Here is a 288,358-nt window from a genome sequence, read left to right on the forward strand (position 1 = left end):
TATTTGCTTTAAAATTTTAAGATAATTTTAAATTAAATTATCTATAGACCTACTTTACTAAAGGTTTGTAGCAGAATGTGTACTGAATTTTATTATATGTGTCTTTGGCTTTTATGGAAACCCTGGTGGCATAGTGGTTAAGTGCTATGGCTGCTAACCATGAGGTCGGCAGTTCAAATCCGCCAGGAGCTCCTTGGAAACTCTATGGGGCAGTTCTACTCTGTCCTACAGGGTCGCTATGAGTTGGAATCGACTGGATGGCAGTGGGTTTTTGGTTTTGGCTTGTTTATATTAAGATGATTTTGTGCCTTTCCTCTTCCCACATTTTCATGTGATGAACATACTAATGCATTTCCAAGTATTAAACCATTTTTACATTACTGGAATAGTCCACCAGCCACTCCTAGGAAACCGTGTGGGGCAGTTCTACTCTGTCCTATAGGGTAGCTATGACTCAGAATCGACTCGATGGCAACGGATTTGGTTTTTATTTTTGGTTTGGTATAAACTTAATGATACTCTTCTTTGTTAATTTATTTTTTGGGGAAAATTTTATTAATATTTGTAAATGAGATTGATTTTTACTTTTTCTAACTCTGTAGAAATTATGCTGGTTTTATAAAATGGATTATGAAGTTTTCCATCTTTTACTATGCTCTTTAAGTGTTTTTGTTGTTGTTAGGTGCCATCGAATCTGTTCTGACTCACAGCAACCCCATGTACGACAGAACGAAACACTGCCCAGTCCTGCGCCATCCTCACAATCATTGCTCTGTTTGAGCCCATTGTTGCAGCCACTGTGTCAGTCCATCTGGTGGAGGGTCTTCCTTTTCACTGATGCATTAAGGGTTACTAGGAGTAATGACTATTTTTTCATTATTGGTTGAAAGACCTTATATGAAGCTATGTAAGACTGGTACCACTTTTGGTAGTGATTCTTTTTTTAAATTTCTATCACAGTTATTGATTCACTCAGGTTTTTTATTTCTTTAAAATGTTTAGTAATTCATAATTTCCTAGAAATTAATTAGCATAGAGATATAAATAATCCTGTTAAAAGCATTTAATGCCCCAAATGTATGCACTGTTGTTCATCGTTTCACCCTAAATTTTGTTTATATTTTTTTTCACTTTTCCCCCATGACTTAACAGATAGCTTAGTTTAGTTTACCTTCTGCTCTACATTATACTTAAATTTATCAGTGGGAACACTTTCCTAATCAATTAATTTCTTTTTTATCTTTTCGTCCTTCATCCTGCTTTCCCCAATTTTATTTGCAATTATTGATCTTTTCTAAATTCTCAAGGTAACTACTTAATAACTTCAATCTAATAACCTTTTTTTTTTTTTTTCCCAAAGTTGCTACTCGTACAGTTCTGGTTTCCTTACATCCTGCTCACACACGTTCTTTTTTTTTTTTTAAATAATTTTTATTGAGCTTTAAGTGAACGTTTACAAATCAAGTCAGTCTGTCACATATAAGCTTATATACACCTTACTCCATACTCCCACTTACTCTCCCCCTAATGAGTCAGCCCTTGCAGTCTCTCCTTTCGTAACAATTTTTGCCAGTTCCTAACCCTCTCTACCCTCCTATCTCCCCTCCAGACAGGAGATCCCAACACAGTCTCAAGTGTCCACCTGATACAAATAGCTCACTCTTCATCAGCATCTCTCTCCTACCCACTGTCCAGTCCCTTTCATGTCTGATGAGTTGTCTTCGGGAATGGTTCCTGTCCTGGGCCAACAGAAGGTTTGGGGACCATGACTGCCGGGATTCTTCTAGTCTCAGTCAGACCATTAAGTCTGGTCTTTTTATGAGAATTTGGGATCTGCATCCCACTGATCTCCTGCTCCCTCAGGGGTTCTCTGTTGTGCTCCCTGGCAGGGCAGTCATCGGTTGTGGCCGGGCACCAACTAGTTCTTCTGGTCTCAGGATGATGTAAGTCTCTGTTTCATGTGACCCTTTCTGACCTTTTTTTTTTTTAAAAAAAAAAAAAAAGAGTTAAGGAATTGTCCCCTGAATACAGCTTCATTTGCACTTCAGAAATTTGGTATATGGCATGCTCCTCACTGTCATTTTACTAATGCTGGGAAATTTCGGTTTTGACTTTTAGGTTTTGATTTTCACTTTGACCATTGTTGTTGCCTTTCTGTTGTCCTGGTGTTTTAGTTTTTTGCATACAATGTTGTTACGTATTTCTAGCCTTATTGCAACAAGATCAGAAAAGCTATTCTTTAACAATCATTATATAATGTTAAATAATCTCTTGGCATGCATTGTTGTCATTCCACTGATCTTAGAAACAAGATGATAATTTACCTATACCACTTAAGTGTCTATGAGTCGGAACGATTCCATGGCAACACAAGAACCATTGTATCCAATTTACATATTTCCAAATTATTTTACTCACCAACTGTTAAGTCTACAGGGCTACATTGAGCCAAGCATAAGTGTTAACACAGTTCAAAGCGCATTAACAAACATGTGCACAGAGGGCAAATATGTGTGAGATCCTCACTCCAACATCTCTCACTCCTTAGCCCTCACTGCTCATGGGCTGGTAACAGTACAGCCACCACAGGGGCATAAGATGGTGAAGACTGAGCTATAGAACACCGGTGTCTTGGGCTTTGGGTAAGTACAGGCTGGCTTGGAATGCTGTGTGGTGAAATCTCCGTGATGGGAGACTCAGGGAAGCATGGAGTAAACTGGTGAGTTGAGATACTATCTACACAGGTAAAGCTGTCCCCGTAGGATACACCCAGAAAATTATGGCTGGGGGTGGGCTCGATGTTCTACCAGCTACAATAGGTACTTCAGCCAGGTTTCCTTCTGGTACATGCCGCCTTGCTGACCCAGAGCCACCATCTGGTCTTTTCTCTCTGGCCATAACCCATTCTCTTATATGGAGTCACTCTTTTTTATCTCCCAGGACCATTACAGCCCTTCTCCCTGTACCTGCCCTTCACTGTCATACTGTCAGTGGTTCAAAGGTGATAAACCAAACCCGTTGCTGCCAAGTCGATTCCCATTCATAGCAACCCCATTATAGGACAGAGTAGAACTGCCCCATACGGTTTCCAAGGAGCCCCTGGTTGAGCCAAAATGCCGACATTTTGGTTAGCTTCCTGAGCTCTTAACCACTACACGATCAAAGGTGATAGGACTTTCTAAATGAGGATGGCCTTTCAAAGAATTCCATGTGATTTGTTATCCTCACTTACATTTTGATATAATGGAAACTTCTCTGATTTAAGAGGACTATTGACTATTCCCTACACACTGGAGCCAGAAGGTCAGCAGTTCAAATCCGCCAGCCACTCCTTGGAAACCCTCGGGGGCAGTTCTACTGTGTCCTTATAGGGTCACTATGAATTAGAATTGACTTGACAGCAATGGGTTTGGTTTTTTATTCCCTGGACACATATCCAAGTTTAATTTCTTCTTCAGTGTTCCTCTGGTAGAGCTACTCATTATATAAAAATAAATATTTCCTGAATTTCTCTTTTCTGTATTGAGACCACTATGAAAGTATCACATACCTTTAAGCTTTTAACTGTGCCTTCACTACTTTCTTTGGTATTACTCTATTCCTCTTTACCTAATATTATTTATGCCTTGCTAAGTGTCCCTGGACACTTCTTTCCTAAAATTTACATCCTTGCTTAAAGCCAACGTACCATTTATTTTTAAAATGTGTCCAAAATTAGTGATAAGAATGTCACTTGCATTTAAAAAAGTAAATTCCTAATCTCGGCACTTCAGACTCTTTTTTATTCTGCTGTGATTCTGTTGTCCCTTATCTTCTTCAATATTTCAGAGTTTATCATTAGTTATATCTTGTGTTATAGCAACAGGAAGAGCCCATATTTTTGGAACCAGGAAGACATGGGTAAGATCCTAACCTGGCTGCACAGTAACTGGGTGATCTCGAGATGATACTTAACATTTGTTTCCTTATACGCAAAATAGAATAATGCCTACCTGTGAAAGTATTTGGGGATAAAAATGAGAGTCTGAAATACTGTAGGCTCTCAAAGGGTAACTGTTGGTGTCATTATTATGTTGCTGTTGCTGTTATTACCAGCCAGCCTAGACGCCTCATCGTGCTTCAGACAACATGTCCTTTTCTCTAGCATAAGGCTTGGCTCAGAGCTATGTCCTGTCCTCATCTTTAATGCTTTCCTCACCTGCCTGTGCATCTCTCTCCTCCAAGGTAGAGCCTATCTTCTAGGTGCTGTTGAGTCCGTTCTGACTCATAGCAACCCTATCTATGTGCAACAGAATGAAACACTGCCCAATCCTGTGCCATCCTTACAATCAGTGCTATGTTTGAGCCCATTGTCGCGGCCACTGTGTCAATACATCTCATTGAGTATCTCGCTCTTTTTCGCTGACCCTCTCCTTCACCAAGTATGATGTCCTTTCCCTGGGACTGGTGCCTCCTGATAACATGTCCAAAGTATGTGAGATGAAGTCTTGCCATCCTCCCTTCTAAGGAGCTTTCTGGCTGTACTTCTTCCAAGATAGATTTGTTTGTTCTTCTGGAAGCCCATGGTATATTCAACATTCTTCACCAATACCATAATTCAAAGGCATTGATTCTTTCTCAGTTTTCCTTATTCATTGCCTAGCTTTCACATGCATATGAGGCAATTGAAAGCATCATGGGTCAGGTGCACCTTAGTCCTCAAGGTGACATCTTTGTTTTTCAACATTTTAAAGAGGTCTTTTACAGCTGATTTGCCCAATACAATGTGTCTTTTGATTTCTTGACTCCTGCTTCCATGGGTGTTGACTGTGAATCCAAGTAAAATGAAATCCTTGACAACTTCAATCTTTTCTCCATTTATCATGATATTGCTTATTGGTTCACTTGTGAGGATTTTTGCTTTCTTTTTGTTGAGGTGTAATTCATACTGAAGGCTGTGGTCTTTAATCTTCATCAGTAAGTGCTTCAACTCCTCTTCACTTTCTGCAAGCAAGGTTGTATCATCTGAATATGGCAGGTTGTTCGTGAGTCTCCCAACAATCCTGATGCCGCGTTCTTCTTCATGTAGTCCACCTCCTTGGATTATTTGCTCATACACAGATTGAATAAGAATGGTGAAAGGATACAACCCTGATGCACGTGTTTCCTAATTTTAATGGTTTAGGATAGTTTTAAAAAGTTTAGCTTAGCTTTTCTCAACCAGTGGGTGTGATTGCACACACCCCAGGGAATACTTGGCAATGTTTATTTGTTGTCACAAATCATGGCACGGGATGGGGTGCTACTGGCTTCTAGTGGGTAGAGGTTGGGGATGCTGCTGAGTAGTTTACACAATGCACAGGACAACTCTATACAACGAAGATTTGCCTGGCCCAAAATATCAATTGGGCAGGGGAGAGAAAGCCTGCTCTAGGAGGGGAGGGAAGGAGACTGCCTCAGAACCACCTGGCTTTCTCCAGGTGTGCTAAGCGAATGATTCTGATATGCCTGTATTTCTGGTTTAGCATCTCTGTCTTAGAACAAAACAATAAGAAAACAAACCCTGTTGCTATCAAGTTGATTCTGACTCACAGTGACCCTATAGGACAGGGTAGAACTGCCTCATAGAGTTTCCAAGGGGTAGTTGGTGGATTTGAACTGTTGACCTTTTTTGGTTAGCAGCCAAACATTTAAACCACTGGATCACCAGGGCTCCTGCCCTAGAGCAGGTTAAGATAACCTCCCGAATGAAGGTTCTCTGGTTTCTCCACACACTGCTGGCTGCTCTTTCCTTTGGCCTAATTGTACCAACAAGCAGAATGGTTTCCAGGAATTTTGCTGTTGTTTGATTGTCCCCAAAGCACACCTGGTCTCCACAGGGGCGCCTCCTTCATGATGATTCGGTGAAGTGAGAAGTGTGCACAGTGCCTGCCTCAGCACTGGAGTGTGAGGTGCTCCACTAAAATGAGCCGATTTTCCCCCTTCTTTCTGTATTATAAGCCTCTTGGGGTCAGAAACCATGTTCATAGGCTCTGTATAGTTCACAGCAATCCAGGGAGATGCTCCTTTATCGAGTCGTTTATTGACTGTTTAATACTAAAGACACAGCTCTTTTTACTTCACCAGTGGGAGTGGCAAGGCGAAAATAGTGACAGTCGACCAAGACTTTCAAAACCACAAGTGGTCTATCTCCTGAGAAGAGCAAATGACAAAGTGAAACACTGTTCTTTCCTTTCTCAGAACGTTTCCTTTCTCAGAAAAGAGGCACTGCAATCATTTTTTCTTGTAAAGTGGTGACTGAAAGTAACCATTGGTCACAATTGCTAATTCAACCGATCTCTGAAAGAACATTTCATCTTTTGTGTAACTCATCAGCTTCTCTCCCCTCCTCGCTCTCTTCCCTCCTCCTCCCTTCCAAACACACGCACAATGGTTCTGTTCCCTTATATCAAATCGGGAGCAATGGCATAGCACACAACTTTACGCTTTTATTTTTTTTTGTAATTTTGTTCAGCTTTCGGTAAAAATTTACAGCTCCAGTTAATTTCTCACTCAAAAATTTATACATATATTTTTGGTGACATTGGCTGCAATCCCCACAATGTAACAACATACTCCCCCTTTCTGCCCTGGTTTCCCTGTGGTCTACTCATCCAGTTCCTGTCCCTTCCCACCTTCTCGTCTTGCTTTTGGGCAGGAGCTGTCCATTTGGTCTCATATACTTGATTGAACTAAGAAGCACATTCCTCATGTGTGTTACTTTCTGTTTTATAGGCCTGTCTAACCTTTGTCAAAAAAGTGGGCTTTGTGAATGGTTTCAGTTCTGAGTTAGCAGGGTGTCCAGGAGCCATAGTCTCAGTCAGCCCAGTAAGTCTGGTCTTTTTTTGTGAATCTGAATTCTGTTCTACATTTTTCTCTTGTTCTGTTTGGTATTCTTTGTTTCTTAAACGGGACATAAATGTAATCTAAAAATAATTCCAATTTGTCGACTGCTCTTCACTAAAGATTCTTAGAGTCAAAAAGTTGCAGTATTTTGTTGCTACTGGGACACGTTTTAATTTACAACTGTGAATTTTATTCCGTAAAGAAACAGTTACTTGACTGACACCATCAAGACTGGTGTTTGTTTAAAAATGTAATGTCGCGTCTTCTATACCCACCATATACATATGCAATCTATATGGATCCCTGCTACTTAAAAATAGTCAAGTTGGAAATGAACAAACGATTATGAATTGATTTTTTAGAATAGACTCTCCTTGGAATAGAAGAAAGTTTATCATTCTTTTTGAATCTTTAAGTAGTCTGCAGACTTATAATGAGATTTCAAATATAAACACTTAAGGACAACCAGTGCTCTTATCAATAATTATTTATAAATGATTATGATTTAATTTTCCACCTAAATACTTCATTTGCTTTAATATTTTGGATACACTTTTTTTTTTTGCTTCTTCCATGGGTCATCTTAGGCAAGTTATGCCTCTTTTCTGGTCCTTCGTCTCCTCAAACCTAGAATGAGGGTCTGGATTAGACTCCTGGTTCTCTAGGAGCCCTGGTGTCTCAGTGGTCAAGGGGTTGGTTGCAAACCAAAAGGTGAGCGGTTTGAACCCACCAGTGGCTCCGAGGGATAGCAAAACCTGGTGAAGTGCTCCTGGACGGATTACACCTTTGGAAACCCTATGGGGCAGTTCTACTCTGTCCTATACGGTCAGTAGGAGTCAGAATCGACTCCAGGCACACAATAACGCTGATTCTCCAACCTGGCTGCGCAAAAATATCACCTCGGGAACTTATAAAATGCATATACGAGGCCCAGCTCTTTCCCTCAGTTGATTCCAATGTGTAACCAGGCTGGAGAACCGAGAAGTAGGTCATTTCTTAGGTGATTTCCAGCCTTAAGATTCTGTAATCTGACTAACCAATCAGTTCATTGATTTCAAAAGAAGTGGTTGACATGGTGCTTCTGCGGGCCAATTTAGTTACAGGTATCCAAAGCCTTGAAAATGAACCTAACTTTTGACCCAGCAATTCTATTTTTAAGCATTTATTCTGAAGAGATAATTAAGGTCATACCAAATATTTAATTACAAGGATGTTGGCTTCAGCATTACAGAAAATAAAGAAAAATTAAAAGCAACCCAATTGGCAGTGTTTACATAAATTATGATACATCCACCCAATGGAATACTATGAAGATATTAAAATTCTATGGGGGAATATTTTATATCATGGGAAAATGCTCATGATATACTAAGTGAAGAAAGTAGGTAATAAAATAATTTCATTTTTTGGGGGGGAAATCATACATATAACATAACATTTGTAGAATGAAATGGTTATTGTTCAGTGGTAGAATTAAGTGTAATTTGACTTCCCTCTTTTTGTTTATATTTTCCAATTTTTCTATGTCTATTATGCATTATTTGCTTAATTAAAAGGGCTACTTTCAAATCACAGCAGAACATAAACCAGTTCAGCCATCTAGCTCTTTCCAGATGCAGGGTTACTCATTGAACTCTTCTCTCAGCTCCATTCCTGTGTTTCACAAGCTTCAACCTGACAGGCTTAGTTACAAAACCAAGTTTACTCAACTATTGAGCTCAAGCCAGGAAAGATGACTGGGCTCCACTGTGTCCTGCCTGAAGGTCACCTACACACAAATGGAGGAGAAGGAGTGCAAAACAAGATTAGAATCCAAATCAGAGGGCCACAAGTCTCAATAAATATGTAACCAGGGTGTGGGATTAAGGAGGAAGGACTGGGGAGTTCAGAGGGATGCACAGAACCTTCCCAGAGCTAGAGGCATTGAGCTTGAGGACAGCTTCCCAGGTGGAGAACAAGAGATAAAACTTCTGTGAAAACAGTGGGAATATTAGCAGTGGCTTATGAAAATATCTGGCATATTTGAGAAAAAAACAAAGAATGGTTGGGTTTGACAGTCAAGTGTGGGGAGTTGGGGAAGAAATCTGGGGCGGAGGGGTCAGGTCTCCTACAACACCTTTGTGCAAATTAGGGAAAAGGACTTCTTTCTCTGAGTAGACTCAGCCCAGGCCAGGAAATTGACTTGGGGATTGGAGAATGAATTGAATTTTAGCTTCCTCCTGTTCTATCAACTGGGCTCAAGTGGGCAGCCTAAGGAACCATTCTTACGACATCCCTATGTAAGCATATAGTGCTCAGAGGGTAAATAATTTGTCCAGAGTCTCACAGCTTGTTTAGAGAGGGTCTTGCGTCCACAGTGAAGACTCTTAAGCAACAAATTTGGACATTATTCTATGTGCTGAGTCAACGGTCCCCAGTTTTTGAGGATGAAACCAAATTCAGTGCACCAAGACTAAGGCAAATATGGGAGACAGGAAGCTTTTAAAACAGTCCTAGTGTGGACTGAACCAGGGCCGTGGCAGTGAGTAATGAAAGAAATAGATGGACACCGTGCGTATTGTATAGATAAAACATACTGTACAGGTAGGATGAATGAATTTGGGAAAGTGGAGTTAAGTGAGGAGGAGTGTGAAGAAGGATCCCCTTAACATGGGTTAACAAGCCATCAGCACTTCATTATAGTCGAAGCTGAGGAGATCCCATGTGAACGCCTGGAGAGACAAGGAAGGACAGGTCCTTTGAGAATGCCTACATTTGAGAGGTGAGACCAGGGAAAGGAATCAGTGAATGAACCTGGAAAGAGTAATCAGAGTGATATGAGGAAAATCAAGAAGGTAGTGGGTTATCAAGGGGACCAAGGGTGGAGTTTTGAGAAGGAAGTGGTCACAGAGTCAAATGGTAGCAATGGAGAAATGAAAACTGAGAAGATTCCATTAGCGTGTTAATCAGAAGGTCTTTGATTACATTTTAATGAGTAGTTCAAGTGGTTCTGCAGAAACTGGACCCTCAGGATCCAAGAAGTAGGTGTGTGGAAGGGTGGTGCAGGCTGGAGTAGAGCTACTTTGTAACAATTTAGACACTGAAAGGAAGGAGAGAGGTGAAGCAACTTTTCATAGAAAAGTGAAGGGAAGGGAAGGGTTTTAATTGCAGTGGGGAGTCTAGACATCTTCAAGAGACTGGGTTGAGGAAGCTGGTAGAAACAGACAAAAGATGTGAGAAACGGTAGAATCTGTTAAGAGGTAAGACTGCGTTGGGGTTGGGGGAACCGAGAGACCCAATTGAAAGCACAAGTGTAGGAGCTAACTATGGAACAAAGAGGCACCTCTTTCTCAGGGAGGAGGAAAATAGGGATGAAGATTCTGGGAAGTTTTGAAGTGTGAAAGAGAGGTGGTGATGGATAGCAGATGGCCTGCATTTTCTCAGTGGCTAGGAAATGGGACCAATGGCTCATAATGAGGGACTTGATGGAATTTTAGATTAGAGTCTAACAGAAAGGTCTTTGCTATGGGCGTGGGAAAGAAAGAAACTTTGGGTGAATAGAAAGGTCCATCAGCCAACTGGCTGGCCCTCCCACTGCTGTTGGATATCATGAATTGTCCATTTTGTAAGGAGGGAAACTGTACTTCTTTTGTTCACCATTTCACTGACATTATGTTTCTACCATATAACACAGGACCTGGCCATAGCAGATACTCAATAAATATCTGTTTAATGAATAAATTCTCTAAGTGTGATGATCAGTAAAATAGGGTGATTGTCACTGGCATTTTTTAGCAGTCAATGGAGAAAGCAGGATTAAAAAAATGGGAAAACATGATCAAAAAGGAATCCCACCTTAGGTCCGCTCCTAAATGCAAGATTGCTTGTCACTGTCAAATGAAAAAGAGGGAGGTATCTAGTCCTGGGTTCACAGACATTTTTCACTTTCTCCTTTTGTTAGTTACCAGTTCTCTTCACCTAAAATAAAATAAAAACCAAATCTGTTTCTGTCGAGTTGATTCTGACTCATACCGACCCTACAGGACAGAGTAGAACTGCCCCATAGAGTTTCCGAGGAGCACCTGGTCACCTAGATGGGCAAAAATCCATCATATGCATGACAACTTCTTATTTTACTCAGTGGGTACATGATTAGTACACTTTGCCTTGGTCTAGGCTGAACTGTGGGCACAGGACTTCCTATTCGATTGGCATCAGTGTAAAGCCATACACAGTTCCAGTCCTCTGACTGATGTTCATTGGCGGCTGCAGCTCCTTCTTTGCAAGTAAGACTTTACCTTCTAGTTCGCCTTTAATTTTTATCCTCTAGCTTCAAAAAAAAAAAAAAAAAATTTTTTTTTTTTTTTAGCTTCATACCAACCTATTTTTCTTCGGCATCATCACTACTCCCTCCATCCCCATTTCTCTTTTGGTGCATCAAGACTTTTCCCTGCCTGGATCTTTGTCTTACCCTCAGTGACTTCCAGTTGAAATGTCTGTCCTGAGAACAGGTGGCCTCACCAATGTGGCTGATGTTCTCATGAGCTTGCTTACATACAAATGGATTAATTTCACTTCTAGGAACAAATATTCTCATGCTCACTGGGTTTCCCTGTGTTGGGTCACACATTTCTAAGATTACTTTTGGGCCTTACCCTCTAGGTTGGGTTGCTTGGGTTCCCCCAGTAGATTCTAGCAGGTTCCTGGTTCCCTCGGTCCCTTTTCTGCATATAGTCGGGCTGTCTTTCTCTCCTGCTTCTCTCTGGGCCCACACTTGTGCCTGCCAGCCCTCTCCACCCTTTAGAACTCTTAGGGCCATCTGCCCTTCTAGCTCCTCCCAGAGGCTGCATTTTAGAATTTATGATATGTCTTAGAATTTTTTTTCTTAGAATGGAAACAAAACAAACTAACAAAACCTGAAGAATTTTCCTACTGGTTTGATTAAAAAGCAAAAATTATACTTAAATATTAGCACTAATAAGGGACGATTTCAGATCCTGGGTAGTGAGAAAGACAGGAGGATGACTCTATATTTGAGGCCAAAGATTCTTGCCATTTTAAATGAAGCTAGTGGCTTTCCTTCCAGCTGATGGAGACTCATGTCTCGGGCCATGACACTTTCTCTGTGAGCTTTTTTCCTCCCCTAGAAGGAAAAAGGAGCCCTGGTATTGCAGTGGTTAAGTGCTACAGTGAGCTATGGCTGCTAACCAAAAGGTTGGTGGTTGGAACCTACTGGCTGCTTCTTAGAAACTCAATAGAGCAGCTCTACTCTGTTCTGTAGGGTCACTATGAGTTGGAATTGACTCAGTGGTAAGGAGTTTAGTACCAACAAGCAGCAGAATGAAGAGAAATAATTCACACAGTTGATGAAATGTTAGGCTTCTGTGGTCATGAGAATTGGTGAAAATTAGGCAGATCAGGCCAAAGAAACTAGAGTCGATATGGAGGATAGTTGCAGTGCTGTATTAGTGGAAACTCAAAACTTTGAAAGGTCACCTATTGCCTGTCTCAGGGCAAACTTAGAAACCACAATTTTCTCTGTATGATACATAAATGTAGAATCAAGCAACTGCAATCATCCAGAAATAACACAGGGGTGGGACTGCTGTCAGTGGAGAGACCAGTATGTGACCTCAGTCCTTCCTATCCAGGGACACAGAGAACTGGTCTGCAGTGAAAGCAAGAGTGTGGGCTTTGGAGTCAGATCTGAGTTTCAGCACCCTGCTACCATTATCTTGGAAACCCTGGTGGTGCAGTGGTTAAGAATTTGGTTGCTAAACAAAAGGTCAGCAGTTGGAATCCACCAGCTGCTCCTTGGAAACTCTATGGGGCAGTTCTACTCTCTCCTACAAGGTCGCTATCAGTCGGAATTGACTTGATGGCAATGGGTTTGATTTGGTTGGTTTCTACCATTATCTTACTTTTTTCAGCTTCAGATTTTTGACCTGAAAAATGAGGGAAATATTTTCTAGCTCAGGACTGAAGAATATTACAAGGCTAAGGAGCTTATTAAAGCCTTTGTCACATGATTAGCAATTCAACCAATGATAGCTATCAACAACATCAAAAATAATAATAGAAGAATGGCAAAAGTAATGCTTAAGTGAGGTGGTGGTTGTACAACGTCATGAATGTACTAAATGACACCGAATTATTCATTCACTTTATCACTCCCACTTGGCTCACCTCTAACTCTAATTATACCTAACTTTTACCTCTGTGTCTACAACTGGGCTGCTAGCTGAAAAGTGGGAGGTTCAATTCTACCCAGAGGCATCTTAGAAGAAAGGCCTGGTGATCCACTTCTGAAAAATCAGCCGTTGGAAACCCTGTGGTGCACACTTCTAATCTGACACGCATGGGATTGCCCCGAGTTGGAACTGACTCTGTGCCAGCTGGTTTTCTCCTTCTGAAAACCGTAAAGGATGATTTTACTACCACACCTTCTTCTCTCTCTCTTCAAACCACCAGTACCTCCTTCCCACCCTCACTGTCAACTCATGACCTTCTTCCTATTCCTCTAAGAAAATAGAAGCTTTTAGACAAGCACGTTTGCCAACTTCTACCACCATGTCCACCTACTACAAGCATCTGTACCCTTTTGCTCTGTCATTCCTTCTGTAACCATAGATGGACCATCCATGGTTCTATCAAAGGTCAGTTCTTCCCCCTGTACACTAGAGTGCATCATTCTCATCTACTCAAGGGGTTTGTTCCAAAAATTCTCCTCTTTGTACTGGATCATTTTCATACATATAGATATATTGTTATCTCTTCCATAATACAAACACTCTTCTCCTCTACCTATTTCCCTTCCAATTATTGCTTCATTTCTTTCCTCCCTTATACAGAAAATTTCCTTAAAATACTTATCTTTACTCATTTTTTCATAATTCTTCTTCTCCCTCTCTTAAAACTACTCTAAACAGTGGTTTGGAGTTTATCCCCACAGTTCCACAAACACTAGCTTATCAAGGTCACTCATGACCTCTGTGTTGCGAAATCCAAGTATTTATTCCTGGACCTCATCGTATTCACCAGCAGCATTTGACATGGTGAATTTTTCCTTCCTCTTCAAAATGTTTCTTTGTTTGGCTTCCAGCCTCACTGGTTTTCTTCCTATCTCACTGGTCCCTCTTTCTCTGTATCTTTTAATGGGTCCTTTTCTTGGTCCCAACTTACTAATGTAGGAAGGCCCCCAGGCTCAGTTCTCAGTCTTCTTTATCTTGGTGATCTCATCTGATTTCATGACTTAAATAATTCAATGTGTTGATATCTCTCCAATTTGTGTCTTGGGCCTGGACCTCTCCCCTGAACTTCAGAGCGCTGACTCAGCCTCACATTTAGGTATTTAAGAAACAATCTCAGACTTAACACATTCAAAATTGGAATTCTCTCCAAACCTCTTATACTTACAGTCTTACAGTTCTTCCTGCCTGGAATGCCCTTTCCTCAGGTATCTCCATAGCTTGCTCCTTTACTTTCTTTAGGTTCTTTTCAAATGTCACCTTCACAATGTGGTCTTCTCTGGCTCTTTTATCTAAAATTTATTACCTCCCCCAGGTCCAATTCACATCCTACCCATCCTTCTTCACTGCTTAATGATTCTCCTTAGCACTTATCACCTTCAACATTCTATCTTATTTATTGTCCCTTCACCAATTGGGGTGATGAATGGGTACGTAGATGGATGGATGAATAGATGGGTGAACGGATGGTTGGACCCTAACCTTGCTACCCTTTCACACATGTCTGAACTTAATCACCAACATTCTGTTTAGAGACCTGAACAAAAGCATTAGAACACTGCCTGTACCATGATTAATGAACACCATTCAACCTTAGATATGACTTGGAACAATTGAATCCATCAAAACAGAAATTTCTTTAGATGGGAATTGCAAGCAGAGTTCTGAAGCCAGCTGATGTCTGTATACCTCTTCTCAAAGTGCTGCTTCATCACTAGCTAAAATCCAAGCCCCTCTGAGCCATCTGCTTTCTTCTGTTTAGTCATTCCAATCCTGCCTTATTTTACCTTTCCACTCATTTATTCTGTCACTGCTGCCCTCCAGGCCAATGCTTTACACAGGCCTCTCGAGCTCCTAGGGATTAATTGATTTATTGATTCACTCATTCAACAAATTACTAATTGAGCTCCTACTATGTGGAGAAGCAATAGTGAGCATAGTAAATATAAATTCCTAGCTTCGTGGAGCTCACAGTCCAGAAGAAAACAGATATTAAACAAACTGCATATATGAAGAGTGAAACAGTAAGGAAAGAATCGTAGGCAGGAGAATCACACACACACACACACACACACACAAAAGCGGGGCGGGGGGAGGAATCTGTTTGAATCTAGAGGGATACTAAGGAAGCCCCTTTAACGTGAGTTAATGGGGTGCTGGAAAAGGGGGGCAAAGGGCAGAAAGAACAGTTGCTGTTTCATTGTTAATAGACTTCCTTCACCCCTAAATTCCTTAGAGAACATTCTTTATAGTTCCTTGACTTAATTAATCCTGACACTCCTCTTTTTTTTTTTTTTTTCTCCTCTGAGAACACCAGGACCCTGTACCTTCTTCAAATGGTAGCTGCTACTTCTCTTTTTTGTTTTTTTGGTGAAAACATGCATGACAAAACATACTCTCATTCAATAATTTTTACATGTACAGTTCATTGGCAATGGTTACTTACTTCACATTGTGTCACCACTCTCCCCGTTTCTGCCTATATTGTTTCACCACTGTGAACTTAGACTCTCTGCCCCTTAAATTCTTGTTTATCCTTTTCATGCCTCAGAAGTGGTCTTTTGCATTTCATTGCCATTTCAAAACAACCAGCCTTATTGAGTCTCTTACTCAGGGTTTTTACTTCTCCCAACATTTCTTCCTAATCACTGCATTCTGCTTCCTGTCATCCTCAAGTCCTTTGAAATAACTTTCATTAAGGTCACTCATGACGCATTTATTACTATAAATGAAAACTTCTCTGTCTTTCTCTACTTTAATCTTTTGGTGGCATTTACCATTATTTACCACTTCCTTATCTTATGAAGGCTCTCCTACCCCTTGGCTTAGATCCCCTTACTCTCTTCCTGTTTCCTTCCAACCACTTCTGCAGTGGTTTTCATTTTCCTTTGTGTGCATCTTTTTCCCTCAAGCCCATTAGAACTGTATGCTCCCCAGGACTCCATCCTTGCCCCTTGTAGTTCTTGATTTATTCTCTTTCTCTCCAAATGACCTCAAGCACACTTATGAATTTAACTGCAATTTGTATGCCAACAAATCAAAAATAAATAGGTCCAGCCTATAATTTTGCTTCCCATGGAGGCAGCAGTCAAATCGAATGACACATTGCGTTGGGCAAATCTGCTGCAAAAGACTTCTTTAAAGTGTTAAAAAGCAAAGATGTCACCTTGAAGACTAAGGGGTACCTGACCCAAGGCATGGTGTTTTCAATTGCCTTATGCATGTAAAAGCTGGACATTGAAGGAAGACTGAAGAATTGACACCTTCGAACTGTGGTGTTGGAGAAGTGTATTGAGTATGCCATAGACTGACTTCCAAAAGAACAAATCTGTCTTGTTAAAGTACAACCAGAATGCTCCTTAGAAGCAAGGATAGTGAGACTACATCTCAGATACTTTGGACATGTTATCAGGAGAGATCAGTCCCTGGAGAAGGACGTCATGCTTGGTAAAGTAGAGGGTCAGTGAAAAAGAGGAAGACCCTCAGTGAGATAGATTGATACAGTGGCTGCAACAACGGGCTCAAGCATAACAATTGTGGCTGTGGCACCGGGAGTGTTTTGTTATGTTGTACATAAGGTCGCCATGAGTCAGAACTGACTTGAGTTCACCTAACGACAACAACATAATTTTGCTTCCGACAGCTTGATGTAAAAATAACACCTCGAAATCAGCACATCCAAAGTCGAGCCCACCATTCCTCCTCCTTTCCTACTAAATGTTCCTCCTTCAGTGTTCAATACCTCAGTGAATGGTTCTCCACATTCCACTTTGCCTGAGAGGTGCCCCGAACTCCTTTCCCTTCCTCCCATCCAACGCATAATAATTCAATAAATCCAATTAATTCTACTTTTAAACGCAGAAATGCAATTTGTTCTTCCTTCTCCACCCTAACATTCATTTTCTAATTTCAGGACCTTGGCTTTTCTTGGTGAGATTATTTCGGGGGCCTCTCAACTGTATCCCACCTTCTTGTTAATTACCCTTTGGTCATTCATGCTGATACCATAAGAATTTAGGATCTATACTGACTCTTAGATTTAGTTAGAAGGAAGATTGGGTTGTATCATATTGTGGAGCAAAATGAGAACTCTCTCCTCTTTCTCCTTTCTTTATCCACATCTCTTCTGTCTACACAACTTCTTCCTATCATCCACAATTCCTTGGATCTGCAGTTCCTCCTTCCTGGAATGCTCTTTCCCCAGATAACCCCATGGCTTGCTGCTTTACTTTCTTCAGGTTATGCTCAAATATTACCTTCACAGTGTGGCTGTCTCTGGCTCTGCTATATAAAATTTATCACGACCTCTGAGGTCCAGCACACACATAGTCCCCATCCTTTGAATCGTGGAGCAATGAGGATTCTCCCCTCTTTCCCTTTTCCTCATGCACATCTCTTTTCTCTCTAAAACTTCTTTCTGTCAACCAGAATTCCTTGAATCACTGTTGATCCCCAAATAATCTTCTGAATTCTTGTGTAAACAAACAATGGCTTGCATATATTTTCCTCTGAAATATATTTAAAATCAAAGTGAAAGAAAAACTTTAAACTTCATTTATATATTTACCTTTGTTTTAGTTAATCTACTTTGAATAATGTAGATTATTCAAATTATTCATACATGCAAATGCTAGGAGTTTATATAGGAGATCCTATCATGCATGAATGCTCAGGTTTCTAGCTGCCCATTTGCACAAAGGCACATTTTCCAACATATTGCTGTTTTGATGTATGTCTTTATTTGGAGATCCATGGTTGAGGTCACGTATAATTTCAACATGTAGTTGTGGTATTTTGTTCTTTTAAAAAAAGAAAAAAAAAAACGTGATTTAGTTCATCTACTTTTTAAATACTATCACAAAGGAAGAATTGTAAATAATTTTTCATCATTTTTTACAGTAATTAATTCATCTGTAAGATGATCTTTGCTTTGCACTTTATTCTAGGTATGTGAAATGTCTCATAATCTCTTGCAGTATTGGGCCAATGTATTTTTATTTTAAACTGTTCTGTGTTCAAGAAAACCCACCAAATGTGGACCTGGGCAGCTTTGAGGTCCCATGTGTCCCAGAAACAAGTTGAAATTTTGTTTCCCAAATCATTCCTTGAATAGCTTGCTATGTGGGACACATGCTATTCATTTTTCTCTAAGCGTATGGCTTATTTTGAGAGACCTCATCTGTCTCTGCAAATGCTTTCAATATGTCTCTCTTGGCATGGAAGGTTCAGAGAGCTGAAAGCTTATATGTGATCCATTCTAACAACCTGTCTATTGTCTCACTTACAAACAAGGCAAACGAAGTGGAGCAATAGCATTTTGTTGTTGCTGAAGTTATTAAATAGCCCATGCCCTACTTCCTATACCCTACAGCCAAGGCAGCCCCTTGAAAGACTGATGAGAAACGCACGATAAGCGCGAAGACCAGGCAGACGGTATAACCGCAAGAGCGGGTCTCGAAGTCCACTGAATTGGGATTTAGATCTTGGCTTCCCCACTTTCCGGTTATTGATTCTTATCTCTCTGTGCCTGAGTTTCCTATAAAATAAGAATGGTAATAACACCTAACTCTCGGGCTTGTTTTTAGCATCCGAATGGGCTAATGAGCGTGAAGAGCTCAGCTCAGGGCCTGGCGTGTAGAAAGGTCTTCATCAACGCCAGTGACTACGATTTGAACCCCAGCACTCTCTGCCGAATACAACACCCCTCCCTGCAACTTATTTCTGTTAGAAGTTGTGCGGCCATCTTTGTATTAACCATCTTTGGTTTCATAGGTGATTCTCCAAATGGTTATGGGTTCTTCTCAAGTTTCCCTGGAACGTACATGTCATGGTTGTCAATGTGATGATGTCACATTACATCAGTTGAATACCTGACCTTACATGTTTCTCTCACCCTAAAGAAGGTAGCAGGAAGCCAATTCCCCAGTTTCTAGAAAGACATCTTCCTAGGGTATAATGCTTAAAAAGTGGGCATAGAGAGAAATCTACACTCTTCCCTTTCTTCTTTGTAAATTTTCAGCTGAGTCAGATTTAATAGGATGCATGGGAGGAGAGGATGGAAAGAATTAAGTTCTAGGGAGGCTTCTAGTAGAAAATGACTAAGCTGCTGCCAAAGGAATTCAAAGCTCCTCTGGCTGAGAATCAGAATAAGAATGTGGGGAGAAAAAAGTTATTCATTTTTGTATTTTATTTATGGTGATATGACCTGGGGACTGCAGTTCTGCCTGTCTTTTGAAATAATGGATGGGAATTTAAGTTTGGGACTTTTTTTGTTGCTGAAATTGGAATCTTCCTACATTGTTGCTAGGGCTTATTGTTCAATTTCTGCTGGTCTGTTTGGATATTGTGGGAGCATTCAGGGTTCCGTGGTAGAATTCTCACCTTTCATTCAAGAGACCTGGTTCAGTTTGGGGCCAATGCACTTCATGTGTAGCTACCACTCATCTGTTAGTAGAAGCTTGCATTTTGCAATGATGCTGACCAGGTTTCGATGGAACTTCTAGGCCGAAATGAACTAGGAAGAAATGCCTGCTGAACTATTTCTGAAAATTAGTCAGTGAAAACCCTACGGATCACAACAGTCCAGTCCACAACTAATTATGGGGATAGCACTGGACCACACAGCATTTTGTTTCGTTGTACGCAGGGTTGGCATGAGTCAGGGGTTGGCATGAGTCAAGGGCCAACTCAATGGCAGCTAACAACAACAAGATTTGGAAATTTTAATTGGGCGTGATTTCAGACTAGAAAAAGATTATGCTATAAATTTTTGGCTTCAGTTTCAGAAGTGTATCTAATGTCCTGTGCTGACCCAGTTGCAGAGTTATTTGGAGACCAAAGCAGAATTTGTCTCCCTTTCGAACGGAGGAATAGTGATTGGTTTTCTGAAGCACAGCTTCAAAGAATGAAACCATGACTACCCAGTCATCTGCTGGTCTCTTCTCCCAAGGGGACTAGCTATACCCGAGTGGGTCAAAGGCTTGACTAAGCCCAATGAGATAAGAGAACCAATGACTGAGAAATTTTAGAGAACGCTTTATTTTTCCTTCCTCATGTTTCCCTGAGGGGGCTTCTGGTGCAGTGCTTCATGGATTTCTGAGAAATAGGAACCAACACTGAAGAAGGGAGAAGGCGGGACCCAGTCCTGGGGAAGGGAAAAGACAGCAGTGAGGGAAGGCCCAGATGCCTTGCCTGTTAAGTGGGGTTGAGGCTTCAGTCTAACTTGTGGGGGCCGGACGCCCCAGTCTGAAGAAACAGTGAGGGAGTTGGAGCCTTGTAGGAATGGCAGCCTGATGCTACTGTGCATACCTACTTCCTTCAGCAAGCTCACTGTACGTGGAGGGGGCTGAGGTAATTTCTGCGTCCTCTGTGTAATGGAAGCTGGGATTTTTCACAGACAAGGGTCTCGTCATCTCAGTTCCTACGCAGGGCTGAACCCACAAGGTGACAGACTTCTGACTCTTAGAGATTGTGGAGAAGTAGTATATGGTTGTCGAGAAATATAAGTTGTAAAATAGAATTATCCTCTTTTGTAATAAGAGATTGTAGAAGCAGAGTAGCGAAAAGTGCCCACAGCAACAAAATCAGTAGATGGACGAGATCTGACAAATCACCCACTGGACCTGCTTGAGTTGAGGTTGTTAGTGACTTCAGAATGAAAGGCTCAGGTCTCTTTCCACCCCCATTCTAGACGAGTTTCTGCCATTTTCTCATTTTCCATGATATACCATAACCCATACAGAAAAAAACAACACATTAGACAATAATCTCCTCTGTATACTAGATCCTCAGAGTTCTCACCTAGTCTTATTCCAGCATTTGACACGGCTAAGCATTTTCCCTTCTATAATCCCTCTCTTTCCTTGGCTTTTCCTGTGTAAGCCACCCTTGGTTTTCTATTAACTCCTTAACTGCTCTTCCAGCTGCCTATAACCTCATTCTTCTTTCCATCCTGTTAAATGTCAAAGTTGTCCAAAGCTTTACAGTCATCCTTCTTTCTTCTCATTTTATATCCTTTCATTGACCACATTCATATCTCGGGTTTAAATTACATTTAAATTTCTATGACTCCCACATTTATATCTCCGGCCCCAATTTTTATTTTGAGTTGAATATATAACTTGACTTTTCTCTTTGTCTCGAAGTCTCTTCAAACTCAACATTTCCAAAGCCAAACTGAGGATATCCTCCCTCAAACAAATCAAACAAGGCTTGGTCATCGTCTTCTGTTCCATAGCTTAGTGAATGGCTCGACATCCGTTCTGTGGCACAAAGTGGAAACCTAAGAGCCCTCTTTACCACCTTCCACTCTTTTATCCTCATATTAATTCTATTACCAAGTCCTGCTAATTTTGCTTTTTGAATCTTTTCTCCACCTCCACTACCCTCATCTGCCACCATTTCTAATGCAAAAAGATGATTATTAATTTTGTCATTTTAAACATGACACTCAGCTTCTTTGATAATTCTTCTATCAAGAGGTGAGGTATCTGTTCCCTTCCCTTGAATACGAGTGTACTTGGGACAGTTTCAACCAATAGAACATCGTTGAAATAGTTCTTTGTGACTTCTGAGGCTGGGTCATAAAAGGCAAGGCAGCTTTATTTTGCTTGCTGGAACACTCACTCTTGGAGCCCTGACTGCTGAGATTGCCATGCCATTAGAAAGCCAAACCACCTGGAGAGGCCATGTATAGGCATTCTGGTTGGCAATCATAATCTTTGAGTTTCTCAGCCAAGGCACAAGACAAGTGAGTAAACGAGTCTTTGGATGAGTGCAGTCGCTGACCATCAAGTCAATCGCAGTTTTGAGTATTACCACCAAAAACCTAGACATTGTGTAGCAGCAAAAAACCATGCCTTTCCCACCCCACCGAGATCTATCTGAATTTCTAACACATAGAATTGGTGAACAAAGTTACTCCGCACAACAAAGAAAAGGATTCCCTGAATGGTGCAAACAATTAATGTGCTTGACTAGTAAAGGAGAGGTAGGCGTCTTCAGTCCACCCAGAGTTACCTAAAAAAAAAAAAAAGCCTGGTGATCTACTTCTGAAAAAAATCAGCCGTTCAAAACCCTATGGAGCACAGTTTTACCCTGGCATACATGGGGTCACCATGAGTCCTAATGGACTCGAACGCAACAGAATTGCTTAGCATAATTAAAAGGTTGTGTTAGTCACTAAGTTTGGGGGTGATTTGTTATGCAGCAACAGTGACTGAGTCACTGACCCATCCCATTTATCTTTGTGCTTTTCTAATCTGTTCCTCACATTGCAGCAAGACTAACCTTCTTCAGTTATGTCCCACCTCTCCTAGCCAGAAGTTCAAAAGCCTTGGCATGAACCTAGAGGACACTATAAGGCATTTACGCCCTGGTCTTGTAGTACATACCCTTTGCTCTCTGTTCACAGCCTTTCCTTCCTTCAGTGCTCTGTGTCTGCTGTGCTCCTTCCTGCCACACCGCCTTTGCACAGACTGTTAACTTTGTGACGCTCTCTCTCCTCCTTTCCTTATCCTATTAACAGAAATTCATCCTGCTGGTCACAGACTACCTAGACTGTTTCTTGCAAAAATTGGCAAGCTCATTCTATAATTTATAGGAAAATGTAAAGAACCTAAAATAGCTGAAACAACTTTGAAGAAGAAGTAGGAAGACTCACATTATCCGATTTTAACACTTACTGAAAAGCTATGGTGATTAGAGCTGTGCCATCAGCGTAAAGGTAGGCAGATAAATTAATGACAGAGTAGCTAGTCCGGAAATAGACCCACACTTGCATGGTCAATTTATTTTTAACCAAGGCACCAAAGTATTTTATCGAGAAAAAGGAACCCTTTTTAAGAAATGGAAATGAAAAAAGTGGGTATCTGTGTGGGAAAAAATGAACCTTGATTCATACTTCATATAACATAAAACTTTTTAATTTAAAATGGATTGTAGGCCAAAAGTAAAAGCCAAAAGACAATACTTCTGAAAGAAAACATAGGAAAACATCTTTGCAACCTTTGGGTAAGCAGAGATTTCTTAGAGGTGACCCAAAAAGCACTAACCTTAAAAGAAAAAAATGAGAGACATCATGAAAATTAAGAGCTTCACTATGTGAATGTTCACAGCAGCATTATTCATGATAGTCAAAAAGTGGTAACAGCCGAAACGCCCATCAACCTGAAGGCTACAAAAAGGAGAACAAATAAATAAATTGTGGTAAATCCATATAATGGAATACTAAAAAAATAAAAAATAAATTTTTTTTTTTTTAGTATTCCATTATATGGAATACTATGTATTATATATGTATAATATAATGGAATACTACTCAGCAATAAATAGGAATGGACTACTTAAAGCTCATAAGAACATGGATGAACCTCAAAAACATTATGCTGAGCAAAAGAAGCCACGCCAAAAAGAGTACCTACTGTATGACTGTGTTCATATAAAGTTCTGGAACAGGCAAAGTTAATCTATGGTCAAAGAAATATGAACGGTGTATTCAAGCAGGTAGTCCTGGTGGTAGAAATTGATTGGGGCCATGTGGTAGCCAGCCCCCGAGATTGCCTTTAATGATTCCTGCGTCTTGATATCAACACTTTTATGTAATTCCCTCCTACACTGTATCAGGGTTGGTCTGTGTGACCAGCAGAATAAGGCAGAAGTAATGATGTGGTTTGTCACTTCTGAGATTAGGTTATAAAAGACAGTATATTTCCATCTTCGCTGCTGCCTCCCTCTCTCTCTCTCTCTCTCTCTCTGATCACTCACTCTGGGGAAGCCATGAGCATCTTTATGGAGAGAACCACATGGCAAGGAGCTGAAGCCTCCTGACAAGAGCTAAGTGAATGAAGTTAGGAATGACTTCTCCATTTTCTGTTGTCTTTAGAGACTGTGGCCCTGGCCACCAGCTTGATTAAAACCTTATGAGACACTCTAAAGCAGAGCCACCCAGTTAAGATGCTCCCAGATTCCTGGCCCTGAGAAACCATGTGAGACAGTAAACGCTTGCTGTCTTAAGTGGCTAAGTTTGGGGATAATTTTTTATACAGCAATAGATAACTAATACGGGTGGGCATAGAGGAACTTCCTGGGGGTAATAAAAATGCTCTGTATATTGATAGAGATATGAGTTGTATAAATTTATGCATTTGCCAAAAATCATAGTAGCCTGTAATAAAGATTTCTGAATTTCACTGTCAGTTGTAACTCAGTAAATTACACAGTGTACATAAGAATATTTAATTTCAGGAACTTTCATCTAATGAAAGAGTACATGAATTGAGATGAACATTGGCTTCCTAGAGATGAATTTATGTAAACTTTGGTATAATTTGGAGCCCTGATGACTCAGTGGTTAAGATCTGACTGCTAACCAAAAGGTCAGCAATTTGAATTCAGCAGCTGCTCCTTGGCAACCCTATGGGGCAGTTCTATTCTGTCCTATAGGGTCGCTATGAGTTGGAACAGACTCGACGGCGACAGGTTTTGGGTTTTTGTATAATTCAGGAATTTTCCAGAATGATATGTGAGGGGTTTCTCAACAAATGTAATTGAAGGTCTTGTATACAAATACCCGGTAAGAGACACCTGGGGATGGTCCTGGGAATGTAGCAGATGATGTGGTTTTAAATGGACCCAGGGAAGGGAAACCTTTCGCTAAAGGTTTAGTGTGTGGTAGACACCATTGATCCCTGTGTACCTCCATACCATATCTTGTAATATGTGAGCAGACACTTCCATTCTACTCTCTGGCTGGTATGTTGGGTAGTATTTTGAAAAATAAGTACTGTCTTATTTTCTTAGTGCTGCTATAACAGAAATATCACAAGCAGGTGGCTTTAATGAACAGAAATTTATTTTCTCACAGTTTAGGATGCTAGAAGTATGAATTCAGAGCACTGGCTTTAAGGGAAGGCTCCCTCTCTCTTTGAGGTTCAGTAGATCTGGCATTCCTTGACTCCTTGATGATCTTCATACGGTATGTATCTTCCCCTCCATTTGTGCTTACTTCTCTGTGACTAATCTGCTCTTTTTATGTCTCGAAAGTTAGTTGGTTGAAGACACACTCTATACTGATAAAGACTCACTAACATAACAAAGAAAATCACTCCCAAATGTGAATATATCCACAGGTATTGGGCTTAGGATTCCAACCACTATTTTGTGGTGGTTGTTGTTAGGTGCTGGCAAGTCAATTCTAACTCAGCTACCCAACATTTTGGGGAGATACAATTCAATCCATAACCAGTACCCATTCTGAAATCATTAAAATTATAATTGTCATATGAATAGATAGTGTGCATGACAATTTAATTAAGGAGGGAAACAGCAGAATGTCAGAATTCTCTATAACTATATGAGAAACAGATGTATGTAAACAGTGGAGAAAGGGATGTTGAAAGAATATTGCATAATACCCTACAAATTAAAACAGCAATTTCTATTGTGTTACATGTTATGTGTATCAGGCAGGAATGGAAACTCATCCCACATTATCAGCTTTCTACATGATAATCTCTAACTATACAGAATTATAAAAATATCTGGGCCTTGCTCCTTTGAATCGAGGATGGCTAGACTTTGTCTCACATACTCTGGACATGTTATCAGGAGGGACCAGCCCCTGGAGAAAGACATCGTGCTTGGTAAAGTAGAATGCCAGCAAAAAAGGGGAAGACCTTCAATGAAATGGATTGACACAGTGGCTGCAAAAATGGGCTCAAACAGCATCGATTGTGAGGACGGCAGTACTGGGTGGTGATTTGTTCTGTTGTACATAGGGTCACTTTGAGTCAGAACCAACTCCACAGCCTAACAACAACAGCAATCAGTTATTGGAGTCTTTGGCTGGTTAAAGTGGGTAATGTGCTTGGTTTCTAGCTGCAAGTTTGGAGGTTCAAGTCCACCCAGAGGCAACTTGGAAGAAAGGCCTGGTGATCTACTTCCAAAATCAGCCATTCAAAAATCCTATGCAGCACAATTCCACTCGACACACAGAAGGCCACCATGAGTCGATGGCAACACCAGTAAACTTTTTCTCATTTCAAATTGGGGTGCCCCAACTGAGTTTTGTCTTTGGTATTCCATAGAATGAATATGTTGGGGAAACTGAGTCAGCTGGGCAGAGAGTGTATAGAAAGGGTAAGGAGGATATTGAAGTTGTTCAGGTTATGGGTGATGAGGGCCTGAATAGGGGGCTGTCAGTGGAAATTAAGAAGACGTATGAGGAAGATATTGTGTTGTTAGAATCAACAAAATTTGACATCTAGTTGAATGTGAGGGGCAAAGGAAAAGAAGGAGGCAAAGATAACTCCAAGGTGTTGAGTCAGAGAGTTAGGGTGCCATTTAGGGAAGGAAGAAGGAGTGGAAGATGGAAAGTGAAGTCAGTGAGGCAGAAGAAGGTGCTGTTTCCTTATGGTTCAAAACATGGACATTGGAATCATATAGACTGGGGTTTATATCTTAGTTCAGCTGTGGACCCTTAGGCAAGTTACATAATCTCTCCAACCCTCAGCTTCCTCTCTGTAAAAATGGAAAAACAATACCCCCTTGCCTGTGTCATCATGAAAATTAAATTAAGATGTTTTTGTTAGGTACCATCAGGTACCTAACACCATGTACAAGAGGGGAAAACATTGCCTCGCCCTGCTCCATCCTCACAATTGTTGCTATGCTTGAACCCCTTGTTGTTGCCACTGTTTTAATCCATCTCATTGAGAGCCTTCCTCTTTTTCTGTGACCCTGTACTTTACCAAGCGTGATGTCCTTCTCTAGGGGCTCGTTCCTCCTGATAGCATGTCCAAAGTACATGAGGTGAAGTTTCAACATCCTTGCTTCTAAGTAGCATTCTAGATAGAGTTTGTAAATGTTCAACACAGTGCCAGTAGCTACATAGTAGCAACATAGGAGTAATGTAGTAGCTGCCACTATTATCAAATAATCAGATTCAATAGGGGAAAGAATGGTCTCTTCAAGAAATGGTGCTTGGACAACTGGATATCCACATGCAAAAGAGAAGTTGGAGCCGTACCTCACACCATACAAAAAAATTACCTCAAAATGGATCAAAGCCCTAAATATAAGAGCTGAAACTGTAGAACTCTTAGAAGAAAACATATGACCTTATGAAAAAGTTTTAAATATTTATGGACTTGGATTTGGAATGGACTCTTAGATATGACATCAAAAGGACAAGCAGCAAAAGAAAAAAATAGATAAATAAAATTTCATCAAAATTAAAAGCTTTGTGTTTCAAAGACACTATCAAGAGACTGAAAAGACAACCCACAGAATGGGAAAAAAATATTTGCAAATCATATATGATAAGGGTCTATTATCCAGAATCTCTAAAAACCAGTTACAACTCAACAACAACAAAAAACCCAATTAAATCATGGGCATGGGGCTTGAACAGACATTTCCCCAAAGAAGATATGCAAACAGCCATAAAACACATGAAAAGGTACATCAACGTCATCAGGAGATGAAAATCAAAAGCACTTTACACCCACTAAAAAAAAACAGACCTGTTGCACTTGAGTTGATTCCAACTCATAGTGACCCTACAGAACAGAGTAGAACTGCTTCATATGGTTTCCAAGGAGCGGCTAGTGAATTCAAACTGCCAGTCTGCTGGATAGCAGCTCAGCTCTTCACTACTGCACCACATGTTTCTACTTACACCTGCTAGGAGGACCATAATTTAAAAAAAGAATGGAAAATAACAAATGTTAGGGAGGACCGGAGAAATTGACACGTTTGTATATTGCTGGTGAGAAAGTGAAATGGTTCAGTTGCTATGAAAAACAGTTTGGTGGGTTCTCAGGAAGTTAAATAAAGTACTACCACATGACCCAGCAATTCTGCTCCTACATATATGCCCAAAATAATTGAAAATAGGTAGGCAAAACAAATGCTTGTCCACAAATGTTCATAGCAGCACTACTTACAGTACCCAAAAATTGGGCTGAGAGAAATTTTAGTCTTTGAGAAGAGAAAGGAAGGAGAAAATGGATGATGATAAAGAGAAATCTTGAGTTGGAGAAAAAATACAGTGAAATATATATTTGTTTTACCCTCACAGTAAAAGAGGAGACAAAATGGTCAGCAGAGAATTGTAGGGGTTGAGACTGTATATTTGAGAGAAGAAGAATTTGGTAGGGAAACCATTAGCGGTGAATTAAAGAATTGAGAAGCAGGAGTGAGGGCTGGTAAGAAAGGCAAGAGAGGTTACAAATGGCTTAGTAAACAGGAATGGGTTGAGGAAGAGGCTGGCTATAGTTAGGATGGAAAGCACTTTTAGTAAGAGTGGGTAAGGCAAGTGACAGGTTTAAAATGAGCGGCCAGGGAGAGAAATGGCTTGTTTTACTACTCCAAGGAGGACCCATTTCAGATTGGATCCAAGGTACTTCTCCACCTCAGGGTAGCTGAGGCAGAGTGGCAATGAAAATTGTTCAAGGTTCCAAAACTGGCAGGTAGAAAATAAAGGCCAGGTATAAAAAGCAGGAGCATTGGGCCAGTGAGCACAGAGTCAGTACGAAGAAGCCAAGGCAGGAGTCCAGCCTGTGGTGACACTGGTGCTTAAGCCCTTCACGTGGAAACCATTGGCATTAAAGACAATTCAAGAACTAATTCTTGGAGCCAATTCTATCCCTTGGTGTGCACGTCCCGCAGTTTGAACAGCACCCGAGAGAGTCTGGGAAGGAGCCTTTGTTCCCTTTTGGCTTAGCTTTGCTCAGTGAGAACTGCCTCTGAGGATCCATCTGACACTTGTCAGAAATAGGAAGTCATTGTGCCTGTAAAAACCAGGGACCCCAAACCCCATATAATCACCACTCCAGGGAGGAAACAAAGGTGGTGCAGTTGGGCAGTTGATAATTTTGAAGAGAGGAAGTTAGTTTAGCCTCAGATTTTTTCAAAATACTGGAGTTTGGAAGGTGCTTACTATGTGTGCTAGTTAAATTATGTGTGAACTTGGCTGGGCTATGGTTCCCAGTGGTTTTGTGAAATATTAGAGTAGCTGCTGCTTCATAATGTCATCTAATGTAATGTACTCACTCAGTTGAAAGGGTGGTTCCTTAGGGTCTGGTCTACCTTCAATATTCTGGAAGCACTGGCTCTCTCACTCCTGACTCTGCATTCTTCCTGTCTACTGACCTATGAATCTTGGGACGAAAGCCTGCAGGAGTCTCAAGCCTGACATCTGACCTATACATTTTGGACATGCTACTCTCCCCTCAATCCCCAACCCCATAAACCAATCCCTTGAAGTAAATCTTTCTTTCTCTCTCTCTCTCTGAGTCTGTGTGGCTCACTGGTTCTGTTTCTCAGAGAACTTTCAGACACTTTCCAAACCTCCTCAGATACAATCTTGTATCTGACAGGATTATTTCACCCAGGAAATATAGTATGGAACAAGCTTGAGGAAAGGTTGTGAAGTAGAAGTTTGCCAGGAATCTCCCTTTTATAGATCATCTCTGGTGGGTCTGGTTAATTTGCCTGGGAATCATGTTAAGAAACACTCTTCTAGAAGCCCACGCCCTCCAGATAACACATCTCTCCCCCAGATGTCAAGCAGAATAAGGAATCTGTATTCTACATTAATTCACACCAGGTGCGAGTAACTAAAAAGAAATAATTGTGTCCTGCCTCCCGAGTCTATTTACATTTCAGCAGAGGCACTCCCTTAACCCAAACGGATGTCATTTTAGGGGTGGTGGTGGTGGGTGTCTTCCCAGGCCCTCTCAAATCATACCATGCTGCGGAGGGAGAAAACTTTGAGACATCGTCTTGTGAAGATGTCATTCTTCATATAAATGATGAATAAGCAAATGTTCTCTTGAACATGAAGAGTTTGTATTGGTAAAAATGTTTTCACTACACATATCAATAAAAACAATAACATTTGCTGTTGATTTAGAATGTTCTTAAAGAGCATCCAGGTCAGAGGCTAAGTCAATGCGGCTAGAGCCACATCTTAGGACTGCATAACTCTCTAGTTGTATAAAGTGTTCTTACTACCAGCCCTCACTTTATCCTCCCCACGATCCTATACCCAAACCAAACCCAAACCTGCTTTTTTTGGGTAGATTCTGACCCGTAGCAACCCTATAGGACAGAGTAGAGCTGCCCCATAGGGTTTCCAAGGAGCAGCTGGTAGATTTGAACCGCTGACTTTTTGGTTAGCAGCCAAGCTCTTAACCACTGCGCCACCAGGGCTTAATATCTGTATTTTGCAGATACAGGGTCAGAGAGCCTACTTTGCTAAAATTAGTAAACCCAACCAGTTCTTCTCGTCTCAGCACTGAATCTTTTCTGGTGTTTTGAGCTGCCCTGCCTCAGCCTTCAGAGCTTCTTCAGACTCACCCGCCATCACCATGGTCTATGAACCACTTTTAAACTTTCAGACATCTTTTGCTCCACAGGCCATCACATTCTTAGTGTTTATAAATATCAAGCTAAGTTTGTGGCAGATGTCTGGTTTCATGTCTGGAAATATTCTTTTTCCTGTTAGGAGGAAGAACATCTTGATTGGGAACAGTAACAATACTTTTAGCCCTCTAGGAAAAGAGAATGAGACTGGATTTCGAAGAAGCATAGCCAAGTACTGCAGTTGGAAAGTGTGGGGTGGAGGGAAGGAACACCAAAGACAAACCTGGTGGAAAGAGAAGCAAAAACATGTAAAGAGTAGAAAAAATGGAAAGAAGAGAAAAAGAAAAAAGGGGAGTCAGGAGAGAGAAGCAGATTCTTTGAGAAAGAAGTGCCTGGGTGGTTCAACGGGTTAACGTGCTTGGCTGCTTACCTAAAGGTTGGAGGTTCAAGTCTCTCTAGAGGCTCGTCAGAAGAAAGGCCTGCTGATCTACTTCCAAAACTCAGACGGTGAAGGCCCTGTGGAGCCCAGTTCTGCTCTGACACACACGGGGTCGCCACGAGTCAAAATAGACTTGGTGACGACTTGTCATTGTTATCGTTTCAGAAAAGAGAGCTTGGAGGTAGGGTGAAGGTCAAATGAGATAATCTGTAAGTCACAGAGCAAAGGGTCTGCTAAATAATAGATGTTCAAAAAGCCAGTTAGAAAAGGAATAGAATGAAGAGAAGATGAAAGATTCAAAAGAAGTTTTAAGTTTTCAACTATGATCATCCCCTTACAGTCTGCCCCTAACTCTACTCCTGCACGCAGGGTTGTGGACCGGATAGTGAACGTTCCTCAGGAAAACCATTGTTAGTCATTATCCACAGAGCTCAGTCAGTCTGTGTACATGTTGCCTTATGCATCAGTCGGGGTAACAGCTACACCGCTGAAACAGGCAGAGCAAAATACACTGGCTCAAACAAACAAACAAACGAATGAGTTTATGCCTGTCTCACGTAACGGTCTCTGCGTAGGCAGAAGCTCTAGGGATCGTAGACGGGTCTGCTTCAGGAAGTCATTCAGAAATCTCAGTTCCTTCTGGATTCTGATCCACCATTCTGGGGGGCAGGGGGCAGTTGTTGTCACGCTCATGATTGAAACTGGCTCATTACTGATTCCATATTGCAGCCTACCTAGAGGACAAAACACACTGTTTCTGCTAAACTTGTGCTATAGATCCTAGATTGTTGGAATCTAGACATTAGCCAAGAACCTTGATACTTTTTTTTTCTTTTATGAGTAATATAACACCATTTTCTCTATATAGACAGAGTTAGTTTAAATTTTTATTCCACTGCAGTTTTAGCATAAAGGCTTAGCTTGCTGAAGCAGGAATTTTCCTGGATTTGGGCAGAGTGTGTGAGATGACACCAGCAAATGATTCCTTCCTTAAAATAACTCCTCGGATGAATTTCCATTAAATACCCATTCATCACCTCTCCCAATTTTTCTTAGTGCTCTTGCAATTACTCACTTGACTAGTGTAACCAAGGCTTCCAAATGGTTCGTCTACAGCCAGCTGAGAATAACGTCTTTAGTGTTTCACGTTAGAGGCAGCCTCCAGGTTGTGAATATCCAACTTACGTACAACCCATAGTTACCAACCAATCCCAGTAAAGCCTATTCTGTTAAAAATCTGAGGTACATACAATGGTTCGCAGTAACAAAGGGGCGCTACTTTGCAAGGTGCATCAAAACATTATTATTATTATTATCACCGTATTATTATGTTAAAGATGTTTTAGTGTATCTGGAAGGATTTCTTTAATTTTTTTTGTGCATAGAAAGTACACTATATACTGTTGTTGTTGTTAGGTGCTGTCGAGTCGGTTCCGACTCACAGCGACCCTGTGCACAACAGAACGAAACACTGCCCGGTCCTGAGCCATCCTTACAATTGTTGTTGTGCTTGAGCTCACTGTTGCAGCCACTGTGTGAATCCACCTTGTTGAGGGTCTTCGTCTTTTCCGCTGACCCTGTACTCTGCCAAGCATGATGTCCTTCTCTAGGGACTCATCCCTCCTGACAACCACTATATACTATACACTATATATTAATACAAACATTTGACTAACTGGTGTTAGATATGAACCGTATCTAAATGTTCCCACTTACATACAAATTCAACTTCAAGACAGATTTAGGGACGTCATCATTCTTGATCTGGGGACTGTTTGGACTATCTTATGTAAACCTACTAGAAACTTGGTAACATCCCTTTTTTTTATCAAGAGGCATCTGTGACTTATAGAATTTAGGTGAAAAGAAGGTTCTTGAGTGGAAAAGAGGTCACAGGAAGAAAAGGAAGTTTAAAAGACATGAGTCACCTACTTTGTGGAAAGATCAGAAGCACTCAGCAGCGCTGTTGTGTTCTGCCCCTGAAGTTGTCACCTGTGTGGTCTTAGAAATATCCCATCACATCTCCAGGCTTCAATTTGACCATTGGTAAAACAAGGGATGGGGATGTCAATAGTCTTTAAATTCTCTTTTGTTCAGGATTTTTACACTTCAGTTTTCTCAACTTTGACCTTTACTGAGAATCCTGGGCGAGTGCTAGCTGATGCAATCCCTTTTACCAAGAAGGTTATCTGATGGCACTTTAGCTGGGTTTCTAAAGTGCAGCATGGTCTTACTTTTGCAGACTTTATGAAGCAGTGTTCAAAGTCTCCTGTTCATTTTCACATTTGGCCTTTCAGAGTCAAGTGTAAAAAGTGTGGTGCCGAGGAGGAGAAACTCAGACACCGTCTTAGCTGTTATCATTAGAGTGATGGAAACTTGATAAAGAAAACACAAGGCTTCCACTCTGAGTTGGCCCTTCAACCAGTTATGGTCTTGGAAAGTTAACTCATTTACTCACAAGCTGAATATCCAAAGGCTTTTTGATTCTTACCAACTGGTAGACAAGAAACATGGTAACTGTTTTTTCATGCCTTTTTTTTAATATGAGGGTGTAGAACATTTTTGTGTTTGTCATTTGCATTCTTCTTTTGTAAGTTGTGGGTTTTATTTATTTATTTATTTTGATCGTTTTTATTATTGACTATCAAGGTCTCTTAACGTATTAAGGATATTGGTGACTGGCTTATGCTATGAGCCTTTTTCCTCCAGTTTTCACTTTTTTTTTTTTTCACTTGTCTTTGAATTTGCTTTTAGGCTTTTTTGATTCACAAAATTTAAAAACTTTATGTGCTTGGACTATATATGTCCTTTGATATTTTCTTCTGTGTCTTATCATGGTTACTAGTCTGTATGTCTGTGTCCATGAAAGTGTTATTGCAACTTATATAGAAAATGCTTATTTAAATATTTCTCAAGTAAATAAACAAAAGGGTATGTTGTCTCACAGGTCATCTTATACTTCGCACTGATTGATATTTAGGATCTATGTTCATCCCTGGAGTTGGCAAAATGGGCTCGGACAACCTGGAGTTGGTAGGGTTGACAACTGACAACTGGATTTAAACTATGTGAAGAAACTGAAGAATAATATCTATAAAATGGCTATACAGGATTACAGAAGTTTACCAGAGGAAGACCTTCCTACATTAAACTTCAGAGTAAATTTTTCAATGAGGCAGTGGTCACATACATCATGCCATAATTTCCTTTTTTTTGAGTTTTTAAAATCAGAGATTCATGATCTACATAGGCTGGGTGTCATTTTGTCTAGAGTTAGAAAAAGGGTTGGATAGCTTCATACATTTTTCTGGAACAGGTCCTTCTGTGCACCTTCCAGATCTTGGAGCCACAAATCAAAACTTTGCCATTGCCCTCTCATTGACAACACCTTTACAATATAACTGTGTTCTCAATAAAGTAGAGGTACCTATAACTTATCTTTTGCTTCAGGGCATTGATTGGCAATTGAATCACTTTTTTACGAATTTCTCTGTCTTTAACCTAGGGCTGTATCCTTGACTTATAGTCACGACACACTTTGGAATTTTTGTATGTTCTAAGTTCTGCCTTTCTAGCAATAGAGGTCTACTTTCCCAGACTGAAGTCTGCTGTGTCCATTATCGCTATTATGTAAACATAATATAGTTGGCCCTCCGTATGCTCGGGTTCCTCATCCGTGGATTCAACCAGCTGTGGATCAAAACATTCAGGAAAAAAAAATTTTTTTAAAAGTTCCAAGAAGCAAAACTTGAATTTTTTGCACTGAGCACTCTGCTGAAAGCACGCGAGTGAAGTGATACGTAGGCATCCCCTGCCGTAGCCTCCCTCCATTGCACAGTCCTCGGTCTCTCTCCAACACTCATTTGAGCTTACGAAAACTGAGAAAGCATTACGTGTTAAGCGGAAGGATCAGCAACTATTTTCATAGCATTTACATTGTATTAGGTAATATAAGTAATCTAGAGGTGATTGACAGTATACAGGAGGGTGTGTGTAGGTTATATGGAAATACTACACCATTTTATAAAAGAGATTTGAGCATCTTTGGATTTTATGGAGAGCAGTGTCCTGGAACAATTCCCTGGCTGATACCCGGGGTTGGCTTGTATGTAGAAATATAAATATGGTAAACCAAACATTCGCAATGTCAGAAACTCACATTTGTTGTAATATCTATCCATGAACAATACACTTAATTAGAGAAAAGTAGAAAATGCAGAGGAGCCAAAAGAAGAAAACAAAACATTTCCTGAAATCCTACTCACTCAGGTAACATTGATGAGATTTTGCAGTTATCATTTTCTAGATCATTTTTCTGTGCCTGTCTGCAGATGAGGTGATAATATGCATCATATTTTAAACTTGCTTTTATTTTTTTACAGCTTTATTGAGGTGTAACTAACATAGATTAAACTGCACACATTTAAAGTATACAACTGAAGTTTTGACATAAACATATACACTTGTGAAAATATTACGGTAATTGAAATAATGAACATAAGCACCACCCCCCTCCCCAAATATTGACTTCTGCCATTTTGTAGTCCTTCCCTCACTCCTTTCCAAATCCTTGACCAGGCAACCTGGGAATGAGTAATTAGCTTTCTGTCACTATATGTTTAGTCTGCATTTTCTAGAATATCATATAAATGGAATCAAGAGTATTACTCTTCTTTCATCTGGTTTCTTTCACTCACCATAATTATTTTGATTCATTCGTGTTGTTGTATGTACCAATATATCATTCTTTTCTATTGCCATTGATGTTCTTTTATTATCTTCTATCTGTTATTATCCTGTAGAATCTTAGTGGTGTCAACGCTCTCATTCTTGATATTGATAATTTGTGTCTTTTTAATTTTTTTCCTGATCCTCAACAGACTAGCTTTTGGTTTCACTAATTTTTCTTTATTGTTTTCCGTTTTCTATTTCATTGTTTTCCTCATTAATCTGTAAAAACCTGTTGTGGTTGAGTTCATTCCAACTCACGGCGACCCCATGTGTTAGAGGAGAACTGAGCTCCACTGGGTTTTCTTAGCTGTAGTCTTTATGGAAGCAGATCGTCGGGTCTTTCTCCTGCAGCGACTCAGGATGGGTTTGAACTGCCAACCTTTGGCTAGTAGTCAAGTGCAAATTGCTCAAGCCACCTAGAGACTTGATCGTTGATCTGTGTTATTTCCTTTTTTCTGTTTAATTTGGATTAATATTACTCTTTTTTCCCCCCCACTTTCTTAAGGCAGTAGTCAAGATTATTTGAAACCTTTATTTATTTCTTTTTACTATGGCATTTAGTGTTATAAATTCACCTCTAAATATTGCTTTAGCTACATCTCCCAAATTTATATGTTGTGTTTTCATTTTCATTCAGTTCAAAATACTTCCTAATTCCCTTTTCATTTCTTCTTTGACCTATGAGTTACTTAGAAGTGTACTGTCTTGTTTCCAAATATTTGAGTTTTCCGGATATCTTTCTGTTATTGATTTATAATTTAATTATATTTTCATCAGACCATATACTTTGTGTGCTTTAAATCCCTTTACCTTTTAGGGACTAGAATATGATCTATCATGGTAAATGCTCCATGTACACTTCAGAAAAATCGAGTATTCTTCTGCTGTGGTATTCTGCTCCTAGAGGCCCTATATGACAGAGTAGGGCTGCCCAATAGGGTTTCCTAGGCTGTAATACTTATGGGAGCAGACCACTAGGCCTTGCCTCCCGTAGAGTGGCTGGTGGGTTCCAGCTGGTGACCTTTTGGTTAGCAGCTGATCACTTAATCATGGTGCACCTTCTGTGTTTATATTGTCATTAAATTTGTTACATTTTTGGCCGTTATGTCTTCAAATATTTTTTCTGTGTTTTTTCTTGCTCCCATCTTTTGAGGATCCAATTACACATTAATTAGACACATTGAAGGTTTTCTACAACTCACTAAAGTCAATGTTTTGAGAACTGTTAATTCATGTATTTTGTCCACTTTTTTTTGTTGTTTTTGGCGGGTGGGTAAATCTGGTCCCTGTTATTCCATTTTAGCTGGAAGTGGAAATTACAAAACCTGTTCTTTAAAAACTTAAAATATATCACGGACATTTTCTATTTCTTCAATATTATTGCTCTACATCACAGCATTTAGCTATCTAAAATACTTATTTAATCAATTCTTTATTTTCTATATTTAATCCCTTCCCCCTATAAACCACAACACTGCCAATGAACAGCTTAATACTTTTGAACTTCAATGATTTCCTCAGAATAAATTAAGGAAAGAGTAATAGCTGGATATAAGGGTATCCTGATTCAGGGTTCTAAATTATTCGTTAGAGAGGTTATGCCAGTTTGCATATTCATCTTCCCACACTTTTTGCCAATATTGGGTAATTTTTTAAAGCTATTTACAAATTTAATTAGTAAAAACAGGTACTTTTACTTGGTAGAATTCTCATTTTTTGATTACTTTTGTTGCATAGTATTTTTTAATCATTTTATTGAAAATTTCTATACCCTCTTTTTTGAATTACCTGTTTACATCATTTGCCTATTTTAAAAATTAGATTGTTGTTCTTTCTGTTGGAAACCTTGGTAGATTAGTAGTTAAGTGGTATGGCTGCTAACCAAAAGGTTGGCAATTTGAATCCCCCAGCTGCTCCTTGTAAACTCTATGGGGCAGTTCTACTCTGTCCTATAGGGTCGCTATGACTCAGAATCAACTCAGTGGCAACGGGCTTGATGGGCCCTTTCTGTTACTGATTTATAAAACATATTTTAACAGAGAGTATGGCTATATATCTAAAATATTTCCCCCCACATTTTGCTTTTCCTCTGTTTATGGTATGTTCAGATTCAATCAAACTAATTATTCTTTGCCATTGTGGTTTCTGCCTTTTTCATTTGTTCTTAGAAATCTCATCTTACTCCCACTTCAAAACAATAAAAATATTTATTCTATTTTGTTCACAGCTTTTATTTTTATATTTTTTAAACTTTTAACTCTCTGCTACTTTGGAATTTAGTATTTTCATCAATCGAACTTTAGTTTTTTTTTCCTCTAAAAAACTCAAATTAAATCGAAAATGGTCTTAACACCATTTATTTAATGATCTATTATTTCCCTCAGATTTTCTGTACTGATTTTTTAAACCTCTTATGATGAATTCTTATTTGTGGTTAGAACTGTTTCTAGATTTTGTTTTCCATTAAGCTGCCTGTTTCTTCTTGTGGCTGTTCCATATTTTTTTAATTATTAAAACTTTATGGAAGAACAGCAGACCCAAGACAGAATACCTGAAAGGATAAACCATTCTTCCCCTAACCATCCCTTTCAGTCTTTTTCAGAATTTCCTAGTTGGTTTCATGTATTTCTGGAAAGTTTGGAAACAGTGCAGACAGTGGGTGTTATTGTAAGCTCCGTTCTCACTGTACAAACAAACAGAAAGTTCCCGTCATGTACATTCCAACTCATGGTGACCCCATGTGTGTACAGTAGCATTGCACTCCACAGAGTTTTCAAGGCTGTGACTTTTGGGAAGCAGATCTCAGGATCTCCAAGATGCTTCTGGTTGGATTTGAACAACCAATCTTTCAGTTAGTAGTCAAGTGTTTAACCATCGGAAACACTTGGATTTAAATCCCGTCTTCCCCACTGGCTGGCAGTTGGACCCGGTACATTACTCAGTTCTTCATGGCTCAGTTTCCTTATTTCTATAGTAGGGATAATAATAGTCCCTACTTTATAAGTTCATACTTCATACATTCCATGTTACTATTATTAATGGATGGTGCAGCTATAAGAAGTATGAATCTTGGAAAATTGGAAATCATCAAAAATCAGATGGAACACTTAAGCACCAATATTCTAGGCATTAGTGAGCTGAAATGGGCTGGTATTGGCCATTTTGAATCAGACAATCATATGGTCTACTATGCCGGGAGTGGCAACTTAAAGAGGAATAGCATTGCATTCATCATCAAAAACATTTCAAGATCCATCCTGAAGTACAGCGCTGTCAGTGATAGAATAATATCCATACACCTACAAGGAAGACCAGTTAATATGACCATGATTCAAATGTGCTCACCAACCACCAAGGCCAAATATGAAGAAACTGAAAATTTTTACCTACTGTTGCAGCCTGAAATTGATGGAATATGCAATCAGTATGCATTGATAATTACTGGTGATTGAAATGTGAAAGCTGAAAGCAAAGAAGAAGGATCAGTAGTTGGAAAATATGACCTTGGTGATAGAAATGATGCTGGAGATCACATGATTGAATTTTGCAAGACCAATGACCTCTTCATTTCTGATTCCTTTTTTTCACCAAAATAAACAGCAATAAACAGCAACTAAACACATGGACTGCACCAGATGGAATACACAGGAATCAAACTGACTACATTTATGGAAAGATACAATGGAAAAGCTCAATATCATCAGTCAAAACAAGGCCAGGGGCTGACTGCAGAACAGACCGCCAATTGCTCATATGGAAGTTCAATTTGAAGCTGAAAAAAATTAGAACAAGTCAATGAGAGCCAACATATGACCTTGAATATACCCCACCTGAATTTAGAGACCATCTAAAGAATAGATTTGACGCGTTGAACACTAATGACCGAAGACCAGATGAGTTGTGGAATGACATAAAGGACATTATACATGAAGAAAGCAAGAGGTCATTAAAAAGACAGGAAAGAAAGAAAAGTCCAAAATGGATGTCAGAAGAGACTCTGAAACTTGCCCTGGAATATTGAGGAGCTAAAGCAAATAGAAGAAATGATGAACTAAAAGATTTTAAAGGGCAGCTCAAGAAGACAAAGTATTACAATGATATGTGCAAAGACCTGGAATTAGAAAACCAAAAAGAAAGTACACGTTCAGCATTTCTCAAGCTTAATGGACTGAAGAAAAAATTCAAGCCTTGAGTTGCAATACCAAAGGATTCTATTGGAAAAATATTAAACGATGCAGGAAGCATCAAAGGAAGATGGAAGGAATACATTCTAGAGGTAAAATATGATCAGGAACAGATGGTACTGAAGCTGCACTGAAGGCACTGGTGAAAAACAAGGCTCCGGGAATTGATGGAATACCAACTGAGATGTTTCTACAAACAGAAGCTGTGCTGGAAGTGCTCACATGTCTATGCCAAGAAATATGGAAGACAGCTTCCTGGCCAACTGATTGGAAGAGATATATACTTATGCCTATACCAATGAAAGGTGATCCAACTGAATGTGAAAATTATTGAACAATATCATTAATATCACAGGAAAGTAAAATTTTGCTGAAGATCATTCAAAAGTGGCTACAACAGTACATTGATAGGGAACTGCCAGAAGTTTGAGCCAGATTCAGAAGAGGACGTGGAACCAGGGATATCACTGCTGATGTCAGATGGATCCTGTCTGAAAGCAGATAATAACAGAAACATGTTTACCTGTGTTTTATTGATTATACAAAGGCGTTTGACTATGTGGGTCATAACAAATTAAGGATAAAATTTCAGAGAACGGGAATTCCATAACACTTAATTGTGCTCATGAGGAACCTGTAAATAGATCAAGATGCAGTTGTTCAAACAAAACAAGGGTATACTGCATGGTTTAAAGTCAGGAAAGGTGTACGTCAGGGCTGTATACTTTCACCATACTTGTTCGATCTGTATGCTGAGCAAATAATCTGAGAAGCTGGACTACATGAAGAAGAACGGGGCATCAGGATTGGAAGAAGATTCATTAACAACCTGTGTTATGCAGATGACACAACCTTACTTGCTGAAAGTGAAGAGGACTTGAAGCACTCACTGATGAAGATCAAAGACCACAGCCTTCAGTATGGATTACACCTCAACATAAAGAAAACAAAAATCCTCACAACGGGACCAATAAGTAACATCATAATAAATGGAGAAAATTGAAGTTGACAAGAATTTCATTTTACTTGAATCCACAATCAACACCTGTGGAAGCAGCAATCAAGAAATCAAAAGACACATTCCATTGGGTAAATCTGCTGCAAAGGACCTCTTTAAAGTGTTGAAGAGCAAAGATGTCACCTTGAAGACTAAAGTGCGCCTGACCCGTCATGGTATTTCCAATCGCCTCATATGCATGGAAAAGCTGGATGATGAATAATCAAGAGCAAAGAAGAATTGATGCCTTTGAATCTTGGTATTGGTGAGGAATATATACCAAGGACTGTCAAAAGAATGAACAAATCTGTTTTGGAAGAAGTACAACCAGAATGCTCCTTAGAAGCAAGGATGGTAAGACTAAGTCTCATATATTTTAGAAATGTTATCAGGAGGTACCAGTCCCTGGAGAAGGACATCATGTTTGGTAAGGTAGAGGGTCATTGAAAAAGAGGAAGAACCTCAATCAGATGGACTGACACAGTGGCTGCAACAATGGGCTCAAACATAGCAGCCATTGTGAGGGTGGTGCAGGAGCGGGCGGTCTTTCGCTCTATTGTACATAGGGTCACTGTGAGTCAGAACCGACTTGACAGCACCTTGTAAGTTTATTATGAACACCTTGTAAGTTTATTATGAAGACTGGGTAGGTGAGATTGCACCTGGCACACAGCGAGCACTTAATAAAAAGTTAGTTTTGGTATTTTTTTTAAAACTCTCCAACTTAATTATAGAATTAGTTTGTAAAGTTACAACAAAAAAAAATTCAGCCTGCTTTTTACTAATGAGTGTCCCCATCTAGAAACATGACATGACTCTCCATGTACTTTTATGTTTCTCAGCAAATTTTGTATTTTTTGCTCTATGTGTGTATTCATATATTTATTAATAAATACAATATTTTATGTATCTCAATCAGATACTCCTAGAAGGAGAGGTGGCAGAAAATATATCCAAACCAAACCAAACCCAGTGCCGTCAAGTCGATTCCGACTCATAGTGACCCTATAGGACAGAGTAGAACTGCCCCATAGAGTTTCCAAGGAGCGCCTGGCAGATTCGAACTGCCGACCCTCTGGTTAGCAGCCATAGCACTTAACCACTACACCACCAGGGTTTCCAGAAAATATATACACATGTTAAAAGTTACTGTCTCTATTAGGGGCGTGAGAGTTTTTTCCTTTGTGTCTTTTTACATATTCTCAACTTCTTCACTGAACATCTGCTACTTATATAATCAGGAAGGACAACATGATTTTTAAAACGACCCTGGTGCCTAAATATCCTAGTGCCCTGTGTGTCAGACCTGAGAGCAGAGCCTAGTAGAGATTAAGTGCTACATGTTATGCGAGCATATTGGCAAATAAATGGATTTTTTTTCTTTTTAAATATGTCATCAATTAGGGAACCTAACTTCAAGGGAACTGGACAGTATTGTGAAGCAAAACCATTTTAAGAGGGTGACTAAGTTGACTTACTGGAAATGCACGTGTGTGGACTTTATGAAATCATCTCATTTTTTTTATCCCATCATTTTTTTTTTTTTTATCCCATGATCTCGTTTCCGTCCTAAGTGTAAACTGTCTTGGAATGCTGCACAATATCTGGATTTAATCTCAAAAGGTAATGTGTGTGGGTATTTAGCAAATGAAACTTTTTTCAGTTTTTACCAGCCTCAGATGGAAGCGCCTGTATTTCTTGGTTTTAGACCTAAACAGTTAAATAAAATGTTTACCTTTATTAACATAAGAAGAAATAAGAAGAGCACAACTTACCAGTATGCTTTTTCCTCTTATGCTTTTAGTATTAGAAAGCAAAGAATGTGTTTGAGATACCAGAGGACAAAGGCCACCACACAGGGGAAATATTGAGACTATAACCTACAATTCGGAATTTTCTCTTATGCTCTTACTGGGTTAGAAAGCAAAGTGTTTGCTTGAGATTCCAGGGAGCAAAGGCCACTATAACAGGAGGTATCACATGACAATAAGAACATTTCTAATCAAGGAGAAGGCTGTCTGGCCAAGGTCGTGGAGCTCCTGCCCGAGGCCTAGCCCGGGTTCCCACCCACTGCTCTCCTTAGCCCTTGCCTTTCCTACTGCTGATCACTCTCTTCTTGGCAGCCACCTGTGGGTCCTTATCACTCATCGTAGAAACTTATCCTCTAACCGCCTCCTCTCCCACCCCAGGCCCCTCAGATGTCATTGATGACCACTACTGACTAGGGGCAGAACCTGGATTCTGAAAGCAACATGATAAAGTATTCTTCTTTATGAAAAAAAGAATCTGTTTCCTTCTGATAGATGGGCAAAGATTTGTTGAGTATATAGAACAAGCATGTAGAAGGGAAGGTACTTAATCTGATCAGACTAAGGAAAGAGTGCTTTTAAGAGCTGTGGATCAATCTCTAAGATACCAAGTTTCCTCTGATAACCCCAGAGATATGCAGAAGCAGCTTCCTGAGGGTACAGGCACCAATAGGCCTACTGAGTAGTGGTAGAAGTGGGATTTTTGACTACTTTGTAAGGAAAATATACCATATTTTTATGCAAATAATGAGTGCTTTCTGCATTTGTTTGCTGGTCATGCCCTCTGCCCCTCCAGATATTTTCCTAAGCACTTTGATTATGGCAATTTTTTTACAACAGTTTATGGAAGAGGATTGGCATGGCAGCGCTTGCGGGTGCCTCGCAGAGGGAAAGCACCTGGCCAACGAGCTCAGAAGTCGTGCTCGTTATTTGCATAAAGATGCAGTAATGCAAAAACACTCATAGAGATCAAGTTATATTAGACTAGCAATGACCCCTGCCTTCCACCCCCATGTTAGATCCACTAAAAAAATAGTTTTATATCATTATCAACTGTATTAGTTATTAATTGCTGTATGGTGCTATTGCTAGTGCTAGTGGTGCAGTGGTTAAAAGCTTGGCTGCTATCATGGATTGAATTGTGTCCCCCCTAAATTTTCTGTCAACTTGACTAGGTGGTGATTCCCAGTATTGTATGATTGTCTACCATTTTGTCATCTGATGTGATTTCCCTACTGTTGTAAAACCTATCACTACGAGGTAATGAGATGGATTAGTGGCTGTTATGTTGGTGAGATCTACAAGATTAGATAGTGTTTCAAGCCAGTCTCTTTTGAATGTAAAAGAGAGAAGTGAGCAGAAAGATACAGTGTCCTCATACCACCAAGAAAACAGTGCTGGGAGCAGAGTGCATTCTTTGGATTCAAGGTTCCTGCAACGGAGAAGCTCCTCCACCAGAGGAAGACTGGTGACAAGGTCCTTCCTCCAGAGCTGACAGAGAAAGAAAGACTTCCCATGGAGCTGATGCCCTGAATTTGGACTTATAACCTACTAGACTGTGAGAGAATAAATTCGTTAAAGCCATTCACTTGTAGTATTTCTGTTATAGCAGCACTAGATGACTGAGACAGCCGCTAACCAAAAGGTCAGCAGCTCAAATCTACCAGCTGCTCCTTGGAAACCCTATGGGGCAGTTCTACTCTGTCCTGTAGGGTCACTATGAGTCGGAATTGACTCGACAGCGCTGATATTGCTGTATACATATTACCCTAGAATTTATCAACTTAAACAATACACATTTATCTTGCATAGTTTTTGAGAATCTGAGAGTAGCTTAGCTGGGTGGTTCTGCCTCAGGGTCTCTCGGGAAGTTGTAGTCAAGCTGTTGCCTCAGATTTGCTAACTCTGAAGACTTAGCTGAAATTGGAAGATTCGTTTCCAAGATCATTCACTTGGCTGTTGGCAGGAGGCTTCAGTCCCTTTCCATGTGGACCACTCCACGTGGTTCTCCCATCTTTTCTTCTCCCAGAGTGAGTGATTCAAGGGCAAGAGAGCCCCACATGAAAGCTGCACATCTTTGATAACATCATCCCCTAACTGACATATGATAACAGGCATGCTTTATTTTATAGCTCACGCAGATCTACGCTGGTATAGGGTAGGAAGGGTGTGATGGTTAATTTTACTAGTCAACTTGGCTGCTATGATGCTCAGTTGTTTTGTCAGGCACTACTAAAAATGGTGCTGCAAAGGCATTTTGTTGATGAGGTTAATATTCATAATCAGTTATTCCAAGTAAAAGACATTACTTTGGATGACGAGGGTGAGCCTCTGCCAATTAGTTGAAGGCCTTAAGAGCAAAAACTGGGGTTTTGTGATGGAGAAGGATTCTGATTTAAGCCTGTAACATGGCTATCCTGTTGGAGTTTCCAGCCTACCTGACTTGTGGATTTTGGACGTAAGACTGCCACGGTTTTCTAGCCTGGCTGGCCAGTGCATTTTGGATTTGCCAGCATGAGCCAGTTTCTAAAAATTTCTCTCTTTTTCTTTCTCTGCACATCCTTTGGCACTGTTTCTCTGGAAAACCATGACTAATGCAGAAGGGACTACTCAAGGGTGTGAACCTCAGGATGTAGAGATCATTGGGGGCCATCCTGGAGGCTGGCCACCATGCCAACTAAAGTTAACTTTTATTGGAAACCCACAATGTTTACTCATTCTTATGTTTAAACTACTCCAAACTTTCAGGAAATATGTGGACCTTGTTAAAATGTGGAAAAGGCTAAAAAAAACTTACAGAAACCATTGACTAAATATTTTTTCTTTCTTTCCTTTTAGAGAAGAATGTGGCAAGGATGTGTATCTGTGGGAGGGAAGGAGAATACAAAATATTTTTCCTTCTGAAAAAACACATTTTTCAGATAAAAAATATTCTGTCTTTCAGGTAAATGTGTGGCTTTAAAATAACTCCTTGCTCAAAATCTCATGTCAAGCACTTTTGTTCGCTTTCAGATAAACAAAGATCTTTTCAGAATTTTAGAACACGAATAAGTGAGAAGGGTGAAAAACACTATTTTTCACGTCTGCTTTTAATTTTTAACTTCTCAGAAAGAGGGAGAGACTACTATAATCCAAAGACTTTGATCCATATAGAACATATTAGTTTAAGCAGGAGCCAATTATTAAGGCTAACTGATTCCGTAAAATCAAGAATAACCAATTAATCTCCTAGAAATACATTTCTACCCATTATGGAATCATTAAAAAATCTGAAAGAACTTCTTGTTTCTGTTAGATGCCGTCGAGTCCGTTCCAACTCACAGCGACCCTATGCACAACAGAACGAAACACTGCCCTGTCCTGAGCCATCCTTACAATCGTTGTTATGCTTGAGCTCATTGTTGCAGCCAATCCACCTCACTGAGGGTCTTCCTCTTTTCCGCTGACCCTGTACTCTGCCAAGCATGATGTCCTTCTCCAGGATCTCATCCCTCCTGACAACATGTCCAAAGTATATAAGACGCAGTTTCGCCATCCTTGCCTCCAAGGAGCATTCTGGCTGTACTTCTTCTAAGACAGATATGTTTGTTTTTTTGGCACTCCATGGTATATTCAATATTCTTCGCCAACACCACAATTCAAAGGTGTCAACACTTCTTCGGTTTTCCTTATTCATTGTCCAGCTTTCACATGCATATGATGTGATTGAAAATGCCATGGCTTGGGTCAGGCGCACCTTAGTCTTCAGGGTGACATCTTTGCTCTTCGACACCTTGAAGAGGTCCTTTGCAGCAGATTTACCCAGTGCAATGCATCTTTTGATTTCTTGACCGCTGCTTCCATGGGTGTTGATTGTGGATCCAAGAAAAATGAAATCCTTGACAACTTCAATCTTTTCTCCATTTATCATGATGTTGCTCATTGGTTCAGTTGTGAGGATTTTTGTTTTCTTTATGTTGAGGTGTAATCCATACTGAAGGCTGTGGTCTTTGATCTTCATTAGTAAGTGCTTCAAGTCCTCTTCACTTTCAGCAAGCAAGGTTGTGTCATCTGCATAAGGCAGGCTGTTAATGGGTCTTCCTCCAATCCTGATGGCCCATTCTTCTTCATAGTAAAGGAGGTTACATTTGTATTTCCTCTTAAATGTGCTGAGGAAAATCAGGAATTGGGGCATGGGGGTGAGGTAGGGACACACAGAACTAATTATATGAATGAGTAAAATTTGTGACTATGCATTAGGTGTGATTAGAATTGTCTGGGTTAAAATGCTAATACAGTTTTCTTTTTTGCTTCCTGGATGTTAACCAGACATTTGTGTTTATAAGGCTTTTCTACTTTTCTAGGAATACTTTACTCCTTGAAAGGGTAAAGCGGCAAGTCTCATTAGTCAACATATTTAATGAGTCGTAGAAACCAAGTAAGAGGAGAGAAGGATCTAGAAGGGAAGAAAACAGTGCTTATGGGGAGATGAAACTGACTCAAAGATAGATGTGACAGAGAAAAATAAATTTTCTTCCTATAACCCTACACTTTTTCTAAAAAGGGTGCAGCCTTTCTAGCTGTTTAACACCTTGATAAGTTTGAGGTGTATCTATATGGGGATAGGCACTGGGGAGAACTGAAGTGCTCCTGAGTGTCTCAGGGAAGGAAAGGGTGGTGAGGAGCAATAGTGAGGGGGGAAGAAGGAGAGAGAGCCCTGGGAGGAGGCCATGGGATCTTTCCTGTCATGTTCAAATCTCTAGCCAAATGCTCTGCATTTTAGAAATTTTTGGTATAAGTGTTTGGTATAAATGTCTGGTGCAAGTTGGAGAAAGTGCTGAGTTCTGGGTTGATGCTGGGCAGAAAAAGAGATGAGACTCCTTGACACGGAAGCCTGAGACAGAGGACACCATGAGACAATGGTCCCCGGCAATTAGCAGATATCATAGGAAGGACTTGGGGCTGACAAAAACTGTGGAATCGGTAGTGGGTCTGCAGCAATTACACCCAGTTTCCCAAGCTGCAAAGAAGACCAACTGCCCAACTAACTAAAATTGCAATGTAGTGAGATTTTCAACATTACTAAACTCATTTCTGTTTGGTGTGCCCTCTCCACATGGGCACAACACACACGAGAACACGCAAACAAATGTGTGCATGTACACACACAGACACTCACATCAAACACATTTCTGTTTTTCCAGCCGCAAAGGTCTCTGTTGTCGTTTCAGGTAAATACACTTTGCCAATTTTGACGTTTCCTTTCATGTTATTCCATGGTGAATTGTCACAAATGCTGTTCTGTTCTTCCATAGAGAATTGCCTTCCCCTTAGTTCAAGGACATTTTGATTAAAGGGAGTTACCATCAATGCATACAGTCACTTCTACCTTGGGTAGAAATATGTGGCCTGAGAGCAAATCATCATTGAGGTGCACCACCAAAGATCGCCAGGACTAGGGGGAGATCCTCAAAGGGATCTGGCCAGGCTGTGGTTGCTCGCAGCCTCGCCTCACCTCTCCCTGCCAGGTGCTTGCATTGGCAGGAGTTTCTCAAGTCTACATTTTTCAGAGCCCTTGCAGATAGAGGGTTTGTTAAAGAGAAACTTCCTCCCATTGCTGCTCAGGCTCCTCATGTCTTCCTTCAAATGTAACCTTCTTTATTACCAAACCTGGTGGAGTTTGATGGATGTTGTTGTGCTTGTTGTAAGCTGCTGTCCAGTTGACCTTGACTCAAGGTGATCCCATACACAATGGGACTCAATACTGCCTGATCCCATGCCATTCCCAGTTCGTCTTAGCCTGGAAGCTCTTTTAAAAGATGTTCAGTATCATAGAAACATGCAAGCCTCCACTGAAAACGGGTGATGGCTGAGAAGGAGGTGTTTTGGCTGGGAGCCGAACCCTGATCTCCAGCACGGAAGGCGAGAATTCCGCCACTGAGCCAACACCAGCCCTATGATAGATATTAGCTTCCCTGGGTTTAACCAAATGTGTTGAACACTCAAGGGAGGGTTGAAACTGCCATTAGTCGTCTCAGTAAAAGTCAAACACCTTAAGTGCAGTGGTAAAGGACTGACTGTTTGAAGGGAAATTTCAGAGCAGAGATAGTTCAAGTGCCTAAGCACCGCACCTGAACACACCGATGATTGTAAAAGCTGTCAAGAGATCTAGAATCAGGGAAGAACCTATCTCAACCATTCCAGAAAGACAAAAACCACACTCTTGAAGAAAGGATACTTTACAGTCCCTCAATAACCCACCCTCACTTTAAAAAGTGTTTAGGTTGTTGCAAATTTCTTCTAACTTAAATTCCAAATTTTCACAATCATAAAATGCTGCATTTACCCCCCTCCCCCCATTTTTTTCTCTTAGATCCTTAAGTCCTCTGAGGGCAGGAGTGAGCCTCATACTTCTCTTACATCTTTCTCACAGTGCCTGGCACAATGTTGGGCATATCAACAGGCACTGACTGGTCTGTTGCTCAAATGGATTTTCTACGGTTCTTTAGCAATGGGGACAAACGACAGATGCTCTCACTGTGTAAAATCATGCTCTACACAAAGGTAGTGCAGTATGCAGTTAGATTCTACTGTCATTCCTTTCTTTAGATTTTAATCTTTTAGGTTTGGTGACCTTTAAGTGGGGAGAAGAGGTGATTTGGCCCCATTGGTAGTCTTGATACAAATAGAAAAGGAGAGAAATTGAAGGTCAGGTGCTATCCCAAATCTTGTCACTGATTTGACAGAGATGTGACATTTTAATATGGTACATCTTATCAGTAGTTTCGTCCTTTTAGATAATATTTGACACTTTTTTGTTGTTGTTGTTAGCATAGCGATGGGCAGAATAGGATGAGTACATGAAAGAGCAGAAGGCAGCCGGTAGTCATTACTATGGCTGACACCTTACATGTGATTCACTTAATATTCACAATAGTACCCTTTGCAGGAAAGACTTAGAGAGGCTGGGTAATTCACCTTAAGTCACATTGCTGGTAAATAGGACAACCAGCCTGTTTCTAAAACCCATACAATTTCTATAATATCAAGAGGGACTTTGGTTATTCCAAAGTTGGCAATGTTTTAAAAACAATTACATAGATGATAAGAGTTGGTTTATCTAGAATCCTGATAATTGCAACATGTGTCTATAAGTCTCTATCACATCCCTCTGAGACAGATCATTTGGTAACACCTGGAAAAAGTCTGGTTTTGGAGGCTTTAGACTCTGGCTTTAGCTCGTACCGCTGTTACTTTGGGTAAGTTAATTAACCTCTCTGAATCTCCCGTAAGCGTCAGGAATTCGCAGATAACAGGTGAAAAGTCCTTGTGCACAGAGCCTGGTATACAGTAAGCATCCAATATATATTTGAGTTTGCGAAATCCTGACACTGAGAAATCAACAGTAAAATTTGCTGCAGAAACCTGCACTGTTGCTCTTAGAGTGGCAGAATTTTGGGAAATGATGTTAATGACCCACTCCTGGACGGTGAGGTTTTGCTGAGATACTCATCCAAAGGGGAGGAAAAATGTCATAATTGAGATGAAATGGGGATAATCTTAAAATCGGAAATACACCTTCACCTTTCAAACAGAGGAGTATGTGGTCAAAATTGCAAAAACATTCGTTAACAGTACGATTCATCAGTATCAGCTTATCAGTAACCAGATTCCTGTGTCTTCACTGACAACGCAATGAGAAGCTTTTAAAGAAACGGTAGCTGTTGTATGTAGCACAGAGCTGCTAGAGAAATCAGCTTTGACAGTTAATCAATTCTGTTGGAAGTTGAGGAAGAAAGAACTCAAGTACAACTCGCTGATGGTAAGTGCATTTAGGATGCTTTTCAAAAATAACTTTAAAAGGAAACCGAATTTTAAAAATAAAATTTAGGTTAAAAAAAAAAGTTAAAAATAATTGTTATCAATATTTTGCCCATGAGAAAAATGGTATTAACTTCATTTCACCAATAGGAAAACCAAGTTGGAGATTGTAGTTGTATTAGAAATTATCTGGTTGAAGGTGGGAAAGGAGGGTTGCAGTAGTCACCTGTAGTGCTTATATTCCAGAATCATTCTTTCTGAGATCCACTAAAACCCAGACTTGGAATCTAACCAGTTGATGAAAAAGGGAAAAGGACTTATGAAGTAAGGTGTTGCAGGCCTAAAGGAGTGAGGGAGAGGTACGTGGGTGAGGAAGCAGAGCCAAAGCCATTTGCTAAGAAGGAGGTGTAGGTAGGAAAATGGCAGTGATGGATTTGAGCAGCAGAGACTGGTGAGGGCCAGGCCTTCTTGGAGAGGAGGGAGTCCATAAGTGATTTAAGTTCACATTTGTCACTGGTGCCTCCTTTGAACTTATGGTTGAGGGCTCCATTCTTTTTCTCTCTGAAGGCTGCCCAGCAGAAAGTGTAGAGTCAAACACGGCTGAGATGGCCCCCACTGAGTGTCTGTTTTCTCTTATGATTTCCTCCAGTGGTAAAGAAACAGGAAGCATGCTTTTCTCCAACTACAGAAGTTCTCCTACTAGCTTCTGAGGCCAAACTATTCATGTGTTATTGTACAAAAAGCCTGATGTGGACACTGTTATCCCATTGCTGCCATTCCATGTATGGTAATTTGAAGGAGAGTTCTGGAGTTCTGCAGACCTGCATTTAAACCTGTTTTTTTTTTTTTTTATAACACTTACTTCTTGCATGACTCTACATAACTTACTTAATTTTTTTGATTCTTGTATTCTTTGTCTAGAAAACCAGCGTATTAGTACTAATACCAAGCTCACAGGGTGATTTCTAAAGATTAAATGGATATAAAGTACTTAGCACAGTACCCAGCTTATTTAAAACAAAAACAAAAAAATCCCCGTCGCCAATGAGTTGATTTCAATTCAAAGTGACCCTATAGGACAGAGTAAAACTCCCTCATAGGGTTTCCGAGGAGTGGCTGATGGCTTCCTTTTAGTCAGCAGCCGATCTTTTGGTGAGCAGCAGATCTTTTGGTTAGCAGCCGAGCTCTTAATCACTGCACCGCAAGGGCTCCACCTAGCTCATAGTGAACACTTAATAATGTTAAAACTGAAAACACCAAACCTGTTGCTGTCAGTCGATTCCGACTCATAGTGACCGTATAGGACAGAGTAGAACTGTCCCATAGAGTTTCCAAGGAGTGCCTAGGGGATTCAAACTGCCAACCTTTTGGTTAGGAGCCTTAGCTCTTAACCACTACATTCTCTTCTTTCTCAGGTAGGGTCCTGGAATGACTTCCCTTGCCTGCCACTGCCACGGCCACGGCCACTGCCACGGCCACTGCCACCCCTAAGCCCTAGCCACTTCACCGCTGCAGACGGGCTGCTGCGGAATGCTCTTCTCTGTTCCTCCACAGGGTGTTTAAGAGAGCAGCTTGACCCCAAGGTATTTTCTTAACTGGATGGTTTTGTGGTAGGCACAACACCCTATAGCTCAAGCAGATCTGTGGTGTCTTTGGTTTTTAGGTACCTGCTTTTTTAGTATGAAAATCCTTAATCCATGCCTCCAATATATTTGTCTTATGCTCACGAAGGTCTGTATTTCTCTGTTCACCCTTCTACACTTCCCAGTTTTCTGAGAGTACAGATCCAGACAATGGCAAAGGAGAAGGCTCAAAAGTTTTGAGTGACTTTGATCCAGGCCGACATTGATATCCACTGGCTGGGTCACAATGCAGTTGTCTTCACGCAGTGGTGATGCTAAAATTGTGAGCGCTTACGTGTGTGAGTGTGTGCTTGTGTATGCATGTAGCAGGGCCCAAGGTCAGAATGGAGGGAGAGGTCTCTCTCGTCTGGAACAAAACTCTACTAGCAGCTAAGAGTTCAGTTCCCAGAAAGGGGGATGGAAAGGGCTAGGCAGGTTGCCTGGATTCTGAGAAGGGGTTGAAGGCTGGGTTCAGACATAGGGGAGAATGGAGAAATGGGGTGGTGAGGGGGACCTGGGTTAATGGTGGGTGGGCTCAAGCTTGGCTGGGACACGATAGCTCTTAGCTCACTTGTGATAAAATGGCAGAAGCTAAAAAAAGCAACCACTGTTTACTGAGAGTCTGCTACGTGGCATATGCTGTCCCAAGTGCTTTTCATATACCAAATCCTGTAGTTCTTAGGATAATTCTGTGAAGTACGTGTGAAACTCAGATCCCACAGATGCAAACACCTGTGCATTCAATGACCGCATGCTAATACTTGTGAGGGCTTTGGGCTCACTGCAGCACTGCCGATTATGGGCTCATAGGTGGTTGGGTTGAGTCTGAAGATACGCTGACAACCATGGTGGTGCAGGGGTTAAGAGTTCAGCTACTAACCAAAAGGTTGGCAGTTTGAATCCACCAGTTGCTCCTTGGAAACCCTGTGAGGCAATTCTACTCTGTCCTATATGGTCGCTTTGAGTTGGAATCAACAAGACGGCAATGGTTTTTCGTTTTTTAATGGCAAGGCCTGGCTCTGGGGCCAGGTGTGACCGAACCCACAGGCAGAAGGGGACAGTGCTCTGATGAAAAAACATAACCTAAGGATGGTATCCACTAAAATATAACTGAGATTTAGAAAACAGCCTGTAACTTATTCCTGAGGTAGGTGAGCATCTTGAGTTTCCACAACCACAGACCCTCTTATGCCTTTTGACAACTTCCTTGAATGTGATTTAAGTGTGTATGTTGGGTACCTCTTGAGCTCGCTCTCACTTATGAAGGAGTTCTTGGGTGCTGCTCATGGTTAACATGCTCAGCTGCTAACAAAAAGTTTGGAGGTTCAAGTCCACCCAGAGATGCCTCAGAAGAAAGGTCTAGTGATCTACTTCTGCAAAGTCAGCAGTTAAAAACCCTGTGGAGCACAGTTCTACTCTGACACATGTGGGGTCAGCATGAGTCAAAACTGACTGGACGGCAGCCGGTTCTCCTCAGCTATGAGTCAAGGCTTTCCCTACGTCCTGCTCTCAGGAGCCTTGTAGTAGAAGCTGTAATGAAGGAACTGAGGGCTGGGTCACTGAGCACTGGAGTCTCTGCCTTCTGGACCCTACCCTACCTCAACCTAGGCTCCAAGTGTGAAGACTTATGCCCTGAGGAAATGGGATGGGATGAAGAAGATGTACTTGGGGTTCTTGGTAGCTTTCCCCACTCTCCCCTCTACCTGCTCAGGAGCAATCAGGCTATTCTAAAAATCCTCTACTCATGGGTCCTTAGTTGATTAGAAAATATCACTACCTTCTGCTGGAAGCTTGGCTGAAAAAATTCCATAGTCTACACTTGTATCTGAATCTCCAATTCACAACATGAGCCGCAACTTCAAACTCTTGAGAAAATCACAGAGCCCCTTGACTCCCATGATCAGAAGGGGGAAGTTTCCTTGTGGCTCTCTGCTTGGCAGGAGGGATAATGATAGAAATAACTCAGGGCGTTCACTTGGGAATCCAATCTCCTTTATCTGTTTTCTCTTCCTCAGCAGGGTTGTGAGGTTCAAAAATGTTATCTTTATGTCTGACTTTTTTTTTTTCTTTGAGCAGTGGTTCCTGGAAATTAGAGATTCTTTGTCTCCTGACAACTTTCTGTTAGATCAATACTGATATATAAAAAAAAAAAAAACTCTTAAAAGATACCAGAGAAATTACTCTTTAAACTCTCTATTCAACTAACCCCTGTGCAAAGTGAATACTTTTCAAATTGTGATCTACATTAAAAATTGTAAAACTAAGATACTCTAAAATTGTGATGATCAAACAAGTGATTTTTGAATGGATTTGGCTCCACTAGCTTTCATTAAGACCATATTTTGGAGCAAATTAGAGGCTCAATTTAAACATGGCTCCTTTCATTTTTGGTTTTTTCTTTTTCCATTTTCTCTGTTCTCCAGCTTATGTTGACACTTTAATTCTCCCCTCCTCTCAGTAGGCCAGTGGTGGTTTGTGCTTTCAGTCTCTGGATCAAATCCAGGGCCAATTCATCCATCTCTAGTTCTACTTCCGTCTTTACAGTGAAAATATCCTTAAAATCTGACATTCACATAAACAAAAGGATTCAATTTAATAAAATATATATTTGGAGAAGGAGCCTTGGTGGTATGGTGGTTAAACATTTGGCTGCTAACCAAAAGGTCAGCAGTTTGTGGTTCGAACCCACCAGCCACTCCTCAGGAAAAAGATATGGCAATCTGCTTGCATAAAGATTTACAACGTTAGAAACCCTACGGGGCAGTTCTACTCTGTCGTATAGGTCGCTGTGAGTCAGAATTGACTTGAGGCAGTGTTTTTTTTTTCTTTTTCTTTATATTTGGAGAGATGGAGAGGAAATTAATTATCATGATTACCCCATACCAGGCTGTTCATTTATTTATTCATTCAAAAAGTATTTATTGAGATCTGACACTGCAGATACATTGGAGAAAAAAAAACAGAAAATATACATTATTCATAAGTCAATTATTCAGTATGCTAGAAGGTTATAAATGCCATGGGAAAAAATAGAAGAGAGTAGGGGAGATTGGGGGTGCAAGAAGGAGGTGAGGGGATGATACCTCAGGGAAGAGAGTCCCAGGTAGAGACAAGAGCTGGTAAGAAGTCTCCAAGGTGAAGGAAATTTTGGGTTGTTCAAGGGATAGAGAGAAGTGTGCATGAGTGGAATGAGGTTGTGGCGAGTAGTGAACCATGAATCAGAGTGATGAAAGTCTGCAACCATGCAGTGTCTTTTTGTCCATTACAAGGAATTTGGCTTTAACTGAACAAAGGTGAGGTTTGAGAAGAGGAGTGATTCAAAAGGATCACACTGGCTTCTGTTTTGAAAATAGATTATAGGGGGCAAGGGAAGGAAAAGGGAGAAAAGAAATGATCCAAGCAAGGGAGGACCAGCAGTGAGGACCAGGAGAAGTGGTCATACACTGAGTTCTAAATATATTTGAAGAGCAGATTCGATAGGACTTGCTGATGGATGGGAGAGAGAGTGGTGTATATAAAGGATGCCTTCAAGGTTTTTGATCTTTGCAGCTGGAAAGATGGGGTTGCCATCAACCGAAATGAGAAAGGCTGTTGGAAGATCATGTTTGGGTGAAATTGCAGGAATTGTTTGACAGGTTAGTTTTTGAGACGTCTGTAATGCAGACAATAGATGCAGATACATATCTGAGTCTGAAGTTCAGGGGAACAGTCTGGAGAGCAAGTTTAGCTTTTTGAGTTATCAGCATACAGATGGTGTTGAAAACCAAGAAACTGGGTAAGATTCCATGGGGAACTGGTATAGACAGTGAACAAAAGTAGTTCAGGGACTAAACCTTGAAGTGTTTGGGAAGAGGAGATGAGAAGAAGCAACAAGCTAGGGTGAAGAAAGGAGAGGGTAGGGGAAGATGTTCACTTGTGACAGCTACTGTTTGTAGCTCAAGTGAAGGTGAGACTGAGGATTCACAATTGGACTTAGCAACCTGGAGGCAATTGGTGACGCTGACAGTAGCGTAATGCCATTATAGTCTTAACTAATTATTGATGAAATTGGCATTTAAAGAAACAAATAAATATTGCAATGGGTCCCAAAATGGTTTCAAATTCTATAAGGTTATTTACAAAACAACCAACCAACGATGAAAATGAGGAAAAAAGGAAAGGATTCCGTGATGAAAGAGTAAAAATAAGTAAATGAGTTTGGAAAGCTTGGAATGTTGAATCATCTCTCACCCAAAGACAAACCCATTGCCTATAGGACGGAGTAGAACTGTCCCATAGAGTTTCCAAGGAGCACCTGGTAGATTTGAACTGATGACCTTTTGGTTAGCATCCATAGCACTTAACCACTACAACACCAGAGAATCATCACAGGTGACTGGAAAACCAAACCAAACCTGTTGCTGTCAAGTCTATGCCGACTCATACCAACCCTACAGGACAGAGTAGAACTGCCCCATAGGGTTTCCAGGGAGTGGCTGGTAGATTCAAATTGCCAACCTTTTGGTTAGCAGCCAAGTTCTCTACCACTTTGTCACCAGGGCTCTGGGTGATTGAAAGTCCTAGCATATTAAAAGATCTCAGGAGACCTGTGGGAATAGAACTTATTGTATTTTGTTTGACCTTATGTTTCTCAATTTTTTTTTTAACCAAAGGACCTATTAATATTCCATAGAATATTAGTGTTCCATAGAATGCTTGCTGGAAACACAGATGTTATATAATCACAAACATTTCTCTTCCCAATTTGCTAGTGACGGGTACTGTCATGGATTGAATTGTGTCCCCCCAAAATATGTGTCAACCTGGCTAGGCCATGATTCCCAGTACTGTGTAGTTGTCCTCCATTTTGTGATCTGATGTAATGTAAATCAAGCCAAACCAAACCCATTTTTGTTGAGTCAATTTTGACTCATAGTGACCCCATAAGACAGAGTAGAACTGCCCCATAGGGTTTCCAAGGAGTGGCTAGTGGATTCAAACTGCTGACCTTTTGGTTAGCAGCCATAGCTCACTGTAACTCTTAACCACTGTGGCACCAGGGCTCCTATTTTTGTGAATTCTAATCTCTGCCTATGGTTAATGATGGAAGATTAAAAAAAAAAAAAAAAAGGAAACCCATTGCCGTTGAGTCAATTTTGACTCCTAGTGACCTTATAGGACTGAGTAGAACTGCCCCATATGGCTTCCAAGGAGCTCCTGGTGGATTCGAACTGTCAACCTATTGGTTAACAGTCATAGCTCTTAACCACTGCACCACCAGGATTTCCAAGGCAAGATTAGGTTATGTTAAGGAGGATTACAGTGGGGTGGGACACCTTACTAAGGTCACAACACTGATCAGATGTAAGGGGAGTTTACCTAGGATGTGGTCTGCATCACCTTTTATCTTACAAGAGATAAAAGGAGAGAGAAGCAAGCACAGAGAGAGACCTCATTACCATCAAGCAATAAGAGCCAGGAGAGGAGTTTGACCTTTGGACTTGGGGTCCCTGCACCAAGAAACTTCTAGACCAGGGGAACACTGATGATAAGGACCTTCTCCCAGAGGGGACAGAGAGAGAGCTTTCCCCTAAATTTGAGCTTCTAGCTTCCTAGGCTGTGTGAAAATAAATTTCTTAGTTATCTAGTGCTGCTGTAACAGAAGTACCACAAGGGGATGACTTAGACAGGTACCCAGATGCTTCAGCCAGCTATGATACAACTCTATTAACAAATATTTGATAGATTGTGGTTTTTATGCAAGTATCATCAATGGGAACCATTGTTATGCAATATAGCCACATAAAAAAATCAGTAAAAGAGGAAAGGGAGATGCAATGAAATAGAAGGAAAGAGATAGTACCAAACATTAACCTTCACATTTATAAATACAGTTGATGAGAGAATAAAAGGGTGCATATAGATGTGGACTTATGGGTTATGTTCTTCATAACTGGCAAAATTTATTAATTAAATAGTACAGTCAATTCTTGTTATTGCAGATTTTGTATTTGTGAGTTCTTCTACTCTTTAAAATTTATTTGTAATCCTCAAGTCAATACTTTTACAGTCATTTGTGGAGATGTGCAGAGCAGTGAAAAATTTGAGTAGCCTGGTGTGTATGTTCCCAGCTAAAGTACAACAAGGAGATGGTGTGCCTTCTTGTACAGCTCTCATACTGTGCCACATTTTCAAAATTTTTGAGCTTTTCATTGGTCATTTTGCTGTTTAAAATGACTCCCAACAGTAGTGCTGAAGTGTTGTCTAGAGTTACCAATCACAAGAAGGCTGTCATGTGCCTTACGGAGAAAATATGTGTGTTAGATGAGCTTTGTTTAGTCATGAGTTATAGTAGTGTTGGAGACCAGTTCAGTGTTAATGAATCAATAATATGGTACATCGAGAAAAAGGAAGAGGGAATTTGCCAATCTGTACATGAGGCTGCTCCAGAAAGAGCTAAAGCAATACCTATAGTGCCCATGGAAGCTATGGAAAGATTAAAAAAAAAACTAAAATTATGAATTCATGAGATGATGCCTGGTGATGGAAAATTCACATTGATTAAAGCTAGTGTGCTTGCACAGCCAATGTGATGTCACTGATGCCACCTATTGTATACCCATCAAAAGTTGAGTTGCCAAAGTTTGTGTGATACATATTTTTACAACAACAGCCAAAAAAAAAAAAAGAAGAAGAAGAGTAGCTGCTGAGGTTGCTTATGGAAAACCAAACACCTCATGGGGTTTAGTTTCTTGGTTTGGAAGTTTAGGGTCATGGTTTCAAGGAACATCCCTGTTAATTCGTCTAATATCATTTTTAGTGCTTCTGTATAGGGTTGCTATGAGTCGGAATCGACTCAACAGTAGTGGGTTTGGTTTTTAGTTTTGTTCTACCTTTTAGTTCATTGTGTAGTACCCAGGGTCTTAAAAGCTTGCAAGCAGCCATCTGAGGTACAGCAATTGATCTCTATTCTCCTGGAGCAACAGAGAAAGGAGAGTCAGGAATAGGAGGAGGAAATGGTACGTGTGGTTAACTGCCTCCATGAACAGCTGCCTTCTTTGCCACGAGACCAGAAGAACTGGATGGTGCCGCTAACATTACCAAACATTCTGATCAAATAATCTATAGAAAAATCCTGATCAAAAGGGGGAAAATGTAAAACAGAATTTCAAATTCTCATAGAATCAAAATTTTCTGGAGCTATTGAGGCTGGTTAAACCCCTAGAAGCAATTGCTGTGAGATAATCTTTAAACCTTAAAATAAAATATCCCCTGATATCTTCTTAAAACCAAACTATGACTTGGCTTAGTTAGTAAAGAATGTCTGTCTTGAGCATAGTGCTCTTTGAAAGATCTATCTACATGAAATCAAATTGACAATAACAACCTGAAAGCGTAGTGAGTTTATGTTAATGGGTGAGAAAGAATTCAGAACAGGAAAGTGAGACGAACTACAATTTGAAGATTGTAATCAATGTTACTGAACTGCATGTGTAGAAATTGTTTAGTTAGTATATGTTTTACTGTGTCTATTTTTGACAGCAATTAAAAAAAACATAGTGGACATTATTGTTGTGGGGCTTAAAGAACATATGGTCTCATTGCCCAGGGTCAGTAAACATTCACCCCTTTTTGGCTAGTATTTTATTATAAAGAACTGCATTTAATAAACTATCTGTAAGAAAAACAAATTTTTTTTTTTAAGAAATATATACAGTAAAACCTGGGAAAGCTGGAATCTGTGTAAGGCAGAAACCTATCAGAGAAGGAAAACTCAAGTATTTTCCACTAATAGAGTGCAATAGAAAAGTGGTAAGACAGCTCTCTGTCAAAAACAGAAAATTTTTGAGACCTGGAAAAACAAGGCAGTCCAGTTGAGTTTCAGATCTCAGAGGTTTCACTCTATCAAATAAGGTGGTTTTAAACAATAACATTCATAATAATCTGTTGCTGTTGAGTCGATTCCCACTCATAACGGGAACTGTCCCATAGGGTTTCCAAAAAGCAACTGGTGGATTCGAACTGCTGACCTCTTGGTTAGCAGACTAGCTCTTAATCACTGTGCCACCAGGGCTCCAGCAAGCATAATACAAGGTTATGTATTGACTGGTTGATGAAAAGGTTGTGACCAGAGGCTTGATGGAACTTAACCCTATGTTTCCCCTAGGAGCAATGGCTAACTCAGTCTATAGAACATAACTACTTCCCATAACAGAACTGACTGGAAGACCAAGCTAGTGCACTGGGTGCTTACGGTGGGTAACTCAGTGTGGTGTTAGGCAGAATTTCTGCTCTTAGAAAGTCAATGCCTTTTATCTGGCATCTATCATTTTTTCTCCTTTGTTTCCTTTCCTTTTTTGTCTTCTTCTTTTTATTAACTGTAAGAAGGAAGTTTTTCAAAACAAAGGTAAATGATGAAATATCAGTTTGTCAGGTTTTGTCCTACATTATTTTCTCTTGCCCCTGGAAGGAAAAAAAAAAAAAAGTTTATGTTCCACAAAGAAGCCTCATTGTACTCCTTTGGTGTTGGCTTATTCCAGTGTCGTCAGAAAGTGGTGGAGACTGAGAGCTGGCCTGCTTTGTAAACACAGGATTGCTTTGTGGTAAATTTCAAACACTCATGCAGTGTCTGGTGTAGAGAAATCCAGATTTATCTCTCAGGGCAAGGTAAACACCTTTCTCCAGGAAAGTTTAACAACGAAAATTAGAAGTTGCTATTTTCTACACCCCATGATCTATCTGGAAACCCTGGTGACGTAGTGGTTAAGAGCTATGGCTGCTAACCAAAGGTCGGCAGTTCAAATCCACCAGGCACTCCTTGAAAACTCCGTGGGGCAGTTCTACTTTGTCCTATAGGGTCTCTATGAGTCGGAACCAACTCAACGGCAACGGGTTTGGTTTTTTAGCTTTTTATGGCCTATCTACTTCTACTCTTCTTTTGAATTCTGCATCTAATCTCATGAGTTTAATTTCATCTACACAGTGACATATTCGGATTTATATCTATAGCCCAAATGTGTTAACTGAACTATAGAAGCAAATATCCCACTGAAGACTTGACATCTCCACTTGTATGTCTAATAGACATGTCAAGCTTACTCTATCTAGAACCGATAGACTCTTATCCTAAAATCTGGTCCAGCTTGTCTCAGTAAATGGCAACCCCATTCCTTCAGTTGCTCAGTCCAGAAACCCTGGTATCATCTTTGACCATTCTCTTTCTCTCATACCCCATATCCTATTCCTCCAGAAATACTATCAGCTTTACCCTTAAAATATATGCAAAAAATCCAACCTCGCCTCACCACCCGCACTTTCATACGCTGCTCCAAGCCACCATCCATCTCCCTCCCGGACAATCACAGTTCCCTAACATGTTTCCTTCTTTCAGCCCTAGCCTCCTTGAGGATATTTTCCAAAAATCAGAGTTTTTTTTTTTTTTAATTTTTATTGTGCTTTAAGTGAAAGTTTACAAATCAAGTCAGTCTTTCACATAAAAACTTATATACACCTTGCTACCTACTCCCAATTACTCTCCCCCTACTGAGACTGTCCGCTCTCTCCCTCCACTCTCTCTTTTCCTGACCATTTCGCCAGCTTCTAACCCCCTCCACCCTCTCATCTACCCTCCAGGCAGGAGATGCCAACATAGTCTCAAGTGTCCACCTGATCCAAGAAACTCACTCCTCACCAGCATCCTTCTCCAACCCATTGTCCAGTCCAATCCATGTCTGAAGAGTTGGCTTCTGGAATGTTTCCTGTCCTGGGCCAACAGAAGGTCTAGGGGACATGACCACTGGGGTCCTTCCAGTCTCAGTCAGGCCATTAAGTATGGTCTTTTTATGAGAATCTGGGGTCTGCTTCCCACTGTTCTCCTGCTCCTTCAGGGGTTCTCTGTTGTGTTCCCTGTCAGGGCAGTCATCAGTTGTAACTAGGTACCATCTAGTTCTTCTGGTCTCAGGATGATGTAGTCGCTGGTTCATGTGGTCCTTTCTGTCTCTAGGGTTCATAATCACCTTGTGTCCTTGGTGTTCTTCACTCTCCTTTGATCCAGGTGGGTCGAGGCCAATTGATGAATCTTAGATGGCTGCTTGCTAGCATTTAAGACCTCAGACGCCACTCTTCAAAGTGGGATGCAGAATGTTTTCTTAATAGATTTTATTATGCCAATTGACTTAGATGTCCCCTGAAATCATAGTCCCCAAACCCCTGCCCCTGCTACACTGGCCTTTGAAGCATTCAGTTTATTGAGGAAGCTTCTTTGCTTTTGGTTTAGTCCAGTTGTACTGACCTCCCCTGTATTGTGTGTTGTCTTTCCCTCTACATAAAGTGGTACTTATCTACCATCTAATTAGTGAATACCCCTCTCTCACCCTCTCTCCTGCCCTCCTCTTGCAACCACAAAAGCATGTTTTCTTCTCAGTTTAAACTATTTCTCAAGTTCTTATAATAGTGGTCTTATACAATATTTGTCCTTTTGCAACTGACTAATCTCACTCAGCATAATGTCTTCCAGGTTCCTCCATGTTACGAAATGTTTCACAGATTCCTCACTGTTCTTTATCTATGCATAGTATTCCATTGTGTGAATATACCATAATTTATTTATTCATTCATCCATTGATGGGCACCTTGGTTGCTTCCATGTTTTTGCTATTGTAAGCAGTGCTGCAGTAAACATGGGTGTGCATATATCTGTTCGTGTAAAGGTTCTTATTTCTCTAGGATAAATTCCGAGGAGTGGGATTGCTGGATAGTATGGTAGTTCTATTTCTAGCTTATTAAGGAAGTGCCAAATCGATTTCCAAAGTGGTTGTACCATTTGACATTCCCACCAGCAGTGTATAAGTGTTCTAATCTCTCCATAGCCTCTCCAACATTTATTATTTTGTGTTTTTTGGATTAATGCCAGCCTTGTTGGAGTGAGATGAAATCTCATTGTAGTTTTAATCTGCATTTCTTTAATGGCTAATGATCGTGAACATTTCCTCGTATAACTGTTAGCTACCCGAATGTCTTCTTTAGTGAAGTGTCCATTCATATCTTTTGCCCATTTTTTAATTGGGTTATTTGTCTTTTTGCAGTTGAGTTTTTGCAGTATCACGCAAATTTTAGAGATCAGGCGCTGATCAGAAATGTCATAACTAAAAACTTTTTCCCAGTCTGTAGGTAGTCTTTTTATTCTTTTGGTGAAGTCTTTGGATGAGCATAGGTGTTTGATTTTTAGGAGCTCCCAATTATCTAGTTTTTCTTCTGCATTCTTAATAATGTTTTGTGTACTGTTTATGCCATGTATTAGGGCTCCTAACATTGTCCCTATTTTTTCTTCCATGATCTTTATCATTTTAGATTTGATATTTAGGTCTTTGATCCATTTTGAGTTAGTTTTTGTGCATGGAGTGAGGTATGGGTTTTGTTTCATTTTTTTGCAGATGGATATCCAGTTCTGCCAGCACCATTTGTTAAAAAGACTGTCTTTCCCCCATTTTACTGTTTTGGGGCCTTTGTCAAATATCAACTGCTCATATGTGGATGGATTGATGTCTGGATTCTCAATTCTGTTCCATTGGTCTATGCATCAGTTGTTGTACCAGTCCCAGGCTGCTTTGACTACTGTGGCGGTATAATAGGTTCTAAAATCAGGTAAAGTAAGGCCTCCCACTTTGTTCTTCTTTTTCAGTAATGCCTTATTTAGCCAGAGCCTCTTTCCCTTCCATATGAAGTTGTTTTCCATCTCATTAAAGAATGTCATTGAGATTTGGATTAGAATTGCATTAAATGTATAGATCGCTTTTGGTAGAATAGACATTTTTATAATGTTAAGTCTTCCTATCCATGAGCAAGGTATGTAAGCCTCTTTTGGTTTCTTGCAGAAATGTACTGTAGTTTTCTTTCTATAAGTCTTTTACGTCTCTGCTAAGATTTATTCCTAAGTATTTTATCTTCTTGGGGGCTACTGTAAATGGCATTGATTTGGTGATTTCCTCTTCGATGTTTTTTTTGTTGGTGTAGAGGAATCCAACTGATTTTTGTATGTTTATCTTGTATCCTGATACTCTGCTAAACTCTTTTATTAGTTTCAGTAGTTTTCTGGAGGATTCCTTAGGGTTTTCTGTGTATAAGACCATGTCATTTGCAAATAGAGATACTTTGGCTTCTTCCTTGCCAATCTGGATGCCCTTTATTTCTTTATCTAGCCTGATTTCTCTGGCTAGGACCTCCAACACAATGTTGAATAAGAGTGGTGATAAAGGGCATCCTTGCCTGGTTCCTGATCTCAGTGGGAATGCTTTCAGGCTCTCTCCATTTAGAGTGATGTTGACTGTTGGCTTTGTATAAATGCCCTTTATTATGTTGAGGAATTTTCCTTCTATTCCTGTTTTGCTGAGAGTTTTTATCATGAATGGGTGTTGAACTTTGTCAAATGCCGTTTCTGCATCAATTGATAAAATCATGTGATTCTTGTCTTCTGTTTTCTTTATGCGGTGGATTACATTAATTGTTTTTCTAATGTTGAACCATCCCTGCCTACCTGGTATGAATCTCACTTGGTCATGGTGAATTATTTTTTTGATATGTTATTGAATTCTATTGGCTAGAATTTTGTTGAGGATTTTTGCATCTATGTTCATGAGGGATATAGGTCTATAATTTTCTTTTCTTGTGGTATGTTTACCTGGCTTTGGTATCAGGGATACGGTGGCTTCACAGAATGAAAAAAAAAAAAAAGTTTGGTAATATTCCGTCGTTTTCTACGCTCTGAAATACCTTTAGTGGTAGTGGTGTTAACTCTTCTCTGAAAGTTTGGTAGAACTCTGTAGTGAAGCCATCCGGACCAGAGCTTTTTTTTGTTGGGAGTTTTTTGATTACCTTTTCAATCTCTTCTTTTGTGTTGAGTCTATTTAGTTGTTCTACCTCTTAACTGTGCTCATGAGGAACCTTTACATAGATCAAGAGGCAGTTGTTCGGACAGAACAAGGGGATACTGATTGGTTTAAAGTCTGGAAAGGTATGCGTCAGGGTTATGTTCTTTCACCATACCTATTTAATCTGTATGCTGAACAAATAACTCGAGAAGCTGGACTATATGAAGAAGAACTGGGCATCAGGACTGGAGGAAGACTCATTAACAACCTGCTTTATGCAGATGATACAACCTTGCTTGCTGAAAGTGAAGAGGACTTGAAGCACTTACTAATGAAGATCAAAGACCACAGCCTTCAGTATGGATTACACCTCAACATAAAGAAAACAAAATTCCTCACAACGGGACCAATGAACAACATCATGATAAATGGAGAAAAGATTGAAGTTGTCAGGGATTTCGTTTTACTTGGATCCACAATCAACACCTATGGAAGCAGCAGTCAAGAAATCAAAAGATGCATTGCACTGGGTAAATCTGCTGGAAAGGACCTCTTCAAAGTGTTGAAGAGCAAAGATGTCACCCTGAAGACTAAGGTGTGCCTGACCCAAGCCATGGTATTTTCAATCACACCATATGTATGTGAAAGCTGGACAATGAATAAGGAAGACCGAAGAAGTGTTGACACCTTTGAATTGTGGTGCTGGTGAAGAATATTGAATATACCATGGACTACCAAAAGAACAAACAAATGTGTCTTGGAAGAAGTGTGGCCAGAATGCTCCTTAGAGGCAAGGATGGCAAGACTGTGTCTTACATACTTTGGACATGTTGTCAGGAGGGATGGGTCCCTGGAGAAGGACAGCATGCTTGGCAGAGTACAGGGTCAGCGGAAAAGAGGAAGACCCTCAACGAGGTGGATTGACGCAGTGGCTGCAACAATGAGCTCAAGCATAACAATGATTGTAAGGATGGCACAGGACCGGGCAGTGTTTCATTCTGTTGTGCATAGGGTTGCTATGAGTCAGAACCGACTCGATGGCACCTAACTACAACAACAACAACCTCTGTTTGCTTTAGTTTAGGTAGGTAGTGTGTTTCTAGGAATTCTTCCATTTCTTTTTTTTTCTAGGTTTTCAAATTTGTTAGAGTACAATTTTTCATAGTAATCTGATATGATTCTTTTAATTTCAGTTGGGTCTGTTGTAATCTTGCCCATCTCATTTCTTATTTGGGTTATTTGCTTCCTTTCCTGATTTTCTTTTGTCACTTTGGCCAGTGGTTTATCAATTTTGTTGATTTTTTTCAAAAAACCAACTTTTGGTCTTGTTAATTCTTTCAATTTTTTTCCTGTTTTCTATTTCAGTTAGTTCATCTCTCATTTTTTATATTTTGTTTTCTTCTGGTGCCTGTGGGTTTCTTTTGTTGCTCTCTTTCTATTTGTTCAAGTTGTAGGGATAATTCTTTGATTTTGGCCCTTTCTTCTATTTGTATGTGTGCATTTATTGATATAAATTGGCCTCCGAGCACAGCTTTTGCTGTGTCCCAAAGGTTCTGATAGGAAGTGTTTTCATTCTCATTGGATTTTATGAATTTCTTTATTTCATCCTTAATGTCTTCTATAATCCAGTCTTTTTTGAGCAGGGTATTGTTCAATTTCCAAGTGTTTGATTTCTTTTCCATGCTTTTCCTGTTATTGATTTCCACTTTTATGGCCTTATGGTCAGAGAAGGTGCTTTGTAACATTTCAATGTTTTGGATTCTGCCAAGGCTTGCTTTATGACCTAATATGTGGTCTATTCTAGAGAATGTTCCATGTGCACTAGAAAAGAAAGTGTACTTGGTTGCTGTTGGGTGGAGTGTTCTGTGTATGTCTATGAGGTCAAGTTGGTTGATTGTGGCATTTAGATCTTCCATGTCTTTATTGAACTTCTTTCTGGATGTCCTGTCCTTCACCAAAAGTAGTGTATCGAAGTCTCCTACTATTATTGTGAACCTGTCTATCTCACTTCTCAATGCTAATAGAGTTTGTTTTATGTATCTTGCAGCCCTGTCATTGGGTGCATAAATATTTAATATGGTTATATCTTCTTGCTGTATTGTCCCTTTAATCATTATATAGTGTCCTTCTTTATCCTTTCTGACGGATTTAACTTTAAAGTCTATTTTATCAGAAATTAATGTTGCCACTCCTGCTCTTTTTTGATTGTTGTTTGCTTGATATATTTGTTTCCAGCCTTTGAGTTTTAGTTTGTTTGTGTCTCTAAGTCTAAGGTGTTTCTCTTCTAGGCAGCATATAGACGGATCTTGTTTTTTAATCCATTCTGCCACTCTCTGTCTCTTTATTGGTGCATTTAGTCCGTTTACGTTCAGGGTAATTATGGATAGGTATGAATTTAGTGCCATCATTTTGATGTCTTATTTTTTGTGTTGTTGACAGTTTCTTTTTCCCACTTAATTTTATGTGCTGAGTAGATTTTCCTTATATATAGTCCTTTCCTCATGTTTGTTGTTGTTGATTTTGTTTCTGCTGAGTCTTTATTTTTCCCTTGTATTTTATTTTGATGAGTAGGATAGTTTGTTTCCTTTGTGGTTACCTTATTATTTACCCCTATTTTTCTAAATTTAAAACTAACTTTTATTTCTTTGTATCTCCATATCTTCCTTTCCATATGGAAGGTGTGGGATTACATTTCTTAGTCCTTCTTTACTATTTTAATGTCGTCTTCTTTTATATAATAACATCGCTGTTACCCTGTGTTGGGCTTTGCTTTTTTTTTTAATCTTGCTTTGTTTTCTTGGATTTTCCTGTCTGGGTTGACTTCTGGTTGCTCTGCCCAGTGTTCTCGTCTTGGGTCATTACCTGATATTATTGATTTTCTAACCAAAGAACTCCCTTTAGTGTTTCTTGTAGTTTTGGTTTGGTTTTTACGAATTCCCTCAACTCATGTTTATCTGGAAATGTCTTAATTTCACCTTCATATTTAAGAGACAGTTTTGCTGGATATATGATTTTTTGCAGGCAATTTTTTTCCTTCAATTTTTTAAATACGTCACCCCATTGCCTTCTTGCCTGCATGGTTTCTGCCGAGTAGTCCAAGCGTATTCTTATTGGCTCTCCTTTGTAGGTGAGTTTTTGTGTATCCCTCGCTGCTCTTAAAATTCTGCTTTTATCTTTGGTTTTGGCAAGTTTGATTATAATATGTCTTGGTGACTCTCTTTTAACATCTACTTTACGTGGAGTTCAATGAACATCGTGGATAGATACCTTCTCATTTTCCATGATATCAGGGAAGTTTTCTGCCAACAAATTTTCAACAATTCTCTCTGTATTTTCTGTTATCCCTCCCTGTTCTGGTACTCCAATCACTCGTAGGTTATTTGTCTTGATAGAGTCCCACATGATTCTTAAGGTTTCTTCATTTTTTAAAATTCTTTTATCTGATTTTTCTTCAAATATATTAGTGCCAAGTGATTTATCTTTGAGTTCAGAAATTCTAGCTTCTACTTGCTCAGTTCTGCTCCTCTTTCTATTGAGTTGTCTACTTCTGTAATTTTATCATTAATCTTCTGAATTTCTGATTGCTGCCTGTCTATGGATTTTTCCAGCTTATTAAACTTTTCATTATGTTCCTGAATAATCTTTCTAATTTCTTCATTTGCTTTATCTGTGTGTTCTTTGGCTTGTTCTGCATATTGTCTCATTTCCTTCCTGATGTCTTGAAGGATTCTGTATATTAAACTTTTGTATTCTGCATCTGATAATTCCAGGAATGCCCTTTCATCTAGAAGATCCCTGGATTCTTTGTTCTGAGAGCCTGTTGAGGTGATTGTGGTCTCTTTCTTTATGTGACTTGATATTGACTATTGTCTCTGAGCTATCAATAAGTTATTCTATTAGTTTATGCTTCCTTACTGTGTCATAGCTTCTGGCTTTGTTTTGTTTTGGTGTACCCCTGTGGGTTGCTTGAGTGAGCTAGCTTGATTAGTTTCACCTTTGGAACTCTGACATCCTGTCCCCAGCTGGCTAGAGCTGTTATCAGGTATATCAATCTAGGAGTCCATTCAGTTTTCTTGTATGAATTCAGCTCAGGTTTCCAGGTAGCTGATCATCAAGTGTGTGGTACAGGCTCTGTCCTACAGTCTTAGAGGGGCAGGGGTGATTGGCGTATATACCAGGATCTGATTGCAGCAGAGGGTCATGCTCTGAACAAGGCAGGGGGCTGAGAACCGACCCCCGAGTGTCTCTGAGGAAAGCATGTCCCTGTTCCCTATAGCATGCAGGTGGGTGGGTTCTGCAGATGGACCATGGGCACCCAATGTTTTTGGTTGTAAGGACTGGAAGGTACCAGTTATCTCTGGACCCCTGTCATGGGTGGCTGGGTGACCTGAGTAGAACTACCAGTCCTTAGGTCCCTGATGTGGGTAGAAGAGGAGCTTGTTTATAGGCAATGTCAAACGTCAAACACCCACCTCTCCACCGCACAGCTGAAACGGTTGGAGTCTGCTGACAAGGGCCTATTCTCCTGAAATAGACCCACACAGGTCCATGCAGAAGGGAAAGTTGCTCAAAGTCCATGGATGGCTTATGCCTGGACAGGAGCTGCTTCTGTCCTGAGCTCCCCTACTTAGTAAAAAAAAAAAATTTTTTTTTTTTTTTTTTTTTTTAGCAAATTATCTTTTCCCCCAAATGCAATTTTTTTTCTTCCCCAAAGCCAGGAGGATGGCTCTAGGTGCTGAACAGAGCCTACCTCAGGCCCAGGGGATTCAGTCGTTGAAGCAGGTTTGTGGGTGGGAGGGCGTGTTAAAATATACGCAGATGCTTAGCTTTTGCCGACAGCGCCATTCTCCTCAGGTTCCAGAGGTGTGAGTAGGCTGTGTGGCTGGCTGCTTCTCCTTGAGGAAACTGCAGCTGAACGCTAGAAGCAGCCCACTGCTGCAGCCATCACTCCAGGAATGGTGCCTGAGGGCTCCCTACGATTCAGGTCCAGTAACTCCTCTCCACTTCTGAATGTTCTCTTCTTCCCCTACCCCTCAGTTTGTTTTCTAAGCTTGCCTTTGAAGCTCAGGGCTCCCAGCTTGTCACAAATATACTCATTTCACTTGTTTTTTTTTTTTTGGTCTTTGCTGTAAAGAGGGCTCACCAGAAGCGTCTGTCTACTCCGTCATATTTGTTCAGCCTCTCCAGAGTGTTTCGTTAAAACATAAACCAGGTCATGTCATTCCTTGGCTTGAAATTCTTTAGTGGTGTCTCATCTTGCTGAATAAAAGCAAAATGCTCAAGATAATTCATGCGTGGTGCATGATCTGGACTCTGAATTCTCTGACCTCCTCTTACCCCACTAGGGCCACATTTCCCCTCACTGTGCCTCAAATGCACCAGGCATACTTCTGCATCAAGGCCTTTACACTGCCTCTTCCTTCTGCCCTATGCTTCCACTGTTTATCAAAGGTCATCTTTCTAGTTGGTCTTGTAGTCACCCTACTTGAAATTACACTCCTCCAACTCAACTTATTTCCCTTTCATGCTTTATCTTCCTCCTTAGCCATAAACAACAACAACAACAAACCATTGCCACTGAGTCTATTCTGACTCATAGCAACCCCATAGGACAGAGCAGAACTGCTACATAGTGTTTCCAAGGAGCGGCCGGTGGATTCGAACTGCTGACCATTTGGTTGTTAGCCAAGCTCTTACCCACTGTGCCACCAGGGTCTATCCCTAGCCATATCATCATCTAAAATCGTTTATAAATATTTTCTACTTATTTATGCTGCTTATAAGGGCAAGCCTTTGAGTCTCCTTTTTTTGTTTCATTCACTGCTGTATCCCAAGTACCTGAAACAGAGACTGGCACATAGTGGGCCCTCACTGGATGCCCCTCACAAGTCCAGTAGAGGCAGAGTTGGTGTTCTGACTATATTGTTGTTGTTGTTAGTTGCTGTCAATTCGGACTCATGGTGACCCCATGTGTACAGAGTAGAAATGCCTTATAGGATTTTTAAGGGTGTGATCTTTCAGAAGCTGATTGCCAGGCCTGTGCTATCTGCACTACCCAGGGACTTCTTACTCCTTAAAACATTGAAATTCAGCCTTACTGAGTCAATAGCTGCTGCCTCAGGCCCTTCAAATACCCACCACTGCCCCCTACCCCCTCAACCCCGGACCTCCTCACAATCCAGAAACTAGAGGGTTAGATGTTGGCTACCGTTCTGTGGCTGGTGTCCTGACCGGTCAGTGCCTATGTACTGCTACTGAAGTTCAAAATGGTGCTCCAAAGAAGGAGCATAAGCTTCTTAAATTTGAGTGTTATCTCTGCTCTCAGAAGCAGGCCCAGCTGGTTTCATCAGTCTTGAGGAAGAATTGAAATAAATTCAAAGGGGAAATTTATCTAAACATTTTAAGGGGAAAAGGACAGATCATAGAATTATTCATCAGACAACTTGTTCTTGGAAGAATTTTCCAAAAAAAAAAAAAATTTCACAAGTTCCTGTACAGATAATTTATCACGAGCAGCTTGATTATATAAAGCATTGGCAAAGGCTTCCTGTGGTATGGCAGATCACAGCGATGAATTGCTGGGTCTCCTGACTTCAGTATGGTGCTCTTTCTATTACTTGTATGAAAGAATATGACTTTCTTTTCTTTTCTTTTTTATTGAGAAAAGATTCACACACAATTAAGGGCAAAGTACATGTCTTAGATGTTCAGTTCAGTGAGCTTTGACGATTGTATAAACCCATGTAACCATCATTCCAAACATCCTGCCCCTTTTCATTCAAAAATTTGTAATCCCAAACACCTATATTTTGATTTCCAGCAGTATAATTTGTTCGTCATCGGACTTCATATATGTGTAATCATGTAGTATGTACTCTTTGTTTGGTTACTTTTGTTTAGTATGAAAATTTTGCAGGTTATATTTTATTATTTTTTATTTTAAAACACAAACTTACAGGGCAAGATATTTTTGAGATTGATCTTTGTAGCTGTGTCTGTAGTTCCTACCCTTTCACTGGTGGGTTGTTTTTCTTTATCCAATCTTCTGTTAATGGATATTTAGGTTATTTACAGTTGCTGATATTATGAATACAACATTTATGAACATTCTTTTATAAGCGTTTTGTGTACTTATGTTTTTAACCCCGTGAAAGGGCACTCTAAAACTCAGGCGACTGAGGTAACTAAAATGGCTGACACGGGTCTGAGTCAGACTCCGTTTCGCCCTAGGCCCCTATTTAAAGTGGTGACCCATGATCACACTGTAGACAACGATAACTTGTTCTGCAACATTCTGAGGTGGCCCATGCAGAATACTGCAGGTAACAGAAGGAACCAGCTCTGGAAAGCAGGATATGTGGCTAAGGTCGAATACCCCACCCTATGGAAATGCTTGATAAATGAGTCTTAGAAGAGCACGTTGAGTGTCAGCCAATCAAATGTTCCCCCAAATTCTATTCCAACTCTGTACGAAATTCTGCAAAACTGTGTATAAAACAAGTGCGCTTATGCTCCTTCTCTGGAATACCATTTTGAACTCTCAGTTTGGCACTTCCTGATTTATCTGTGAGAAGGTCACAAGCAGACACTGGAAGATTTCTGACTGACTTGGGAGAAATCCATGTTGCTCAACATTCCATTCCGTTAAAGGTAACATTTTCTTTCTTTATGAGAAGCTCTTGCTTTTAGCATTTTGCTCTGCTATGTTCGGAAATCTGGGTGGCATAGTGGTTATAAGCTACAGTTGCTAACCAAAAAGTTGGCAGTTCAAATCCACCAGGCACTCCTTGGAAACCCTATGGAGCAGTTCTCCTCTGTTCTTTAAGGTCATGCTATGAGTCGGAATTGACTCCAAGGCAACGGGTTTGGGTTTTTTCTTCTTTTTTTAATGTTGCTATATTTTGAGCTCTGGTGGCACAGAGGTTAAGAGCTTGGCTGCTAACCAAGAGGTCAGCAGTTCGAATCCACCAGCTGCTCCTTGGAAACTCTATGGGACAGTTTTACCCTATCCTATGGGGGTCGCTATGAGTCAGAATCTACTCGATGGCAACAGATGTTGCTATAAAGTGCCACACTTCTATGTCGGTACTTTATATGTTGGATAGTGTTGGATTAGTTAGAAACCCAAAGTAAACATAAAGGAAATGAGAAGATACCTAGAGATTTTAAGGAAATTAGACCGTGTTGTTTAGAACCCTGGTGGTGCAATGGTTAAAGCACCCAGCTGCTCACCAAAAGGTCAGTGGTTCAAACCCACCAGAAAGATGTGGCAATCTGTTTCTGTAAAGATTACAGCCTTGGAAACTCTATGGGGCTGCTTCTACTCTGTCCTAAAGCCCATTGCAGGCAAGTCCATTCCAACTCGTAGTGACCCTATAAAGACACCACAGGACAGGATAGAACTGCCCCATAGGGCTTCCAAGGAGCAGGTGGTGAATTCGAATCGCTGACCTTTTTGGTTAGCAGCTGTAGCTCACTGTAGCTCTTAACCACTGTGCCACCAGGGTTCCACTTGGTCCTATAGGGTCACTATGAGTTGGAATTTGACGAGTTTTTTTTTTTTTTGGTTTATGTTGTTTGATAATTCAGTCACAATTATAAGAAGGAAAGCTAGCTTTACCAATACAATTTTTTCTCTTTTTTAGCTGACGTTAGAAAAAAGAAAGCTGTGGTTTTGGGGTTCAACAAGTCTGGTTTCAGCCCTGGCCGCAACTGGTGAGCTTGGTCAAATTATTTAACCAGTCTGATCCTTGGGTTTTTATTTAAAAAAAATAAAACTTTAATGATGTTGATGATAAGTACCACATGATATTGTAGTTTGAATGAAAAGAACTTCTTTTTTGAATGACTTAATGAGTTATTTTATAGCAATAGTTATGTTAGGTGCCATCAAGTTGGTTCCAACTCATAGCGACCCTGTGTACCACAGAATGAAACATTGCCATCCTCATAGTCATTTGTTAAATGTATCAGCAAAATTTTGTAATAATTATGTTAAAATTCTGAGTAAAATCTTCTTTTTGGAACTAATAAACTAATGTAAAAGCTGGCCCAGTTTAAAGAATAAATGCCCCAATCTAATAACAAAAAAAAACTTAAGGTGTTTTAGGATAGAGAATATAAAACAATTTCAACTTTGTATTATTTATTTAACAAATTTTTATCTGGTGGTCAGAGTCCCTGTGTGGTGCAAACAGTTAACGTGCTTGTTTGCTGACCAAAAGGTACCTGGGAAGAAAGGCTTGGTGATCTATTTCTGAAAAATCCACCACTGAAAACCTTACAGAGCATAGTCCTACTCTAACACACATCGGGTTGCTTTGAGTTGTATTCAACTCAAGAGCACTTTTTTCTTTTTGTTTTTATCTAGTGCTTGAGCATACCCCAGGCACTGTTCCAAGTGCTCCGTTGCCTGACTGTGCCTTCAATGATGAAACCAATAATACCAAAGCAAAGACCAAACCCACTGCTGTCAAGTGATTCTGACTCATAGTGACCCCATAGGACAGGGCAGAAGTGCCCCATAGGGTTTCCAAAGCTGTACATCTTTATGGAAGCAGACTGCCACATCTTTGTCCTGCAGAACGGCTGGTGGGTTTGAACTACCCATCTTTTGGCTAGCAGCCGAGTGCTTTAACCACTGGGCCACCAGAGCTCCTAAAAAATATGGAAGGCTTCATGGGTTAAACTAAGAATATGAACTTTTATTTTTATTGAGTAGTTAAGAAGATAATAAGATCTTGATAACAAGAACTTTGACAACTAGGTTGATATTAGCAATTAGCAGATATAATTCCCTGAATTTATCTCCTGGGGGAGTCTTCCAACAGGACAAGAACTTTGTATCTCTTCCTCTCTGACCACATCACTGAAGTCCGAAGGCTGGCTAAACCCACACACAGATTGGGTGGCCTGCTGAGGAGTAGTCCCAGCCCCAGTGCTGAGGAAAGATGCTGTGAGAAACTGGCCTCAAAAACTCTACTCAGAATGCTCCTTTTCCAGCGCCTCCTGTCTTCGTCTTCCACACCTGGAGGCAGTATAGTTTAGGCATTAGGTGTTCAGTCTTTGGTGTCAACTGGCTTGACTCCAAATTCTGCTTCTACTTCTTCGTGTGTGATTTGGGCAAGTCGTGCCTGAGTGTCCTTATCTATAAAATGGGAAGAGTAACACCAGCGCCTGCCTCATTGGGTGGTTGTGAAAATGAAGAGTAGTAAACGTAAATCACCTGGCACTGTGTCTGACACATAAGTGAGTTCTATACAAGCTGTCGTAGGTTTTGTTGGGTGCTGTTGAGTTGATTCCAACTCATAGCGACTCCATGTGACAGAGTAGAACTGCTTCATAGGGTTTTCTTGGCTGGAATCTGTATAGAAGCAGATTGCCAGGCCTTTCTCGCAAGGAGCCACTGAGTGGATTCAAACCACCTACCTTTTAGTCAGCAACCAAGTGCTTAACTGTTTTGCCACCAGGGCTCCTTTAATAAGCCCAAACCCATTGCCGTGGAGTTGATGCTGACTCAGAGAGACCCTATTTGGACAGAGTGGAACCGCCCCATAGGGTTTCCAAAGCTGTACTGTCTACAGAAGCAGACTGCTACATCTTTCTCTTGTGGAGCTGCTGGTGGGTTCGAACCGCTGACCTTTCAGCTAGCAGCTGAGCACTTAACCACTGCGCCATCAGGGCTCCTTTAATAGCTATTATAATATTATTATTGTGTTGGTCTGAAGATAGTCCTTGGTTTCTTCTGGAATGTGGTGACCTTTAAAAGCAAGCTGCATTTGCTCATAACAGAGTCATATTTTACATTTAGCCCAAGAGTTGAGACTTACGATTTTCTTTAAAAAGAAAAAAAAATTTTTTTTTTTTTTATTTTCAGTATTCACGGCCTCCCTCTATTTCTCTGAATTTCTTAGGAAAAGTTCCTTTTTTCTTCCAAATTGGAATCTCAATGAAGATTTAAATCTCAAGGTTTGGAACCCATATTTGGATGAGACCATGTCAAATTCTGGACCATAAACAGAGCGTTTCCACCCCCTGTGAAACCCTGCTTATTCTCATTGCTTTCTCCCCGTCTTGGCTTTTGAAACTCTTCCCAGCAAAGCTGCCCAAACTGGCAAGTCTTCCAAACTAGTGTCCACCAGCCTAGGTGTCAAGGACTACATGGAAGGGCAACCTCCAGGCCGTGGTTTTAAGAACATTTAGAACCAAAAATGCAACAAGATTAGGGCAAGAACAAAAAAGTATTTTTCAGTTTTAGAAAGTGATGCTAAACCCCTGGGGAGATTATTTGGTAACTTCCTCTAAAGAGGTAATTCAATGTTATAATCGGGTTTAAATATTTATCTACCAAGGTTCACAATTCTAGTTCCATGACTCATCAGTACTTTTGAACAAGTCATATATTTTAGCCAGAGCAAAAAATTAAGGGCGGGAGGAATGACAAATTGTGGGGGTGTCTTTGAATATCTCCCCTTTAAAATTAAGGAGCGTGTCCATGTGAACAGTCTACAAGGAGGGACCTAGAAGAGCTTGACACTGTTTCTAACTCGTTATCAACTTGGAGTTCATGCTCTTCTGTTCTTAGCTTGGGTAAGCATCAACTATCTAAGCCTGTGATAAAAACTTTCTCATAGATGTAATAAGAAAACTATTGACAATTCACATTTAGAGGAAATGAGCTTTCTGGAAATAGATTCAGGATTGTTGTATTTATGCTTATATTTCTATGTTTCTATCTTGGTTCCATCCCTACCCTGACTTTTCAAGGAAAAAAAAAAAATGGTTAAATTGTTCTTTAGTGGAAAGAATAAAGAAAAGTATTAATTATTTTTCATAGACCTTCAGCTACGCTTAGAAAGCCTTCAGGATTCTTGGGGACAGGCTGGGGTGGTGTCAGATTACATTCTAGGGTGATTAGGTGACCACTGCTTTGCTCCCCACTGCCCTTCATTCTGCAGCTGCTTCGTGATGACTTAGTTGTATGCCTGCCTTTGCGTTTGTGTGTGCCTGTGTGTGTGTGTATCCTGTGTGCATGTATGCACTCTCTAGCCTGTGGGGATGCCTATGGTTTTATATTAGCAATTATAATATTGTATTTCCCAGGGCTTGTTGAATTTTATGGTTTTAATTTTTTTTTCCAAAATATCAACTCGTTTCCGTTCCTCTTAATTTAGCTTCTCCTGGTACGTTCTCAGGAGATTGTGAAATGTAATTGTGAAACCGCACGACCATTTCGAGACCTTCGTGGCCCAAATATTCAGTAGGGATCCATGTCACCATACATGTCTGAAATCCTGCCGTCCCACATGTTTGTACTTAGTAGATACTTGTTGACTGATTAATTCTCCTCGGAGGTGTTGACCAAGTAAAAATTATGGCTGATAAATGTTTTGCGTGGTTTAATTTTTCAGTAGTCTACACTCCTAACTACTCTTTCCTACCATGACTCTTAGGTGCTTCCTCCATCTCCTGGAAGATATCTGCAGCGTCAGGCCTCTCTGATTCATCTGGAGTATCACCAACACGTACACTTCTGTGACAAACTGACAATGAGACTTTGGGTCTTGGCAATTCTAACACTTTTCCTAGATTCTGTAACAGCTCGCCTTAGTAAGTCTGCTTTTCAACTTAAATTTACTTATCTTTTAATGAAGTCATTCCAAGGATGCATGACTTGTTTGAAGCTGCTTGCTTCCAACTCTCCCAGCCAAATTGTAAACCAGAAAATTCAGCTTTGGTGTAGCCATCCTTCATAACAAATATATCAGAATTTTAATTTTGCATATTCAGATAGAATTTAACACAGTATCTGGACTTAAGATGGAGTGTGGGCATTTGTTGACTGACACACGATTTGTTTAGTGTGGCTGCTCTGCCATCGAAGCTGTGTTGGGAACTTCGGTCTGGCGGTACCTATTATTTCATAAAAGATCTTAACCATTTCTTTATTCTTTCCCAGTTGATGTATCACAAATCATGACCAATTTCTAAACTGTGATCTTTTTATATTGTTTATTTGCAGTTAAGACACACTGGGGCCTGGAAAATGAAGCTTTGATTGTGCCATGTCCTAAAAACCCAAGCTCTGAGTACCCTGTATACTGGTATTTCCCCAAAACAAATGAAAGGATTACCACCCAGAAGAAACATCGTGTATTTGCCTCAAGAAACTTTCTTAAGTTTCTGCCAACAAAAGTCGATGATTCTGGAATTTATACTTGCATTATCAAAAGGTATTATACGGGCAGCCACCATAATCTTAGGGTCTGCCCCTTTTCTTCAATAGTTGACAATCTCAGCTGCCTCACACTTTTCTACCTTTTCTAGTCCTTTCTGGAACAGTTGAATTTATGAGGTGATTTGAACAAAAGAGTATGTTTAGAAATACCATCAGGTTGGGGTTTAGGTGATTATCACAATGGTTCAGAGCTCCACTGCTAACCAAAAGATCAGCAGTTCAAATCCACCAGCCACTCCTTGGAAACTCTGTGGGCAGTTCTACTCTGTCCTGTAGGGTCACGATGAGTTGGAATCAACTCAACAGCGAAGGGTTTGATTTTTTGGTTTATTTACATTTATGGAGCCCTAGCCCTGGTGGTGCAGTGGTTAAGAGCTTGGCTGTAATCAAAAGGTCAGTGGTTCTAACCCATCAGCTACTCCTTGGAAACCTCATGGGGCAATTCTGCTCTGTCCTATAGTGTCACTATGAGTGGGAATCAACTCAGTGGCAACCGGTTTGGTTTTGGTTTTGGTTAGTGGCACGGTGGTTAAGAGCTTAGCTGCTAACCCAAAGAGCAGCAGTTCAAATCCACCAGCCACTCCCTGGAAACCATGTGGGGCAATTCTACTCTGTGCTATAGGGTTGCTATGAGTCAGAATCAACTCGACGGCAATGGATTTCTTGTTTTTTGTATTTATATTTATAATTGCAGGGATTAATTTGTAGCCTAGTTAGGAAAAAAAAAAAAAAAAAAAAAGACCTAGCTTTCTTAGTTACCAAGAGAATTGAGAGCAGTCGCTCACTTTTGGCTGGAAGAACAAACCAGCACAAAAAATAGTTACCTAGATGTTTGCCATCAAGGAGGCTGAAGGTGGGTAAAAAAAAAAAAAAAAAGGCAGTTCTCAGTGCCTTAACCGTTTCTCAGAGTGAAGCTAAAGAGGGTTAGGTGAGATTGTGTGCCTGCAAATTACCTTTCTGTAAATTGTTAAACGTTTTGATGTTGTGCCCATACTAAATGTTTGGATTTTGTGCCCGTATTTGGTACACACAAAATATCAGATGAACTACACCAAAAGGCAGTACTAGTTGAATGCCCAGGTTCTGAGGTCAGACAAGTTTAGGTTTCAAATTTATGCTCTGATATTAGTTAGCTGTGTGATGCTGGCGAGTGAACCCTTTACCCCTTCAGTTTCTTCATCTGTAAAATAAATGTAATCTATCTTAAAGGGTTGTTGTGAGAAAAAAATGAGGCAATGTATGAAAAGTACTTAGCACCATGACTGGTACATAGCGAACTCTCAATAACTGGTGCTTATCTTTGTTACATTGTGTTTGTGGTACTACAGCTTGAAGAAATGATCGGAGAATCACTTTCAGGGCTACTATGGGGTTTATGCTTTATCACAAAAGTAACAAGAAAGTATTTGAAACTCTAAACTTTAATGATCATGTGTAAATAAGAAGATGACCACGATATATCTTTGCTTTAAGATGAGAAGCAAAATTAAACAAAGGCTAGAGTTGATTCAGTTAGTTTTTTCATAAATGTTAGGTGGCTTTTTAAAAAATTGTCTCACTTGTTTTGACAGCCCCACCTCCAGTTGGACCAGATCTGTGAACCTCACAATATATAAAAAGCAACCAGGTTGCAATCTTCCTGATTACCTGATGTATTCAACAGTAACTGGGACACAAAAACGATCCCAAATATTTTGTCCTACAACGGAGTATTACAATTGGACAGCACCCCTTGATTGGTTTAAGGTAAAGAGAACTTTTGAAGAAATAAATGGAAATTACACACTTAAGCTTGCAAGTAAAGAATGACTGAATATGGAATGGGCTTTTTCATTTCAGGATTGTAAAGCTCTCCAAGGGCAAAGGTACTACAGATTTGAGTCATATTTGCTCATTAACAACACAAACAGCGGTGATGCAGGTGACTATACATGTAAGTTGATACACAATGAAAACGGAGTCAATTACACAGTGACGGCAACCAGAACCCTAAGAATTGGAGGTAAGCTACTGAATTTAACAAAACAGAGTCTTCAAGCAAAGATAATGTGGGAAGAATTTTGCCCTTCTCGATTTTTCGGCACTTCGTACTTCTCCCTGCTATTTCTCCTGCTCTGTTTTATCTGACACGGTCTCTACTCTGGTGGAAGTAGTTCTTTTTAAACGCACTATCAGGGTATAACACAGAGGAAGACTATGCTGCCAATCCAAGGCCACGTCGACTTTTTCCTCTACGACTTAGTTTTTTAGAGGTAGGGAGAGTTCCATGCCAACTCAATTTACTTATTTTGAAAGGCAGTAGAACAATTGGGAGAGCAAGAGCAGCCGCCCGTTTCCTTAATATAGTGTCAGAGGTTCTGCACAAAGAAAAAGAAATATTTAGTGTTTAAATTTTTTAATGATTAGAGGTTTAGTGAGAAAGAAGCTTTATATGGGAAGCAATGGTGTGCGGTGCCTCCACCATCATCAGTGGCCTCAAGAAGGTCATTCCATTCTTAAAACAACAGCAAACAAATTCAATTTACTTTCAATTCTATAAAAATTCCTTTAGGAGAAAGACTTCAGAATCGTAATGTGTCATTGGGGTCTCCTTATTTAGACACATATACCAGTGGCCCAGGGTGTGTGGCCGCTTTCTTAATGTAAAGCAATGCTGAAGAAAAGATTTGTTTGGGGCTTTTCAGTGCTCCCACATGTAAAATACACATCACCGGACCACATTTCTGTCAGTGTCTTTCACTATTTAATGTCAGCCCCCACAGTGGCCCTCAGTCACACACCATCCTGAAATAAATGAGCATCAAGGGATGCAGGTATGTAAACAGCCGTGCTCCAAAATGTCCCCCTTGGGTCTGGAGCTTGATGACCACAGCTATTAAAATTACCTAAAATGAGGAGACGCTGTCTCACACTGAGGCTGGGCCACCCTGGTGAAAAACTGTGAGTGAGAGAACTGTGTAGTCATGCATTTATCGTTTTCATGAAGCTTTTGAAATCTTTTTCTCTGTGGTGTTATGCTTGTTCTGAATTGTGCTTTTCTAACAATTAGTTGGTCATGAAATGAATTTGGTGGATTGGATCAGCATTTGTTTTAATGATATAGAATAAAATAGAAAATATCAAACAGCATCATAGGTAGCAAGAGAAAGTATTCTGTATACATTGTGCATGACTGTGCACGCATGCGTGTGTGCGCATGTGTGTGTGCGTGTGTGTGTGTTTGTTGCCAGAGGTCATTGTCAGAAAAATTTGAGAAATATTAATATGAAATAGGATAGAGCTTTATATTGATGACTATCTAATGCTCTTCTAATACTTTTATTTCCTTTTCTGTTTAATTTAAGAGGGAGGAGCCCTCCCTTTGGTTCCAGTCATTAGAGCCCCTCTACCCAACAGCACAAAGGAAGTAGAAATCGGTAAGAACTTTAAGAATGAGTAAAAGTTGCCTGAAAGGTCCTCCCATAGGATCCCTGGCCTGAATTCCACTAGACCAAAAAAAAAAAAAAACCCACTGCTGTGAAGTTGATTCTGACTTAGAGTGACCCTATAGGTCAGGGTAGAACTGCCCCATAGGGTTTGCAAGGCTGTAATCTTTATGAAAGCAGACTGCCACAATCTTTCTCCCTCGGAGCAGCTGGTGAGTTTGAACTGCTGACCTTTGGGTTAGCAGCTGAGAACTTAACCACTGCCCCACCAGGATTCCTTAAATTCCACTAGAAGGGGACCAGGATTATCACAGTGGACCTTCAGGATTAAGTGAGATGACACACGTGACAATGCCTGCCCCGGGCACTTGTTAATATGAATCCTGACCAGTCACAAGAATCCTAAGTGTTTCCGTTGGTACTGCACTCTGTAATTCATGGTGCTTTCACATGCGTTACCTCGTTTGACTCTTACTTCTCTCCACGAAGAATGTATGGTTCCACTTTACACTCGAGGAAACTTAGGCTCAGAGAGGCTCAATGACAAGCTCAAGGTCATAAATAATAAAAGATAGAAGGATGAGAGCCCAGACTTTCTAAAGCGTTCCATCTCTGTCTTTAGTGGTTTCCCACTACAATTAAAAGTTCTTAGCATGCAAAACAAGTCCCCTCATGACCTGGTCCTGACCACCCTCATCACCCATCTGCAGCCATTAACCCTCACATGCCCTGTGCTCCCCCCGGCCCTGACTACCTCATCATTATGCCGACACACTGTACTTTCTACATTTTTCTCTGCTTTGGCCCATGTTTGTCTTCTTTTTCGTCTTCCAAGATTAATTTCAAATATCACATTCCCTGAAAAATCCCCCTGTACCACTCTCCTTCTCTACCAGAGAAGAGGAACAGAGCTTCTGCTCACACAACCTTACGGGGACCATTTGTATGTATGATGTGGCAACATTGTTTTCTGTGGGGATCCTTCACTCTGCACTCCTGTGTCAGAGTACACCTCAACCCAACCAGCTGCCATCAAGTCAATTCTGACTCGTAATGACCCCACGTGTGTCAGAGTAGAACTGTGCTCCACAGAGTTTTCAATAGCTGATTTTTTAGAAATAGATCACCAGGCCTTTCTTCAAAGGTGCCTCTGGATGAACTCAAACTGCCAACCTGTTGGTTAGCAGTCCAGTGTGTTAAACTTTTGCCCACCCAGGGACTCCCAGAGTACATGTACCTTAACTATATACTTCCATTAGAACACTAAAAGGCCTTGTGTTCTAATTGTTTGTTTATAATGACGTTACCCCTAATAGACTGGGAACACCTCATTCCTCTTCACGTGCTTAGCTCTTAACATAGCTCCTGAAGGAAACCAAGGACTCAGCAAGGGTTAGTTGAATGGATGTCCAAGGTGTGAAGGCAGCTCTTACACTTTCAAGTCTGAAAGGAGGACAACTCAAGTTAAGAGTTGGGATGGAAAGAGCTTTGTCTAGATACTTAAGTACTAAGGTTGTATCTGTGTATCTGGGCCAGGCTTTGTGAGCCTCTTCCAAATTCTCCTTAAGTCACAAGTGCAGTTTTACCTTCAAGGATAGCTTATGGAGAGATGAAAAGAATTCAGTAGGAGAAGAAAGGTGTGGAAGACAGCTGTTAGAAAAAAAAAATTCAATGTTTAGTAAAGGGAAATTATAAATGATAATGTTGGGTTGTTAAAGCCAGTCGCCTGGCTTGTTAGTTTCTCCTGTAGTTGAGAGGGGGATGTGAACTGAGCTTCAAAGGAGAGGAGCCAAAGTGAGGTCCTAGAAAGATGAAGGCCCTAGAGACGAAGAAGGCTATGGGAATCAATGCTGGGTACACATTAGGCGTTCAACAATTTTTTTTCCCATTAAGTTAAACTGAATACTATTTGCAGAATTTAATTTTATCAGTGAATTTCTTTACTTCCCATCCAGGAAAAACAGCAAACATCACCTGCTCGGCTTGCATGGGAAAAGGTCCTCAGTTCCTGGCTTTGATCATATGGCAAGTTAACGGAAGCAACGTTAGTGACCTTGGTGAAGAACGAATTCACCAGGAGCAAGTGCAAAGTCAAAGGTAGTTTTATATTAAAGATAAAACATTCCCTTCCCCTCCCTCACAACTGGCAACTGAAAAGTAAGCATTGGAAGTAACGAGTGCCTTCTTAGTTCTAGAGATGAGCTGACTTGTCTAACAAGGATTTTAAGAATAACTGATGTGAAAGAAGAGGATTTCTCCCTGAAGTATGAGTGTCTGGCTTTGAACTTGCGTGGTGTGACAACACGCACCATAAGACTAAGGAGAAAAAATCCAAGTAAGCGATGTTGTAAGCGTGTTGTCGCCTGAGTTTGCTGTATCAACTGTAGGCTGGATTGTTTTCTTAGAGAAAACCATGCTGGAGTCTGGATCCAGGGGAACCATCAAGACAATGGAAAATGACCCATCCCATAAAACGTATCTCCCCGCTTGAGCACACTGACCATTTGCAGTCTGGGTCCTCACATGTTTCTCTGGCGAAAAACGTTGTTTGTGGGGCCAACCCTCTCCACTGTTTCATTGCTTTCTCTTCCTCCTCCTCTTCTTCTGCTGGCTTCTCTAGAACACTGAACTTCTCCCTCCACCATCCTTCTGCTTTTCAACTTCATTCGCTCCCTGTCTCATTGTATGTGGAAGAAAACACACCAACAATAAACTCTGAATGTGCTTGTTCGTTCTTCACCCCTTTTATAATGTGTGTGTGTGTGTGTGTGTGTGTGTGCACATATTTCATTAGTGAGGCTGGCAAAATAGATGCGAAGGCGTAGTATTTAACTACCGCCCATTCTCAGAAGAAAATCTTAGATGTTACTTTATGATAAGAAATGCATTATCATTATTTAACTTTATAAAATAATAAGTTTCGGTGGAACTCATGTGAACTCTGGTAGCTCAACCCATGTCTTTATTGTGTCTGTTTTTCAACATGCTAATTGGGTACCACCTTTTCTTGGGAGGCATTCTTGACCACCAGTTTGAGGTCAATCTCGTTCTATGTATCCCTATAGTATCATCCTGTTTCTACAGGTGGATTCATCCCCCTGTTTGACAGTCTGCTCAACATGACTGTAAGCTCCGTGAGGGCAAAGGTGGTGTCTTATCCATCGTCTTATCTTCAGTCTGTAGAGCAGGGCCCGGCACATGGCAGATAAATATTTGTTGAATGAGTAAGTGAATGAAGGCACACCAAAGTTATCAATAACACATTATTTCTGTACATTTCTATTTCTCTAGCTGTCAGGCTTAATTATAACAACAAAACAATATTTTGTATTTATGTTTGCTAAGTTGAATAACTTTCCCCATAAAGTGAAAAGGTCATATTTTTAATAACTTCCTTGTAGTTTCATCTGAATTTAGTATGCCGCCCTGTTAATGAATTTAGAATAACCTGACACAGTAAAATATTATAGCTATGCCAAAAGTATTAAACTCACTACTCTTCAATGGATTACACTACATTTTAAAATACAACATTTTCCTTCACAAATAATCATGACCTACCGTGGTGAAATGAATTCCTTTATATGCCCTTTGGCCTCGGTTCTTTGGAAAAACAGCTTGAGAGGTTTTCTCCCTAAGCCCTGAGGAGTTACTTTTACCCTCCTTATCTACCTCAGAGGGTTTGCTACTTTTGTCCAGGTTGATTGACATTTCCTGGGTAAGCTCTAAACAAGCCGCCGTTTGATACTTTTGCCTTCCCTGTGATTGGCGTTCACCGTGCCGGGATTGGTCAGTCGACCATGCAGATGAAGTGTCTGTGGCTACTGAGAGGGAATTGGTCAGTTTGTGGCCCTGGTGGAGGGCTATGCCTTGAAACTAACAAGGAGTTTGTATATATATGCAGCCAACCCCACAGAGGTTTTTCAGATAGGAAGTAGGAAGAAGCAGAAAAGAGAAAAGGCAAGAGAGAAGAAGCAGAGAGAGGAGGCAAGGAACCTCCTAAAAGAACTGTAACACGAGTCAAGGGCTGTAACACTGAAGATGGTGACAGGCCCAGAAGGGGTCCTGTAGGAGACGATGGCAGGGAGGCTGAAGGCAGAGAGGTCTTTCCTGAGGGGGCCAAGAGGAGCTTGTTTTCAGAGGGCTTAGAGAAGGCCTGCATGGCTGAGGGAACTGTCCTGCACTGAAGAAGGGAGACTTTGATTGTGTGTTTCCTGATCCTGATCCTGACCCTGAGTGGTAGCCTGTTGATCCTGATCCTGAATGATAGCCTGTTACTTCCTTAATATACCACTGAACTGTAGGTATGGTCTGTGAGATCTGTGTGGCCTTTGCAATGGATTATCAAACCCAGCAGAGAAGAGAGTACCACGGGAGGGATGACTGGTGTCAGAATTGGTAAAAAGGTTGGAGAGTGGAGGTAGGTCTGACCTCTACCTCATAGGGTTCAGCCTTGGGCTGATCTTGATTCACATTATCCCCCCAAAGTTAGACGGGTGCTGATGCTGCTACTATTACCACTGGTCCCATTTCACACGCACCAAGGCAGAGGGGTGTGAGTGGTCTGTCCTGCATGCAACAAAAGATACTTTGTCCATAGAGAACTTTAAAACAATAATAAAGCTGTCAAAAAGTCACTGTGCTTTTTATCCTCACCATACCCAGACGAAGTTAAACGATGTCAGTGATGAAATCCTCCTCCCCACAAGTAAAGGCTGCTTCGTCCAGCTGCTCTCTGGGTATCCCTTGGCAAGCACTTCTATCACCGAAAGTAACTTTACAAGCATTTCATTCCTGAGAAATTGTACTTGTCCTCACTTGCACTTTGTATTTCCATGCAAAGGCATCCTGTTTGCTAGATGAAGCATTGTATCCCATTAAGAAGAGCTGAGAGAAAACATCATATTGTGTTCTTTTTACACCCGTTTTATTGACCTTACAACTATGCAGAACTTACTCCATGTAGTAGTCAAATAGCCAAAGGGAGAGTTAAGCTCTCAGTTCATACCCACAAGTGGGATACGCCTAGATTAATTTGATAAACACACAGAGAGGCACAACATGATGAAAAATGATGAGGAATGAGGAGCAAATAGACCACCAACCCGATATGGTCATTGTACACCTCTGCCTGAGGGGCTGCTTGGGATTTTTCTTGTTTTAATATCTACTTTAACTCCTGACTTGTAAGCTTTTATAAAACAGAATATGACTAAATAATAGTGGCTAAAAAGAATCATGACTCAGGTAGATGATTTTAAGTATTATCATGCTTCTTATGCAGTCAGGATTCTTCCAGTTATTATTTTGTTGCTCCAGGGTGTATGGGGCATGTCAAGACGTTACATGAGGGCAATATTTGTGGTGGTGGTGGGCACGTTGGATCCTGGAGAGAGAGGGAGCCTGCACCCCCATCCAGCGCTGCTCTCGTTACACTTACCCCACAGCTTGGCTTATGCTGCTGTTTTCTGAACACTCTCTGCTTATACCTGTGCACTGGAACCGTTTTCATGTTACATGTGCATGTTGATTTTGTTCTTTCTACTTGATTTGTATTTGCTGCCTTTCGCCTCTTTTCCTTCAACCTGTTTTTGTTTCAACAACGGTGTAAATTAAAGAAAAAATGTTGTGACTGCTGTTGAATTGTCATGATGAAATCTTTTATTTGTAATCACAGAATTAAAGAAATTACAGAACTGTCTTGAGTTTAAGAAATCACTTAAAGGCCAATGTCCCCATCATTTAATTAAATGTTATTAAATAAATATTTGATGGTTATAATAATAACCCATTGCCATCTAGTCAATTCCACTAAATGTGTAACATTTATTTATTATAGCTTATGTACCAGGCACGGTTTACCTACTTTACATTGAATTTCCCATTTCTTTTCTCACAACCCAATGGAGAAGAGACTGTTAATATCATCCTAGTTTTATAGATGAAGAAACTGAGGCAAGGAGAGGTTGAATAGCTTACCAAGTGCCTTAGTTACAGAGGGGCAGAGTCAGGATTCCGACAGTCAGTGTTCTTCTGTTAATAGACAGTATTAGAAAATATTTGGTGTAGTCATCACATCAAGAATTACCTACGTGTTTATTTATTTATTTATTTATAAAATAACTAGCAATAAGAAGATACTGAACTTCAACTTACTTTAAGGTCTTAGACTAACTTCTTTCCTATAGTTGAAAGTAGCCAGCCACAGGTAGTTACCTTACAACAATCCCCACAAGAAATATAGACTCCCAGCATACATTCAGAGAAGGTATTTAGAAAGAGTGAACTGGACAGGAATCCTGTTTTGAAATGATTCACCTAGAGAGTAACTATAATTTAAACTGAAGACAGTGCAGAAAATAAACTCTCTTCAAATGTTCAGTTTCCCCCCGCCCATCTTTGAGTCAGCTGACCTTGATAACTGTTGATTTCGTAGTGCTAGATTCTCAGGTAGCTGACGAGATTTTAGGGGTGGTGAACATGTTTGTGCATATGGACCAGTGATTTTCTGCATCAAGACTGGGCACCGACGCTGCAAGACTTAAGATGAATATAACAATGGAAACATATAATCAAATTCCATTTGAGATTCTTCTCACTTTCATCTTTAATTGGGATTCTTTTTAAGATAATTATTATAAAAGGGAAATAGATGTAAACAGAAGAAAAAATTGCTAATGATTATAGTACTTACATTTGACATATATGTGTCTGCTACTAGCCCTTGAAGATGGGCACCATGTTGTATACGTATTTCGTGCAGCAATGAGTTCAGGATAAAGTTCAGTGGTGGCTACATAACGTTTACCATAAAAAAAGTGAGAGCTGTGTCTCAGGCCCAGAACCCAGTAATCTGACTTCTCCATGAAATATGCTTTAGAGACTTTCATGGATCTTTTTTCTTCCCTGCTTTCTCATGCCAGAAACCCTGGTGGCCTAGTGGTTAAGACCTAAGGCTGCTAACCAAAAGGTCAGCAGTTTGAATCCATTAGGCACTCCTTGGAAACTCCTTCTACTCTGTCCTATAGGGTCACTATGAGTCAGAATTGACTCCACAGCAGTGGGTTTGGTTTGGTTTTCCTATGCCACCAACCACTTAGACACAAGAAGTCCCCAAGAGCTGCCGATTCTTTCTCCTTAATGTCCCCCATACAAGACCTGTCCATTCTTCACCTATTATCACTTAAGTCCCAGCCCTCCCGCACCGGAAGTAGTGCTGAAATTCCTGTCCCGTTCTACTTCAACTGCTTGCCGTCTGTTTCCACAGAAACGCACTTTCACTACCATCAGAATGAACTTGCTTGAAAAGTTCTTTCATTGTTTGCATCCTGCTCAAAACTCCTCAATGCCCCCACGAAATGTGTTAGGTTGTTCCTCAAGTCTTGACAGAACCTAGCCCTAACTCATCTTTCTAATTTCTTTTCCACTAATTCCCAAACTAGATTACTTCAGAAAATACACTCCCAGCTCTGCACGTTGGCTCTCAGCAATTTCTCTTGTCAGGAGTGCGTTTCTTTATGTCTTTCCATTTAACTGAGCTCGACCCATCCTTCAGGGATCTCCTCTTGTAGGAAGCCTTCCTTGCCCAACCCAGCATGGAGTGAGGTCGTCTTCTAAAAGCCTCTGCCAGCTGTTACCGCTAAGACTCTCCATCTCAGTTAAGTTTCCATGAGTATCTATGTCTCACTTGAGCAGGGAGTGTCTCTCATGCCCTTTAGGATCTTCTACAATGCCTATCCTGGTGCCACCTTGGTGCCATGTACAGAGTTGTTGTTAGGTGTTAACAAGGGTTTTCTAGGCTGTAACCTTTACTGCAGCAGATCACCAGGTCTTTCTCCAGTGGAACTGCCAGGTGAGTTCAAAGTGCCAACCTTTCAGTTGGCAGCTGAGTGCTTAACTATTGCACCACCAGGGCTCCTTTTGTACAGAGTAAGGGGCTCAATAAATGTTAATTTACTGATTCCAAAAGCGGCTGTGAAAATTCCGTGTGGGGATGAATTTCTTGTACTCGCAATGGAGACCAACACGTATGCATTTTTTTTTTTTTACCTTATTTTGGTGAGACGAATAACAATTTTTCTCCTGTTTTTTGAATAGTTGGTCATCAAAGCGCCTACTACACGGCTGCAGGATTTAGTGTACTGTTGGTGCTGGTCAGCGTCTCGGCAATACTGCTGAAAGTGTTCTGGATTGACTTTACTCTGCTCTGGAGAGACACAGTGAGACCTTACAAAACTAGGAGTGGTAGGTGGTCGATTTCAAGGCACTCTCCAAAAGAAAAAGTCTCATAATGACTTTTGGTTATTTGTCTATTAATCTCTTAATAGCTAATGCTGCTTGTTAACGTATCATCAATGAATCTTTTTTGAGTCTACTCAGAGGCCATTTTCCATTCTGCCGCATTGTGCCCTTTGGTCCTGAGATTCATCTCAATAGCTTAAAACTCCCCAGTAACTGTTCATAACACATTCCCAAGAAGAGAATCTGCCCGAAGCTCAGGAAGTTTTAAATATTTTGGAAAGTGTGTTTTGGTGAAGCTTTGTGCAATTAAAAACATGAACAAAATCGTTCCTGCTTTCCAGACGTGAGCAGGGTAGATGGATCCATCAGAATACGGGTGTATTTTACCAGAAACTCTACCCTATACAAAGTCTTACCTATGCCCATGAGTATACATGCTGAGGGAGGCTGCTCTGCTGCTCAATATGATCACCATTCTTTCCTTTGTCAGCAAATACGTGCTACATTTTTCCATCTGCTACTTCCAATAGGAGCTAATTGATTTGTGGGAAATTCAGATTTCTTAAAAATTTCCACTCCCTTGCCACTATTAGCCATTATCATTTTTACTTCCCCAGGGGAAGTATGGGGAAAATGGAAGAAACTGAGATCTAGCCAGCAGCAAAAGGCACCTTCTCCATGACCGTAAATATTCATCAATTATTTCACGCTTTGCCATTTGGTTTGTATTAAACTCTACAGCCTCTCGCCTGTTCTCGATCACGCAATGTCATTCAGTCTGAGGCAGTAAAAAGGAAGAGAACTTTGGGATTAAGATTGTGATTTTCTTACCACGTCTCGTGGCAGTGGATTGTCATAGTATCTTGATTCTAGAAAAATTGGAGGACCAGGTGCCTTCACTAAGAACCATAAAACTCAGTGAAGCATGTCTGCTGAGAGTCAATTAAGTGTGTTTTAGACCCAAGTAATGCAGTTTCACTTCTTGTTCTCACTTTCAGATGGAAAGATCTATGATGCTTATGTTATCTATCCACGAGACTACAGTAGGCCTGAGGAGGCCGGTTCTGTGGAGAACTTTGTTCACCAGATTCTGCCTGATGTTCTGGAAAATAAATGTGGATATACCTTATGCATTTATGGGCGAGACCTGCTACCGGGAGAAGGTAAAGCTATCAGGGTATGTCAGGGACAAAATTCATGTTTATCAGAGCCATAAGAGATAGGAGACTTTATCTATGCATTGGCTAAGGGATTGCATTTTTTTTCTATCCCAGACCTAAATATTTCTCCAGAAGAAGGAGACACTTACTCTTTGCTCCCCCAACTCCCATCTCCACCCTGGTCATGAGGTCTTCATAGCAGTGTCTGTGATGTGCAAAGCGAGGTGTCCTTTGCTACACCATTAACAGGCACTGCCCCTCCTTACACCCGTGTCCTTGACTAGCATCCCTGCCATTTCATAATTCTCTCTAGAAGGTCTGAAGGGCCTAAGATTTGAAGAATCTTGTTCTAATAACTGTAAGCATTGGCTAAAATATTTCAGAGGACTCCAAGAGTCTTTATATTGGTGAAAAATTTGCCACTTTATTCTCTCACAAGAACAAGTGACTTCTGTTTCTTAATACTCTCAGCTGATTTCAGGCATGTTTGAAAGTTTTGTCATCATTCTAGTCATTTCAGTAGCTATTTTTCTCCTTCCTCTGCATTCGTGTCAGGCGCCTTTGAACCTTCATTGTAACTCTAATTCCTCAGAGACCAGAAAGGGTTTGGAGTGTCCAAGGGCAGGGACATTTGAGCAAATGTCCTGTGAAATAAATGTGTAGGAAACCGAATTTAACATGGCATTCCGACTGGAAAGAGGAATTCAAATGCCTGTAGATTTAAAGTTACACACAACATGAGGATTTATTTTATCCTGGGGTACTTAGTTGCCTAGTCTGAGCCCTGGGTTATACAGATGGTTAAGCACTCAAATACTAACCAAAAGGTTGGCAGTTTGAACCCTCCCAGAGGCACCCTGGAAGAAAGGCGTGACTATCTAATTTTGAAGCGTCACTTCCCGAAAACCCAATAAAGTGGTTCTGCTCTGCACGTATGGGGTCACCACAAGTCGAAATCTACTTGACCACAACTGTTTTTTTCTTAGTCACCTAGTAATTACTTGGGGAGTCCTGGTAGTGCAAGAGTTAAGCTCTCTAGAGCTAACCAAAGGGTTGGTGGTTCAAACTCACCAGCCGCTACACGGGAGAAAAGATCTGGTAGCTTGCTCCTGTAAAGATGACAGCCTAGGAAACTCTATGGGGCAGTTCTCTTCTGTCATATAGGGTTGCTATGAGTTGGAAACTACTTGATGGCACACAACAACAGTAATGGCTTGAGAGATTTATACAATGTAAAATTCAGGAGAATATAATCCAGTTTTGCTCTGGAGGCTCTCTCCTTCCCCATCTCTTCCCATTGGCTACCCACACAGCTGGAGAGTCATGACCAATGGTGCTGAAATGCGTTTTATGCTGTGGAACATTTTTCCTTTAGAACTGCAAAGACTACTATGATTTGTGACGTCAAACCATGTGCTACTTCAAACCATGTGCAGCCTTTCTCGAAAGGTTGCAGTCTTTTCATCTATTCTTTGACAGGTCCATCAATCTAATTTAGTCACACCTCTCCCAAACAAAATTGAAGATGCTCTCTGATGTTCAAGCTTCTGCTGGCTTGCAGTGCTAGTTTTATGTATGCTTTCCCATGCTACTTATCTCCTATCTACCCTTCTGAATCCACTCTGCTCTTTGCTCCTTCCAGTGGCCCTTGGCAGCTGATCATCACAGAGTGCATTGACCGGCCCCCTTGCTCTCTGCTCCAGGCTGAGTTTGGCCAATGACAGGCACTGGCAGGAGAACAGAGGGCGAGATATAGTTCTCTGCCTCCTCCCTGTCAGTTGCTAGGACAGCTCTTGTCAGTTGGCCCTCCTCATACAGGCCGGGAGAGTGGTAACAGCTCCCTGTTGCTGCTAGCTGTGGCGTGCTGCATCACCTCTTTCTTGTTGATTTCTACATCATTTGTTGCTGATACTTGCTGGTCCCTTAATTCCAATTCCACATCTTTTATGAATTGTCCTTTCATTAAACTCTCTTTTGTCAGTTCCTTTGAGTATGCCAAGTTTTCTGTGACAGTCCTGACTGACACAAAGTCTGTATCTGCCACTAATTAGCATTTATTCCCTTATTTCAGAGTATATATATTGCAGTCTTTTAGCTACCACTGTATAAGCATATCTTGAGTTGTTTTGTTTTGGTTGTGTTTCCTTAACCAGGCTTTAGCCTGTTTGCAGTAAGAGCTGGGTGTTTTATGTGCTCTTTGTAACTGCACCCAGAAACTAATACGGAATCACCATTGACTGGGTTGATGTTCCATAAACACTGACTTGGAAAGGAGATCCAGTCTTCTTTAAGTTTTTTCTAGTCTGGACCAAATTCGTTCGTAAAATAGAGAGCATTATGGGGTGAAGTGGGTCCAGAACTTCCCTAATGACTTTGTTCAGTTCATAGGGTTTCTATGTTTCTGCTCGTCAATTTAAGAGTTAGAGTTCTGAGCCCCTTTAAAACATGTAAGCCAATCTCCTAAACAGGTCATAGGTAGCTAATGGACCTGAATTCTAAGTCTCTCGTGAAATGATAAGGTAATTGTCTGTAAACCCCCTTTTAGTTTGAAAGACTGTCTGTTTTACTTAGAAGAAAGGTTGGTGCTTGCTTCAGAATCACCAGCGGCTCTAGGGGAGAAAGATTTGGCAGTGTGCCTCCATAGAGATTTACGGCCTCGGAAACCCTATGGGGTCGCTATGAGTCGGAATCGACTCCAAGGCAGTGGGTTTGGTTTGGTCGGATCTATAGGGGAAAGAAGAGGGTATTGGGGCTGATACGCTCATTGTGAAAGGCTTAAGAACTCAATGGCTTTTCCATCCAAGCACATTTCCACTTTTCTGAATAAGCGAATTGAACCGCGTCAGATTCTTACACCAGAATATAAGAATAATAATTTTTAAAAAGTTCAGTATTGATCAATGATCAAAGTATTGCATTTAAAAAAGAAACAACAGAAAACCCTCCCCTCTTCTTTCATTACTAGATGTGGCCACTGCAGTGGAGACCAACATACAGAAGAGCAGGAGGTACATTTTTATCCTGACTCCACAGGTCATGCACAGCCAGGAGTTTGCCTATGAGCAGGAGGTGGCCTTGCATAATGCCCTCATTCAGAACAACTCTAAGGTGATTCTTATTGAAATGGAGGCTCCCAGTGAACAAGCTGGACTGCAGTTTGGGAAGTTTCAAGAGTCTCTCAAGCACCTTATGAAGGTGCAGGGCACCATCAAGTGGAGGGAAGACCATGATGCCAACAAATGGTCCCTGAATTCCAAATTCTGGAAGCATGTGAGGTACCAGATGCCTGTGCCAAACAAACTCCCTAAAAAGACTTCAGTTTCCTTGATTGCCCAGAGACAGTAATGCTTGCTTGCTGTGCTAGTATGTCTAAGTTTAGGTATCTCCTGACCTCTCCCAGCTGGATTATGCCACTATACTAGACATTGGAAGCTGAGGCCTGAAGACGTAACAGTGTGAGGGGTATTCAGGCCTTAGGGTTCATTTAGTGTACACGTCCATGTTCCTGATTCTGGGCGGATGCCAAATGCTCCCAGATTTTATCTACAATCCCTCCTTTCCCTCCATGTCTCCCATCTCCTTCTGTTTCTCACTTTGCTCCTTTTTCTCCATTCCAGTGGAGGCTCTTTTCACTACACTCTCTTCTCACATCTCTGTCCCTTTCTCGTTCTCATTCTTGCGTCATTACTCTTCAATAATCTACACCCTGAGCATCAAACCAAAAGGTTTAGAAGTAAATGCTCATGTGATCTGGAAGACCATCCAGGTTCCCTCAGGCAGAATATTGGTAGTGAATCATATTCCCAAAGTGCCCAGATTTTTGAAAATTTTTTTTATATCTTATGTGATATTTTAGCTTTATCTCACAGTCTCACAATTGCTGATTTTGTTTAAGTACCTAATCCCAGTTGCCATTATTATCAAGCTTTTTCAGTTCCAAGATTTCTTCCATTTATTTTTATTCTCTTTAGAAATGTTTTCCTCACTATAAAAGTGATAGAAGCATATTACAGAAAAACAGTAAGTTTGAAAGAAAAAAAAATTAATCTTTCATAAATCCACCATCCTGAGATTGCCACTTTGAAACATTTTTGTAAATTTTCTTCTGTTTCTTTTTTTAAATTTTAATTCATAATTGCATATTCCATTTATATAGATGAATTGCATGATATATGTACCCTGGCTGGTGCAAGTGATTAAGCACTTGACAACTAGCTGAAAGCTTGACGGTTTGAACCCATTCAAAGGTACCTTGGAAGACAGCCCTGGCAATCAGCTTCTGAAAGACCAAAAACCAAAAAACCAAACCTATTGCTGTCAAGTCGATTCTGACTCATAGAGATCCTACCGGATAGAGTAGAACTGCCCATAGGGTTTCTAAGGAAACACTGGTGGATTCGAACTGGCGACCTTTGGATTAGCAGCCAAGTTCTTAACCACTGTGTCACAGCCGCTGCAAACCCCATTGAGTGCAGTTCTGCTCTGCACACATGGGGTCACCACGAGTCAGAATCAGCTCGAGGGCTGCAACTAACAACAAACACGGTACATATTTTTGTATATAAAACATTTGGTGTGTCATTATAATATTTTTAACACTTTAAAATATTCGTAATGTTCCATCTCACACTTGTGCCACAGTTATTATAACTACCCGTTCTTATTGGATATGAGGCCTCTGCTGTAGAGTTGATTCCGACTCATAGTGACCCTATCGGAGAGAGTAGAACTGTCCCATATGGTTTCCAAGGAGCGCCTGGTGGATTCGAACTGCCTACCTTTTGGTTAGCAGCCATAGCTCTTAGCCACTACACCTCCAGGGTTTCCATTGGTTATGGAAGTTGTTAAATATTCATCATTATAAATAATTCTGCAAAGACCATATCGGTGTATCTCCCAATTTAGAAGGTTTTTTTTTTTTTTCCCCCAAGCTGAAACAACATCATTTGATATAACATTTCTGTGAAATTAGTAGGGCATTTTGGAGAAACTGTTTTGGCAAAACCAAAGTCAAGTTGCCCAGCCAACCCCCCCTCCCGAGCCTTCAGTTCTCTGAAGGAGAGCATGTTCTCCTGGGTCCACAGGCAGCCTTCAGTGGGTCTCAGAGCTCAGCAGAGTGTCCTGTCAGGCTGGGAGGCCTGTTGGCTCCTCAAATTTTACTAGCGGATGAAGACTGTACCCTTAGCTAGTTGCTTAATAATGTCTCTAATTCCATATTTAACTGACAGAAGAGCACTGCAATCCAGACCCTTGACAGGACCTCTGAACTCGCAGCCATTTAATACCTTCCAGAGCCTTGACTGAAAAAAATCGTATTTCTGGAATATTTCTGGTTTGCCTAAAGTACCTGTATTTACCCATCTGTCTAGATGGCCTATAATCTAAACCTATACCCCTGGATTAGGGTTGCCAGATAAAATATAGGATGCCAGTCAAAGTAGAATTTAGATAAACAACATTTAATCTGAAATTCAAATTTAACTTGTCTTGTATTTTCATTTGCGAAATCTGGCTACTTTACCCTGATAGATTATTGTGCTTTCCTGTGGTGCCATCTGCTTATACTGAGTTACTTAAAGAATTAGCCGTTGAAAAGGATGTAGTTCAGCTGATTGGTTCCCGGTATAGAATTTGGAATCAGACAACTTTATTTCCAAGTCAGCCTCTGTTACCAATCAGCTGTGTGACCATTGGCAAGTGTTGTGGATTGAATTGTGTCTCCCTAGAATATGTGTTGGAATCCTAACACCTATACCTGTACAGCCCTGGTGGCATAGCAGTTAAGAGTTTAGCTTCTAACCAAAAGGTCGGCAGTTTGAATCCATCAGCTGCTCCTCGGAAACCTTTAGGGGCAGTTCTACTCTGTCCTACAGGGTTGCTGTAAGTTGGAATTGACTTGACCACAACAGGTGTTTTTTTTTTTTTAATACCGGTAGATGTAATCTCTTTTGGGAATAGAGTTGGTTATGTTAATGAGGCCCTATCAGTGAAGGATGTGTCTTAAACCTAATCACTTCTGAGTTATAAGGAGCAGCACAGACATAGAGACAAGCAAGGAACATAGATACCACGTGATGACCACCAAGGAATGGAGGAATGCCGGAAGGGACAAGGATCTTCTCCCAGAGCCAGCAGAGCGAGAGCCTTCCCCTGGAGTGAGCCAAAACCAAAACCAAACCTGTTGCTGCAGAGTCGATCCTGACTCACAGTGACCCTAGAGGACAGAGTAGAGCTGCCCCATAAGGTTTCCAAGGAGCAGCTGGTAGATTCGAACTGCTGACCTTTTGGTTAGCAGCCGAGCTCTTAACCACGGGGCCACCAGGGCTCTCCCTCTAGAGCCAATGCCCTGAATTCAGACTTTCAGCTTCCTCAACTGCGTGAAAATAAATTCCTGTGCTCTGAAGTCACCCACTTGTGGCCTTTCTGTTACGGCAGCCCTAGGAAACCAAGGCAGCAATTTACTTATGTCTATGAACCTTAGTTTTCTTACTGTAAAATGGGTATATTACCAAGCTCTTTGGGTTTCTGTGCTTAAAAAAAAAAAAGCATATAAAGTATTTGTACCAAAGTAAAGAGTCAATAAATGGCAACAGTTATTACTCTGAAAGTTCACTGTGTTGATTGTAGCATTGATTATATCCAGTGACCTTTCTCAATGAGAACCTCTAAGAGTACACTGTCCCCGGCCTCAGTTTCCCCAGCCGCTTAGACTGACTGGTGTGTTTTTGATTTATGAATATAGCAAATTTTGGAACTGATTTTATTATCTACTTGGAAGCATGAAAGCCAGGTTTAGGATATTTCTACAGTTAGTATATAGGGCAACTATATATATACAGTATATGTTACTATATACAGTAACATGGACTCTCCCGTTCCTGGCTACGTAATACCTTTGTTTCTGATTTGCCCCGTGTCTCTTATTTTTTAATGTATTTTTAACTGGCTATGTTGTGAGCTTCTTTGAAAGTATTTGACAAACATTAGTTGTTGTTTGTTGCTGTGGAGACACCTCCAACTCATGGCAACGACTTGTAAAACAGAACGAAGTGTTGCCTGGTCCTGCTCCATCTTCATGATGGTTGGTGTGCTCAAGTCCATTGTTGTGGCCACTGTGTATTTTGAGTGCCATTCAGCCGAGACTCATACAGGGTCGCTATGAGTTGGAATCAACTCCAAGGCAGTGGGTTTTTTTTTTAAAATTCAGCCTAGGAGGTTCATCTTCCAGCCCTATATCGATAATATTCTGTTGCAATCCATTTAGGGTTTCTACTGGGTAATCTTCAGAAGTAGATTCCCAGGCAGAAGGAGTGCCACGGGTACCCTAAAGGACTATATGAAGTCCTTGCCCTGAAGGGCTTTACAGTGGGAACTTAGAAGAAGAGGATCTGCGGGGAATAAGGAGGCAGTTCAGAGAACGCACAGAGGCCAGGCCTCAGTGAAGCTGAGCTCTGACATGCCTGGGCTCTTTCCTCCATCACTCCTTTTCCTAAATTTGCACACCACTTTCCAACTCACCTGAGCTCTCTGGGCCTCAGTTTTGGCAAATGAAAATGGGAGGATGGAGAATCTGAGCTCAACTGCTTTTTTAGCTCCAATCCTGTGATTTCAAGCTGCTTTCTCATAGTGAGGCCAGGAAGACCTGGCTTCTCCTGCCAGCACCACGACTAAGCCCTCTCGGGTTCTTCATCTGCACACCAATGCTTCAGCTACCACACAAGGTAATGTGAAGACAGTTAATTTGGCCAGAACTTGTTGATCATGGTAAAAATTCCTGTGAATTATACATACACACACAATTATTTTCATTTGAGTCAAATTTGCATAGAATAAAAAGCAGGTCCTAAGAGTTCCATGAGTTTTGACAATTGCATACACCTGTGTAATTATCACCCAAAATAAGACAGAAATATTCCCGTGACCCCAAAAACACCCCTTGTCACTCCCCAGTCAGTCCCTTCGCCATCCCAGTAGGAAATAATGTTCTGATTTCTATGGAATTAGAAAGAGGTGACTTTTGTCAGATCTTGAAATTCCCGTCAACGGAGCTATACAGCATTATGTCTGGCTACTTTCACATGACACAAAGTTTTTGCAATTCAGTCATGTTTTGCTTTTTCAATAGCGGGGTCCATCATGTTCCTCAGCTGTATCCCATTGTACGGCTATACAGCAATTCATTTAATCACTTTCCCGTTGATGGACATAGAGTGGTTTCTTATTTGTGGCTATCGTGAATACAGCCGATTTGAACACTCTTGTAAATGTGCTCTTTCTTTTGGTTCACTACCTAGAAGTGGTCATTGGGTAGATGTGTGTTTAACCTTTTAAGAAATGGACAAATTGTTTTGCAAAATATCTCTACCATTTTACCTTCCCACCGTCTACACATGAGAATTCTATTGCTCCACATTCTCACAAATATGAGTGCTCTTGTCAGATTTCTTATTGTTTTAGCCATTTAAATGGGCTTTAAGTGAACCTCATTGTGGGTTTTACGTGCAGTTCCCTGACAATTAATGATATTGAGCTTTTTTTTTTTTTTTTCAAGTTCTTATTAGGTATTTGGAACCCTGGTGGAGCCAGTGGTTAAAGCATTTGGCTGCTAACCAAAAGGTCGGCAGTTTAAATCCTTCCACTCCTTGGAAACGAGAGGGCAGTTCTACTCTGTCCTATAGGGTTGCTATGAGTCAGAATCGACTTGATGGCAACGGTTTTTTTGTTTTTTTTCTTTTTTTTGGTTATTAGCCATTTATGTATCTTCAGTGAAGTTAAAATCTTTTCCCCACTTTTAAATTGTGTTGTTTTTCTTTATATTCATAATGCGTATATGTTTCTTATGTATTCTAGACACAAGTTCTTTGTCAGATAGATGCAAGGTGAGTATTTTTCCAGGCTATTACTTACCTATTCATTTTCTTAATGGTGTCTTTGATTAGCAGATGTTTTATTTTGATGCCATCCAATTCAAAATCTTTTTACATAATTAATGCTTTTTAGGTCGCATCTAAGAATTGCCTGCCTACCCAAGATCACGGGCATATTCTCCTATGCATTTTAATGACAGATCCGTGGCTCCAGCGTTTATGTTTAGGTCTTTGACCTATGTTGAACGACTATTTGTCTATGAAATAAGGTAGGGGCCAAGGTTCCTTTTTTTTCCCCTGTAGAGATGCATATTTTTTCTAGTGACATTTGTGAGTCTTTTCTTTCCTCATTGAATTCACATGGTACCTTGGTCAAAAAACCAATTAGCCATATATGTGAGGGTCTATTTCTGTACCCTCTATTAGCAATGTTCCAGCATTTTCATAGTAAATATCATGTCCGTCTTTCAGAGAATTTACTTTTTGGTACTTGATTTTGTATGCTATTCTAAGTGGTACTTCTAAACAAATTTCATTTTCTAACTTGCTATCACTAATATATAGAATATATATGTATATATAGAATTAGTTGATTTTGCGAATTGACCTTGTATTCCAATAATTTGTAAAACTCACCATTTCCAGTAGTTTTTTTTTTGTAGATTTCACATACTTTTTGTGAAAAAGGCCAGTTTACATACAATCATGCCATCCACAAAAACTAGTAGTTTTTCTTTTCCAGTATTTATGCTTTCTATTTATTTCTTGACTTATTTCAAAACAATTGTTGTTGGCGAGAGCTGACATTCTTATCTTGTTCCAATCTTAGGGAAAAAAATTCAGTACTTCCCCATTAAGCTACCTGTAACCGGTTGCCACGGTGTTGACTCCAGCTCATGGCGACCCCCTGTGTGCCAGAGGGGCCTTGTGCTCCACAGGGTTTCCGGTGACTGATTTTTCAGAAGCAGATCACCAGGCCTTTCTTCCAAGGTGCCTCTGGGTGCGTTTGAAGTTTCTGGTTAGCAGCTGAGTACATTAACCGTTTACACCACCCAGGGAATCCAAAGTTACCTATAGGGTATGCTTTACCAGATTAAGAAAATTCCTTTCTAGTCTCAGTTTTCTGTGGGTTATTTATGAAGAAAGGGTGTTGGCTTTAATTAAATGCTTTTTTTTTATTTCATTTTAGTTATGTGATTTTTACCTTTTATTTTATGGTGAATGGCATTGGGTAAAAAAACAATGAAAGGCCCAACTACCAATCAGACCGAGCATCTGTCCTGAATTCTACCACACCCTAAGGATTTAGAAACACACAATAGCTTTTGGGGTTCTTTTTTTCTAATCCATTTAAAATCTCAATATGACACTTGTGCACACCTGGAGTCCCTGGATGGTGCAGATGGCTAAGCACTGGACTGCTAACATTAGGCTATTAACCCCAAGGTTGATGGTTCGAACCCACCCAGAGGCACCTCGGAAGAAAGGCCTGGAGATCTGCTTCTGAAAGGTCACAGGCCTACTCTGGAACACATAGGGGCGCCCTGACTCGGAACTGACGGCGACTGGCTTGGTTTTTGTACACCTCTCTATTATCTCCAAAAAGCGAACCCTCTTCCCCCAAATTCCTCGAGCGAAGCAGAAGGCCCCAGGGCAGACCTGGGTACTTGGTACTACTGACCCTCTCCACCACCTGTGGCTCACCTCAGGGAGCCTTGGGTACCTTGGGACTCACCTCCGCTCCCATCTTCCTCCCAGCCCTCCCGCAGCCCCTTCCCCTGAAGGGCAAACCTTACTTCTGCTCCGAGCCGGCTGGCTCTCCGCGCCTTACTCCGTGCGTGCAGCCCCGCGGCCACAAGGGAGCGCCGGTGCGCGCGGGGCACAGACGCCCCCGGCCGTGCAGGCCACCCGGCCCCCGCCGCCGGGAGGGTTCCGACGGCGTGGGGGCCCCGCTGTCGCCCGGGCTGAGGGTAGGCCAGATTTTCCAGCTGTGCCCCCTCGCCCCTGCGATCGCGCGGCGCCGGGAAGTGGCGGGCGGGACGCCTGGTGGAGCAGCTGGTACCTGGTCCGCCGGGAGCCGAGCGGCCCACCCCGACCCGCAGCGCACCCCGATCCGCAGCGCACCCCGACTCGGAGCGCACCCCGATCCGCAGCGCACCCCGACTCGGAGCGCACCCCGACCCGGAAGGCACCCCGAACCCAGCTCACCCTGAGCCCGGGCGCCCCGGACCCGGAACATCCCCGCCCGCAGCCTCCCCCAGCCGATTTTCGCTACCAGCGGCCAACGCACGCTTTTTTTTCTTCTTCTTCTTACTTTCAGGTCCTTAAAAAAGCAAAAAAAAAAAAAAAAAAAAAAACCTTTCTAGTTGCCTTATCTCTTTAATCATCCCCTGCGGCCTCCCTCCCGGCTCCTCTCTTTCCGTTCACATTTCCCCGTCGGAGGACACCCATCCCTGCCTCTCACCTGCTTCCTGAATACCTACCTCTGCCATCGCGACCGGTGGGGAAGGAGTGACAGCCGCCACCGCCCCAGGCTCAGGGGGGCGCCGTCTGAAGGTAAGGACAGGGGCTGCGGCCTTCCCACTGCTCCCCCGCCTCCCTCCCCCCCACCCCAGGCCAAAGGCGTCCCAGGCTTGGGGGCTGAGATTCTGAAAACAACATCAGTGGAGTTAAACAATGAAATACGTATACATGTTTGTGTGTGCATATGTGTATTATGTATGTGTATATTATTTTAAATACATAAAAATAGGTATGTATATAATATAGGTAATACACAGATGTAAATTGGTGAGAAAGCATCCACTTCCCCTGATAGTATAGCTTTAGAGGTTAAGTTGTCCCCAGTCCTTTTCTGGAGAGATGAGAATAGCTGAAATAAAAAGTGAAAGCAATAGATGCCATTTATTAAGAATTTACTGTGTGCCTGATACTGTATAGAAAGTTTTTACATGTATTATTTTTACGTAACCCTCCTACTAGCCGGATGAAGCCACATGAAGCCCAGAGAGGTTCAGAAATTTACCCAAGAGCATCCAGCTAAGTAATAAACCCCAGATTCACACCGAAATTTTACTGACTCCAAAACCTTTGACCTTATTTTTTGTTTGTTTTTTATACCTCCAGAAGTTAGAACAACCCTCAGCAGATTGCATCGCAGTTATCAAATTAATGACTGTGCCATCCCAGTCAGCTATAGAGAACCCGGGAATACTGTTTTAATTCCACTCATTTGCCTTCAGGTCAGGGCCCTTGCTCAATTCTTGGGTTCTCAGCAAACATCTATTGCATATCCCTTTGGTGCCAGACATGAAGCTAGGATTTGGGCCACATCTCTCAAACTGAGGGCCTTGGATAGTCTGGGAGGGTGTAATTTGGGGGAAAACTAGGTGTAAATATATGTTTGTGTAAATTTGGGGGACAGAGTGAGACCTCCCTACCTTCATCCTCCCACCCCCACCCGCCCAGCACTAACACCATATGAAGGCTAAGAACAAGCCCCCTGGGGACACAGAGTGGAAGGGCAAGGTACCTGCGTTTAGGAAACTCATTGGTCACTGGGAACAAGTTGAAGAATTGTATGAAAATGCCTGCTGGTACAGGCTCGGACAGGCCATGCACTGTTTGGGGACAGTAGCATTTGGAGAGCTTCACCGAGCCAAGTTGCGAGGATCGTAGGGCCTGGCAGCTGGAGGAAGTACGGGGGGTGCTCTAGGTAGCAAAACTCTCACCTGCATAAGTGGAGCTGAGGAAAAGCCTAAGGATAAGAAGAGTGGAGATTTGTGTGGCAAAGGCTATGCCATGGAAATGATTTTCTTGGCCTTGGAAATAGGAAACCTAGTTCAACATAAATTCTTTTTTCCTTAGAGTAGAATTGTGTGTGTGTGCGTGTGTGTGTGTGTGAGAGAGAGAGAGAGAGCGATGTCAAAGTTCGTTTTTATCATCTTTCTTAATTTGGTTGCTTTATCATTTCACAGGCTGAGAAAACAACCTATTAATCTAAACACGGTAAGGATATAATTACATTTTAATTTTATTTTTAATTAATTACATTTTATTTGTATGTTTTGCTAAGAAGAGTGTTTTACATTGAGGCAATCTACATTTATTTATGCATGAGTCAGATTATCTAGCTGTAATCTGGGTTTGGCTATTTTACCTCTTGGGCCTCTGTTTCCTTGTCTGAAAGAACTTTGAAGTGGCTTAACACCCGTGGGTTTCTGTGAATTATTTTTTCTAGAGAATGACACTTTGCTTAGGATATAGTCTGAAAATAAGGGCAGTCAAGCAGAGCCAGGGGCTCAGGAGATGGCCATTTGGCTACTTGGGCCACTTGGGGAGGCTCTTGCCCTGTCTTGGGGGTCAGAAGGGGTGGTTAGTTTGTATCTGACCTTCACTCTAGGTCCCACGTTTTTGGAAGATAGTCTTTTTTTTTTTTTTCATTTAGGAGAAAGCTTCATGCCATTGGATGAGTTAGGAAAGTTTGTGACTTTATAAATACCTTGGATCAATGGCTCCCTAGCTTGGCTGCACATTAGAATTACCTGGGAAATTAAAAAAAAAAAAAAAGAAATCAGGATGCCCAGACCCACTAAAGCCCAGGCATCACTATTTTTTTGAAGCACCAGGTAAGAACTAGTACCTTCGACTTTGGTACATCAGTTGTTAAAACACACTTTTCCAGAGGCCATGATTAAAAAGCATTTTGCGGGTGGAAGATTATATAGACACGCCAACGGACCCAATCACCTAGATGAGAAACTGTATGTATTGTATGCATTTAATGCATTCCTTAATTTGACAAATATTTTTTTTTTAAAAAAAAGCAGATATGGAATAATAGTATGCAGTTAGCGGTAAGTGCTATGAACTGGAAAACAAAGCAAGGTGAGGAAACGGAGAGATGGGTGTGTGGGTGTGTTTGTGCGCAGGCATCGTGTTCCCTCTCGGCCAAGCCTGCTGTGTTACATTTAGATAGAGTACTCAGCAAAAACCCATATTATGACTGTGTTTTCAAAGGAGTGTAAGGGTAGGAAGGGACTATTTAATAAATGCTAGAGAGATAATCTGTAGCTATTTGGGAAAAAATGAGTTATGTTAGACCCTATCTTTATGAAGAAGCAAAAAAATTAATTGTAGCTGGATGAAAAAGTTAAGAACGAAGAAAATGTAGATAACCATCTCTCTGACCCCTGAAAGGAGAGGAATGTTCTAAACTTAGAAGTAATGGGAAAAAGCACAAAGCAAAATCATGATAGCTTTGACTGCATACATATAAAATCTACTCTATGGAAAAACATCAAAAGAGGAACGAAAAGGGAAAGATAAGTTGGGGACAACACTAAACATCTAAGAATTAACTGGAAAAAGGACATAAAGACATAGCTTACAAATATGGAGATAAAATGGCTAAAAAATATGTGGTTGATATTTTGCCTCATTCACACTAAAAGACATGCAGGATTAAACAATAATCAGGTACCATTTTACCACTCGGACTGCCTAATTAGATCCAAAACAAACCGGAACTGCGAACGGCTGCCTCTGGCCTGGATGTTGTAGATGAATCTGCCTTGCCCTGTTCACGGAGTATCAACGCTTACAACATTTCTGGACCAGTTTGGGCATATGCATCTATCTTTCTTTAAAATATATTCTTTAACTCACTGATTGTGTGTCACCAAGAAAATAATAAGAAACATAAAAAAAAAAAGAAACATAGACAACTAAAAATAGCTCATCCTTCAGATTAGTGGCATTTATTATTCACCAGACACTTGGTGACATTAACTCCTGTAACATTCACATCAGCTCTGGGAGGAATTGTCCCCATTCTATGGATCAAGAAATTGCGGCACACACGCGTACACACACCCAACCCGCTGCCGTTGAGCCGATTCTGACTCATAGCGACCCTATAGGACAGAGTAGACCTGTTCCCTAGAGTTGCCAAGGAGCGCCTCGTGGATTTGAACTGCTGACATTTCGGCTAGCAGTCTAAGCCCTTAACCACTACTCCATTAGGGTTTCCATCATACACACAAAGAGCAGTGCAAATAGCAGACAATTTGCATACTGGGATCTTAACATGTTTCATATTTAAACTCAAAATTAACTCTTCAGAATGTTCGATAATTTCATAATAACCTTATCTCTTAGTGGATTGTAAAAAAAAAAAAACCTGTGCCCTTTACAAGCTGTGTCATCCTTAACCAGAAAAGTGACATAAAGGAAATAACACTTTTCTCTCTACCCGAGGTCCAAGACTAGACAGAGTTAATAATAAAATAAATGCGTGTGAGTGTGGGTGAGTAGGTTTCAAACCAGAGAACTGTTCTAATTTGATTATGAACAGTTGGTACTTTCCATACAAACCAAACCCAACTCAACCTTTTGCCAGCAATGCTATAGGACAGAGTAGAACTTCCCCCTATTGGTTTCCAAGGAGTGGCTGGTATATTTGAACTGCTGACCTTTTGGTTAGCAGCCTGGCTCTTAACCACTCTGACACCAAGGCTCCTTTCCATACAAATTGATCCCCTTTATCTGTATATTAATGTTTATTTATCTCTTGGAAATCCCACCAAATTCTTGATGGTATTCATAAGATTTGATGTAAACAGTTTGGTAGGTTAGCCATTAAACTTTATCCATGGTTTGGGCATTGATAGTCCTTTTTTGGGATGGGAAATGGGTGGGAGTTGATGAGAGGAGGAGAATTACTTGAGTGTGAGAGGCTAGCATGCGTCCAATACGTCTTCAGAAATGTTAGCTTGTTTAATGAGTCCATGACTTTGGAGGTAGAGCTTCCTACCACCTCCATTTAATAACGAGCAAACAGGCCCTGAGACTTCTAAGTAACTTGCCTAGGCTTGCACAGCTGGTCAGGGCTGACTTGTGTGTTCCCAAAACCAAGGTCTTTCCATCAGTTGAGGTCCCTCCACGCAGGGGAGGGTTGCGTGGGAGGCAAGAGCTAGCTGCACGGGGCGGGGGAAGGAGCATTGACTGGATTATGGAGTATTCAGACTCAGTGGGTGGTTCCCACTGCTTCCTTCCAGCTGTTCTGCTCTCCCAGACTGTAACTAGTAATGTAAAATTGAGGTTGGAGCAGGATGGAAATTCAGGGCAACTCTCAGTTCTCCGGCATCACTGTCAGTGTGGAGCAGGGCTGTAGAGTGTGGGAAGCTCCAATTTTGACTCGCCATTTTCCTAAAATAAACATGTATGAGCATGTGAGCTAAGACACACACACACTTATTCTTCATTAGCAAGCAGTAATGAGTGCTTACTATGTGCTAGGCATTGTGTTGGGCTTTAGTGATAAGAAAAATAGACTTCCTAAACCTAAGAAACTTATATCCTGGGGGAAGGTGGATATTTAAAAATTCAGCCTACAAATCAATACCCAATTCAAAATTGCGATGAACATTAAAAAAAAGAAAACATAGAGTGTGTCAGGAGAGAAAAAGCAGTTGATACTCACACGCACACGCACACACGCACACCCCCCCGCCCCCCTTACAAGGGCAGAACTGCCATACAGCTTGCTGTATGTCTTGAACTCTTAATTCATAGAGTAGCAAATTTCCTAGAAATACCATTGTCCCCAACTTTGACCTTGTAGCCAGGATTTAGTAGATCAGGCCTAAAGTAAATCAGCTTTGTTATATTAGACAAGTTACATTATTAGGGATTTCTTCAGGATGTTGAAATTCGTTGCCTTGAAGTTATATTAGATGTATGTAGCTGAAAGTTTTGAGAATTAGTGACTACATTAACGGGTATGAAATCCCCTGGGCAGGGGTTCCAATAGTCTGTGTGCAACAAGATCTTTTGATATCTCCTTCCCAGTACAGATATGCTTTTGTTTGCAAGCTTTGGCTGAACCTCTTCTTCTCTTTTTCAGAGAAACTGTTTGCAGTTGAATCCTAAACATGTATTCCAGAGGGCTACCCTTGGCACTTTTGATACTGATGTTTAGTAACACTTCAGGTAGGTGTGTGTAATTATTCCTAAGCATACTTCATTGGTAGTCTACAGAGAATATCAAGGTCTTGTTTTTTTGTGTGTGCGTGGAGGTGGGTACTGAGTGGGGAATAGAAGACACTGAATTTCTTAAAGCTCATGATTTAAAATTTTACTTCAGAAAGTTACCAAGCATTTTGTGTTCCTGGCTAGAGAATGGAAAAATCCTAAGAGTATGGTCAGTTAGAGAAGACTTATAGAGCCTTATTGAAAAAGAAAAGATCCAGCCCTCTGAATTTAGGTAGAGAAAACAGGATGTGAAAACTTGTGTCCGGAATTAAATTACATGGGCCTGGTTAAAATGTACTTTATGTTATTTGAGAGTGAGGAGGTAACGGCCACCTTTCTTACTGATTTTTAGACAGTTTTACACACAGTGCCCCCTTCCTGAAATGAAGGCAAAGATTCATCTCATTTTGTAGGTAATGAAGAAAGTGAACGGGAAGTACCTTTCACAAATCTTAAGGAAAATATTAAAGCTAGTACATAAGGAAGAGGCTATTTAGACTAGAGAGCACAACTGGGCTTCACATCAGGCGTCAAATACTAATTTTAATTTATTAGCACTGACTCCTTGGAGCTTTTTATTGAGAAGAATTCCGAGGCTGTATCAGGATTCTTTGGTGAAGTGTCTCTTGATTGACTGACATGGTTTATCAGTTCATGTAGGTTTTGGAGGAGAAGGTGGAACACAAATATTAATTTACCTTTATCTATTACCTTGAAGGTTGTCCCTGGGTGGTACAAACAGTTAAGCGCTCCACTACTTTGAAAGTTTGGGAGTTGGAACCCACCCAGAGGTACCTCGGAAGACAGGCCTGGTGATCTGCTTGTGATGGGTCAAAGTCTTGAAAATCCTATGGAGCAGTCCTACTCTGCATATGTGGGGTCGTCATGACTCAGAGCTGACTTGATGGCAACTAATAACAACAATTACAGCACGTGCATCCCTATGACCTACTTTGAGAATTACCGCTGAAGAGATAGAGGAGTTAAGCTATTTTCAGATAATACAAGTCCAACCTTGAGGAATATTTACTTAGGCGGATCTGTATATTGTTGAGACCCAGACAATGCCACACTACCCAGATGCTAAGGGACTGAAGTAGATCTTTTCTTCCTGATATGGAATAACCTATCGGAAATAGCTGAGGGAAAAAGCAAGGTGCGGCAAGGTGCACGTCACGATTCCACGCTTTATAGACATCTGCTAATAACCTTGTTCCCATTGCACGAAGAAAACATGTTTCAGGCACAGAAACAGTGACACAGCCTGTTGTAAGGTTACTAGGGTCCTAGCTCCCTGTCTTTTTAGGTATTTGGAGATCACCTCTCATGAAGGGTTCACTCTAGGCAGATGTGGGAATATTCTAAGTGTAGGATTTATTTAACCTAGTTGGAGTTTGGTGAAAACATCCCGTAATTGTCCAAACTCAGTACATTTTCAAACACAGACCTCATTCCAAAGGATTCTTACACCCTGTTTATGCAAGAATAGAAGCTCCTGTTCTGGGCTGCCCATACATCTTGAGCCCCACTCATTTCCCTAATGAAAAACTAGTTCTAACAAGCATTATGTTAATGGACAAAACCTCTGGTGTTAAACAGAAGATATCTGAAGCCTCTAGCTGCCTGGGGAGTGTGGGTTTTCAACTGCCCACCATCAACCCCTGGAGAGTGTGTATTCCAGATTCCACAAAATCCAAACCTGTTGCCATCGAGTTGATTCTGACTCATAGTGACCCTATAGGACAGAGTAGGACTGCCCCATAGGGTTTCCAAAGAGTGACTGGTAGATTCAAACTGCCAACCTTTTGGTTAGCAACCAAGCTCTTAACCACTGTGTCACCAGGGCTTAGAGATTAGGTATCCCAGGTTAAAAAAAAAAAAAAAAAAAAAATCCCAGGTTAGGTTCCTTCAAATGGTAACAACCCCCAAAGAGCAATGACTGCATATGTCCCTCAAGGCACAGGTACTTGTGTCTTTTCAATATTGGCCCAAACTTGGAAATAACTCAAAAGTCAATTACCAAAAGAATGATAAATGAATTGCCAAATATTATCCAATTAATATTGGATACTATATGATGTTACAATGGAAAAAGAATAAGTCACGGCTATCTGCAGCCACGTGGATGACTCTCACAGGCATAATGATGTATGAAAGATTCCAGACACAAAAGAGCACATGTTGGATGATTACTACACTTTATTATATCTCTAAGGAAAATCAATTAAACTTTTAATGACAAGCCGATTCTTTGGGTGTCATTTAAAACTACCACATATATTCATGCATCACCCCTTCAGGGTTGAAATATTGAGATGCAAATTAGAGATTCTATAAAAAAACACCAAACCAAACCTGTTGCCATTGAGTCAATTCTGACTCATAGCGACCGTATAGGACAGGGTAGAACTGCCCTGTAGGGTTTCCAAGGAGCGCCTGATGGATTAGAACTGCCGGCCTTTTGGTTAACAGCCATAGCTCTTAACCACGACGCCAGGAGACATTCTGTAACAACCACTAAACATTAGGTTAATGTTCATTGATCCTTGTGCTTCGAGGTAGATCTGACATCCTTGTTTTCAAAGAATGTTTGTACCATTTCAGCCACTTCTTTTCTTTGTCATTAACAACACTGAGTGAAAACAAGACTGTTGCTTTGAGAACTAAATCCCAACTAGAGAGAAGGCATTTTTCTCCATGACCTCGGGGAAGCGCTCTACTCAATTTAGGGATTCCTATTCTTAATGTGGTTTTATAAGGTGCCCTGGAGCCACCAGAGGACAGGAAATGGCAACTTTGAAGCCCAAGAAGCACCAGTGGAGGGCCATGAGCACCGACCTGTGTAGGTGGAAGGATCAGATACATTTTCAAAGCCCGAGTATCTGCGTTAGTTAAGAAGGGGGTGGGGGGGAGGAGAGTGGAGATGTATCAAGCTCAGAGAAGGGAAGTGACAGATACCTGGATTTGAGGTGATATATTAATCAATTCTCGATGATCCGTGTGGTAACCTACAACAATAACTCATTTACCTATGTCATAAATCATATGGGAGTACCTTTAACCCTCCCCACACCTGCCCAGGTATGCATAGGTAGATAGGTCGAGAGCGACATTCAGATGAAGCACTTCGAGGTCTCTAGGTTTCTTGTTTTCTTTCCCATAGCTCAGCTGGGGCTGTTTTGGGGCAGCTGTGGCGACATTGTGACTTCCACTGTGGCTTCCTGCATGAGGAAGCTGTAATGTGTAATAGTTTCTTCTTTTGAAAGATTACCTCATACTTCTCTGTCCAATAGTTATTGTAGGTTAAGCCCTGGCCTCTTTCTGTTTGGGAAAAACTGAGGGAAGTTTTGTCTTCATCCGGGTTCTGAAAGTGTTTTATTCCTCTTACTCCTAGTGTTGGAAGGCTGACCCTAAAATAAGAAAACTGACAAGAATGTGACATTGAGATTTCCCAGGGCTTGCTTTCTGACCTACTTTCTCCCCAAATGCACTAGAAAAGACGAGAGAAAAACAAAAGAAAACAAAAACAAACAAACAAAACTTTGTGATCCTGTTTTTCTTCTTCTTTATTAATCTTTTGAAGAAAATTGTATATCTCGTCTCCACATTACTGCGGTTGAAGGTGAGCCTTTCTATTTGAAATATTGCCGATCCTCTTCTGAGAGTGAGAATGAAAAAAACACAAGATGGTACTACCAAAGCCCTGGGTCGCTTGACCAGATCGCGCTAAACCCAAGCAGTTCGCCCAGACTTGCTTTTCATGACTATGCTTTGGAATTTTGGCCAGTTGAATTGGATGACAGTGGATCTTACTTTCTCAAAATGGGGTGAGTATTTCTTTTTTTAGTACATATATTTCATAGGATTCTTGGCCTTTGTTCAGCAAATCAAATATATAGTAATCTGAACGGTCAGATATTCCATATTGGTTGTTTTTTTAATCCTGCACTCTGTCTACAACATGAAATATTTCATTATTAAAAATTAAATAACCCTTATGTGTTTATCTTATGAGTGTTCTTAATGAAAGGAGATTATAATAGGATTTTCTCTCAGAGGAAGCTTGTAAAAAATAAGTGAAGATTGAACAAAAATCATTTTAAAGTTTAACTGCTCCTGTTGTCTGTATCCACCCATTAAATGCAATAGATGGCTGAGACTTCATACGTAATTAACATGTAGCAAAGTGGGTGCAGCATCAGCTTCATGGGTGGTACCCACAGGCTGGGGAGGAGGTCCAGTGTAGACACACCCTAGTCAACTTTTCAGGGGTTTGTTGGGAGCCAGGAACGCTGGTGGCACAGTGGTTAAGAGCTATGGATGCTAACCAAAAGGTCAGCAGTTTGAATCCACCAGCTGCTCCTTGGAAACCCTATGGGGCAGATCTACTCTGTCCTGTAGGATCACTATGAGTTGGAATGGACTCAACAGCAAGTTTGATTTTACTCATGACACAGCCCTAGATTCCACAAGGATACTCATAACCAAGAATTATAAGCTCTATGAATTTTTTTTTTTTATGAATTGAGGGCAACAATCTAAAGTAGTCCATGGTTAGTACTGAATGTGGTTCTCTTTATATTATTTGGTGAGATGAGGAAGGAGTGACTGGAAAAAGGAATCTGTGTAATTGACTGTTAGTGAGAAGGTTGATGGCATAATATTTAGATGGAACAGTTTTGATGAATCATGTATGTGTGTGTGTGTGTGTGTATTTATATATGTGTTTTTATTGAGATTTGAGACTGACTTGTAGAAAATAGTCAAGGACTGAGTACGAGGTGGTGGTGTGCTGTGAAGATGTAGCTAGGTTCCTTTTAGGAGTGTCCCTGGCGTTGAGAGCAGAGCTTTGGTAACACTCTTGTGGTTTTGCAAAAATGAGGTCATTTTGGTTTGTTTTTGTACACAGGGACTCCCAGAAGTAGAGAGAAATTAAATGACTGTTCTTTTAATTGATGAGTTTTATGTGGCCTTTAAGGATGATGATTCCAGAAAATGGGTCACGAGTGAGTCCCTCCACACTAAGCTAAGGAAGAATGAGTGTTCTCCCAAATGGGGTTGAAAAAGAACAACAAATGATATACCACCCCCTGCATATACTCCTTGACAGTTGCTAAGTTTCTTGCTGTGGTGAGCCAGAAGGAAGCAAGAGCAGGATTTGGGAATAATATAATGATATATTTTTTTTATGTACAGAAATAATAACAAAAAAATCCATTGGATTGGTTACTACAGGGAAAATGGATGGTATTTCCAGACTGTCTGTTGTAATTCTACAATGCCTTTAAATCTTTGTTTCATAGAAATGATACTCATGAATGGAAATTAAATGTTATCAGAAGAAATAAACACAGCTGTTTTACTGAAAAACAAGTAAATACCAGAAATGTGGAAGTTAAAAAACGTTTGATGATAACCTGTGAAAAAATGTACTATGGAAGACTGATCAACAGAACATCGCTCTACAAGGTAATGTTTTTAACTTCAGACTTGGTAAAAAAAAAAAAACTTGGTAGAACAGACCAAATTCCAAAATGAGGGTCTGGTGGGTGTAGACCCTTCTGGTCTTGTAACATACACACTGGGTAACCTCATGCAATCCTCTTGGCCTGTCTGAGCTAAGTGTTCTCCCAGAGCTGTTGTAATGGGCTAACATACATGGTATACCCAAGCCATAGTATTTTCAATCACATCATATGCATGTGAAAGCTGGACAATGAGTAAGGAAGACCGAAGAAGAGTTGACGCCTTTGAATTGTGGTGTCGGCGAAGAATATTGAATATACCATGGACCGCCAAAAGAACGAACAAATCTGTCTTGGAAGAAGTGCGGCCAGAATGCTCCTTAGAAGCAAGGATGGCAAGACTGCGTCTTACATACTTTGGACATGTTGTCAGGAGGGATCAGTCCCTGGAGAAGGACATCATGCTTGGCAGAGTACAGGGTCAGCGGAAAAGAGGAAGGCCCTCAACGAGATGAACTGACACAGTGGCTGCAACAATGAGCTCAAGCATAACAATGATTGTAAGGATGACGCAGGACCGGGCAGTGTTTCGTTCTGTTGTGCACAGGGTCGCTATGAGTCGGAACCGACTCGACGGCACCTAACAACAACAACAAAGTAGCACACACAGGATCTGGACCACATTCCAAAAACAAAAACTAGTTGCTGTCAAGTCAATTTTGATTCATGGCGACCCCAAGTGTATCAGACTACAACTATGCTCCATAGGGTTTTCAAGGCTGTGGCCTTTTGGAAACAAATTGCCAGGCCTTTCTTCCTACGTGCCTCTGGGTGGGTTTGAACCACTAACCTTTTGGTTAGTAGTTGAGTGCTTCACTGTTTGCACCACCTAGGGATTTCTTGGAACACTTTAGAAGGTTGATAAATTATAATTACTTCCCCCTGCCCCTCACCCGCACTTTATATTCCTTCTCTTTTCAGTAAGTTAATTTTTAGGAATGCCAGTTTAAGGATTTTCCTTTTCTTCTGCCACATTTACTTAAACTTCAAAACTGTGTTATATATATTTTTCTGAATGTTGAAATAATATGAATTTATTATACAAAATTGTAAAATAAAAGGATATTGAAGAAAGAAAAATCATCTATGATGCCACCAGCCAGACACTTAGGAGACTTTGGGTCTTGTGTGCAAACATCTACTTTTAGATCATGGTATTTTTAATAACTTGTATCTTCCTTTTTTGTGCTAAAATTATATTGTGATCATTCCTTCACAACTTTCATCCTTCTTCCAAACATGGGATTCCATCATGTTTGTACCTGATTTGGTCTAATTAATCTCCTGTTTCTGGACATTGATGTGTTTCCTATTTTTTACCACTGTATTTTTACACAAATAATGCATGCCCTCCCCTACGGGGTATTGTTGTTAAGTGCACTATGCTAATTTTTTTTTTTTTTTTTACAGCAACGTGTAAAAAAAATTGGCATAGCAGTGCTTGTAGGGGGACAGTGTGGTTGGCAATCAAACATAGAAGGTGCATGTAATTTGAGTAAAAATATGGTATTATTTATAATATTAAAATAAACATCATGTTCATAAGTCTTTTTTGTTTTGCTTTTTCCAATATATGTCTGTTAAATCTAGTTGGTTTATAGTGTCATTCAGGTCCTCTCTTTCCTTGTTAATCTTCTTTCTAGATCTTCCTCCAAGATTGAAAGTGGTGTACTGAAGTCTCCAACTATTACTGTCGTACTATTTCTCCTTTCAATTCTATCAGTGTTTGCTTTATCTATTTAGGTGCCCTGATGTTGGGTGCATATATGTTTATGACTGGACACTTGTATTCTTTTTTAAATTTTATTGTGCCTTAGGTAAAATTTACAATGCCAAGAACACTCATATTTATTTTTTTCCTTTTTTTATTGAACTTTAGATGAAAGTTTACAGAACAAACTCTTTCTCATCAAACAGTACACATATCGTTGTATGACATTGGTTAACAGCCCCACAACATGTTAACGCTCTGCCTTCTCAACCCTGTGTTCCCTATTACCAGCTTTCCTGTTCTCTCCTGCCTTTCAGTCCATGCCCCAGGGCTGGTGCGCCCCTTTATCTTGTTTTGTTCCATGGGCCTGTTCAATCTTTGGCTGAAGGGTGAACCTCAGAAGTGGCCTCATTACTGAGCTGAAAGGGTATCTGGGGGTCATACTTTCAGGGTTTCTTCAGTCTGTTAGGCCAGCAAGTCTGGTCTTTCTTTTTGAGTTAGAATTTTGTTCTACATTTTTCTCCAGCTCTCTCTGGGACCCTCTATTATGATCCCTGTTAGAGCAGTCAGTGGTGGTAGCTGGACACCATCTAGATATACTGGACTCAGTCTGGTGGAGGCTGAGGTAGCTGTGGTCCATTAGTCCTTTGGACTAATCTTTCCGTCGTATCTTTAGTTTTCTTCATTCTTCATTCTTCCTTCTCCCGAAGGGGTGAGACCAGTGGAGTATCCTAGATGGCCGCTCACAGGCTTTTAAGACTGCAGATGCTACTCACCAAAGTAGAATATAGAACATTTTCCTTATAAAATATGTTATGCCAGTTGAGCTAGATGTTCCTCCAGACCGTGGTCCCCATAGCCTTCAGCCCAGCAATTCGGTCCCTCAGTGAGTTTCGATGTGTCTATGGAGCTACGATGACCTTGCCTTGTACAGGTTGTGCTGGCTTCCCCAGTATTGTGTACTGTCTTACCCTTCACCAAAGTTTCCACTTATCTATTGTCTATTGTTTTTCCATCCCCACCCCTCCCCTGCCTCATAACCATCAAAGATTGTTCCTTTTTGTTTGTAAACCTTTTCATGAATTTTTACAGTAGTGGTCTCATACAATATTTGTTCTTTTGTGATTGACTTATTTTGCTCAGCATAATGCCCTCCAGATTCATCCATGTCATGAGATGCTTCACAGATTCATCATTGCTCTTTATCGTTGTGTAGCACTCCGTTGTGTGTATGTACCACAGTTCGTTTTTCCGTTCATCTGCTGACGGGCTATTGTGAACAATGCTGCAGTGAACATGGGTGTGCATATGTCTATTCGTGTGACGACTCTTATTTCTCTAGGATATATTCCTAGAAGTGGGATTGCTGGATCATGTGATATTTCTATTTCTAGCTTTCTAAGGAAATGCCATATCGTTTTCCAAAAAGGTTGTATCATTTTGCATTCCCACCAGCAGTGTATAAGAATTCCGATCTTCCTGCAGCCTCTCCAACATTTGTTATTTTCTGTTTTGTTGATTTGCACCAGTAATGCCGGGATGAGATGGTATCTCACTGTGGTTTTGATTTGCATTTCTCTGATGGCTACAGATAGTGAGCATTTCCTCATGTGTCTGTTGGCCGCTTGAATGTCTTCTTTGGTGAAGTGCCCATTCATTTCCTTTCCCCATTTTTTAATTGGATTATTTGTCTTCTTGTTTTAGAGGTGTCGAATTTTCTTGTAGATTTTAGAGATTAGACCTTTGTCTGATTTGTAGTAACCAAAAATTTTCTCCCAGTCTGTAGGTTCTCTTTTTACTCTTTTGTTGAAGTCTTTTGCTGAGCATAAGTGGTTAATTTTTAGAAGATCCCAGTTATCTAGGTTATCCTCTGGAGCTTGTGTGTCGTTGGTTGTGGTTTGTATCCTGTTAATGCCGTGCATTAGGGCCTCTAGCATTGATCCTAATTTTTCTTCTACGAACTTAGTAGCTTTTGGCTTTATATTTAGGTCTTTGATCCATTTTGAGTTAGTTTTTGTATATGGTGTGAGGTATGGGTCCTGTTGCATTTTTTTGAAAATGGACACCCAGTTTTGCCAGCATCATTTGTTATAAAAGACTGGCTTTTCCCCCATTTGATGGACTTTGGGTCCTTGTTAAAGATCAGGTTACCGTAGGTGGATGGGTTTACATCTGGGTTCTCAATTCTGTTCCACTGGTCAGTGTATCTGTCATTGTACCAGTACCAGGCTATTTTGACTACTGTAGCTGTGTAGTAGGTTCTGAGCTCAGGCAGTGCAAGTTATCCTACTTTATTCTTCTTCTTCAATAGTGCTTTACTTATCTGGGGATTCTTCCCTTTCCATATAAAGCTAATGATAAGTTTTTCATCTCTTTAAAGAATGTTGGTATTTGGATCAGGATTGTATTGTATTTGTAAATCACTTTGGGTAGAATTGTCATTTTCACAATGTTGAGTCTACCTATCCATGAGCATGGTATGTTTTTCCATTTATGTAGAACTTTTTTTCATTTCTTGTGATAGTGTTTTGCAGTTTTCTTTGTGTAGGTCTTTTACATCCCTAGTTAGATTTATTCCCAAGTATTTTATTTTTTTTAAGGGGCTATTATAAATGGTATTGTTTTCCTGATTCCCATTTCATTGTTCTCTTTATTGGTGTATGAGTTTTGTACGTTTATCTTGTATCCTGCTAACTCTGCTGACTCTTTTTATTTGTTCCACTAGTTTTCTCTTGGAGCCTTTTGTGTTTTCTATGTATAGTATCATATCATCCACAAAAAGGGAGATTTCAACTTCTTAAGTACCAATTTGGATGCTCTTTATTTCTGTTTCTTGCCTTATTGCTCATGCTAGGACTTCCAACACAATATTAAATAGGAGCAGTGATAAAGGGCATCCTTGTCTTGTTCCTGTTCTAAAGGGGAATGTTTTTGGCCTCTCTCCATTAAGAATGGTGTCGGCCACTGGTTTTGCATATTAGCCCTTTATTATGTTGAGAAATTTTCCTTCTATACCTATTTTATTGAGCTTTTATCAGGAATGGATGTTGGACTTTGTCAAATGACTTTTCTGTGTTGACTGAGATGATCATGTGATTCTTTTCTTTCCTTTTATTTATATGGTGGATTATGTAGATTGATTTTCTAATGTTGAACCATCCTTGCATACCTGGTACGAATACTACTTGGTCATGGCGTAGTATTTTTTTTTGATATGGTGCTGAATTCTATTGGCTAGAATGCTGTTGAGAATTTTTGCATCTATATTCATGAGAGATGTTGGTCTATAATTTTCTCTTTTTGTGGTGTCTTTTCCTGGTTTTGGTATCAGGGTTACGCGGGCTTCATAGAATGCATTCGGAAGTACCTCTTCCTTTTCTATGTTCTGAAATAGTTTGAGTAGTACTGGTCTAAGCTCTTCTCTGAATGTTTGGTAGAATTCTATATGTAGCCATTTGAGCCAGGGCTTTTTTTTACTGGGAGTTTTTTTTTTTTTTTTTATCTGTCAATCTCTTCTCTTGTTATGCATCTGTTCAGATTCTCAACATCATTTTGTGTTAGTTTGGGTAGGTAGTGTGTCTCTAGAAATTTGTCCATTTCCTCTAGCTTTTCAAATTTGTTGGAGTACAGTGTTTCATAATACTGTTATGATCCTTTTTATTTTAGTTGGGTCTCTTGTAATGTCCCCCATTTCATTTCTTATTTGGGTTATTTGTGTCCTCTCCTGTTTTTCTTTTGTCAATTTGGTCAGTGGTTTGTCGATTTTGTTGATTCTTTCAAAGAACCAATTTTTTGTTTTCTTGATTTTTTCTCTTGTTTTTCTATTCTCTATTTCATTTATTTCTGCTATGGTCATTATTACTTCTTTCTTCTGGTGGCTGTGGGCTTTTTTTGCTGTTCTCTTTCTAATTGTTCAAGTTGACTCTATAGAGAGAAGAACTGCGTTTCCAAGGAGCGGGCTAATGTTTTGATCTTGTCCCTTTCTTCTTTTTTGATGTGTGCATCTATTGCTATAAATGGACCTCTGGACTGCCTTTACTGTGTCCCAAATGTTTTGGTGTGATGTGTTTTCATTCTCATTTGATTCTAGGAACTTTTTTATTCCATCTCTGATTTCTTCTATTACCCAGTGGTTTTTAAGCAGGGTGTTATTCAGTTTCCATGTAATTGATTTTTTTTTTTCCTCACTCTTCCTCTTGTTAATTTCTACTTTGATGGCGTTGTGGGCAGAGAAGATACTTTGTATTATCTCAATGTTCTGGATTTTGTTGAGGGTTGCCCTGTGGTCTAAGACATGGCCTATTCTGGAGAACATTCCACATGAGTTGGAAAAGCATGTATACTTTGCAGCCAGTGGAGTGTTCTATATGTGTTTATGATGTCAAGTTGGCTGATTGTGCTCTTTAGCTCTCCTGTATCTTTGTTGACTTTCTTTCTAGATGTCCTGTCCTTTACGGAGAGTGGTGTGTTGAAGTCTCCTACTGTTATTGTCAAAGTGTCAGTTTCTCTTTTCGGTGCTGTTAGAGTTTGTTTTATGTATTTTGGAGCCCTGTCATTGGGTGCCTAAATGTTTATTATGGTTAAGTCTTTGTGATGGATCATCCCTTTAATTATTATATAGTGCCCTTCTTTGCCTTTTATGGTGAATTTTGTTTTAAAGTCTATTTTATCTGAGATTAGTATTGCCTCTCCTGCTCTTTTTTGGTAGTTATTTGCTTGATACATTTTTTTCCATCCTTTGATTTTTTAATAAATTTAGGTCTTTGTTTCCAAGGTGTGTGTCTTATAGAAAGCATATTGATGGATCCTGTTTTTTTATCCATTCTGTCCCTCTCTGACTATTTATGGGTACATTTAGGCCATTTACATTCAGTGTAATTATTGATAAGTGTGAGTTTATTGCTGTCATTTTGTAGTGCTTGTTTTGTGGTGCTAACATTTTCTTTGTTGCTCTTACTCTCCTGTGCTGAGTTCCTTTTGTTTGTGGATTACTTTTTCATTTCTTTTGTTTTTATAGATTTTGTTTTTATTGAGACTATGTTTTTCTTCTTTATTTTGGTGAGTAGGTTTGTTAACTTCCTTTGGGGTTACTTTGAAATTTACCCTTATCTTCCTAGGTGTGAACCAGTCTATTATCACGTGGTATTGCCTTGCCTTCCTCTCCATTAGAAAGTTCTATACCTACACTATTTATTCCCTCTTTTATTGTTCTGACATTGTTGTCATTTACAGATTAACCTCTCTAGTTCCCTGTTGCAATTCTTTTGGTTTCGGATAGTCCCTGAGAGTTCATTTCCTTAGTTAGTGTCTGGCTGGTACAATCCTGCATCCTAGATTTCAGTTCTAAGACTGAAAGACTCCCTTTGATAATTCTTGTAGGTTTGGTTTTTACATATTCCCTTAATTTCTGTTTATCTGGAAATGTCCTAATTTCACCATCATATTTGAACGAAAATTTTGCAGGATATAGTATTCTTGGTTTTTCTTTCAAGGTTTTATATATGTCATCCCATTGCCTTCTTGCCTGCATGGTTTCTGCCAAATAAGCAGAACTTAGTCTTCTTTTTTCTCCTCTGTATGTGACTTTTTGCTTTTCTTGTTCTGCTCGCAATATTTTTTCTTTGTCTTTGGTTTTAGTAAGTTTGATTATGATATGCCTTGGTGTTTTTCTTTTGGGGTCTATCCTATATGGGGTTTGTTGAGCTTCGTGGAAGGTCAGCTTTTCATCCTTCATGATATTAAGGAAGTTTTCTGTCAGCAAGCCTTTAATGATCCTCTCTGCGTTTTCCATTTTCTCTCCCTGTTCTGGTACTCTGATCACTTACAAATTTTTGCTTTTGATTATATCCCACATAATTCTCAGGGTTTCTCCATTTTTCTTCATTCTTTTTCTGATTTTTCCTCAGAGGTGTATCCAAGTATTTGTCTTCAATTTCGCTGATCCTGTCTTCCATCATTTCAAACCTGCTCCTCAGCCCTTCTATGACACTGTCCATTTCTGAAATCTTGTTGTTTACCTTTTGTTCCTGTATTATTTTCTTCAATTCTCCCACTTTTTGTCTGTATTTTCCATGAATTTGTCTGCCTTTTCTATAAATTTGCCTTTTTTTCCCTCATTGTTGTCTGCTTTTTGCTTCAACTCTTGGATTGCTCTGAATATTAGAGATTTGAATTCCCTATCAGGTAGTTCTAGTGCCTTGTCTTCTACTGGAAAGTCATCTGGTGTTTCATTTTGGATGCCTACTGGAACCATCCTGTCCTGTTTTTTATGTTTTGATATTGACTGCTATCTTTGGGACATTCAATAGCTATTTTCTTCATTTCTTGATTGTAGATTTGTTTGTTTTGTCCTGCTTTTTTGTTTTATTTGTTTATGTCTGAGAAGGTGGGCTGCGTGTTCTTTGTTCTTTGCTCACCTGTAGTCACTATAGTTTTCACCTCCTTGTCCAATGGGCAGGGCCAGTCACTCAGCTGTGTTGCAGCAGGACAGGTCCAGCTGAAGGGGAGGGGCTGGGATGGGTTGTTTTTGGCACGTACTAGAGCAGACAGGGCAGGTCAGGAATCAGTGCTGGGCAGGCCATGCTTGTGTTGCTCGGGGGTGTGATGTTCAGTGCATGGTGCAGGTAGGCAGGAAAGGGGGGGGAGGTTGTGATGTGTGGAGCTAATAGGGTTATAGGAAAGAGGAGAGAGAAACAGGAGACAAAAACAAAGAAAAAAAAGTGCTAAGGGAACTTGCCATTGGAGTTGAGAGATGAGAATCTGAGAAATGGAGAAACAAAAATGAAAAAAAAAAGGGAAAAAGAAACAAAAAATAACTAGATAAAAATTTGGAAAAGAAAAGGCTTCAGGAGTCCCACTGGTGGTGCCATGAAGACCAAGGAAGTGGCTCCCAGGCTGTGCAATATAGTCTGGCTAGAGGCGGTATAAATGTCACACAGCTCCAAGTATTCAGGAGACAGGAAATAAAGGTAAGTATAGAGAGATGAGAACTGAGAAATGAAAAAAGACAGAAAGGGAAAAAGAGAGACAAAAGGAAGAAAAAAGAGAAAGAAATGCCCCCAGGGATCCCACCTACACGGCTGTGGAGATTGGGGGAGTGGCTCCTAAGCCATGCAGTGCAGCTTGGCTTGAAGGGGCTCCCAAGACACAAAAAGAAAAAGAAAACAAACAAACAAAACAAAACAAGGGGGAAAAAAAAAAAACCCAGGATTATCACCAGTGTGGGGTCATAGGCTAGGGGGGTGGTTCTCCAGTAGAGCAAAGCTTCACAGCCTTTCAAGAAGAACCAAAGATGGCACAGGGAGCCAGGTGTTTGAGAGAAAGGAGGGGAGGTAGTGGGAGGCACAGAAGAAAACAAAAGAAATGGAAAGAAGCGACACCAGCTCAGGCAGCAGGCCAGTATGGGCAGGGTGAATCCAAGCAGCCTGAAGCCAAAGCAGTTGCCCGCTGGCCAGGAGACTGTGGCTGGCAGGAAGCAGAGGAGGCCAAAGGGGAGAGGGTAAGAAGAGTGGGGGTTAGGAAAGGATACATTGTTACCAGGTGCTCTGTCTCCTGCTGGGAACTTCTTGAAGCTGCTTTCCCATACTCCCTGTCCACTGATCTCTGATATGGGTGGGGTGAATCCAAGCAGCATGGACACTGCACTTCCTGGCCGCTGAGCCACTGCTGCCAGCCAGGAAGCTCGAAGATAGGGCAGTGGGGAGAGGATGGTGGGTGGGAAAGTGTGAATTGCTGGTTACCAGGTACTTGGTCTCCTTCTGGGAGCTCCCTGAGGCTGCTTTTCCGTGCTCCCTATCCGCTCATCCCCGACAGAAGTCCAAGATGTCAGATCCGTGCTGCGTTAGCCAATAGGGGCCCTTTGCACATATCTCTCCTTGCTCTTTGTCCTCTGTCAATTTCTTACTCCATTCGTTGTTTGGCTAAGTTCTTTATCTTTTCATTTGACACTTCAGGTTCCAGGAATGACTTTTGTCTCTGTTTTACTTAGTTTTTCAGGTCTTTGCTGTGGAGGGACGGTGTGGTGCTTCTGTCTATGGCACCATGTTGCCCAGAAGTCCCCATGAGTCTTTGGATTCACATCAACCAAATCCCTAAAAGTAGAATCACTTGGTCAGAGGCTATGCGCATGTTTATGGCTCGTGATGCACATTATCAGATTACTCTCTTGGAAGCTATGCCAGCTTAAAACCCCAACTAGTGAAAGAATCTCTCCTCACACCTCCACCACGCTGGGAAGCAATAATTTTAGAATATTTAAAAGTCTGACATGCAGAATTTGTAACTCTTTGACCTGTTTTGCATTTATTTTCTTAATAATACACATTTTTCATATATTTTTTACATCTAAGTATTACTGCTTTTCTGGATTGCCTGTTAATTTCTTTTGCACATTTGTTTTCAGTTGACATAACTTTCTTGTTAATTTGTAAGAGCTCTTTTAGACAATACTGTGGAGATACACATATGCACAAACACTCATACACAAACACAAAAACTAGTGCAAATTTTATCATTTGTAAAGAAAAACAAACCTGACTAATCTGACTCTGTCACGGAAATTTTCAAGATTTATGAGAGGGTGTTCTGAATAGAACAACTTGGAAAAGTTTAAGCAGCTGTGGTTGATTTCCCAGAAACTTTTGTTTGTATCTTTTGCTTGAGCACTATTTACTTATGAATTTCAAGGAGTGCTCTTATCTGAGAGGTTTCCTAGATGTTCAAGTCAGTCCTGAATTGACCTTACTTAAAAAACAACAACAACAAACAGACCCATTGCCGTCAAGTCGATTCTGATTCCTATCTCCTGCCGAATGTAGTGCAGGTAAGGAGCTCTGGTGGTGCTGTGGTTAAGAGCTTGGCTGCTAACCAAAAGGTTGGTGGTTCGAACCCACCAGCCGTTCTGTGGGGAAAAGATGTGATGTTGTAAAGATTTATAGTCTTGGAAACCCTCTGAAGCAGATCTACTCTGTCCTATAGAGTCACTATGAGCCAGAATTGACTCGAAGGCAATGGGTTTGGGTTTTGTAGTGTAGGTATTTTTATAGTACATGTAAATTTATGAGGTTTCATATACTGGCTTTTAAGAAATCCAAATGTGCAGATATTTAAATATAAAAAATTGGTGTGTCAAGGATATTTTTAGGCAGGCAATCCAGCACAGGGTTGAGTATTCTAATGTAGTAAAAGCACTGTTTACTGATCATGACCTGCGTAAGGGGAGCAGAGCAAGGGAGCTAAATCACTAAAGGATTTAATGGAAGGGAAAATCAGCCTCTCCGATATTTTAACAGGAGTCCCTGTGTGGGACTAAAAATTTGAAAGGTTTGAGTCCACCCAGAGATGCCTCAGAAGAAAATCCTGGTGATCTACTTCTGAAAAATGAGCCATTCAAAATCCTGTGGAGCTCAGTTCTACTCTGACACACATGGGGTCACCATGAGCTGGAGTTGACTTAACAGTAATTCGCAGTGGTGATAGTTTAAGTCTTGGAAAAAATCAGTTTGGTTTTATAAAAATTTACCATATACACAAACAATTTACGGATGCAAGGTATACCTGTGGTTGCTTCTCAACCACAAATGAGATTAGCCACTACATTGACCAGCTTTGAAGGAGATGTTTGTGGACAATCAGTTCTCCAGTCTGATATCGGCAGGAATGTGACAAATGGACAGGATCAGCAACTCAGCCCTCATGTTGCCCATCTCGTCCCTGGATTGCTTCAGCACTTCCCTACAGGTGGCTGGAGGTTGGAGTGAAGGAGATGGCTCTTTGTTTGTTTGTTTGTTTGCTTTAATTCCTCTGACTTACATAGACTTTTGTTATAGAGTGATGTTTGAGTGTGCCTATAGACTTGAGTATTTTTGAGGCATTCTTAACCAGTTCAGTGCTTTCTGATGGAGGACATCAAGAGAGGTTTGTCATCTGCTAGGGACTTAGATCTCTGAGTAATTCTGTCCCACCTCTACTATCCAACCTCCAGGATGGGTAATTCTGAGAACACAGAATTGCACTGTAAGTATTCTGAAATAGAACTTTTTGGCTGAATGTTTTGATGCAAGCAGGAATTTTTTTTATTGTTCTCTTTCTGTGTGTGTGTATGTGTGTCTATGAAAGAGAGAGAAAAGAAAGGAGAGACAGAAAGAGAGAGCGAGAGAAAGAGAGATTGAAAGAAAATCATAAAAATGGTTACAGTGCCTACTATGTCCCATTTCCTAGCATATATTAATAATGATAAAGACAATAATAGTAATAGGACTATATTTCATTGTTCCAGTAGAAACTGTGCCAAATCATTGGGACTTTTACTCTAAAATTGCTAATTGTCCTTTTGTTTTCCTTTTCCTCTAAAGATTTTTAGGTTTAAGATTTGAGTCATCGTAGTATGAATTCTGCTTTTACTTAAACTATTTTAATTTGCTTTTTTGAAAAACAGAACTGTGAACAGATAGAGATCAAAGGAAACACTTTCGAGAAGAATGCAGAATTTGAAGATCAGGGATATTACACCTGTGTGCTTTCCCTTCATTACAATGGAAAACTATTTAATATCACCAAAACCTTCAATGTAACAATAGCTGGAGGTGAGAAAATTTTTAGAACTTGGGAGAAAAAATTTATCTGTGTAAAACTTAACTTTTCCCTTCTTCTAGAATAGCACAGGAAATCAGAGGAAGCTTAGTTGGAGCTGTGATCACATGACTAGTTTAAATATAAGTCTCAAAATCCTGATTTTGGCATCCATTCACTGGGTAGATTTTTTTTTTTGTCTTTGTGAAAGTTTATATGGATGAAGCTTACTTGAGTCAGCCCTCTCTCTTATTTGGAATTTGAGCACCTTGTAGAATCTTTTGTTGTTAAAGTTATGTTTTTTTGACTAAAAAAATATTTATCAGGGACATCTATGTTGAATAAGGAGTCCCTGGGTGATGCAGGCAGTTAACATGCTAAACAAATGGTTGAAGGTTTGAGCCCATCCAGAGGCACTTTAGAAGAAAGGCCTGGCAATCTACTTCCAAAATATCAGCCATTGAAAACTCTACGGAGCATGGTTTTACTCTGATATATGTGGCATTGCCATGAGTTGGAATCGACTCAACACCAACTGGCATATGTTAAATAAAGTATGCTGAACACTGGGAGGCAAGGGAAGCCGAGAAATACGAAATATGAATACATGGGTAACATGTTATTTGCAAGGAATTTATAATCCAGGAGAGCCAGTAAGGTGCATACAGGTACCATGGTATATAAAGCAGTTATCCTATGTGAGGTGTTAATAGAACACAATGAGGGTATGGAGAACAAACAGGGGAAGGAATCACTCTTTGAGCTGGGTCTTAGAGGTTGTGGGTGATGGATGGGCCAGAGGACACCCTGGGGAAAGGTCATTCCAGGATCAGAGAGTGATAGGAACACAGAGATGGTGGTGGAGAAGGGCTATGCATTTTGGGAGAATGGCTAATTGTCTGGCTTGTTACAAACCTCCCAGAGAATGTATAACAGAAAAACAGAAGTCTACCACTCGACAGCACTGGGACTCGGTAGGTTTTAGAGAGACAGGGATTTAGAGGTACTTTAACCTCCTAACCTCACCCAATGAGAATATCTTTCATATGGCACAGTCAATAATCAATCATCCGTCTTGGAAAGTACCAAGAAAATTACCAAATCACATGAAGCTAAGTCCAAATTCTGATATGTAAATGTTGAGAAGTCCTTTTTTCCCATTAAGTCTAAATATGCTTCCTTGTAATTTCTACCCATTGGAGCAACATCACATCATGTCTAGTCCCTTAAAATGACATCTCCTTCAGGTATTTGAAGATAGATGACTTATTCACCCCTCCATCATCCTGGGAAACGTAAAACTCCATGTGGATGACTCATTCAACAAAATCATGGATGTACTGTTATACATTTCCTTTGCTTTAGCAACATTTTTTCCTCTTCAACCATCCACTGATATGGCTATATGCCCATGTACTGCTGCTGTAAAACACACACACACACACACAAATTTAGAGGCTTAAAACAACAGAATTTATTATCTCACATTTCTGTAGGTAAAAAGTCTGAAATGGGTTGACTAGACTAAAATCAAGGTGTCAGTAGGATTACGTTCCTTCTGGAGGCTCTAGAGGAGAATCCATTTCCTTACCTTTTTCAGCTTCTAGAGGGTTCCCTGCATTCCTTAATCTTCAAAGCCCACAGTATAGCATCTTCCTATCTATCTGTAAGTACCTATCATCTATGTATGTATGTATATATGTATGCATGTATGTATGTATGCATGTATGTATGTATGTATGTATGTATATATGTATCTAGTTAGCTACCTAGCTAGCTGGATAGCTCAATGCCTTCTATGACCTCTGTTCCTGTCATCACATCTCCTTCTCTGACACTTCTCCCTCTGCCTCCCTCTTATTAAGCATCCTTGTGATTACACTGGGCCTCCTGAATAATTCACGATCATTTCCCCATCTTGGGATCCTTAACTTAGTCACATATGAAAAATCCATTTTGCCATGTAAAGTAATATATTCACAGTACCCTGTAATTGGTATATGGACATCTTTGGGGAGCCATGATTCTGCTGACCACAGCGCATAACCTGGAAATCCCATAACTTTGAGTTCTTAAATTTAAAAATGTCAAAATCTGTATATAATCATCTACCCTGTAATTCTTCAGTTTTACCTTTATTCATATATATACTTTTTAAAATTGTGCTTTAAGTGAAAGTTTAGAATTCAAGTCAGTTTCTCATACGAAAACTTATACACATTTTGTTATATGTCCCTACTTGCTCTCCCTACAATGTGACAGCACACTCCTTCTCTCCACTCTGTTACATATGTATATATATTATTTAATCTCATATAAATCTCTGATTTCTTTTTGTTAATTTTTATTGTGCTTTAAGCGAAAGTTTACAAATCAAGTCTGACTCTCATACAAAAATTTATAAACACCTTGCTATATACTCCTAATTGCTCTCCCCCTAATGAGACAGCACACTCTTTCACTCCACTTTCTCTTTTTGTGTCCTTTTGGCCAGCTTCCGACCCCCTCTACCCTCTTATCTCCCCTTCAGACAAGAGATGTCCACATAGTCTCATGTGTCTACTTAATCCAAGAAGCTCATTCTTCACCAGTATCATTTCCTACCCCATAGTCCAGACCAATCGCTGTCTGAAGAGTTGGCTTTGGGAATGGTTCCTGTCTTGGGCTAACAGAAGGTCTGGGGACCGTGACCTCTGAGGTCCTTCTAGTCTCAGTCAGACCATTAAGTCTGGTCTTTTTACAAGAATTTGGGGTCTGCATCCCACTGCTGTCTTGCTCCCTCAGGGGTTCTCTGTTGTGTTCCCTGTCAGGGCAGTCATCGGTTGTAGCCAGGCACCATCTAGTTCTTCTGGTCTCAACCTGATGTAGTCTCTGGTTTATGTGGCCCTTTCTGTCTCTTGGGCTCATAATTACCTTGTGTCTTTGGTGTTCTTCATTCTCCTTTGCTCTAGGTGAGTTGAGACCAGTTGATGCCATCTTACGTGGCTGCTTGCTAGTGTTTAAGGCCCCAGACTTTACTCTTCAAAGTGGGATGCAGAATGTTTTCTTAATAAATTTTATTATGCCAATTGACTTAGATGTCTCCTGAAATCATGGTCCCCGAACCCTTGCTATGCTGGTCTTCAAGGCATTCAGTTTATTCAGGAAACTTCTTTGCTTTTAGTTTAGTCCAGTTGTGCTGACCTCATCTGTATTGTGTGTTGTCTTTCCCTTCACCTAAAATAGTTCTTATCTACTATCTAATTGGTGAAAACCCGTCTTCCTCTCTTCCTCCTTCTCCACTCTCGTAACCATCAAGGAATATTTTCTTCTCTGTTTAAACTATTTCTTGAGTTCTTATAATAGTGGTCTTATACAATATTTGTCCTTTGCAACCGACTAATTTCACTAATTCCTCCATGTTATGAAATGTTTCATGGATTCATCATTGTTCTTTCTTGGTGGGTAATATTCCATCGTGTGAATATACCATAATTTATTTATCTATTCTTGGTTGCTTCCATCTTTTTGCTATTGTAAACTGTGCTGCAGTGAACATGGATGTGCATATATCTGTTCATGTAAAGGCTCTTATTTCTCTAGGATATATGTCAAGGAGTGGGATTGCTGGATCATAGGGTAGTTCTATTTCTAGTTTTTTAAGGAAGCGCCAGATTGACTTCCAAAGTGGTTGTAACATTTTACATTCCCACCAGCAGTGTAGAAGTGTTCCAGTCTCTCCACAACCTCTCCAACATTTATTATTTTGTGCTTTTTGGATTAATGCCAGCCTTGTCGGAGTGAGATGGAATCGCATTGTGGTTTTGATTTGCATTTCTCTAATGGCTAATGATCATGAGCATTATCTTTATATATTGTCTTTTCCTCTTATTCATTGTTGTTGATTTTGTTTCTGCTGAGTCTCTATTTTTTTTTCTTGTATTTTAATTTGGTGAGTCGGATAGCTAGTCTTCTTTGTGGTTACCTTAATATTTACCCTATTTTTCTAAGTTATAACTTTTATTTCTTCATATCACCTTGTCTTCCTCTCCATATTAAAGACCTACAACTACATTTCTTAGTCCCTCTTTATTATTTTAATGTTGTCTTCTTTTACATAATAACATTGCTGTTTCCCTGTTTTGAGCATTTTTTAGTGTTGATTTATTTTTGTGATTTCTCTGTCTGGGTTAACATCTGATTGCTTTGTCCAGTGTTCTAGTTTTGGGTTGATACCTGATATTATTGATTTTCTAAGTAAAGAACTCCCTTTAGTATTTCTTGTAGTTTTGGTTTGGTTTTTACGAATTCCCTAAACTTCTGTTTATCTGGAAATGTCCTAATTTCACCTTCATATTTGAGAGACGGTTTTGCTGGATATGTGATTGTTGGCCGGCAGTGTTTTTCCTTCAATGCTTTATAGATGTCACTCCATTGCCTTCTTGCCTGCATGGTTTCTGCTGAGTAGTCCAAGCTTATTCTTATTGACTGTCCTTTGTAGGAGACTTTTCATTTATCCCCGCAGTACCCAGCCCAGTGCCTTGGAGTCCCTAGCTGCTCTTAAAATTCTGTCTTTATCATTGGTTTTGGTAATTTTGATTATAATATGTCTTGGGGACTTTCTTTTGAGATCTACCTTATGGGGAGTTTGATGAGCATCTCGGATAGATATCTTCTCATCTTTCATGATATCAGGAAAGTTTTCTGCCAACAAATCTTCAACAATTCTCTCTGTATTTTCTGTTATTGCTCCCTGCTCTGGTACTCCAAGCGGTTGTAGGCTACTTCTCTTGATAGAGTCCCATGTGATTCTCAAGGTTTCTTCATTTTTTAAAATTCTTTTATCTGATTTTTCTTCAAATATATTGATGCCAAGTGCTTAATTTCCAAGGTCACCAATTCTGCCTTCCACCTGCTCAATTCTGCTCCTCTGACTTTCTACTGAGTTGTCGAATTCTGTAATTTTATTGTTAATCTCCTAAATTTCTGATTGCTATTTCTCTCTGGATTATTGCAGCTTATTAATTTTTCATTATATTCTTGAATTACCTTTTTAATTTCTTCAACTGCTTTATCTATGCGTTCCTTGGCTTGTTCTGCATATTGCCTGATCTCCTTCCTAGTATTATTCCTGATGTCTTGAAAAGTTTTGTATATTAATCTTTTGTATTCTTCTTCCAGTAATTCCAGGAAGCCACCTTCATCCAGAAGACCCCTTGATTCTCTGTTTTGAGAGCTTGTTGAAGCGATCCTGGTCTGTTTCTTTATGTGGCTTGATACTGACTGTTGTCTCCGAGCCATCTATAAGTTATTGTATTATTTTATTTTATGATTGCTTACTGTATCCTAGTTTCTTGCTTTGTTTTGTTTTGATATGCCCAGATAGGTTGCTGGAGTGAGCTAGCTTGATTATTTTCACCTTTAGAGCTCTGATGACCTGACACAGAGGGCTAGAGCTGTTATCACGTATATGAGCTTATGAGTCCATTCACTTTTCTTGTGTGGATTCAGCTCAGGTGTCCAGGTAGCTGGTCATCAAGTGTGTGGTACAGGCTCTGTCTTATAGTCTTAGAGGGGCAGGGGTGTTTGGTGTAGGTCCCAGTATCTGGTTGCAGCAGGGGGTCATGCTCTGAACAAGGTAGGGGCCTGAGATCTGTCCCCTGAGTGTCTCTGAGGAAAGCAAATCCCTGTTCCCTAGAGCGTATAGGTGGGTGGGTTCAGTAGACAGACCATGGGCACCCAGTGCTTTTGGTTTTAAGGACTGGGAGGTACCAGTTATCCTTGGAGCCCTGTCGCGGGTGGCTGTGTGACCTGAGTGGAGCCACCAGTCCTTAGGCCCCTGATGTCGGTAGGTGAGGACCCTGTTTAATAGGCAAAGCAGTGTCAAATATCAAACAGCCACCTCTCCACCTCACGGTTTAAACAGTTGCAGTCTGCCAGCAAGGACCTATTCTCCTGAAATAGGCCCACACAGGTCCATGCAGGGGTGAAAGGTATTCAAAGTCCACAGACCATTTGTGTCTTATGGGAGCTGCTTCAGTCCTGAGCTCCCCAGGTTAGTGGAGCTGGCAAATTATCTTTTCCCCCTTTGTGAATTTATTTCTTCTCCAAAGCTGGGAGCATGGCTCAGTGCACTCAAATGGGCCTATCTTAGGCCCAGGGAAATCAACAGCCACTGAAGCTGGCTTGGAGGTGGAGGACATGGTAAAATATATGCAAGTACTTAGCTTTTTCTGAGAGCGCTGTTCTCCTCTGGCTCCGGAGGTGTGAGTAGGCTGTGTGGCTGGCTGCTTCTCCCTGCAAAACTGTGGCCGAACACTACTACCAGCCCACTGCTGCCACTCTCGGGAATGGTGCCTGAGGGATCCCAGTGATTCAGTTCTGGCAACTCTTCTCCACTTCTGAACCATCTCTCCCTCCCCCTGACACTCAGTCTGTTTTCTAACTTTGCCTTTGATGTTCAGGGCTCCTATCTTGTCATAAACATAATTGTTTCACTGGATTTTTCGGGTCTTTGTTGTAAGAGGGATCACCAGAAGAATGTGGCTATTCTACCATCTTGGCCCCTCCTCCAATCTGGGGTTTGTTAACATCTCCACTGCCAACATTTCCCATCCTGTCTTCGCTTTCAACCCATCAACTCTTTCCTTCCTGGAAGGAGCAATAAGAATATCCATCATAAAAAGGGTGCTAACTATGGGCCAGGAGTTGTACCAAGTATTTTAGTTGAATCATCTCAAATAGTCCTCACAACAGCCCCATGAGGTTGTGACCTTGAGTAAGTTAAATAACTTACTTTCTCTATGCCTTGGATTCCTCATTAGTAAATTGGGTCAGTAATGATGCCTCCCCCACAGGGTTGGCTGGAGGATTGTGTGAGTGAGTGTATATAAAGCATTTAGAATTGTTCCTGGGACATGGAAAGCTCTACTATAATTATTACCATCTCCCACTGCCTTGTCCCCATATCCTCACACTGTTGCACGTGTTATTCTGTTTGCATTAACTGCCCATCTTATTGTCCTTGTCTTCTTAGAGAATGTCAACTACATCTTTCAGGACTTAGCTCAGCTATCACCCCTCTTTGTACCCCCACTTCCGCTTTCTGATTCCAGATTTTACATTGCTTCAGAAGTGCTTTACAAGTCTGTCTTTTTCAGTAGACTGAGAAGCTTCTGGAAAATAGGAATTGAACAGAGTTTTCTTCCTCGTGTTTGTCTCTTCCATACCTATGTCTGGCACTTGGCACATAGTAGGTGCTTATCACATATTTATTGAGTGAATTATTGAGTCAGCAATAGTCCTTTCAACTATGCCTTGTAAATAAGTCTAGATTCTTCATCCTGATCATTTTCCTTTGAATTTGCTGAAGTTTGCCACCAGTCTTCTAAAATGTGGAGCTTGGAGTTAAAAATCAATAGTCAAGAGGTGTTATGATATATCCTTAGGACAGTGGGACTCTGAGCCCCCACTTTGTCTGTGTTGTGTTTTTATTATAGTTCACAGGTGGTCATGGACATAGATCTCTCAGCTACCACATGGTGAATATCATTGCCTTGGGCTTGAGCTCATGAATCACAGTCCTTTTGACCCTGAACTGGCATTTTCCTCAACTCATACTCTGGCTCCTATGGTGATGTCTCTGTGCACTACTGGTAATCTCTGTGCCGTCCTGATTCTGTGATGTTAGCTTCGTAAGCAGACAAGTCACGCCAGGTTTTACACCAATGTGCCATTTTTCTTCTGTTACCTCATATGGGACTGTGTCCTTCACTTCGTTACAGTTACACAAATCCAGTGCTGCTCTGAGTTTCCAGTGAGGTAACTCAAGTTTTAGTAAATGGCATCCTTAACACCACCTCTTCTCAAGGGTCTCCTGTGATTGCCTGAGGAAAAGACAGAAAAAGACGGATCTAGAGACGGATGTTGTGTTGTTATTAGGTCCCGTTGAGTAACTATCTACTTACAGCAACCCCACGTGACAGAATAAAAACGCCCTAGAGTTTTCTTGACTGTAAATCTTCATGGAAGCAGATCACCAGGTCTGTCTCCTCTGGAGCCACTGAGGGGGTTTGAAATGCAGCCTTTCAATGTGTGACTGAGCCCTTAACTCTTTGTACCACTAGGGCTCCTTAGAGAAAGATATCAGTAGCAATTTTTCCACATTACACGAAATCACCTCCTGTGCCCTTGTCCCTGCATCAAGCTCATACTCCTCAGTATGCTCAGACCTCAGAGTAAGCTCTTCCTCTGGAGGCGTCCTGATTCCTCACACCTGCCCAGAAGCATTCCAGCCTTACCCAGACATGTTCGAATCCCCAGAGAATCCAAACCTGACTCTCAGTCTGCTGTGCCCCAGCGTTCAGTTTCATTTTCCTGTTCTTGCCCGTGTGTTCCCCTGAACACGTCACGGGTCTGCTCGCTGTCTCTGGAGCAGCATCTCCCTCTGGCTTTCAGCTGTGGTGAGCAGAAGCCACATATTTGAGCTCAGAGAAAATGAGGTTGAATGTACTGTCTCCACTTATGTGAACCTGGGGTAGATAGAAAGTAAAACAACAATATTAACGGCAACCTTTCTTCAGCGAAGGTACAGGTAAAGCGCATGTAAGGTGTGTTACACTGAAAAAGAAAATTATGCCAAATGTTTGTCTTAGAGAAGCCTTGTACATTAATGCATTCTTTTTTCTTTTTTCACCTTCAGATTACAATAATATAATTCCAGTTCTTCTTGGAGCAAAGTTTAACCAGACTGAAGTGGAATTAGGTATATTTTGATGTACATGTATTCTGCATTTATGAACGGGGTGCATAACTGAGTCTTCCAAGGGTAAATCTGATTCATATTTGATCAAGTGTGTGAATAACACATTTCATATTTAGTAAAAAACGATAAATATCAGGAAAAGCCTGCCATTGTTTGAGCGTTACCACCTCTAGATAGTTTAAAATGAACAGTCTGTCCAGAAGTCTCTCGAACTGACTGGTTTGTAGACTGAGGTGTTAAACACACCAGGTGTAGTTTTTCTCTAGTAGCCTCTATGGTTATTTCTTTTTTAAATTTTTTTTTATTGTGCTTTAAGTGAAAGTTTACAATTCAAGCCAGTTTCTCATACAAAACTTACACACACATTGTTATGTGACGCTAGGCGCTCTATCCCTAAGGAAACAGCACACTCCTCCTCTCTACCCTGTATTTCCCGTGACCATTCAACCAGCTCCTGTTCTCCTCAGCCTTCTCATCTCACCTCCAGACAGGCGCTGTCCACATAGTCCCATGTGTCTGCTTGAGCTACGAATCACATTCCTCATCAGTATCATTGTATGTCTTATGCTCCAGTCTAATAATTGAAGAGTTGGCTTCGGGAATGGTTTTAGTTTTAGGCTAACAGAGAGTCCAAGGGCTGTGACCACTGGAGTCCCTCCAGTCTCAGTCAGGCCATTAAGTATTGTCTTTTTACTAGAATTTGAGGTCTGCGTCCTACTTTTCTCCTGCTCCATCAGGGATTCTCTGTTGTGTTCCATTTCAGGGCAGTCATTAGTGGTAGCTGGGCACCATCTAGTTCTTCCAGCCTCAGACTAACGGAGTCTCTCGTTTATGTGGCCCTTTCTGTCTCTTGGGCTCATATTTTTCTTGTGTCTTTGATATTCTTCATTCTGCTTTGCCCCAGGCGGGTTGGGACCAATTGACACATCTTAGGTGGCTGCTTGCTAGCTTTTAAGACCCCAGACGCCACTCACCAAAGTGAGATGCGGAACATTTTCTTAATACACTTTGTTATGCCAATTGATCTAGATGTCCCCTGAAACCATAGTCCCCAGACCCCCACCCCTGCTACTCTGTCCCTTGAAGTGTTTGGTTGTATTCAGGAAACTTCTAAGCTTTTGATTTAGTCCAGTTTTGCTGACTTCTCCTGTATTGCGTGTTGTCTTTCCCTTCAGCTAAAATAATTCTTGTCTACTATCTAATTAGTAAATACCTCTCACCCTCATAACCATCAAAGAATATTTCTTATGTGTTTAAATCTATGGTTATTTCTGAATATGGAAATTGTCCTAGTTATCTAGTGCTGCTATAACAGAAATACCACAAGTGGGTAGGTTTAACAAATAGAAATTTATTTACTCACTACTAGGAGGCTGGAAGTCGGAAATCAGAGTATCCACTCTCTCTGTCAGCTCTGGGGGAAGGTCCTTGTCTCTTCAGCTTCTGTTCCTTGGCTCCTTGGCTCTTCATGTAGTGTGGCACCTATCTTCCCCCATCTCTCAGCTTCCTTTGTTGTTTGCTTGCTTAAACTGCTCTTTTATATCTCAAAAGAGATTGGTTTAAGACACACCCTCTTATAATACTGCCTCATTAACATAACAAAGAAAACTCATTCCCAAATGGGATTATAACCACAGGTATAACCAAAAAAACCATTGCCTTTGAGTTGATTCTTACTCATAGTGACCCTGTAGGACAGAGTAGAACCCAAGGTTGTAATCTTTGTGGAACCAGACTCCCACATCTTTGTCCCCTGGGTCTGCTGGTAGGTTCAAACCACTGACATTTTGGTAAGCACGCGAGTACTTATAGGGGTTAGGATATACAACACAAATTTTGGGGGGAGACATTTCAATCCATAACAGAAATTTAGTGAGAACACTCTGAGTAAATTATTGTGTGGCTTGAATTATTGATTAATTGATTTGTTTTTAATCAATTGACTGAATTTACTGTACATCTGGGAATTGCCTAGATAGGTCTTATGAATCAACATGTCCAGATGACTAATTTTTTTAAAAGGGAAAGAAAGAAATTCATATGCTGAGCACTTACTATAGGAGTCCCTGGGTGGTACAAATGGTTAAGTGTTCAACCACGAACTGAAATGTTGGCTGTAGAACCCACCCAGACACTCTAGGAAGTCAGGCCTGGCTATTTGCTTCCAAAAGGTCACAGCCTTGAAAACCCTATGAAGCAGTTCTACTCTGCACCCATGGGGTCCCCATGAATTGAAATCAACTTGATGGCAACTAACAATAACAACAACAAGTACTTACAATAAACCAGGTAATACGTTAGGTGATTGTAACGTATTACGGAATTAAATCCTCCATGATCTCTGTGGGTCATTAATCCCATTTTATGGATTAAAAAAACCGAAACTCAGGAAGGTTAAGTAAGTTGTCTAAAATAAAACCATTGGAAAGTGGCAGAACTGGGACTCAAACCTGAGTTGATTATATCCAAAGTGTACACTTTTTGACCACAGTGATTTGTCTGACTTTACTATCCAATGCGGCTCTGATACTATGTCATTGGTATTCACAATGTGCTTGATTTCTATTTCAATTTTATCTTATCTTCAACATTTTTTTTTTCCTACTCATTTCGGGCTTAATTTGTACCTCTTTTTCTAGCTTGTTGACGTGGAGTGTTAGAGAATTAATTTCAATTATCCACTCTTCCAATACGTGCATTTTAAGCTCTAAATTTCCTTCTGAGAACTACGGTAGCTGTTTCTAACAAGACTGATATGCCCTATTTTCATTTCTATTCAATTCAAAACATTTTTTAAAATTCCCCTTGTGATTTGTTATTTCAACTCTGGATTATTCGCGTTCCTTAATTTCCTATTATTGGAGGGTTTTCTGCTTATTTTTCTGTTATTGATGTCCAGTTTAATTCCATCATTTCAAGACTATACACTGTGTCGTTTCAATCTGTTGAAATTTATAATAATTTGATAAGGCCAGAATATGATGTATTTTGTTGATTGTTCCAAGTGCATTCGAAACAAATGTGTATTCTACAGTTTGGGGTTTTATTATTCTATAAATATCAATCAGGTTAAGTTGGTTAATGGTGGTGTTCAAATTATCTATATACTTACTAATCTGTATGCTTTCTTGCTCCACCAGTTACTGAGAGAGATAATGTTATTATTTCCAGCTATGAAGGTCAATTTGTCTATATCTTCTTTAGTTCTGTCAATTTTTATTTTATATATTTTGTGGGCACATTCAAATTTATGACTGTTGCATTGACACTTGTATCATTATGAAATCTCTCCTTATCATAACCTGTATTTCTCAAAGCCTAAAAAACCAGTTGCCACTGAGAGTTGATTTTGACTCCTGAAGAACCCTTGTATGTCAGAGTAGAACTGTGCTCCATAGGGTTTCAAGGGCTGACTTTTCACAAGTAGACCTCCAGGCTTTTCTTCCGAGGAGCCTCTGGGTGGTTTTGAACTTCTAACCTCCCTGTTAGTAGCTGAGCGCTTAACTGTTTGTGCCACCTAAGGACTCTTATTTAACAACCACACCAGTTTTCTTTTGTTTAGTGTTGGCGTGTATTATTTTCTTTTACTTTCAGTCTTTCTTTGTCCTTTTATATAACGTATGCCTCACATAAATTACATGTATTTGAATCTTTTTTTTTTGAAATCCAGTCTACATAGTTAGTAGTCCACTTACTTTAATAAATTAACAATATAGTTGGTTTTGAAGCCTCTCATCTTACCGTCTGTTTCCTAATTGCTTTGTGTGTCGTTTCTTTTATTCTCCTTTTACTTTTGGATTAGAAATGTATTTTTTCTTTATTTTATTTTATCTGCTTTGTTATCCTTTAGCTACACTTACTTTTTTTTAATCATTCGTTAGTCATTCTTTGAGAGATTACAGTATTTATCAGTGTCTTGTTACAATAGTTGTTAGGTACCATGGAGTCGGTTCTGACTCACAGCGACCCTATGTACCACAGAACGAAACACGGCCCAGTCCTGCCGCATCCTTACAATCGTTGTTATGCTTGAGCTCATTGTTGCAGCCACTGTGTCAGTCCATCTCATTGAGGGTCTTCGTCTTTTCTGCTGACCCTGTACTTTACCAAGCATGATGTCCTTCTCCAGGGACTGATCCTTCCTGACAATATGTCCACAGTATGTAAGACGCAGTCTTGCCATCCTTGCTTCTAAGGAGCATACTGGTTGTACTTCTTCCAAGACAGATCTGTTCGTTCTTTTGGCAGTCCATGGTATATTCAATATTCTTCACCAACACCACAATTCAAAGGCGTTAATTCTTCTTCGGTCTTCCTTATTCATTGTCCCACTTTCACATGCATATGTTGCAATTGAAAATGTCATGGCTTGGGTCAGCCACACCTTAGTCTTCAAGGTGACATCTTTGCTTTTCAACACTTTAAAGAGGTCCTTTGCAGCAGATTTGCTCAATGCAATGAGTCTTTTGATTTCTTGACTGCTGCTTCCATGGGCGTTAATTGTGGATCCAAATAAAATGAAATCCTTGACAACTTTTCTCTGTTTATCACGATATAGCTTATTGGTCCAGTTGTGAGGATTTTTGTTTTCTTTTTTTTTTTAAGGTGAGGCTGTGGTCTTTGATCTTCATCAGTAAGTGCTTTAAGTCCTCTTCACTTTCAGCAAGCACGGTTGTGTCATCTGCATAACACAGGTTTTTAATGAGTCTTCCTCCAATCCTGATGCCCCATTCTTCTTCGAATTATCCAGGTTCTCAGATTATTCGCTCAGCATACAGATTGAATAGGTACTGTGAAATGATACAACCCTGACACACACTTCCTGACTTTAAACCACTTAGTCTCCCCTTGTTCAGTTCGAACAACTGCCTCTTGATCTATGTACAGGTTCCTCATAAGCACGGTTAAGTGTTCTGGAACTCCCGTTCTTTGCAATGTTATCCATAATTTGTTATGATCCACACAGTCGAATGCCTTTGCGTAGTCAATAAAACACAGGTAAACATCCTTCTGGTATTCTCTGCTTTCAGCAGGATCCATCTGACATCAGCAATGATATCCCTTGTTCCATGTCCTCTTCTGAATCTGGCCTGAATTTCTGGCAGTTCTCTGTCAATATACTTACTGCTGCAGCCACTTTTGAATGATCTTCAGCAAAATTTTGCTTATGTGCGATATTAATGATATCGTTCAATGATTTCTGCATTCGGTTGGATCAGCTTTCTTGGAAAAGGCATAAATATGGTTGGCCCAGTAGCTGTCTTCCAAATTTCTTGGCATAGATGAGTGAGCACTTCCAGCGCTGCATCCGTTTGCTGAAACATCTTAATTGATATTCCATCAATTCCTGGAGCCTTGTTTTTCTCCAATACCTTCAGAGCAGCTTGGACTTCTTCCTTCAGTACCATCAGTTCCTGATCATATGCTACTTCTTGAAATGGCTGAACATCGACTAATTCTTTTTGGTATAGTGACTGTGTGTATTCCTTCCATCTTCTTTTGATGCTTCCTGCATCGTTTAATATTTTCCCCATAGAATCCTTCACTATTGCAACTCGAGGCTTGAATTTTTTCTTCAGTTCTTTCAGCTTGAGAAATGCTGAGCGTGTTCTTCCCTTTTGGTTTTCTAATTCCAGGTCTTTGCACATCTCATTATAATACTTTACTTTGTCTTCTTGAGCTGCCGTTTCAAATCTTCTGTTCAGCTCTTTTACTTCATCTTTTCTGCTATTTGCTTTAGCTACTTGACATTCAAGAGCATGTTTCAGAGTCTCTTCTGACATCCATTTTGCTCTTTTCTTTCTTTCCTGTCTTTTTAATGACCTCTTGCTTTCTTCATGTATGATGTCCTTGATGTCATTCCACAACTCATCTGGTCTTTGGTCATTGGTGTTCAATGCGTCAAATCTATTCTTAAGACGGTCTCTAAATTCAGATGGAATATACTCAAGGTTGTAGTTTGGCTCTTGTGGGCTTGCTCTGATTTTCTTCATTTTCAACTTGAACTTGCATATGAGCAGTTGATGGTCTGTTCCACAGTCGGCCCCTGCCTTTTTCATCATTTCTTTCCAGAACTGTAGCCTATTTGATTCCTGTGTATTCCATCTGGCGAGGTCCATGTATATAGTTGCTGTTTATGTTGGTGAAAAAAGGTATTTGCAATGAAAAAGTCACTGGTCTTGCAAAATTCTATCATTCGATCTCTGGCATTGTTTTCATTACCAAGGCCATATTTTTCAACTACTGATCCTTCTTCTTTGTTTCCAACTTTCTCATTCCAATCACCAGTAACTATCAATGCATTCTGACTGCATGTTCGATTAATTTCAGACTACAGAAGCTGATAAAAATTTTCAATTTCTTCATCTTTGGCCTTAACGGTTGGTGCAAAAATTTGAATAGTAGTCTTATTAACTGGTCTTCTTTGTAGGCGTATGGGTATTATACTATCACTGACAACGTGTACTTCAGGATAGGTCTTGAAATGTTCTTTTTGATGATGAATGCAACACCATTCCTCTTCAAATTTTCATTCCTGGCATAGTAGGCCACATGATTGTCTGATTCAAAATGACCAATATCAGCCTATTTGAGCTCACTAATGCCTAGAATATCAATGTTTACACATTCAATTGCATTTTTGACGATTTCCAATTTTCCTAGATTCATACTTCATACAGTTGGGGTTCCAATTATTAACGGGTATTTGCAGCTGTTTCTTCTCATTTTGAGTCACGCCACATCAGCAAATGAAGGTCCCGAAAGCTTTACTCCATTCATGTCATTAAGGTCCACTCCACTTTGAGGAGGCAGCTTTTCCCCATTCGTCTTTTGAGTGCCTTCCAAGCTGGGGGGCTCATCTTCCAGCACTATATCAGACAATGTTCCGCTGCTATTCATAAGGTTTTCACTGGCTAATACTTTTCAGAAGTAGACTGCCGGGCCCTTCTTCCTAGTCTGTCTTACTCTGAAGCTCAGCTGAAACCTGTCCTCCATTGGTGACCTTGCTGGTATCTGAATACTGGTGGCATAGCTTCCAGCAACACACAAGCCCCCACAGTATGACAAACTGACAGACACGTGGGGGCTGTTACAATAACCCACTGCTGTCAAGTCGATTGCGACTCATAGCGACCCTATAGGATGGAGTAGAACTGCCCCACAGAGTTTCCAAGGAGCACCTGGCGGATTCGAACTGCCAAACTCTTGGTTAGCAGCCGTAGCACTTAACCACTATGCCACCAGAGCCATCCAAATAAGAGAAATGTAAAACTTAGTATATTTAAACTTCATAAGCATGCAAGAATCTTACAGCAGTTTAACTTCATTCATCCACTTCCTTCACTATTTCATATATTTTTCTTCTTATATGTTATAAACATCACAAGATATTGTAATTGTTATTGCCTCAAGTAATCAAAGTTCTTTTATAACTACCCAAATATTTGTCTTTTCTTTTGCTATTCATTTGTTCATGTATTTCCTTCCCTTCATCTGGGATTATTTCTCTTGAGCCTGAAGTATTTTTTTCAGCTATTTTTACCTGGTGTTATTGACTGAATTGTGTCCCCCCAAATATCTTTTGGAATCCTAACTCCTGTACCTGTGCATGTAATCCTATTTGGGAATAGGGTTTTCTTTGCTACATTAATAAGGCCATATCAGTATAAAAACCCTTTGCTGTCGAGTTGATTCTGACTCATAACGATGCTGTAGGACAGAGTAGAGCTGCCCATAGAGTTTCCAGGGAGAGCCTGGTGGATTTGAACTGTCAACCTTTTGGTTAGCAGCTGTAGCCCTTAACCACTATGCCACCAGCATTTCCATATCAGTATAAGGTGTGTCATAAACCTAATCACTTTGAGATGTGAAAAGAGCTGATTAGCACAGAGACAGTTGAGCAAAAATGGGGGAAAGTTAGATCCCATGTGGAAACACCAAGGAAACGAGGACTGCTGAGGCTAAAGAAGCTGAGACAAGGATCTTCCCCCAGAGCAGTTGGAGGGAGAAACTTCCCTTACAGGTGGTGCCCTGAGTTAGAATTTCTAGGCTCCTTAACTGTGAGAAAGTGAGTTTTTGTTCTTTAAAACCACGCACTTGTAGTATTTTTGTTACAGCAGCATTACGAATCTAAGACACCTGGAAGCATCTTTATTTTCCCTTCAGCTTCGAAGAGTATTTTATTTTGGTAAAGAATTCTTGGTTGGCAGTTTTATCCTGGGCTTTGAAATTGCCCTTCTGTTGTTCACTGGCTTCCATAATTTCTGTTGAGAAATGAACCTTCCGTCTTCCTGTTGCTCCTTTGATACATATTTTTCTTTAGGCTGCTTTCAAGATTTCCTCTTTGTCTTTGATTTTGATGTGCTTAGGATACATTCTACTGAGCTTCTTGTGAATATATTTAATCAATTTTGGAAAATTTTCTGCTGTTACCGGTTTGAATATTTCTTCTTCCCCTTTCCCTATTTCCTCTCCTTCTGAAACTCCAATTGTATGTAATTACTATGTCCCACATGCCTCTTATGCTCTGCTGTATTATTTTCATTCTTATTTTCCTCTGTAGTTTAGTTTTGATCTTGGCTTGAATTCAAGTTCAATAATCCTGCCGTCTTTGATGGCCAGTAGGCTGTTAAACCCACTCAGTGAGTTCTTAATTTCATATGTTGTAGTTTTCAGTTCTTGAATATACATTTGATTATTTTTTATAGGTTGGTATTCTTTATTTTATAGGTTATTATTCTTTTTATAGATTGCTGTTATTACTACATTTCTATCTCTTCATCTATTTGTCCATCTTTTCCTTCTTTTATTTAACCTACGTATGGTAGCTATTCCAAAGCCTTCCTCTGCTAAACCCAGCATTTGTATCATGTATGGGCCTGCTTCTATTATCTATTTTTTATTGATTATTTTTCACATTTTTCTGCCTCTTTTCATGTTTCTTAATTTTTTACTGTGTCCTGATCTTTGTGTATCAAACAACCAACATGAATGAAGTTTGCGTTATTTTTCTCTAGGAGTGTTTGCCTTTCACTCCGTAAGGTGGATAGTTTGAGGGTCGATGATCATAATCCATCAGAAATTGAGTGATGGCTGGGTTGCAGGTCAGTTAGATTCAGTCTTCCTCTCATCCCCAGTAACCTGGGGGAGATGCCAGGCATGTGTTTGTTGTACTAGCTTTCCTCTGACAGGACCTGGTCTAAGTACCATGTGACTGAAGGAGATTTCATTCTGCCTTTGCAGAGTGCCCAAGCACTTAGTAGATAACGTGTGAGAAAAATGCCTTGCATTTGGGGGATTTTCCAGGTTCCAATCCATCATGCCATCCCATGTGGCTGTCAAAAACTCCACTTTATGCTTTTTTTTTTTTCTCTACAATCATCTTCTAGTGAATAAAATGGCTAGCAGTCTTATCTCACCTAAAAAGGGCTCTTTCTTAATTGCACCTTCAACTCAACTGTTTCTCTTGGTTTCCCCTGCACACTGATGCTTTTAATATATTTCCTTGTGGGATTTGTCCTTTTTTTTTTTTTCCTAGAAGTTGCAGTGGGAGTAATGGCCTGAAATTACCTACTAAATTGTGTACTGAAAAGAAAGTGCACTGGCCACTCTAAGTTTTAATAGTTGATTTAAAAATAAATTTTCTCTTTATCTTTGATTTTGATGTGCCTAGAAGAAGCTGATGCGTATTCTGGAGATGAGATGTAATCGTTTCCTAATTTGCCTGCCTTATACTTTTTTTTATTCCTTAAAATAAGGCATGTTTGTATTCTTTCTAGAATGTAGCACTGTGTTGTGTATTACATGGCGTAACATACACTGACTATAGTAATTTAAAACCTTTGGTAAATCTGAGTTTCTAAAATCTGAACACTGATGGCCAATTTTTGCCTAGGAGAAAATGTACAGCTCAACTGCTCTGCTTTGCTGAATAAAGATGATACAGTTTATTGGAACTTCAGGAAAGAAAACGAGACAGATGATAATGTACATGAAGATCCAGAAACAAAAATTAAGTACGTATGTTATAAAATACACTGGATTCTTAATTGACTAATGTGGTATTTGGAGTTAAAGTATAATTATAGTAACTAATTATAACTTCTAATCTGTAGGTTGATGGATTATGCAGAAATTATTGCAGAGATCTAAACTAGAAAAAGAAGGTCAATGACACCTTTTAATGTTACCTTTTGGAAGTAGATTTTGGTCAGGACCTGATGGAGGTGGGGATTTTCCCTAAGCACCTTATAAAAGAGCAAATACCAAGGCCACAGCTCTTTTGATTATGCAAAGTGTTGTCTTAGTTATCTAGTGATGTTATAACAGAAATACCACAAGTGGGTGGCTTTAACAAAGAGAAATTTATTCTTTCACAGTTTAGGAGGCTGAAAGTTCAAATTCAGGGAGCCTTTTTATGTATATTAGGAGAAGGCCATCTCTCTGTGTTGGCTCTGGGACAAGGTCCTTGTCATTGGTCTTCCCCTGCGTCTAGGAGTTTCTCAGCAGAGGGAACCAGGGTCCAAAGGACAAACTGTGCTCCCAGCTCTTCTTTCTTGGTGGTAGGAGGTCCATCTTTCTCTCTCCTTTTATCTCTTGTAAGATAAAAGGTGATGCAGGCCATATCCCAGGGAAACTCCCCTTACATCTGATCAGGGCTGTGACCTGAGTAAGGGTGTAGCATCCCACCCTAACCCTCTTTAACGTAACCTAATCTTGCCTCATGAACCATACGCAGAGATTAGGATTTACAACACATAGGACAATTACATCAGATCACAAAATGTAGGACAACCACACAATTCTGGGAATCATGGGTTCCCAAGTTGGCACATATTTTTGGAGGTATGCAATTCAATCCATGACAAATGTGTTAAATGCTTGATTTTTGCTAATGTGCCTGAAAAAAGAACGGATCAGGAGTTTCAAACCAGCGTAAGTTAATTTGGATCCCTCATGTGCGTGAATTGCCTTGCCATGTGGCTTATGCCTCTGTGGAGATGAGGAGTGTGCATGTTGCAGGGTGCTTCATCAGTACCTGTCTCTGCAAGACCTTGGGTGCAGCCAAGGTCAACAACACCTACTACCACTTCAGGATCTACATCTTATACACACACACTTTTTTTCTTCTGATTATTGAAAATCATTCATTCTAAGAAACTTGAGAAATACAGAGATCACAAAAAGACAGTCGTTTATGACAGCTTTGTATGTGTTTCGCGGGAATTCCTTTGATGAGTACAAGATACGTTGACATAAATATTGCCTCCTGCCTCGTTAGAGATAGTTTACTTTTTTATAGAACATCAATTAGAGTGATCATTTTATTAAAGATGAGAATTGAGAAGTTTTATCTAGTATAGAAAGGCTTTCAGAGACTTTAAATTATATTTCAGGGAAACCTTAATGTAAATTATCAGCAGTCTGCCCCATTGACACTCATTTTTCGTGGACTGACATGGAGCATAGTTATTATTGCATTTCCCTGTCAGGTTCAGTTAAAGAAAATCAGCAAGACAGTAAGGAGAGGTAGGGAAAGGGCCATTCAGTCTGCCAATGGTGCAATGGTTAGATATAAATATCTAAAAGGCGGCACATGTGTAAAAAGTTCCAAATGACATGGATATTATTCGTTGTTGTTAAGTGCCATCGAGTCGGTTACTACTCATAGCGACTCCATGTACAACAGGATGAAACCCTGCCCAGTCCTGCACTATCCTCACAATCATTGTTGTGCTTGAGACCACGGTTGTAGCCACTGAGTCAATCCATCTCATTGAGGATCTTACTGTTTCTCTGAGCCTGTATTTTACCAAGCATGATGTTCTCCAGGGAATGGTCCCTCCTGATAACACGCCCAAAATTAATATTAATATCATTTATATTTACATCTCCTATTTTTTTTTTTTTTTTTATGTTTACTCGGGAACACTGGTGGTGTAGTGGTTAAGTGCTATGGCTGCTAACCAAAAGGTTGGCAGTTCAAATACACCATGCGCTCCTTGGAAACTCTATAGGGCAGTTCTACCCTGTTCTGTAGGGTCGCTATGAGTCAGAATTGACTCTATGGCAATGTGCTTTTTTTTTTTTTTTTATGTTTATCTGGAAATCATGGTAGCATAGTGGTTAAGTGCTACAGCTGCTAAGCAAAAGATTGGCAGTTCGAATCCACCAGGTGTTCCTTCGAAACTCTATGGGGCAGTTCTACTCTGTCCTGTAGCGTCACTATGAGTCAGAATCGACTTGACGTCAATGGGTCAATGGTTTCTATTTATCCATTAAGGAATGACCTGCCTTATTGAAAAATATACAAAGCATATAGTCATTTAAGATTTCTTAATGACTTTAGGTATTATTGTAATTTTCAATTATTACACTGATACATTCAGATTCTAGTTAATGGTGATCCTAAGGTGTCTATCGCCATAGGCCATTGTACTTTTCAAGTGTTTTTTCTTCTTGTACTTTTTTTTTTTTTACCTCCTTGCTCAAGATTAGGCACGCTATTAAAAATAAAACCAAACCCGTTATCTAGTTGATTCCAACTCATGACAATCCCATGTGTCACATAAGAGTGGCTGGTGGATTAGAACTGCCAACCTTTTGGTTAGCAGCCTCAGTTCTTAACCACTGCACCATCAGGACTCCTCTGATTAGCTAGGAGGGGAGCAATAAAGGGAAAACAATGGTGAGATTGAATATTTTCTTGTGTTTTTGAGTTGTCATCATTACCTTCCAAGCATTAATTCTGGATAGTTGAAAGCACTGTCCCCAGCTGGCCTCAGGAAGGGGTCCCATTGTCAACCTAGGTGCTCCCCAGAGCAGGAGGAAACTCACTGAAGCCCACCCTTAAAACATATCTACCAGAAAGGAAAGACAGGATGTGATAAACACGGTACCTGCCTTTGAGTATCCTTTTTCCCCTTGCCGTTGAATTGATTCCCACTCGTGGGCAGCCCCACGTGTTACAGAGTACCACTGAGCTCCAGGGGGGTTTCTGGGATGTAATCTTTATAGAAGCGAACCCCCAGGCCTTTCTTACATGGTGCTGCGGGTAGGGTTCAAACTACCAACCTTCAGGTTAGCAGCCATTCACAAACCACTTATACCACGCAGGCACTTTTTGAGGATTTGCACATATGGATTCATCTCTCAAGCTTAATTTTGCTGGTAATGACCAAAGCTTGCTGCTAAATTCTTATTCTCTTACAGGACCTCTGAAGGCAAATGGCTTGCTTCAAGGATATTGCGCATAGAGGATATTAATGAAAATAATCTAAATTTTCCCTACAATTGCACAGTGGCCAGCAAGGGAGGCACAGACGTCAGAGTCTTCATCTTGGTGAGAAAAAGTATGAGAAACAGTTTCAGGTTTGGAAGTCTGTGGAAACTTGGAATGTTAGTGATGAGAGACACCTCAAATGTCATCACTTCCTCGTTTTATACACCAGGAAACAAACTCCCGAGTGGGGACATGATTCTCTCTGTGTCACAGTCATTCGATGGCAGGCGGGTGCTCAGCCCTTGCTGGAATCCTCCTGGGCCACAATTCCGAGTAGAGAATGAAAAAGAACAAAATTTCTTCTCTTGCTCTTAGAGTAGTAGTCCAATCTCAATGTAGAATCCAGGGGCCCAGAGCAGGGAAGCAGAAGTTGCTCAGGGAACAGACTCCGGTGGGTGAGGGCCTTGGGGGAAGCTATCAGAGCAGCCTTGTCACACCCACAATGCATATCCAGAGCTGCTTGGCTAGGATGAGGTCAGTGAGTACTGGGTGTAATGCTGCCTCCAGCCCGTCTTAGCAGGCACTGGGCTCAGGGGGCCCTTGGATGTGGTTATTCACTCAACACACATTAATAAGGCCGCCCTTCCTTGGACCAGCCCCTGGACTTAGCGTGTCTTAAAGTTTTCAGTGCCAACCTAATGGAGTGTTCCAGAGTCCTCCATCCCATCTTCTACCCATATAGTACAGCCCAGAGCCATTGGCCTAGTAGCTGCTCAGAATGGCTATGACTGGGGCCAGAAAGCTACATTTTCCAGTTGTCACTGCTCATTCACTCACTACTTATTCCCAGGCTGGACCGTCAATTTCCCAGATATATGGTAGGGAAAGGCTAGTCTGACAGAGAAAGAGAGAGAGAGATGCATCTTCCCAGATATATGGTAGGGAAAGGCTAGGCCTAGAGAGAAGAGAGAAGGGGAGGGGGAGGGGTGGGGGGAGGAAGAGCCAGAGAGAGATGCATCTTTTTTGGCTCTGGTGAAAAACAAGGAGTAGGACAGAGAGAACCTAAAGATCAGAAGCTGTTCCCTGGGTAGGTTTTCTTAGCCACCATTTGTAACTCACCTAGTGCACCTCTTTAAAAACCATTGCTCTACCATGAGAAGTAATACTAATAGCTAACATCCGTTTTATGTGTTTTATATGTATGCCAAGCTCTGTGCTAAGCTCTTTCTGTTGTCTTGCTCAGTCTTTACAACCAGTTTTTGTAGGTGTAGCGACTCACTCAAGATCACACAGCAAGTAAAGGTATTGATAAAACTCAGGCCTGTCTAACTCTAGAAGGTTCTTACCTTCTACAGGAATTATCACAGATGTCCCCCAGCCTCTTGTGAATGTACACGCCTTGGCCCATGCGCTTATGTGGGAGAGGCATTCAAATCTGTTATCCTTGTTTGATCCGTTGCCTTGCCTGGATCAATGGCTTGCCATCAGCCACCCCTGCCCTCTTTGATCAGTGCAGGACTGTGCTGTCCCTCCATAGAAGTTTCTGCCCTGATTCTTTCCCTATGCTGTATTCACAAATGTAGGTTGGGGAATAGGGTCTTCTAACCCACCATTAAGGAGCCTTGGTGGTGCAGTGGTTAAGCACTTGGCTGCTAACTGAAAGGTCAGTAGTTCAAACCTACCAGCTGCTGTGTGGGAGAAAGATGTGACAGTCTGCTTCTGTAAAGATTACAACCTTGGAAACCCTGTGGGGCACTTCTACTCTGTCCTACCATGTCATTATGAGTTGGAATCAACTCAACTGCAATGGGTAACCCACCATTATCCCATGGAGGAGTGTATATGTGTGTCCATGTGCATGTGTGGGAATCATGAATGTGTAGACTTTTCAAGGATGCAAAAGTCTCATGGCCTGGCTTTATTTAGAGTTCACTTACTAAGGAGCCCTGGTGGTTAAAGGAGTGCAGTGGTTAAAGCAGTCGGCTGCTAACCGAAAGGATGGCAGTTCAAAACCACCAGCTGCTCTGCAGGAGAAAGATGTGGCAGTTTACTTCTGCACAGATTTACAGCCTTGGAAATCTTATGGGGTCGCTATGAGTCAAAATCGACTCCACAGCAATGAGTTTGGTTTTTTTATTAAGCAACCTAATTGTTTTACTGGAAAGGTCATCCCTAAAAATGGTATAAGATAAGCACAGCTTTAAACTTGTTTGTCCTCTTTGACCTAGAAATCTTCCTTTAGAATCTATTCTGAGAAACTCATCAGGAACATGGGTGACAGTTTATACATAAAGTGTTTCATTGCAGCATTATGTATATTCATGAACACTGCAATCAATCTAAATAGAGGGGTATTATGAATTATAATTTTAATAACCTAGTAAAATGTTCATAATACAATGCCAAACAATAAAAAGTAATTACCAGCAATTACTCTCAGTAAAATAAAAATTTTCAAGAGAAAAAAAAGAGAGGAAATATACTATCATGTTAGTGGTGGCCCTCTCCAGATTGTGGGATGGTTGTTAAAAATTGTTTTATTCTTTAAAACCAAGCCAAACCGAACTCATTGCCATTGAGTTGATTCCAACTCATGACACAGTAGAACAGTCCCATTAGGTTTCCAAGGCTGTAATCTTTATGGAAGCAGACTACCACATTTTTCTCCCGCGGAGTGGCTGATGGGTTTGAACCAATGGCTTTCAGTTAGCAACGGAGCACTTAACCACTGCACCATCAAGGCTCCTTGCACGTAGGGATAGAATGCACTAAAATGTTTTCAGTTCAGGGCTCTGAATACCCTTGTGCACATTTTCATTCTTTAAAAATTTGAGTAGAAAGATCATTACTGAAGACTATAGGTAGAAATGTGGACTACCTCAATGGAATGTGTCAGCTCTTGAGTGTTGTTGTCATTTGGTGCTGTCAAGTTGGTCCCAACCCATAGCGACCCTATGTACAAAAGAACGAAACACTGCCCGGTCCTGCACCATCCTCACAATCGTTGTTATGCTTGAACCCATTGTTGCAACCACTGTGTCAATCCATCCTCTTGAGGATCTTCCTCTTTTTTGTTGACCCTCTACTTTACCAAGCATGATGTCCTTCTCCAGGAACTGGTCCATTCTGATAATATAGCCAAAGTACATGCCATGAAATCTTGCCATCCTTGCTCCTAAGAAGCACTCTGGCAGTAGACCACTGGGTTTGTATTAAAGATAACAACTGAAACGTGGCAGTGAAAGTCACTGGTAACATTTTTTTTTTGTGATTAATTATTTTCATTTTCTTTGTCTTTTCTTGCAGATAATGTTGATATCCCAGGCCACATTTTCACTAGAGGAATGATAATAGCTGTTTTGATCTTGGTGGCAGTTGTGTGCATTGTGATTGTGTGTGCCATTTATAGAGTTGACTTGGCTTTATTTTATAGACATTTAATTGGAAGAGATGAGACATTAACAGGTAATAGATATCATAATGTTGGGATTTCTTATCTCATGCATTCATAAAGAAACCAAATAAAGAAATATTGGTCTTCATCTTATTTGATTATATTGTTGACTTAATGTTTGAGAGAGGTTTTCCATGGAACAAATTGCTCTACATGTATCGTCTATTATGACCGTTGCTTGTGCCATCTTTTCTAGCACTTGTGTGCTGCCAAAGATTGTTCTCTAATTGTTTTGTGTATGTATGCTGTGTCTTCCTAAATAGCCTGCAGGATGCTCGAGCCCAGGAACTGCATATCTGAGTACCCTAGTACGCGCACCCTCTGGGTACACCATGTGGTGCATACATTCAGTAAAGGTCTTTTAGATTGAATTCAATTGTATTATGATTTATTATTTTAACCTGGTAAAGGAGGCTACATGATATGCCTGCAGGAACCCTGAACTAGAAGGCAAAAGATCCTAGTCTAGTCTCCTAGATCTGCTACTTTTTATCTACTATTACTATTTCTGTTGATGCCTTTGAATTAATGGTGTTGGTGAAGAATACTGAATATACCATGGACTGCCAGAAGAACGAACAAGTCTGTCGTGGAAGAAGTACAGCCAGAGTGCTTCTTGGAACCAAGGATGGCCAGACTTCATCTCACATACTTTGGACAATATTGTGAGGAGGGACCAGTCCCTGGAGAAGAACTTGGTAAAGTAGAGGGTCAGCTAAGGAGAGGAAGACCATCAATGAGATGGATTGACACAGTGGCCACAACAATGAGCTTAAACTTAGCAACGATTGTGAGAATGACGCAGAACTGGGCAGTGTTTCGTTCTGTTGTACATAGGGTTGCTGTAAGTCAGAACCTACTTGACGGCACCTAACAACTATTTCTATTTAGTGATTCTGTGCCTCAGTTTTCCTATTTTTAAAGGTGACTAGAAGTCCCAAAGGTCCTTTAAGATAATTACTGCATAATAAAAAGCAATGTAATCCATTGCACTTACTCTAATTTTTATATAAAGAAAACTCTCAAAATCTAGTAAGTTTTACAGTAGAAAGTCTCCCTCCTATCCTTGCCCCACGTCTTCATTTCCCACTCCCCAATAAATACTCCCCAATAGGTATTCTATCCAGGCTACTATGAGTATAGATTCTTATTCCACCCTTTCTTTAAAAAAAGAAAACCAATCTTGACCTATTGTGCACACAATTCTGAGCCTTCATTTACTATACCTTGGATACCTTTTCATAGTAGTTTATGAAGAAGCTCCTCATTTTTTAAGGTCACACAATTAGAATGTATCATTGTTTATTTAGTCTCACTTTGATGGACATTTGGGCTGTTTCTAATCTTTTGTTATTATAGAAATGCTGCAATGGATAACTCTGTGCATTGATTTTTTTCACGTGTGTGAAGTATTTCTGGAGGAAAAATTCTACAAACTGGAATTTTTGGAAATACAAAGGGCAGACGGGCTTGTTATCAGGAAAGATATTACCAATTTGGTCTCTCCAGGGGTTGCACTAATCTATGCTACCACTTCCAGTGGATCTAAAACTAAACCAAACCCATTGCCATCAAGTTGATTCTGACTCATAGCAACCCTATAGGACAGAGTAGAACTGCTCCATAGGGTTTCCAAGGAGTGGCTGGTGGGTTCGAACTGCTGACCTCTTGGTTAGCAGCCAAGCTCTTAACCACAGTGCCACCAGGGCTTGCCCACAAAATGTCTTATCAAACTTGTGGATTTTTGATAGTCTGATGGGTGAAAAATTGTATTTCAGTGTAGTTTTAATTTGCATTTCATTTACTATACAAGTACATGAGAAACTATTTAAGATCCATTTGTATTTCCTTTCTCAAAGTGCCAATTCATATCCTTTGACCATTTTTCTATTGGGTTGTTGGACTTCTGTGTTTGTTTGTTTGTTTCCAGGAGCTATTTACATTTTAGGAAGGTTATTATCCTATTTTCTATAATATGAAATGCAAATATATTTGTTTTTCTTTTAGTTTGCTAATTTTGGTGTGCTATGCAGAAGTTGTGTATGTGTGTGTTTTAATGTAGTTAAATTCATCTTTTCTTTCATGGCTTCTAAATTTGGGTCCTAAGTAGAAAGGCCCTCTCAATCTCAATTTATAAAGGGATTCTCATTTTTTCCTTGTGGGATTTTTATAGATTCATTTTTCACATTTACAAAGATGCCGCAATATACAGGGAGCTCTGTATTTGATATTTTCCAAATAAGTTTTTTTGCTTACCTTAACCAAGTGCCATCAAATCCATTCCAACTCATGGAGACCCATGTGTTTCAGAGTAGGACTGTGTTCTATAGGTTCTGATTCAAAACGTTGAACCAGAATGCTGTAGGTTGAATTAAAGGATGTTTTGCCAGAAACAGGAGATACTGTTTGATGAACCTGGATGCTGTTGAGGATGCTGGGCTAGCCCTGACGCAGAGGGGCTTAGCACATCTGCTGTTGAACATAAATGATGGGTGCTCCACGAAGAACATGAACCTAGAGTGGTCTCATCCCATTAGATTTTAATATAGGATGTAATTATATCTAGCCTTCAGCTCAGTAGCAAATTCATTAACCCCAATAATATATTCAAGCCTTAGTCTAACTCTTCTACCACCCAAATGATTGCCATGGGATAAAATGGACCCTTTCCCTATCACCTCCCCTTCTTCTACCAATGCCAATTAACAGCAACTGTATTATTTAAGACCTGACTCAAAATTTTCTTCTTTCAGACAGCAAATCCGTGGGATCACTTGTTGTTCTCTGACCAGGTTTTTTGTTTGTTTGTTTGTTAAGCTTTGTTTTGTTTTTTGCATCATACTATTTTGCTTCTGCTAATGTATTTTTTGTAACCCTTCTCAAGTTGTTGCATGTGTCTGCTTTTATCTTCTCAAATAGATTAGATAAAGCTGGAAGACAGAAATGTTTAATTTTTTAGTTACCCAGTTAGAAGAATAATCTTTCTTGTTTAGGTAACATATTCCTCCTGAATTTGTCCCTTAAGTCACTTGACTACTGCTCCATTATCATGAATTAGATGGAAGAGACGTTATCATTAGTGAGAACCTTTTAATGGACTAGAAATTTCCCTATTGGCATCTAACATCATGTAATATTTTCAAACAGCATATTGTTTTAATAGTTTCTAGTGTTTCTTCCCACTCTCCCATGGAAACTCTCAGCTTTTCTGTCTTTAGTTTCCAACGGGTCATTTTGAGGATAAAAATGGGAATGGTGTTTGAGTTAAATGACACACGTAAGCCAAGGCGAGATCTGCTTTCCAATCCTGGAATAAGGGCTATTTGGGTTCCTTGGCCTTCTATTACCTTTAAAGTTCCTTTACTGGCCTGATCTATCTCATGTATTTCTTGCTAGCCCTCTATAATGTCAAACCTTTAAAAATGTTTGATAAATGGTTGCTCGATTAGCATATGAGGTTTCAAGATGCTACGTTTGGGTTCTTGTTTTCGATGATTCTATTCTCCTTGATCACTTATATTTATACACTAATTAAAAGAGTAAAACTTATCTCCTAGATGGAAAAACGTACGATGCTTTTGTGTCTTACCTAAAAGAATGTCGACCAGAAAACTTCGAGGAGCACACCTTTGCTGTGGAGATTCTGCCCAGGGTGTTGGAGAAACATTTTGGGTACAAATTATGCATATTTGAAAGGGATGTAATGCCTGGAGGAGGTAAGAAAGAGAATTCCAGACAGAGCTAAAGGCAATTTTGTCTTTTTAAAAGATTAGTAGGTCATCCTTGCAGATGGCTACCTCTGTTTCTTAAAAACAAACAAATGAACAAAGTCTTCTAAACCAGAAATGCCACCTGAATCAATATAATCAATTGTGAGAAAAGCTACCGACTGTATTTCCATGCTTCTGATCATCTCTTCTTTTGGACCTTGTTCATTCATTCTATTTTACAGTTCTCTGAAAATCTGGGAAAACGAAGCGAGCATTCTGTTTTCTGTATCAGGTCTACATTGGCATTATCAAGAGGCATTTATCGAGAAATGCCCCTCGATTACTGAGAATACCTCTCTGGACAATATTTTGTAGATCAGAACCAGTGCCTAACTTAATATGTGATCTTTGGGCACAGGTTAATTCTTTCCAGAAAATGGTTGTTCTTTATTACGTTGACACTATTGAGAAAATTAACCAAAAAACCAAACCTGTTGCCGTCAAGTCGATTTCTCACAGCGACCCTACAGGACAGAGTAGAACTGCCCCATAGAGTTTCCAAGGAGTGCCTGGTGGATTCGAACTGCTGACCTTTTGCTTAGCAACTGTAGTGCTTAACCACTACACCACCAGGGTTTCCACTGAGAAAATTAAAGCAGAAACTAGGAGAGTTGGATAAATATGAGGAAAATTGTGATTCGTGTCAGATTTTAGTTATAAATTCAATGTTTTTTTTTTTTTTATCAATGTATGAACAGTAATGACCGTAGCACTTATGTTGAAGCAAATTACTGTTAGAATCAAAAAAATTTAGTAATCTTTCCATATTTTTTCTGAAGTTTCCCAGAGCAAGCACTTGAAACCTGGTGTCGAATTATTTTGGATGCTGGTGTTGTTAAAAATAAAAATGTCTTCATTGTTACCACCATTCATTTATTCATCCAACATCCATCCATGTATGAAACTCTGAGCTGGGCATTGAAAACATAGCAGCAAATCTTCCCTCCTATATTACAAACTAGAAAGGGACAATATTGCAAATTAGGGAGGTAAAAATACTACTATAATAAAAAACTTTTCAAAAAAACATAAGCTGAATTGTTGGATGCATGTAGCACTAATATTTTTGTGTGTCAGTTCTGTAAGAATGCCTTTCAGGGTGACTAAGTGAATAAATGTAAGTAAAGTGCATTTCTGCTTGGTCTCACATTAATTTTATTACATTTCATTTGTTCCTACTTGTCATTTGGAAGATAGATTTCTTAAGTAAAGATAAAGCATGTTTAGTTATATATTCAGGTGTGATTATTTGTGATTTAAAATCTCTGTTATTTGAGAAGGGAGCCCTGGTGGCACAGTGGTTAAGATCTCAGTTGCTAACCAAAAGGCTGGCAGTTCAAATCTACCAGCCGCTCCTTGGAAACCCTATGGGGCAGTTCTACTCTGTCCTGTAGGGCCTCTAGGAGTTGAAATCAACTTGACGACGGCAATGGGTTTGGGGTTTTTTTTCCGAGACGTGTCAGAGGTCTAGAACAGGGGTTGGCCAACTACCACCCACGGGCTACCTCTGGTCTGCCACCTTCTCTGGCACCCAGCCACACGTACTTGTCTGCACCTGCTTTCAGGCTAAAAAGGCAGAGTTGATTGAATAGTGTGACAAAGATGCTGTGGACTGCAAAGCCTAAAATATTTGTTCTCTGGCCCTTTATAGGAAAAGCTTACCGACCCCTGCTCTACAATAATGGCAATTTTTCTCTTTAATTTTGGGTCTTTACATTCTGATTTAAGGGTATGCCCTCCATGCACGCAGAGAGGCAGGATAGCATAGTGGCTAAGAACATGTGTTCTGGAACCAAACTGCCTGGGTTCAGATGGTGTTTCTGTCAACCTAATAGCTGTGTGACTCTGAGCAAGTTACTTAATCACTCTGTGCTTTGGCTTCTTCACCTGTAAAATGGTGATGACAACAATGTCTTCTTCATGGGTCTGTTATAGCGATTAATGAGTTAATGTATTTAGAAGATGGTGTGGCACAGAGCAAACGCTAAATAAGGGTTCATTATTACTATCTAGATAATTGTTTTTACAACGCTTATCAAATTGAAAATAAATAATTTGTCTTAAAGAGAAACTTAGTAAAGTTGACTTAAATAGTATAAAAGACTGCACAAAATGATTTTCATTTAATACGCACATTTCAGTTCTCTTCAATTAATATATCACATCTTCGCATTTCAGCTGTTGTTGATGAAGTCCATTCACTGATAGAAAAGAGCCGAAGGCTCATCATTGTCCTAAGTAAAAGTTATATGTCTAATGAAGTCAGGTATGAACTGGAAAGTGGACTCCATGAAGCACTGGTGGAAAGAAAAATTAAAATAATCTTAATTGAATTTACACCTGTTACTGACTTCATGTCCTTGCCCCAGTCACTAGAGCTTTTGAAATCTCATCGAGTTCTGAAGTGGAAGGCTGATAAGTCTCTTTCATATAACTCGAGGTTCTGGAAAAATCTTCGTTATTTGATGCCTGCAAAAACGATCAAGCCAGGCAGGGATGAATCAGAAGTCTTGCCTGCTCTCTCACAGACTTGACCTTCGGAAACGCCGACTATCAGAAAGAACTCTAGATACTTGGGGGTGGAGTGTGTGAACTTGTGGATAACAAAGGACTTTAATCAAATTATTGAACTGTACTCTATGAAAATCCTACTCACAATCTGAAGATAAAACCTGTCATAAGGATGTCAGGGGTCAGAATAAACACTGAGCTGTGGTCCCCTGCTTCCGGAAGACCTGGAGTTCGAAAGAAACAGAGCTTCTCTGTTTGCCATCTATCATAACTGGATGCAGCTACTTGTACTTGACCCTGTATTTAGCAACCATGAGGCTGGGCACTGCGTGGAACGGTGGTGGATGCCTCACAAGACGGTCACAGCTGTAAGTTTTCGATGCTGACAATCTCATTTGAACTGAAGGACTTTAGGTGCACGAAGAGGCATTTTGTGTGAACCGTAGTGGGTGACAGTAACTGGAATGCTTCCTTCCCTGAGTCCTGGTGGAACAGTGGTTAAGAGCCACAGCAAGCTACAGCTGCTAACCAAAAGGTCAGCAGTTTGAATCCACCGGTTCTTTGTAAACCCTGTGGGGCAGTTCTACTGTGTCCTATAGGGTTGCTATGAGTCAGAATTGACTCCATGGCAGGGGGTTTCTGCACACCTTGGACTATGCATGGAAGGACAGAACAGGGTAGGGGGGTGGCCTGTGAGCCTATCTGTCTAAGTAGGTTCTTGGCCTCAGGATGTGTGTAACGGACCCCGGGCACAGTTGCAGGCCCCTGGTCCTTGGACTCCACTAAAGCACAATGAAGAGCTTCTTTAATGAGGCCTATCATGGAAGCTTCTTAGAGGGAACCCAAGATGCTTTTACATCTTTCATGAAGGACAGAAATCTTAATTCAGAAGATAATGCCCCAGATCTTTCCGTTACAAAGGTCTCAAACATATGTTGATTTTATGCAAATATTTATATCCAGGATTGGCAACAAGATCATATTAGCCACTAAACAGAAAAAAATTACATATTTAATATGTGCTAGATTGGAGGCAGCAAGGCATGGTGGTTGGAAGGATGGGCTGTGCAGTCGAAACACCTAAGCTCCGGCTCTGGCCTTGTGACTAACTCCTGTAACCTTGGAAACGTTACCTAGCCTCTCTGTGATGCAGTTTCCTCCTCTGTAAAGCGGGAGCTTATAATAATCGTACCCACCTCACAGGGTGACTAAATGAAAAAACGTGATAAAGTCCTTAGAAGAGTTCTCGGCATAGAGCTAATGCTCCGTAAGTGTTGCTGTTGTTGCTGTCACTTAGATAAGTTATTCAGCAGGGGGCTAAAATGGAAACCAGAGAGCGGGAAAGGGAAGGAGATCAGGAGAGTAAGGTCGTCCTGTAGGTTTCTCTCTCTGTAGGAGAAGCATAGAAAGAAACCTACAGGAGAAGCCGATCAGTAGGGTGGAAGATGTTTCTCCCTTGGATATCTGCCTCTTTGGACACTGGAAGAGTCCCTGAGGTTATGTCTGCCTCACTTCCGCGGCCCCAGCATCGTGGGCCTCCTGGATGGTCTCAGCAGTTGTGGCTGCCCGTGGAAATCACTGAGTCACTGACCAGTGTCAGCCTTAAAGCAAAAGAAAGAGTTGTGTTAAGTATGTAACCATCAGTTTGGAAGGCTGGGTAAAACACATGGGTGCAATATGAATATTCAAAAGGAGTTTAAACAGAACCCGTTTAAAACAGCTGTAGTAGATGTTGCTGACAATCAAAGAAGGGTGAGAGTTCCGTTAGATGTCCAGTGTGATAAAGTGATTGAACTGTTACAGGGCTCTGGATTTTTGAAAAGGGGCTAGTTGGTTGGCTAAACAAGTACAAGACAATTCTATTAATAACTCTCATGTTTATATGTTAAAATATATTAGTGAAAATAGGGAATTGAGAGAAATTGTATTGTAATAACGGTAGTCTCTAATACATAGGATGGTTTTGCTTTTCTCTTGTCATGTATGTTTTAAAATAAATTAAATGAACCATTTTTTGAACTTCACTTTTGAAAAGAAAACAATTCTATTTTTGAAATGTCTGGTGTCTTTTCACTGACTTTAAGATTCCAATACCTCATTCTCACCATATATTTTCACATGTTTTAATAAGATATAGGGTATTCACAGTGAACTCCCACCTCTATGTTTTTTTTTTAAGTTCAAATTATTTGTACCTTCCACCCAGAAGCAAAGGGAGAATTATCTTTTCTCTTTTATAAGATCTTCCAATACCCAGCACAAGGACTTACATATAGTAAGTCTTCACATGTCGGTGAGTTAATGTACGTATTTTTAAGCTTAGGTACAAACATCCCTGACTAGGACCAATGTATTTTTAGATATCTGAACATCCATTGGAAACCCTGGTGGCGTAGTGGTTAAGTGCTACAGCTGCTAACTAAAGGGTTGGCAGTTCAAATCCGCCAGGCGCTCCTTGGAAACTCCATGGGGCAGTTCTACTCTGTCCTGTAGGGTCGCTATGAGTTGGAATCGACTCGATGGCACTGGGTTTGGGTTTTTTGGTTTGAACATCCATTATCTTCTATTACATCAGATGTCCTCAAAATCTGGAATCTATTGCAGAGAACCAGTGAATAATCAGATCTCTAAAATGGATAAAGAAAAAACTCATGTGTGTCTATCATGTGCTAGAAACATTTTATGAAATTAGAATTACAGTCTTTTAAAGTAGTGTGAGGGACCTTAACCCATTAAACACACTGCCATGGAGTTGATTCTGACTCATAGTGATCTTACAGGAGACAGAAGAACTGCCCATAGGGGTTCCCAGTCTGTAAATCTTTATGGAAACAGATTGTCACATCTTTCTCTACAGAGCAGTTGGTGGGTTCGAAATGCTGACCTTTTGGTTAGCGACTGAGCACTTTAACCACTGCACCACCAGGGCTCCTGCTAGAAAGAGACCTTCAAAAGCCAATACCAAACCCAGTCCCGTCAAGTCGATTCCGACTCCTAGTGACCCTATAGGACAGAGTAGAACTGCCCCATAGAGTTTCCAAGGAACGCCTGGCGGATTTGAACTGACCACCCTTTGGTTCGCAGCCGTAGCACTTAACCACTACGCCACCAGGGTTTATTACCTACATATTCCAAACCCAGGAACCTGAGACATGATACGTCCAGGGACTTGATCAAAGTCACACACCTACCTAATGTACCATGTCCTCTCTTTAGAACTGCCTGTTGCAAAGTAAGGCTTGAGGTAAGTATTTCTGAGGTCACAGGCACTTTTCTTGGGGGAGCACATTTTACCAAGGAGGTGTAGGGCAGCTGCTTAGGAATGACTCAGGAGAGGAAAAAAGAGTAAGAGGGATCTGAGGGTTCCTTTTAGGCCACAAGGGTAAGAATGCAGGGAAAAGTGAGCCCTAGGTCCTCCACAGGAAGAAAGTACACACTTGAATGGAACGGGCCAACTGTGGAATCTGCCCAGATACAGGAAGTTAGAGCCCCTGACAGGTCCGAGGGGCAAGGTGCAGCCTTCGGCCCACACTGGTGCTGAGCAGTCAGCTGCTTGGGCTTGCAGAGATGATGAACTTTCCAGCAGCTGTTAACATGGCTGCCTGAAGCTGGAACATTGGTAAAACCAGTGCCCAAGGCAGAGGTGAGTCATGGCTTTAAATAGAGGAAAGAACCTCACCCTGGCCTGAAGTGCAGCTCTGAAAGAGTGGACCCAGGGCTGGACTGGACACCATCTTTCTGAGCAGGAGCTACCCTCAGAGGCACCATCACAGCAATAGGGAACTCTTCAAAGGGTGGCTAAGTCACGAATAACAGGAAGTGGCATGTATGTCTATGGGCAGGACACAGGGTCCTGCCAGTCCCACCCTTATGCCACACTGATAGTGATCACAGTTTGGGCTGAGAACTTTGAGACCAAAACCTGTATTTCTGTCTGAGGCTTGCAGAAAACCAGCCTTTATCACAGGCTTGTGAAAATTAGTTTTTATCTCTTTCTGGGAGATCTTGTGGGTACACATAGCACCCAGGGAACATCACACCCCATTTATGCAGTTGCTACAATTTAATGCACCGGCTCAATAATTGCTGTTGTATATTTAGGTTACGTTATGACTATGTTACAAATCTATCTTGGAAGAAGTACAGCCAGAATCCTCCTTAGAAATGAGAATGGCAAGACTTCGTCTCACGTACTTTGGACATGTGATCAGGAGGTACCAGTTCCTGGAGAAAGACATCATTCTTGGTAAAGAAGAGGGTCAGTGAAAGAGACGAAGACCCTCAAGGAGATAGACTGACACAGTGTCTGCAACAGTGGGCTCAAATATTGCAATGATTATGAAGGTGGCCCGAGACCAGGCAGTGTTTTGTTCTGTTGTACATAGGGTCACTATGAGTTGGAACTGACTCGATAGCACCTGAGTTTCTCAGAGAGTTTCTGGGTGGTGCAAGTGGTGGGTAAGAACCAAGAAAACCTTTCAAACATGCCTGGAACATGATTGCCCTCTACGGAGAAAGTGAATTTAGAATGATTATTTAAAATGGTACCTGAAAATGAGTGAATAAATAGCTGGCTTGCTTAAAAAATATGTGTGCTACAAGAATTAATTTTATAACCTCCAAAATATCCTATGACATTATATACTTATATTCAGTAATTATTTGCACTATCTTCTGAATGAAGTGTGAAGATGAATGAAGATGCTGGGAAAATATGAGGCATAACTGGGTTGAATTTTCACAAATATGCATGAAGTTAAGCATCCAGACGAGAGTTGCTCTTTTTAGAGTGGCACCTGTACTTTCTACATTGGTTCTCCTTTGATAAAACCACTTGTTCAAACTACTTTTTAGAAATTTACAAAGGAAGGCACATATTATCCAATGCCCTTGCATTTCCACACCTTAGGTAGACTAGATATTTTTGAAAGCACCAGAAGTCCCTGGAGCCAAGCCTGCTGAATAATGTTGGTAACGACCTGATTTTTTTTTTTCTTTTTAAAACCAAATTATGTTAGTTTTCTGCAGAGAGTTATAGTTAGTGAGTTTTCAAGTTGTTTCTCTTGATTTTCAGCATTATTATTGTGAAATGTAGAATAAATATGACCAAGAGGGAATTCAAACTTAGGTGAAGAGAGAAAAAAGAGAGTCCCTGTGCTTGGTTTATTTATCTTTACTTTTTAAAATGTTTTATTAGGAAACATCTGAAGCATACAGAAAAAATGAAAAGAAAGGTACACTAAATGCCTATGTATCTACAATCCAATTAAAATTGCAAATAATTTCTCACATTAATCTTTCTCCTGCTGTATTTTTTTTTTTCTACTGGATTTGTTTTTGCAACAACGTTTTTTCATCATTACATTATTCTCAAATCCTTCGGCATGAATCACCAAGAGATAGACATTTTTCTACATAATCACAATACAGTTACTAACATTTAACAAAACTAATAATAATTTCCTAGTGTCATCTGGCATCCAGTTCATATTGAAAATCTCCCACTGTCCTAAAAAATCTCATTTTATATTCTATAAAGATGTTTTTAAAACTTAGATCAAAACAAGAGTCTTGCACTGCAGTTAGTTGTACTCTTAAATCTCTTTTAATCCAGACAACCCCCCCTTAAACACACACACAGACACACACACACACCTTTTAACTTTTTATATCATGACACTGATTAAAAGGATCAGCTCAGTTGTTTCACAAATTGTTCCACACTCTGGATTTTTCTGATAGATTCTTTATAGTATCTCTAATTTTTCCTCTATCCTCTTCCCTCTGCCACAAGGTTTGATTGGATTCAGGATAAACATATTTGACAAGAACACTTCATAAATGCTTCTGTGGAATTCACATGGTTTCACACCAGGAGTCGCCTGATGCCTGGTTGGGTCACCACTGGTGATGACCAGTTTGGTAACTGGGTTAAAAACAATGTCTTGAAGGTCTATTTCCCACTCTGCAATTGGCAAGTCATCTGTAGGTGATTTGGTCCATTGTGCATACCAGGCCCCCCATGGACATTGTACCTAGTTGCTTTAGCATCCATTTATGATCTTGCCTGAATGAATTAAGGCTAATTAATTAATTAAGTTTGCTAAGCAGTGGTTTTCAAGATCTATTATTTATTCTATATTTATTATCTGAGAGTCTTTGGAAAAGAGAAGCTTTCCCTTAACAAGTGGGATATTTGATTACACTGAACTACAGTTCTTACTGAAAGAATAGGGTAACTCCTTTATTAAACACCCCCTCCTCCATAAAATAAAAACCAAACGCAGTGTCATTGAGTCAATTCTGAGTCATAGTGACCCTGTAGGACAGGGTAGAGCCGTCCTATGGTGTTTCCAAGGCTGTAAATCTTTATGGAAGCAGAGCTGTTGGTGGGTTTGAACCGCTGACCTTCTGGTTACAGCCCAGCACTTAAACACAGCACCAACAGGGCTCTTTAGGAAAAGAGTAGAACTGCCCCCACAGAGTTTCCAAGGCTATAATCTTTATGGAAGCAGACTGGCACATCTTTATTCTGTGAACCACCAACCTTTCAATTAGCAGCCAAGCGCTTAACAACTGCGCCACCAGGGCTCCTTAACTGCTTTATTATCTCCCTTTAACTATCAGTTTTCAGAGTAAATAATTGATAAGTCAGTCATTGCCAATGGTGACAAAGAAAAAAATATTTTGTTTCTCTTTTTTCAATGTCATTGTGAGCTCCTGGCTTTTCATATATTTAGTTTTACTTATAATAGTTGTTATTTTTTAAATTAAGAGATTTATTGAGCTATAATTGATATACGGTAAATTTAAATATTCAAAGGGTAAAATCTGATCAGTTTTAACATTTGTATTGTTGTTGTTGTTAGGTGCCGTCGAGTTTCGGACTCATAGCGACCCTATGCACAACAGAACGAAACACTGCCTGGTCCTGAGCCATCCTTACAATCGTTGTTATGCTTGAGCTCATTGTTACAGCCACTGTGTCAATCCACCTCGTTGAGGGTCTTCCTCTTTTCCGCTGACCCTGTACTCTGCCAAGCATGATGTCCTTCTCCAGGGACTGATCCCTCCTGACAACATGTCCAAAGTATGGAAGACGCAGTTTCGCCATCCTTGCCTCTGAGGAGCATTCTGGCTGCACTTCTTTCAAAACAAATTTGTTTGTTCTTTTGGCAGTCCGTGGTATATTCAATATTCTTCACCAACACCACAATTCAAAGGTGTCAACCCTTCTTCGGTCTTCCTTATTCATTGTCCAGCTTTCACACGCATATGATGTGATTGAAAATACCATGGCTTGGGTCAGGCGCACCTTAGTCTTCAGGGTGACATCTTTGCTCTTCAACACTTTGAAGAGGTCCTTTGCAGCAGATTTACCCAATGCAATGCATCTTTTGATTTCTTGACTGCTGCTTCCATGGCTGTTGATTGTGGATCCAAGTAAAATGAAATCCTTGACAACTTCAATCTTTTCTCCATTTATCATGATGTTGCTCATTGGTTCAGTTGTGAGGATTTTCGTTGTCTTTATGTTGAGGTGTAATCCATACTGAAGGCTGTGGTCTTTGATCTTCATTAGTAAGTGCTTCAAATCCTCTTCACCTTCAGCAAGCAAGGTTGTGTCATCTGCATAATGCAGGTTGTTAATGAGTCTTCCTCCAATCCTGATGCCCCGTTCTTCTTCATATAGTCCAGCTTCTCGTATTATTTGCTCAGCATACAGATTGAATAGGTATGGTGAAAGAATACAATTCTGACACACACCTTTCCTGACTTTAAACCAATCAGTACCCCCTTGTTCTGTCTGAACAACTGCCTCTTGATCTATGTAAAGGTTCCTCATGAGCACAATTAAGTGTTCTGGAATTCCTATTCTTCGCAGTGTTATCCATAGTTTGTTATGATCCACACAGTCGAATGCCTTTGCATAGTCAATAAAACACAGGTAAACATCCTTCTGGTATTCTCTGCTTTCAGCCAGGATCCATCTGACATCAGCAATGATATCCCTGGTTCCACGTCCTCTTCTGAAACCAGCCTGAATTTCTGGCAGTTCCCTGTCGATATACTGCTGCAGCCATTTTGGAATGATCTTCAGCAAAATTTTGCTTGCGTGTGATATTAATGATATTGTTCTATAATTTCCACATTCAATTGGATCCCCTTTCTTGGGAATAGGCATAAATATGGATCTCTTCCAGTCAGTTGGCCAGGAAGCTGTCTTCCATATTTCTTGGCATGGACGAGTGAGCACCTCCAGCGCTGCATCTGTTTGTTGAAACATCTCAATTGATATTCCATCAATTCCTGGAGCCTTGTTTTTCGCCAATGCCTTCAGAACAGCTTGGACTTCTTCCTTTGGTACCATCGGTTCCTGATCATATGCCACCTCTTGAAATGGCTGAATATCGACTAATTCTTTTTGGTATAATGACTGTGTGTATTCCTTCCATCTTCTTTTGATGCTTCCTGTGTCTTTTAATATTTTCCCCATGGAATCCTACACTATTGCAACTCGAGGCTTGGATTTTTTCTTCAGTTCTTTCATCTTGAGAAGTGCCGAGGGTGTTCTTCGCTTTTGGTTTTCCATCTCCAGCTCTTTGCACATGTCATTATAATACTTTGTCTTCTCGAGAGGCCCTTTGAAATCTTCTGTTCAGTTCTTTTACTTCATCAATTCTTCCTTTTGCTTTAGCTGCTTGACATTCAAGAGCAAGTTTCAGAGTCTTCTCTGACATCCATCTTGGTCTTTTCTTTCTTTCCTGTCTTTTCACTGACCTCTTGCTTTCTTCATGGATGATGTCCTTGACGTCCTTCTACAACTCATCTGGTCTTTGGTCACTAGTGTTCAAGCCGTCAAATCTATTCTTGAGATGGTCTCTAAATTCAGGTGGGATATACTCAAGGTCATATTTTGGCTCTTGTGGACTTGCTCTGATTTTCTTCAGTTTCAGCTTGAACTTGCATAGGAGCAATTGATGGTCTGTTCCACAGTCAGCCCCTGGCCTTGTTCTGACTGATGATATTGAGCTTTTCCATCATCTCTTTCCACAGGTGTAGTCAATTTGATTTCTGTGTGTTCTATCTGGTGAGGTCCATGTGTATAGTTGCTGTTTATGTTGGTGAAAGAAGGTATTTGCAAAGAAGAAGTCGTTGGTCTTGCAAAATTCTATCATTTGATCTCTGGCATTGTTTCTATCACCAAGGCCATATTTTCCAACTACTGGTCCTTCTTCTTTGTGTCCAACTTTCACATTCCCATGGCCAGTAATAATCAATGTATCTTGATTACATGTTCAATCAATTCCAGACTGCAGCAGCTGATAAAAATCTTCTATTTCTTCATCTTTGGCCCTAGTGGTTGGTGTATAAATTTGAATAATAGTCATATTAACTGGTCTTCCTTGTAGGCATATGGATATTATCCTATCACTGACAGTGTTGTACTTCAGGATAGATCTTGAAACGTTCTTTTTGACGATGAATGAAACACCATTCCTCTTCGAATTGTCATTCCCAGCATAGTAGACTATATGATTGTCTGATTCAAAATGGCCAATACCAGTCCATTTCAGCTCACTAATGCCTAGGATATCAGTGTTTATGCGTTCCATTTCATTTTTGACGCTTTCCAGTGTTTCTAGATTCATACTTCGTACATTCCAGGTTCCGATTATTAATGGATGTTTGCAGCTGTTTCTTCTCATTTTGTGTCGTGCCACATCAGCAAATGAAGGTCCCAAGAGCTTTACTCCATCCACGTCATAAAGGTCGACTCTACTTTGAGGAGGCAGCTCTTCCCCAGTCATCTTTTGAGTGCCTTCCAACCTGGGGGCTCATCTTCCAGCACTATATCAGACAATGTTCCACTGCTATTCATAAGGTTTTCACTGGCTAATGCTTTTCAGAAGCAGACTGCCAGGTCCTTCTTCCTAGTCTGTCTTAGTCTGGAAGCTCAGCTGAAACCTGTCCTCTGTGGGTGACCCTGCTGGTATCTGAATACCGGTGGCATAGCTTCCAGCATCACAGCAACACACAAGCCCCCACAGTACGACAAACTGACAGACACGTGGGGGAACATTTGTATACAGCTGTGAAAGCACCACTTCAATCAAGATAACATAACTAACATTTCCTAAAGTTTCTGTAAGCCCCTTTTGTTATTGTCCCCTCTCAACTCTCCTTGCCTTACTGACCCTAACCCATGGTCTGATTTATGGCATTATAGATTAGTTTGCATTTTCAATAATTTTATGTAAATAGAGTCATACAGTCTACATGCATTTAGGTCTGACTTTTTTCACTCAGCATCATTATATTGCAATTCCTTTATATTGTTGAGTGTGTCAACAGTTCATCCCTTTTTGTTGCTGGGAAAGCCTGGTGGCATAGTGGTTAAGTGCTACAGCTGCTAACCAAGAGGTCGGCAGTTCGGATCCGCCAGGCGCTCCTTGGAAACTCTATGGGGCAGTTCTACTCTGTCTTGTAGGGTTGCTAGGAGTTGGAATTGACTCGACGGCAGTGGGTTTGGTTTTTGGGTTTTTTGGTTGCTGAGTAGCATTCCACTGTATGGCGATACCACAATCTGCTTGTCTATTCATCTGTTGCTGAACAGGTTGTTATTTTCCAGTTTGGGGCTGTTTCAAATAAAGCTGCTGTGAACATTTGTATACAATTCTTGTTATGAACATAGGCTTTTTTTATCTCTTGGGTAAATACCAAGGCATGGAATGACTGGTTAATAGAGTAGGTATACGTTCAACTTTTTAAGAAACTGGCAAGCTGTTTTCCAAGGTGGTTGTACCAGTTTACAGCCTCACCATCAGTGTCTGAGTAGCTGGTGCTTTCACACTCTGATGGACACTGAGGGGTTATTATTTTTTGATGCTCAACCCATCCAAATTTTGGCCACTCAACTGCTAATAAATTAAAACCTATTACATATTTTGGAGAGATGATCGTGGAAATTCTGTCTGTAATCTCTGAGAAGTGCACGGCAGATGAGGGTTTCAGATGACTGCCATATATCCTGATTTTTAAAGAGGATATTTTTATACAAACAAAAACTACACACAAAAAACAAAGTTACAGGCTCTGGAGACAATGGATGGAGATAAAGGCAGAGACAAAAAGAGAGACACTCCTGTTCCCCTCACCAATCTACCCACAGCAAGAAAACTGCCATACTAAATTGCACTCCTGAAAAATGTTGAATTGGCATTACACAGGACCATAAAACAAACAGGAATACATGCAGGTCCACCATGTATATGAAACTAAATGGGCTCAGGGGCAAGGACAAGAAGGCAGGAGGGGACAGGAAAGCTGGACTAATGGAAATGGGAAACTCGAGGTGAGAAGGGCCAAGTGTTGACACATCGCAGTGTTGACAACCAATGTCACAAAACAATATGTGTATTAATTGTTTAATGAGAAACTAATTTGCTCAGTAAAACCTCATCTAAAGCACACAAAAAAATGTTGAATTGGAAAATATGACAATAAATTGACAGGAAAAAAGAGAGAAAAAATAAAACCATTACACAATCAGTCTAAATTCATGTAGTAGAATATAAACTGAGAGAGAGAGAAAACAGGGGGGGATTATTTCAAAACAATTAAAGAAAATGTTTCAAAATGGAAGGGTATGAGTTTCCAGATTTAGAGGGCCCACAATTCACCCATTAAAGGAATGGAGAAATAGCTTCAAAATTTGGGGGGAAAAAAATGATGTGCCACCCAGAAGTCTATATGCAGCCAAACAGTTATTCAAATATAAGGATGTAATAAAGAGATTTTCAGATATATAAGGCTTCCTGGTGGTGGAGTGGTTAAGAGTTCGACTGCTAACCAAAAGGGCAGCAGTTCAAATCCACCAGCTGCTCCTTAGAAACCCTACAGTGAAGTTCTACTCTGTTCTATAGGGTCATTATGAATCGGAACCAACTTGATGGCATCTAACACCAACAAGGCTTCAAGACACTTACCTCCCGTGTACTCTTCCTCAGGAGTCTATTGGAAGAGGTGCTTGTTCAAAAGGAAGGTTTTCACTAAAAAGAGGAAGGCTTGGGGTTAAAAAGGCTAGGGGATCCAAAGTAGGAAAGGGGTGAAAAAGATATCCAATTTGATGGTAAAGAGAAGTCCCAGGATGGCAATTGTGCATATGCCATATTTGAGCAGAAAAGCAAGCCTCAGTAGGACTGTCTTCAAAAGGAGAATATATTTTCTTAAGTGTTGAATGCATTGACAGGTGATTTAGGTTTCTGCTGGAGACTTTGGGAGTGAATTAATCATGTTGTTGTTAGGTACCATCCAGCTGGCTCCGGCTCATGATGATGACCCATATGTGACAGAACATAATGTTGCCTGGTCCTGCACCATCTTCAAAATGTGGCTATGTTTGAACCCAGTGTTGTAGCCACTGTGTCAATCTATCTCACTGAAGGTCTCCTTCTTTTTTGCTGACCCTCTACTTTACCAAGCATGATGTCTTTCTCCAACTATTGGTCCTTCCTGATGACATGTTCTAAGTAAGCAAGAAGTCTTGCCATCTTCACTTCTAAGGAGCATTCCGGCTGTACTTCTTCCAAGACAGGTTTGTTCATTCTTCTCACATACCATGGTATATTCAATATTCTCCAACATCACAATTTGAATGCATCAATTCTTCTTTGGTCTTCTTTTTTCGTTGCCTAGCTTTCACAGGCATATGAGGCAACTGAAAATATCATGGCTTATTCATCAAAATGACATCTTTACTTTTTGACACTTTAAGTGTTTTGCAGCAGATTTATCCAAAATAATACACTGTTTGATTTCTTGACTGCTGCTTCTATGGGCATTGATTGTTGATCCAAAAAAACAAAAACACTGCCGTGGACTTAATTCTGACTCATAGCCATGCTGTAGTACAGAGTAGAACTGTCCCCATAGGGTTTCCAAAGCTGTAGATCTTTTTATTTTATTTTTAAAAATTTTTGACTGTGCTTTAAGTGAAAGTTTACAAATCAAGTCAGTCTCTCACATAAAAACTTATATACACCTTGCTACATACTCCCAATTGCTCTCCCCCTAATGAGACATCCCTCTCCCTCCCTCCACTCTCTCTTTTCATGTCCATTTCACCAGCTTCTAACCCACTCTACCCTCTTATCTTCCCTCCATGCAGGAGATGCCAACACAGTCTCAAGAGTCCACCTGAGTTAAGAAGCTTACTCCTCACCAGCATCCCTCTCCAACCCATTGTCCAGTCCAATCCATGTCTGAAGAGTTGGCCAAAGCTGTAAATCTGTATGGAATCAGACTGCCACATCTTTCTTCTGCAGAGCAGCTGGTGGGTTCGAACTGCTGACCTTTTGGTTATCAGCTAAACTTTTTAACTACTGTACCACCAACACTTCACAATGTTGATCCAAGAAGAATGAAATCATGGACAACTTCAATTGCTTCCCTATTTATCACGATATTGTTTATTGGTCCAGTTGTAGGTATTTTCACTTTATGTTCAGGTGTAGACTTAATCATAGATATTGAGAAATTTGGAAACCCTGGTGGCATAGTGGTTAAGAGTTCGGCTTCTAACCAAAAGATCGGCAGTTCAAATCAACCAGGCACTCCTTGGAAACACTATGGGGAAGTTCTACTCTGTCCTATAGGGCCAGTATAGGTTGGAATCGACTCAGTGGCAATGGGTTTGGTTTGATTTATAGAGAAATATAAGCAAATAAAGAAAAGATAATTATTAACTTCAATGAAAACAAAAATTGGTAGGCGAAAAGAAATGTAGTTAGATTGTACTGTAAGGCTCAGCCATAAGTAATATTTACCTGGTCACAATGATGTAAACATTAAATATTGATTTAATAGAAAATTATGAAATACCTATATTTGGAGGCAAAGTAGAAGGAAATTGTGTGTGTGTGTTGTGTTGTAAGGGTAATAGAAGACAGCTAAATATACACTTCCCATTGTACGAAGTCAACGGATTATGTCTAAAACTTATGTTCAAGGGTTTCTTAGTGTATATAGTTTGCAATCAGCTATCTGGTAACTGAGAGGTTGGTGGTTTCAACCCATCCAGTGGCACTGAAGAAGAAAAGTTCTGGTTATCTGCTTCTGTAAAGATTACAGCCAAGAAAACCCTATGAAGCAGTTCTACTCTATAACACATGGGGTAACCATGAGCTGAAATCAACTCAGTGGACAAGCAAGGGCAACATGTTCGAAGACAAGCTTCTTCAAAAGGCAGGCTATATTTTGCCTTCTCATTAATCCCTATCCACATGCTGCAATATCTTTTACACTCATCGGTCCGCTGGGCCTGCCTTTCTGAATTGCCAAATCTGACGGAAAATTTTCAGTCTTTCTTCTGCTTGCCATCTCTGCTGTATTCAACTCTGTTGATCCTTCTTTTCTCCTTGAAACTTCTCTTAGATTATGTAAAACGGTCCTCATATATTCAGCTGTACATTGGGTAGTTCTGTCTAGAAATCTGAATAGCACCTAAAACTCAACATATTCAAGCTGTACTTATTCTAGTTTCCCCAATCCTACACTTCCTGCTGCATTCTTCGTCTTGGTTAATGAAACTATTTTCTACCTGGTGACCAAGCCAGGAAGTTGGGGGTCATCTGTATTGGTTACTGCCATATCTCGTCTTCAGCTAATACCCTGAACCTGTGTTTTCTCGGATAACCTCTTGGAAGTTGCCTTAAGTATGAATGGTGCTTACTATCTCTTGCAAAGATAGGTTTGTAGATATTGTGGTGGGAGCTGTGGAGGTTCTTTTCCAATTGCTGCAGTTTTTTCAGTAATCAGTTGAGAACGAATATGAGGGTGGAGATATGAAATGACAGGGAGAGCTATGAGTTTGTTCTCTGGGAGAATGGGATAGTGAATTAACTAGAGAAATAATCTAGTTTGGGTATGGTTCCAGGAAGCATTTAAGTTTCCTTTGGGTTATGGAGGAGTGAGACTGGCAAGTGTGGCTGTGTGTTTTGTCTAGCAGTAATGAGTTGTGTCTGTTCAAAGTGTGGAGTCCATGGAGACTTGTATAGTCCCAGCTACTTTGTATTTTTCAAATTAGTGTGATGAAGCAGGGGGTGGGGGTGCAAGTGAACTGAGGGCATAGGCTTATATGACTAATAGAATTTAAGTTGGAAAATACAAGCATGGAGGAGACAGAGACAGATTAACCAGTAAGCATGGTATGTACTGGCTTACAGTAAGCAAGGCATAGATGTTGTGAAAACCAGTTGAAATTGTGCACTACAGATTGGTAAGTAAACACAATTAAGCCTGTGAGTACCTTGCTTATTACTCCTGGGAAGGGGTGATTGAAAATGTGGTGGAATCAATATAATATTCTTTTGTGACCAATGATTGTTGAAATTCCAGTATTTTGGGGTGGAAGCTGAAATACAGGTGGTGATTGTCAGGAAGTGGGATCTCAAAATGGAGATTATGGAGGCATGACAATTGTAAAAAAAAAAAAAAATTATAAGTAATGACAAATTTACTCTATGGCTATAGGGATGAATAGTTCAGATAAGGGTGGAGGACAAGACCTTTGGAAAAGAAGAAGTCAATTACTAACAATGCATAGACACCAGAAGAGAAACTGAATAACTAGGAGCTCCTAGAAATCAAATACGCTTATCCAAAGACTTCAATAAAAAAAAAAAAAAAAATAGTGCTATTGAGTCATCCAAAGACTTCACTAGAAGAGTAAAAATACAACCTACAGACTGGGAAAAAAAAATTGTGGCTTTGACATATCCAATCAGTGTCTAATCTCTAAAATCTACATATACTGCAAAACCTCAACAACAAAAAGACAAATAACTCAGTTAAAAAATGGGCAAAGGATTTGAACAGGCACTTCACCAAAGAAGACATTCAGGCAGCTAACATACATGAGGAAATGCTTACAATCATTAGCCATTAGAGAAATGCAAATCAAAACTACAATGAGATACGACTTCACCCCAACAAGGTTGGCATTAATCCAAAAAACACAAAATAATAAATGTTGCAGAGGTTGTGGAGAGACTGGAACACTTATACATTGCTGGTGGGAGCGTAAAATGGTACAACCACTCTGGAAATCGATTTGGCACTTCCTTAAAAAGCTGGAAATAGAACTACCGTATGATCCAGCAATCCTACTTCTTAGACTACATCCTAGAGAAATAAGAGCCCTCACCATGAACAGATACATGCACACTCATGTTCATTGCAGCACTGTTCACAATACCAAAAAGAAGGAAACAACTCAGGCACCCATCAGCAGATGAATGGATAAACAAATTATGGTATATTCACAGGATGGAATACTATGCAACAATAAAGAACAACAATGAATCTGTGAAACATAACACGGATGAATCTGGAAGGCATTATGTTGCAAAAGGACAAATATTGTATAAGACCACTATTACAGCAACTCAAGAAAAGGTTTAAACACAGAAGAAAATATTCTTTGATGGTTACAAGGGTGGGGAGGGAGGGAAAGGTGTATTTACTAATTAGATAGTAGATAAGAATTATTTTAGGTGAAGGGAAGGACAACACACAATACAGGGGAAGTCAGCACAACTGGACTAAACCAAAAGATTAGAAGTTTCCTGAAATACAACCAAACACTTCAAGGGACAGAGTAGTAGGGACTGGGGCTTGGGGATCATGGTTTCAGGGGACATCTAGGTCAATTGGCATAATAAAGTTTATTAAGAAAATGTTCTACATCCCACTTTGATGAGTGGCATCTGGGGTCTTAAAAGCTAGCATGCAGCCATCTAAGATGCATCAATTGGTCCCAACCTACCTGGAGCAAAAGAGAATGAAGAGCACCAATGACATAAGGAAAATATGAGCCCAAGAAACAGAAAGGGCCACATAAACCAAAGACTCCATCAGTCTGAGACCAGAAGAACTAGGCGGTAGCTGGCTACCACCAATGACCGCCCTGACAGGGAACACAACAGAGAAACCCTGATGGATCAAGAGAAAAGTGGAGTGCAGAACTCAAATACTAGTAAAAAGACCAGACTCGATGGTCTGACTGAGACTAGAGGGACCCCAGAAGATACGGCCCCCAGACACTCTTACCCCAGAACTAAAACCATTCCCGAAGCCAACTCTTCAGACAAAAAATGAGACTGGACTATAAGACATAAAATGATACTGGTGAAGAATGTGCTTCTTGGCTCAAGTAGATACATGAGACTAAAGGGGCAGCTCCCGTCTGAAGGTGAGATGAGAAGGCAGACGGGAACAGGAGCTGGTTGAATGGACATGGGAAATACAAGATGGAGGGAAGTGTGCTGTCACATTGTAGGGAGAGCAGCTAGGGATACACAGCCGTGTGTGTATAAGTTTTTGTATGAGAGACTGACTCGAACTGTAAACTTTCACTTAAAGCACAATAAAAAAAAAAGAAGTCAAAGAACTAGAAGCCAGAGTGTTAGATGGCTCTATGTGTACATTTTAAAATGTGAATATTAAAATCACTGTGAATCAAAACAGGAGTAGTAGCGGTGAGAATAAGACTGAGTCAGGAGCGAAAATCTTCAGGGAATGAGGGGGAGTGAAACGGGGTGGGGTTTGTGGATGGGTAATAAGTAATATGAGGATATGAGATTCAAAGCTGGGGGTTTTTGAAAGGAGGGAGGTACAATGGCAGGAAGCAGCAACACAATGCAAATAGAACATTTACTCACCTCTAGGACCAGAGGTCCAAGGGTTCGGGGAGAGGAGGCATCCTCCGTTTGAGAAGGATGTTAAGAGAAACATGTTAGAGAAACACAGTCCTCAGGGAAGAGTCAAACTGCAGTTGTGGTAAAGAAGAGTAAGTGGAAGCAAGCCTAGGGAAGAGTTTGAAGATTTAAGAGATTATTAACTGTTTTTTTATACAAGGTTACAAAATTAAGGAAAATTTAGTGAGTTCCCTCTAGGCGCTATCCCTGAGTCTGCAGTTTAGCTAAGAACCCCTCCCCTGTGTTTGGCTACGTATCTCTCCGCCTAGCATTTACCATACTGGAAACTATCTTCAGGAGCCCCTCTGCCTCCAACTGAACTGTTAACTTCTCATGGGCAAAAACTATCCCGTAATCATCTATGCAGTGACAACTCCCAGCAAAAACCTAGTAAATGTTTGTTGGGTTGGGCTTATTACTTTGAATTGTCGTTATTTATCTCTTTCTTTTAAAATGTAAGCTCACTGAAGGCAGAGACTCTATTTTATTTCTCCTTGTACTAAATTTTTGATCCAGTAGTAATAAACCCGTTGCTATCGAGTTGATTCTGACTCATAGTGACCCTAGAGGACAGGGTAGAACCATCCCTAGGGTTTCCAAGGAGTTCCTGGTGGATTCAAACTTCTGACCTTTTGGTTAGCAGCCGTAGGTAGCTCTTAACCACTATGCCACCAGGGTTTCTGCATAGACACACATAAAATGGTTGGAAAAAGGAATTCACCGAAGGGACCCATTTTTATTTCACCCAGCAATACACTCTAAGTGAAACAGAATTTATTAAGCTCAATGGTAATACATGTTCAGCTGGGTGGCACAAGTTTGGTAGCTAAGCACTCGACTACCAACCAAAAGGTTAGTGGTTCAAACCTACCCAAAAGTACCTCGGAAGACAGGCCTGGCGATCTGCTTCCAAAGGGTCACAGCCTTGAAAGCCCTATGGAACAGTTCTACTCTGCATCACACGAGGTCACTATGAGTCAGAACTGACTCAACAGCAACTAACGATAGCAACAATCCCAAAACTTAGTGAGTTAAACAAAAGATTTATTAGATCTCAGAATCCTGCAAGCTGGGCTCATCTGGGCGGTTCTGCTGCACATGGTGTCTGCTGGGGCTAGAACATCCAAGATGTTCTTCTCTTGCATGTCTGCAGCTGGGATGGTTGGAACAACTAGAATCTGGTTGGGCGGCTCTCTCCTCATGCCCTCACTATCTGGCTAGTTTGGGATTCCTTACAGTAAGGTAGTCTCAGGGTATTTGGCTTCTAACATGGTCTTTGGCTTCTAAAAGTGAGGAGATAGAAGCTAAAGACCTTTAAAACACTCAGCCTAGAAGTGGCACAGTGTCATTTCCAGTGCATCCTATTGGTCGAAGCAAATCACAAAGCCAGCCTGTATTCAAGGAGAGGTAAAATAGATTCCATCTCTTTATCTGAGAAGCAGAATGCACAAACCTGGGGTAAGGAGGAGTCAGGAGGAATTGATGCCAGCCATATATGTAGAGACTATCTCCACAGGATAATCTGTGTCTTTTAAATCCCATTTAAATCCTCCTGAAGTGGTCAAATTTCACATTAAGACATACCTCTCTAAATGACTTTAGGCTCAACTTCATGATCTGCATGAGGGTCTCTGAAACTTCATCCAGAGGGTGTTTCCCACACCCCAATATTCTTGAATGTTCAATTGAACAGTTCTTGAATCCCTGTGGTAAACAGTGCCTTATTTTTGCCTTTGCTTCTATCTTATCCGAACCTCTCCTAAAACCTCTAGCTTTGGTGCCTCTTTTCTTACTACTGAGGCTGTTCCCACACGTGCCCAGATACCGTGTGCCCAGAATATCACATGCCTGGAATGTTCTTTCAGCTCCTCCATGTTACCTTTCAGAATAAAAACCAGTTGCTGTTGAGTGAACTTCAACTCCGAGCAACCCCATGTGTGGCAGAATAGAACTGTGCTCCCTAGCATTTTCGATAGCTTATTTTTTGGAAGCAGATGGCCAGGACTTTCTTAAAAGGCACCTCTGGATAGACTCAAACTTTCAAGTTTTCTGTTAGCAGTAGAGTTGTAAACTGTTTGCATTACCCAGGGATCCTCTCCTGCAATAGGCCTGAAAAAAAAGTCAAGTCCTCTTGGACTTCTAGGCAGATTCACGAACCAGGGGTGGGTGCGTTTTTTGGCTCATTCCTGGCAATTCCTTTTATATTCTCCCACCCTCATCTCAGGTGAATACTTGCTTTTTTCCTTTCTCCCTAAGTGAACTCAGTCTTCATTTGTATTTTGTTATTTTAATTATGTATGGAAATAGACCTGGAGCTGTGCTGTGTTCAGATGTATGCATCAACCTTATCTCTATTAGAATGTGAGGTTCTTGAGGGGGGATGATATTTAGGCTCAACAAAGATGCTTTCTAGACAAAATTCCTTATGACCAGTGTGACCTCAAGAGTGTTCTAAGGTTCTTATTAAGTGATTTGAGTTACTTTCCAAAGAATCAGTGAAGCTCTTAATTATATGTTAAACTTCGAAAATTTCTCTTGATGAATAGTTACCAAAAAACTCTTTGGTGATTTTAGACTTTAAGTTGATTTCTCTCATTGTATCAATAAATTATTGATTCATATAAAGGATGTTGGAGAGAGACTATTTTAATTTTCAGAATGAAACATTAATCATGCGAAAGGCTTTACCTTTCACCTTAAAGATTACACTTTTAGAGGTTAGTTTTACAAGAAGAAAAGAAAACAAAAACAAAAAAGAAAACCACAGTTGCGAAATTGAGTTGAGTGCTAATATTCTTTACAGGAAATTCCTGTAAAGGAAACAGGCTTGCTCACTCTTTCAACTAAACCCAACCACAAGCCCCATCTAATCGAGTAGACTAGTAGAGAAAAGTTTTAGCTGCCTCATCTCAAGGCATTTCCTCTATTAATAAAGGTAGTTAATTGGATTTCCCTCTGTCTGACTGTGCCACTGAAGATGTCAGTGGTCACTTAGAAAATACCGAAGGTTTTTCTTTTTCTCTTCAGGTATATCTCATCATTTCCAAACTTGTGTGAGCTAAATCGCTGTTCTGTCTTCTCCAGGTACCTTTCTGAATGGGAGGAGGTTTAGTAGAACTCTCTGAAAATGGATACTCTCACTTGTTCTTCAGATCCAAAAGCTGGCAGTCATTGAAATAAGGACGAGAAGTTCCTTCCTCTTTTTTTTATGTCTTAAGAAGAGGAAATAAAGGTAAGGCAATAGTACGTTCTTTCACTAGATTTCCTAAGCAGAAATTATAAGTTGCGGAAAGAGCTTAAATAAATTTTAAAAGGAATTGCCAACACAATTTATTTTCGTAGAATATTTTAGAATAACAAAGTCATGTACCAGATGTACTACTGATCTAGCTAGATTGACATCTCCGTCTAAATGGAGTCTTCCTTTTTTTTTCAAACTGCAACTACAGAATAAAGCTGTATATAATGTTTTGAGTATTTTGTGGGAAGGGTGCTGATAATAAAGGGATTCAAGGTATTTGCTGAGTTAGAATGGCCGTATTACTTTGATCATAAGCTCTTCAAAGGCAAGAATTGCACACTTCATTTTCTGTAATCCCTAGGCCACGGGGCATAGAGCTACCTTGGACCATGTCAGAATAGAGTAATTAGTTAAATTAAATTAAATACACCAGTCCAAATATTTATATGTATGTGTGTTCTTCATGTATCATCCAGACTGATCCTGTGGAAAATTGTAAAGTAACTTACGTTTATCTTTGACAATGAGCTTCCCCTCCCTGAGTCTCAGACCCTCTGTTGACACCTGCCTCCTTCGGCTACTTACTCTTTCCCTTCTCCCATCAAAAGCTTTGACTGGCAAAACTTTTAGTTCATTATTTTTCTCAGGGTAGTTGAAGGTGTAACCTTGTCTAACTGAAGGGGAAATCTTCATCTTCTGGCAAAGGAGTCACGGCTTTCAAAAAGCAGGCCTGGACAATGTTTTGGGGAAGGGCCAATTGAGATTCTTGACGTCACCCTGTTAGGATTTTGTTGTTTCCTTCTCTGAGGGGGCAGCGTGTAGTGATGGAAAGATCAGAGACTTTGAGCTTCTATGAAGTTAGGTATGAATTAGTCTTGTACTACTTACCAGCTGTGTGATAACTATTAACAGCAGGGACCACTATTTCTAGCAATGTGAGCCTTGGTTGTCTCTTCTATAAAACAAAGAGGACAACACCCATTTTCCCAAAGTGACTGGAAAATAAAGGAAACAATAGGTGTTCACTACATTCAGTGCCACTTGTCCATCATTTTACTCCCATGAACACAGCCTGGTTTGGCTTAAGTTGCCCAGCACTTAATAAATAATACACTTTGCACCATGCATGACTTTCTATGATTCACTGGAGCATTTTAGCAGTACCGGAATGAAAGGCATCACATAGATTTGAGATGGTAGATTTGAGGTAGAAGTTGGTAAACAAGCCACACAGTGTGTTATCCCACATTAATGGAGCTTCCAGGATGGGCTTGTCCTTGGATTGTTTAGTTGCCAACAATGCTGTCAATAGATACTATAGTTCAATGTTAACCTCGGCTACCTTCTCACTCCCCGCACCAAGTAAACATGTTCAAATCTCTTCCATCTTTAACAAATGATCAAAGATAGGCCTTTCTAGATCTAGTGCTCTCTCTTGTCTTCACAGTGTGTCTTTTAGGAAGAGCAGTACTTCACAATTTTCTACATTGCCAACCCCTACTCCTCTTCACCAAGTAGGTTTCTGTCATGTCACCTCATGTTGCCAACCCTAAAGGATACCATTCAGTCCTTACTATGCCTGACTCCTTGGTAGCCTCTGACAGTAACATCTAGTCTCTCCTTAAAACTTTCTCTGCCTTAGTTGCCTCTGTGCTCTACCTCTGTTTCTTCCTTTTGGGTTTATCATTCATAATTTTCCATTGCTCTGACCCACCCTTAAATGCTGGTATTCCCAGGTGACCTTGTCTGCCTTCTCCTCACAATCTACAATCATTCTTTGATAGCTTTAACTTCCTCCTGCCTGCTACTGACTCCCATATCCTTCTCCAGTCCTATCTCTACATATTTAGCTCTTGGAATGCTCCAACTAGATCCCCCAAAACACCTCAAGCTCAATGTTTCTACTACAGGAGATGATAATGAACTTACAAGCATTGAAATAACTCCCTTCTCCAGTATCTGAAAAGGCAATATCTCTTGTTAGAGACATGGTCCTTGTGTGCATGTCTGTGTGTGTGTGTGTTGGAAAATTGTTGGAGATGAAGAATTTTAGAAGATGAAAAAAGCCACTGGGAGGGAGGTATTTTTTACGAGAAAAATATGGAGATACTTGGAAAGAAACATCTTGGGAAAGCAGGAGGAGATGGCTCCAAGAATGGCCAGAGAGGGCATGAAGGAGTGAGGCGAAGTGCTTGCATGGATAGCTAGGTGTAGAGAGAGAGAGAGAGAGAGAATTTTACTGACTGGTTTGGTCAGATGCCTAAAAGACATTTTTAAAGGTGGTTTTTAGAGTATTTGACCCTACTATATTCAGTGAGCCTCCCTCCCTCCCTTCCTTCCTTTCTTCTATCCCTTCCTTTTCTCTCTCTCTTTTTTTTTTCTTTTATCACTGGACTTTCAATCTTCCCTAATTGTTTCCTTTATTGCATTTTGTTGTAACAGTTTGTTTGCATGTCTGTGTTCTCCGCTCTCTGAAGGACTTTTGAGGACTCCACTTTGTACTCCACTGGTTTTGTACCCTCCTGAATCTCGTTAAAGCAACTAATCCAGTAGGAGCGTTTAGAGGAATTTTTTAGCCAAAGTTCGGGGGAAATTACCTTATTCCTACAACCCTTAATGTAGAACATAGAGGCACAGACAAAACTGTGCTATAGCAGTGTACTTTTATTTTCTGCTCAAAACAAAATTAAATAATCAAATATTACCCACCCAGTATCTTTATCTCTTTCTTTAGTGTGTTGCAAGTTCTGAGGGCTTCCCTATCAACAAGGTGGACAAAAGCACCAGTGACACAGCCCAGTTACTGATTCTCTCAAGAGAGGGAATCCTTTTCATATTTAAGAGGATCAGCAATGATAGCACCTAGTGAGAAATTTCCCTTTTTTTTATTTGGGGCACAAAGGGGCAGGCCTCCTCTATTCTCTAACAATTATTACAAACTCATCAGCATGCAGACAGTCTCAAATGTTATAAATGAAATCTGTATCTCTAGTTTCCTTAACTGGGCAGCATCTGACATTTTCATTCACTTTGGGTCATCTTTTGAGGAAAACTTTCATTTAACTGTTTTCAAATTACTCATGGAGATATACATACCAGGTGAGAACATTAAAAAAGAGAGAGAGAGAATTTCATGATGGGAAATGTGCTCAGAAGACCATACTGTAGGGTGCATAGGTCCAAGGGATACCATAGGCTCATGGTGCTCTTCTTCCTTTTGAGGTACAAGAAATGACACATATTAGGAGATGTCTACATACCATTTAAAATCCCCACACAGACCACGGGCATGGGACGCCCTGTTTGGGTAGGACCTGCTCTCTCAAAGCTTCCTGTGTGGCTTGCGTTTTGATCACCGGTTCCTATTTCTCCATTTCTTGGTTTACAGAAATAAAGAGGATTCTCAAGGCAGAACTCTGAATCACAATGGCCTCTGCTTTTGCAACAGAACATACTTATTGAAGCCATGAAAGGACCAAGGGAGAATGATGCTTTATTTGGGCTGGATGTTTCTTTGGCTTGTCTCAAGAGAGAGAATTAAAGGATTTAATATTTCAGGTAGGCATTTTCACTTTTCATGTTAAACAGTGAGTCTTGTGGTCAAAGTTTCAAGTGGCAGACAACCTGATATATCACCCACAGCGTATATTAACATGCAACATTACCTTCTTACTGTTAAATCGGGAGTAGAGGGAGAAATTACTGGGCTGCGAGTCTTTCAGCTGACACCGAGGACTGATGAACAATCGAGTTACCATAGCTGGGTGTTCAGTGGCAGCAGCTGAAGAGGAATAAACATTGGCTCAGCCATCTTTAACAGGAAACGTCTGTTGCTAATGGCAATGCTGTAGGCCACTGGGAGCGAGTTAGATCATGAGCTTCTTTTCCCTTACAAAATGGGAACAGTGAAGAAGACCCACAAAGAAAATTAATCTCTTGTTAAGTCAAGTCCTATCGTAGAGGTATGTCTGAATTTCATCTAATTCATTTCTATGCTGATTGGTTTGTTTGTGGTTTTCAGATTGCTCCACCAAAAAACACATTTGGACGTATCATGCAAGGAGTGAGGAAGAATTTTTCTTATTTTGTGATTTGCCAGAGCTACAGAAATCCCATTTCTTCCACAGAAGTCAGATATCACCAACACAAGTCCCGGAACGTGTGCCCTGCAGTGGCGGTAAGGACACAGCCCATGTCCAATGGTACCTACAACCTCAAAATGGAGACCCACTACGGGAAATTACTAGAGATCATCCTCACATCAAGAGTGCCCTTCATTTTTCCACCATACGGATGAATGATGCTGGGTCATATATTTGTAGACCCAGGATTAGGTAAGTCCCAAATTCATTCCTGTATGAAAACATAATCCTTTATTATTGGGATACAATATCTATGTTTATTGGACTTTGTTAACTCTCCTAGAAGCACCCAGGATGATGCCTGTTGTATCAAGATGATCTTAGAAGTCAAACCCAAGAGAAATACATCCTTCTCGGGCTTTGAACATAAGCATAAGCAATCCCTTCTTCTTGGTAGCATTGATCCAATTTATTGTCCCAGCCTCCACTGCCAGAGTGATACACAGTGTCCACAAGTGACCTGGTACCAGGTAAGAATGATTCTCTGAAATTGATATGAGTATGGTTTTTATCGTACCATCTTTACAGTGACTTCACAGCAATGTGGGTTTGAGAATCTGAGGTCTTGAATTCCCAAAGACTTGCCTCATGTCTGTGCACAAGGCCCTTTTCTTTAGCCACAGAGCCTGATATTTTAATTATTAGAATCATCTTTTGATCCATGTACCAATGCCAAAATAATTCCTAAAATTCAAGTCTATTACACATGTAGTAAGACATAAACTTACCAATATCTGCTAATGCAGAATGCTAGATGACAGGCAGTCCCCGGGTTACTAACAAGACGCGATCCTGAATGTGTCCTTAAGAAGTTGTAGCTAAGTCTTATTTAGCCTTACTTTAGCGCAAGAAGGTGTCCTGGCAGCGTAGTGATTAAGAGCTATGGCTGCTAGCCAAAAGGTAGGTGGTTTGAATCCACCAGCCACTCCTTGGAAATTCTGTGGAGCAGTTCTAGTCTGTCCTATGGCCTTCCCTATCAGTCGGAATCTACTTGATGGCAAAGAGTTTTTTTTTTTTTGGTGCAAGAAAAGGCTAGAAGTCTTTTCAGTGATTTAAAAGCTGCACATACAGCAAGTAAAGGTGACTGTGATGAAGAGTTTGTTGGGAGGAGGGGTTGGTTCAACATTTCAAAGCGAGGGCAAATTTACGTAACATTAAAGAGCATGTATGAGTTGTCTGTAAGCCAGACCTTCCTGACCTGCCAACTTACTGCCGTTCATTTTAAATACTTTTGGAACATAGTGGGCATTCCTGAGGGGAAGGGGGCACAAAACAAGTTAGATTTGAATACTCTGTGAAAGAAATAGGAGATGGAGTATTTTCCAAAGTGGGCACATCTGGGCAGAAAGTTCCAGCAAACACAGGGTGGCATTGGGGATAGGTGTCTCGTACAGCTAAGAAAGCAGGGAGGGAGCATAGTGCTAGAGAGAAAAAGGGAGCAGAGGACAGGGAAAAGCTCGTTCCATAACGATGCTACCACCACATGTGAGAAACTTCCATAACAAAAACATCTCACATTTTCATCACGTGTTATAGTTTTTCTAAGTTCTTACATACATATCAATGTTGCTTCTCCGAAGTAGCCCTATGCCAGCTAATCTCTGTGTGCAGGAACGGATTAAGCACTAAGCAAGGTATGCACAGGCTTACAGTAAACAAGGTATGCACGGGCTTAATTGTGTTTATTTACTAATCTGGAGTGCACAACTTCTCATGGGAGATATGCCGAAAAACCGGTGAAACTGTGCACTCCAGATTAGTAAGTAAGCACAAGTAAGCCTGTGAGTACTTTGTTTATTGGGTCACCTGCCCCTGCCTTTGTGGTAGAGTCTAGGAATAGGGTTTATGTTTCTCCTACAATCGTGATAGATTTTTTGAAGTCCAATAACCTGCCTTAAAAATTCAGGCAAAATTTTAAATTTAACTTTATTATCTGTCAATATAAAATATCATTTTAAATTGCCACTGATTAAAGCAAAAAAAAGTGGGCCATCTTTATCCGGTGGTTTTATATACCTCAAGACTTACAATTAGAGACCCCTGAGGCTACAATAGAAACCCTGGTGGTGTAGTGGTTAAGAGCTAGGGCTTCTAACCAAAAGGTCAGCAGTTCAAATCCACCAGGCACTCCCTGGAAACCCTCTGGGGCGGTTCTACTCTGTCCTATAGGGTTGCGATGAGTTGGATTTGACTCGACAGCAGCGGGTTTGGCTTGGTTTTGAGGGTACAATAGGTTGTTGTTGTTGTTAGGTGCTGTCGAGCCTATGTACAGCAGAACAAAACACTGCCTGGTCCTGTGCCATCCTCACACTTGTTGCTTTGTTTGAGTCCATTGTTGTAGCCACTGTGTCACTCCATCTTGTTGAGGGTCTTCCTCTTTTCCGCTGACCCTCTATGTTACCAAGCATGATGTCCTTCTCCAGGGACTGATCCCTCCTGATAACATGTCCAAAGTATGTGAGACATAGTCTCACCACCGTTGCTTCTAAGGAGCATTCTGGTTATGCGATAGGTTGTAGGTGGTACAAACATTGACTCGATGGCAATGAGCTTTTGTTTCTTGGGTTTTTGGGCGTTTTTTGTTTTTGTTTTGCGGGGAGGGGTGAATACAATTGGAGTACCCAGGCTGAGCAAAGGGTTAATGTGCTTACTGCTACCTGAAAGGTTGGAGTTTCAAGAACACTCAAAGGTGCCTCTGAAGGGAGACCTAGGGATCTACTTCTGAAAAATCAGCCATTGAAGACCCTATAGAGTGCAGTTCTTCTCTGACACAAATGAGGTCACCATGAGTCAGAGTCAACTGGGTGGCAAATTGTGGTTTGGGGTATAATGACTGTGGTGTGAGAACACATTCTCTCTTGATTCTCTAAAGGCTCTGTGACCACAGGTGGACAGGTGTTATGATGTCCGGTGCTGAAATACGTACACAGAGGGGGCAAGCAATGTGCTTAAAAATCTCATATTTGTATTTTAAAGTGGCAGTGAAAAGTCTCTGGCCTCAATAAAATCCTAATGTGAGAAACACATTAATTTCTTAACCTCTAAAGTGAGGTTACTAAGAATAGCTAATGATTCTGTTCATTATTTTCAGTTCTCTCTAAAGAACAATACTTCCGCTGGTTCAAAGTCCCTGTATTTGGACTGTCAGGCCTCTCTTACTGTCCAGGTGGGCTGTTGATAGACCAGTGAAGCAGGCTGGGCCCCAGTTGTTTTCAATGGCTATATATCTGGAATATAAGTTATTATCACCTGTAGATAAGTACAAGCCACATTGTAGCTGCCAGCCCTCTGCTTGTGTTGCTTTCAAAAGCTAACCCCAAATGTTGGATGGCATTCACAAAAGGAGGCTCTGTTTCACTTCTCTGGGGCATCAACTGAAAACGTCAGGATGTGTTTAACGGTAAAGAGACAACCGTCCTAAATGTAAATGAATAATGGCTGTCTTTAGAATTGCATCTTCTGATGCAGATATGAACAGGCCATGGTCTGGATTATGCTTCATGAATTGCTCATGTGCCTATGTGAACATACATGCACACCCGCCATAACCTAGAAGTCATGGGCTTCATGGAAGTAGTGTGTCACTGAAAGTGATGACATTATGCTAAACCCAAGGTGCTGGGGTGGGGGATGGGTCACCTCTGCAGTACCTCCTAACAGATAAAGCTATACCTGGGTGACAGGATGAAAACATGGTGTTATTCAATTCAGGTGAAACTTCTGACCAGGAAGGTATCCATCAGGTGGGTAGAGTGTCCAATTAAAATAACTCTCTGAGTTTGGAGTCCATGGAGGGTTTCTAATATTTTTGGTATTTCAAGACATCAAAAAAAAAAAAAAATAGCCTTGGAGGTTATTTAAAATACTTAACAAGTAAGAGGGTTCCTGGGTGGTGCAAACAGTTTGCACCCAACTATTAACCCAAACTAAGAAGTCAGAATTAAAGTAAGTTATCTGTTATTCATTCTAAGAACATCTTTTCTGTATTTTCCTAATTTCTAACACCATAATGAAAAAAATTGCCTGGGCATAAACAGACCTCATCTTAAATGAATGATTAAAAAAAAAAAAAAAATCCATTGCCATCAAGTCGATTCCTACTCATAGTGACCCTATAGGACAGAGTAGAACTGCCCTATAAGGTTTCCAAGGAGCAGCTGGTGGATTCAAACTACCAACCTTTTGGTTAGTACTCGAATGTTACATTTAATGAGAGAACATTTTATAATCTTTAGCTAAGCAAATCTTTGACCTGAGGCAAAGTTATGATGAAGGACAGTGAGAGAGGCTCCTTTTGCATGGCCTAGACCACCAAGACGTGGGTGTCAGTGACATTGCTGTCACCTCTTGTCAGAAGGGCTTGTACCCAACATAACTATTCCATTGTGGTTTAAAACAATCTCACTTGTATGCCACATCTGCTTTCCACAATATTGACGTGGTTGCTGAGTTATTTCTGTGCCTGTGTCCCATGGAATTTTTGCACATATATCTTCCGCTTCTCCTTCTCATTTCCTTTTGGCCTAATTGTCATAGTAACTGGCACTGGTTGGCATTTAGTGAACCTAGTGATATGGAGAACTGATGAGCATGGTAAGGCTGGCTAGAACCAAATAAGGAGGAAGGAAAAACAACTTAGATTTGATGTTTGAAAATCGTTCCAAAACTGATATATTTTCCCATTCCGTTGTTCTCATTATGAACATTGCTGACAGCCTATATCCTGGACAGCTCTCTAACATCTGTTGAGTGTAATATTTCACATGTTGTTCAACCAATACTGAGGACAGAGGAGCTATTTCTGTCCTTGTTCTAAACAGAATATTTATGCAATCGACTGTTCTATTAGCTACAGAACATTATAAGGTTGATTCATTCTGGTTAGCCCATAAGAAAACCTGTTGTGGCCAAGTCAATTCTGACTCATACCGACCCTATAGGACAGAGTAGAACTGCCCCATAGGATTTCCAAGGAGCGCCAGGTAGACTGGAACTGCTGACCTTTTGGTTACCAGCCTTAGCTCTTAACCACTACACCACCAGAATTTCCAAGGCAGTTATGGCCATCGAGTCAATTTCAACTCAGAGCAACTCTATAGGATGGAGTAGAACTGCCCCATAGGGTTTCCAAGGAGCGGCTGGTGGATTCAAACTGCTGACTGTTTGGTTAGCGGCCAAGCTCTTAATCGCAGTTCTTGTGAAAAAGACCCTCCTTCTAGCAGGAGGGTCTTTTTCACAAGAGCTATGATCAGGACCAAAACCAAAAACCAAACCTACTCCTATCGAGTTGAATTCCAACTCATAGCCACCCTATATAGGACAGAGTAGAACTGCCCCCGTTGGATTGCCAAGGCTATAAATCTTTACTGAAGCAGACTGCCATCCTTTCTCCCACAGAGCAGCTGGTGAGTTCAAACCACCAACTTTTAGTTAGCACCTGAGCATTTTGAACACTGCACTACCAGGGATCCTTATGATCAAGACGGTTCTATTTTGGCTAACAGTAGAATTTGCACCCATGTTTGTAATTTTACATTTATTTCTATTAAATTCTAATTTTTTAGCTTTAGTCTTTCATTACATGTGTCAAGAGATTGGTATTCTGGTTTTTGAAATCCCACACATTAGCAATCCTTCCCAGATTTGTGAGCCCTCTAAACAAGGTGATACGTCTTCACTCAAGCCTCTAGTGGAAATATTGAACAGGCCACCCTGAGAACAGAGATTGTGGCTGTTGACCCTGGAGTGACCCTGCTAGTTATATATGGTCCATTAAACTCACGACTTGGGAGTATTGCTGCTCAATTAATTCAAAAGGCACCCAAATGTGCTATCATTCAGTCCAAATGTATCAAGAAGGTCCTGAAAGTGTTTTCAAATGACTCACTCTAGTGATGGTGCAATGTGTCTGCTCTATCCCTCTGAGCCTCTGACATAATATTCTATCACCAAAGGAAATCAAACGATTTTGGCACGATCGTTGTTAGTAAATGCAAGCTGACTGATGTTAACCACACTTTTCTAAGATTTCATGAGCCATCTTTTTAATTATTCACACAAGAGTTTGGATGGGGGTTGACATCTAAGTCACCAATCTATAACTTCCACAATACATCCTTTTTCTCATTAAAAGTTTGTTTTTGTTAGCAGCCATTAAGCTGGCCCCTGACTCATGCTGACTCCACACACAACAGAACAAAATGCTGCCCAATCCTGCACCACCCCCAGGATTGATTGCAGATGGGGCCGTTGTGGTCCGTAAGGTTTTCATTGGCTGATTTTCAAAGTTGATCACCAGGCCTTTCTTCGTAATCCATCTTAGTTTGCAAGCTCCACTGAAACCTACTCAGCACCCTAGCAACACGGAAACCTCCACCATCAGACGGATGGTGGCTGTGTGGGAGGTGAATTGGCTGGGGATCGAACACAGGTCTGCCACATGGGAGGCAAGAATTCTACCACTGAACCACCATTGCCCCTCACTGAAAGACAAATACTATGTTTAGTAGAAGATAAATATCACCTTTAGCACAATATTTATGTTGTCAGTTGCTTATCGGGTCAAGAGCCTGGGCAGTCATGCTTAGCATGGAAAACCAACATGGGCAACAGAAAAACAAGGAGTACGTTCAGTGAATGGTGAGCAATCTGCACACATGGAGCATAAAGTCCTTGAGTGGTGTAGTTAGGGTTAGAGCTGAAAATACAGGCTATGGGTTGGGTATGGGACCATTGGGACCCTGTTGATGTGTTTCAATTTTACAGTGTGTGTTCTGATCCAGGGATGTAGTAGGGGCATCAGAGAGAAGGTGGCAGATGCTGGTGATATTTTCAAGGCACAAAATAAAGGATTAAATGCTTTGACTGTGGAATGCAAAAGAGATGACTATAATATTTGGCTTCTTTCTGGCTCAAAAGATGTTAATAGCATTTACCATGTTGGGGAGAGTAGAAGTTAATTTCAAATAGGAGTGGAAGAGAGGTGGTGTGTACAGACCTGGAAAAAAAATGAGTCCATGTCGGGGAACATGAAAATGGACATGGAAGTCTGGAGTCCGTGGGGGAAAGCAGGGCTAGAGATGCATATCCTGAGAGTCCTTCCATACTAGGTAGTGGAAACCCAGATAGCCACGAACTGTGTCCCACAACTCCGGGGGATGCAATTCCCCTGAAACACAAGGCGCACCCTGGAGTCGTGGTAGTGCCTGGTAATACAGGAGCTTGACAATATTATGGTATACAATTATAATTAAAAAGGAGTCCCTAGGTGGCACAAACGGTTAAGTGCTTGATTACTAGCCAAAAGGTTGGTGGTTCAAACCCACTCAGAGGCACTTTGGAAGACAGGCCCGGTGATCTACATCCAAATGATCACAACCATGAAAACCCTATGTATCAGTTCTGCTTTGCACACCTGGGGTTGCCATGAGTCAGAATCAACTCAACAGCAACTAACATGATAATAAATGGCCCAGGTAGGAGGAATAACTTGCCCTTGTTCTTCACTTTGCTTCATACATACGTTAAAATGTCCTTCCTAGTAAGTGTCCTTAGTTTTTCTTGGTTTTTTTTTTTTTGCATGCCTCAGTTCTTTTTAGGACTTATTGACGCAGTTCATACAAGTCCACATTCCTTCTATATTTGGTTCATGACTAAAATCTGAGCCAAGCAAAGAGTTTCCTATACAGCTGCATTAGCCTCTCTCTTTGGAAACCTTGGTGGTATAGCAGTTAAGTTCTATGGGTGTTCACCAAAAGGTCAGCAGTTCAAATCTACCAGGCATTCCTTGGAAACTCTATGGCATCTCCACCATTCTTGGCAAAAATTACTTCTCCCTTCTCTCTTTTCTTTGATGTTTCCTTTGAATTCCATCTCATAAAAGTCTTCCTGATACATATTAAGCCATTCTTAAGTCTTTATGGAAACAACCAAGTCCCACTTTGCTTATGACCTCAGCTGAGGTCACTGTTACAGCTCCTTACCTTCTCTCCATTACTTTCTCATGTGATTTACTACAATCTTTCGCTCCAAGCTCTGTGCTTTATACGTCACTACTGTGTTTCCTGCCCAGGGAAGCAGTAGTCAGAAGATCAAACAACACGTTGCATTGGGCAAATCTGCTGCTAAAGACCTCTTTAAAGTGTTAAAAAGCAAAGATGTCACTTCTAGAACTAAGGTGCACCTGACACAAGTGATGATATTTTCAATCGCCTCATATGCATACGAAAGTTGGACAATGAATAAGGAAGACTGAATTGATGCCTTTGAATTATGGTGTTGGCGCATAATATTGAGTATATCATAGACTGCCAGGAGAATGAACAAATCTGTCTTGGAAGAAGTACAGTCAGAATGTTACTTAGAACCAAGGATGGTGAGACTTGGTGTTGTGTACTTTGGACATGTTAAAAGGAGGGCCTAGTCCCTGGAGAAGGACATCATATTTGGTAGAGTAGCGGGTCAGTGAAAAAGAGGAAGACCCTAAATGAGATAGATTGACACAGCAGTTGCAACAATGAGCTCAAACATAGCAATGACTGTGGGGGTGGCACAGGACCAGGCAGTGTTTTGTTCTGTTGTACATAGGGTCGCTATGAGTCAGAACCAATTTGACGGCACCTAACAATGACAACAACTGAATTTTCCTCCTGTGCTCTTAAGCTTTTTTTGAATGCATCTTGATTCTGGATATCCTCTGATAGTTATTTAACCTTGTCTGGTCTCACCGCCTGGCCATATTTTACTTCTTACCTGTAGCCATCCCTCTCTGACCAGCTCCAGCCTCTCTCTCAGCCTCCTTACCAGTCTACTAGAAACTCCTTCTTGGGCCACAAAAACCAAACCAGAGACTCACAGTGAGGAATCCCTGCTCCCACCTGTCAGCAGGCAAAGTGGGAAGGGAAATTCCTCAGTTAGAACACGAAACTCAGAGCCAGAAAAATTTAGGTTGATAGTTCTGTCACTTACTAGCTTTATGATGTGGGGCAAAACACTTACACTCCAGAACCTCAGTTTCCTCAGTTATAAAATGGGAGAAATAGCATCTGCCCAAACCAGAGAATTCTTTGGACAATCATGAGAGAACACATGAAAAAGTATTTTGTAATCTATATAGATAACCAAAAAAAAAAAAAAAAAGAAAAGAAAGCCAAACCCATTGCCTTCCAGTTGATTCTGACTCATAGTGACCCCATAGGACAGAGTAGAACTGCCCCATAAGGTTTCCAAGGAGCGGCTGGTGGATTTGAACTGCCGATCTTTTGGCTAGCAGCTGTAGCTCTTAACCACTGCACCACCAGGACTCCATACGGATAACAGATTATTATTATTTTGCTATTTTATTGTTTATCTCTTTTCTTCTGGCTACACTGTGCTGAGAGGACAGTGGTACTCTCAACTGGGAAATGGAGGAATATTTGCCATAGAAACATCACTATATACGAAGTTTAAGGACTGCAGGATTACTAAGCAGTTGCCATCGAATCAGCTCAACTCTGATTCATGGCAATTTCATGTGTGTGTAGCACGGTCCTCTACAAGGTTTTCAATGGTGAGTTTTTTTGGAAGTAGATTGCCAGGCCTTTCGTCTCAGGAGTCTCTGGGTAGATTCAAATTCCAGCCTTTAGGTTAGCAGCTGAGGGCATTAACCACGTGCACAAACCAGGGACTGCTTACAGTGCTATTAGTACAGGGATACCCACTCAATCATTTGACAAATATTCATTTAACTACTACTATATCCTATCCCCTAGTGATAGAAACATGATTATGAAAGTCTGTGTTTAAATTTACAAGAGCTTCCACCCCCATTTACCAGCTATTTTTCTTAAAATGCCTCATTATCACTCTCATTACCAGTGGTACATGTAGCAACCTCTTACTTTTTCAGCCTCTGGGGTTTATTGCAAAGCTCCTTTTCCGTTGATAATTCATGCTGCCGCAAGGCGGGGACCTTTATGACTGTTTGAAACTGAAGAAATGGGTGAGCACCACAAATGACTGTTTTGACAGGGTGTTGTTTGAGGTGATGCTGAATCAATTTTTTTTTTTTTTTAGGTAAAATATGGAATTTGAAAAAAGTTAAGTGGTTCATATATGTACCTCCGGGCTCCGAGGGTAGAATTAGGGGTACATACATGTGCCGCTGTGCTCTGAGGCAAGGACAATGGGAGGGAGTAAGAAAAAAAAATCCCATATTACCTACTAAAAATTCAGATACACTCAGTGGTCCAGCACGCTTCGGTTAACGAGTACACACGGCATCAACAAACATTTCAAAGCAGAAAATTATTGGGTATTAAAAGGGTTACATGACTTTCATGCTTCAAAGCCTTACTTTAAATCTTACATTTGTTTATTCGCATTATTTCCAAGGATATTATTATTGCTGGTTAACTTGTTATAGGCTGCAGGCACAGAAATCAAACACATTCTACGTGCATTGACCCTATCACCTTGGCGTTCAGGGGGAATCCCTATTCTTTTCTTGAAATTTCCAACTCTTTTCCTGTATACATACTCTGCTTCAAATGCTCTCAAAATGGCACTTACTTCAATTGCCTTGTTCCTATGTATTCTTCAAGGGTCCAGCCAAACCTGGGGAACACCCCTGCTTCCTGCGAGCTGAGGTCAGACCACCCTTTTTCCCTGTACGCTCTGTGCATGGCACCACAGCCTCACTTACTACTCAGGACTTGCGTTCTTTTTTTTATTATTATTGTGCTTTAAGTGAAAGTTTACAAATCAAGTCAGTCTCTCACAAAAACTTATATACACTTTGCTACATACTTCCAATTGCTCTCCCCCTAATGAGACAGCCCACTCCCTCCCTCCACTCTCTTTTTGTATCCATTTTGCCAGCTTCCAACCCCCTCTACCCTCTTATCTCCCCTCCAGGCAGGAGATGCCAACATAGTCTCAAGTGTCCACCTGATCCAAGAAGCTCACTCCTCACCAGCATCCCTCTCCAACCCATTGTCCAGTCCAATCCCTGTCTTAAGAGTTGACTTTGGGAATGATTCCTGTCCTGGGCCAACAGAAGGTCTGGGGGCTATGACCACTGGGGTCCTTCCAGTCTCAGTCAGACCATTAAGTCTGGTCTTTTTATAAGAATTTGGGGTCTGCATCCCACTGCTCTCCTGCTCTCTCAGGGGTTCTCTGTTGTGTTCCCTGTCAGGGCAGTCATCGGTTGTAGCCAGGCACCATCTAGTTCTTCTGGTCTCAGGCTGATGTAGTCTCTGGTTTATGTGGCCCTTTCTGTCTCTTGGGCTCGTAATTACCTCGTGTCCTTGGTGTTCTTCATTCTCCTTTGGTCCAAGTAGGTTGAGACCAATTGATGCATCTTAGTTGGCCACTTGCTAGCATTTAAGACCCCAGATGCCACTCTCCAAAGTGGGATGCAGAATGTTTTCTTAATAGATTTTATTATGCCAATTGATTTAGATGTCCTTTGAAACCATGGTCCCCAAACCTCCACCCCTGCTACGCTGGCCTTCAAAGCATTCAGTTTATTTAGGAAACTTCTTTACTTTTGAGGACTTGCATTCTTTACCCCTTTAGACTGAGAGCTGAGCTCATCAAGAGAAGGGATCCATGTTGATTCTTCTTTGTGTGTCCAGGACCAAATCTGGCTCTTGGCACAAAGAATGCTCTTACCAATTACAGAAAAAATGTTATACAAATACACAATTATTGTAAAAGGGCTACCTGCAATCATGAAGGGCTCAGGGCCCTGGAAGCGTGAAGTGACTGATTCTGCTCGGGGAGCATCTGATGACTTATTTCCAAAGAAAGTGCCTCTCTGGTTGGAGCTGAAGGTGGAATAGCAGCCAACCAAGTGGGAAAAAGTGATAGGATACATGTGAAAATGCACAAAGGAAGACATAATGTGCTTATTTAGGGGATGGCAAGGGAGTATAGGAGCAGCAACAGGAAATGAGAGTGGGAAGGAATAGCAAGATCAGACTGTGGGGAATTTTAGATTCCTTCCTAAAGGCCGAAGGGAGTCGACCATAGATTCTAAGTAAGGGAGAGACATGTTCATACGTGGATTTTACTTCTCACTGGACTCTGGGTCCATCATGAGTTAAATAATTATTTTTCAATTTTCAGTCATCCTTTTAATATTTATGTACCACCTACCTTAATAATATATATAATTAAAATAAATAAATAGGACAGTTGCCATTGAGTCGATTCTGACTCATGCAACCCCAGGTGTTTCAGAGTAGAAATACACTCGCCCCGTAGGGTTTTCAATGGCTGTGAGATCTTTTGGAAGTAAATCATCAGGCCTTTCTTTTGAGGCATCTCCAGGCCGATTACAACTACCAAGCTTTTGGTTAGTGGCCGAGGGGTTTAACCGTTCGCACAACCCAGGGACTCCATATACCATTTAGATATCGGCTATTACCCTGGTGGAGCCCTGGTGGTGCAGGGGTTAAGAGCTCAGGTTGCTAACCAAAAGGTCGGCATTTTAAATGCACCACCCACTCCTTGGAAACCCTATGGGGCAGTTCTACTCTGTCCTATAGGGTCACCATGAGTCAGAATCGACACTACAGCAAAAGGTATTTAGAACGCTATGAGTTTCTAGAATACTCTCAAGGATCTGAGCCATGCTTTGGGAAATACTGGATTAAATAGCCCTTTCTTGGCTGATCAGGTTGGCTACCCTGATCACCACGCACAATGTAATTGTATTAGAAAATACCTACTATTTCAAATAAGAATCTTGCAAACCTGGGTTTGAACACAATCTCTTCATAGCTTGGGGAGGGCTATTATCTCAGACTGACCCTTCACCTCACTGGTTCAAACTGAGAATTTTTTCTATGGTTATAATTAATATTAACAAAAATTCTCTGGTTAAAAAAATGCTATTTACACTTCTTTTCTGGATTAGAATGGGAAACTACTCTCTGAAAAAAGAGGCAATCCATTGCGAGTGGGTGAAATTTATAACCATCACAGGGGCACATACGTATGTGATTACACTCAGTCGGCTAATGCGAGTTTGTGGATCGTCAGAGCTGTTGTTCAAGTAGAAACCATTGGTAAGTGAGATTTTCATTTCATGATTCGAGAGATGAACATTTTCTTCCTTCAGGGAAAAAAAAAAGATAGTCATACAGGTATAGTCATAGTAAGCCCTCAGTCTGGCCAAGCATCCGTTTCCCCAGCAACCCAGGCTTCAACTACTGAGGAAGCCTAATTCCGGACCATGTTCAAGGTGTCACACCTGGGATTTTCCCTGCATTGCCCTCTGGTTTGTCTTCATACTAATTATTATTTTTATAATTATTAAACATTTCACAGAGACATAATAAATGACACTTATCAACCAGCTTTAAAATGTTTTACCATTTTTACATATGCTTAAAATCTCATTTTTTCTTAAAAAAAGAAAGACTACAGATAGAGCTTAAGGGCTGTACCCCCATTACCTCCCACCCCTCTCTGCCCAGGGGTAGTCATGATTTTATAATTGGTTTATGTCATTTCCATTTATGTTTTTATGTCTTTTCTATGCATACATGTATCCACTGATAACATACAATATTGCTTTTCTTTATTAAAATTGAAGCACACAATATTGGACTAAAGGATGGCCTTGTTGATTTATGCCCTGTCAGCAATGCCCAGAGTCCCATTATTCCAAATGATGTTTTGAGTTATCAGATTGTTTGATGCATAGCAAGTATAATTTTTTCCTCCCAATTTACACTTCCCTGATTACTGTTGGGAAACCCTGGTGGTGTGGTGGTTAAGAACTACAGCTGCTAACCAAAGGTCAGCAGTTCGAATCTACCAGATGCTCCTTAGAAACTCTAAGGGGCAGTTCTACTCTGTTGTTGGAATTGACTCAATGGCAATGGGTTTGGCTTGGTTTTTCTGGATTACTGATGAGCCTGAACACCTTGTCATATTAGTCCATTGTTTTTCTTCTTCAGTGCTTGCCCCCAGCCTTTCCTTTGGTTTTGCTTTTATTATACTTAGAAGTATTGGCATGAATAAAAGTATATGAGGTAATTAATTTAAACATGACCTATTGAGTCAAAACATAACAGAGTCAGTTATTCACATTTTGTGTTAAAGAGCTACAGAATGGTTTACTTTGATAAAAGCAAATATATTCACCAATTTTACTTAGAATAGCAACCACTTCAATTTATACTAGATTGTTCCTTGGAAAACAAGTGGGAATGTGAATGCCCACTCACACCACTTTCCTTCTTCGAGTAATGGGTGGTTGTTCCACTTGGGTACCACTCAGCCCGTCATGCTCTCAAATGGTGACTCCAGTTGCTCTGTTTAATCGACTCAGCAGAAGTTACGAGAAATAGCTGGATGTGTGAGTCAACAAAGCATGATGACGGAATTTATGTAGATTAAAAAAAAAGGGAGTCATCAAGGAAGTCTTAGTGCTCTGGCCTGAGTAAGTTGGTAAATGGTGGTACCATTTAATGAGACAAGAGAGACTGAAGAAGCGGGTCTGAGGGAGGCAGAATGTGTGAGTATTGGAAGGAATTGTAAGTTATCCAAGTCACAATGACAAGTAGATATTTGAATAAACAAGTCTGGAGGCATTAGGAGTAGGGATGTTAATGTGAGAGAGGTTCACTTTTATATTATATTTAAAGCCAAGGAATGGAATCACTTAGAGAGTAACCCTAGAGAGAAGAGGGCTTATAACTCAGCCCTGAAGCCTTCTCACACTTGGAAAGGTTGATAAGAGGAGGAGAATATCGAAAGGAGACAGAAGAGGAAAACTGACCGAAGGGCACAGTGAATAAAGCACCTCAAGAAGAAGAGAGCAATACACGGCCTCGAAATGATGAGACTTGAGAATTGATCATCAGATTTGGCAAGGAGTCATTGTTTTTTGATCAGTGGAAGAGTTTCAGGGGGAGGAAGCAGTAAAAGAAGAGAAATTGATGATGCAGGTGAGAGATAATTTTGAGGGTCAAGACCTTTAGTTAGGAAGAGGCCTAGTGAGTGAATTGGGCTACCACATGAGACTGTGTAGAGTGAGGAGAACACTAAGGCAGGTCTGGGAAGAGTCCTGATACCCAAAAGAGGCACAGAGGAAGAATTGCCCACAAGGCCATTGAGAAGAAGTGAACATAGAAGTTGAAGGTGAGCAAGGGAGTACAGCAACATGGAACCCAAAAGAAAAGAGGGTTTCAAAGATGGCGTGGTCAGCTGTTTCCAATGCTATTCAGAAGCCAAGTAGATTAATAACTTATTTGTACCCAACGGATTAGCTCCAAGGAGGTTACTGGTGATTTTGGGCAAGGTGATTTCAGTGTAGTGTTGTTGGCATAAGTCAGACTCCACCTGAGGTGAGGTACTGGAGAAAACAAATGTAGTATAGAACTCTTTCAAGAATTTAGCCATAAGGGAAGGAGAATCAGTAAGGCAGAGACGTGAGGTGGTGGTTTTTTCTTTTTTTTTTTTCTATTTTTTTAAAGATGAAGAGCATGTTTGAGTGTTGCTGGGAGGAAGCCCAGGATACAGGAGAGAGAGGGTTTAACCGAGGGGCGAAAGTTCCTACGAAGTAAGAGCGGACAGTGTCTAGAGCAAAGGTGATCAATTTTCCCTTCACAGAAAATGCGAAATGTTCAGGAGGACGTTTGACAGTGAAGGTAAATTTGAGTTTGTGGCAGGAAGTTGATGGATAAATGGCTAGATTAAAGGTTGGAGTCTTCTTTATTTTGAAACAAACCATAAGTTTGGAGATAGAGAAGGTTGTGCATTTTCTCAGGTGGGTTCCAGATGGTGCCAAAAAGAAATCTCAAAGGAGAAGGCAGGGATGAGGGCTCACGTCTGAAATAGGTGAGCAGGGTTGATGTGGAAGAAAATTCACCCAAGGTAGAAATGGGATGATGGACCAATCCTTTGCTGGCACCCAAACCCTGATCAATTTTGGAATCATACTTAATGACATGGCAACTTGAGTATTTAGCCTTATAGACTATGGATAAAATATAAAAAAAGGTAACTCCGAAACATTCAGGTCAAAATGTAGCCAAGCGCCCAAGTCTCCAGCAAGCGGGGTCTTCGGATTTCCCAATGAGAATAACGACTTTATTTTTATATTTTAGTGAAAAACACTAATTTCAAACCAGACATTCTGGAACCTGAGAAGGACACACTGGAAGTAGAACTTGGTAAGCGGGAATGCACCATTGACCTTGAATGACATTGCGCTTCTGGGATTAGGTCCAAGTGTGAAATAAGGAAAAGAACGCTGGGCTTTCAGGTCAAACAGAATTGGACTAGCTTTGTGACCTTGTACTGTTAGTTAAGACTCAGCTTTTCAAATCTGAAAATAGACATAGTAAAACTGTCTTCCCAGGGCTGCACTGAGAAGTAATGGGCCACTACGTGTTAAGTAATGTGATGATATACAGTGAGTGGCGTATTGGACACGACTGATAGATTGATTCCCCCAGGAAAGTGGTTATGTATATTGGTAAGGTCCATGGGTTATGTCTACACATTTGCCAACTTGAGTAGCTCTAATCCTTATGAAGATGATGTTTTTTTCTGACCTTTGAGAGAGGAATACTATAATCTCCGGTCACGCAATTTGTATTACAAAGTAGTGTCTACTTCTGCCTAGAGGGGAAGAACAACTTTTCTCTGATCTCCTTTCATTTTGTCAACTTCAGTAGTATCCATGTCTTCCTATACTACGAAATAACATGGCCCTATCTTAAAACCAAATCGTTGTTTCCGATAAAATTAGTGTACTTTTAAATGCTCATAAAACATTCATAGTTACACACACAAAAAAAAGAAATATAAAAATAGATACTATGGTATAGGACCAGTAGGTGGCAGTAGTGGTGTACTCTGATTCTAGAAATAGAAATGGCGTTATGGGCACCATCACGTGAAAGACAAGGGAAGAAATTAATTAATTAGAAATAGCTAAGTTACATATGGTAACAGTGAATTTTATGGCATTACTAGGGGAAAAAAACAGTGCTAAGGTGCAAAGATTTGTTTTCAAATGGAGTCCCTAACTATGTCATGATTAACTATCAAGTTTGAGAGAGCGTGTATCTGGATACCCTTTACAGAGAAAATGGGTGGAAAGAGGGTGGTGTGAAAATATGTATGTCTGTCTACAGTACATCATTCTAAAAAATCTCACCCGCACACCTAAATAAATTCTTTAAATTACATGCTACAGTAACCTCGGGATTTTCATTTAATATACAACTATTGGTTATTAAATGGCGCCGTGGTTAAAGCCCTCGGCTACTAAGGGAAAGGTTGGTAGTTCAAACCCACCAGCCACTCTGCAGGAAAAAGATGTGGCAGTCTGCTTCCATAAAGATTACAGCCCTGGAAACCCTGTTGGGCATTTCTGCTCTGACCTAGGGGGTTGCTGAGAGTCACAATCGACTGGATGGCAGTGGGTTTTCATGGGTACCCTCAGGCCAGGGTTCCTGGGTGGTACAAATGGTTAATATGCTAGGCTGCTAGTTGAAAGGCTGGGAGTTTGAGTCCACCCAGCTGTGCCTTGGAAGAAAGGCCTGGCAATCTACTTCCAAGAAAATCAGGCATTGAAAATTGCATGAAGCACAGTTCTCCTCTGACACACGTGGGGTTGCCATGAATAAGAATCAACTCAACAGCCACTGGTTTCTACTCTCAAACCATATCAGGCACCTTGAAGATATGATCATATTAATCTTCACTTTAAGAACATACAGTTACATGTCTGAGATACAACTATTGCCCATTAAAGACAAACATACCTGGTTTTATTTCTTTCTAGGTAAGACACATGCAGCTAACTTGTTTCACCCCTAAACCTGACCGCTGCAGGAAGCACAGTGATCAGGTCATGTCCTCCTTCACACAGGACGACGACACGTTCTCATGGCCTTCCTTCCCGTTTTCACTGGCCTCTTTATTTTCAGGAAAGCCTTTAGCTCTTAACTGCAAAGTACGATTTGGCTTCGAAAAGGACTTTAAACCTGTGGTGAGATGGTACATAAAAGACCCAGACCAGGAACAGGAAGTCCCCTTACCTGAGGGGAGCAGGTAAGAAGAAAATGAGCAGACTATACTCTTTGCAACCCACACTAAATGTTTCCACCTTAGAAACCTCTAAAATACACACCCAAAAAAAAAAAAAAAATACACACCCAACAGCGTATAAATACTTGGTTAATGGTGTAGTCTCCTGCACCAACCAACGGGGAACACAAAAGGACAGAAATGCAAAGTGCATGCTAATTTTAAACATGGAGGCCAAGTACAGATTCCCATCAAGCCATAGAAAGTACTATTTAAGTTATTTTAAAGCTCAGTTTGAAGCAACAGTTTGATGTGGCTGCCCTAAAATTCAAGCGAAAACACAGGTAAACGTGCTGACCCAGGCTACTTGCATAGAGGAGAAAACGCTGCCCACCTCACATCCTATTTTAACTGATGTCTTACCATTCAGAGTATATGGTGAATTCAGGAATCCAAATTTTGACGGTCATTGACAGCCTGGAATGTATCCAGACAAAGTGGCGCAATAATATGGAGTCTGGCAAAAAAAAAAAAAAAAAAACATAAAGTGACAAAGAGTTAAAGCAACTTATCTTAGCAAAGAGCAGACTGGAGGCAGGAGAGCTGTCTCGAAATATTTGAGAACTATCAGAATTGACTCGACGGCAATGGATTTGGTGTTTTGGATTTTGGTTATCATACTTTATGAGAAAATTGACTTAAGTTTGTTTCTATCCAGAACAAAGAATTTACTCGTGAGAGATTTTGGTTGATTAAATAGAAATGAAAAGTCCAGACATTTAAAATTATACAGCACCTCACAAAGCTGGACTTCTGTCCCTGAAAGAGCCAAAGGATTTGAATCCAGTCTGTTGGGCATGTAGCTAAAGGATCCAAAAAAACCCCATAACGATCCTATAGGATAGAGTAGAACTGCCCCATAGGGTTGTCAAGGAGCAGCTGGTGGATTCGAACTGCCGACCTTTTGGTTAGCAGCCAAGCTCTGCATCACTGTGCCGTCAGGACTCCTGCTAAAGGATACATTTGCTTATTTTTCTGAGGGTCTGTCTCAAAGTCATAGGCTATGCATTAAAGATTTCCTTCTGATATTAAAAAAAAAAAAAAAATTCAATGAACAATTGTAAAATAAGTTTAAAAACTCTGTATCACTACAAAAATTTAAGGACAGATTTTGGAAACAGCAATAAAATTTGGCAAGAATTCCTAAGACAAGGAAGTCATTGGGTCTCATATCAAGTTGATACCGCATTCAAGTTCAAAGCAGCCAAGTATGGCAAGGAGAGGATGGTTTGACATCACACAGCCCTGGCTTTCAGTCTGTTTTCCACCAATTAACAATGTGACCCTTAATTGCTATGCGCCTCCCTTGCCACATCCATAACCTGTGGATAAAAATGGATACCTTGCAAGGCCATTGTAAGGAGCGGATACAGGACGGGGCATGCTCTCACAGTCCTGGTACGTAGGAAGCAGTCAACGAATACAAGCTGGTATTGCAGACCTGGAGCCCTGGGGTGCAGTAGTTAAGAGCTTGGATACTAAACAAAAGGTTGGCAGTTCCGATCCACCAGCTGCTTCCTGAAAACCCCATGGAGCCATTCTACTCTGTTCTATACGGTCACTATGAGTTGGAATTGACTGGACGGCAACATGTTTTGGTTTGGAGCCCTGGTGGCAACTTGGTTAAGAGCTCAGCTGCTAACCAAAAGTTCAGCAGTTTGAATCCACCAGCCGCTCCTTGGAAACCCTATGGGGCAGTTATACTCCTTCCCATAGGATCGCTATGAGTTGGAATTTGACTTGATGGCAATAGGTTTGGTTTTTGGTTTGTTGTAGACTTGGCAGTGCACCTCAGAGTAACAGAGCCTAAAACATTATCTACATAAACAGATTCATTAATGTGAAGACTAACTGTAGTCAGCAACTTGAGAGAATCTACGTTGTGAATAAATGCAGAGGCTTACAACTTCTTGGAGGGAGCAGAATGGCACAGGAATCAGCTGTGTGACTTTGGGCCTCTCGCTCACTTTCTGTACCCCAGCTGTGTTGCTGGCCAAGTTAGGATGACCATACTATCACCATGTAGGGTTCCTTTGAGGTGAGAATAGAGGAGATTCAGTAGTTCAGGTTTAGTGCTTAGAAGAGTGTCTGATACGCACCTGGTATGTCCTCAGTAAAGCTAGTCATTTTTAATATTTTTTCTAAATTATTGTTGTCATCTGTTCTCAAGGGGAATTTTTAGGGCAAAGAAGGTCAAGTGATGTCCACAAGTAAAATTTGTCTTAGTATAAACACTTAGAATGTCAAGCTAAAGTCCAGGGTTACCAAGAAAAATGCAATTGAACATAGGTACTGGATGGAACAAGATTTTCCTCACATAGACAGACAGAGCAAGGTCAGCTTCAAAAGTGGGTGCTGGTGCCCCACGGTCAGCGGGTCATTCCCCACAGCTAATGCAGCGCTGGTGGTGTGCACGTATCCCCCTCTCGTGTTGCAGTTGAAGGATCTCCTTCCTTTCCCACCTAGAGCAGATACGGAGACGGGGTGCCACACAGTGTGCATGTTTACTTAAACAGTTCTTGGAAATGTTGACGTGTGCTCAGCGGTTTGTTGATAGTCCACCAGCTGCTATGGGTTGTGTTGTGGGTCGATACCCTTGGAAAGTGAGTCAGCCAACGCTCATCCCATCCAAGAAGTCAAGGTAGTATATCTGGTCCTAAGCACAAGGTTCATTAGTGGGTTACAAGCTGCACTCAACCTGTTTCCTTCTACATAGAATTCTTCTTGTTGTTGTTGCTAGATGCCATCAAGTCAGTTCCAAATCATAGCGACCCAGTGTACAACAGAACGAAGCACTGCCTGGTCCTGCGCCATCCTCACAATCATTGTTAGGCTTGACTTCATTGTTGCAGCCACTGTCTCAATCTACCTTGTTGAGGGTCTTCTTCTTTTTCACTGACCCTCTACTTTACCAAATATGATGTTTCTCCAGGGACTGGTCTCTTCTGATAACATGTCTCATGACAAAGTCTCACTCACCATTCTCGTTTCTAAGGAGCACTCTGGCCGTACGTCTTTCAAGACAGATTTGTTCATTCTTCTGGTAGTTCACGGTATATTCAATAGTTTTTGTTAATATCATAATTCAAAGGTGTCAATTCTTTTTTGGTCTTCCTTATTCGTTGTCCAGCTTTCCATGCGTATGAGGTGATTGAAAATACCATGGCTTTGGTCAGGCACACCTTAGTCCTCAAAGTGACATCTTTGCTTTTCAACAATTCTTAGCAGATTCAAGAATTTAATCAAGAGTGAACCTTCTCTCTGACCACCTTAAACTCTGGCATCTCTTTATACTCTTTGAGCTTATAGATAACAATTTTCTGATATTCAAATGGTCGCCCACTTACATGAGTTCCCAATATGGCAAATAAGTGTTAATTGATGTTGCTGAATGGGCATGGCTTTTTCTTTTCCCCCTAGTAATACCTCCATGTTGAAGGATGAAGTCATCCAGCATGTTCTCTCTTTGGAAGAAGTTACTCAGAATGACCTTCAAAGGAAATTCATTTGCTTTGCCAAGAACTCAGTCGGAAGCACTACCCGCTCCATCCAGCTGAAAAACAAGAAAGGAGGTAAGCCAGGAAAGTTGCCCCAGAATGCAGGTAATTGTTTTTGCTGAAAGGAGAGGAATTTTTCTAAAGAACAGTAATGATGATGATGATGATAGCAGTTAACATTTACTAGGTGCCAGACACTGTTCTAAGCACTTTGCTTGTATTAATACATTCAGTCCTCTCAAGCACTATTATCTATATTTTATAGGTAAGGAAACTGAGGCACAGAGCAGTTAAAACCTTGACCAAAGCCACACAGCTACTAAGTGGCACACCAGTATTCCAGAGCTGGCCCTCATAAGTAATATACAGCATCTGTGGAACTGTTAGGAAACCCTTCATTCATTCTACAAATACCTATGGGGTATGTCCTATACGGGAGGTACTGTTCTAGGACCTGGCTCCCTTTCGTGTTTGTCTTTCCCTGCCTCTGAATCCTGGAGCATGATGGTCAGGTAGAGAGACTGGAAGAGAATGTAGTCTCACTCAGTGTTCAGAGTGACACATGTGTATCAGAGGCTGTATTGTAGTCTTTTAAAGCTAGAGTGGAAACTATACTCCAAACTTTTTTTTTTCCTTGGAAGGAATGGTCTTTAAACTTCATTAAGAAGGTGCATAGAGATTAAGTTCACATCATTCATTTGTTCATTCATTCTTTCAACTAATAGATTGAATAGATTCATTCAACTCGTACGTAGATCCAAAACAAGAAGGTTTTGACTGTTAGGCTTAAATAAATCCATGTTTATGCCTGGCCTGTAGGAGGCGCTCTGTAACAGTGGCTGCCCTAAGTAGAGGTGTGTAGAGGGTCCTGTGTTAGACATTGTGGAGGGTGTGAAGGTAAACCAGGTGTCGCTCCTTAGACTTTAGTTGTTGTGCTGTTAGATGCCATTGAGTTGGTTCCGACTCTGGTGACCCTGTATGTACAACAGAACAGAACACTTAGTGGTTAAATGAAAATAATTTACAATATATAATTAAAAAAAAAATCAGAAAAACCAAACCTGTTGCTGTTGAGTCGATTCCAACTCACAGTGACCCTATAGGACAGAGTAGAACTGTCCCATGGGGTTTCCAAAGAGCACCTGGTGGATGAGAACTGCTGATCTTTTGGTTAGCAAATTTATAATTAGAGGGATACAAATGGATTGTGTGAAAGTTGATGGAGAAGAAAAATTAAAAACAGCTACAGTCAGGTTCCCAGACTACCCAGATCTAGTAAATGCCATTCCCCTGGGTTCTTGGAGTTTATTGTGAGATAGTTCCCTCAAGATTAGTCCAAAGGACTGACGGACCACATCTACCATGACCTCCACCAGACTGAGTACAATGAGATGATGCCCAGGCACCACCAGTGAGTGCTCTGATGGGGATCAAAATAGTGGACCCCGGACAGAACTGGAGAAAAATGTAGAAAAAAATTCTAACTCAAAAAGAAAGATCAGACTTGCTGGCCTGTCAGAGACTGGAGAAACCCTGAGAGTATGGCCCCGGACAGCCTTTCAGCTCAGGAATGAAGTCACTCCTAAGGCACACCCTTCAGCCAAGACTGGACGGGCCCATAAAACAAAACAAGACTAAGGGGCACACCAGCCCTGGGGCAAGGACTAGAAGGCAGGAGGGGACAGGAAAGCTGGTAATGGGGAACCCCAAGGTTGAGAAGGGAGAGTGTTGACATGTTGTGGGGTAGTTAACCAGTGTCAAAAAACAACGTGTATACTGTTTAATGAGAAACTAGTTTGTTCTGTAAGCCTTCATCTAAAGTACAAAGAAAATAATTATTTAAAAAAATGTTCCCTCAAGATATGATTTGAGACAGTCCCAGATTCAGAAAGAATGCTGCCAACAGCAGTTATTTTGACAAAGAAATAGGGATGGAAAAGGACTTCGGTTGGCCCACAGCTGGCCTGAATATGATCCTGTCAAAATTCAGGAATGCTTTCTCCACATTTGTTGATGTTTCTCTACGTTTGCTCGTCTTTCTCTATGTTTGCTCATGGCTACGTCTTCTCCCCAGCGGTTTTCATATACATACTACTTGGCACCATCCTGACCCTGGTGGGTGTGCTGCTGGCGAGCGCGCTCCTCTACACCTACTGGATTGAAGTGGTGCTGCTGTACCGAACTTACCAGAGCAAGGACGAGACGCTCGGGGGTAAGGACGACCTAACACGGGGCATGGTAACCTTGGAGCCTCTGACTTTTCCTCTCAGAACTGACTTGGAGGGCATGTTAGTAAGGATTCTCCAGAGAAAGAGAACCAGTAGGACACACACACACACTGACACACACACTGACACACACATACACACACTGATTTGAGGAACTGACTCATGTGGTTGAGCGGGTTGCCAAGTCAAAGCTCCGCAGGTCAGGAGGCAGAGTGGAAACGCCAGCAGTCTCGAGTACAAAATTTGAGCTTAAGTGGCAAGCTAGAAACTCTGGTGGGATATCTATGTTATTGTCTTCAGGCAGAAGTCCTTCTCTCCAAGAAAGCTGTTTTTTCTGTTAAGGCCTTCAACTGATTAGATAAGGCCCACCCATATTCTCCAGGCTAATTTCCTTTACTGAGAGTCGACTGATTTAAATGTTAATCACACCTACAAAACATCTTTATAGCAACACCTAGACTAGAGTCTGACCAAAGGTTTGGGCACCGTACCTTAACCGAGTTGACACATAAAATTAACCACCACAGACAGTTATAAAAGACCTGGGCAATAGAAAGTGCTATCACTAACAGTGGGCTTTGTTTCTGCAGACTTATCTTAAGGAAAGAATTTCAGAGGCCTTCTGCCTCCCCCCCAAAATCAAAACCCGTTGCCACTGAGTTGATTCTGACTCATAGCAACCCTAGAGGTCAGAGTAAGTACAACTGCCCCATAGGGTTTCCAGGGAGCACTTGGTGGATTCGAACTGCCGAATCCTTTTTGGTTAGCAGCGGAGCTGTTACCCACTACTTTAGAGGCCTCCTGTCTCCCAGCACTTGAAAAAGATGTGGGGTCTGCACATCAGGGCTCGCCTGACCAGGCTTCTATCGGGGACCTAGTGCAGCTGTGTGTGGGGACTCTCAGCACTGAGGGAGTTTGGGCAGCCAGCTCAGGCCAAACTCGGCAAGCATGAGGGAGGAGCTCAAGACATGGTTGTCCCCAGATATAAGGGCACAGCCCTAAGGCTTTGAGACCCTTCTCCCAGCTCTGGTGGCCTCACACCTGAGAGGGCTGGGAGCAGGCAGAGAAGCAGCTTCTTCTCATTCCTAAACCAGGATTATGGCAGATGATTCTACTATAGGCAATGTTGGATTTAACAAAAACATCTCTCCTAGCTAACCTAAAGCAATGTGAGAAATAACCTTCCCATGCCCCAGTTTTCTCATCTGTAGAATAGGACAATGACAGCAGCAACCACAAAATAAGTTGGGTGGGTCCACGGAGTTAAGACCTATTAAGCAGTTAGAACAGTGCTCCATGCATAGTGGACACTCGGTACATGCGGTATATTGGCTACTTATATTCTCACAGCAATCCTGTGAGCAAGGCAGAGAGAGAGAGGTGAATCACTTGCTCAAAACGGAATTGCTAGGAAGCGTTGGAGCTGGGATTTGGACCCAGGCAGTCTAGTTTAAGAAGCACCATTAGCTATGGTATCAGTTGGCTTCACTTGTAAAACAAAGGACTTTAAGATGGGGAAAATGGACTGAAAAGTGTGAAGTCCTGTAAAATGCAAGTCCTGTTATTATTAATAAAGTATCTGTCAATTTCCCTCACGAGGCTGGAAAATAATGTTTACTATTTGCTTTAGAATGAATAGCTGGTCTGTTTTTTTTCTAGCTTAGGAAAAAAAAATCTCTAAAGTTAGAATGTTTGCAGTTAGAGCTAGAGACTCAGTGACTTGGAAAGGGCAGAGTCCCTCTGTACAATATTTCTGTTGGATTCCAGGGATATTTACCTTCCTCTGATGGCCTCTCCAAACTCCAGCGCTTTGCCCTCAATACGAACTTTGGGAAGAGTCGTCACCTCATCAGGGACAGAGCCAATAAAGAAATGTATCAATTTCACCTGGCTTTATACCAGTTATTGAGAACAGGTATTAGAAATTCTTCAGCCAAGAGTTTTCGAGCTTTTTAAATTTGAGAGATTTTTTAGCTGTTTTGAATTGAGCAAATTATGTAATCAAGATCCTAATCTTGCCCTGGGCGACTTCATTTTTCTTTTACTAAATGCTGTTTGGCTTAAGATTCTAGAGCTTGCATAAAAGAGTTAAAAAAAAAAAAAAAAAAAGAAAAAAAGGACACGTTTAAATGTATCCTTTCTCTTCTCTGAAAATAGTCTTAGGACTCCGGTCAGGGAGGCGGGGTTTTCAAGGACGGTGATGCAGTGCCCTCTGCTGGCCAATCTCAACTTTTTAAACACAGCGACTGTTCTCTTTTAGAGTTAATCAAAATGTCAGAACTGGGGAACGCATAAGAGGTCACCTAATACTCCCACGCTCCAATTTTCTAGCTGAAGAAACTTAGTGTTTCCAAATCATAGAAAACTCTTAATTTTTCTGTCACATGGATATGGAAGGAATTGAAGCAACCACGAAGTGTTACACTTTTAAACTGAACAACACTTAGCTGCTAGTCTTGCTCCGTGAATTTCTTCCCATCCACCTGGACAGTAAAATGCTGCCTAGATTGGCCTCCTGCCTCAGCTCATCGGTCCCCTGCTCTTTTGACTCTTGGACCTCATGACGTTCTGGTCCTTTTCTGTTCCTGGCATTTCCATCTACTAAGGCAAGGAGCCCTGGTGGCACAGTGGTGAGGAGCTTGTTGCTAACAGAAGGTTGGCAGTTCAAATCCACCCTACGGGGCAGTTCTATTCTGCCCTATAGAATCACTATGAGTTGGAATCCACTGGACAGCAATAGGTCTGATTTGGAAGGCCTCTTTTTTAGGTCCACGTTGAGCAGGTGTGCTAACAAACAGAATCAACAACCAGCACTATTGTTTACTATTTTGCTACATACTACTTGCTAGGCATTGTGCTAAGTGCTAACATAGGAACCAGGTGTGTCCAATTCCAAAGCCAGTGAGTTAACTTTTAGGATTTTCTACCTCCTCCAGTTAGTTGTTTAGCGCATCCTGGTATCAACATGCATTTGTGATAATTTAGTCAACAGAGGCATATAAGATCTTTAAACATCCTAAAACAAGTTCCAAAAATACAGCTCACCATCTAGAAGGGGGAGAATGGGTATTTATTCTGTACCTTCTGTAAGCACTCCATTATACATTATTTCATGCAGCCCTTAAACCAGCCTGCAATGGAGTTACTATTGTCCTCATTTTGCATAAGGGGATTCAAATCTAGACCTATGTTCAAATATAGGTGTATATATTGTTGCTGTTCTCTTGTGCCGTCCAATCGATTCCAAGATTCCAACTCGTGGCAACCCTGTGTGTTTCAAAGTAGAACTGCTGCACTGGGTTTTCTTGGCTGTAATCTTTACAAAAGCAGACCAGACCTTTATGCCACCTGGAAACTCGTGTGTGTGTGAGTGTGTGTGTGTGTGTGTGTGTGTGTAAGGCTCCTGGGTGGCACAAGTAATTTTCCATCAATTGCTAACCTAAAAGTTGGTGGTTCAAACCCACCCAGGAGCTCCACGGAAGAAAGACCTGGCTATCTGCTTCTGTAAAGATTACAGCCAAGAAAATAAGCATTTCTACTGTTGTACACGGGGCCGCCCTCAGTCAGAATTGACTTGCCCGGGAGGTGGATATATATAAACTTTATAATAGCTCTATAAGGGGATCTTTTTCTGCTACAAATGCAAGGTTATAGGTCTTAGCAGAGCTTTGCTCCCTGGACATTATCATGCTTTTATAGTGCTGACTTCTCTTTGATGGGTAACTAATGAGACAGAAACACAGCAGATGCAAAGAAAGCTCAGAGCAACTCCCAAATGCACGTGAGCAGGCCCCAGCTGTTTGACCTTACCTCAGTAAAAACGAAGTCACATTTCCTAAATTAGAATTAGACTTTGGGTAGACAACACCACTCAGTCGTGTGACTTGAAATTGCTACAGCAGCTCCTTTTTTTAAAATGAATTCTGTGAAAATCTTAAATCTTAATTTTTATCCATTTAACATACATGTAAAGTATATGTATGTGTACCCCGTAGTGGAACCATGCAAATGGCCACTTTTTTTATTGTCTCTCTTTTCAGATAAAAAGGAATTTGATGCTTTTGTGTCCTATGCGAAGTCGAGCTCCTTGGAGAGTGAGGTCACTTCATCTCCGAGTGAGGAAAACTTGGCTTTGAATCTGCTTCCTGAAGTTTTGGAAAACAAATATGGATACACCTTGTGTTTGCTCGAAAGAGATGTGGCCCCAGGAGGAGGTAGGTCCTGCTTGCCAAGACACGCCATAGGGCAAAAAGGACAGTCGTGGGCAAGATCTTCATAAGTGTCCTCTGTCGTTCTTTCTGTTGGGATATACGTCTTATGGAAGATGCTATGAGGTTGGCACATCTTGGGTAACAACATAGAAAAGAACGTGTTCCGAGACATGAACCATCATCAAAAAAAAAGAAAAACGACACTTCAGAAGAAAATATATTGGGTCTGGTGGCAGAGCCCTGGTGGTACAGTGGTTAAGAGCTCGGCTGCTAACCAAAAGGTCAGCAGTTCAAATCCACCAGCCACTCCTTGGAAACCCTGTGGGGCAGTTCTACTCTGTCCTATAGGGTCGCTATGAGTTGGAATCAACTCGACAGCAACAGATTTAGGGATGCCTTTCAGAACAAAGATCTCTCTACTGCCTTCTTGGTAGGGAGTTGTCTCTGTCATTCTGGACAAGTGTCCCCTGCTCTCTGGGGACTGTGTCCTCTACCCCTAACTTAGTAGTGGGGAAGCCTTAGTCTTGGGTCAAGCAGGATCCTCAGGCCCTGGTCCTACCCCCAGGCTATCCATAAGGGGTCCAGGCCTCAGCCTACCCCACTATTGCCTCCTCTGCTCCAGGTACCACCACCAAGGTACCTGGGACATTCCACAGCCCTGTCTTATCCCCACCTTACCTTGTGCCAAGAGCTTTGCTCCTAGAGGAATTGGCAAGGTGGGGAGACAGAACACGGGGAGGAATATAAAATCGAGAGTCGCTAGACACTAGGATACATTTTCAATTGTTGCTTGAAGAAGTGACATAGTAAACCAAGTTTTTTTCCCCTTACTTAAGAGCATGCATTGCAAGGGACCCTTTGGATGAACATAGAAGAATCCAGCTTATCGTAACTCAGAGTTTAATAATAACAATTTACAAATAATCAAATTCTTTATCTCCAGTGTACGCAGAAGAGATTGTAAGTATTATTAAAAAAAGTAGAAGAGGAATATTTATCTTGAGCCCCAGCTATGTCAACGGACCCAGTGTCTTTGAACTACAAGCAGCAGTGAACCTTGCCTTGGACGATCGAACACTGAAACTAATTTTAATTAAGTTCCGGTCCTTCGAAGAGCCGGAGTCTCTACCTCATCTTGTGAAAAAAGCTCTCGGAGTCTTGCCCACCATCCCCTGGAAAGGTTTAAAGTCAGTTCCTCCCAATTCCAGGTTCTGGGCACGAGTCCGCTACCACATGCCTGTGAAAAACCCTAAAGGACTTACGTGGAATCATCTAAGAATTATTCCAAGGATATTTTCACTGGAAAGGACTAAGTAAGTCAGAAACCACTAGGAGGAGCTCCCAGCCCAGACAATGGTGACCATGGGCCCTTAAAGATCTCCCCTCCAGGTCCTGGGCGAGCAGAGATGATGGGGGACAGAACCCACGGCATTAATTAGGCTGATATAACATTGAACACATCTTCTGCCAGCCCCAAACAAGCTTTTCAGGCACTGGGCGGAGGTTGAGGCTGCAGTCTAGAGCCTTTGGTTGTCTGGAGTGGACAAAGAGGGCAAATTCTTCGGAACCTGGCGCCCACTCGACACCCATCTCCTGACACGTTCTCAGTGGTCTGGGCAGAATCAGCAGGTATAGCCACTTTTGCTTTGTGGCTATGAACTGCCATGTCTGCTATGTATTGTACATATGACTTTCTGTACATTTTTTAATCAAATAAATATTATTTTATGTCCCTGAGTGTCATAAATAGCTTGCTCTTGGTTGTTAACCAAAAGGCTGGGGTTAAGCCATCCAGCGGTGCCATGGAAAAAAGGCCTGGATATCTGCTCTTGTAAAGATTACAGCCAAGAAAACCCTATAGAGCTCAGTTCTACATTGCCATGAGTTGGAACTAACTAGGCTACAGTGGGTTTGGTTGGGGGTTTAGTGATAAAACTCTGCCTAAAGCTTCTCTCTAAGGAAGACAGTTCTTATTCTTTGTTTACCCAATGACTCTGGACCACAGAAAGCAAGTAGGAAAAGCAGAGACCAAGGGGACATGGAGCAGACAAGGCTCTATTGTATCTCTCTGAGAGAATGAAATAAGGAAAGGAGCTCCTTTTGGGGTTATTATTTGGGGTTATTACACAAGGCTTGGTGAGCAGAGTAGGTTCATTTCAGCTCCTCTTTGTCCCCTTGGCCAGAGGCCTTTGCACAGGCATGAAGTATACAACCTTACTTAGGGGCACTGAAAGTAGGGCCAAGTGGGCCAAAAATAGTAGGCCAATGAAGAGACAGAGAATGAACCAGGAATTATGTGCAAAGTAGAAAGGCAGTGGCAAGAGTCAGTAGTCTAGGTAAGAGTCTGGAAAATAGGAAGTATATACACGGTTAAAAAAAACAGCAAGAGTGGAGCTTAAGCAGAGCTTTAGTCTGAGTCGTTTCCCTGTTGAGGCAGGCACCACTTGTGGGTGTTTCCTGACCTCGCAGACTCAGTTTAAGTTCTCCTAAGTAACGGGGTGATATGCTGGAGTCTCACGCAGCTGTTCCTGAGACAAGGCTAATTTCAACCTCATACGTTTGCTTTTCTTTACGAAAAGTTCAACCGGCTGTTAAGATGGTGTTCTAGTCATACATGGATGGAAGACCTTCACTTTGTCTTCTCTGATGGAAATGATCCAGCATTTGAGCCACAAAGAAAAGCAACTTCTGGACTCACTCACTAATAATGGGTCACCTCCAGGGATCTGAATGCAATCCATGTTCAAAGCGGCTAAAAAGCAGTGTCATCTGGTCACTGCTTTTGGTGCCTGTGTGAAAATGCTCTTCAGCTCTTTCTTCACAGAGGCACCCACATCATAGAAACCACTGTGGTTTTGGCACCAACCAACATCCTTGTTGGAAATTTCAGTGATAAAGTTAAAGATGAATTATAAGGTACAAATTATTCCTGGAGGAGGTTTCTTGTGGGAAAGATCATTGCAGGGTCTCAGCAGGGAAGAATCCACACCGTCATTGTGCCATTGTGCTATGGTGATGGCCAGGATCCCTGAGTTCTTGCCAGCTATTCTCTGAGATCTGAGACTCAGAAACCTCTTTGGCCAGTATATCTAGGTCTTAGGATTTCTAAGGTAGGTACTGTTATAAGTGAGCTATCCAGAGGTCCAGAGTTTTGTCCTTAGCTTTGCAGGAACTCAAACTGAAATTCAGATTTGTACACACACAAAAAGAGAACTATCTAGCTCTAATATTTACACTCTCTCTAAGTTGACAGGAATACTCAAGATATTAAATTAACGTTCAGAACAAAGGGTTATTTACACTTCTTACATGTAAATCAATAAAGTGAATGACTGTTATGGATTGAATTGTGTCCCCCCAAAACATGTGTTGAAATCCTAATGCCTGTGCCTATAAATATAACCCTGTTTGATAATAGGGCCTTTCTTTTGTTTTGATAATTGGTCATACTGGAGTAGGGTGGGTCCTAAACCTAATCACTCAGAAATATCTTATAAAAACAGAAGAATAGATAGGCACACAGGAGGAAGACAGACACCAGGTGAGGCCCCATCTACAAGCTGAGAAAGGATTGCCAGTAGACACCAGAAACTAGGAGAGAGGCCCACAGAAAGAACTGACACGTCCGAGGTCCTGATTTGGGCCTTTGGCTTCCAGAACTGTGCAGAAATAAACTTCTGTTCTTTAAAGCCACCCACTTGTGCTCTTTTTGATATGGCAGCACTACGTAACTAAGACAACGTCCAAAACAAATTTTCTACTGATAGGAGCCTGATTGTAACTGAACAATTGGAATCAATGGAACACAATTAGAAAAGAGTGTTATTTCCCCTTTACACCTTCTAAATAAAGGGGCCATGTGTCCTGGCTCTGGATTTATATCTGACGTACAAGGATAATTTTCATAGTGCTCCCTTTCACTCTGAAATAAAGTCCCTGATTTGGATGATGGTCACCATACCCGTAACACACAGTGTAGGGTAACTCTTACTGTCCCTGAATTACATCTCAGCATGATGGTCCCCATACCCCTAACACACAGTGCAGTGTTACCCTTACTGTCCCTGAATTACATGTCAGGATGATGGTCACCATACCCCTAACACACAGTGCAGGGTAACCCTTACTGTCCCTGAATTACATCTCAGGCAGATCTCACAACTTTCCTAATACCTTTGGGATTTTGATACCATATATTCCTAGTTATTAAAAAAATCTAGTCCATATTGGTCTCTACTCATCCAGTGTAAAAGAGAAAGAAGGAAGCCAAAGACTCAAAGAAGAAACTAGTCTACAGGACTAATACTCTACACCATGAACGATGGCCTTATCTACCCTGAGACCACAAGAACTAGACGGTGCCTGGCAACTGCTATCGGCCATTTTGATCAGGGCCACAATAGGTAGATCCTGATAGAATGGAAGAAAAATGTGAAACAGAACCTCAAATTCCTTAAAAAAAAAAGAAAAAAAACTCAGTGGACTGGTGAGACCACTTCCCAGACTGGCAACTGGAAAGTACACATGCGGACTAGGCCCAAATAGAAAGGCATTGAAACCAGAACTGGCATTGCAACATCAAGCCACAGGAGGCTGGTTATAACTGGAATCCTGAATCCAACTGGGTCAATTACCTACTAAAACAAAAAAATCAACATATTCCATAAGATTCAACAAGGCCCAGAATTGCATAACATAATAATCACAATCTTCAGGATACCATCTAAAATTACTTTTCATACTAAGAATCAGGAAAATCTGAAACTGTATGAAAAAAGGTAATCGTCACCAATGCCATAATGGCCCAGATGTTGGAATTACTTACTCCATTAAGTAAGAACAAACACTCTTGAAAGTCTCTGCAAAGAAACAGGAGATAAAAAAGAAAAGGAAGACTTAACTGGAAATTTCAGAACTTAAAAATAAAGTAACTGAACTAAAAGTCTCACTGGTGAACTCAATAGCAGAATGGAGATGCCAGAGGAAAAACCAGTGAAGCTGAAAATAGATCAATAGAAAATACCACTACTACCAGCTGCTACCGAGCTGACTCTGACTCATCGCAGCCCGTGTATATCAGAGTAGAACTGTGTTTGATAGGGTTTTCAGTGGCTGACTTTTCAGAAGTAGATTGTCAGTTTTTTCTTTCATGATGCCTCTGGGTGGACTCAAACCGCCAAGCTTTTAGTTAGAAGCCAAGCACATTAACTATATTACCCAAGGCCTCCTTAATAGAAAATATCTAGTCTGAACAACATAGAGAAAAAAAAATAATGACTAAAAAGTACAGAGCCTAAACGTTTCATGGCGTTCCACAAGAAAGGACAAAGAATAGCGCAACTAAAAAAAAGGTGGGGGAGAGGAAATAATAGCTGAGAACTTTCCAAACTTGTCAAAAGACATAAATCTAGGATTAAAAATGCTCATCTAAACCCAAGGAAGATAAACTTGAAGAAATCCATGCCAAGACATATCAAAATCAAACTGCTGAAAACAAAAGACAAAAATCTTGAAAACAACCCAAGAGAACCATGACTTATAGGCAAATAGTGATTCAAATGACTGTGGATATCTTATCAGAAACACTGCAACCAGGAAGGAAGTGGAACAGCACTTATAACCTGCTGAAAGAAAGGAATTGTCAGCCTAGAGTCTTACATTCCTTCAGTCAAACATTCTTTAAGAATGGGGGTGAAATAAAGCATTCTGAGATAAAAGAAAACTAAGAGCACTCATCGATAGCAGATTTACTCTAAAAGAATTGCTAAAGAATTCAGATTAAAAAAAAAAAATTATACCAGAAGTAAACTTGGAACATCAGGAAGGAAAGAAGAGCAACAGAAATTATCAATATATGGATAAGTATAGTAGATTGTTGCCATTGAGTCGATTTTGACTCATAGTGACCCTATATGACAGAGTAGAGCTGTCCCATAGGGTTTCCAAGGACCAGCTGGTGGTTTCAAACTGTGGTTTGCAGCCAAGTGCTTCACTACTGCGCCACGAGGGGTCCTTTCTATTTGAATCATCTCTATGGCAACGGGTTTGGTTTGGTTTTACAGTAGATTATTCTTTTCCTCTTGAGTTTGACAGTTTATAACAAAAAATTATAACTATCACTGGGATTTTAAATGTAGGTGAGGTAATATATAAGATAACAACATAAAGGGGAAAGTATAGGGGAACTTACATGTTGGTAAGGCATAAACACAACACTTGAAGTGGTAAGATACTGATGCTAAGTAGAATGTGAAAATGTACGTATGTTACATTGTAATCCTTTGTGCACCCACTAAAACAAAATAATTTAAAACATAATAGACAAAAAATAAAATACTAAAAAAGGTTTGTATAATTCAAAAGAAAGAAGGGATGGGAAAACAGAGGAACAAAAAACTGAGGAAATAGAAATCAATGGTATGTTTGACATAAATTCAAACATATCAACAATTTCATTAAAGAGAAATTATCTAAACTCATGAATTAAAGGACAGATTTTAAGAATTTATTTTTTTAAATAACCCAACTATATGGTCTCTACAATAAACACATTTCAAATATAATGATATAGGTAGGTTAAAAGGAAAATGATAGACATAAGCGTTTGAAGTGAACTTTAATCAAAAGGAAGTTGGAGTGCCTATATTAATATCAATTAAAGTAGACTTTGGCACAAAGAAAATTACCAGGTATAAGGAAGGACACTGCATGAGATGAAAGGATAAATTTGCGAAGAAGACATTAACAATCTTAAATGTGCATGCACCCAAAACAGAGCTTCAGAATAGTAAAGCAAAACCTGACAGAACTGAAATGAACAATAGATAAACCCACAATTGTAACTGGAGACTTCAATATTCCTCTGTCAGGAATCCATACAACTAGTAAATGGAATTTAAGCAAGGACGTTCAAGAACTGAACACCACCATCTAACTGGTGTTTCTCTGGACCTATTGGACACTTATAGAATGCTCCACCCAACAACAGCAGAACAGCTATTATTTTTCAAGTGAACATGGGACATTCACCAAGATAGATCATACCCTGGGTCATAAAACAAACATTAACAAGGATAAAAGAACTGGAATTATACCCTCTTCCCAGACAACCACTGCTCTACTTTCTGTCACTACAGATTAGCATATATTTTCTAGAATATTATGTCAAAGGAATCAAGGCAGGATATAGCCATTTTTTGGCTGCTTCTTTCACTTAGCAGAATTATTTTTAGATTCATCTATGTTTTCACATCTATCAATTCATTTTTATTGCCAAGACAGAGCTTAACATGGTGCTCGCTGTCGATGATAAATCCTGCAGAATCTAGTCCAGTATCACAAAGCTGATACTGAATGGTGATTTGGGAACTGAGAGATAAATAAATTGATAACAGGGCAAATCCATAAATAAATTGTTGTACATGCAAACAATGGAGTACTTTTTCAGCCATACAAATGAATTCAGCACTGATAGGTGTAACAACTTGGAAGAATCTCAAGGCATCATGCTGAGTGAAAAAAGTCAGTCTTAAAAGATTCTATTTTTCCATTCGTATGACAGTGTGAAGAAGACAAAGCTATGACAGAGAATAGATCTATTGTTTCTAGGGGCTAAGGGTGGAGGGAGGGTATGACTAGAAATGCCCCACACAAGAGAGATTTTGGGGGATGATAATTTTGGTAATTTGATTGTAATCCTCGTCTTGTAGTGGTTAAGCACTCAGCTGCTAACCTAAAGGTCGGCAGTTCGAGCCCACTAGCCGCTCTGCAGGAAAGATGTGGCAGTCTGCTTCTGTAAAGATTACAGCCTTGGAAACCCTATGGGGGAGTTCTGTGTCCTATAGGGTTGCTATAAGTCAGAATCGACTGGACGGCAACAGGATACATATATCGAAAGTTATAACACTTAACACCAAAAGGTAAATTTCATTGTATGTTAGTTTAAGACAAAATTTCAAAAATGAAAATTTCAGTCTAGTTGAAAGCTTCTCCCTGACCCAGCTTAGGTCCCCTCTACATTTCCTTAGCTAGCTGTGCGGTGGGAGAGTGTGTTCTTTTTTCTCCTTTTTCCTTCTCTTCTAGTCTGCTTCTGTCTTTTCCTTTGTTGGGTTTAGGCGGAAGAAGAATTAGGAGAGAAGGGGAAAAGGGTATTTTTATTCAGATGGTACTCTTTGCAATTATTTTTTGATTATGCAATGTTCTTTCTTCCACCTGATGCCGAACCGCCAGCCAAACTTCTGGGTGGTGTTTGGATATCAACCCTACCTGCCACCAGGACCTCCACTGTTTCATGAGCAGGCCATGCATTCTCTGGCTTCCCTCAGTTCCTGCCCCATAAAGGGTAACTCCTAAGGTCAGTTATTTCAATGGGCCTGGGTATCTTCTATCATATTCACCTGTGTCATGGGAAATCAGACACCCAGCTGCCCCACTGTACTAGGTACCCCAAATTTATGACCACCCATAACCTCAGAAAGTGACATCATTTCAAACTAAACAGATAGGATCTAGTTAAGATGAGGTCATACTGGATTAGGGTGAGCCTTACATCCAAGGACTGGCATCCTTGTAGGAAGGCCATTTGAAGACACAGAGTCTCATAGGGAGAACGCTATGTGAAGACAGAGGCAGAGATTGGAATGATGAGTCTGCAAACTAAGAGACACCAAGGATTGCTGGGACCGCTGGAAACTAGGAGGGGGGCATGGAACAGATTCTCCCTCGGAGCCTGCAGAAGGAACCGACCTTGCAAACATCTTCATCTCAGACTTCTGGGCTTCAGAACTGTGAGATAATACATTTCTGTGGTTTTATGCCTCCCAGTTTGTGGTAATTTGTTACGGCAGCCCTCGAAAATGAACAGGCCCACCATTGCTTCCACTGCTTGGCTCTCTCCCCTTGGCCGCCTGTTATGGCTATTCCAGCTGATCTCCCACTGTCAGTGATATCCTGCCGAGGATCAGGCTCCACTCTGATCTCTACAATCCAAAGGAAAAAATACCAGACTCTCCCAGGAACATCTTTTATTCTTCTACATCACAGTCTCTTGGTTGCTGTGGGGATAATAAATCTTCAGCTCAGTAAACCTTCAGCCAGGGACTGAAATATCAGTCTTCCCTGATGGCAGACAAGCACTACCTCTGTAAGTTGTTCTCTGGGAGTGCTTTTCTGGTGACAGGGCTGAGGCTTCCCGTATAGGCTGCTAAGGATTATGCTTGCTGCATCAAGTTGGCTGCCTTTAGCAAGTATTGCATGGGTTTTTCTAACGTGTGTTTGTAACTCACTGGCCTCAGATTTGTGGCATCTGCCAAAATTCAGAAAATCCCCATTTAACATCTCCTTACACCTACCCCCAGCTAAGTTGTTGTGCCCTCTTAAAACCAGCTACACACAAGCAAGTCTCTGGACAGAACCCTTACTCTTGAATATCACCCATAGACTGTTCTTACTTTTCTACTCTGGCTCATTTCCTGTCTGATGGGTTTTCACACGCCTCCACAATGGTAACTGGATTATTGAACAGACTGAACTTACCAGGATATAAGCAAAAAAATGGCTTTGTTTTTCACTCACCCTAGTCTCCCCACAATCTCTAGGGTCCCCTTCACTGCTCCTGAGCCTGCAGATCCTATAATAAGGTATTTACTAATGAACTGTTCATCAGATGGATGACCACATATAAAATTGTACCTTGAGTCTAGTTGAACTAATTACAGAGCTGTGGTAGTGACAATGCTATGGGTTCACCAAGATCGTTTCTTCTTTCTGAACACACAGGAAGACCACTTTTCCTACTGTCCATGTAGTTGGCTGGGGTCATGTGACTAATTTTTTTAGAAGGTGAGTAAAAGTGGTAAGTGATTTTTATTAACATTAAGTACAACTAAGATTAAATATCACTTCTCTACATTTTCGTTCTGGCACAGTGGTTTTGGAGGCCAGCTTTCCTCTGTCCTGCAGGGTCTCTATGAGTTGGAATCAACTCCCAGAAGACCTGGGCCCTGGATGCTCTGCTAACCCAGAACCAAAACCATTCCTGAAGCCCACTCTTCAGAAAAAGATTAGACTGGACTATAAAGCATAAAATAATACTCGTGAAGAATGTGCTTCTTAGTTAAAGCAGATACACGAGACTAAATGGGCAGCTCCAGTTTCGAGGCAGAATGAGAAGGCAGAAAGGGAGAGGAGCTGGTTGAATGGACATGGGAAACCCGGGGTGAAAAGAGGGGGTGAACTATTACATTATAGGGATTACAACTAGTGTCATATAACAATATGTGTATAAATTTTTCTATGAGAAATTAACTTGAGCTGTAAACTTTCACCTAAAGCACAATTAAAAAAAAAAACTTTTGTGCATCAAAGGACTTAAGAAGGTGAAGAGACAACCTACAGAATGGGAGAAAATATTTGGTAGCTATATATCTGATCACGGGGCCCTGACGGCACATTGGTTAAGAACTATGGCTGCTAACTAAAAGGTCTGCAGTACGAATCCACCAGCTGCACACTGAAGACCCTACGGAGCAGTTCTACCCTGTCCTATAGTGTCTCTATGAGTCTGAATCGACTCGATGGCAACAGGTTTTGGTTTTGGTTTACATATCTGATAAGGGTTTAATACTCAGACTATATATGGAACCCCTACAACTCAACCTCAAAAGACAAGCAACCCATTTAAAAAATGGGCAAAGAGACTTAACACACATTTCTCCAAAGAAGCTATACAAACGGCCAATAAGCCCATGAAAAGATGTTCAACATCATTAGTCATAAGGGGAATGCAAACAAAAACCACAATGAGATACCACTTCGCATCCAATACAATGGCTGTTACAGAAAAAGGAAGATCACGAGTGTTGGCTAGGATGTTCCCTTGCGCATTGCCGGTGGGGATGTGAAATGTACAGCCCTCGTGGAAAACAGTTTGGCAGGTCCTCAAAAAGTTACACAAAGAATTATCATATGACCCAGAAATTTCACTCCTAGGTATATATACACTCCCAAAGAACTGAAAGTAGGAACTCAACGCAATGTTCGTTGCAGCACTATTCACAATATCCAAAAGGTGGAAACGACCTATGTTTACCAACAGATGGATAGATAAAGAATACCTAATGGGATATTATTGAGCCATAAAGAGAAACGAAGTCCTGATACATGCTACAAGAAGAACCTGGAAAGCATTATGCTAAATGAAACAAACCAGACTCAAAAGGCCAAATATTGTATGATCCCGATTATGTGATATTTCTAGAATAAGCAAAGGCATAGAGACAAAAGTTTATTAGTGGTGAGCCGGGGCTAGGGAGGAGAAAAGGTGAGTGATTATTTAAGGGGTACTGAGGTTCTGTTTGAGATGATGAAAACCTTTTGGAAATAGTCGTTTCACAACATGGTGAATATAATTAATGTCACTGAATTGTAAGCATAACAAGGATTGAAATGGCAAATGTTTTGTTATGTATATTTAACCATAAACTTTTTTTAATAATTTTTTTGTGCCTTAAGTGAAAGTTTACAACTCAAGTCAGTCTCTCACACAAAAACCCATATACACCTGCTACATACTCCCAATTACTCTCCCCCTAATGAGACAGCCCGCTCTCTCCGTCCACTCTCTCTTTTCGTGTCCATTTCGCCAGCTTCTAACCCCTGTCTACCCTCTCATCTCCCCTCCAGGCAGGAGATGCCAACATAGTCTCAAGTGAACCATAAACATTTTTAAATATTAAAAAAATGAATTAAGTTTCTAGTCTCTCATGTGGGATAGATACAATATAGACATTTTCTCACAGGGAATAGAATACACTGGGATCCCATCATTTAACATTATTTCTCAATAAAATGGGATTCAGTGTAAGTGTGTGCATGTGGGTACCCAAATGTAAGTGGGTTATTAATTGGTACGAAAAGATCCCATACGTTCAATCTCCTTTCCCTGCCTTGCCTCTCTCCAAGGACACTGAACTCGGTGGAACGGATTTGGCTTTCCCAAAAAGAGCACATGCAACATGTTTTAGGGCTGATTTTCCTGGCCTTTTAGTTTCCTGTGGATTAAACCAGCAGACAAGAAATTAAACTAGGTATTGCACTGGGCAAATCTGCTGCAAAAGACCTTTCTAAAGTGTTAAAAAGCAAAGATGTCACTTTAAGGACTAAGGTGCCCCTGACCCAAGCCATAGTGTTTTCAGTCGCCTCATTTGCATGTGAAAGCTGGACAATGAATTAGGAAGACTGAAGAAGAATTGGCGTCTTTGAATTATGGTGTTGGTGAAGAAATTGAATATACCATGGACTGCCAAGAGAATAAAAAAATCTGTCTTGGAAGAAGTACAGCCAGAATGCAACTTGGAAACAAAGGTGGCGTGACTTTGTCTCATGCATTTTGGACGTGTTTTCAGGATGGATCAGTCTCTGGAGAAGGACGTCATGCTTGGTAAAGGAGAGGGTCAAAGATAAAGAGGAAAACCCTCAACAAGATGGATTGACACAGTGGCTGCAGCAATGGGCTCAAGCACAGCAAGGATTGTAGGGATGGCGCAGGACTGGGCAGGGTTTCGTTCTGTCGTAGTACACAGGGTCATGGGAGTCAGAACTAATTCGACATCACCTGACAACAACAACATGGATTGAAGCAGCCAGTGACTTTCGCCATCCAATGAGATTCCTGCCAAAGGTGATAAAATAGCTCTATTCTTGGTGCCCCACTGGCCTTTGATTCTCAGGGCTAACACCCATCACTGCTTCAGACAAAACTGCACTGACCATCTATGCACTTCTACTTATGGATTTACACACACCGTGGGCGCTTGGTTCTTGAAACAAATTGAGCTTCTGTTAGGCCACATCCCTGAATGGGTAGAGCTGGTGCTGGGCACTGAATATTTCACCTCTGCCCCCCACCCACCCTTCCCATGACACTGAAAGACCATTTTCTCACAGAGAACTTCCTGGCTCTGATTACTGTCCTTGTTACCTGAAAGGTTCTAATAATGACTTGGGGCCATGGACTCTACGCAAAAATGCATTTGCCTGGAATAGAACGGGGATCCCAAGAAGGTGGTTTAATTATAAACTGTAAGAAAGGATTTCTCTTACAGCTGAGCATTTGGCAAATACCCAAGAGGCAGGCCCTGCCTGCAGGTTGGCGTGGGACTGTCATCCTCCCTCTTTAGCCTCACGAATTTCTGGAAGCACACATACTGCACTCCCCCGGCTTTCCAAGCCCAGTGTTCTCAAATGGTCTCTTTTCAACTCAATTTTTTTTCTTTTTTCATCTCACAAAAATATACTGACCTATCTGTCGTGGGGTGGGGAGGGGAGGGGGCTAATAGCAGAAGTCAACTCCCTAAGCAGAGGGAAGGATTACCTCCTCAGCCCTTGGCTGTGAAATTTCAGGCCAACAGGCTGTGAGGCTTCTGGGGCAGGGCAGCAATTCCAGCCCATTTTGAAGAGGTGGCCGTATTATCTGGGCCCTCGCTTTCTTAAAGCGTTGGGAAAAGCTGCGTTTGGAGGTTTGGGAAATAGCTTTCTCCTTCTGAGTCATCCCTGGCCTATTGATTAGCTACAGGAGTACTTACTGGCCCCTGCTCCAAGTGCCGTGGAGCTGTTCTGCTGCTGTTTCTTCAGCTCCAGGCAAAGCAGTCTAGGGTGAGCTCTCGGTTTCAGTGATTTAATATAGAAGGAGATTTGGAATCCACACCATGACAACGGGTTGGAGAATTTGCCCAGTGCTTCATCCAAAGCTTCCTTAATCTAACAGCTGAGAGTTGTGAAAGTTGGTCACCTAGGGGCAAAAAAACTCTGTCTGGGACAAAGCAACAGATTCTTAAGTTACGAGAAAACTGAAAGCCTCCTGCTTCAGGGGTATCGACAAAAAGATTCCTCCGTCTTAACATAAAAAAAACAAAACAAAACATACCACCTAAAACATCCAGGCTGCTAATTGATAAAAACCCAAACCCATTACCATCCAGTCGATTCTGACTCATAGCGGCCCTATAGGACAGAGTAGAACTGCCCCCACGGCGTTTCCAAGGAGTGGCTAGTGGATTTGAACTGCAGACCTTTTGGTTAGCAGCCGTAGCTCTTAACCACGGGGCCGCCAGGACTCCTACCTGACTATACTAGGCCCCGACATGGAGTCGCTTATACTAAGCCCCAGGTCAGCGAACTGAAACCTAATTCAGTTTCTATTTCTTGCCTAACCTTCCCAGGAGCCAAAACCCAAGTCAATCAACCAACGCTCCGGGAAACGGAAACCTAAGATAATCAGTTAAGATTTGCCTAGTCAGTTTAGCCTCCTTCAAAATTTCCCCTTAATCCCAAATAAGGACAGATGATGCCTGCCAGCCAGTCTGAAATTTGCCCGGTATGGTTTTCCTGTCCCTGCGTGTCTGTGCTTACAAAAACCCTTCCGCCTCGCAGTGCTCTCTGAAACTCTTGTATGACTTGCCGACAATAGTTCCCTAATCCATGAACTGAAAAATAAAGCTTATGAGTTTGTACACAAATTTAATATTGTGGAAACTTTCATTTTAACACAGTCGACAGAGCAAAGAGAACAACTTTCTTCTATTGGTAACGACTGGAATCATCACAAGAAGGCAGGACATACGCAGTGGTGAAACTCTCCAGAAAGTTTCCAAACTGGTCCAGAGATTTGGTGTTGGAGACAATATGAGGTAGGCAAAAGCCTTGAAATGGACGTAGATTTACCTTGGTTGAGTTTGGGAAAATGAGAAGCAAGAGAGTTGGTTCGAGGAAAACAAATTGTGTTAGGTAATTGGCTTTGTCCGTACCCATGCCTGAAGTCCAAGTAGAGGGGAGGACTGGAGAGCCTCTCAGGCCCAGATATCTCCCTTTATCTCACTAGCCTGGGTCTGTTGCTTCCATTTATCTAAACTGTCTAAAAATCTATGGGGGATTCTTCTGGATTAACAAAAGCAGCCTCTTGCCAATGCCAGCACAGGCTATCCACAGCTTAGTGTGAATCAGCATCCCTCAAAATCCAATGCCAAAGTCACCCTAAGGGAATATGGGTTTTGTTGGGCAATACAAGAAAAGGAGGAGTAATTTTAGAAAGAGGAGAGGGAGGGCAGGCCTCATAGGCATTCCTATGATACGAACAATAGTGGTGCTTGGTAGGGATGGGGCAGAGGCTGGTGCCTAGAAGGAAGCAGAAAAAGTGGGAAAGGTACGGTTGCCACCTCAGCCGTTGTAGCCGTGTGATTTATTTTCCAGACAACGGTGATTGGCAATAGTACATCGAGGGAATGATGGCTGAATTGCTCACCACCTAGCTAACTGAAGTCATCCAATACACTGATTTAGGGTACATTGTGCAAAAGTAGCTGCTTTGGGGACTATGGCAGATTCTACAGGATCTGAAACTTCTACTCAGGTGAATTTTATCATCTCTTTGAAATAAAGTGGCTCTAACACTTATCTAATATCTACCATGTACTAAGCATTTCTTCTCCCTGTGTTAAATGTTATGTCAAAGAGTCCCTGGGTGGTGCAAATGGTTAACATGCTTGGCTGCTAACTGAAAGGCTGCAGGTTCAAGCCCACCCAGCGGTGTCTTGGAAGAAAGACCTCGAAATCTACCTCTGAAAAATCAGCCATTGAAAACCCTACAGAGCACAGTTCTACTCTGAAACATATGCGGTCACTACGGGTCGGAATTGACTCTGGCAACAGGTTTAGATTTGGGTTTTTTGTTTTTTTTTTTTTAATACGTATGTCACATAATCTTCAGACTACCTTTAAGATGCGGAGCAGAATAATCATCATTGTAGATAAGGCAACTGAAGCTTGGGGAGGTTAAGACACGCCCGAGGTCCCATAGCTTCAAGTTTTCCCCCCTACAAATTTCCTAATCCCTCAGGGAAGCTGGAAATTCTGGTGGCGTAGTGGTTAAGAGCTATGGCTCCTAACTAAAAGTCTGCCTTTGAAATTCTCCAGGCGCTCCTTAGAAACCCTGTGGGGCTGTTCTACTCCATCTTTTAGGGTCGCTATGAGTAGGAATCAACTAGCTGGCACAGTTTTTTTTGTTGTTGTTGTTGGGGGGGTACAGAAGCTATCACACTAGAATTGTAAGCACATGGCATTAACCATACTCCTGTGTGAGGGTCTGTCCCATTCTAGAGCCCGCATTCCTGCTCACCCACCCACTCACACAGTGCCATGGTGCCTATTCTTTCCTCCTGTATTGGGGGGTCTCCTGGAGTTGGTTCCATCCTGCACCAGCCCCCTCTGTTTCTCTCGGAGCAGTGGGAGGCTGACTTGGGGCAGCAGAGTGAGAACTCAGCTTTTCTGTCCTGAAAGCAGGGTCAAAGCTCTTGACTGCACTCCAGCTGAAGATGCAGGCTTTCAATTTAGGGGTATGACGTGTCAGAACTTGATCCAAGGCCATCCCAGCTTAATTGCTTGCTATGGGCTTGGAAAGCAAGTCATCTTTCTGGACAGCACTGGACCAATTCTCAAACACTGCTTTTTTTTTTTTTTTCACCTAAAAAAGGATAGAAACTTGAGCCCTGAAACTTTGTGAAGAGCTCAGGTCAAGGAACAGATGCTTCAGTCCCAGAAATGCTACACAAGCCCTTTCTGGTAAAGTCAATTGCTACCACACACTATGAGAAGGAAGGAAAGATGTGCACGTGATTTCATTTATCACTGTTCCTGGAGAGAGACAAAACTTTGTAATTCATCATGTGCGGGGACAGAATATGGTGTCCGTTTTGCTCTTGTTTCTTTTGGGGATTTTCTAAGACAGAAGGCTGAGGGCAAAAAGGCAAGAAAACCCACAAGCTCTGTTTCCGGCTGTGCACAGCTGAAGCACTGGGTGATGGAAGAGTCCTGCAGAGCTCACACTCCTCAAATGATCTCATGAGGGTGGTTTGAATATGGTCACTTAAATTATAAGGAATCCACTGGCAAGAGGAAGTCAGGCCATTCCTTTCCACCGCTGGACTCTGCGTGGCCGAGTTTCTAAGAGCAGATGACAAGGACCACAAAGGATTCTTGGGACTTGGCACCAAAGAGGGGTCAGAGCAGGCCAGGTTTCCACCATCAATGCCATCATCTGGATAACTAGATAAAAATATCCAGGTAATTCAGTGCTGTGCTGCTGACCTCAAGTTCCAGAATAATTGCTTTAATTTTCTACTTTGGAAGTGAAAGCTGTTTTTATTTTTCCCCTTATCTTTCTAATCTTTCTTTCTATGTGTACCTATGGACAGGTAAGTGTCCACAGTACCCTGTGATGCCCTGATGCCTCCGACAACCTGTTTTCCAAAGAAGTAAGTTAACTGATAATTATCATTCGAATCTTATTACCGTGTAGACACATCAAGAAAAATTTGGTTTCAACTCAGTTATGAGAATCCAAATATAAGGCTCCCTCTTATCAATTGCCCTGACCCTCCCTAAACATCTTAGTCCTCTTGGTTCTAGTAGGTAAAACTTCCCAACAGGAAATTTGTTCTTTAAACATCACATTTCCTTCCTGAGACAACACGTTTTTTCTTTTTGTTATCCTCAGGACATGTAACAAAAAACTCTCCAGGTTTGTTGAGTGAATGAAGATCCTTATCATCAAATCATCTCCTTTCTCCACTTCTTTTTTTTTTAAAGAAATTCTTATTTAGCACTGCCTGTGTGCGTTTTGTGTGTGTGTGTGTGTGTGTGTGTGTGTGTGCCAGGCATTGTCCTAAGCATTTTATAAATATTAACTCATTTAATCCTCAGAACACTCTTAAGACTACTCCTTCCCCAAAACTACAGATGAGGAAACCAAGGCATAGAGAGGTTAAGTAACTTGCCAAGGCCATGCAAGTCAGTAAATAATAAAGCTGGGATGTGAGCCCAGGTCATCTGGTTTGAGAGCACGTGTTCTTAACCACCTCATAATGCTGCCTCGCTTGCAAACTTTCTCAGGATACAACTTTTCCAGCAAGACTTCTCAGGATTGTCTTTCGTAATTTTAACCTTTAGGAGGAAATGGGTTTACTGTGAAGCTTTGGAGGAAAAGTTGAATTTTTCCTTATTAAGAAAATCAGATCATGGAAAAACTGAGTGTGGTGGAAATATCTTTTCATTTCAACAAGAATTTTAACTCCCACTGATCAAATACAGCCCCTTCTGTGCCAGACACTGTGGTAGGCATCGTAGTTTCAAAGGAAAGAATGACAGAGCCCTCGCCTTTGATGAGCTGACCAACTGGTGGGAGGAGACAAGCCAACATAGTGGGGTGAGAAGCATGTTACTTTCCAAGAGGGACCCCTCTTCCAGAGTGAAAGGAACTGAAATGTTTCCGCGCTGAGTCCTAAATGGACCAAATTGTGTTGTCCAAATTAAGGGGAGTGATGGGAGAGAGAATTGGGCAATTCTAGTCAAAGGGAGCTGTATCCACCATGATGCAGATATGAAAAGAGAGGATAAAGCTTCTCCCAGGACGTGTAAATTATTTTGGAAAAGTGGAACATGATGTAAAGGTGGAAATCATAAGAAATGGGGCCAGAGATATAATCAGGTATTAGAAGCTGCAGGCTACTTACACCATGTTAAAGAGTCTGTATTTCATCCTAAAAATTGCTAGGCACTATTTAAGTGGTGAAATGAACGATCAGAGAGAAATTCTTCTACCAGCCCCAGTTATGTACCACCTCCTGCTACCACGACAATTTGCTTGGCTCTATTTGGGCCTTGGTCACTTGTTCAATGGAGCAGAGAATTCTGGTTGCTATATCTTTGACCTTCTTGGGGCACATGCCCTTGAACCAGCGCATGAGTAGCTATTGTTGGAACGCCAGCCTCTCACACGGTAGATGGGTAGTAGTCTTGAGAAGCTGGAATACACAGGCCTTTTCCATGTGTTTTTGAGATCAGCTGCCATAGGTGGTGGTGAGCAGCTTGTGTTGTACTGTGCAAAGCTTGCAGTTCAGCCTCCATCCATGGCTCTGTGGGTAGCAATATAGTAAGGGGCTTCCAAATAGAAGCCATCAGTTTCCGCAACTCTCCAGCTCTGACTTTAGTGTGTGTGTGTGCGCTAGGGTATACGGCACTTTCTCTATTGTCTCCTGCTCCAGCTGTGCAAACAGCTGCAGGCTCAAGTCGTTCATGGTCTCAGCTCAGTTGGACCCAGGAAGACTGTGGCTCCTCCTACCATTTTCAAGACAAGGTGAAGCACTGTAGTGCAGAGTGTGTGATCTGACTTCCTAACAGCTGTGTAGGATGTTAATTATTATGGATTGAATTGTGTCCCCCAAAATGTGTACCACCTTGGTTAGGCCATGACTCCCAGTACTGTATGGTCATCCACCATTTTGTGATCTGATGTGATTATCCCATGTGTTGTAAATTCTAACCTCTATGATGTTAATGAGGCAAAATTAGAGGAAGTTATGTTAATGAGGCAGGACTCAATCTACAGGATTAGGTTGTATCTCGAGTCAGTTTCTTTTGAGATATAAAAGAGAGGATCCAGCAGAAGGGATAGGGACTTCATGCCACCAAGAAAGAGGTGCTGGGAGCAGAGTGTGTCCTTTGGTGCTGGAGTTCTTGCGCCGAGAAGCTCCTGGTCCCAGGGAAGATCGATGACAAGGACCTTCCCCCAGAACAGACAGGGAGAGAAAGCCTTCCCTGGGAGCTGGTACCCTAAATTTAGACTTTGAGCCTCCTAGACTGTGAGAGAATAAATTTCTGTTTCTTAAAGTCATCTACTTGTGGTATTTCTGTTATAGCAGCACTAGATAACTAAGACATTGATACAGCCTGGAAGTAGAAGAGATTTAATGCCCTGTGGGGCAAATTTAGACCAATGAGACATAGGAAATGAGAAGAACTCTCCAGAGAATTCCTGTCTCATCTCCTATAGGCTTTTCAAAGGCCTGTGCTCAAGCAACCAACTGTGTTTTCTGGTGAAGCTATGTCCAGACGAATAGTAACAAATGACCCTGCCTTCTCTGCCTCATTGCCTTAAAAAAAAAAAAAAAAAGCTTTATTAAGATGTACTTCACATACCATGTAATTCACCCTAAGTGTGCATTTCATTGGTTTTTAGTGTATTCACAGAATTCTGCAACCAGCATCACAATTTTGGAACACTTTATTCAACCGCAAAAGAAACCTCACGATCATTAAAAGTCGTTTATAAATTCCTTCATCTCCCCTCCCCCAACTGTAGACAAAACTCGTCTACTTTCTGTCTCTATAAATTTGCCTTTTCTGGAAATTTAATTTAAAGAAAATCATATGATACGTGGTCTCTGTGACTAGCTTCTTCTACTTAGTACTATGTTTTCAAGGTTCACCCGTGTTGTAGCACGTGTAAGCACTTCATTTCTTTACACTGCCGAATAATATTCCATTAGAAGGATAGATCACATCCGTTCAGCAGTTAATGGTCATCTGCATTTTCACTTTTTTGCTATTATGAATAATACTGCTAGAAATATTCAAGTACAAGATTTCGAGTGGATGTATATTTTTATTTCTCTTGGGTATATACCAAGGAGTGGGATTGTGGAGTTATACGGAAACTCTGTTTAATATTTTGAGAAACCACCAAACTCTTTTCCGAAAGAGTTGTACCATTTTACGTTACCACCAGCAATGTATGAGGGTTCTAATTTTTCCACATCTTTGTTGATACTTGTTATCATCCATCTTTTCTATTATAGTCATCCTAGTGAGTGTGAAGTCGTATCTTGTTGCTTTGATTTGCATTTCCATAATGGCTAATGTGTTGAGCAACTTTTCATGCATTTATTGATCATTTGCTTATCTTTTTTGGAGGAATGTCTAATCAGATCCTTTGACCATTTTTAATTGGGTTAATCTTTTTTATTATTAAGCTGTAAGAGTTCTTTATATAATCAGGGTTGGATATATGATTTTATGAGATATATGATTTGGGAAAATTTCTTTTATTTCGTAGGTTGTCTCTCTACTTTCTTGATGGTATTTTCTGCAGCACGAATCTTTCTTTTAATTTAATTAAATATAGTTTATCTGTTTCTTTTCTTTTGTCACTTGAGCTTTTTGTGTCATATATAAGAAGGCTTCACTGAATTCAGGGTCATGAAAATTTACTCCCGTATTTTCTTCTAAGAGATTTACCATTGAAAAGACGGTTCTTTCCCTATTGAATTGTCTCGGTACACTTGGCTAAGTCAATTGATCATAATGCAAGGGTTTATTTTTGAACTTTATATTCCATTGATCTCTGCACCTTTCCGTATGCCAGTATCACATTTTCTTGATTATTGTAGCTTTGTAGGAAGTGTGAGTCCTTCAACTTTGTTCTTTTTTTCAAGATTTTTTTGGCTGTTCTGGACATATGCCATAGGAAATTCAGAATCAACTCGTCAATTTCTTAAAAAAATGCAGCTGAGATTTTCATAGAGATTATGTTGAGTCTGTAGAACATTTTGGAGACTATTGCCACCTCAATATTAAGTCTTCTGATCCATGAACATGGGATGTCTTTTTACTTATCTAGGTCTTTTCACACTACTTTGAACAACGTTTTGTTTTCCAGAATACAAGTTTGACGTATCTTCTATAAAATTTTATTCCTAAGAATTTTATTCTTCTTGATGCTATTGTAAATGGAATTCTGTCTTAACTTCATTTTCCTTTTGTTCATTGTTACTGTCAAATGAAATTAAAATACAATTTATTTTTGTATATTGATTTTGTATCCCTGTTGAGCTCATTTATGAAATTTAATAGTATTTTAATGGATTCCTGAGGATTTTCCATATACAAAATTATGTCATCTGCAAATAGAGATGTTTTTACTTTTTCCTGTCCTATCTGGATAACTTTTATTTCTTTTTCATCTAATTTCTGTAGCTAGAACTTCCAGTACAAATTTGAATAGACATGGCAAGAGAGGACATCCTTGTTTTGTTACTGTTCTCAGAGGGGAAGCATTTAGCCTTTCACTATTAAGTGTGATATTAGCTGTGAATTTTTCGTAGGTACTCTTTATCAGGTTAAGGAAGTTCCCTTCTATTTGTGGTGTATTGTATATGTTTATCATAAAACCTTGTTGGATTTTATCAACACATTTTCTCATTCTATTGCTACTGTGTATTACATTAATTGATTTTCAGATGTTAAACCATACTTACATTCCTAGGATAAATCCCACTTGATCATGGTATATAATCTTTTTTATATGCTGCTGAACTAAGTTTGCTAATAATTTGTTGAAAATTTTTGCATCTGTATTCATAAGAGATATTGGTCTGTATTATTATTTGATTTTATTTGGCTATGTCTTTCTCTGGTTTGGTATCAGAGTAATGCTGGCTTCTATGATGCACTAGGAAACGGTACTTCTACTTTTTTAAATAGATTGTGAATAATTAGTACTAATGATTCTTTAAAAGTTTGGTAGAATTTACCAATGAGTCATCAGAGCTAGGGGTTTTCTTTGTGGCAAGTTTTCAACTACTACTTCAACCTCATTATTTCTATATTTTTTATTTCTCCTTGAGTTAGTTTTTGTAGCTTGTCTTTCTAGAATTTTTTTCCAGAAAATTTTCTAGAAAACCTCTGAGTTTTCTAATTTGTTAGAATGCAGTTGTTCATAGATTTCATTATAATCCTTTATATTTCTATAAAGTGGATCATGATGTCCTCTCTTTCATTCCTGATTTTAGTAATTTGAATCTTTTTCGTTGTGGTTGTTCAGTCTAGCTAAAGCCTTGTCAATTTTATTGATCTTTTCAAAGAGCCAGCTTTTGGTTTCATTGATTCACTCTGTTGTTTTTCTATTTTCTATTTTGTTTATCTTGACTCCAATTTGTATTATTTCCTCCCTTCTGATTGCTTTAGGTTTAGGTTGTTATTCTTTTTCTAGTACCTTAAGGAGAAAGTTAGGTTATTGAATTGAAATATTTTTATTTTTAATGTAAATATTTACAGAAAGCTTCTTAAAAGCAAGGATAGTGAGACTTTGTCTAACATACTTTGGACATGTTATCAGGAGGGACCCGTCCCTGAAGAAAGACATCATGCTTGGTAAAATAGAGGGTCAACCAGACAGATTGACACAGTCACTGCAACAATGGGTTCAAACATAGCAACAATTGTGAGGATGGTGCAGGACTGGGCAGTGTTTTGTTCTGTTGTACACAGAGTTGCTATGAGTCAGAACCCACTCAGCAGCACCTACCAACAACAATATCTGCAGTCATGTGTGGAAGAGTTATTGATATACTATGTGAATAATAATTCTCAATTTCCGCTGAGTACTACTTGTCATTATAGCAGAATTGAGTTTTATTTTCTCCTGTAGAATAAGAAATGTAATGAAAACTAGCATTGATTATGGTGATTATTGAGGACGGTGCAGGACCAGGCAGTGTTTTGTTCTGCTATGCACAGAGTCACTATGAGTTGGAACCAACAACAACAACGAAGCATTGATTAAGTGCCAACTATATGCCAGATACTTTACCTTTTAATCTCATTTAATGCTCCTAAACATTCTACGAGGTAGATATTATAATTCTGCGGCTTTTCAGATAAGGAAAGATCTCCAGGTAAGTACCTTGGCCTAGGTGACCTGGCAAGGTGTGGAAGACCTGGGAGTAGATCCACAGAATTCACCTCAACATTCTTCCGTAACGCTTTGTTATGCTGCTTCTTTTTAACAAATAGATCATAATAACAAAATTCTTTAAGGTGGAAAATTTGGATGTGCCTTGGAGTTTTTCAAAACTGGGTTTTTAGGTGTGTTTAATGGATCTTGTTCTGCTTCTTGCTTTTTTTTTTAATACCGTTTCTAGAGAGATGGAACTTTATTTTTTCTATGAATAACTGCTCATAAAGCCCAAAATGTGCTGGCATGTTTGTTATCCTTGTTGCCACCTTCCTCCTCCTCCCTCTTCATTTTTTTCTTCCTCTTTTCCTACCCTCCTCCTCCTCCTTATTCTTCAAGAACAACCATATGACCTAGTTTTCCAGGACACTCCTGGTTTACACCTGTGGTTCGGGCATAATTATATATGGTCACCTCAAAAAAAAAAAAACAACAAACTGTTGCCATCGAGTAGGAGTAGGCTCTGACTCTATAGGACAGAGTAGAACTGCCCCATAGGGTTTCCAAGGATTTGAACTGCTGACCTTTATGGTTACCTGCTGTGGCTCTTAACTGCTATGCCACCAGGGTTTCCATGGTCACCTTAATCCTTATTATAGATGCTAAGGGTGTATACATCGTGGCTGCCCACTAGAGGTCAGCAGTGTAACCACTGGAGAACATGTAAGGAAAGCTTTTTATCACAAAAGTCAAATCAGAGCAAATAATTAATTGTCGTTCCACAGCTACCTGCTGCCTTGGCCATTCCAAACAAGGGCGAGAGCAGGGGGCGGAGAGGAGGAGCAGGTGCTGGGCAGGTAGCCTTTTCTTGCATTCTGACAGCAAGGGACGTCTTCCTCTCCTTCTTGTAAGGATTCCGATGATACTTGGAAGGATCAGTGTGTTGTCCTTTTTAATTTTCACTCACAAGATGACGGCAGTGGGCAGTAAAGCTAGGAATCGGCTTTGAATGAAGAAATATTTGTCCTTTTCCAATCACTGCTTTTCCTCTTGTGATCAGATAGAGGTCATACAGCCCCTTACTGACTGACTGCGACTGAGCCAGAAGCCGAGTTACCTGAACACAAACGCTTTGAAGAAGATTGGAAGACATCAACACTCAGAGCTGAGTGACACCCTTGGATTCTTCTTAGAATGACCCACGGACTGTACGTATATTACCTTTGACCCAGGTGGGTGCAGTTGCTTCCTAGAAACCCTTCCCCACTTCAGATGTGTGGCACCCATCGGCACACAGCAGTGTAGGTAGGAGACGAAAACCCACACCATGTTTTTTCAGAGGCTTGTGGCTTTCAGCCCTTGGAATTGGTTGCTGCTGCTAGTGGCACTCAAGTGTTGTGATGCGTCTTCTGATTTGAATTCTGCAAATTCCACTGCCCAGCAGTGGACCAGCAGCCCTAATGCTCGGTTTGCTGTTGCCAGCTCGGAGCCAGATGAGAGGATATCTGTTTTCTCACTGGATTATGACTACGTGCAAATTCCTTATGAGGTCACCCTCTGGATACTTCTAGCATCCCTTGCAAAAATAGGTAAGTCCCAAAACACCTGGTTGTAGGAGGTTTTTCTATATGAGATAATGTACTTGAAAAATCTGACAAATGGTAGACTAAATTGATTTTAACTGTTACTGCTTTTACTTAAAATAATTCTGTTCCCTTGAGTCAAAGGAAAGTCATCATTGCTATTTATAAAACCATTTAACACTTCAGGATGGTGCTTAGCAATTTAGAGCATACTTCTGGGTCCTGGTTTGTTTTGGTTCCTTTCTAATTTTAGGATGACAACCATGTGACATTGTTTGACAGGTAAAAATCTCAAGTTCTATGTTTTAAAAAATGTAAAGAGTAAAGCATGTAGACCGCAGAATGGTGCAGGTTAGACATTTCAGGAGCCACACCATGATTCTTCTATAAAACGTTCTTCCTTCAGCCTCGGCCGTGCCATCGGGGACTCCATCAATGGCTGCATTGCTTATTCCGTAAAAGCGGCGTGTGCTCCTTGCAAACTGACAGAAAGCAGAGAGCACGACAACCACGGGCAACACTTACAGCATCCGACGATGGGTTGTGGCAGCCTGTGAGATGGTGTCTGTCAGTAAAAGATTGGTTTACAGTTGAGCCAAATAGAGAGTCATCGGGGCACCTCTGGTTTCCTTTGTGACATAAAGTGAATTTTAGTTAATGGTTTCAATTCTAATCTAGATTTCTTTGTGCTAAGAAACGAAAGTGGTGGTTTACACCCTGTGACTGTTTATCACAAACTCCACCCCTTGCCTTCTCAAAGTCATCTTCTTCCAAAGTGGAAGGTTGATACGATTATCTCAATTATTAAGCATAAATTCTCCTTTGATTCACATATAAACTCTATATTATTTCAGCAGGTATATTGCATTATTGAGGTAGTATCTAGATGAAATATTCTGGTGCTCATTTATATTTTTTCTGTAGGGTGAGTGTGAAATACGGGTTGAGCCGTGGAATTTTGGTGGTTAGCTACTTGGCATCAGGGCTATGGATTTTGTCTATTCATTTAACACCCTCTCCAAGGCTATTGGGGACACATGTGTTTATTGGATGCGTCTTTGTAACTGCTACTCATTTTGAGTTAGTAAACTGTGAAAATTGAATGGGAATTGTCAGTTTTCAGAACTCCTGTGCTATTTGTTAAACAATTAATTTACATAAAGTCTCACATTATTTTTAAGAAGTACTGAAAGAAAAATAGATTTCCAAATGGGTAATATTTTCAGTTCAGAGCTTAGGGTCTAACACCTTTCATGAGACTACATGGACACTGAGAACATTCAAGGTAATCTTACATGCATCTTGAGTTTTTCTTTGTAAACAGTGCTAGAGATCCTATGTTCCCCTCTTCCTCTCCATGGTAATGGGTGAAGTGGTCTGGGAATCAGGAAGCTATATCTGCCACTATTTAGTTGCGTTATCTTTGTAAATCCCAGTGTGTTAATCTGTGAAATGATCTCTAAATCCCCTTTTTAGTCTATAATATTGCACAAAAGAGGATTTTCTGATGGAAAAGGGGCATGGTATACCAGTAAACATTTCCAGGCAGAAAAGATACATTTTATCTTCATTTTTAAATTAGCATATGTCATGGACTAAATTATGTCCCCCCAAAAACATGTATATCAATTTGACTGGGCCAGGATTTCCAGTATTTTGTGGTTGTCCTCCATTTTGTGATTGTAATTTTATATTAAAGAGAATTGGGGTGGGATTGCAACACCCTTACCCAGGTCATTTCCTGATCTAATGTAAAGGGAGTTGCCCTGCGGTGTGGCCTACACCACCTTTTATCTCTCAAAAGATAAAAAGGAAAGGGAAGCAAGCAGAGAGCTGGGGACCTCCAACCACCAAGAAAGCAGTGCTGGGAACAGAGTGCATCCTTTGGACTCAGGGTCCCTGTGCAGAGAATCTTCCAGGTGAGGGGAACATTGATAAGAAGGCCACAGAGAGAGAGAGCCTTCCCCTGGAGCTGACACCCTGAATTTGAACTTTTAGCCTATTTTACTGTGAAGAAATAAATTTCTCTTTGTTAAAGCCATCCACTTGTGGTATTTCTGTTATAGCAGCACTAGATGACTAAGACAGCGTACAATAAAATTTGTTCTTTGGAAGTGTTGTGTGTGCCCAGACTCACTTTGATTACAAGTGAGGCGTGTTGTAAGGACACGATTGTTCACTGAGCTGTTGACTTAAATCCTCTTGATTTTCATGCTGATGTAGTTCAACATACTTTTGAAAATGAAAATAATTTAAATGGGATAACAGTAGGAACACGCTTATTTAAGGACAATTCCATATTTGCTAGTATTCAAGAATTCAGATTATTTTTCTTACACATGGACATGGAAAGCACAGAGAAAAGGAACCCACATTTGTGAATATAGAGCAGAATACCAGGTACTGGCTAATAGTTTTGTACAAGTTGTTGTTGTTAGGTACAGTCAAGTCGGTTCCAATTCATAGTGACCCTATGCGCAACAGAACAAAACACTGCCTGGTCCTGCACCATCCTCACAACTGTTGTTGTACTTGAGCTCATTTTCGCAGCCACTGTGTCAATCCTTCTGGTTGAGGGTCTTGCTCTTTTACACTGACCCTCTACCAAGCATGATGTCCTTCTCCAGGGACTGGTCCCCCCTGATAACATGCTCAAAGTATGAGACAAAGTCTTGCCATCCTTGCTTCTAAGGGGCATCCTGGCTGCACTTCTTCCAAGACAAATTTGTTCGTTCTTCCGGCATTCCATGGTGTAGTCAATATTCTTTGTCAGACCATAACTCAAAGGCTTCAATTCTTCTTCGGTTTTCCCAGCTTTTGCACGCATACAATGGCTCGGGTCAGGCGCACCTGATCCCTTAGAGTAACATCTTTGCTTTTTAACACTTTAAAGAGTTCTTTTGCAATGGATTTGCTGAATGCAATGTGTCATTTAATTCTATGACTGCTAACATTCATGAGTGTTGATTGTGGATCCAAGTAAAACAAAATCTTTGACGACTTCAATATTTCCTCGGTTCATCGTGATGTTGTTTATTGGTCCAGTTGTGAGGATTTTTGTTTTCTTTATGCAGAGTTGTAATCCATAGTGAAGGCTGTAGTTTTGGATCTTCATCTGTAAGTACTTCAAGTCCTCTTTGCTTTTAGCAAGCAAGGTGAAAAACATGTGGTGAAAAACAGGTGAAATTGTGCATCACACATTAGTAAGCACAAGTAAGCCCGTGTGTACCTTGTTCATTGGGTAATCTGCCCCTGGATACAACCCTGATGCATATCTTTTCTGAGTTTACACCACTCAGTATCCCCTTGTTCTGTTCGAATGACTGCCTCTTGTTCTGTTTACAGGTTCCGCATGAGCACAATGAAATGTTCTGAAATTCCCATTCTTTGCAAAGTTATCCAAGATTTATTATGACCCACACAGTCTAATGCTTTTGCATAGTCAATAAAACACAGGCAAACATCTTCTTGATATTCTCTGCTTTCAGCCAAGATCCATCTACACCAGCAACGATATCCCTGGTTCCATGTCCTCTTCTGAATCCAGCTTGAATTCCTGGCAGTTCCCTGTCAATGTACTTTTGCAACTGTTTTTGAATGATCTTCAGCAAAATTTTACTTGCATGTGATATTAATGAGATTGTTCAATAATTTCTGCATTTGATTGGATCACCCTTCTTTGGGATGGGTACAAATATGGATCCCTTCCAGTTGGTTGGCCAGGTAGCTGTGTTCCAAATTTCTTGGCATAGACAAGTGAGCACTTCCAGTGTTGTATGCATTTGTTGAAACATCTAATTTGGTATGCTGTCAATTCCTGGAGCCTTGTTTTTTGCTAATGCCTTCATTACAGCCTAGGTTTCTTCCTTCAATACTATTGGTTCTTGATCATATGCTATCTCCTAAAACGATTAAACGTCAACCAATTCTTTTTGGTACAATGATTCTGTATATTCCTTCCATCTTCTTTTGATGCTTTCTGCGTTGTTCAATAGAATCCTTGGATATTGCAATTCAAGGCTTGAATTTTTTTCTTGAGTTCTTTCAGCTTGAGAAATGCCAGTTGTGTTCTTCCCTTTGATTTTCTAACTCTGGCTCTTTGCACATTTCATTATAATACTTTGTTTTCTTGAGCTGCCTTTTGAAATCTTCTGTTCACCCCTTTCACTTCATCGCATCTTCCATTTTCTTTAGATACCGTGCATTCAAGAGCAAGTCTCTTCTGACATCCATTTTGATCTTTTCTTTCTTTCCTAACTTTTTAATGACCTTTCGCTTTCTTAATGTATCATGTTCTTGAAGTCATATGCTCTTGGGTCATTAGTGTTCAGTGTGTCAAATCTAATTTTTTCATGATCTCTAAATTCAGGTGAGATATACTCAAGGTCATACTTTGGCTCCTATGGGCTTGTTTTAATTTTCTTCAGCTTCACCTTGAACTTGCATATGAGCAATTGATGGTCTGTCCTGCAGTCGCGACCTGGCCTTGTTCTGACTGATGATACTGAGCTTCTCCGTCGTCTCTTTCCACAGACATAGTCGATGTGACTTCTGTGTATTCCATCCGGTGAGACCCACATTTATAGTTGCCACTTATGTTGTTGAAAAAAGGTATTTGCAATAAATAAGTTATTATTCTTGCAAAATCCTATCATGTGGTCTCTGGCCTCATTTCTATCACCAAGGCCATATTTTCTAACTACTGACCTTTCTTCTTTGTTCCCAACTTTTGAATTCCAATCAGTGGTAATTATCAACACACCTCGAATGCATGTTTGATCAATTTCAGACTTCAGAAGCTGGTAAGAATCTTCAGTTTCTTCATCTTTGGTGCATACGTTTGAATAATAGTCCTGTTAACTCGTCTTCCTTGTAGAAGTATGGATATTATTCTGTCACTGACGGCAATTGTATTTCAGAATAGATCTTGAAATGTTCTTTTTACGATGAATGTGACATCATTCCTTTCAATTTGTCATTCCTAGCATTATAGACCATGTGGTTGTCTGGTTCAAAATGGCCAATACCTGTTCATTTTAGCTCACTAATGCCTAGGATATTGATTTTTATGCATTTCATTTTTGATGATTTTCAATTTTCCTGGATTCATATTTTGTACATTCCACATTCCTATTCTTAATGGATGTTTGCAGCTGTTTCTTTTCATTTTGAAATGTGCCACATCAACAAATGAAGGTCTCAAAAGCTTGATTTCAACTGCATCATTAAGGTTGACTATACTTTGAGGAGGCAACTCTTCCCCAGTTGTATTTTGAGTGCCTTCCAACTTGAGGGGCTCGTCTTCCAACACTATATCAGAAAATATCCCACTGCTATTCATAGGTTTTCACTTGCCAATTTTTCTTAGGTGTAGATCACCAGATCCTTCCTCCTAGTCTGTCTTAATCTGGAAGCTCTGATGAAACCCTTCCCCCGTGGGTGACCCTGTTGGTATTTGAATACTGGTGGCATAGCTTCCAGCATCACAGCAACATGCAAGCCAACATAGTACTACAAACTGACAGACAAATATATATATCCCGTTGCCATCAAGTTGATTCTGACTCATAACGACCCCATAGGACAGTATAGAACTGCACCGTAGGGTTTCCCAGGAGCAGCCAGTGGATTCAAACTGGTGACCTTTTGGTTTAGCAGCCAAATTCTTAACCACTGTTCCACCAGGACCCCAAGTGTTTCATTTACCAGGGGTGGTGAAGGTGACTTATAAAGTTTTAATACTAAGGAACTCTTCTACGGGTCTTCAAGATTCTGTATTTTAAAACATGAATCAGGATATAATTAATAGGCATTATTATTATCATTCATTCTTTTGTTCAGCCATTCTATCAAGACATAAGCACTGAGCCCTGGTGTGTTATCCAGGAATGACTATGGTCCCTAACTTCAAGGAACTTAAGGGTAATGAGGAAGAAAGGTAACCTAGTACTGCTTGTTGGTACTCTGACAAATGAATATCCAACCTATCCCCTAACTTTTTTAAATACTCATTTGTTCATGTTATAGAACAAGGACATCATAGAACAAAAATAATACAAATCACTTCAGACTGTATTTTATCCCTTACTTCAGTTCAACTTCTTGGGGTATTACAGAAGAATGCTCTGTGAATCATTGGGCAGCCCATTTTTGTATTGTTATTCCATTATTGTAGGACCATCTTCTGGCTTTTAGGCAGGACCTTTTTATTTGTGGTCATTTAAGTTTTAGATGCTGGAATTGCAAAATCTCTAAGTAACTGACTCTATTCTTCTAGAGTCTCATACAGTATCCTGCCTCAGATGGCAATGCATGTAGTTTCCCTTGACAATGCCCTTCTTATGGGTGGGTAGCCTTTTCCGGCTACCATTGTTGTAGGGTGCAACTTGGTGTAAGGAAGGCACACGTCGAAACCATTCCAGGAAACTGGATTCCTGGAAGCAGGGCCAACCTGGGGAGCCACGGGCCTGAGAAAATCACGTTATGGCCTCTTCCATCTTGAGGGAAGTTAAACTGGATTAAAATAAGCATTAAGAGAAGAGAGCGAGAAGTCATTAGTAAATGCAGAGTGCAGAAGTCCAGAAGGGGGCCTCAAACTGACTTGGAAGCCAATGGGATAGGGGTGTTGGTAGGGATAGTATCTCTTGATGCTAATTGTACTTCATTATATTAACCTGTCTTTGGGTGGTTAATGGAGAAGTTTAAAAGCAGAGGTCAAAGAAACACATACTCTATGGATGGTTGAACCTAAAAATCCCTGAAGAGAAATTCACTGGCTCCCCATGATCTGTGTGAGGAAGCCCACCTTCCTTAGCCTTGCATTCAAGGCTTTCCATTCTCTGGCTCAAAGTCACCTTCCAACTCTTGTCTTACCGCTCTTCTCAATTCAAAATTTGTCCCCAAACCAAACTCATTGCTGTCAATTCTGACTCATAGAGACCCTATACGACAGGTAGAACTTTCCCATAGGATTTTCAAGGAGTGGATGATGGATTCAAACTGCTGACCTCTCGATTAACAGCCGTAACTCTTAACCACTGCACCACCAGGGCTCCTCTCAAAATTTGCCCCAGCAGGTACAAATGAATGTCAAAAATGCCTGGCTGGGCCATTCTTGCCTCTCTTTTGCATTTGAAATTCTCCCCACCCAAAATGTCTTCCATTCTGCTATCCAACTATGTAAACCCTAGTCATTCTCCAATAACCTGTTTAACTTCTAATTTCCATGTATAAGCTTCATAGAGCAACATTTAATCTGTTAATTTATTCACTTAGACACCGACAGATTCTTTCAGCAAATAGATCAGCCATTGTGGGACAGGCAACTTGCTAAGCACTTTGGAGAGATATAAAAATGTATATCATTGTGTCTGAGTGTAAGGCATTTAGACATTAGTAGGGGAGGTAAACTATTCACACACACACACACACACACACACACTAAGATAAGGATCATTGTTGCTAGACAGATACAATATTACAATAATTCAGAGGAAGATGTTATTTCCTTGGCAGGAGGTGGCGAAAAGCTAGGCCTCAAAATGTTAGCAGGACCTGAAAGGGCCATGGAAAAGGACAACCCAGGTAGCAATAACAGACAAGAAAGAGGACCTGCTGGGTAAAAAGGCATTTGGCTGGCTACAACATAGGGTGTGCAAAAGTAATACAGACGAGTGTGGAGGGAGCCCTGTGGTGACCTTCAAACTCTGATGGTCTACCATGCTTGTTGGGATATTCAATATTCACTTTTTTATCCTTAGATTGTTTTTGTCTTCTTCTTTGCTCATATCTTATTTGTAAATCGCCATCCTGGCAGTACTGTGGCAAACATCTTCGGTTCTCCACTTCACAGTACTTAACAGAGCATACGGTTTGATCTTTGCACAGGAGGCTGGACACACATCCTCAGTTTAAAATCTTTGAGATGCTTTGCATGCCTTGGTGTGCTGGGTGGGGAGTTAGACAATCAAATCCTCAGGACAAGAAAAACCCGTCTGACAGCAGTGTCAGGGTGAGTTAGGGGGGTGGGGGTGAAGTTAGAGAGCTGCAGGATAGTGCAATAATTAGGAGAAGAAATGGGGAGCCTTTCAAGGAAGGCAGTGTCTGTAGAAATGGAGAGGGGTGTAACTGATGAAATACGGAGCTGACTGCAGGAAGGAAACAATGATGAACAAAGGGGGTTCATGAAAATGCCACCTGAATTTCCTCTTCAGTGGCTGACCAAATGGTAATGTCATTGTTTGGGTAAAGAAAACAAAATAAAGGGCTTTTGTTTGTTTGTTTGTTTTTGTCTGTAGGAAAGGGGAATGGGATCAAGGGAACAAGGGGAACTGGGAAGGGGAATTTTGGACAAGGTGAGGTTTGGGTGGCTCTGCATGAGTTAAAAGCGGGTTTTGCGTGAATGCAGAAGAGTTCTGTCCTCTTCTCTCCTTTTTTCTCGTGTGCCCTTCAGAGCCCTATAAGATGGGGAAAGCAGGAAGGAGGAAGTGGAGAGGGGACGACTAAGTGAGAAAAGGTTCTCTAACGTACAGTGGATTCGAGATGGGAAGTACTTGATCTCTTTTAAAGCCCAGACAACATGGCCAAGTGGACACAATTAGTATCTGCTACTGATAGCTGAAGCTCAGAGATGACAGCTTGCCCAAGGCCCCAGCTGTGTGGCTTTAAAATACTTGTACACACCCGTCTCCTAGTACATTTGTTTTACTTGCAAATATCTTCATGTAACCTCTGCTCTTCCCCAGGCTTCCATCTTTATCACAGACTGCCAGGCCTCATGCCAGAAAGCTGCCTCCTCATCATTGTCGGGGTTCTGGTGGGCTGCATCATCTTTGGCACAGACCACAAATCACCCCCCGTCATGGATTCCAGCATCTACTTCCTGTATCTCCTTCCACCCATTATCCTAGAGGGTGGTTACTTCATGCCCACCCGACCCTTCTTTGAGAACTTTGGCTCCATCCTGTGGTGGGCTGGACTGGGGGCCCTGATCAACGCTTTCGGCATTGGCCTCTCCCTCTACCTCATCTGCCAAATCAAGGCCTTTGGCCTCAGCGACGTTAACCTGCTGCAGAACCTGCTGTTTGGCAGCCTGATCTCATCCGTGGACCCTGTGGCCGTGCTGGCCGTGTTCGAGGAGGCACGAGTGAATGAGTCACTCTACATGATGATCTTCGGGGAGGCCCTTCTCAATGACGGGATTAGTGTGGTAAGATGCCCATGACATGTCCCTGAAGGGAGACCCGGCATTAGGAATGGGGCTGGGGACAAGGGACTGTCCTTGAGGCTGATAGGGAAAGTCCAAGTATGGCTGGGCTGTAGCAGGACAGGAATAGCTTCAGTCAATTCTGTGTGTGGCCCAGGTCCTGGTGACTTTTCTTAGGATCTGCACTGTGTACATAACTGCTCATTAATGTGGCTTGTCACTGGCTAGCCAAGTAGCATCTTTAAAGAGAGAAAAAGGAGAGAGGAAATATAATTCTGTAGTTAAATTCAGTTTTTCAGTTGGCAAGCAGAACTGTTGCTAAGGCTCTTCTGGGTTTTCACACTAGGAAACGCAGTAGCTCATGGTTTTATTTTGACTAATTTACCTGACCTGGCCCCCATTCTCTTTATGCGCTTTGCTTTATTCAACATGCTACATTAGATGAAGATAAAGAAAAGGTGGGAGCAGGGGGAGTGGAGACGGAGGATTTGCAAACACTGTTAACTTGTATATCAATCTCAATTACATGAGGTGGATGGAAAAGGTGAGTGAGGTATTTTTTTGCTTGAGAGCCTTCTAAAGAGAAGGCAAGAAGGACTAGACTAACAGGCTACATCAGCTCACAGCACTAGGGCCCAGAAGAGGTGTGTAAGTTGGGGTTGCTGGAATATTCAGAACCATCCAGTCACATTGCTCAATGTCAACTTCTTACCACAAATGCCTCATCAGTTGGAAGCCCATGAGACTTTATACTTTTCTTATTTTTAAATTTATATCATATCACGTAAGTCATGCTAGAATACATTTTCACTGTAAAAGAGTCAAACAGTGCAAAATTATACAGCATAAAACACAAAAGCTTCCACTTAGCCCTCTTCCAGGGCTCCCCCCAAAAGACAACCATTTTTGTTGGCTGGCCTTTGCCCTCCCCGTCTTTGTAACAGTCACCTACATAGATATGTAGATTTACCTCGAAAAGGTCATAGACGTTGAAATCCAACGGAGCCCAGTTCTACTCTGACACACATGTGATCACCATGAGTTGGAATCCACTGGACTGCAACTGGTTTAGATGTATTTTATGCATTTAATTTTACATAAATAGGGTAAGATTATATGTGCTGCATGGATATAGGAAGTCTTGGAGTTCTTTCTATGTCTTTTCAATGGCCGCATAGCATTTCATAGATCAGGTTTCTTATAATTTACTGAACCATTTCTTCATTAATGGGTATTCAGCTTGTTTCCAATTTTTTCACTCTTAACAATGTTGCAGTGAATATTCTTGTTTCCGTGTGCATCTCTTTTTGCATTCATGAGTGCTTTTATAAGATATATTCTTGGAATAAATTTCTGAGTTAAAAAGTATTTGCATTTAAAATTTTGAAAGCTGCTGCCAAGACTCTATCGAACTAAAAAGAAACTACACTCCCAGAAACAGCGTGGTATGTGTTTCCTTGTGTTCTTAAAGTTTTTCAATCCACTAATTTTAAGCAAACAATGATTTCTCATCTTTGTTTTAATTTGCATGATTATGTTAAGCATCTTTTCAATGATTGTGGATCATAAGTGTTTCTCATGCTGTAACTGGAAGTTCGTATCTTTTCAGGGTTGCCAGATTAGAATATATATATATATATATGCACATCACCCAATTTAACTAGAATTTTAGATAAACAATAAATAATTTTTTTAGTGGAAGTATGTTCCAAGTTTTGAAGACAAATATTGTGGCTTGCACATTTTTCTTTGGGTCTGATTTTTTTTTTTTTTTATTGCTTTATAAGAACTCGTTAAATTATCGAAACTTTAACTGAATGATACATACAAACCAAACATTTTCTCCCATTCCATCACTAAGTGTTTTTGATAATGGTGTCTTTTATCCTATAGAATTTTAAAATTTTTGTGAAGTTGGAGCAAAATTTTTATGAAGTCAGAGCCATCTCTTGTGACTCTGGGTTTCATATTTTGCTTCGGGAGATTGTACCCGACCGCAGTCATTGCTGTGGAGTAGATTCTGACCCCAGCGACCCTATGGGACGGAGGAGAACTGTCGCATACAGGGTTTCCAAGGCTGTAATCTGTGAGTTGGAGCCGCCTGGGTGGCACGTAGCAACGGTCTAGGGAGGAGCCCCTGTGACTGGCCTCCTCTCGGGAACCCTGTGGAGCACTTCCGCTCGGTCCTGTAGGGCTGCTATGAGTTGGCGTTGACTCCACGGCAACAAGTTTGGTTTTTTGTTTTAATCTTTACAGAAGCAGGCTGCCACATGTTTCTCCCATGGAGCGGCTCGGGGGCTCAAACCACTGACCTTTCGGCTAACAGCCAGGCCCTTAACCACTGTGCCACCAGGGCTTCATACCTAACCAAAGAACATGCAAGCATTCTATTTTGTATTTTTCCTGCTTTTACATTTCATTATTTAATTCATTTTTGCAATGTTTTTATTCTGAGAATTTTAGGCAAAGATACATACAAAAAAACAAAAATCCCAAACCTGTTGCCATCGAGTGGGTTTCAAGTCATAGTGACCCTGTAGGACAGAGTAGAACTGCCCCCATACAGTTTCCAAAGAGCACCTGGTAGATTCGAACTGCCAACCTTTTGGTTAGCAACCATAGCTCTTAACCACTACACCACCAGGGTTTCCATAAGACAAAGAAAAACTTGGAAAACATTCCTAAATATCAGGGGTAGGCTCATGATGTGAAGGTGGCCCGTACCTCAAGCCAGAAGTCCACTTATTTATTCATAAGGAGATTCCCCACTGTAGACATCAGAATCATCAGGCCTGAGTATTCTCTCCTTTTGGGCAAGTTTCACAAAGAGCGAAGTTGTCAGAAAGTTGCTGGTTGAACCTGTACTCCAGGCTGCTATAGGATTGAACTGTTCACTGTGTCAGCGTGTGGGCCTCAGGCTTGTGCTTCAGAACCACCCTGGGGGCTCGATGAGCATTCAGACATCCAAACCCCACCTCAGACCTATTGACTCAGAATCTCGGGGAATGGAACCTGGGACTCAGTATTTTTGACAGGTACCTCAGAAGGCTGCTGAAGTTTGAGAGCTACTGGTTTATTACCTTTAGGTTGAGGGAGACAGGTGCATCTTGACCTAACGTGGCGATACACCTAGAACAAGGATCTGCACACCTCTCCTCAGGTTGGGCTAAATTAGTCTCTGAGATCCTCTTCTTTTTTCATGCTTCTCTTGCTGAGCGACTCCACTTTCGGCTCATCCATCTCTGGTGCTGGAAACAGTTAATGTGCTTGGCTGCTGACTGAAAGGTTACAGGCTCGAGCCCATCCAGAAGTGCCTCTGAAGTCCAGCGATCTACTTTGGAAAAGCAGCCATTGAAAACCCTATGGAGCACAGTTCTACTCTGATGCAGGTGGGGTTGCCAACCCTAGTGCCCTAGACTCAGTTGACTCAAACCGTTGCTGTTGAGTCGAGGCTGACTCAACCTGTTGCCACTGGGTTGATTCTGACCCATAGCAACACTAGTAGACAGAGTAGAACTGACCCGTAGGGTTTCCAAGGAGCAGCTTGTGGATTTGAACTGCCAACCTTCACTTAACTGCTGTACCACCAGAAGTCCCTACTGTGCCACCAGGGCTAAAGAGCAATTGCTTTTTTTATTGTCTTTAGATACTTTCATACTTTGAGTTTTGTTATAATCCAGTAAGTGTTCTTGACTGGGAACCCACTCAATCTCTTAAAGTAGGACCTCTGGGCTATTATGTACTAATTTCTCAGTTCATTTCCCAGAGATAATTGCATTTCACTCATATCTAAGTTCTTTGGGGTCTCCTTGCTTATTATTATGCCCAGTATTGACAGTGTCATTAGAGTATTTACCTGTAAAAACATCAGGGCCACCTCTTAGCAGCCCAGTTTGAGTTATTCAACTTTTCTTCATCAATCATTAGAGAAGTCTAGAAATCACTTTCTAACATCACCTCTTCTGTTCTCACAGGGCACGTTGTCTCTTCATTGGGAACCCCATGATATAGTCTACAAAAATTCTTTCCTAGGATATTGTTGTTGCTAAATGTTGTCGCATTGGTTCCGACGCATAGCAACCCTGTATACAACAGAACAAAACACTGCCCGGTCCTGTGCCATCCTCACAATTACTGCTATGTTTGAGCCCATTGTTGCAGCCACTGTGTCAATCCATCTTACTGAGGATCTTCCTCTTTTTCACGGGCCCTCTACCTTACCAGGCATGAAGTCCTTCTCCAGGGACCGATCCCTTCTGGTAATACGTCCAAAGTATGTGAGACATAGCCTCTCCATCCTTGCTTCTAAGGAGCATTCTGGCTGTACTTCTTCCAAGATAGACTTGTTCGCTCTTCTGACAGTCCCTGGTATGTTCAATATTATTTACCAGCATCATAATTCAAATATGTCAATTCTTCCTCACTCTTCCTTACTCATTGTCCAGCTTTTGCATGCTCACTCCATCCATGTCACTAAGGACAACTCTACTTTGAGTAGGCAGCTCTTCCCCAGTCATATTTTGAGTGCCTGGCAACCTGAGGAGCTCATCTTCCAACACTGTGTTAGACAATATACCTCTCCTATTCATAAGGTTTTCACTGGCTGATTTTTTTCCGAAGTAGACTGCCGGGTCCTTCTTCCTAGTCTGTTTTAGTCCGGAAGCTCCACTAAAACCTGTCCATGATGGGTAGCCCTGCTGGTATGTGAAATACCAGAGGCACAGCTGCCAGCATTACAGCAGCATGCAAGCCACCACAGTATTGCAAACTGACAGATGTGTGGTGGTACCTAGGAACAGAGCAGTTGTTACCTGTGAGAGCATTTGACTCTATTGTCTGTTTGGTGCTGCCTTTGAACTCCAGAATTTGACTTTGCCCTGAGATTTCTCTAGATTCCACATCTAGAGCACAGTTTCTGGTTGGGGTTTCTTAGCTAACAATACTTGCTTGACTTTCCCAAAGTTTGATTTCTGCCACTTGGGCATTCTTTGAGAATAATAATTTCAAAATAAAATTATAATTTTCGAGTGATCAGAGGATCTGGTGAGGGGACTGCGGTGACCTCTGACAGGCAAAGCTGTTGATGTATTGGCTCCAGTAGGGTTGGCTACACGTCACTCCCGGGTCACTCTGTGGTCTCACCGCAGCACAGCCAGCAGTAAGCGTGTGCCAAGGCACTCCTGTGCCCCTGAGTGAAGCCAGAGAGGCTGCAGGGCCAGATTTAGAAAGTAGGTTGAAAGCAACTGATACTTTATCCCGTCCAGTTGTATTTTGAGCTAAGGGTCTTGAACTAAGCCTTTCATTGAGGAAGGCGTCCTTCCTGGTACACCCGTCATCAGCTGGGCTCTTCCAACAAAAAGTGTGAGTCTCTCAGAGAGTGACCTGTGATTTGTGGGTTACACGTGACAATTTTACAGATCTTTATCCACTAAAGGGAAGGAGCTGTTCCAGAGCTGTCAAACTATCCCTGAAACTGATGCTCCAGGTCTCTCGTTCCTCTTAATTGGTCCCTCCTGCTGAATATTTTAGGCTATGAGTCTAATCACCAGAACATACCCCTCATGGCAGGCAAAGAGGGCAAAGACAAAACCCAAATAGTTTTAAAATGGCCGCCCACATCCCAGTTGAATTTAATGGCCAAAACCATGGTAGGAAGCGAAGTGCATTTAAGAATTGCATCCGAAACATTTTACCATGAGGCATGAATTAATACTCTCATTTCACAGTTGAAGAAAATAAGACAAAGGAAGTTATAATAAATTGAACAAGGGCACATTGCCCAGCTGGTGACAGAGCTAAGAGAGAGCTCCGGTCTGTGTTGTCCAAATCCCTTTCCTTTTATTCTTACCTTTTGAACTCACAATTCAGGGAGCTAGGGGTGGTCAGGAGAGAGTCCCACATGTTACTATGAAGAGACCGAGGCCTCAAGTGGTCGGGTAATGTCCCCCAGGGTCTTGTCCAGTGAATAGCGAAGCCAGTGCTTTTTCTCCCAAGCAGAATTGGCTGGCTTGGCTGATTCCAGTGTATAGCTCCAGGCGAGATACTGACCCTTCTCTGCGCTTCATCTTTCATATAAAGATGGGATAATAATATTACTTACCTCATAGGGTCACTGGATAATTTGTATAAAACTTTCACTACAGCGAGTGCCTAGCTTATAGTGAGCGCTCAATAAATGCTAGTCATTATTTTTATTGAGGCATTAGTAGTTCAGTGGTAGAATTCTTGCCTTCCATGTGGGAAACCTGAGTTCGGTTCCCAGCCAGTATACTTCATGCACAGACACCACCTGTCTGTCAGCAGAGTTTTGTGTGTTGCCAAACAAATTTCAGCAGAGCTTCCAGGCTAAGATGGACTAGGAAGAAAGGCCAGCTGATCTACTTCCAAAAAAATCAGCCAGTGAAAACCCTATGGTTCACAGTGGTCTGATCCCAAATGGATCATGGGGATGGTACAGGACTGGGAAGTGATTCGTTGTGCATGGGGCCACCATGAGTCAGGGGCCAGCTGGATGACGGCAAACAACAGCATTATAATTATATCACAGCAGCTCGTGGAAAATGGATACTGGTTGACCTGCGTTTAATAAGCAGTTGATTTAAAATACAGTATTACCTTGTTTACTGAAGGGAAGATGGTTCTTATATTTATATCCTTCCCCTCCTCCTTATTTTTCCAGACCAACTTGCAACAAGGTGCCAGTGCTGCTAGAATTTCTATCATCTCCTCACCTGTCCCCCTCCCCTCCCCCAACTCACCTGAGAGGACAGGCCAGGGCTGAGATTTGAACTGAGGCAGCCTGGCTCCAGGGGTCTCTGCCCTTAGCTGCTACTCCAGCTCTCCCTGAACAAAGAATTTCTTCCTCTCTCTGCTCTCACTTTCTTTTTCTCTTGTTTCCTCTGTTTCCACAGCTGTGTCTTCTTTTGGCACCCTGCTGCTACCGTTGCATTTAATCCTGGGGTAAGAGAGAGTCTGCTAGAGGGAAGGGGCTAACACCTCTGAGCATCAGTGGGGCAGGCACCCTGCTGGGGGCTTTTCATGCTTTCCCTAGTGAAGCCTCAGAGCACCCAGTGAGCAAGGGGGATCGCTTCCTCATTTTGCCAGGGATAGTCTTGAGTAGTGTTTAAGAGCAGAGACCTCTGGGACCAGCCTATCTGGGTTCATATCTTAGTACTGGCCCGTCTTGGTCCCTTGGGCTTCTCTGTGAGTTACCTGGTCTCCATGTACCTTAGTATCTTTACTGTTATTTTTATTACAGAAAGAGACCCTCAGAGGACCCTGGCTCCTCTACTTGCTGGGTGACTTTCAGCAAGTTACTTCCTATCTCTGTGCCTTGGTTGCCTCTCTGTGAAATAGAGATAGTAGTATTTACCTCAAAGAGCTGTGTGAGGATTAAAATGAGTTAATATACAGAAAGTGTTTAAAATAGGACCTGGTGCTGGGTAAGCACTGTGTGTTTTCTAGTGTCATTTGGAGTCCAACTTCCTGAGCACATCTGAACCACAGTCTCTTCATACCCTGAGTGATGCCACACTGTCATGTCTGTCTGTCTGGACTTTTCAGTCTCACCTTTTCCTAGAGAAGGACAAACTTGAACATAATCTAGGGGGTCGTGGCAGGCAACTTTCATTTCTCCTTTTTTTACCTCTTTTCATTTTGTTCGGATTTCAATGATAGGAAACTAGAGAAGCCAGAAGCCTTTAAAAGTAGACAGTTTCCCCTGAGTAAGTATCTAGAGAGCTCAGTGTATAACAGGGATGTGGACCTACAGGCAATGTGATCATGACCAAGTGACTCTTTACTTTTGTGCCTCAGTTTCCTCATACGTAAAATGGGAACGATTACTCATTCAGTCTCAGAGGTCGTTGTGAGAATGACATGGAATAAGATTCATAAAAGGTGATGAACAAATGTCCCCTTGCACCTCCCCCCATTCCAGATGAGAAGCCACGCATGGAGACTATCCGCTTGGTATCTGTCAGGCGTAGAAATAGGGATCTTTCTGCTAAGGCTTAAACCTCGGTCAGACAAGCAGCCATACAACCCTGTGCATTGGCCTCATGTTCCCTGGGCAGTGAGCTTCCCTACCTGCAGAGGCTCATCGTGTGCACCTGAGTTGTGAGGAATGTCCTCAGGGGCTGCTGCTGACCCACCATGGGGTGAGGGCAGGAGTTTTGGGGTCTACCCAGTCCAGGGTCCCAGACATCTTCCTTCAGAAATGTGCTTTCAGCCCAAATATTTGGAGGTATGCCTGGTGAGCTTCCCCCCATACCACATCTGCCACTGACATGAGACATAGTGCTGGTTGTGGGGACCTGCGGGGAGTGTGTGTGATGCAACAACCAAAATAGCTTCAGATGAAGCTTAGACCAGGTTGGGAGGTGGGAGGAGCTGGGAGAAATGAGGGGCAGAAGGGTTGGGTGAGGCGGAAACTCATCAACATGGAGTGGCAAATCTCCCTCCTAAATTTCCACAACTGAGTGACACTTTACCTGCCTCATGCCTGCTGATGAATCTGCCGCAGATAAAAAACTGCAAGGTCTGATGAAATAGTTCTCACAAGACTGCCCTTACTTCTGGCACCAATTGCAAGTCCTCCCAGCAAATGACTGAAACCACCCTCAGTTTCAGTCATTTGCTGGCAGGACTCACGGAACTCACCCACAGCTAGTACACTCACACTTACATTTATTGGAGCTCTGGTGGCGCTGTGATTCAGAGATCAGCTGCTAACCAAAAGGTCGGCAGTTCGAATCTACCAGCTGCTCCTTGGAAACCCTATGGGGCAGTTCTACTCCATCTTATAGGGTTGCTTTGAGTTGAAATCGACTCAACAGCAATGGGTTTTTTGGCTTTATGGTTTATTACAAAGAAAGGATACAAACTAGAACTAGCCAAAGGAAGAGACTCATAGGGCAGAGTCCAGGAGAGGTCCAAATATGGAGTTTCCAGTTGTCCTCACCCCATGGAGAGCCTTACCTCCTCCCAGCCATTATGTGTGACAACACACAGAGTATTGCCAACAAGGGAAGCTCACCTGAGCCTTTGGTGTCCAGACTTTTATTGGGGCTCCATCACATACCGTCCATGTCACTGACCTTTACTCTCCTGCCACTCCTAAAAGTCGGGCTGATAACCTGTAGTCTCCAGTACCTCTCAGAGGTTGGAACTGATGCGTGTAACTCAAAGCCCCACCATAAATCACATTGTTAGACTCTCCAGTGTCCAAAACCCCCAAGCAAGCAAAGACATTTCCATCACACAAGGCATTCCAGGGGCCTAGAGTTCCCCTCCCAGTAGCCGAGGGCAAAAACCTGACATATCTTTGGGTAAGGTTATTTATTGCACACTCACCTGTTTAACCAGCAGTGTGGAAGATCTGCTCCGTAGGTACTTGTTAAATAATTTGGAGGCATGCTGAAGACATGCAAGGTTAGGAAGAGGTGCATCACCTGCTATTTTAATGGGATTCCTCTAATTTGACTCATGAATGCTTGTTTGGTTTATTTTCTTGTGCTTGAAGAATCAGGGTGACTGAAATTTGAATTGTACAAATTGGTTTCCAACCAGCCCACGCTGTGAGCCACTTATAGATGATTGGACCTCAGCCTTTTCCACAAGCCCAAGCAAAAAGAACAAAGCCTGACTGGTTATCAAGTTGTCCTTTCTCCATCAAGATGCAGGGTTGAGTAGCAATAAAAACTGATTTGGAAAAGAAACACTTAGGAAGACAAGCAATCTCACTTTAAATCATTAGGACATAATCAGAAGGAGCACATAAAAGCACTGTGGAAGCAGTTCTTTCAATACCACTAATGATCGTGAACTGGGCACCAACCGTGCTGAGTGCCAGGGATGCAAAAGCGAGTAAGCTTGTTCCCAGTCTTTGAGGAGCCACAAACCAGGAACACTTGATGTTTTTTTCTTTTCGTTTATAAATTAAGCTTTGTTTCATCTTTAACTACAGCCATGGGCCTTCCTATTCTTCTGTGTTTTCTTATAACCCTTTCAAAGCCATACAAATTTCCTAGGAGTTTACATAACGCATAATGGAAATCACTCACATGGGAGGAAAGCCTAGAATTCCAAATACAGCCGAGGGTATTTCTTAGTTCAGTGGTCTTTCCCACTCAGCAATGTGTGTGCATATATTCTTAAGGGTACGTGGGGTATTTGGGGCTGCCGTGTAGAAAAAACTATGCTAAGTGTGATATGAAAACCTCCAGAGTGGGCTGTATGGGATGTGCTGGTTGACACATAGGTTCCTTGTAGTTTTCTCAGTGATTATATAAGATGGACTGCATCCAGCGGAGCCTGTTCTTCAGGACTTCTCTGTACGTTAGATTCAGGTGATGGGTCCGCTAGGAAGCCATTGTCTGTGCCTCCTGGCTGGGGCAATCCAGCATTTCACTCCTTACCAGCCAGGAGCAAGCACCCTCTGTTTGTTCGTGAGTAATTAGCATCAGCATGGGAAATTCCACTCCTTTATTTTACAGATGGAGTCCTGTCTGGCTGAGCCAGAGGTCTACTGATTCTGTCATTCATTCGCTCTCCCTCATTCATCAAAAAATATTACTGAGAAACTATCCTGTGTCTTTCCACTAACGCAGAGCTTCCTTCTTCCCATAAGAAGCAAATTTCTCAACTAGTATTTAATGAACTTAAAGCTACTAGTCACTCACAATGGATGTGGTTGCTTGTATAGTTAAAACCGTTTTGAGGTTAACTGGGCTTTAAATTACTTTTCCTAACATTTAGGTGTAGTAACACCAGATGGTGAAAGATAGTCCTATATGCATTTGCTTATATGAAAAAACTGAAAGAGCTAAAATCAGTGGTATAAGGTTCCACCTCAGGAAAGTAGAAAAAGTAAAGCAAACCCAAAGTAAGTAAAAGTAAGGCAGTAAAAAAAAAATCATAAATAGTAATAACAAAATAAGTAATAAGCAAAAGATAAGACCACTCATCTGTGTCTTAAGGGAGAAATAATACTTATACTCCATAAAAGCTTTCAGAAATAAAAGAAGAGGAATTATTTTCCAATTCCTAATATAAGGCCACTTTGCCCCAAAACGAAAACCAGGCAGATACTGCGAGGAAAGAAAACTATGGACCATATCCATCATGAATACATGAACACCCAGCAGGAAAACATGAATATAGATGAAAAATCCTTAAATAAAATACTAGTAAACCAAATTTACCTATATATAAAAAAGATAATAAATCATGGCCGCATAAAGTACATCCCCAAAATACAGGTTTATTTAACATTGGAAAATTTCAATGTAATTCGCCATATGAACAGAATAAATGATTATCTCAAGAAATGTAGAAAACCATTTGATAAATGTCAACATGAGTTTATAATAAAAACTCCTGGCAAACTAGAAATAAAAATAACCTTCTTCAACCTGATAAAGGGTATCTATGGAAAACATCATACTTAAAGGTTCATACCAAGCAATTTTTCCTAAGATCAAGATCACAGCAAAGATATCCACTCCAACACCTCTATTCATTAGGCAAGAAAAAAAAAAAAAGCATAAAGATCATTAAGGAAATAGTAAATCTATCTCTACTTGTGAATGATGCAATTGTTTATGCAGAAAGTCCTCAAAAATTTATGAACGACTTCTAAAATTAATAACTGAATAGAACAAGGTCACAGAATATACAAAAGGTTAATATACAAAAATCAATAGCATATTATACACTAGTGGCAAACAACTTTATATGTTAGTAGTAAAGAAAAATTTTAAAATTCCATTTATGGTACTGTTCAAGACAAAAATTCTTCGTATTTCAACAAAATATGTGTAAGACCTCTTCACTGAAAGTTACAGAGCATAGGTGAGAGAAATTAGAAGAATTAAATAACATCCTATCTGTAAATGGAAGATTCAATCTTGTTAAGATGTCAGTTTTCTCCAAATTTATCTATCGATTCAATAAAACCTCAATAAAAATCCCAGGGTACTTTTTGTCAGAAATTGACAAACTGATTGTAAAATATGTTTGGAAATTCAAATGATTTAGAATACCCAAAGAGATTTTAAAAAAGAAAAATCAATGCTGTATGAATTATTTGAAGATTTACTACAATGTTGAGATAATAAAAATACTGTACTGAAATACAAATATTGATTAAAGAGTAGATAGATTATGGAGAGAGACAGACAGCCCAGATATAGACTTACAAATTTTTGATCAATTGATATTTGGCAAAGGAACCAAGGCAAGTCAATGGAAAAGGAAAGTCTTTTCAATAAGTGGTATTGGAATAATCGGACATTAATGTAGAAATACTGAAAATTAACCCTTCAAATCATATGCAAAAATTTACACAAAATGTATCATAGACTAAGTGTAAAAGCTACAACTATAAATTTCCTTGAAGAAAACATAGGGAAAAAAAAATCTTTGTGACTTTGGAGTAGGCAAAGATTTCTTGAGTAGGTCAGAAAAGCACAAACAACTAAAGAAAAAAACAAACTGGATTTAAAAAATTTTCTTAGAAATACAGTATTTAGGAAATAAAAAGATAAGCCACAGATTGGGAGAAAATATTCACTCTACATGTTTCTCAGAAAGGACTTCCTTCCAGAATATATAAAGAACTTTTATAACTCAGTAAGAATATAAACAACTCAAAAATGAACAAAAGATTTTAAAAATACACAGTAAAAGATGGTAAACAAATGAAGTAATTGTAATCAGGGATATGTAAATTAAAATCACAATAAAATACCAGTACACAGTCATTAGAATGGCTAGAAGTAAAGGCTGATAACGTCAACTATCGGCAAGGATGTGGAGCAACTAGAAATCTCATACATTTCTTGTGGGAATATAAAATGATACAGCCACTTTGGAAGGTAACTTGGCAATTTCATTAAAATTTTAAAATGCATCTGCCATACTACCTGAAGCCCTGGTGGGTCAGTGGTTAAGAGCTCAGCTGCTAACAAAGAAGTCAGCAGTTCAAATCCACCATCTGCTCCTTGGAAACACTGTGTCCTGTAGGGTCCTTATGAGCCGGAATCAACTCAGTGGCAATGGATTTGGTTTGGTTTTACCACACTACCTAACCATCATACTCCTAGGTATTTACCTAGGAGAAATGAAATCATAGATCCACACAAAAGATTTGTACATGACTGTTCATAGCAGCTTTATTTCTGTCTCTGAGGATTTCATCTTAAGAATAAATAAAGAAAATGTTCAGGTCTGTCATGCATAAACTCATTTAATGTATTACAATGTAGTTACGACAAGGCATACAGGCAAGACCTCAAGACATGCATTTAGCACTGGGAAATCAAAACTGACAATTATAATGGTAGTTTAAACGTTAAGGAGTCCAAATTTGTAGGCTATAGGCTTTTACCTTTAATGAGTGGTTTTGGAAAGGAGACTTAACCACCCCTACAACTCGGAGGAGGTCCCTCGTAGGTAGGGTCCAAGTTCGGTTGAGAGCTGTATCTTAGCCAGTTCTTAGTCTTCAGACACAGAGTCAGAGACCATTTGTTTTGATATTCTCCAACAATGAGCAGAAATCCACAGGCTTATATACCATGTATGCTGTCATGTTTAACTATAATTGGTATGCTTTATTGCCAATTAAGGGCATTAATGTATGACATTTATGTTTTTCTAATTTATAGAGATTTGAATTATTACCAATTAGTGCATGAAATATTTACGTTCTTGTTTACAACACATCTTTCAAGGCCAAGTTAATTAAAAATGATGGGTATTGTTTAGTGAAATATTTATGTTTTGCTAATTTATAGAGATTTGATTAGTGTTCTATTGCATTATCACCGAGTGCAGGTGCACAGGCCAATTTAGGGAAGTTATTTACGACAGACTATCTATTCCTGATGTTGGAACAACAACTTTCTAATGACTTACAGTTAATGGCTAAAGAGTAATATAGACATATACGTGTTTCATTTCCAAGTTAAGAAATTCTCTATTTTTAACTTCACATTGTAAGTGACTTATACATAGGTGTTTAAAAGCATTATAAAAACACCCTAACAGTGTAAAAAGCATTATAGAAGCATACATAGTAGTGATTTATGTGATCTGAGAGTATTTTTAAAAAGTGTATATAATAATTTCAATAGCCAAAAAGTTGGTGGAAAAAAAAAAAGCAAACGTCCATCAACAAGTGACTGATGAATGAAATGGACTTTCCATGGAGTGGAATACTATTCAGTAATAAAAAGAAATAAACTGCTAATGCCTGCTAATACCGAAAACCTTATGCTGAGGGAAAGAAATTAGACACAAAAGAGTACATGCTATATGATTCATTTTATATAAAATACAAATTAATTTATAGTGTTCCCCAGGACCAGGGCCAGAGGGAATGATGAACTTGAAAGAGTAAAGAAGAACCTTTTTGGGTTCATGGAATTGCTCTATATCTTGATTGTGGTGTTGGTTTCATGGGTATATACATGTGTAATGGTAAGAATTCATTCATTTTTGTTGAAGTTTACTATATGTAAATTATTCCTCAATAAAGTTGATAAGGAAAAAATGACAGCACATTTGAAATCAACTCTACCCCTCTTCTGAAGCTTGGTCAGTAGGCTGGTGTCTTTAGTCGTCATTCCAGTTTGTATGTGGTGAAATGGCTTTGAAAACTATTAGAGTGGTATCAGTTGAAGGGTTGCCACTAGTAGGATCTTGGGAAGCTTGGAGAACTTGTTGAGGGTAACACAATAGGACCATTCCCCAACTCACCTCCACAAGGAGTAATGAGAGTAAAATCCAACCTTGTTCTCCACTCAGACCATGGACATGTTTGAGATTCAGCATTGGCTGTTTTCCCCTCCACCATTTGAAAAACACACATACAGTGTTGTGATTCACAATGAATTCAAAGAAATCTTTTGCAACTGTCATGAGATGCAGAGCCTGGAAATATGAAATATAAGAATCGTTTTTCATGTAGCATTTATAGATTGTGTCTTTAAATGTAGTCTTCTTAATTATATGCACACTTTTGCTTCTGAAACACCCATGGCATCTTCCTGGCAGGGTGTACTGGTGTCCAGGGACAGGGCTGCCCAGGAGACTTTCCCACGTCATCAGAACTGGGTAGCTATTTACAATCTGGTGAGCTATGTAAAAGAGTTTGAAATGGTGGAGACAATATGCAGATCTTTGAGTTGTGCTTATACTCCCTAAATTTCCTCTGAGTTTGAGAGTCAAATGAACTCCCGGATTGAATTTAAACTAAAAAAAACAAAACAAAAATAAAAACCCTGTCTTTTTGGGTCCTGCGGAGCAGTGTCTGGCTCGTTATCTTATATTTCACTCCTTTAAATGTGCGCTCAACTCCACAGGTGCAACACCTAGAGGTTCTAAGATCCACATGCAGGTTGTTCAAGATCAGGCAGAAGGGAAACTTTAGCTAAATAAACTTAGCGAGTTGGGACAAAACCATCAAGTTTCTTCTGAATTTATTTTGAAACAATAAATCACTATTTTTTCTTTCAAACACTCAGCCAAGGTTTTCTTGAGATGTGGCCTCAGTTTGCTTAAATAAAACAGGCCAGTGTGATAGAAGGTCAGCCAAAAAGAGGAAGACTCTCAACAAGACGGATTGTCACAGTGGCTGCAACAATGGGCTCAAGCATAACAATGATTATAAGGATGGTGTGGGCAGTGTTTTGTTCCATTGCATGTGGGGTTGCTACATACAAGTCAGAACCGACTTGATGGAGCCTAACAACAATGCGATAACGGTTGTGTAAAATATGATTTAAAAATATGACACAAATGAACAGATAGTGTCCAGGTCTCCCATCTATCTGACACCAAGAAGGCATTACACTTGCAAGAGACTCATTAGGGGAAATTCCTACAATGGAAAAGGGAGGGAGCCCATGGAGGTATAAGAGCTGTCGGACTGAGATGCAGGTTGACCTCAGGTGAAGGAGGGAGTGAAAGAAGGTTACTGGATGGAATTGTCTTACTTTAGTTCTGAGATAGTTCATCAAACCCACTGGGGAGACCTTAAAGACACCTATCTGAGGAGTCCTGAACTTTCCTAGAATGGGCCTCCTTAGTGCCCCTGCCATGTTCAGTCTTCAGCTGACAGTCCATGGAGGCCACCACACAGCTGGTCATTTTCATTCCCTTCAGCTGGGAACCGAGAGACTTCAACTGCCACAGCAATATGGATGATAAACAGAGAGATGAGAGATAGAGCAGGATTGGAAAGTACAGATACGTAAATTTACATGGTTATGGGACATTTGTGAGTTTTCCCTTTGCACTTTTATATTTTCTAAAAGTTCTGCACTTCAGCATGTCTGCTTTTAAGCAGAAGTGGTTTGATATTTTGGCAGGTCTCTTTCTTTAAAAAAAAATCCCTCCCTAATTTCAGAAATATGCACTGATTTAGGGGTGTGTGTGTGTGTGTGCGCGCGCACGTGTGTGTCTGTGCTTGAGAGACAGAGGGAGAAAGAGTGGCATCTTGCTTGGACCAATTTACATCAGGATTTCTGATTCTTTTACCCTTCTCCAGTTCCTTCTCTTCCCATAAAAAAAAAAAAAACAACACTACGAAACTTCTTTTCAAAGAAGGAAGCAAGTCTGTTTCAAACCTTTTATCCACATTCCTTTACCTAACAAAGCTTATTAGCCACTGGATGTTTTTTACATTAAAAAGCAGGAACTAATCCATATCATCAAATTTTGTGTTCTAAACTCTCTGAAGAGACACAGTGGGATTATCTGGGGGACCAGTCACAGATCAGGACCTTGTAAAATTCAGAGGGAACTTATCGTGCTCTGAGGGACTCATAGTACAAGTTAATTCCATTGTATGGCCCTTTTGGCTATAGAAGCCAGTGTGACAAAGCTGCACCGTGAAGGTGCATGTGGACCAAGAACCCGTGAGCAGAGAAGCCATTGTTTGCCCTCTTTCTGTCCCCTCTTGCTCATCAACAAAGTCTGTTAGCAATGAGGCAGCCTGCTTGAGGGCTGTTGACGCCTGAGCTACTTTGAGGAATGAACCTCTCCCAAAGCCAAAAACCTTGCTTCAGTTTTCGATAACGTTTTTGAGCTCTACACATAAGTGGACAGCAAAAGCGTAGAGACAGTTCTTACAGCCACCCCTGCTCACAGGGTCATACGAAGTCGCAGGAAGCCTCTTCCTCCAGCCATGTCTCTTCTCTTCAGCACCCTCTATTGAGAAAATGTAGCATGGAGCTCATTTTAAAGAAGAAATGCTTAAAGTAATTGTTTTTTACAGTAACCCAACAGAACAGGGTAGAGCTGCCCGTAGGGTTTCCAAAGAGTGGCTGGTAGGCTTGAACTGCAGCCTTTTGGTTAGTAGCTGAGCTCTTAACCACTGTGCCACCAGGGCTCCGTTATAAAGGATATATTAAAGGCTGCATCTGGAGATGAGGGGCAATAAGTTGATAACTAACAGAGTTAGCAAAGAGACTGACACACAGTAAATGCTTAGTGATTGAAAGGGTTGGTATTATACTTTTTATTCAGAGAAACTGAAGAAATCTGCATTGATTAACTAAAGCCAAAACCAAACTCGTTGCCATTGAGTCAACTCCAACTCATAGTTACCCTACAGAACAGAGTAGAATTGCCCCCATAGGATTTCCAAGGAGTGGCCGGTGGATTCGAACTGCCAACCTTTTGGTTAGCACCTGAGCTCGTAACCACTACGTCACCAGGGCTCCCTAGGTTGATTAATTATTTTTTAATCTTAACATCTATTTTGCAAATTATTATTATGTAAAGTAGTTCTAATCCGTGTTTATTCTTCCCCCCTCTAGGTTTTATACAATATATTAATTGCTTTCACAAGGATGCATAAATTCGAAGACATAGAACCTGTTGACATTCTGGCTGGATGTGCTCGATTCATTATTGTGGGGCTCGGGGGAGTATTTTTTGGCATCGTTTTTGGCTTCATTTCTGCGTTTATCACACGCTTCACTCAGAATATATCCGCCATCGAGCCCTTGATCGTCTTCATGTTCAGTTATTTGTCCTACTTGGCTGCGGAAACACTCTACCTCTCTGGCATCCTGGCGTGAGTAGCAACCCAGGGTCAACTCTCAGAGTCACAGAAGAAAATTCCCAGCCATAGTATGCGAACCAGGCATCTGGAGAAGGCATGACTCCTGAAGCTAATCCTCAAAGGGGTTGCAGGATTCAGGACTTTTAAACTTTTGAAAACTCTGCTTCCGGGTCTTTACCTAACAAATGTCCTCTCCCATATTTGCCTTGGCCCTCCCCATCGTTTGCCTGAGGAGAGCCCAGTAATTATCAGGTCAATTCAGAATGCTCAGAAAAGCTGATGCTGAGAAGAGCTGGGCAAAATCCAAGGTTAAAATCTCCTCTCGGTAGTTATTTTCTTCCTTAAAAAATTAATTATTGTTTTTTTAAGGGAAGCATGCCTTGAGGGAGCGTGACTCCTGGGCTCGGCCTTCCGTTATTTCCCTCAAATCACCTGATGGTACCATGACTCTGCGGTGTGGAAAGAAACTAGGAAGATGGAATAAGATTAGAAATGTAGATTTCTTTTTCCTAATGAAAGTATTCTTAATTATTTGTCTTTGCGTAAATGTTGGAACTAGGCCTCTCAACTAGCATATTATATCTGTCCGTGTTCTTTTCTCTCTGATAGTATCCTCAGACCCAGCTACTCAGGGAGAAAGATTTAATTTAATTTAAATGCCTATTTTAACTACATCTAATAGTGTAAACTCCAAGCATCCATCATCTTCCCAGCTTAAAACTGACCAAAACTGCCGAGACCAGCACAGCGCTTTCTTTGCTACCCAAATTGCTAAGTGGCTGCCAAACAGAAACATTCTGAATAAAACATCCCTCATAGAGTGATTGTAAGAAATATTGTGCAGTTGAAGAAAACAAGGGCCTGAATTATTCTTTCTAGAGAACTGAAAGGGTTTATTTCGTTTAAGGCAAAGGAAGCAGAAAGGAAAAGATGGGACTGACGAAGCGGAAAGGAATGGTAGAAACCGTTCTGCTTCCGAGGTGCCTGCATGAACTCTCTGCCATTTTATCGTGAAAAAGCCATACCAGGCAGCCTTCCCCGGCACACTGTGTCTTGCGGAAACGCCACGGGGAGGAAAGTCAGCAGCCAGAGAAGGGGATGGAGGAGGCGTTCCTTCTGGACTAACAGAACTTGTGTATCCGTGGCATTGACTGTAGGGAGGGATTCCAACAGAGTGGGAAAACCTGCTTCTCTCTAAGAAGCTGTTTCTTTTGCAGAATCACAGCCTGTGCGGTGACGATGAAAAAGTACGTGGAAGAAAACGTGTCCCAAACGTCCTACACGACCATCAAGTATTTCATGAAGATGCTGAGCAGTGTCAGCGAGACCCTGATCTTCATCTTCATGGGCGTGTCCACCGTTGGCAAGAACCACGAGTGGAACTGGGCCTTCGTCTGCTTCACCCTGGCCTTCTGTCTGATCTGGCGAGCCATCAGTAAGAAACATCAGGGGCCCTCAAGCCTCTCCTGCCCTTTTTGGTTTTTTCTTATTCATCCCTTCAATATTGAAAAAAAGGAAGTAGCAAACTGATGCTAACTGGTTTTACTGGTTAGGGGAGTCCAGGCATCCTGTAGCCACCAGGAATGCTTTCTGTTTGCTCAGTCAATCAGCTCAAAATAATTGGTGGTTGATAAGATTCTGCACTGAGTTGGCTGGAGCAAAGGAGTATTTTTTTTTTTTTTAATTGGGAGAAAAGTTTCACATCAACACATTTAAATATAGCTTGGTAATTGTATCCTTTTACTCTTCACTTCTTTGCCAGTTTATACCCTCTTGCACCTTAAATCGCATACAGATTATAAACTGCTGGCACTTACAATTTCATTACAGGAGAAATGAGATCTCACAAGTCGTATTTTATGTCAGGCAAGTGCCGTTACAAACTATTTTCCTAAATAGTACAGGTAGTTTTATTTGAGGGTTGAGTGTTTGTGTGTGTGTGTGTAATGTATAGAAAACAAGACAAGGAAGCGAATCTTCATTTTAAAAAGTGCTTAGCATTCACAGGGGAACTGCAAGGCAGCTCTGTAACTAGAGTCAGCCCTATAAAGTAAGCCTCATTTAAAAAAAAAGAGGTGTCTCGAGTAGTGGCTGCTGATCTACTTTGTACATTTACGTTTTAGGAGCTAAAGAAGAACATTGAGTACTGACCTATAATATGTATGCTGCCTTTTGACTAGAAGTCAGTATATCTTAAAATGACTTTGACCAATATTTGAAGCTTTAAACACAGTGCTGCTGGAGCCATCAAAACAAGTACTTGAAGAGAAATTAGGAGAAATGGCTGAGCATCTATCTTGAATGTATCAATCAGGGTCTAAGAAAAGATAACAAGAATGCAGAAATATTAAAATATTCGTGAAAGTAACTCTAAATATATATGCCTTTTGGGTCCCCAGGAGAGAAGAGGAAAAAGGAAACTAAAATGCAAGTTTATAATTTCAATTCAAGTCCTGGCACTGTTACTAGCTAGCGATTTGACCTTGGACAAGACATTTAACTACTCATAATCTTCCTCAACCACAAAATGATGGGTCTGAACAAGACAAATTTCCTAGGTCCCTTTCAGTTCCAATATTCTGTGCATCTACAGGGAAGCAGAGTTAATGCAAAGGGAAGTAATACTACATACAGCTTAAGCTCAGCCAACAAGAATAGGAACCATCTAAACGGACAAAAACCAAAACCAAAACCAAACCCATTGCCTTCAAGTCAACTCTGACTCAGAACAATGGAGCCTTGGTGGCACATGGTTAAGAGTTCGGCTGCTAACCAAAAAGGTTGGCGGTTCGAATCTACCAGCCGCTCCTTGGAAACCCTATGGGGCAGTTCTACTCTGCCCTATGGGGTTACTATGAGGAACCATCTAGGAGATGACTAATAGTGTGGATACCTCAACATTGCTGACCCTTCAGACTATCAGTCCAACCCCTTCGTTATATAGCTGAGGGAACTGGAAGTGACAAAACAGTCATCAGAGAGGATGGCTGGCTGAGCCCACATCACAGTGACTGTCAGAATCTGGTTCTCTGACTCCCAACCTGATTTATTACAGCTAGTAATAGCTCACACTTAGAAAGCATACAGTATATGTTGTTGTTGTTATTGTTAGTTGCCATTGAGTCAATTCCAAGTCATCATGACCCCATGTGTGCAGAGTAGAACTGTTCCATAGGGTTTTCTTGGCTGTGACCTATCAAAAATAGATCACTAGGCCTGTCTTCCAAGGCACCTCTGGGTGGGTTTGAACGATCAAACTTTTGGCTAGTAGTCGAGAGCTTAACTGTGCCTGTCAGGGACTACGCTCGTAAACAGAAGATGTTCTTTATGGATAAGTGTATTTAATCCCAATGTGTGCCTTTTGAGGCTAATGCTTTTCTTGTCTCCATTGAGCAGATGAAGAAACTGAGGGCAGGGAAAAATTAAGAACCTTGTCCAAAGTCTTATAACTAAAACTTAAAGAAGCCAGGACAAACAAAACAAAACAAATAATTTTAAACTTTTTTGTCTTTCGTATCAATGTGCCAATTGTCAAAGGCATTGTGAAGACTTGTTGTGAGTCTGTGTAATTGGAAGTCACATGAAGCTACTGAGAGTGGAGAATGGAAGGTCAGTGTGGCTAAAAAACACCCCTACATTTTGAGCAACCCCCCACTCACTTTCTAGGGCTTAAGGAACTCACTTTTGAGCCCTTGCCAACTTCCTTTCTTGTTTGCGTTGAACCTCAAGAAGGAACGAACCAACATAAAAGATATTCTCTCTCTACAGAAACCCCAGCCACTGAGCAGGCTCTTCTCACATTTCAAATTAGTGACCTCTTTTGGTTACCTGGGACTTGACGGCACTGGGTTGGGTTTTGGTTACCTGGAGCCCTGGTGGCCAGTGGTTAAGAATTACTGCTGCTAACCAAAAGTTTGGCAGTTCAAATCCACCAGCCACTCTTTGGAAACTCTTTGGGGCAGTTCTACTCTGTCCTATAGGGTCACTATGAGTCGGAACTGACTTGGCGGCAATGGATTTTTGGATTTCTTGGTTATCCAATGAGAATATGAGACTATAAGAATGTTTTTATCCCCCAAATAATATCCATGCTTTAACTAGTTTTGAAAGGTAAAGCAAAAATTAAGAATCTAAATTGGAAAATATATACCATTTTTGACATCAAAAAGTATCAAGACTTTATTATTTTACACACATACACACATACTCACACACAGCCACACACAATGCTAGGAAGACTTTAAACTTGAAGTACGACTATCTCACAACCAGCTGTAAGGTGAAAGACTGGTGAGCTGTTCTATTTGGGATCTACAGTCATGGGTGTGTGAGTAACCTAGAGGGAACCTAGAGCGCGTTGTCTGAAGGGCCTGTGAACACCACCTTGGTTCAGTGGTACTCTGTTTCTGCTCACGTCTGGCCCCTCGTCTAACACGTCTTTCCCCCTTCTTTCTAGGCGTCTTCGCTCTCTTCTACGTCAGTAACCGGTTCCGGACTTTCCCCTTCTCCATCAAGGACCAGTGCATAATCTTCTACAGTGGAGTCCGAGGAGCTGGGAGCTTTTCACTTGCTTTTTTGCTTCCTCTGTCTCTTTTTCCAAGGAAGAAAATGTTCGTCACTGCTACTCTAGTGGTCATATATTTCACAGTATTTATTCAGGTTAGTAGACTTCTTTTGTACTTAAACTAAGTAGATTCTTTCAGGAATAGATATTCAATGTGTATAATACAAAAAAAAAAAGGCACTTTATCTGATTTTTAGGCATGTACTCAACATCAAAACAAAATTCCCAAATATTTCTAGATCTCTAAAATGTGTTGCCTTTCAATCTGTAAAACATATTAAAATATTACTGAGTAACAGGTGAGTGACAGCTACTCGACTATGCATTTCTGAAAATGAGGTTCCAGGTAATGTTAGATAGCATGAATTTTAGTTTTAGCTGGAGTTAGCTCTCACCTAACTAAAATAACAAAGGCTATTTTAAGGAATAAGATGAAATTCCTGTTTTAAAATACAGATAATAAAATCTATTTTTATTGCAGAACCGAAAAGAATCAATTAAGAACTAAATTAGTTAACACTGGAACATTTACTTATACAGAAAAAGCTGGTACAAACACCCACACACACATAAAAATTGGAGGTCTTAATAGTTTTGCTAGTAGATTTGCCATCTACAGTGACAATCTCCACCACAACAAAACCCTTTTTTGAATTTTATTTCTTTTAATGTGCTTTAGATGAAGGTTTACAGAGCAAACTAGTTTCTCATTAAATAAGTAATATGCATGTTGTTTTGTGACATTGGTTGCCAACCCCACAACTTGTCAGCACCCTCCCCTTCTCAACCTCGAGTTCCCCATTTCCATCCAACCAGCATTCCTGTCCCCTCCTGCCTTCTTGCCTTGCCCCTGGGCTGGTGTGCCCATTTAGTCTCAAATTTATGGTTGAGCTACTTGTATTATTGTTTGTTTTATGGGTCTGTCTAATCTTTGGCTGATAAAACCCTTTATTTTTTATTTGCAATCTAGGGAATCACAATTGGCCCTCTGGTCAGGTACTTGGATGTTAAAAAGACCAATAAAAAAGAATCTATCAATGAAGAGCTTCATATCCGTGTAAGTTAATCTCTTTGGCATAATTAATGAATTAAAAAAAAAGTTCCCTATCTGTCTGCTCTGGGGAATAATCTAGAGCTTTGATGAGATGTGTGTTTGTGTCCTAGACTTACAGGTTCCGTCCTCCCCAGCTCTACCAAGAGTGACTGCTAGTTTCCTATTGCTGCTGTTAGAAATTACCACAAATTTAGTGGATTGAAACAACACAAATTTATTATCTAAAAGTTCTGGAGATCAGATGTCCAAAATGGGTCTCATTGGGCTAAAATCAAGGTGTCAAGAGGGCTGCGTTCCTTTCTGAAAGCTCTAGGGAAGAATCTGTTTTCTTGCCTTTTCCAGCTTCTAGAGGTTGCCTGCATTCCTTGGCTTATGGGCCCCTTCCATCTTCAAAGCCAGCAACGTCCGGTCCAGCCTTTCTCACATCGTATCACTGTGACATTGACAGTTCTGCCTCCCTCTTCCACATTTAAGGGCCCTTTTGATTATGAAATGGACTTGACGGTAATGGGTTTTTATGATTACACTGGATCCACTGAATATTCTAGGATATGCTCCCTATATTAAATTCACCTAATTATCAGCTCTAATGCCATCTGCTCCCTTAATTCTTCTTTGCCATATAACCTAAAATATTCACAGGTTCTGGGGATTAGGATGTGGACGTATTTGGGAGTTCAGTCTTTTTTCTGCCAACCACAGTCTGCACGCTGGCCACCAAAGATTCATATCTGTCCCAGGTACAAAATACGTTCATTCTATGCTAACATCATCAAAAGTCTCAACGCATTGCAGCATCAACTCAAAGCCCAAAATCTCATCTAAATCTTATCAACCCCAAATCCCAAATCTCATCATCTAAAGCAGCTAAATTAGGCATGGGTGAGGCTCTGGGCATAGTCCATCCAGCGGCAAAATTCCTCTGTATTTACGAACCTGTGAACCTCAAGAAACAAGGTATCTGTTCCCAAAATACCATGGTGGGGCAGGCATAGGATAGCAGTCACAGGCATTGCCTTTCAAAACAACAGGAAAAATGGAAGGAAAAAAGGAATGAAGGGTCCCGAGAACTTTCAAAATCCACCTGGGCAAACTCTATTTGGCTTCAAGTCCTGGGAATACTCCTCTGTGGTTCTTTGCTCACCTTCTACCCTCTCAGTTCCACCTTTTAAGAAGTCATACTTTTTTCATGAAAAGCAGCAAGTGTTTGCAGCTGAGTAGTTTTACCAGCCTGTTTCTCGCCTGCCAGAATTTGGGGGTTCTCACAGCCTTCTTTCATCTCTCTGTCCCTTTCGGTGTAGTTGGTGTTGATTCTGTCACAGGTCATTCAGACAAGCAGAATAGGCAGGGGATAGTTATTAAGAGATTTATTGCAAAGAATTGGCTAACATGATTGTGAAGGCTGAGTACACCCTGGGAAGGGCCAGCTAGAACTCTTGGGCATGAGCTAAAGTCCTGCCCCCAGGCAGGTTTCTTCTTCCTGGGGAAGCCTCAGCTATGCACTTAAGGCCTTTCAACTGATTAAATTAGACCCACCCGATTACCAAGGGTAAGTTCATTTACTTAAAAACAGCTGGTTATGGGCTTTAATCACATCTACAAAATACCTTCACAGCAACACTTAGATTTGTGTTCAAAAAACTAGGCAAATTGACACCTCAAAAGACTATCATGTTCAAAGTTACCCTAACCTGTTGTCATTGAGTGGATTTTCACTTGTAGCAACCCTATTGTGACCCTATATGACACAGTAGAACTGCCCCATAGGGTTTCCAGGAGTGTCTGGTGGATTGGAACTGCCAGCCTTTTGGTTAGCAGCCGAGCTCATAACCACCGTGCCACCAGGTTCTAAAAGCATTGTTTCAATGGCATATGGGGTCCTCTGCTCTTCCGAGCTTTTAATAGAGAAGGAGTAAGGATTACTGTTGCTTTTGCAGACATGGTCTAATGGCAGTTTTTGGTGAAAACATCCCACTCTGGAAAGATGAAAATAAACTTAAGCATGATTTCTACTTGTTGGTTTAAGTTCAACACATTTGAAAAGATGCCGTCTTGTGTAAAACCAAAAACCAAACTCATTGCTGTTGAGTCGATTCCAACTCACAGTGAACCTATAGGACAGAGTAGAACTGTCCCACAGGGTTTCAAAGGCTATAATCCTTATGGAAACAGGCTGCCATATCTTTTTCTCGCTGAGCAACTGGTGGGTTTGAACCAGGGGTTCAAACTGGTTCATTCTGGTTCAAACCACTCTGAGAATTGGCCTTTCCACCCCCAGACATACTGAATGAGAATCTACATTTTAACAAGATCCCCAGGTGATTCTTACATATAATAAATTTTGAGAATCACTGTTCTATTAATGGTTCTCAGAATTGGTCCCTAACCAGCAGCATTAGCATCACCTGGAAACTTGTTAAAAATGGGGATTCTCAGTAGGGGCTGGAAACTGGACAAACCGATTCAAAGCTCTGGTTTGAACCACTGATCTTTTAGTTAGCAGCCAAATACTTAATCACTGCACCACCAGGGCTCCTCCCATTCTGTATAGCTCCAAGAAATAGAAATGAGAACCAATGTGTGGAAGATATAGGAGAGAGCTTAGCCCAATAAGTGAAGAGCATTCTAATAATATTTTCTTGCATCCAATGGTGAAATGCATGTGTTCCACCAGTGACAGGGGACACTTGGCAGAGTGGCTGTGCAAGAGAGTAAAACCTTGGGGAGATGATTGGACTAGATAATTTTCAAATTTCTTCCATATCTGAGAGTTCACAGTCCTAACGCCGGAGACACTGATGAAGGCTTCCAATATTAGCCCTGAGTTTGAAGGCCAAAGTTCCCTGTGGAAATAAAGTAATTTAAATTCCAGGAAACACAAACCAAATTTTTTCAAAGTCATTTAAAAATATTAAATATACGAGGATAAAGAGTGTTTTAAAAAAGTATAATGTTTATCTTGATTCTAGACTTTTGTCACTGTCTTTATCTTCTCTGATTCATTATTTTGAGAAATTAGATAACATACCTAAGACAATAGAACCTGGATGTTTCATTTCTTTCTCATTTATTCTTTTTCTCAAAAAAGCTATAATTAGTTATTGGTAGAAGATATAGAATCAATTAACTATTTAAGAATTAATTTAGTATTTTATTTTATTTTGCAAAATTCAGAATCCAATATAGACTTTAGTATCTATAAATTTAAATTATTTGGAGATGAACTCATAATCACTTTGAACAGATTTTGCTTTTTCCTAAATTTTTATAAACTACTTTGGATAAAACAGATATAATATTGGCTTGGATAGTGAAATATAATTACCTAGACCAAATGATTAGATTAAAAATGGGGTATACAGATAAGCTTTGTTATTGTTACAATAGAATATCTGTAGAATTATATTTTTAAAAACCAGTAAGTTGAATACTGTCCTGTTCTTTTCTTCTGCAATGTAATTAAAAGTAACAGTTAATTATTAGGCTTTGCATTGATGTGATTTCAGTAATGAGAAATTTCCTAGATCATTCTAGTAAAATATTACACAAAGCAAGGGCCAGGTACCCTGTTTTCGTTGAAAATGGTGTGCATTATCAAGAAACTCATCTATAGAGTCTCTGAATCATGAAATTAAGTTGAATTCCTATGAAAGACGTTGTATAGCCCAGCTACATGAACCAACTGATAGAAAAGAGGATATGCTCCAGGATATTAAAGCCGCTTTTGTTTTCTGAAATGTATTCACTTTCCTTCCATGTCTTTCAGAATTAACATTTCACCAGCAATCATTTTCTTGTGTTTGGTTTGGCAGCTGATGGATCATCTGAAAGCTGGAATTGAAGATGTGTGTGGGCAATGGAGTCACTATCAAGTGAGAGACAAGTAAGGAAGCCAAGGATTCCATGGCCTGGGGAAGAATATTTGTGGCATGGAGGACCTCCGAAGGTTACAATGGAGCTGGGCATAACACTAGGAAGAATCTGGGGGAACTGGATCGAGAAGCTAAATGGCCTGGAAGCTAAGCTCTAGGATGAGCCATTGGAGGTCCTGGGAATGCCTAGCCTGGGAAACAAAGAGCTCTCAGGTAGAGGAAGCGTAGACTTGCTCTAGGTGGCTTCAGAGAGAAGAAGTAGTACCTCTGATGGATGGAAATAGAACATTCAGATTTAAGTTTAAAACATGGAAAAGCCTTCCAACAATAAGAGCAGCTCAGCCATGGAATGAATAGTATCTTCATTATCTGGCTCTGAGGAGGGTCTCATTGAAGATGACAAAGGCGAGAGTTTTGCAGTTTTACTGAGGTTGGAGAATGTAGCCGTTAGCAGCAGTCCAGTTAGCCAAGTGGGGGATGTTTCCTGTCTAGGAGCTGCCTCCTTGTCTTCCAGCCCCAAACGTGGATGTTGGTGATGCCAAGAGGAACCAGGGTTTCAAAGAGTAGCTGTTGTGGGATGGTGGCTCATACAAGAAAAACTGAGAGCTTCATGGTGGGTTCTTTTTATGGGGTGGAAAGAAGAATAGTTTTAGCAGTCCTCATTGTGCTAAAGTAGAATTTAAATTATAGGAATATGCATGGATCTAGATTTTAGGTCATGAATTTTTAAGCCCACATCCTACAGCTTTCCCTATGAAAAATCATTTAATATTTTTTTCATTTAGCCAAATCTATACCTTGGGTACCTTACCAGGCACTAAGGCAGTTATAAGACACACTCCTTGCCCTCAAGCCCTCACAATATAGCAGATGGGCAGTGGGGTTAAAAGAGAAAGAAAGAGAAAGATACTGACAAATGATCATGAGCAGCACGGCAAATGATATAATGAAAGTAAACGTACAGAATTATAACAGTACGGAAACGGGGGGGATGACTTTCGAAAATAAATCAAGAGTCCTCTAGGCAAACGGTTGGTACAAATGGTTAGCTAGCTCCGCTGGTAACCAAAAGGTTGGCAGCTCAATGGCAACGCTAAACTCACACCTAATTACGCTGAATGTAAACGGACTAAATGCGCCAATAAAGAGACAGAGAGTGGCGGAATGGGTTAAAAAGACGCAATCCATCTATATGCTGCCTACAAGAGACATACCTCAGACTTAAACAGATAAACAAATTAAAACTCAAAGGATGGAAAAAAATATATTAAGGAAAAGGTTGACAGTTCAAGTACACCCAGAGGAACCTTGGTAGAAAGGGCTCGCGACCTACTTCCAAAAAAATCAGCCATTGAAAACCCTGTGGAGCACAGTTCTCTTTGGACGCACATGGGATCGCTCTGAGTCAGAACTGACTCCACAGCTACTGGGTGCTGGTTCTCTAGGCAAAGAGGAAAGTATTTCAGGCTGCGGCAGCTGCGCGTTTAAATGTCAGAGGCAGAGAAGAGCGTGATTTGGAGACAGGCAGAGAGGGTGGTGTGGTGAGACCATCTCAGACAGACAGACCAGCTTTTACGGTGCCGTGCGAAGGAGCTCTATACAGCCTCTCATACCATAATGCTTTTTTTGAGCTTTAAACTCACATCAAAAGGTTTTGGAATAGGGGAGTGACTTGGCTTCTGGAAAGCAAGCCACAGCAGTGATATGGAGGATGGATTACAAAGAGATATTAGTGGGAGGGAGACCTGTAAGAGGGGTTTTCACAATAGATGTCGGAATGAAAAACTAAACAAAAGACAACCGTTTTTTAAACATAAGGTAAACTCTACGTGCTGTGCTAGCTGTTTCATAGATTGCCCGCTGCAGTAGCATAGATTATACCACATAATCTCTTTGACACGCCCCCCCCCCCCCGCCAAGGAAAACCAAACCCACTGCCGTCGAGTCAATTCCGACTCCTGGCAATCCTATAGGACAGAGTAGAACTGCCCCATAGGATTTCCAAGGAGCAGCCAGTGGATTTGAACTGCCAACCTTTCGGTTAATAGTCAAACACTTAACCACTGCACCACCAGGACTCCGTAATCTGTCTGGCAGTCCTGTATAATAACAGCTACTGTGCCCATTTTAAAGATGAGGAAATCAATCCAAGGGGCCTGTTCTAAAGCAGAACCTTGATTTGAATTCAGGTCTGACTCTAAAACCTCTTTTCCTTTAAATGGACCCCAGAGCTCTCATACCACGAGGACCAGAAGCTAGCAGAAGGGGTCCTGAGGTGAATGTGAGATACCCATGGTGACTGGCAGGCTATGAGCTTGGGGAGCGGGCGTCGAGGAACGGGAAAATAAGGGTGGCTCTCAGATTTCCAGATGGGGAGCCGAGGCAGAAAAGGTGCCATGATTAAAAATATAAATTATGACTTAGTGTTTAGAGATTAAGCAATAGATTCCATTTAAGGTATTTCAAGCATACACTCAGATAACTTTTGAGAATTTAGTCTGAAGTTCTTGTTTGTGAGTAGCCGGTAACTGAATCTGTAGGCTTGGATGAGTCCCTACAAGGGTGTGACGCATGGAAGCTGACTACGGACAGGAATCTGAAAGTTCTTTCACCTAGGGAGCAGGTAACAGAGAGGAAGGGCAGGAGACTGAGAAGGATTGGCCAAAGAAGGCTGGAAGGGAAGGCGAGTGGGTCAAAGCGTAGAGGGCGTGAGGAAATGAACCAGGGCATCAGGAGATGCAAAGTGGCAAGTAACATGAGAGCAACAGTAACTGATGGACGTGAATCTTATAAAATCAGTTGCCATTGAGTCGGTTTTGATTCATGATGACCCCAACTGTACTCCATAGGATTTCTAATGGTTGATTTTTTGGCAGTAGATTGCCAGGCCTTTCTTCCAAGGCACTTGAGTGGACTTAAACCTTCAAACACCTGAGCTCATTAACCATTTACACCACCTGACAAAAAACCCATTGCCATCGAGTTCATTCCGACTTATAGCAACCCTGTATAGGACAGGGTAGAACTTCCCCATAGGGTTTCCAAGGCTGTAATCTTTACTGAAGCAGACTGTGACATCTTTCTCTTGTGGAGCAGCTGGTGGGTTTGAACCACCCACCTTTTGATTAGCAGCCAAGTGCTTAACCACTGCACCACCAGGGCTACTTGGCACCACCTGGGCACTCCCTTTATAGAGGGCAAAGTGAGGGAGAGGAGTATCAGGGAAGTGAAGGTTAGGATGCTGATGACAGCAGGTTGAGGAATAAACAGCAACACTGGCATCTTATGAAGAGATGGGGACTGAGTCCAACTACCTCATGGACCAGGAAACCAAGCAAAAGATAATAAGCCAGCAGTCCAGGAAGTTATGGTCCCCTCCAGAAAATAAAGCAGGCGGGCAAACTACTCTTTGGATGTAAAAATGATAGAGAGCGAAGAAAACGCCTTCTCTAAACAAATGACAGCCGCCAAAGGCGGCCACGGGTAGACACGCAGCTCAGCCTCTAATGGGCTGGCCAGAGGTACCCGACAATAGTCAGCACCCATCACTGTCTAGCCCATTCAGCATCTCCATCACTTAGACTTTCGGGACATATGTGGGGTGTTTTTTGTTTTTTTTTCTTCTTCTTCCTTAATTGGCAGGATTCAAAATGATCTGCAGTTTAATGGGACAAAACTACTGTAACTACGGGGCCATTTACACTTACTGGGTGCTAGTTGAATAGGCCAGTATGACTGTAAGCGCAGCTGCCGCTGTTATGAGCTATTAGAATGGAACACTCGTTCAAAAGCCCCAGCCACCCTCGTTTCTTTCCTTACAACTGGAGCCTCGCTGGGCTGTGCGCCCCCCGCTCCCCACTTTTCGCCCTGATTGCAGCTCGTCCCTTCCTTTTTTTTTCATTGATTTACAATGTGTGCAGGCCAGCCGGCCATTCTTTATTTAAAAAAAAAAAAATGTATAAATAGTATGATTTTTTAAAAAAAAAAAAAACTGTGTTCAAAGGCTATGAATTCCAGGCACTGCCCTGGTGTTTTCAGAATACAGGTAAGTAAACCATTATTTTAAGAAAAGCACATGCTTACATCAGCTACAAGGAGATTGAGGATTTCCAAAATGTCGGTTTTCATTTTTAGGTTTAAGAAGTTCGATCATAGATATTTACGGAAAATCCTGATCCGAAGGAACCAGCCCAAATCAAGCATTGTGTCTTTGTACAAGAAGCTGGAGATGAAACAAGCTATTGAGATGGTGGAGACTGGGATGCTAAGTTCCACAACCTTCTTGGTACCCTACCAGTAAGTCCTATCTGCTGTTTCATAGAGGCTCTCCATGTCAGAATGCCAAGGGGGGCCAACTCATTATTCTGTTCAAAGGGAATACTAGGAGGAAGAGGCGAAATAAGAGGAAGGAATCTTGAACAATGATACTCTGAGTCTTGACATCTTGGGGCTGGCCCATGCCCAGCGTGTTTCACCTTTTTTCTGAAAATTCCTTCCTAGCAAAAGTTAGCTACTTAGAGTTGTACGACTCCTTTCTTGGAGAGAGAGGGACAAGTGAATTGATAGAAGAACAAGAGATTTTACAAGCCTTTCTCCTTCTCCTCCCGACTAAAATCTCTCCCTTTTGGAACTCCTGCTCTTTAGCTTTTGCTGTGTCTGCCGTTGCATTTTTTCTATCAAGTTCTTCTCCTTCTCTCCTGCCTCAGGAGAGGCAGGGTCAGCCTCCCATGATGCTAACTGGAGTTTGGGAGTGAGAGGTGGGTGTGAAGAGTTTCTGGATGGCACAAACAGTTAAGTGCCGGGCTATTAACCGAAAAGTTGGCGCTTTGGACCCACCTAGAGGTGCCTCGGAAAAAAAAGCCTGGCTATCTGATTCCAAAAGGTGACCGCCATGAAAACCCTATGGAGTGCATTCTACTCACAAACACGTGGTATCACCTTGCTTTATTTTGGGTAGTAGTGAAGGGTGTGATATTTGGCAGGCTGTTTAAAGAGGAAACGGTGTTTATACTTTTGTCTAAAGTGAAGGTCAGTGTGAGATTGTGAGATTTGACTTGAGTCTATGTGAGGCCACCTGGGAATATGAGCAGGAAGGCTGCCAGCTTCCTGGGGAACGGGGGACCCTAGAGAGCTGGTGTGGAGGTGGGGGTTTAGGGAGGGAAGATGTCAGTGTATGAATCCATCATTCCACTGTGGCTCATATCTGGGAGCATCTGAAGACTAACTGTCCCAAGAACTGACTAGGTATCTTTTAAAGCTGCTTACCTCTCCCAGTATACTTGGCCTGATATTTAACCAAAGCCTCTTCAAAGTCACAAGAATTAGTTTACCTCCAGAGATGCCCAGTTTTCTTCCAAGAAATGGTTTATGAACCCGGAAAAGTTATCACAACATATATTTTGGAGAAAGAACACTAGCCCCTCCAGCCTGTTGTCCTCAGCAGGTGAAAACATTTGGTCATGAGCCTCATTAGGTCCTCACATTTAAAGAACAAGTTGAGAGAAGAGCTATGAATAGGTGGCAATGAACTTGACACTAATGTCTGAGTGTTAGTTCTGAGGTAACACCTTCATCCCTTACCTGTCATAGAATTAGAAACACCTCTGTCTTTCTTGCTCAGCCTGGGAAAAATCTTAACATCAGGACTAGGTTCCCCAAGGGGATCTCGGGAGAAATAGAACGCTTTTTGCCTTATTTCTCAGTGAGGTTGTTTTTGTGGTTTGTGTGTTTGTTTTAGAGCTTCCTGTCACATGGTTTTAAGGGAACTTCTGATACTAAGACGGGGATGTGCTAACAAGTATTTATTGACAATGTGGTATGAGCCAGATTGAAGCCTGAGGCAAAAGCAAACCACAGTAATACTGATCTTGTCTTTATTTAAATTTTTGATATTTGTATTCATTGTGAATTTTTGCATTAATCTTTATTTTATAAAATAGTGCAATCAAACATTACTGATCTTGATGGTTGAGTTTTTGGCATTCCTTACATTTTGTGGACACCCTGGTGGCGTAGTGTTTAATAGCTACGGCTGCTAACCAAAAGGTCAGAAGTTTGAATCCACCAGGCTCTCCTTGGAAACCCTATGGGGCAGTTCTATTTTGTCCTAGAGGGTTACTATTAGTTGAAATTGGCTCAACAGCAATGGATTTGTTTTGTTTTTGTTTTTTTACATTTTGTACCTAATGCGAGTACCTTACCTGCCTTACCTTAGAACCAACACTCCTTACTGCGCGCCTATTGTGTGCCTAGCACTGTGAAAGCGGACGCAGTCCCTGTCGTCATGGAGATCATATTCTCTAGCGGGGTCACAGACATTATTAAAGTCACTGGAACGTATAATCATACAGAACAGAGAGCTAGCACGTATCTATTGTAAGAGGTGAACACCATCTGGCCCCCCGCACTTCAGCTGCTCACCGAAGGATGCCTTGCAGCTACCTGGATGCTGAGGAGGAGGCGGCACAGGTTCGGAAAGTTATAGCATTAGGCACTTCCTGGATTGGATTGCTTACTAGTTAAGGGAACTCTTGGTGTGGGTATGTAGGGGTGCTTATCTCAGATGAGAATCAGTCTATCGTGTGGTGAAACATATTATGAATCTCAGCATTATAGTGCATAGGTCATAAGCAATTGCTCCAGTTTCTGACCTCAAGGCAATTCTTAAACCAGCTTTATTTGGCAGGGACTCCTCTGCTTAGTCAATTATTTTTCAGACATTGATTGAAGATCAGTAACGGAGCCTTGTAAGTAAATCTTTCCTTCCTCCTATCTCCAAAACCAGTGGGTTCACTGAGGTGGGAGAGGCGATTGTTGAAAGCTGATGTTTAATATAAGTTTAGTATTTAAATTGCATTTATTTGATCTCATCAGAAATCTGCAGGACGTCTAGCAAAAAGGAATTCCTCTCTTAAGATCAAAGCAGCTAATGTTTTGAACAACGATTCTTCGCACAATGAGAGGAAAAAGAAGTGTGTGCCCAGCTCGCTTTTTATTATTGTGTAGGAGATAAAAAAAAAAAAAAGGAGATAAGAACAGCAAAATGCACGCTAATTTTTTTTTTCTTCAGAAGTTTAAGCAGTTGTTTTTCAAGAGGTTTAAATTTCCCAAGCCCCGTGTCCTGTGGGAGAGTCCTACGACTGGAAGCTGTACATAACACAGCTGAGTCTATGAAATGCCCTTGCCTTTAGAGACATTAGCTTACTTGGCCCTCACAATAACCCTAAGAAATAGGTACAGTATGTATTTTGATTATTACTTTAAATATGAGGGACTATATCTTACCAATGCTTGGCAAACCTTTAGAAGTATCAGACAACAGAGACTCAAACTGATTAAAAGTGTTACTGCTACACATATTATATGAGTCCATTTATGTGAAATATTCAGAATAGGAATAGAATGAAAATATTCAGATGCATAAAACCAAAAGTTATTAGTGGTTACCTGGGGTTGGGGGCAGGTGGAAACGGGAATTATCACCGAAGGGTGCTAGATTTCTGTCTGGGGTGACGTAAAACTTGTGGAAATGGGTGGGGTGATGGTAGCAAGACACGGTGTAAGTAATTGATGTCGCTGAATTGTACACTTAAAAATAGTTACAATGGCAAACTTTTTTGTTAAATATACTTTACCACAATAAAATTAAAACAAAAAGTATTAATGCTTAAACATTTTGATTAATATTAAAGGGATATTAAAATATTTACTAAAATGTATGCATAATAAACTGTAACTATATAATTTCAAAATAATATATTTGAAATTTCCCAAAGTTTTAACATGTCAATTATAAAATAGTGTCAAATAACTTAATTGTCAAAAACCCATTGTCATTGAGTCAATTCTGACTCATAGGCACCCTACAGGACAGAGTAGAACTGCCCATAGGGTTTCCAAGGAGCAGCTGTTGGATTCAAACTGCTGACCTTTTGGTTAGCAGCCCAGCTCTCAACCACTGCGCCACCACGGCTCCAACTTCATTGTGCATTAAGAAATTTTTAATTGCCCACATATTGACAGCTATTAGTTTAAATTTAGGCATTCTTACACTGAAGACCCTGGAACTCGGTGTCTGGTGCCATTTTCCTTTCTGTACTGGAGCTGTGTGTATTGTGGAGGACAGTGCTGTCTGCTCCCCAGCTTGTCACTCTTTGTAAATGTTGGTCACCGTGGTGACCTTTCTACAAAGACACAAGGCTAACCACACCCCCAGGACAGCTGTAGCCCCATGTGTACTCAGGGGGCGCATCCTTCACTCATCTTAGCAGACAGTTTCCACAGATTTCATTGTCTAAAGCAGTTCAAAGAAGATGAATTCTTCTAAATGAATCAGAGCGTAATGTTTGATCTCTTGAAAGCTTGTACTATGGCCTGAATGTGACATCTATTAGATTTCACATTGGCACTGATGTGTTTAGATTTGAAGCCTCTTTTTCCATTGTTAAAACATTTGACAAAAAAAGAAAATTAAGAGATATGTGAACATTTTATTCACATTTGTTTAGATTCAAAGAAGCCCTGGTGGCATAGCGGTTAAGCACTTGGCTGCTAACTGAATGGTCAGTAGTTCAAGTTCAAATCAACCTGACGCTCTGAGGGAGAAGATGCAGCAATCTGCTCCCGTAAAGATTTCAGCCCTGGAAACCCTATGGGTCACTAAGAGTCGGAATTCGACTAGACGGCAAAGGTTCATGGGTTTAGATTCAGATGCTCACAGTTTGATATTAAAAAAAAATAATAATAAAGTAGCCATAAAATTATCACAGAATTTTTATTTAAAAACAGAGATTTCCTTGTCCTGAGTGTTCCAGTGACAAGATTCTTTTAGTTTATAATTTTAATTTTGTGACCTACGGGTTATTACCAATTCAGCCTTTCTAAGGATTCTGTCTTTCCTGTGAGCACAACATGAGCATTTCAGAGATGATTCTGCTAACAAAAGGAACTGTGGAGAACCCCGGGTGTCACCTTGCCCACGTTAATTGTCCCTCTGTGTAATTTTATTCTGCGTCTTCTTACTGTGGATTAGTGAGGGGTGATGCCTTGGAATTCCTGTAGAGTTCGTTCTGGACAGCAGCCAGAAGTAATTAAATCCGTGCCTTCCCAAAGTCACCAATTATAAACCATGGATAAGGCTAAGTTAGATCTCCTGTTATAGCAACTTTACTTACTGGGTTTTTCCTACTTGATTGCTTTATTATAAACACAGAGAATGGAACTGTTTGCCAGCTGTGGCTTCTGCTTAGCAATAGAACACCCTCACCGGAACTACACAGAGGTGTTCAGATTGTGTGTGTGGTGGGGGGGCGGGGGAGCTGAGCTAGAGGGGTGTCTCTAAATCAGAATAAATGTTACCTGAAGGACGTGTCAACAGCTAGGTTGAAATGCCCTAATATTTAGATCACTGAGGGTGGAAATTGAACATTAAATGACTTGTGTACCTCTGGAATATGAGAATTCTGATTGCAATCATTTTGTAGAAGGGACATTAGTCAGTCTACAGATAGCATTGCTAAATAAAATCCAGACATACTTTGGTTTCCAGTATCCGTGCCCTTAAAAATCTTTCACAAATCATACATTACTTTTAACATTTCCTTGCTGTTTATGGCTGTATTGCTACTAATGTTTGGAAAAATCTACTTAAAACGTGGCCTATATTGAAAACAATGGTTATTGCCTCTGTGATCAATTATCCAAAGAACTTTGGCCAACAGATAGTAAACCCGTCAGGTCACTTCTGCTCTCTGAAGTACTGCCACTCAGGGGGGAAAAAAAAAACTGAAAGGATTTGTACCAAGAGATTAATAGAGGTGATTGTATTAAAAAACCAAACCCAACCCATTGCCTTGGCATTGATCCTGACTCATAGCATCCTAGAGGACAGAGTAGAACTGCCGCGTAAGGACTCCAAGGCTCTAATCTTTATGGGAGCAGACCTTCACGTCTTTCTCCCTTGGAGCAGCCGGTGGGTTCAAACTACAGGCCTTTGGGCTGGCAGCTCAGCACTTAAGCACTGACCCACCAGGGCTTCTCGATAGCATGAAAAGCTCTTTTTTGTTCTTAGTTTCTACAGCGAATATATATTATTCATGTTACAAAAAGTTTTGTGTTTTTTTTAAAACTGCTGCCACTAGATTGAAATCAAATACATTTGTCACATGAGAATTCTGAACATAGCAATGCCATGACTTTCAAATCCCAGAGGACAATCGTTTATTGACTGCTAACCTGTGCCTGACCTGGTTTTGGAGCACCTTAGCAGGGGCTCACGGGGAAAGAAGTGTGTGGAGGTGGTCAGTGCTGAAGCCATGAGCAGAACCTCACACAAAGTGCCCAATGCCTTGAGGCTTAGACTGGCTTTCATGGTGAAAATGGTCCCCTTCCCTTGGTAAACGTGATTCTAGTTTGTCACAATTATTAAGATAGAATCTCTAAAGGGACAATTCCATAATAAATGTACTCATAAAACTTTAATATTTCCTTGGATCTGTGCTATTTAAAATGTAGTCTGTGGAATGGTGTTGGTCAATGAACAGTTAGTCACCCGCCTGCAGTGAAATAAGGAGAGAAGTGAGAGTCAGCTTTTCTTTTGACTCTAGCAATAAAACATTTGGCTTGTGTTTTAGTATGTCTTTTAAAAATTTTTATTTTCTAATAATTGATTCTTATTGTTTTTATAAATGTGTCAGTTCGTGATGGATTTGGAAGAACGAAACGACTGGTCTTTCACCACCTTAAAACCTTTTTAAAAAATGGCTCAGAATAATTCCCACATAACAGCTATAGACCAAGGAGCCATAGATAAAGCTGTAAGGTTAAATTTGAAGTTTGAGTATCAGAACATAAGCTCATGCTTTGATATTTCACATGACTTTATTAAAGTAATTTAATAATTAAACAATTTTGATTTTAATAAATTAGTAGAATTTTATACTAATTAAAACAATAGGAAACGTTATGTAAAGACATGGGTTTGGGAACTCAGGAATAATGCCTGGACTCCTTCCAATGATGTTTGCAGGGCCCAGAGGATACAAGGAACCAAGAGGCTTTCCCCTGAAGATGTGGAGTCCATGAGGGACATTCTGACACACAACATGTACCAAGTTCGACAAAGGGTGTGTATAAACCACTTGCAATATCCCTATTGCCTATTCTTGGAACCAGTGCTCCAAGAATCAGTTCTTCTTGTTATCCTCTCTAATGCAGGCTTCTTGCCGAACAATTTCTCTCTGCTTAGTTTGGAGAACAGAAACTTAACTGTTGTCTTTCTGCTGAAAAACTTGGCACCTGTGGTATAAAGAAAATGCAAATCCAGTTGCCGGCTCTAGGGGTCAGGCTGCCCTAGCTTTGTGGTGGTGCTTTCCAGAACTAGCAGGTCTCTCTCTCCCTCCGGACACAGACAAATGGAGAGGCTCACCTACCAACACTACAGAAAAAAGATGGCACCGGGATGCTAAATCAAGTTGTCTCAAAGTTACTGGCTATGACAGAGTTTAGAAAATTGAGGTGGGTTAGATTAGAATATTGAAACTACAAGTCTTAAAGTTTGAATAAAAGGAGACACACTAGGCATATTATTTTTGGATTTTGGATGGGACCTACATATTAAAAAGAAATAGGTATGAAGCCTAGCACTTGGGAACAGGTCCTAAGGGCACAGCAGGAACATTTCTAGGGGCAACAGGTGCCGTCTTTCTGAAACTTGACTTTGTCAAATGAAATTTAAACTAATGTCCTCTAATCAGGAATTTTTTCAAGTCTGTGGATGAAATGGTCCATCAGGATTCTTGAGTATGATTATAAGTTAATTTATTGTGAAGGCCTTGGCTTTTGTGACTGTGTCTTAGATCACAGCCTTGATGGGACACAAAAATCGTCTAGCCACAGCTCCTCCTTTTTAGGTCAAAAATGCTGAAGTTCGGGAAAACAAATTCACAAAACAAATTCAATTTAAGAACTTAGATCTTCCAACCACCAACTAGTATTCTTTCCATGACTTCAGACTTACATAACGCAATGTAGGCGAATGCTTTCTGGCTTCCTACTTCAGAAAAGTCAATGACGAAGGAGAACGCGTCAGTGGAAAGGCTCTCTACCAGCTGAGAGAATGTGGGTCAGCATCGATCATAAAAAAAAACCAAACCCAGTGCTGTCGAGTCGATTCCGACTCATAGCGACCCTGTAGGACAGAGTAGAACTGCCCCATAGAGTTTCCAAGGAGCACCTGGCAGATTCGAACTGCCGAATCTTTGGTTAGCAGCCATAGCACTTAACTACTACGCCACCAGGGTCTCCGTATCATAAAAAAAAAAAAAAACTTAAATTCCACAGCTTTCAAATCATTCCAAGTAAAACTGTTTCAGCAAGGCTATCACATTCTGCCTTAGATACGTAGATAAGAACTTCCTGGTTTGAAGAATGCCAGTGGCTTGGTAAGGAAGGCCAAGAGGCAAAAGGTGCCTGGTACACAATCTTTTCCCGTGTCGATGGAGGTCAAATTTGGGAAAAGGTACCGAAATGGAGATGGCAATGTCCGGACTCCAATCCAGTCTAAAATAAGGCACATTTCCTGTTCTCTATTTTATTCCTTTGACACAGGTGCCCAGATAGCCAACTTTCTTCTTCTTTTGTAAGTGTATCTACTCACTCTGTTCTCAGGAGCTCTCCCTTCTAAGCTATTCAGCATCCAACTTCCGTGTTACCCCCAAATTTAAGCACATAGACCACTTTTAAAGAATTTATTGCTGGCTACCGTGGGGAGTCAAATGAGAAAAATGTAAATAATAAACAGGGGAGTTATAGCCTCTGAAATGGCTTTATGCTTCCACTTTTATTGCTGTAAGAGAATGAAGCTCCCCAATCCTTGCCGTACTATCTTTCATTTCTAACCTTATCTTTTACAAAGATCACATGACTCCTCCCCTCCATCATGGTCTACCTACTTTCCTGAATGCAAAATTTATATAATGATGTAACTATTCATCTGCTTTGTTTCCAGTGGACAATCTACATTTTGGAGGCCCTTCAGTCTCAGTGATAGGCCGCTAGCCTCCCACAGTACAGGGCTGGCTGTTGGGGCATTTTCTCACTGTCCACATCCTGGAAGACACCATCTTGGGAGTTAGGAGTCACTTCTGGGCAGTGCCAGGATGAGTGCAGAGTTTGACCCTGGGTGATGCTATTAGGCAGTTGAACCCTAAAACTGAACTGGTGCCACTGTGTCTGCGGCATAGGGGAGGAGTCTGGGCAATCCTGATTGAAGTCCCTTCCCTTCAGCAAGTCCAGTCCAGGATCTTCCCTGGTGGGGGAGGTTGAGGCACTGACCGCTGGAGGGTGGGGCATGTCGTGGATTCTGCTTCACAGTGGGACAACCCAGAGGTAGCTGTTCGCAGTGCGTGTGAACGGAGGTTGGGAACTCCTCTTTCTGTATGAATGGAGATTGGGAGGCGTTCTTTCTAGACTTCAAAGTAAAGAAACTAGCTTCAGCCCAGACCTCAAGGATGGGTCAAAGATTAATGTGTAATCCCCGGGGAAGCTTAAATGATCAGGTCACTCTCAAAATGTCTACTTACTTTCAAAAGAAGAAAACAATTTATTCGATTTTCATTCACTTCATCAAATATTTAATGCACCTTTAGAATGTGCCAGGTATTAGGAACACTACACTGAATAAGACAGATAAAGTCTTTCTCCCATAGAATTCAGGGTTTAGTGGGAAACAGAGGCTTAGCATAATCACTAATTTCTTCATTAAAGAGTGGAAGTGGAGGAAGAAAAGAGAAAAAAACTTGTGTACACCGAGGACCTACTGTGCTCCCTAGACCCAAAACCCAGTGCCCCCTAGAGATGGGTAAAATAGGTAAACTGTGGGTAATTTGATGTGAGGCAAAATAGAAGACCTTTATGTCCAAATCAGAAACCCTGGTGGCATAGTGGTTAAGTGCTACAGCTGCTAACTGAAGGGTCGGCAGTTCGAATCTACCAGGCGCTCCTTAGAAACTCTATGGGGCAGTTCTATCCTGTATTAAAGGGTCACTATGAATCTGAATTTTTTTTTTTTTTTTTTTGTGAATCGGAATAGGCTCAGCGGGTATGTTCAAATCTTCCTTAAATCACAACCTCTTCCCAAGTCTAGGTGTATGAAATGCCTTTAAGTTTTATGTATACACACACACACAGACACACATATGCATACACACACACACCGAACTTTCAGTTTTGTGGTTTCAACATTGATAAAAAGTTGTAAATGTTTCTCTCTTAATTTTAAATATTTCTCATGATGGCATCATATTGTCCTTATTTAATATCTCAATTCATAAAATGCATTTCAGTTGATGGTGGATAAGAATCCACATTTCGAACTATCTTTAAAATCCTTTTTTTGCCAAATTCTTGTCAGATCTGTTAATTTATTATTAGTTTTAACTCTGTAAAGTGGTTGGTCAAGAGTTCTTGTCAGAAGGAAAAGGTCACTTTTGCCACTTTCTCATTATTCCTTTGGCCTTTGACCTCTGACTTCTTTATGGGAATATTTTTAAATAATTGTCTATTTTGTGAGAGTTACTTTATTTTATAGGTAATAATGGTCACAAATATACTGAACTGCGTGAATAAAAACTGAAACACAAACAATAAACAGAAAGCAAATGAGAACACCATTGCCAACCCCTCCTTGTTGTAAACAACCTTTTCTGTTCTGATGGGAGCCTTGACTAGCTCATGTATGGACCAACCCAGGGCCCCATTATAAATCCATTAAGTACTGATAAAGCTTACTCTCATTCTTGCTTTTTGGACAAAAACAAATAGAAATATTAACAGAAGTATTAAGATTTTCTTTCCTCACCCCGTGGATCATCTTGTGGCACTACTTGGAGTATGTGTCCCCACCAAAGAGCACCCTGGCCTTGAGAATGGCATCTCCGCTTTTTGCAGGTTGTCTGTGGCCTGGCCCCTGGCCCCTCCACTTTCATCTCTCTCCATATTTCGAACCGTCCTCCATTCTCCTGTGATAACAAATGAATTCCCGTCTCTGCTCCATTGTCCCCTGTTAAAACCAGGGACAACATTAAAATATTAGAACTGTTAGTAATAGGTGCTAAATAAGCATTGTTATATTGCTGTTGATCTGCATATCTTTATTGAAAATATCATTAACTGGGATGCATGATGGCTTCATCCACTGAGACTTTGGGGTTTAGCAGTATACACAGTGTGCGACCTTAGCAACCCCAAGAAAACCAGAGATTCACACTGGTGAACCTTGAGTGAGCAAGGGGGGTAAAAAATTTGTAGTTGAGTGCTTTGCAGACACCTGTCTGAGAACCAGTGTTAGCCGATGGTCCATGATAAGTTTCACCCCACAAAGCCTGGGGTAAAGCCAGGGAATTTTTTTTCATAAATCTAAACTTACTTATTTTGAAGGACACGTCTTTATCTGTGATTATGTCCTTCCTACTATTTTGCTTATTGCAAATGTGTTGTATTGGGCAAATCTGCTGCAAAAGACCTCTTTCAAGTCTTAAAAATCAAAGATGTCACCTTGAGGACTAAGGTGTGCCTGACCCAAGCCATGGTGTTTTCAATCACCTCCTATGCATGCAAGAGTTGGACAACGAATAACGAAGACCGAAGAAGAATTTGTGCCTTTGAGTTATAATGTTGGCAAAGAGTAGTGAACGTACCATGGACTGCCAGAAGAACAAACAAATCTATCCTTGAAGAAGAACAGCCAGAATGCTCCTTAGAAATGGGGATGGTAAGACTTTGTGTAAAAATGGTGTGGGGGGAGTGTCTGACCTCCTGTAACTTCACAAGGGAGAAGGAAAATGAAGATCAATAGCCCAAGGCTGATTCCTAGGAGGCGGGGTCAGGCATGCCTCCTCTTCCTCTTTCTGCTGTCT

The 288,358-nt window shown here is 40.8% G+C and overlaps 4 protein-coding genes across 18 annotated transcripts in view; all 4 read left to right on the plus strand.

Annotated features, from left to right (window-relative positions):
• Positions 1 to 50,102: 50,102 nt before the first annotated feature.
• IL1RL1 (interleukin 1 receptor like 1) lies at positions 50,103 to 100,268 on the plus strand. 3 transcript variants are annotated; one of them, XM_064268568.1, is made up of 12 exons: positions 50,103 to 50,418; positions 73,530 to 73,599; positions 77,337 to 77,493; positions 77,906 to 78,116; positions 79,693 to 79,867; positions 79,961 to 80,123; positions 81,466 to 81,537; positions 83,502 to 83,643; positions 83,736 to 83,881; positions 89,644 to 89,790; positions 90,786 to 90,950; positions 93,913 to 100,268. In XM_064268568.1, exons 3-12 carry the CDS (start codon positions 77,433 to 77,435, stop codon positions 94,290 to 94,292), a joined length of 1,662 nt encoding a protein of 553 aa, XP_064124638.1. In that variant the 5' UTR covers positions 50,103 to 50,418; positions 73,530 to 73,599; positions 77,337 to 77,432; the 3' UTR covers positions 94,293 to 100,268. The 3 variants fall into 3 exon arrangements, with proteins under 3 accessions (XP_064124638.1, XP_023408373.1, XP_010591873.2); XM_023552605.2 differs by lacking the exon at positions 73,530 to 73,599; XM_010593571.3 differs by lacking the exons at positions 50,103 to 50,418; positions 73,530 to 73,599 and adding an exon at positions 76,078 to 76,473.
• Positions 100,269 to 101,960: 1,692 nt separating this feature from the next.
• IL18R1 (interleukin 18 receptor 1) lies at positions 101,961 to 163,823 on the plus strand. 6 transcript variants are annotated; one of them, XM_064268569.1, is made up of 13 exons: positions 101,961 to 102,370; positions 103,792 to 103,822; positions 104,644 to 104,701; positions 107,721 to 107,806; positions 111,432 to 111,675; positions 113,152 to 113,317; positions 125,520 to 125,667; positions 134,334 to 134,396; positions 144,292 to 144,412; positions 147,609 to 147,748; positions 150,925 to 151,083; positions 154,630 to 154,788; positions 157,021 to 163,819. In XM_064268569.1, exons 4-13 carry the CDS (start codon positions 107,749 to 107,751, stop codon positions 157,374 to 157,376), a joined length of 1,614 nt encoding a protein of 537 aa, XP_064124639.1. In that variant the 5' UTR covers positions 101,961 to 102,370; positions 103,792 to 103,822; positions 104,644 to 104,701; positions 107,721 to 107,748; the 3' UTR covers positions 157,377 to 163,819. The 6 variants fall into 6 exon arrangements, with proteins under 6 accessions (XP_064124639.1, XP_023408376.1, XP_010591875.1 ...); XM_010593573.3 differs by lacking the exon at positions 104,644 to 104,701 and having other exon boundaries at positions 101,962 to 102,370; XM_023552608.2 differs by lacking the exons at positions 104,644 to 104,701; positions 150,925 to 151,083 and having other exon boundaries at positions 157,021 to 163,823.
• A 14,102-nt stretch (positions 163,824 to 177,925) lies between these two features.
• IL18RAP (interleukin 18 receptor accessory protein) lies at positions 177,926 to 220,291 on the plus strand. Of its 4 annotated transcripts, none has more exons than XM_023552613.2 (12): positions 177,926 to 178,047; positions 178,197 to 178,344; positions 181,742 to 181,911; positions 182,375 to 182,687; positions 182,782 to 182,965; positions 195,400 to 195,550; positions 198,602 to 198,667; positions 200,435 to 200,558; positions 204,015 to 204,166; positions 206,166 to 206,303; positions 210,360 to 210,533; positions 211,474 to 220,291. In XM_023552613.2, exons 3-12 carry the CDS (start codon positions 181,839 to 181,841, stop codon positions 211,845 to 211,847), a joined length of 1,749 nt encoding a protein of 582 aa, XP_023408381.2. In that variant the 5' UTR covers positions 177,926 to 178,047; positions 178,197 to 178,344; positions 181,742 to 181,838; the 3' UTR covers positions 211,848 to 220,291. The 4 variants fall into 4 exon arrangements, with proteins under 4 accessions (XP_023408381.2, XP_010591876.3, XP_064124644.1 ...); XM_010593574.3 differs by having other exon boundaries at positions 182,779 to 182,965; positions 211,474 to 220,290; XM_023552612.2 differs by having other exon boundaries at positions 178,012 to 178,139; positions 178,265 to 178,344; positions 182,779 to 182,965; positions 211,474 to 220,290.
• Positions 220,292 to 225,107: 4,816 nt separating this feature from the next.
• Positions 225,108 to 288,358, plus strand: part of SLC9A4 (solute carrier family 9 member A4) — a 77,948-nt gene continuing 14,697 nt past the window's right edge. Inside the window, exons 1-12 of one of the 5 annotated variants that reach the window (XM_064268573.1) lie at positions 225,112 to 225,217; positions 225,777 to 225,936; positions 227,056 to 227,645; positions 227,777 to 235,682; positions 244,421 to 244,884; positions 262,707 to 262,966; positions 264,172 to 264,389; positions 267,411 to 267,613; positions 268,489 to 268,575; positions 272,385 to 272,455; positions 276,579 to 276,740; positions 283,471 to 283,567. In XM_064268573.1, coding sequence (XP_064124643.1) covers positions 235,421 to 235,682; positions 244,421 to 244,884; positions 262,707 to 262,966; positions 264,172 to 264,389; positions 267,411 to 267,613; positions 268,489 to 268,575; positions 272,385 to 272,455; positions 276,579 to 276,740; positions 283,471 to 283,567 — 1,824 coding nt within the window. In that variant the 5' untranslated portion in view covers positions 225,112 to 225,217; positions 225,777 to 225,936; positions 227,056 to 227,645; positions 227,777 to 235,420. Of the gene's footprint in view, positions 225,937 to 227,055; positions 227,646 to 227,776; positions 235,683 to 244,420; positions 244,885 to 262,706; positions 262,967 to 264,171; positions 264,390 to 267,410; positions 267,614 to 268,488; positions 268,576 to 272,384; positions 272,456 to 276,578; positions 276,741 to 283,470; positions 283,568 to 288,358 lie in introns of all 5 variants that reach the window. The other 4 variants (XM_023552609.2, XM_023552610.2, XM_064268572.1 and 1 more) reach the window with 4 other exon arrangements.

The sequence above is a fragment of the Loxodonta africana genome, chromosome 15, assembly GCF_030014295.1.
Source record: "Loxodonta africana isolate mLoxAfr1 chromosome 15, mLoxAfr1.hap2, whole genome shotgun sequence".
Classification (NCBI taxonomy): Eukaryota; Metazoa; Chordata; class Mammalia; order Proboscidea; family Elephantidae; genus Loxodonta; species Loxodonta africana.

Bases quoted from the DNA above. Each gene is read 5' to 3' on its own strand.
- IL18RAP (XM_010593574.3), top strand. From the start codon at position 181,839: ATGATGCTTTATTTGGGCTGGATGTTTCTTTGGCTTGTCTCAAGAGAG. The intron at 181,912-182,374 runs GTAGGCATTTTC...TGTGGTTTTCAG, and splicing joins TAAAGGATTTAATATTTCAG to ATTGCTCCACCAAAAAACAC. The intron at 210,534-211,473 runs GTAGGTCCTGCT...CTTTATCTCCAG, and splicing joins AGATGTGGCCCCAGGAGGAG to TGTACGCAGAAGAGATTGTA.
- IL18R1 (XM_064268569.1), top strand. From the start codon at position 107,749: ATGTATTCCAGAGGGCTACCCTTGGCACTTTTGATACTGATGTTTAGT. The intron at 147,749-150,924 runs GTATGAGAAACA...CTTTTCTTGCAG, and splicing joins CTTCATCTTGGTGAGAAAAA to ATAATGTTGATATCCCAGGC. The intron at 154,789-157,020 runs GTAAGAAAGAGA...TTCGCATTTCAG, and splicing joins GGATGTAATGCCTGGAGGAG to CTGTTGTTGATGAAGTCCAT.
- IL1RL1 (XM_023552605.2), top strand. The intron at 77,494-77,905 runs GTAAGTCTGCTT...GTTTATTTGCAG, and splicing joins TTCTGTAACAGCTCGCCTTA to TTAAGACACACTGGGGCCTG. The intron at 78,117-79,692 runs GTATTATACGGG...TTGTTTTGACAG, and splicing joins TATACTTGCATTATCAAAAG to CCCCACCTCCAGTTGGACCA.